Source organism: Phyllostomus discolor, chromosome 2 (assembly GCF_004126475.2).
Source record: "Phyllostomus discolor isolate MPI-MPIP mPhyDis1 chromosome 2, mPhyDis1.pri.v3, whole genome shotgun sequence".
NCBI lineage: Eukaryota > Metazoa > Chordata > Mammalia > Chiroptera > Phyllostomidae > Phyllostomus > Phyllostomus discolor.
The window spans coordinates 172,094,124-172,369,055 of NC_040904.2; the positions used below are offsets into that span (position 1 = coordinate 172,094,124).

A 274,932-nucleotide genomic window follows, 5' to 3' on the forward strand; every position below is an offset into this window, starting at 1 on the left:
TGCTTTACATACTGGCTGCATCAATCTGCATCCCCACCAACAGTGCAAAAGCCTTCCCCTTTATTCACGTCCTCACCAGCACTTGTTGCTTGTTGATGTATTCATGATGACCATTCTGATCAATGTAAGGTGATATCTCATTGTGGTTTTAATTTACACCTCTCTGATGATTAGTGACATTGAGCAAACTTTCATATTTCTATTGACCATCTGTATGTCCTCTTTGGAGAAGTGTTTATTCAGGTCCTTTGCCCATTTTTAAATTGGATTGTTGGTGTTGGATTTTATAAGTTCTTTATAAATTTTGGATATTAACCCCTTATCAGATGTATTGGCAAATATGTTCTCCCATTCAGTGTGTTGTCTTTTCACTTTGTTAATGTTTCCTTTGCTGTGCAAAAACTTTTAGTTTGATGTAGTCCCATTTATTAATTTTTTCTTTTGCCTCCCTTGCCTGAGGAGATATATCAGATAAAATATTGCTATAAGAATGTCTGAGATTTTATTGCTTATGTTTTCTTCTAGAATTTTTATGGTTTGGGGTCTAACATTTAAGTCTTTAGTCCACTTTGGAAATGCCTAGAAACATACAATATTCCAAAACTAAATTAGGAAAAATCATAATCTCAATAGACATGTTACACTAGTGAAACTGAAGCAGTAATCAGAAAAACTCCCAACAAACAAAAGTCCTGGACTAAATGGCTTCACAGGTGAATTTTACCAAACATTCTGACCAAACTAACCAAACTAACCTTTACCAAAACCAAACTTTACCAAACTTTACCAAACTAACACCCCTACTTCTCAAACTATTTCAAAAAATTCAAGAGGAGGGAAGACTCCCAAGCTTATTTTATAAGATCAGCATTATCCTAATTCCAAAACCAGATAAAAACATTACAAAAAAAAAGAAAATTATAGGCCAATATCCCTGATGAACATAGGGGCTAAAATGCTCAACAAAATATTAGCAAACCAAATACAGCAATGCATCAGAAAGATCACACACCATGATCAAATGGGATTTATTCTGGGAATGCAACGTTAGTACATTTACAAATCAATAAATGAAGGATAAAAGACACATGATCATATCAATAGATGCAGAAAAAGCATTTGATAATATCCAGCACCCATTTATGATAAAAAATCTCAGCAAAGTGGGAATAAAGGGAACATACCTAAACATAATAAGGCAATATATGACAACCACACTACCAACATCGTACTCAAAGGGCAAAACTACAAGTATTCCCCTTAAGACCAGGAATGAGACAGGGATGCCTGCTTTCACCTCTCTTATTCAACATAATACTAGAAGGTTTTTCCATAGCAATCAGACAGGAAGAATAAATAAAAGGCATCTAAATTGGAAAGGAGGAAGTAAAACTGTTTTTATTTGCAAATGACATGATACTGTACATTGAGAAGCCTAAAGATTCCACCAAGAAATTACTAGAACTGATAAATGAATTCAGTAAAGTAGCAGGATACAAAATTAATATCCAGAAATCAGTTGCATTTTTATATAGCAATAATGAACTATCAGAAAGGGAAATTAAGAAAACAATCCCTTTCAGAATTGCTTCAAACAGAATAAAATACCTAAAAATAAATCTATCCAAGGGTGTAAAAGATCTGTACTTGGAAAATTATCATACACTAAAGAAAGAAATTGAACAAGGTTCAAATAAATGGAAGCACATACCATGTTCATGGATAGGAAAAATTAACATCATTAAAATGTCCATACTATCCAAAGCAATCTACAGATTCAATAAAATTCCTATCACTATATTAATGACATATTTCACAGAACTAAATCAAATATTTTAAAAATTGATATGGAGCCGCAAAAGGCCCTGAATAGCAACAGTAATCTTGAGAAAGAACAAAATTGGAGGACTCATGCTACCTAATATGAAACTATATTGTAAGGTCACAGTATGCAAAACAACACAGTAGTGCCATAAAAACAGACATGTAGATCAATGGAACAGAATAGAGAGCCCAGAAATAAACTCATGTTTTTATAGTAAATTAATATCTGGCAGAGGAAGCCAGCACATACAATGGGCTAAAGATAGTTTATTCAATAAAAGGTGTTGGGAAAATTGGACAGACACGTGCAGAAAGATGAAACTAGACCACTTTCTTACACCACACACAAGAGAGGGAGACTTTTTATTGTATGCATTTTTTAACCTTTGAATTTTAAAACTTATGCATCTATTATCTATTCACAAATGTATAAAATTTCAGTAAGATGACACAAAGGCAACTTAGAATGCTGCTCTTTATTCTGCTATTATTTCCTTCCCTGTTTGTGGTGAGAATCCCAAGGTTGCTTTGCTTTGTTTATTTTTATAATATCCTCATTTGGCAAAATTAAAAGTTAGCAACTCTATGTCATCTTTCTTTGCTCTATACTTCTTGACTTTTTCTTCTAATCTAGGTTTAAGGTTCTGACTCTTATTGAATCAGTGCCTTTTATTACCAACTGCCTCAGGTTCTTACTGGAATTAGGCTAGGTATAAACACATAAATACAAACATGTAGTACATACGTATACAAAGTCACACACTCCAATCCTAGTGCTAAAGTTCCCTGAAGAGCTCTTGTTCCCAAACCCTGACCTGATGAATGAAGAAAACCGGCCAAGGGGTATTCCTATCATCCCCTGTTAATTGTCCACAATTCCCAGTCTATTGCCCTTTCCATTAACATAGAAAATACATTTTAAAGCAACACTCTACAAAAGGACCATTGCAGTGGTTCTGCACAAGATGGAGGCATAAGTAGAAACGCTTTGCTTCTTTGCACAAGCAAAAAAAGGATAACAACCAATTTAAAAACAATAAACAACCAGAACTGCCAGAAAATCAAACTGCATGGAACTCCAACAATCAAGAAATTAAAGAAACATTCGTCCAGACCTTAGGAGGTGCAGAGACAGGCAGCTGGGTGGAGAGGACCTGTGGCAAGGCAGCGGACTGTGGGTGAGGTGGAGCTGGCTGACAGGGAAACTAAAGACTCAAAACCTCTAGCTCTAAAATCCTGTGGAGGTTGGGAAGGTGGGAGAAACTCCCGGCCTCACAGGAGAATTCACTGGAGAGGGCCCACAGGGTCCTAAAGCATACACAAACCACCCACCTCGAAATCAGCACCTGAAATGGCAGGATCAGTTTGTGGGTAGTGGGGGAAGTGACGGAATAGCTGGGGCTAGAGTGGAGCCAGTGACCGCATTGTTCCCTCTCTGGCCCCTCCCCCACAGACAGCTTCATAGCACAGCAAAGGGGGCTGCCCCACCCAGGCGGATACCTAAGACCCTGCCCCCTTACAACTTAAAAGGTGTGTCAAGACTAGGAAATATGGCCCAAATGAAACAACAGATCAAAACTCCAGGAAAAGATATAAGTGATGAGGAGATAGATAACCTATCTGATGCAGAATTCAAAACACTGATAATCAGGATGGTCACAGAACTGACTGAGCTTGGTCATAAAATGAAGGGCGAAATAAAGGCTACACAAAGTGAAATAAAGGAAAATATACAGGGAACGAACAGTGAAGGAAAGGAAACTGGGACTCAAATCAATGATTTGGAACAAAAGGAAGAAATGAACATCCAACTGGAACAGAATGAAGAAACGAGAATTCAAAAAAATGAGGAGAGTCTTAAGAACCTCTGAGATGATTTTAAGAACTCCAACCTCTGAATCATAGGGGTTCCAGAAGGAGAAGACAAAGAGCAAGAAATTGAAAACTTACTTGAACAAATAAGGAAGAAAACTTCCCCAATATGGTGAAGAAAACAGACTTCCAGGAAGTCCAGGAAGCTCAGAGAATCCCAAAGAAATTGGACCCAAGGAGGAACATACCAAGGCACATCATCATTAAGTTACCCAAGATTAAAGATAAGGAAAGAATCTTAAAAGCAGTAAGAGAAAAGGAGAGAGTTACCTACAAAAGACTGCCCATAAGACTATCAGGTGATTTCTCAAAAGAAACCTCATAGGCAAGAAGGGGCAGGAAAGAAGCATTTGAAGTCAAGAAAGGCAAAGACCTACATCCAAGATTACTCTATCCAGCAAAGCTATCATTTAGAATGGAAGGGCAGATAAAGTGCTTCCCTGATAAGGTATAGTTAAAGGAGTTCATCATTACCAAGCCCTTATTATATGAAATGTCAAAGGGACTTATCTAAGAAATAGAAGAATATCAAAAACTATGAACAGTGAAATGACAACAAACTCACAACTATCAACAACTGAATCTAAAAAACAAAAACCAAGCAAACAACTAGAATAGGAACAGAATCACAGAAATGGAGATCACCTGGAGGGTTATCAGTGGGGAGGGGGAGGGGGATAATGGGGGAAAGGTACATGGATTAAGAAGCATAATTTGGTAGGCATAAAATAGAGGGGAGGGGGTAAGAATGGTATAGGAAATAGAGAAGCCAAAGAACTTAGGTGTACAACCCATGGACATGAACAAGGCGGGGGGGTCGCGGGGGGGGCGGGGAATGCTGGAGGGTGGAGGGTGCAGGGTGAAGGAAAGAGAAAAGGGAGAAAAAAATTGAGACAATTGATACCACTTGGAATAGCCTAATAATTGCAAAAGGTATCTCCAAGAACTAATATTCAACTTTATAGAAAAATGAAATGAGCCCAGGTATATGCATTTTATTCTTTAGCAGTACTATTTATAGTCAGTAACTTGTATTACTTTGAGGAAAAGACATTAGCGTAGTCAGTTTCTGCTCTGCTGGTTTCTCCCCCCCCACCATCATAAGCTAAACTACGCACTGCTTAGCACAGTCTCCAGGGTCCTTTAGTTTCCACTTTCCATCCTTAGCTTTCAGCTCCCTGCTCCCCAGCATACCTAACTACTCCTGGGTCCCTGCGCATGCCATTTCTTCTCACGTTTTCATGTGTCTGCATATGCTGCCCCATCCACTGGGGACATTTGTCTTCCACCAAAACCACCCCTCCCCTCCATAACTCTTTGGTAAAGATTCAATGTCACTTCTGGAAAACATTCACCTGGCCTCACAGATAACATTAGTTGTCCCCTCCTTTGATTTCCCATTAACACTTTCGAAATACCTCTTCCAGCATTTATCTCACTGTGTCATGAACATTTATGACACTCGTCTCCCTTATAAAACTGTGCACTCCACAGCAGGCCAGCTCTTTTTCATAATTTTCTCCCCCTTTTCTACCTGACATTGTGTTCAGCATATGGTAGGTGATCAATAAGTATTCCCAGAAGTAAAGAAGGAGGAGAGGGAAAAGGAGAGGCCATCATTCAGGATGCAGAAAGAAAAAAGCTGTCCTGCATGTTCCCCTTTGGATTGTGGTCTAAGTAAAGAATGTTTGCCCCGTGGCTAGTGGCCCAGAAATAGCTGCTTAAAAAGAAACTTTACAGAAAACGGTGCATTCTTGGCCTTGGGTAAGAAAGAGAGCAGACACACTCTTTGCTGCCTTGTTCTCTTCTTCATGTCTAAGCACATGCCTGGGAGCTACTGCTTCGTGGATCATTCATTCGCCTTGCCCTGCTTTGGGCTCCTATTAGCCTTCAGCACTGAGTGACGTGCAGAAAGACTGGAGCTATGCTTACATAATGGCTATTATACACAAAAGTGAGAGAACAGTGAGTGACTTTCCAGCCCATGCATGATGTAGGCCACCAATGTGTTTTACTGCTGGGCCTAGTCTCTTGAACTTTACTTAATGACAGTAGTTTCTCCAACTGGGAAGGAACAAAAGAAAAAAGTAAAGTCTGACAGCTGAGTTCTAATCCCCACTGTGCCATATGACTGTGAGCCCATTTTTCCCTCTTTCTTCTCATTTCCTCCTCTGTGAAATTAGATGTTTGCACTAATGGCCTCCCACAACTCTTCTTGATCTAAAGACTATGGTATTGCACCAGAGTATTTTGAGGATGTGGAATTAGACACTTAACCAATATTTATTGCATTCTGATGATGTGCAGGCACAGTACCAAGCACAGAAGTGTATGTGAAGGACATAAAGAAGTCTTAGCGCTGGCCCCTACCCTCAAAGGGCCAAGAATCTAATCAGAGCATTAAAACACAAAAGGTATGACAAATATTATAAGAGCAGATGTACGAAGTGCCAGCTGAGGCGAGAGATGATGAAAAAATTTTTTGATACATTAACAAACCTCACTCATAACAGAAGAGGGAGAGAATGAACCGCCAGAACACTGACAATAATCCAGTTAGCTTCCCCATCCTCATGATGTTCATAAATCAGGGAATAATCCATGGTTTTCTGCCAGACATTTTAAATTAATTTCAGCATCAAATTTGAAAAGTGAGAAGATCCCTGGCCAGTGTGGCTCAGTTGGTTGGAGCATCATCCCACGCACCAAAATGTTTCAGGGTTCGTCCCCGGTCAGGGTGCTTATGGGAGGCAACCAATCAATGTTTCTCTCTCATGCTGATGTTTCTCTTTTTTCTCTTTCCCTTCCTCTCTCTCTAAAATCAATAAATATATATATTTTAAATGTTAATAAATTAAACCAGTTGTACTTATTAATAAAAAGAAAACAACCCCCCAGCATTAATCCTCAAGGCCCTAATAAAAATAATGTCAGTAACAGTAACGACAGCTTTCCAAGGGCCGGTTCCCCAGCCATTGATAAGCATGTGCACCATGAAAAATCGGGAGTCTTAGATCCGTTTTCAATGACTTTCTCCGATGGAGCATGCTTCCCTGACAGATGCATCTACCTCAATTTGGGGCTGGGGGGATACGTTAGTTTTGATATATCCTGCCTTGGTTGTGACAAGAGCTTCATTTCCTTTGGCTGTCTTTTGAGAGTTACCCCTCCCTTCTCTTCCTTTTCCTCCTCACGCTTGTCACCCACATACCTCATGTTTCTCCCACATCTTGCTGGCAGGACTGCCTGCCTCTTCTAACCTATTTAATGAGATAGTACGAGAACCAGAGCTGCTTACACGCAACTCCAATTTCACATTAGACGGATTTTCGTACAACTTGCAGAGTTGTGCCATGCAGAAGCGTGGGCTGGATCTCACCATGTTGAGGTTGCACCACACATTTGGGAAAAATGTACTCCTGATTCTTTGAGTTCATTTTCAGCTCCTTATCTGTGAGGTAGGTTGTCTTTTGGTTGTTTTCTCCTTCCTTTCTCATATTGAATTATACTGCTTCAGTGGCTGAAATAGTACTTTTTCACAAGTGTAGGTTGTAACTCTGAAACTCTATAAAAGGGATTAAGTGTGTTGGTTTGCATGGCTCCCTAATTTCTTCTGTTTGTCTGTAAGGCTACTTATACCTCATTATCTCACAATGTAGAAAGCAAAATGAAAAGAGAAACCCCTGTCAGGTAACTAATCCTGAAAATTAAAATATTACCATCTGAGTATTGTGTCAGTCTCCCATTTGCCTTTTAACTTAATGGAGTTAGTAAACTAATTTCCTTTATGCATTTTGTCCAATCACATCACAAGTGACCCATTATCTTGCTAATGTGTTAGGACAGTAATGCAGAGAAGAGCATGCCTAGTCGCATGGTCAGCACTCCCACATAAAAAGGCTAATTTTGAGGCCCCTCAGCGGCTCTCCGTCACCAGAAAACCACATCCTGGTAGAGGGTGCCTGCCTGGGCGCCAGTTCCCAGGGGTCAGGAAGGCGCTCCAAGCTGCTCTCGCCCCCTCCCTACCATGTGACTGCCTGTCTGAATTTTCAGAGTTGGTGGGCAAAACTCAAGTTTCCTTCCCGCCCCACCCCCCTCACAAAATGACACACAGCCACCATTTCACTATGTCCCCTTTCCCATCAGAAACTCCAGAAGAAAATGGACTATAAACCTGGCAATCTCTGTGTGAAAGTTGTTCCTTTTTTCTACTTATAGCCCATAACCACACTACTGAGCATGTAATTTTTCTTCATACGCTTGCTTGAGCTTCGTTTTATTTTAATGCCTCACAAATCCTGGGCTCAGGGTGGCAGTTGGGTCATGGGGTGGGAGTACAACTCGGAGTCATGGAATTATTTAAACTCCGACATCTGGGAACTTCTGCCCTAGCTAAAGCATTAGTGGGGCAGGGGCGGGGGGGCAGAGAGCTAATTTAGACATTGCAGGTCATAGTTGGAGATATTTGTGGAACTCCATGTGCTATCTATAGGAGATCTTCAAGCCTAGGGCCAAAAGAATAAGCAACATTCCGCAGCAGGAACTGCTACTTTTTATTAAAAGGAGAGAAAACGAAGTAAAATCTAAGATCTAGAGTTTCGGAAGCAGAGGACTGATTTTAGTTTTCCTTCAGTGATGCAACCACAAGTCCCCAGTTTCCTCTTAGATGAAAAAGGAAAAAAATAAAGCACCATTTAACCAGGATATTTCCAGAAAGGGCATCAGAAGCCATCATGTCACTCTCTTAAGCTGTCAAAGTGAATATCTTGGTCTTGGGTATCTCCACGTTGCACAAAAAAGATGTGAAATAAAGTAGATAGGATCAATAGCAATGAGCAAAAATTCCCTCTTTCTCTTTTTTCCTCAGACTCACAGGTATGTGAAATCGGTAGTGTCTGGTTTGAAGTATAAATAAGGACGTCAGAATGAGAGAACCAAAATAAATAAAACACCAATCTGTTCCCTAGTCCAGCCCCTCTGTTTTGGCGATGGAGGTCTGGAATTAACCTGGCTCTCCAGTGCTGGGTGTCTCCACGGGGCTCCGCCACCCAGCAGCTCTGCCCCTCTCACACACGCCCCGTTGGGTTTCACCCTGCTTTCTCCTCTACTCCCTGGGACTGTGCTCCACACTTGAACCTCAGCTACTGTGGTTAAATGCTAACAACCTGACACTTCCTCTTCTTGGGAGGATAGACCTTGCCCCTAAACCCTAACTGCTGCCCCGACACCTTAATCTTTCTTTAGAGGGTCCATGGAACTCTTAGGGTTCAAGGAACACAGTTTGCTCTACCAGGGGTGTCCAACCTTTTGGCACCTCTGAACCACACTGGAAGAAGATTTGTCTTGGGCCACATATTAAATACAAAACACCAACAAAAACTGATGAGCAAAAAAAAAAGGTTTTAAGTAAATTTATGATTTTGTGTTGGGTCATGCTCACAGCCATCCTGAGCCACATATGGCCCATGGGCCACAGGCTGGACTCCCCTACAACAGTCTAAACTTTCCAGAAGAGGGTAGGTACTGCTCTATCTGGAAGCACCTTCTTCTCTGGAATTCTTTCACATCACACTTTTTCCCTAACACCTTTTAAATATCTCTTTGGTTCCTTCTTATTCCATTTTGAAGGCTACTTTTTTTTCTCATCCCAAACTGAACTCACCATCTTCCCACACCAGATTTCACCCTGCTTTTAAGCCCACTCATGCCATGGCCTCTGCCTATCTCTCCAGGCCCATCCCAGCCCCCACTCCCGCTCTGCCCTTGCTCCTCAGACTGCAGCCAGACTGCACTCTCAGATTCACCATATGCACACTCCCCTCCTTACACATGGGGTGCACACAAGCACACACATATATCTTTGCCTAGGTTAGCTCATCTTTCGTGTACCTCTTCTCACAGGAAGCCTTCCCTGCCTGACTCTACTTCTGTCCCCTCCAGCTACGTGGCTTGCCCCTGCTGTGCACTACCAGAGAGCGCTAGACAACTCACTTTTTTGTAATTGTCATGTGCACTGTGAAGTAACTGTCACCAAGTGAAGTGAATTAAATTGCTCCTTCTGCAAAATGAATTTTCTGAAAAGTGAATGGAAAGATGATCTCAGAAACAGCCGCAAGAAACACACCGTCGTGTGCTCTTTACGGATGGTTGTCAAGGATGTTGTTCATCATTTTTCTTTATGATGACCTGGGCTGGGGTGCTTCTTTCTGCTCTCGGATTCAGCAAACAGTTGTACTTCTCCAAACAGGACTGCTTTTATCTTGGACACATTTTCAGTTGTGTGAGAATTATGTAACCCTTGCTATGTCAGCTGCTAGAAACATGGAAGATAATTGTGGCCCAGGCTATCAGGGATGCGTTTTATGAATTTGTCTCATTTCTGTTTCACGTTTCATACCTACTTTCAAATCATAGTTTCAAGTTCACTTGGTATATGTTCTTGTTGCATAATTACAATGGACCTAAACCTTTTTTTGGAATATGTTGTAGTATAATCCATCAAGTAAACAAATGAAGTGATAAAGGAGTAGAAAGTCAAACAGTGAAAAGCAGCTTCTAAAGGGATGTACCAGTTAGCATTCTTTCATTTGAAAGTCACTGAAACCCTAAATGGGCTTAAAAGGAAACAAAAAAATATTAATTTAACCTGAAATGTTCAATGGTAGGGTGTGTTTTCAGATAGTGTTTGATCCAGGGACTCAAATAAGATCCAAAAGCCTAGAGACTTTGGTTTACTGTTGAATTTCCAGCAAAGAGATACATAAGTGCTCAATAAATATTAGTTGAAATTACCGTTGTGAGATTTCCAAAAGTTCCTGCAAAATCCCAGGACCTGACTTGGGTCACATGCTAATCCCTGAACCAATCTTCTGATCAAGGGGTTCCAGTGCTCTAATTTCCCAGGACAGGGTCACATGATCCTAATTGCAAAACCAGGAATGGGTCGCCAAGGAAACCGCTGACAGTGGGGGAAGGTGGTTCCCCAAAGGAAATCTGGGGCATTACAAAAGAGAAACAGATGCTGGACCGACAAAACAACAAATAAGCACATCAATGGACTATCAGAGAAGGCGATGCTTGGTTTGAATTATAAAGGATGAGCAGGAGCTAGTTAACACGGCAGTTTTTGGTAGGTAACATTGTAGGTGTGTTCAAAGCATGCAGGGATAGACTAGCTTGATGCTTTTGAAGAACTGTAAATAACTTTCATGGTTAGAGCAAACAAGAGTGGGGAGTGGGAGGAAAATAAACTAGAGAGAGAAGGAGAATGCAAAAATGAGGCAGCTTTCTAAAAAAGATTTTATTTATTAATTTTTAGAGCAAGGAAGGGAGGGAGAAAGAGAGAGAGAAAAATTGATCAGTTGCCTCTTATATGGGCTCCCACCTGCAACCTGGGCATGCGTCCTGACTGGGAATCGAACCTAAGGGCTTTCTGCCCAACCAACTGAGCCACACTGGTCAGGGCTATGAGACAATTTTAGGTTAATCCAAGGAGCGTGTGCTGGGTCCAGAAAGCCCTGGGAAGACTGTGTAGGATTTAGAGCAAGGGAACATAACTGTACAGCTAAGCCTAAGCAGGTCATAACACGGTCAAGACTGATTCACCCTGGAAACACTCAGTGGGGCTGAGTCTGCAGGCTGGGGAAGGAGTCCCAGATGTGGACAAACTAAAGAAACACGGACAAAGCAAAAACGAGGAGTCAGACGGACATGGGAATCAAATGGCCTGCCACACCATCAAGCTTTTGTTTGTTTAAGTCCCAGTCTTGTGGCCCAAACTGTTGTGAACTCATCTTCACAGGAAAGTACACTTCAATGAGCCAAGAGGCATTCATAGCATGACTTGGCTGGATGTTGAATTCATTTGCTAGGGTTGCTGTAACAAAGAACCACAGACTGAGTGCCTTAAGGACAGAAATGTATTGTCTCACAGTTCTGGAAGATAGAACTGTTGAAATCAAGGTGTCAGGAGGGTTGGCTCGTTTTGAGGGCTGTAAGGGAGAATCAGATCCGTGTCTCTCCCCGGCAGCTTCTGATGCTTCCTTGGCTTGTAGACACATCACCCTGATCTCTGCCTCCATCCTCACATGGTGTTCTTCCTGTTTCTGTGTCTGTTTCCAAATGTTCCCCTTTTATAAGGATTCCAGTCATGTTGGATTAGGGCTTAGCCTAGTGACCTAATTTTAACCTGATTTCTTCTCAAACGGCCCTATCTCCAAATAAGGTTAAATTCTGAGGTATTAGAGGAGAATATTTCAACATCTGAATCTTTGGAGGACACAATTCTTTTTTAGAGATATATTTGTTATAAAGGCTTTAAGAGAAAAGCTGACATTACCTAAGTGAATTGATTTATGTATAAAAGGTACGGTGGTACCACTTTGGTTTGTAAAGACAAAGAAAATAATACCATTAATACAAAAGACCCAGAAACAACCCAGCAGTCCACAATGAAGATTTGTTTTTCAGATTAAAGTTTAAAATGGTTCTTTTCTAACTTGCAGGGTTTCGCGCGGAGGCTAGTATAAAGAGGGGTGATTGTGAGAAGATGTCTGTAAACTGGCATTACGTAAACTTTCCACCCATTCAGTCTTTTCTGCACACCTAGCACTCAGCCTTCCCCGCAGTTCCCCGGGGGCGGGGGGGGGGGGGGACATTACTATTATTCTTACTTACAAACAAAGAAACTAAGCATCTCCTCAAGGTTAACTGCATTATTCTAGGCTACGCTGGGTAAGCCATGGGATGAGATTTGATTCAGGCAGCTCTGGTGGCAAATCATCACAGGGAGCACCCAAACTAACTTTAGGAGAGTCCAGGTTGAAGGCCAGGTGTCACAGTTGCATTGACTATGGAGGTGTTGCCCAGTACACACTTGTCCAAAGAGGCAATAAGTCTCTTAGGGGATCAACTGTTGGCCCTACAGTGCCCAACATGTTTGCTCTGTGTAATAAACAGAACCTTTATGAAGTCACCACACAGCTATTTCCTCTGGTATTGGTATTATCATAAGAAAGGAGCATTTTCCACAATTAATAGAGAGACCCAAATGCAAGCTCTATACATAGTCTCCTCAGGAGCTTCTGCATAGCTAACCCTGCCTGCTACTAATGCTTACTGGTCCACGGAAGAGGACTTTCCCGTGGAGATGTGGCTGTAGAAATTGAATGATGTCATCCTCTACTCCATCTTCCACTGGTTCTATTCCACTGCCATGTAGTTTGTTGGGAAACTGCTTTCATTTGAAGATCCTGATTGAAACACTTAAACAGACAGGCACCCAAACATGCTAACAAGGAGACTGGACTCTTTGCTCTTGAAAATACTGCTTTTCACTACCTCCAGGGGTGAACTAAACTATTTTGTCAGTCTTCTTGGGCAGTTTTGCAGTTTAGATAGAAGCTAAAAATGTATCGCTTAATGGAAGCATCTGTAACCCAGGCAAGATAAATGGACACGACTTAGAAAGCAAACTCCAATAAAATGCTGAGAAGCAAGACTGCACAGGTTGTTTTGCCCATCAGTCACCAACACCACTGAGCAAGTAGAGTTACTTCAAAAGCAACATCTTTGTTTCGTGAGTAATCTGTGCTCAGTGGTTTAGGAAAGCAGCCCCAGTATCTGCAGGGGAGTGAGCTTCTACAGTGCAGGGGAGATCTGAGTCACAGCAAAAACATTTCCCTGGATTTGTAGCGTTTTCTCCTCCTCTTGCCTTTAGATGTTATTACCTTACATCTCTTTCAATTTGCTCAGGTTTTGCTGAGAATTCCCTGTTTCACTCCCAATGAAAATCAATGAGATTTGGAACACCGAAGAAAAAAATCTTAAATTGGCAGTTTTGATTTTTCTTAAAGGAATAAAAATTGCATAAGTCAACACCCTCCCCATTACCTTCCAGCCACCCCCCACGCTTCCGCGCGCACACTCACTCACACACATACACCCTCATCTTCATGGAAGATTAAAACAGTATCTTAAAGGACTGTGGAAGAGGTTGAGTGGTCAAGAAGCCCCAGGTTTTCAGAGACACCTGTCAAGCTGGGGTTAGTAGCTGCTGCCGTGGGGGTCTGCTCTCTGCCACGGGGTGTTGGGGGGTAGGGGGAAAGTACCCACAGAGTGTGAGACTCCACTGATCGGGAACTGGAAAGAGGGAGAGGTTTTAGGATGACACAAATGTCAAGGCAAAACTTTCAAACTGGCTGAGTTTTAGTTTATTCTGGGAGGCTGTGCCTGAGAGCCCAGCCTTGGGAATTGGGCGGACTGAAAACATGGAGAAGAGTTTATCCAGTGAAAAATTATCATCGTGATCAAACTAATACTTTGAACACCACTTGCGGTGCGCCCTGCTAACTTAGGTCCAGCTCTGAACATTGGGGTGGGCTGAAGTTTTCGCGTGCACTCCCCACACTTGAAGGTTTTCTTGGAGATGAACAGAACCGTCGAGGAGGGAATAGGACGGACTAGAGGCTTAATCTTCTTCCTGCTACGAAGCAGTGCCTGTGGTATTACACCGATAGGATCGAGTCCAGGTGGGTCCCCGGTGCAGCAAGGCGCACCGGAAGGAATCTAAGAGTTTAATTAACCATCCACCCACCCACCCACACACACAAACCAAAGGAAAAGAAACCCAAAGAGGCAACCCTCAAACCGTTTGATCTGAGGAAATTGGCTTTGTCTTATTTCCCCTTCCAGTCTTTCAATCTATCAGGATTGTTAGTTAAAAAAAAAAAAAAAAAAAAAGGCATAAAATAGGGGGCGGGGCAGAGAAGACACGCCAGAACTGCACTTGAGAACCTAAGGCTGAGCCTGGGCGAACTTCTAGCGGATAACCCGTCGCCAGCTCAGTAGGGCCGGCCGCGCAAAGAGCCTTTTCTGCCCGGCTGGCCGCACGCCCGCCCGCCTGCCTCGCAGCGCTGAGCACCGACTTCGCTTTTCTGGGCCGAGCTGGGGTGCGCGTAGGCGCGCCAAGAGGCTTGGATCCCGCTGTGGTGTCCGCGCTCCGCGTTTTCGCTCCCGCCCGGCCCGGGCGGCCGAGGGCGGGGTGAGCGGCGGCGCGGCGGCGCGGGGCTCCGAGTCGGAGAGCACTCTGCTTGCAGCCGGGTGCCAGCGCCGCTTCCCTCCAGCGGCCGCAGCCGCCCGACAGCGCGCCCCGGGACGTGCCAGCCTCGCGCCGTCTACGCTAACTTCCCCGAGGGGCGCTGCGGCTGGCACGGCGACTTTCTGGGCTCTGGATGGTTCGCGTGCTACCCACCCTCGCCCACCCCTGACGCCAAGAACCGCAGCTCCGCAGACCCGGCGCGGCGCAGCGCGGCGGACCGTCCAGCCGAGTACTGTCCTTTGCGCGGGGTGAGTGGCAGCCCGGCTCCGGGTGCGCTCTGCAGAGGGCTGCGGGCGCGGCGGTGGGGAGCGAGCCCCGCAGGGGAAGGGCCGGGCACCTTCGGTGTCACTGCGGGAGGGTCTGTGACACAGACTGGACCAGCGTGACAGAAAATAAGGGAGAAGGTCACATTCGATTTGTTGGGCTGTGTCGACAGTGAAAGCAGATATTAGGCTGCAGCACCCGGAGGGCTGCAGATAGGCTGCCCGCATGGCTCTTGTTTGCTGCATCACAACCAACTCTTCCCTTGATTCTCTCCTGCGCGGAAACCCATTCAGTGGCCCCAGAGTTGGGGTGATGCTGCCGCAGGAAGGCGAGGGTGCGTTGGCAAGCCCGCCGCTTAGGATCGCCTGTCACCTACTGGCGTCCGGAGGGAGGGTGCCGATCCTCTCCAAAGGCTCTAGGGTGAGGGCCGATTGCTTTTGGTCCGGGGCGCATCAGCTCACCGCCCCCCACCCCCTGCCCGGGCAATGATGTTTTCTCAATGTAGGACGTATATGGGAAAGAATGGGAGCGTCTTCCTCCCGTTAGACAGAAAAAGTTAAAGAAACTGGGCATGTTAACGATTAGCAGGACCGGGGCTCAGGATGCAGCAGAAAGCTGTTAAATTTTCATTGCCCTCTAAGAAAAACAAACGGCATCGCCAGTGCTTATTGGCAGTGCCGTGTTATTTTGGGACTTTGGGAAAATTGTCCACAGATTGTCTTCCGGAGGCTGAAGAGCGAGGTGGGGAGGGGGGAAGGTCGGATGGCACCGCACTGAGTCCCAGATTGCCCAAGGAGGGTTCAGAACCACAAGACAAACACGTTTGCTTGCTGATTTTAAAACGCGGACGGGAGGCAGAACTGCAGCCATGAACACGGGGAAGAGCACGCCATGGGGACCTGCATAAAGAAACGAACACCTTGCCTCTCGGGAGGAGTTCAGATGCATTTGTGCTGTAAAAAGCATGTGTGTATACGTGGCTTTTTGGATGAACTTTATGAAGGACAAATTATACTTAATGAAATTGTCTCTGTGCACGCCAGACAGTTTTGCCTACCTCCTCATTTTAATCAGTACCTCAGAAGGTGGTGTCTGCAGTTGATATTACATAATTGATGGGGTTCACCATCAGATATTTTTTAATGCACTTTGGGAGTGAAAGGAACTTCCATCTGTCCCTTCAGACAGGCCCAAGGTTTAGACGGGCGCGGGTTGCTGAATGTTTGCCCTGATCCAGCTCCAGATGTGTGAGCTCAGCTGTTGCCTGTCACTTAGGTGACAACTGGCCTTTTCCCACTAAGCCTTTGCTGTCTCCATTATCCTCAGTGAAGTGTCAATGTTCAGCCTCCTTCTATTATCAGGAGTGGACTCCAGCCCCCTTGGGAGATGGCAGCCTTGTTTGACCATCCCCAACAATATGTCTGTTTTCAGACTCTAGGAAGAAAAAAACAATCCCATGACAGCAAGATAGATACATTTTGAATTAAGCACCAACTTAATCCAAAGATTCTGCTTTAATCAAGACAGCTCTGGAAGGATGATGCAATATTTGTCAAGCTTTTTTCTCTGGAACAATATTTACTCCCACCAGGGGATTTTAAACTTAAACAGCAGCCATTTATCTTGCTGTCTGGTGGGGCCCTGTTCAGTTTGCCTCCGATGGGGTCCTAGCCTAGGTGGCTGGGCTTGGCCTGGGACAGAAATCTGTCATTGTAGCCCAGCTGGAGCCTGAAGAAAGCAAAATACAGCACCTGCTGGTACCAGAGGGTTTCTAAATGCCATCAACTGGTGAGTCAGGAAACACAGAAGGAGATATTTTACAAGCTCTTCCAGAAATGTTTGTACAAAGGATTTAAAGGTTAACAATGCATGTGCTCTACATATGAAAACCAAAAGGTGCTAGAAATAAATGGACGTTACCCACAGTTAAGAGTCAGCACACTTGCTGATGAACTTGAAAAATCTCTGCTTTAATACATCATGGCTAACAATAGTGACTCATTCTTGTGAATAAGCCCAGGGAGGAAGGGAGGGAGGGAGGGAGGGAGGGAAGGATAAGAGGGAAGGAGGGGAGAGGGGAGGAAAAACTGGGTGCTACATAGAGGTAGCCATACTGATGTAAATGAATGGTTTTCCATTCTTAATTTGGTACTAATTGGTGATTCTCACTCTGTGAGCCTGTTGATTCATAGGGTTTTTAAAGAAATATGATATATTTTATTAAAGTAACAGAGTTAATCAGTCCTGCCAGCAAAACCAATGACCTTTAAAAGTTTATCATGTTTTTATAATCAAGGTCCATGGAACCATGATTTGTTTCTATAATAAAGTAGGTTGTAATGAGTGAGCTTGGGTCATCCAAATAAAATCTAATAGCAACTGTGGAGAAAAATTTCTTACAGGGTTAATAGCTAAACTATTAAGAGTCAGATGTGGGTAAAGTCTGGTTGTTCATAATGTCCTCTCCTATTGATAACTCTGAAAAGACAAAAGAAAAAAGTAAGCTTAAATCTAAGTTTTACAAAAATGACATTTTAAGATAATTTCTCTGAAATCTCTTATAATGACTTAATAATATCACAGAGTTGAGTATGAGTAGTCACTCATAATACTCATGAGATAGAACAAGAATTTAAAAAAATATATTTTCTAGCTCTGGCTGGTGTGGCTCAGTGGACTCAGCACCAGCCTGCAAACAAAAGGGTTATGGGTTTGATTCCCAGTCAGGGCACGTGCCTGGGTTGCTGGCCAGGTCCCAGTAGGGGTGTGCAAGAGGCAACCACACCCTGATGTTTCTCTCCCTCTCTTTCTCCCTCCCTTCCCCTGTATCTAAAAATAAATAAATGTTTTAAAAAATAAAATAAGAAATTGTTTTCTAGAAATTAAGTAACTTTTAGTGGTCTATCCCTGTACTTTGGGTTGCCCAATATTATGGGAAACTATTTTCAGGAAAGATCATCATTGTCAGTATCCTAGTTATTGCAGTTAATTTCCTGGTTAGAGTCATTTATGAAGAATAAATTTTTCCTTTTAAGGAAGGATAGTAATTTTAAAAGTCAAAGTTAGTCTCACTGGGGATAGAAATGTTGAAGATGTCACTTGACCAGGCTAGAGTGGGCTTCCTCTTAGAACAATGGCTCTTTCTTATTTCCCTTTCATTTCACATAAAATAATATCAATTACCTAACTCTTATTAGTGTGAGAATATTCAATTTGCTTAAATCCAGGTGTAATTATTCCACAATAAGTAAGAGCTGAGAAAGTGAATGAGCTATGTTTTTTGGTTGGTTGGTTGGTTGGTTGGTTAGTGTTTCATGTGACCATTCCTGCTTTCTCTTGTGGTCACAGAATAAAACATTACCCTGTTTCACACTAATATCTTTAGAAGGTTGGCGTGAGCAAATGAGTTGGGAGGGGAAAGTAAAATAATCCAGGTGCCAAGTCATGCACTGGTGCAGTTCCTCGAAACCTCAGGCAGCACATGGAGCCGGTGCTCCCAACCGGAATGCCTGGAGTGCCAGGGACGGAGGTGGTGGCAGGAGGTTGCAGCAGCCCCAGCCTCTGGACCTCTCCATCCTAGACACACGTTCAGTGTTGCAGCCTCCACTCCCCCAGTAAACAGTGTTCACGTCTTGTTTACCACTGCGCTGGACTGGAGTCAAGGCCATTAACTACATGTCTGTTAGTGAAGCAACATTTTGGAGCAGTGGAAAAGGCCTGGCCTGACGTAAGGATCCACCTACACCTTCCTTTCCCCCACTCCCCTCTCCGCTGAAGGAGAGATGGTGGGAAGAGACATGCTTTACAAGTTGGAGCACGCTGATGTCATGACACTTCTGGCGCGGAGATACGAAAGAATAATCAGATCCCTTTCCTGTGTGCCAGAATGACACGATTTTTCCAAGAACTGTTCCCGAGCCAGGGGTCCACTGGCACTGACTGTTCACATTACTGGGGGGATCAGACCTCTCAACGAGAATGTAATAATTCTTCCTGAGTCTCGGTTTTGTGCACATGTTTAGACTGAACTCAATGCATTTTGGTCACTTTGGAAGGGACCTCTCTCTAGGAACAAGAATGATTGCCCAGCCTGAACTGATTAGACCCTTTCAGGTTCACTTCCCTATAAAAGGAGATTTTAAGTTTAAAATAAGAAAAATGAAGACGTTAGCAAGGCAGAAGCAAATGTAAACATTTTAAAACTTAGAGCTGTACACTAGCAAGCAGCTGTCATTTACCTTTACTTAACTTTTTCCACCCCTGTCCATCAGTTTGGTCCTGAGTGATCCTAAAAAACAACCGACTAATTAAACCGAAGTTGCATTTTTCTCACTGGTAGATTTGGGGTAAACTCTTGGGAAAGATGCCTTTCACTTCTAGTGGATTACCCTTCAGGAGGGAAAAAAAATGAGTTGTGTTATTTCAGTTGTTCTAGTGCTGAAGTGTTGTAACTCCTTTCTAAGAGTTGTGTCCCAATTGCTGATTTATAGCACCCACCAGCTTTCTTTGTGTTTGCTTCTCTGTTTTCTTCCTCTCTCTTTGGGCCTCTGGAAAGAAAGATTTGTCAATAATACGGTGAAAATATTGCAGTCAGATGCAGACCTGTAAGCAGACTCCTCCATGCAGCGTGCTCTCACTCAGCTGCCCTTCTTTTATCTGAGGCTCAGATCCCACAGCTCGCAATTATGGTCTTTGACTTCGGTAACAATTCTGTTTGAAATGTTTCCAATTACACACAATATTGGCGGCATGCAGCAGCTGCATGCCAAAAAGCATTTCGAAGTGTGTTCCAAGAATCAGGCTGTGATTGCTTTTAATTTAAATAAAGGCTATTTGGTTTCCTGTGAAGTTTTTTATAACCACCTTCACAGCACCCTCCCCACTTCTGTTACCTTTTTAAAAAGTGATATAAAGTAGCCATCACTTAATGTGATACAGTATTGGCCCTGGTTTGCTCAGACAGCCCTTGGCTTTGAGCAGCCATAACCGAACTGTTCAATAAAGGCAATTTGAAAGAAAACATTGTATAGCAGTTTGGGTTTCCCCAAAGAAGAAAAGGGAAAAAAAGGTTATCTGATAGCATATTATAAGTAGCTAATGCTTTCAAGTTTTTCCCCACTGTTTTTAAGAATCCGTCATCATAATTATCTTTTTAGGTCACTGAGGAGTATTTGGTATACTGTCTTTCCTTCGAATTCCTCTATTTTTCTTCTTGTGAGCCCATGAACATGTGTTAGAAATGCATTGAAAGGGTAGAGAGAGGTCAATAAGGATATTTTTAAAATGGGAGATGGGGAGAACCAAACCCTCTAGATTTGCCCCCTCTGTGGGCTTGAAATCTCGGAACACTGAAACCTTTAAAACAGAAATGGTTTAAATCTTTTAATAGCTACCAGATATACTTGACTTATTAAATCTGAAAATAAGAAAATACACACTCTCAGGACTGGGAGTGGAGGGATTGGTTACAAGACTGGGGGTGGAGTGGGGTGGGGGTTCTGTTTCCAGCTAGTTGGCCCATTTGAAACATAACACCCCAAGCTAGAGGCTATCCAATAGCAAGGTGCTAAGATGGTCCTAATTAAGGTGTTTTTACATAGGCTCTTTCAATCCTGGCAAAAACATCCTATAGAATATAGTGCTTCTTTGGATTGAACAGTAGTTGACTTGCATAAATGCCAACGTCTCTTCTGGCATTTTTGGAACTCTTCCATCGTGTAATAAATAGTGCTGTATAATCCAAATTTGTAAATGCCATGTTTCATGTAGCCCCCGTAGAGACAGCTGAAATTAACCCAGGCTGCAGGGATCATTGAGATCCTGGAGGTTAGGTTACCGCCTAGCTCCAAAGAACCACCACTAATGAACCATAGTGGCGGCCTTTGATCAAATCTAGGAGAAGGTGTGAGGTTAGGGTTAGGACAGCAGTGTACTGTGAAGCAGTGCCCACCAACTGCTGCTTGGACATTTCCTTTATTCTTGGAAGCTGTCACTCAATTAAGCAAAGCTTCTTGGAGGAAATTTGCTCAGCTCAAGCTAAAATGAGGTTTATGTTGCCTTACCAGCTGAGCACCCCAGCCTGCCTGAAGCGCACCCCACACAGGCCCATTGCTATAGTGACAAAACCCACAGTAACTATCGTTGAAACAGAACATCTGTTAAAACCCTTTTCTATATTGGCCAGCTCCTCTGCCCTCATTAAAATGCTGTTTTCTGGAAACACACCTATGGGCATGCGTGCAGCACACATATACACACACACCACTCTTTCAGTCAAATAACAGGAAACTGATTTAAAACATGTTACAGTTTCACCAAGGCATGTATACTTCTTTTTTCACGTAGCTCACTGATAAGCAAATAATACAGTAATCTTCAGAAGAAACTCGTAACTTGTTAACTGTAATTGATGTTTCCAACTGTTATTTACATACTTGAATAATCTAAGTTCCTGAGTTAGGATCTGCAAAAGGGCTAGAGAGTGTGGCATTCATTTTTATTTAAAACATGTCTTCTAAACAATTTAGGGAATGGTTAAATTTTATTTAAGAAGACTGCTTAGGGCTCTGGTGTTGAAATACTTGTTAGAATGTGTGTTAAAAAGAGACGGCATTTTAAATTCTTCTGTGACTATGTAATTAATAAGTATGTTCAGTGCTTAAAGTGTATGCATGTTACATAATTTTTAGCAAGAGATAAAGTTAGGCCTGAAGTGCATTAGAGAATCACAGATGTTTCTTGTAAGGAAATACATATGCTCCAGAGGAATTTTGAACTGCTTTCTGATGCTTAGCTCTGTTCATTGCAAAGATCATATGAATAATTTCATTGAGTTGCCTTAGTTCTTATTTACACAAGCCTTGAGAAAGGAGCTGAAGTGATAAATAACTGGCCCCCCTCACTTAGTTCTGTAGTGCTTTACCCTTTTATGTTTTTGTGAATGTGGAGGGAGGGAATAAAATATACAGAAAAGACATTTGTGTTTAACTAAGTTAATCATATATGTTCCCTTTGTGGGCCTTCTATAAGCTTAAACGTCTTGGCAGGCTAATGGCCAAAAACACGTCCTCAAATACTGCCAAACGCGTTAAAAGCAGACTGGGCTTTCTGCATATTGAGGTATTGGAAATGGGTTTTTTTAACCTTCTGAATTTTAAGGAATAAGCCAGGAAAAAAATCACACTCTTCTTTTCCTTCCTTACCCACAGAAACCAAAACTATTATTCATTGCAGTGCTGAAATGAGACATTGATAGGAATAATGCTATTTGTGTGGGAGTGTTTTACACTGGTTTGATTTGGCTGGTTAAACAGGAAGCAGCCAGGTTACTGCGGTGTATGATGAATCTTTTCTTGTTATATATATGTTTGTGTTGCCTGTAGACACTGGCTTTTTAACTTTGGTGCAGTAACTTTTGGCCAAGTAATTGTCATTCATCCTGCTTCTTTTTTGCATAGAGATTCAATAGACAGTAGTGATGAGGTGTAACAGTACCAAAAAAAGACTGTTGTTCCATAGTATCTTTCTGAAAATCAGAAAACTTAAATTGCAGTACAAAAACTGTAATCTCAGGTCAGCCTCTGAGCTTCTCTGGGCCTCTTTTTCCTCATGTATAATGTGAGGGAATTAAACTAGATCAGTGCATTTCAACCAAAGGTGTGAATTGTAAACACCTCATGGAGGTTTTTAAAAATGCAAATACACAGAAATTTTTAAGGCAGTAGGTTTGGGGTTGAGTCTTGTACATTTAACTTGGAAAAGCTCCCTCAGCTAATTTGATACATTAAACAGTCGCTAAATTAGATGATCTCCAAGATTGCCTTCCAGTTCTAAAGTGTTATATTTCTAATCCTACTAGGCTACAGTTTGCATGCCCCTCCCTCCCTTTCTTCTTTTCTTCCTTCCCCTTCTTCCCTTCTCTTTCGTTCACTTGTTCATCCATCCATCCATCCATCCATTCTTTTTTCTTTCATTCATTCATTCTTAACAGCTATATATTCATTCCTAATGTTGCTGTCAAAATATTATAGATATCAATGGGGAAAAAAGGGGAAGGGGCAAGCCAAGGAACTCATGGGCATGGGTGGGGTGGGGTGGGGTGGGGAGGATTGACTGTGGGAGCTTGGGGGCCAGACAGGGGTGGATGAGGCAGGGGAGAGCAATGCAGAAAGAGGTGGGACAACTGTAACTGAACAATAAAAAAAGGAAGTGGGGATATTCAAGTTCCCTACTAAAAGAATGAATGAATGAATGAATGAATGAATGAATAAAAGGTGTTTGCTCATATCAGCATAAAAATATGATAGATATGACTTGAACGCAACTGCAGGAAAATCTTTGTTCTGCTCCTGTGAGTAGGTGGTAATTAATGTGGGGGAGGAACCACGTTTGCTCGCCGTTGCGTACCCACAGCCTCACACAGTGCCAGGCACGCAGTAGACACTTAACATCTCTGGAGAGCCCCAAAAGTCAGGAAACTTTTTGAAAATGTTAGTTAAAGTTAGTTATGTTTTCAAATAATATGCTCAGTACGTTCTTTTTTTTTTCCAGCCTCCAGATACCTTTTAGATAAAGTGCCTCTAAATTTAAAACAAAAGGTATAATTGTTCATCTGGAAATACATTATTTTCCTTATGCTCCTAGACTTTTGGGATATTCTATAGTGTATTGATTGTATTTTTTTCAGATTAACAATTGCTTTAAATGTGGAGGTACCGTACCTTATCTGAAAAGATAGCTGGAGGTTGGCCAGAAAAAAGGTATTAAGTGTATTTTTAAAAATTTTATTTGTTGATTTTCAGCCCTGACTGGTGTGACTCAGCGGATTGGGTATCATCCTGCAAAATGAAAGGTCACTGGTTTGATTCCTGATCAGGGCACATGTCTGGGTTGTGGGGCCAGGCCCCGAGTTGGGGGCATGCAAGAGGCAACCAATTGATGTTTCACTCTCTTTCTCCCTCCTTTTGCCTCTTTCTAAAAATAAATAAATAAAATCTTTGCATTTTATTTATTGACTTTGAGAGAGAGAGACAGAGACAAAGAGATAATAAAGAAGTTGTTCCCCTTATTTATGCATTCATTGGTTGACTCTTTTATGTGCCCTGGCCGAGGATTATTAAACCTGCAATCTTGGCATATCAGGACGATGCTCTAACCAACTGAACTACTAGGCCAGGGCAAGCATATTAAGCATATCACTTGAAAGTATAATCAACATGCTGTTGAATGATAGTTTGTCTTTTTTTTTTAAAGATTTTATTTATTTATTTTTTAGAGAGGGAAGGGATAGAGAGAGAGAGAGAGAGAGAGAGAGAGAGAGAGAGAGAGAAACATCAATGTGTGGTTGCTGGGGGTCATGGCCTGCAACCCAGGCATGTACCCTGACCGGGAATTGAACCTGCGACGCTTTGGTTCACAGCCCGAGCTCAATCCACTGAGCTACGCCAGCCAGGGCATGAATAATAGTTTGTCTTATGTTCACATACTTTTCAGACTCTTGCATTTGTTGAATGAATGAATGAATGTTCAATTTTCTGTGGTCATCTCAAAGTGTGGCCATTTAAGAAATAGACCCACCCACATCACCATTAAGGTTTCAAAGCTTATCTGACAAATTTACAACTTTATTACAATTGTAAGTCTTTTTAAATATTTTGAATTACATAGATAAAATATTTTAAATATATCTTTATAAGGTAGGGAAAAAGTAGGTTTACAGTTGTTCACATGGAATTAATAAATAGTAATACAAGAATAAACTCTGTGTTTCATGTACTCACAACTGTAAACTTACTTTTGCTCCACCCTGTATTAATGAAAGTTTTTCAATAAAATGTGTATGTGTGTATGCTTATGTGTGTGATTAAGCCCTTTGTCCTTCTCAACAACAGAAATGCTGATTTCCATTTCTTTGGATTAGTGAGGCAATCTTAAACTAGCTAATCATAAATTATTTTTTTAGTTAGCAATTATTTCCATTTTTCTACAGTCATGATTCAGTATTATATCTGTAATACCATATAAAGGGCTTGAAAACTGTTCATATCAGAGGTTCATTTCCACAATGTATGCATATTTTTGTTCTAGGTAAGATAAATCAGAGAGTCTCGATAAAATATTCAGCACACCCAGTTTTTCTCATAACAACTATGATGTGTCTGAATATTTAATTATCAAGCATTGGAAAATTCTGTTGCATAGTTTTGTGAAAATTGATTGAAATGGTTTGTTGCCCATTGTGTTTCTTTGCTTTTCCTTCTTCGATCTTTGAAATTTTTGGTTATTTCCTATCATTATCTGTTATTACCATTATTGTAGAGCATAGATAGACAAAATAAAAAGAACTTAAACCAGTCAATACTACTACTGACTGTGTCCTACACAGTTCAAAGGAAAGGAGGAATTTGATACCTAGTTTGCTTGATGTTGCTGATGTATGTGCCATTCTTGGTGGGTGGGGGATTGTTTTTAATTAAAAGGAGAAGTTTAAAAACCCACCATTCTAAAACCCATGTTACTGCCCAGTTTCCTTTGAGCTTCTTTGCTGTGTAGACATGGCCAGCTTCAAAGTCAGCAGTTTCAGCATCTTTTTCATCCTGTATGCCCATTGCCAAATCGAGTAATCAGGGCCTCAGAGTGGACATTTCTACCTGAATTACCTACTTAGGTTGTTTGCACAACGCAACTGGAAAAGTCTCTCTTTCAGTTATGAGGAGGTACTGTGAGGAATTTTAGTCAGGAGAGAAGATTAACTTGTATGTACAGGGTGTAAGGATCATGGGAGATAAACTGAGAGCTGATTCAGGTATTGTGTAAAGGCTTCTTATTTGTACGTTTCACTTCCCTGAAATGTATAGCTAATCTCCTTGTCTGTGCTAGGCTTCAAGCTATAATACAAAAGGACATGTGCAGGTATCTCCAAGTGGGCTGCTTGCTCACTCCATACTCTCAGGTCTCTGTTCAAACCTCATCTAATATCAGGTAGGCCTCCCTGGTCACCCTGTATAAAATAGCACCCTTGCCTTCCCTCAGACACCACCCAGCATTCCTGAACCCTTTAACCTGCTTCTCCGTAGCATTTATGTGACAGATATTTACTTATATAGCTGTCAGTTCGTGAGGAAGTCTTTATGCAGTCTAGTCTACTGCTTTATTCCCCAATCTCAGAATATGCCTGACACATAGTAGGTGCTTAGTAAGTATCTGCAGAATGAAGTACTGCGGATATATTGGAAGCTAGCTATGCTTCTAATTGGAGCACCCCTTCCCCAATCTAATCATATGTAGTGCTAAGCAAGTTAGACAGTTTTAAGCTTATGGTCTCACTGTTATAGTAGAACTATGAAGTTAGCAAATGGCCACTCTCATTTTACAGAGTAGGCATTTGAGGACCATTTTAATGCTATGTGTATAATAAAGACAAACAGAAAGCAGTATTCTGTTTTTACCTGAGCAAAAATTTCTAAAATAGAGATTTTTGTTGTCGTTTTATGGGGGGAGGGGGTGTTCAGGATTTTTTTTGCAGCTAATGCTTCTGATCTGTTTTCCCCTTTATCTGAATAAAACTGGAGAAATATAACAGAACATGAGGAAAGAGACTGGGCAAATAAATACCCCCCTCCCTTCTCTCCTCCACAAAGCAATCAATGAAATGTAATCACATAGCAAATGGATGCCATATTAATAGAAGTAAGATTGAGTATTTGTGACAAGGAAGCTATGTGATTTCCCTCTTCCTAATGTGCCCACGCTACTCGGTAACCTTTAAAAAGAAATAGAGGCAGTAACATTGGACAGTCTTGTGGTACTGCTCTGTCTGTTAAAACAGAGTTGAGTCTTCCACTCAGGAAATCCTGACTTCAATTCCAAAGGTGAAAAGCTAATCCTCCAAGTGATTTCAACCAGCCTGGTAGGAAACCTAGTTGCTTGAAATTATTATTTTAGTGCCTCAGTTTCCAGAGTTAAATTGGCAGTGCATCAACCCTCCTATTAAGGGGCAAAGCCAACTTATTGGCCAGAAATTATCATGTTTTAACTCCAGGGTTCTTTACTAAAAATAAAACTAATAACCTCTGAAGTACACAAAGCACTCTCAGATTCATCTCATTTGCCCCCACTGCATTTTGTGTGGAGTTCTAACCAAGGTTATCCCCCCTTTCCTGATGAAGAAGCTGCCTGTCAGTTCAGGTCACAGCTTCCTAAGGAGCTTTGGTTTGGCAGTTCCTATGTAAGTTAAGATTTGCTGTTCAGTTTTTAGAAAGAAAGAAAAAGCAATAGAAGGAGAGGAAAAATAAGTGATCATTTGTAACTGATATAAAAATGTTTGATGATGTTTATTATTTTGTAAATATTGTTGTATAAGTTTGTTCTAAATTAAATGCTTTTAGATAGCCTCTCCTACTACTAACTTGCACGTGATCTTGGATAAGTCACGTAGTTTTCTGGACTTCTTACCCACTCAGTTTTCTCAATGATAATAAGGAGGGACTTGATGAATGTTTTAGGCTCAAAATTTCTAAATTCTAAAATACTGGATTTGGAGACTAAGTTCAGGGGATATATGATCAATTGGAGCTGATAGTATTTTTTTATTATTAATTATCACTACATAAGTGTCTGACTAGGATTATTTAATGACCTACTCAAAATTATTCATATTATCCAGGTGCAACTTTAAAAAATGGTCCCTTTATTCATGCTTCAGTGTGGCCGATTCAAAATTCAACAATAGCTGTGTTTTAAAGATTTAAGAGAATACACACTTTCCCTTACCAAAGTCTGGCTTAATAGGTTACATTATAGTTTAATATGCAGGGTTTAAAAAATATAGTAATATTAAAGAGCAAATTACTAATCTGATGAAGTTACAACAATGGCATACTTATGTTCAGACTAAAAATTACAAATGTCAGTATCGTGTTTATGCATAGGAAATGTGGAAAGTTTTAAAAGTAGAACTCAAGGCAGTATGTTCACTTACTCATGTAATCAATAGTAATTATAACTTTAAAATGTGTGTGTTCATTGACCAAACTGGAATTAATTTGGGGGGCTTTAGAGAGAGTTTGCTGGCAAAGAAAAATAACATCCATTTTAGTGACATTCCTAATATTTTTTAAAACCATAATAATATTCTTATCTCTCCCACTCTCCAAATAAAAGCTGGTGTAAATATGCAATAAATGGTGAAGCTCTTTCTCTATTAATCTTAAATATTACATTTTGGTGTATGCCACCACACCTACTAGCCTGGGTGTTCCATTTTTTTGCAGCACTGTAATTAATTAAATCACCAATTTTTTAGCAAATTCTCAGGACCTTGGGTCTTACTCACATTCTAATGAGGTTGAGCCTGACGTCACAAATGGCCCACCAGGAAGTAACACAGCATCTGTGTTATATCTGAGCAGACAGAGTTTGGAAGTCTTTCAGATGGACACAGCAGTGAGCCAGGGCGCACCCCCCTGCGGGTTTGTAAGTGACTGTGAAGTGCTGTTCCAGTAGGGAGGACGGTATAAATGTGACATTAATAATCACCAGTTTGAATCTGGGTCACTTCAGCCATGACTCTGAGATCAAACGCTATCAGATGGTAATGAGTGTGTGAAAGTACTGCAGGAAGACGTTCCATTTCTTAATGACACCTTTGTGGGCCTTCTCAGTGACTGTTAGAGGGTGCAATCGAAATAAAGCCACACATTTCCCTTGGCCTGGAAGCCAGCCCTCCCAGTTGCAGCTGGCGCACTTTTGCAGAGATGTTTCAGGCACCGTTCACACTGGTTTCTGCTGTTGTAGCTCCTTGAGTGGATACACGGCGCCTTTCACCTTCTGCCTCTTCTCCTGACCATGTATTCACTTCAAAGTGATGGCAGCTCTTCTGCACATTCTCTGTCGTCTTTCCTTTGAAAAGTAATGAGGAATTGCACTTACAAGTAAATGCATGCCAACCATTTAATGTTAAATTTTCTTAGTTTTACTTCAGTTTGGGGACATCATTTTCATTTTGACATACCTTTATGGAGTCCCTGCGGTGTGCCAGGCATTAGGTGAGGTTCTGGGAATACCAACATCAAATAAAAGAGGTTCCTGTCTTTCAAGACGGGAAGTTTTGCAGGAGGAAGGCATTTAAGCACTTACTTGCAAAATTTTGTGGCAGGGGCAGGAATAGAGACATATGCCAGATAAAATGGTGTCACAAAGGCAGAAGTCACTTGTTCTATGTGGATTGCTGAGGAAGGCTTCCAAGAGGAGGAGGTGGTTGGGCTGGGTATTAATGACTGAATAGGAGATGGCTGAGCCATTAAATTGGAGAATGACCCAGGCTAGGCAGAGAGTGTGAGCAAAGGCAGGAAACAGAACACAAGCGTGATGCTCAGTGAACTGCAAGTCTTTATATTTGGCTCTAAGATTAATTACACTCTTGGTCGTGGACTTACTACCACCTTTATAAAGCTTCAGTTTCTATTAGAAAGTGGAAGTGAATTTTGACAACGTTTACTGTCATTCTGTCTTTTTCATGTGGTTGACTTTAAACTTCTGAATAAGCACTCTTTATCCTTAAATGTTGCCTCTATCTGGCCAGCCTACCAGGTATTTGCACTTGTGTCTTTTCATTGCTGTGTTGGTACAATCTAAATTTATTTACTCTTCAGTTTCACTGTCAGGCTTCAATTTCAGCCTCAAGTGTTGAGACAACATTCTGTAATGAGTATTTTACTTTTATGACGTTTGCTTTAGTACTGTAAGAGCTTTCCATGAAGGCTAATGGTTGGTAAAAAAAAGAAGTGTGAATGTCACCAAGTGGCTTCCATATGTGTTTTATTGTGTTGGTATCTCAGTTTTTAAGCTAAAAACAAAACAAAAAGCACCTTAGCAAGCAGGAATAGCAGACAATAGGGATGAGCTATTTTCTTCATTTCCTGATTGTTATTTTTTGAAGTCCTGTTTAGAAAACTATGATTCAGCTGAAAAAAGAAGCCATAACAATGTAATTTAAAATACTGTACTTTGAAAAGCAAATTGCATACGTTTGTTTTTCAAAGAGATACTCAATTCTTAAGTTGGAAGGTTCCCCTGTGTTTTCATCTGGGCTTCTTCAATGTGGTGATATTAAAATTGTGATTTAACATCTTTTGGAATTCCTGCCATCTATTGTTTGTTGAGCAATCAGTACAGTTTCAGCCAGTCTGGTGTGTGATAAATATTTCGCAGCATATGTGGCTGAACATGCCAATTTCAAAGGGCTTTACAAGCCATAATTAATTTTCACAACAGCCAGATGCCCTCTGCTTTATTAATGAAAGCCCACAGACAGTAGAGTTCAGAGTGTTGCTTGGAGTCTTCTAGCAAAGTGGTTTTCAGACTTTTTGGGGCCACCCAAACACGTTTCTCAGACACAAAATTATCTGGAATGCCATCGTGGAAAGTGGGAGTGCTCTCGATGGGAGGCGGAAAAGGGGTTTGTTCTATAAGGGCTGTCAGATTACCCAAACAAAAACACACACTAGATGGAAAATTTGAATTTCAGCTAAACAATACTTTTTTAGTATAAATACGCTCCAAATATTACAAGTCTTTACAAAAATTGTGGTCTGTCTGAAATTCCAGTTTAACTGGGCATCCTGTATCTACCTGGCAATGCAAAGCTCCTGATGGTAGCTCCATCATCAGCAACTTGGGATCCTGGTTCTTCAAAGACAGTTTGAAAACCACAGATAGAAGATATCTATATAGATGCTGAGAGGGAACTAATAATAAAGATCAGGATCATTCCTTGGCTACATTAGAGAATCGCCATGATCGTGCATCTATCGCTTTGCATGAAAATTTTAAAGAATTGCTGCCTTTCTTTTCCTTAGGGCAAAATATTTTAGTCTCCCAGTCTTTGGGAGCAATGCGTGTTAAGTCACCTATTCATAAAAGTCAACACTTCAACTCCTGTGAGTAAGGAGAACTGGTGGTATACTCAGAATTGGAGGTTGGCCAAACAGTCCGTTAACATAGAGAAAAGTGGATGGGAGCTTTGAGGATGATCCTAAAGCAGCCCGGGGAAAGATGTCTCCCACGAGCTGCTTCTTGTCACTTGGTCTAGTTGGCATGTACATGTTTTAGTGGCCCTGGTTTGATGACAACACCCATTAAAATAATGGGGTCATTTTGCTCCAGTATTTTAAAGCAGCCCTTGGATAGCACTCTCATTTCTCAAACCGACTCGTCCATGGACTATTACGTATTTGGCCATTATGGTTCTCAGTGTAACAGTACAGTCTGATTAGGGATCACAAGCCATTAAGATTTGTTCAGGGTGAGACAATGGTCCAGTACTTAAGGGACTCCCTGGATTAACTGGTGAAAAATATTTTTTAAAAGATTTTATTTATTTATTTTTAGAGAGGGAAGGGAGGGAGAAAGAGAGAGAGAGAAACATTAATGTGCGGTTGCTGGGGGTCATGGCCTGCAACCCAGGCATGTGCCCTGACTGGGAATCGAACCTGCAACACTTTGGTTCGCAGCCTGTGCTCAATCCACTGAGCTATGCCAGCCAGGGCGAAAAATATTTTTTTAAATAGACAAGAAACCAAGGACCTTCTTTTGGATTTGTGGAAACCCAGGTGCCTTCAGCTTTCCCAAAATTTTCCAGTTTTTCCAAAATTTGTGCTATAACTGTGTTACTTTTAAAATCGTAAAAACAATAGTGATATACAGGGTGGGAAGAAAAGCAGATTTATAGTTTTATGGAAGATAATATAATAATTAATAAGTGATAATACAAGAATAAACTCTGTGTTTCATTTACACACAACTGTAAACTTATTTTTGCCCTACCCTGTATTTTAAACATTTCTCAGAAGGAAGAAAAGCGCATAAACAGTGTTACCATTTTAAAATATTTCAAGACATAGAGCATCTGGGATTTAGATAATATTTTTTTAATTTGCCAATGCTCATATATATTTGAAGGTTAATTGTAATGTGAACTCTACCCAAATGGTGTACACTTAAAATTTAATCTCACATTCATTCATTTATTTGTTTATCCATTCAGTAATACTGAAGATACAAGCGTAGACATATTTCTATATATCACAAGAAAGGGGATGGTGGATGGGAGGAAGAGAAAAGGAAGATCCAAAAATAGGACCCCCTGATCTCCATCCTTCAGGACTTGACTAGTTGGGGGCTGGGCTGGGGATGTACACAGACAGGTATATCTGAAATAGAAGGGATGGGCCTGTTAGCAAATGAGCTCTCTGACGTTCAGGAGGCTGTGCGTCACCATCAGTACACGAAGATCTCCCAAGTCCTGTTCATGCCCTTGCACCATAAAAACAAGTATGAGCTCCCATCCCAGGAGCTGGACCAGAAAAGCTGTCAGTCAGAATCCCTGGTTGTTTCCACACCCAAGGCCTGGGCCGAGGGAGGCATCGGCCCCTCACTGCTGGCTTTAGGTACAGGCTGGATTTGTGCTGGACAGTTTCATCCTCCCCTAGGCAGGTTTCAGGGATTTTGCTTTTAATGAACTGTATAATATAAGCTACAGGGACATTTTCTTTTTTCTATTGGCGTCTTTTTAAATTCTCATGGAGCAAGAAATAGCCTGTAATTTTATTCTTAGAATACCTCTTCATAAAATCTCGTTTACTGGTCTTTTTATGACTCTGAAACTCATGTGAATCTGTAATATGGAAAAGCAAAAAATATTTGTATTTTTCTTCTAAAATATTAACATGTGCAAAAAATTACCCATTGATTAGGTTTACCTCCTTTTCACGGTTCAAATAGGCTACATTTTACTCTGCATTTCTCAGTGACCTGATGAAGGTGGAATTTAACAGGCAATTTGAGGGGATTTGCATGATAAAGCCTAGGAAATTAAAGGTTTTGTATTTGCTAAGAGAACCTTTGGGTTAAGGTTCAATTCACATGAACTCTTGCATATTAAATTAAACTGAGCTGTTGTTGACATTAGCATGTAAATGTTTGTGAAAATAATCTCCCAAATAAACAAAATAGTTGCATTAAAATAAAGCTAAGTATGTTCTTCTTTAACAATGTGCATAAAAATTTATATAATAATTTTCAAGAACTTTATAAACAGACTTTTTTACTTGTTAAAATATACATTTGGATTTAATCCACAGAAATAAAAATACCAAAGAACTTTTTAAAACTTGTATTTTTCTTATGAATAAATTAGGTATTTTCTAGAAACAAAAATATGAGTGCCATTTGGAATTGTTTGCCTAATCATAATTCTGGGAGCTGTGGAAATCAAGTAAATGTCTTGATCAGTTGAGCTTCCAGATGGAATTTTATCTCAAACCAGTACAGCGTCTTTCATACTTTAGGCCTCTTGTGCTTTTTATCACAACATCACGTCATACCCTATTTGAAAGACAGCCACTTAAGTACAGACTATGACAGTTGTTTAACAGTGCATAGTAAAACTTAAATCATTTATGACTCATGGAATGGAACAGTATCCAGTTGAAACTTCCAGGGTAATTCAGGTAGGTGGACATAACCACCCAGGTGTTCTGGAGCGACTCCAGTTTGAATTGGCTAATGAGCTGTTCAGGCTGAGCAAGGCCTCCTTCCATTGCTGGTTTACTTGTCCATTAGCTCAGTGCCACCTAACTCCATACTGGGACATCGATTTCGCATTGATTCACAGAGGAATGCCTTGGGCAACATTGTGACTATCTAGCCCATAGCAGGTGTCCTCTGCGGGACTCGATTTCAGCATCCAGTGACCCAATCTTTCAGCTGTACCACCCAGAGCAGACTGCCCAATGCCACACTGCTCATCTTAAATGGAAACCTCGGTGGAGTGATGTGGGTCCATTACCGATCCGTCTGTTCCAGGGATTACATACGTGACCACAAAGGAGTTCACTAGCCCTGTTTTGAACGTCATGTTTAATTGCACAGGTCAGCAGAGGATGACAAGTGACTGCTTTTTACTTTTCTTTGAGTCTGTGTCTCATTTTTTCTGTAAGACTGCTGAACTGCTGAACAATACTGTCGGTTTCCTTAATCGGCATAGCTGGTACCATAAGAGTGACATACAAGCAGAAAAAAGTTACTGCTTCCTAAACTCTGAGTTAACAGGTCCTGAAAGTTCGATTCAGCATTGTACTTAAACTGACTTGCTCACAGAGAGCCTCCCGAATCCAACAGAAAGAAAGGAGGCACTAGATGGCAGTCTTAAACAAACTTGAAATGACCTTCCTCTCTCAGAACAAAAGTATTGTCTACAAGCAGTCAGTTCTGTTCCAGAGGAACTTGGAGTTGAACTCTACTTCATAAAACTGCAAACTTAGGGGCACTATGAAGTTTAGGTCACAGAATTTTGTTTTAATTAAAAACGATTCCAAATATACTTTAAAGCCCCTTTGCTGAACTGATTTATTTACAGAAGTATTTTAATGCGTATTTTATATTTACACTTAAAATGTTATCAGAAAGCTTATTCTAGACTTTAAAAAGTAGGGGGGAAATGATGGTATGTTCAAAGGTAGAAAATTATGCAGCTGTTAAAAATAAAGATACAGAGGCAAATCGTATGAAAAGAGGTACAGGACGCATGTAAGTAGGAAAGGTAGATTATAAAATAGTAAGTAGGGTGTGGTCAGGGTGGGAAGGCGGGATGGGGCGGAGAATCGGGTGTGGTCATCTGTGTTAGTGTTTGTATGTGTATGTTGATCACTGGGAGATGAGATTATGGAGTTTTTACTTTCTGCTTATTATTTTTCAACCAAAACCTATATATTTTTGCAGTACAATAGATATCTTAAGTGCACAAAATAGAGTTAAATTGTCTCCCTGATTTAGGATGAGCTGCTTGAAAATACTGTCATTTTGGTTTTTGTATCAGGTGTATTTGCCACCCTACCTTGTATGCTTCTTGATATTGCACATTATTTACCCTGGGGGATTTTTGTCATTTAAAATAATGTAGAAAGTGATCCTCATGTTCTAAAATATAGTGAAAAGAGATACTGCACATGTTAGCAAATTCTATACAGATCTCAAGGATGATTTATATGCTTAATTTATTTTTTGAGTTTCATCTCCAGGTGGGTGCTTTTTGGACCAGATGCCATTCACAATCAACATTTAATGAACATTTTTTAAACACCAAAGATAAGCAAATCACAAATTATAATTATTGGGTTTTAAGGTTGGAGGTGAAGTTTTATAGGGGTATAATCAGTTTCTCTTTCTGATATTTCTCATCTCTGTATGTGTATGCTTGTGTGTATATGTATTTAAAGATGAATGCAGCCCTGCCTGGTGTGTCTTAGTGAGTGGGCTGGGTGTTGTCCTGCAAACTCAAAGGTAACTGGTTGATTCCCAGTCAGGGCACATGCCTGGGTTGCAGGCCAGGTCCCCAGTTGGGCATGTGAGAGGCAAGTGATCAATATTTTTCTCACACATCAATGTTTCTCTCGCTCTTTTTTTCCTTCCTTTCCCCTCTGTCTCAAAAATAAATAAATAAATTTTTTAAAAAAAATGAAAAGATGAATGCTCATACTTCTTATTTGCCTTCTGTCTTGGACCTAGATGTCATTTGGAATTAATGTTTCATTATAAAATGGAAGCCCTGGCTGGTGTAGCTCAGGGGATTGAGCACAGGCTGCGAACCAAAGGGTCACCAGTTTGATTCCCAGTCAGGGCATATACCTGGGTTGCAGGCCAGGTCCCCAGGGGGGGCCACGTGAGAGGCAACCACACATTGATGTTTCTCTCTCTCTTTCTCCCTCCCTTCCCCTCTCTCTAAAAATAAATAAATAAAATCTTTTAAAAAATAAAATGGAAAGAAGTGTGATTAAAAACAATTGAAACCCTGGCTGGCGTAGCTCAGTGGATTGAGCGCAGGCTGGGAACCAAAGTGTCCCAGGTTTGATTCCCAGCCAGGGTACATTCCTGGGTTGCAGGCCATAATCCCCAGCAACCGCACATTGATGTCTGTGTCTGTCTGTCTGTCTTTCTCTCTCCCCACTCCCTTCCCTCTCTAAAAATAAATAAATAAAATCTTTAAAAAAAACAATTGAAGTATTTTTTAAATTTTGTATTGATTTGAGAGAGAGAGAGAAACATTGATTTGTTGTTCCACTTATTGATGCATTCTTTGGTTGAGTCTTGTATCTTGCCCTGACTAGGGATCAAACCCACAACCTTGGCATGTTGGGACAATGCTCTAATACAGTAAGGCCAGGGCTGAAATATTCTTTTAAATCACAACAACAATACACCAGAAGTTTAATTCCATTTGGGAAATACTCAGAAACAGTCTGGCAAGACTATAAACTTCTATAGCAGACTGTATCCTAGTAACTTTTATTAAAAAAGCTCGTAAAGGGCAGTTCCATTCAAGAGGGGCCAGTGCTAACTTTGGGTGACATTAGAAATTATGCACATAAAGAGAGTATCCTACCCTTAATGGAATGCTCAGCACAGAATATATACTCAATATATCAGGTCTGGCACAAATAATGCCCCTTTTTATTATAAAATCTTTTATTACAAAATCATAAGCGTGTAATTCTGTAACGTAACAATATCACACTCAAGCACACCATATGACATTTTAAGTGAAATTCTAAAATTGCTGTCCATCTCGTGCGAGACATTCACATACCTTACTAACTGCACTCAAGCAAGCTTTACTTCTGCCGAACCCTGTATATTGTTCACCAGTTGTGTCCATCAGGAGCATTTGGATTGACAGTCTGTATGTATTTGATTAAAAAGGCTTTAGAGAAGGGTTTTAGTAAGTTTAAATCTGCTGGACATTTCATTATGTTGATTCCCCCATAGACCACAAGGCCAGTTAGTTCCATTGCAAATAATTATTTTTTTAAAGTTCAAACAACTTTTTAAAAAGATTTTATGTATCTATTTTTAGAGAGGGAAGGGAGGGAGAAAGAGAGAGAGAAACATCAATGTGCGGTTGCCAGGGGTCATGGCCTGCAACCCAGGCATGTGCCCTGACTGCGAATCGAACCTGCAATGCTTTGGTTCACAGCCCGAGCTCAATCCACTGAGCTACGCCAGCCAGGGCGCAAATAATTATTTTAAATAATAATAATCTCTTTATCCCTTATATATGGAAATTGGAATAGTAAGGAGATTATCTAACTCTTTTGCAAGGAGGATGGTATGCATATTCATCCAATTCATTCACTCTCATATCTCCATTACCCATCTTAAGACATAATCTAAATCATCTTTTCATATTGTACTTTGAATTTCTTGAGAATAACTGTGGGCCGCTCTTTCCTATTTTTATTTTGTTTTGTGTTTTTTTATTTATTTTTGTAACGTTCAGGGAGAGGTGCAAGAGAGGGAGAGAAACATTGTGTGAGAGAAACATTGATTGGTTGCCTCTCGCAGGCCCCCAGTGGGGGACCTGACTCGAAACCCAGGCATGTGCCCTGACCAGGGATCAAACTGGCCACCTTTTGTTTTGCAGCCAGCATTCAATCCACTGAGGCACGCCAGCCAGGGCTTTTTTCTGTTTTTAAAATCAAGGGCATAATATGACCTTTCAATTGTTTTACTTGATGAGTAAGTAAATGTGAAGGGCAAAGTTTGGGACACCAGCTTGTGATGAGTGCGTCAACCCCTGTGAGAGCCCATGTTCGTTTCTGTGTCTCCGGTGGCAAACAGAATCAAGTTTGAAGAGTAGAGAGAAAGAGGTGGATTGGGGTGGGGGTTTCTTCCATTTAATTAAATGTATTTAGAGTTGAAGATTGCTTTTACAAACATTCTCATTTGATCCCGGGTCAATTGCATCATGTTATAAATGAAGAAGCAAAGACCACGGGGCTGCGAGAATCACTGTTGGTGGCACTGACTAAACGGTAGCACCCTTAGAATCCAGGTCTTCCTACACAAGTCCAGTCCACTGTCCCCATTTGCTTAGACCAACTCTTAGCGGACCCGGACCCATACTGAGACACCAGTCACACAGCCACCTCCCCCTCCAGCCACTCAGTTTGCCATTGGTTGTCCTCAGACCTTCTGCACCATCTACATCTGTCCTTCTAGGTTAGTAGCTTCAAAAACTGCCTAGTTATCCAGACTGGACTCGTGGACATTATCCTCAACTCCTCTTTTTTTTTTTTTTAATCCGCATTCATTCAGCCAGAAGTCCCATGTAATTTACCTTCTAGGTATTTCTGGAACCAGCCTTCCTCTTATCTCCAAGGTTCTATCTTTTATCTTTGTTCACTAATTGACCACCCAGGTTTCTGGTCTGCTGTCTTGCCCCCTCCACACTCAGAGTGATCTATCTGAAATGAAAAGCTGACTGCCATTTCTTTGTGCAAATTGTGCTTCCCTTATGAGGCCTCCATGGCCTGGCTCTCTCATCCTTTCAAGCATCTCCCGACCCTCCCTTGCCTTTCACCATCTAGCAACACAGGCTAGATTAGTGTCCCATATAGCTTCCTTAAATTGTCTCTGTCCAGGTCAGAGATACATTGTCCGCCCCCACCCCATCCCCAGGCTGTTATTCTGGCCCCTTGTAGGTGAATATAGTAACCACAGAATCCGACTGGAAAGCAAGAGACTTGGGTTAAAACTTTCCAGAGAGTAGCTGTAGTTCTTCCTTCAGTTCCTTTAGCTGAGTCCTTCTCCAGCACACTCGCCTCACTAGCCTCTGGGATCCTGAGATCAGAGCTGGTTTAAAAAGGAGGGGGGAAAAAAGCAGCAGCTAGGAAAACTGGCTATGGGTGATTGAAAGCAGTGAGAAAAAACAGCACTTGTAAACAAATGCAACAACAAATGAATAAAACCACAGTGCTGGTCAAGCTCACCACTGAGGAGGTCTTGCTACTTTGGTGGTAAGGGGGACTGAAGCCCTAACAAAGGCTTCCCTTTTGTTTACCTCTTCCCTGTCCCTGTGCCCTCTGAGGATCCCGTCGTAACTCCATGCCACTTTAAGTTCATCAGGGTCTTTAAGATCTTTGAAAAAGTACCACTTGGGGGATGGGTGGGGCAGTTTTGAGGTGGGTCACTTGCTCCCATGTTCTTGCTCATCTCTCCTGTCCCCAAAACACATCCCCTTTCACACAGTACTTCCTGAAGTCTCTTAGTTCTCATGGTGACCCCAGAGCATCCCTTCCACCCAGCCTGCTGCCCCCTCTCTCCCACTTGCTGCCTGATCAGAGTTTGGAGGACCTGTGCAACCTTCAGAGCTGATGGCCATCTTCAGGCATCGCGCACGGTCCTGCCCTGCAGGCCAATGCTTGCTCAGCACAGGGAGGGCTGCTGATCCCAAAAGGCTGCTGATACCAATGGCAACTCAGGTTTCACCAAATCTGGGAACCCCAACTAAGATATTAATGTAATCTTTGTATTTGTTCTTGACCGTACTGACTCAGATATTTATGAATAATATGTTTAAACATGTGAATATCTATGTTAACTCTTTTTAAGATTCTTTGTTTACTTTCTGTTTTCTAGTGCTAATGTTCTTGCCCCAAATACAATGTATTTAAATAAATGCAAATTGAATGCAGGTTAATCCTTTTAGCAGTAATTGAATTATTGTTCTTTATTACCCAGTGCCATTGAGCTCTAACTGTGGATACCTCACAGTAAATGGATCCTTTTGTTTTGTTTACATTCCATTAGGACTTTGCAATCCAAATGATTCTGCAATTGGCCAAAAAAAAATTAAATTAAATTTTCTTACAACTAACTCTTTCAAGGATATTTCTTTGAATACTTCAGTGCAATTTAGGAAATGTTTGTATTCGTAGATTTTAAAATGTGACCTTGAGAAAGAGTTCAATAGCATTTTGAAAGGGACATTTTTCATCATGTGAGAAGGGTGGCACGATGAGTTCAATTTTCTTGATGTTATTTCACTTTAGTGCTGCTGCATGTTTATGGTGTTCGTACATCCTGGTTTATGCCCATAGTCCTAACATAATTAATTGCACTATAAAAGTGTCCTGTTTTTACAAATTTCTTCTTTGAAATTACAAAGAATTACCCTGTTTTGCACGATAAACTATATGTTCTTCCAATTTACATTCTATTTATTTATCAAACACTTGATCAGGATTTTTGTCTGTAATTAAGTCCTGCAAAGAAATAAAAAACAATTATTGGCTTTTTAAAAACTCTATTATTTATGTAATTTGAGAAAAAAGCAGTCAGTATTCTTAACTCATCCTGCTTGACCTTGGCTTACCACAGGCAAGTTCCTTTGTGTGACAGTAACTTAGTTCTTGATCTTCCAGAGCCATGAAATTGTCCCCAAAAGCAATTTAACATTTTTAATAAAGTCTGCTGCAATTTGAATGCAGGCTGTGTCTTTTTTGGTGACCTAATCTTTCTGGCAGTAACCCCCATCTTTCCTTCCACCTTCATATAACGTGTGTAATTTATTGTTTCTCATTTCCTTCTGTGATTTAGGGAGCTGAAGCCATTCCTCACATGGGAATGTTTACATCCCTTCTCCACATGATAGACCTTACATTTAAATTTTACCTTTGTCATCTGCCTGCAGGTCTTTTGTCTCGCTTTGGTTCTTTTTCCCAGTTATTGAATCCTTACATCTTTGGCTTTTCTTATTACTCATTTCTCATTTCTAGTTTTAATTTTTTTTCTTATTTATTTTTCAGATGTCTTCCAGAGGTGCTTATTTCAGAATTTACTGTGGCTGATACTTTATCAGCTGATTTCAAGTACATTGTAGTACATTAGCAACTTTCCTTTATTTCCTTTAGCTGTAATATGTAAATAATGTAATTTGAGCCTGCCTTTTAAAAGAGGTTCTGGATATCTTATACATCCTCAAATTGAATTTCACTGCCTTCTACACACTCGCATGAGGTTTACTTTTTCCTCCTAATCTTTCCCTTTGTAGTAGTACTGCTAGCCAATACACTTTAATTTTCTAATACAATAAATGAGATAAGATATCTTTGCCTTTTAATTGATTTGAAAAATGGGTGAGACATTACATTTGCACCCCTTTATCTTGGAGCAGCCCTGAGATGGTCGCTCAGTGATCATGCCAGATTCCCAGACGGTGGTTTTGAGTTAGTAACAGGCCTTGGTCATTCTTAGAGATGAGTTGTCATCGTTATTGTGCATAAGCATTGAGTCATTATCACTAAAAATGGGCATCTAAAATGGAAAATAAGGTAAATTTCATTTTACACTCTGATGAAGTCTTTAGTTGAAGAAGTGTAATGTACATACTAGCCTGCAATTCAGAAGTATTTGGGGCTTCTAAAAATATGACCTTTAAATTGAAACCACACCAGTTCATTCTTGGACAGAATGGAGTTAACTTTCTACTGTAAATAACTTACTTGAAAATACATATCCATCAGTAAGCTTTTCTGTAACTGAGTGTTACAAAATCTGTAAGTTCAGTGGTGCAGAAAAACAATAGTATTCAGGGGAAAAATTTGGGCGGAGTAGCAGGAAAGCTTAGTGGCAGACAGAAGGTCGCAGAAGTAATGGGAGTGGTTCGATAGGGCTTTCGTAACGAAAAGTGCCTTTGTCTGCTTGAGACTTCTATTGTGTTATTATTATTTTTTTTTACTGGATCTTTCCCTCGCACACACACACAAAAGGAAAACAGACTAAAGGTTATTACTAAATATATAATCCCATTGTTGTCTCAGTACCCACCATCTTGCTGGAGCAGACGACAGTTTATTATTAGAGGTGGGTATGTGAAGGATGTTGGTTTGATAAAGTATAACCCCTGAGCCGCTTCCCTAACACATCTTCCCAATATCTTCAAAATGTTTCTGAGGCTTATCTCGTTCTAATCTTGTCTGGCAATGTGAAAAATGCCTCAGGGAAGTGGGAAGGATATAACCTGTCTTCAGAGATTTATAGCATTTCAGGCACCACAAATCCTATGAGACATTTTTGTTCTTGGGGGGGATAGGACCGCATTAATATTTTTTATATTAATAACATGAATTAGCAAGATGATTACTGGTTATCAGTAACAGTGCATGAATTTTTTTGCATGAAGATGGTGCTTTACACCTGCCAAGACTGAGGGATATCTTTTTGCAGAATCAGCTGCACATCCGTTCTCGCCTTACCTTCCTTGTGAACAGTGGTGGCCATATGCGATGCAGCCATCCAGGGCTGGGATGCTGGCTGAAGCCATGACGAAGCACAGATGTGACAAACAACTGCCTAATCCAGAATAAAATATTGAAATAATGCCTGTATTAAATGGAAAATTGGGTCACATGTTCTCTCTCTCACTGTTTGTCTCTGACACTATTTCCCTACTATCCAACGAATAGTCCCAGACAATAGAAATGGTATATAAATAAATTTGAACACTGAGTTCAAAGACAAAGAATAACTATATGTTGAAAGACTTCCCATTTTATCAGTAGGATCTAAAAATTCAACTCTCCACTTACGTTTGAGGAATTGTTTGCTTCTCGCCCAGTGTGTGTAGAACTATGGGTCAGCACATTAATCTTGTGAAGTTTAGGGAGCACAGATAAAACTGTTTTATCTGCCTGCTATTTGAGGATTGTAGAGAATCCTTCAGCACAGGCTCCAAACTTCACACCTGGAATATAGCTTTGCCACTGTGGGAACTTGATAAAGACCTGCATGATTATGGTCAGTCGAATCAGGTAGAATCAGTACCAGAGCCAAAGGCAGGTCAGTTAACTTAAAACTAAGGAATGAGAGATGTTTCCTTTCATATAGAAAGTCTTACATAGGTTTTATTTTGGTCCATTTTAATTAGGATGGTGCATTTAAGCATCTTAACATCAGAATAACTCTTCTGAATACTAGGGCTCTGACAGCTCAGGTGCATTACAGTTTGAAATGGGATATGATAGCAATGACAGGGAAGGAAGATATTTTTCTGTAGTTTTTTTTTAATCCTCACCCAAGGATGTTTATTGATTTTTTAGAGATAGAAGAAGGGAGAGAGAGAGGGAGAAACATCAATGTGAGAAACATTGACCCGTTGTCTCCCGTATGTGCCGCCCCCCCACCCAGGATTGAACCCACAACCTTTTGCTGGACCGGAGGCCCTCCAACCAGTGCGGTCCCAGGCTCTGTAGGAGTTTTGGTGCGTGTTCAGCACTTCACAGAGCTCTGAACTCATTGTTCTTTGATTTTCATTTTGGAAGTAGAAGTGCTTCTTTTTCAAAATGCTTACTGCTCCCAGTTTCTTAATTTTCTACAAAAATGTGCCCTCTGCACTACAGCCTAAAAGCTAAGTCTTCTCTAGCGACTCTAGTCAATAATCCTGTAATACTCGGTGTGGTATCAGATGGGTACCAGGCTTATCAGGGCGACCACTGCTTGCTTACTTTATATGTAATGTCTAATCACTGTGTTGTACATCTAACATTAATATAATATGGTATGTCAGCTGTAATTGAAAAATATTTTTAAAAATAATTTATTTTTAAAAAGCTAGGACTTCTCACAAATGAAAAGTATATATAATCAATCATGTAGTTTAGCATACACTGTTCAGTGTTGGTTGTTTTTTTTTTAATTTCCTGCCTGTTTGCTAGCTATTTGACTAAGAAAATTAACTAATTCAATATACTTGCACTTCCAACAGTGGTTTCTGCCTCCCTGATATAGCTCCCTTGGCTGTGGTTCATACCGTATCAACCATATATATCAACTCTGGCTCCTCCATGGGAAAATGAAGTTCTTTAAAAGAAAATAAGGTCATAAAAGCCAAGCAATAGCACTTTACTACTTTGTATAAGAAGACTTCAACAACAGAGTGTTTCTTTGTAGCTGAGTGACCCAGAGGCAACAGCAGTGCCCGTCCCTGTGGGCTGTGGTCCAGCACCCGCTCCTGGCCAGCATCTGCGGGTGAGGCTCAGGGTGCAGCCAGCTGGGGTCCCAGACAGGCAGCATCCTGTTGGAGACCTTCACTGCATTTTCCACAACAGCATCGGAATTTTCCTAAGGCAATCTCACATCTGGAATTTTAAAGAAACTTTGCCCTTCAATAAAATGGTAGTAAATCTTAGGAAACATTGTGCAATTTTTTTTTGTTTTAATTAACCTGGCATTTCTGTACTAAACCATTAACGAATTATTGGTGGTTCCCTCCCTCCCTTTTTTTTACCCTTACTGGTAATAATAGACAAAGAGAAGAATTATGAAATGCCCTTTTGTGTGTTACTTTTGAATTAAGGTGGCATAAATATTTCATAGAATGTCTTTTACATTTCTTACCTAAGAATATGTGTGCACTGATCTAAGGCATGAATATTACATTTTATTTATGCAAAATGGCATCACTCTATTATGAAGATGTAGATTTCGTATGACTGGACAATATTGAAACACACTTCTAATGGGCAGCCTGTGTGTGACATGTCTTTATTCAGCCTGCAGAGAAACTGTCTTCCCGAGGAGCCTGATTTGGAGGCTGTCGTCACTACGATATGCCAATTACTGCGTACTTGGAGTATCTGTCTAAGAGCCAATTTTAATGACTCCAGCCTGCTATTAGAATAGTGTAATCAAATTCTAAAAGCAACAGTTTATTATTTTAAAATGTCAAAGCTGTTCACTTTTTGATTGAAAAAATTGTGATGGTTTTGGAATGAATATCTTAGTGCGTGCTTGAGGAACCTTTGTTATAGATAAAGAAAAACTTTGCACGGTGACATAAAACAGTCATGAAACCTAGAATTTTGGTTTGCCTGTTTTATAAAAACAAGATGACTCCCACAGAAGTCTCAGAATTGGAATAACTCAGGTGTTCCATGAATTGCGCATGACTGATAGCATAAGGATAGATCCAGCCCTTCCAACTCCTAAAGCAACTTTTAAACAGACAAACCTGGGCATCTTTAAAAATGCAGAAAGGGAAAGAGGGTGGCAAGTGAGTAGGTGACCTAAAATCTGGAGTTCTCTTCACTGTTTTGGTTATTGATTTGCCTCCCACTTTTAAGGGAAGCATGTGCGTTTTGGGGGGAGAGGGGGGCACAAACTAGAGCTTGCTCATCTCTTCCAGTGCACAGAAAGACCTGAACTATGTGACTTCGCAAGTTATTCAGAATTTGAAACGTGTTTTCCCAAACAATGTGACCAGTTACAGTTCACCACTTCCTTCATCCATTTAACAAGCTCTTCCTGAGTTGCTCCTCAGTCCAAGCACTGTCCCCAGGCCAGTCCACAGAAAGTTAAAGCAGAATGCATGTGTGTTGGATGAACTGACTTTATTGAAAAAGTATTCAACCTCTGTCTCCAACCCTCTTGAAGGCTTTTAACTTGGTGCAGCTAGGACAAGTTAACTGAGGAGCGCCCAGCAGTCACCACAACAGTAGACATTAATAGCCTGTTCTCAGTCTGTGTCCAGCACTGAGCTGGGAGCCCTTTGCAGACAGGGCATTGTCTCCTTCTGGCCAGGGTGCCTGGCACAGTGCAGGCATTACTGGATGGTGCCTTATCCATTACTGAGTAATCTCTGCCTCTTCCATTTGAATCCCTCTTTGAAGCCTACGATGAAGTTATACATTGTTGAAAATTAAGAAGTCAGGATTGACTATATAGACTCATTGACTAATTGTGGAACTCATTTGCTCAGTCATTTAATAAAGATTTATTGAGGCTGGACTCTGTGCCAGACTCTAGTTATGAATAAGGATCCAGAGGCAAAAGCACAGGGTCAGAGCCAGATCGCGTGTGTTTGAATCCTGGCTCCAACACTTACTTGCTGGATGACCTCAGCCAGGTCATGGAACTTCTGTAAAGTGGAGGTAATCATAGTTCCTCCTTTAAAGCATCATTGCAAGGATTCAATTAATTGCTCTGTATGCAGTTCTTAGGCCCTATGCAGGTGTTAGGTATTACTGTTGTGGCTGTGGCTTTGGTGACTTTTAGAAAGAGCAAAGGCAGCATGCCAGGAGATGAATGACACTGGACAGGTAGGAATGACTAGGTCTCCCAGTCTGGGGCTTCATCCTCTGCCCTGGAAAGCCACTGAAACCTGTTTGCTGGGAACAGGGGTGACGAAGTCTGTCTGTAGCTTTTTGCCTCTGCCAAGGCCAGAGAACCTCATTCAGTGAATTAACAAGTTTAAGGCATCCTTTTAAGTAGCCACTTGAACATAATCAATAGGGCTTTAAGTCTGCATCACAGAAAAGAATATGGATTGTATTCAGGAACTGAGTGGGGTGGTAAATATTTGCTTGCCCTTGGTAATATTACAGACCTATCTTTAGGCTATTTGTAAAGAAAATCAAATGTGGTGATTAAATACTAAAAGGTGTAATTCTTTTTTCCTTCTGGGCAGTTTAGTATAATGGAAGGTTTAAGTGCACTGGGAATAGGAGTAAGGTCATTGCTGATTCTGAGGAAGCAAGCAGCATATAAAGAAAACGTGTATAGAAATAATGGTCATTCTAGGACTCTAGAGGGTTGATTTTACAAACTGTTCATTAATAAGTAACCTTTATTTTTATTGTTAAAATATTTAGAATGTATTATAACTGACAAATACCTATTCATTATATCTCAAAATTGTGTGTTAAACCAAAAAAAAAAAAACCACAATGAGAAAGTTTTCAACTCTGAGCTCTTGTATCATCTAAAACTTGGCAAAACATTGGAAATAATTATTTTTGTGTTTCCCTATTTTTAAAATTAATTATATATATGTAGTACTCAGGTAACTATACATTGTGAAAGATTTAAAATTTTAGAGGTGGGGATAAGAAAAGCAAAGTAAAAAACATTGCTAAACAGATTTTATACTTGGACATAAAGATTATTGTTTTCCATATATTTGAACACAGTAATAACTATTTAATCTAAAAACTATTTGGGCTAGGTTCATTCTGTTTTCCTCTGTATTCTAACAGAAAATGTGCATCCTAAAAGAGTTTGAAGATCTTTCTTTTTAAAGCCACACCCAAAGGGATACTGTTAAATGGACCCTTCCATTTAAGTGTCTCTATTGGACTACCCAGTAAGGTATTCTGGGTAAGAAAATAAACTCTATTCTGTTTGATTCAAACTAGAGGAATTTTCATATTAATACCCATTCTTGCCAAGTGCCTCAGGGAAATAGCTGATGAAGGAACGTGAACCTAGGTGTAAGGGGAAAGTTCTGTGTTTTAAAACCTCCGCCACAAATAGAATTTGGATTGTTGGCCTTAACAAATTAATTCCCTTTACCTTCTTGGCTTTGACTAAAAGTTTCTTTTAAACTTGACACTTCCCTTTTAAATAGGAATTTGCCTTGCTTCATGTCACACTTTTGCTGTCTCATAGGTTTTAGTTCCTCCATTGAATAACTGTGAACTGTTAACAAGTCTAAAATGTAAATATAGAAGTCATCTCTACCTTTGGAACACATCAGCGTCCTATTCCAGACTTTTTACAACAGAATATTAGTGAAATAAATTTCCATAGTATTCTTGGAAATGGCGTCTTTCTTCAGTTGCAGTTTTGGTCACTTTTGCAGGTTTTGTTTAATTCTAAAAGTTTCCATCTAAAAATGATGAGTTCTTTCACTTTTTGTTTCCATTTGTATTTTCTAACTTCTTTGTAATAAGAATGATAGGTACTATGTAATGAGCACTTACTATAACACATGCAAGACTTCATGCATTTTTCTCTTGACAGTCATAATGATAAAACAAATTCAGTTCTAAGACCTTACATAATATTGGCTTATTTAATGTGTACCACAACTTGATGGGTATTTTTACCAGCCCCATTTTTCAAAGGAGGAAACTGAGGCAGATGTCCAGTGATTTGCACCAGGCCACCCAAGGTTAAGTGGCAGAACCAGGCTTAAGCCCAGGTGGTCTAACTGTACAACCCACTCTTGTAACGGCTGTGCTGCGGAATCTTCCACTGCGTCGTCCCATTCCGATCGCCTGCTAGTGTCTGCACTGTACAGATGAGGAAACTGGAGTGGAGAGAAGTTAGGTCACTTGCCCAAGGTGACATGGCTGGGAAGTGGTGGAGCTGGAGAGACACCAGGTCCCTCTGACTCCAGCACCCATGTACTTTTTGATAACATAGCCCAATAGACATATCTGTCTGGAAACGCATTTTTGAAAAAAAAGAAACTGAGAGTGGCATATAAGTATTCCTATTCTAAGACACCACTTCCCTGTTTGCCAGAACATTTGTTGTGTTTACTCAATTTTAAAACAGGGTCTTCGTGTACATTTCTGATAGAACTCCTGCTTGTTGTTGCTGCTCACAGCTGCTCAAACCCAGCTCTTCATGCCCTCCCTCCATTCCTTTTTAAGGGAAGAGGAAGGACGCCTTCTTCCTGGCTGGGAAGCCTGGCAGTGGCAACCCCTCAGCTGATGCTGAGATGGTCCTGTCCGTTCCTACAGTGCAGCGGCCATGATGATAAGAAGAAGAGGAATAAATATAACTCACATCTGTGGGGCACTTTCTCTGTTCCAGGCCCTGGACTAAGCACTCTTCGCATGTGGTCTTATTTGATTTTCACAGCCCTCTATGGCGGACACTATCATTTTCTCTATTTTACAGAAGTAGAAAATAAGGTATCATGACATTAAGTAACATTCTTGAATGTATATTGGTAGTAAATGGCTACTAGAGATTTCTATCACTATGTGTTGTACTTGATAAACCCCATATTCCTAACCCCACGCTGTTCTGTAGGCTAAGGACCATGGTGACGATCAGTTAAACATTATAGAATGAGACTGGGGTTTTCTGGTTGGCTGGGGTCGTGCGGATCAGCTGCTTCTTACCAACTGGTTTTAAAACTTCGAAATCCTTTGTTACACTGATTCTGTCTCTGCCTGTGAAATGAGTTGGGCTCTCACATTGCAACCATCCAAAAGCAGAACGTCTACTGGCTTCTTTGCGAAAGGGAGGATGTCCAAATAAACATCTTCTCCGTTAGGCCACACACAGAGAGAAGGGCCCACTCAGAGCTATTGGCCCAATGTCTGTGTTTCTCTGTCCTCTGCTTGCCGCCTCCTCTATTTGTTTCCCACCGTCCCGAGATGGCACCCTTGCTCTTTACAGGTGGATCAATATTGACTGCCAGTTAGAGGGGACGTTCATTCTTCCCCTTTTGTAGGCCGCTGTGTAACAAAAGTTGCCTGTTTTGCTGGGGCCATTCACATCTGCTGGCAGACCTGCATTCGGAATTACCAGGGGCTGTGAGAGATGGCCAGTTCAAAGGAGTTTTGTTTGGAGTGCTCCCAGCTGTCTTCCTGTTTGCTAGGAAAGGAAAATAAGCCTCCTACACTCAGGTATGAGCCCCAGAAGGCGATACGCGGTTCCGGGAGACGTGTATTTCTCCATCTTTATTTTTTCTCATGATTCCTCAACATTCTGATGTGTGATCACAACCATCTGTACAATTATAGTTATTTAACCTACTGTAAGTTTCAAATTGAAGGTTGCAGAGGTGCATATTAACAGGGGTGGTGCTGATAAATAAAAAATAGAGGCAGTTGATCACAACAGCATTTTTAAATTAATGAATGCGATTGGCTTTAATTATAAAAAAAATACATATGTCTAGCAGGCTTCCTCAATAAGACTCTTTTATGCTGACTGCGGCACATTTTTCCTCAAATAATTGCAGAGCTCAGCTTTATCATTAAGCAGATGGTTTCTATTAATTCCCAAGGAAAGTAAATGATTGCAATTAACCAAATACTCAAAACTTGAGGATTTTAGAGTTCAGTCCGACGACTTCAGTCATGAATCTGTGTCACCCTGTTTTTGAGGGAGGCAAAGAAGAGGAACACTTTTGACAATTTCATTATATTTCCCACTCTACACAGGGTCTTTGAAAGTAATTTTGAGAGCCCTCAAATCTAAGTTAGTGCTAAATCCCTGTTTCCTGGCTGGTTCTCAATTTTTGTGATTTTTGTCTCTTTATCTTTCTTTGTTGCTTGGGTAGTGCAGAGGGGTTTGAGAATGTTCTAGATCATTTGAGTCCCAGCTGAAAGAGTTCAAACACTGTGTAAATTCAGGTAGCACCATACAAGTATTTCTTTTAAACAAATGCTGCTTTGCCTCTTTGCCCCATTGTACAACATGTGTGAGACTCTCCCATGGCATCTCCAAAGAAAAGATAAACTGATGGGGAATATCCCCATTCAGGTCCACCCCTCCAATTACAGAGTCTAAGGTTGCCAATGGATTTCTTCAAATTTGCTGTTCTTAACCAAATAATATTAATCTTCACATTAAAGTCATATCATTTGCTCAACAAATTTTTAAAAGATTTTATTTACTTATTTTTAGAGAAGGAAGGGAGGGAGAAAGAGAGAGAGAGAGAGAAACATCAATGTGCGGTTGCTGGGGGCCGTGGCCTGCAACCCAGGCATGTGCCCTGGCTGGGAATCGAACCTGGGACACTTTGGTTCACAGCCCGAGCTCAGTCCACTGAGCTACGCCAGCCAGGGCATGCTCAACAAATTTTTGTTTGTGTGGGCTACTGTGTGTGAGATACTAGAGCTGGAAAAAGGAAGGATTTTCCTCCTGATTTCAAGGAGCTTATGAAGCAGGTGCACAGATAAACATTGGAAACAGTCTCAGTTCTATGAGCTCCATGGATGGACACCCCTGCACATGGGCAGGTCTCAGTAGCCAGAGCAGAGATAGTTCTTGAGCTAAGAAGGATGAATAGAAGTTTCCCAAGGTGGCTGGGTTGGGAGGGGAGGGTGTACAAGGAAGGGAGGCCCCAAAGCAGGGTAGGTTCTGGGACGTCTCAGGTAATTAGATGTTGCCAGAATGCAAATTTCAAGGGAAGAGCGTTGGAAGCTCAGGTGAGACTGGCTGGCTGGGGCCAGGTAATGATGCCCTTTTATGCCTTGCTAAAGAAGAATTGAGATTTTATCCAGTATGTGATACTCTTTGTGGCAACAGTCCGGAGAATATTTAGGTTAGAGGAGGTGAGACCAGACTGGGGAGATAAGTGAACAGTCTATTGCAAAATCCAGGGTGGAGAGAGAAGTCCACAGTGACTTTTAGGTTTCTGGTTTAGGCAGCTGTCGGGGGGAGTCAAGAGCATTTTATGAGAGGGTATGTGGAAGGAGAAGGCAAAGTCTGCCTTGGAGCCATCCAGGTGGAGATTGTCAGTGTGTGGGGTGGGGGGTGGGGGTGGGGGAGTGTCACATGGTCCAGAGCAGAAAGGAGACTTTGAGTCACAATAGGCTCTACCCTGAGAACTCGGCTTCTGATTCATGAAACTATGTCAAGATAAGCTTAACAACAGATACGTTAACCGTTGTTTCCCCTGTGTCTTTTAAACTTTTAATTTGTTTAAACACAAACTACCTCTGTGGATTCTGCCGTAGCTTGCTGGACATATGTTCTTACCCCTGACCAAGCTTCAGCGGCACCACCTGCCACCACACGTGCCTGAGAACACTGGGAAATGAGGAACGCTGGGGTGGCTGCAAATTGTTAACTAATGTTGTTCCTAATACTTTTATCCTAGCTTCCTGTGGGGAGTGGTGACTTTTCTCTAGAAAGCTGGAAGCCACTTAAGGTCTCTCTCTTCTTCTCATACCAAATCACCGAACCCTCTGAGACTCAGGTTTGCATCTTTATCGCTAGTGTCAATTGGAGGTGAGGTCGGACAGGACAGCGCATTCTGTGCATCCAAAGTAACAAAATAACGACCTCCATCTTCTGCTCTTTCTCGCCTCCTCTCTGAAAACTGACCATGAGGGCCCAGCTCACATTTGACCTCCACAACGCCTGAAAGTGAGCCCTTGCTCCTTGGAATGCACTGGTAGTGTTTTATGCCCCTCATTTGCCACTGAGCTCCTGCAGCCTCGCGTGGTTAGTTGTTCTGGTGTGCATGGATGCCTTGCACTCCTCGATCGAGCTCCCTCAGGGGAGTGCCCTGTCTCTGTCTTCTGTACTGTGCTTAGGAAGCACATGATAAATATGTTGGTGTCAACATATTAGTGGAATTTAAAGGTATAGGGTATGTTTTTTCCTACTACATTTACCGTGGATGTTGAACTTTGATTTTCCTCTCTTATCAACTAAAATGGTCAGCTACTGACAGAGCTGCCCTTATTAGGTACATAATATTATTAATCTGAGAAACTTGGGAGTGGGTTTATGCAGTACCTAACTTTTAATAATAGTAACTCATGTTATGTGAGCATCATGATGTTATCCCATTCAGTCTTTAAAAGCAACATCACAAATTAGGTGTATCATTTTCTCTGTTTGACCGATGGGAAAACTGAGCCACAGAGAAGATAAGTCACCTGTCCAGAGACACACAGCTGTGAAGCGCCAGAGCTGGGATGTGTGCCCGGCTGGCTTCGGCCCCAGCTCCAAATCCTGGGGTTTTACCTATTGCATTGTGCGTTTGTGCATTTGTTACATCACATCATCTGCCCAAGGACCTTCTGGATACCTGTTGTTAGCCTCAGTTACAGATGATTAAATCTGTCTCCCAACTCTTGCTGTTTACACCAACTACTTCCCCTTATTAGCACTTGCTGGGAAGATGCCTCAGGTGGAGGTTTGAAGTAGCTCATTTCTGTAAGAGCCTTCTTCTTCTAAGATTCTGTGTAATAAAAGATAAATGTATATGGGAAATAACATTACATGGATAGAAATTACTCTAGCTACAGAAAGTAACTTCAAATCTGCTCTAGATTGCTTCTATTTGCGAGAATACATGAAGTCTCAGAGCCTGCAGCTAATGACAAAAAGCAAAAACAAAACTCAGGGTATGTTTTGTCAGAGCTATTAACAGGTAATCCAAATGGCTGGCTTGAATTTCTCTCCTTCTTTTCCCTTCTTGCAAAATAGTTGAAATGCAATGAAAGTGAAAGGCCCAGAGACCAACAACCACTGCCAACCAAACAAAGAGGTAGAGTTCTTGGAAAATTCACAAAACTATGTAATTCATCCATTAAATGGGAGAGTTTTATTTCCTTGTTAGAAAAGTTGATGCTCACCGAGGTCAGCTTGAGAAATTCTTGAGTACTGAATGGAAGATCCACTGCTTTAAAGGGTTCTGAGTGACAAAGAGTATTTAATTCTTCCATCAATTTGCCTCAAATATTCCTGAAAGCTGGATAGTATAGAGTCAGCAGCAAGTCAGGTGAAAAGTTCCTTCCATTATGAATCTGTTTTCATTTAGCTTTTATTAATGTCCACTACTCCCATTTTGTCTCTATATAACATAATTTTGTCTGTGATTGATTACCCGTCCATTTCAAATTTATGTATACTGTGATTTAATTAACTTTACCCTTAAGCAGTGTGTTTTGAGACATACTAATGAGGTGGGAGTCTTTTCAGAGTATTCATAATTTATGCTATTTTTTTTTGGCTGGGCATCAAACTTTGAAATTCTACAAGGCAAAGGGCTGGACTCTGAGCCCACGTGACTCCAGGGACGGTCTCCCATGTATTTTTGGGCATGTTGCTCATCATTGTTTAGAAAAGATTACTTTCTTAACTTCTAAATTCTTCTTTTCTTTGAAGCCAATTAAGCATTTACTTGAAAAAAAATCTTTGAGCTGCAGATTTCTTTACTGAGTAATTAAAATTAGTTTCATGGTAATCCTTTTAGGAAATATCTTCATGTGCTGAATTTTAATGTTTTTCAAGAACACAGTAGAACAGGTTACAAATAAGTGACTTAATGTATGTGGCTTTGAGAGATCACGTGTTTCTCCTGCGCTCTGCACAGTGCACGCTTGCTCTGAGAAACTGCAGAGTCGGCCTGGCTTTATCGTGTCGTCCATCCAGCACGTGTTTCTAAGGCCCACTATTTGCTGGTTGCTCTCAGAATTCAGTGTGGTAGCCCTAGGAGTTGATACCAATTTCTGCTCCATACCAAGACACAGGCAAAGCAGCTAATCCTCATCTACTGCAACAGGAAGTCAGAGATGATGACTAAAATCTTCAAGTCAAGTATAATAGTTGTACATATTTAGAAACATGGAGATAAGTGTCCGAAGAAATAACTATAAGAGCTAACAGTGGTTGGCTGGTGCCCAAACAACCCCTGTTTCCGTTGTAAACCTTTTAGCAGTGTTTTCTCTTAAAACATTTGTATGTATATTACTTTGATAAAATAAAAATAACCAGTTTTGCCAGATGGTTGTTCTTAGAGTTGTGGGTCGAAATTGAATCCTGTCCTTACCCTGATGAATTCTGCCCTGCAAAGGATAAGGCCCGGCTGTGGAGGAAAAAGCCCTGGATCTGGAGCTAACTCCATGAACTAGGGGGTGGGAGTGGGGAGATTCTGCCTGACCAGATTCCCAGGCCAAATAATGAATGTTGCAGGAGGGTTTTGATTGGTGAAACATGGTAGACTATAAACACAACATAAAAATTAGCTACAAGATTGGAAAGATTGTTGAGGAATAGGATATCAACACAGTATGGGAAAATAACATACCATTAGCAAAGAATAAAATAATATCTTCTAATTGAGAAATACGGTGCTCACCAGCTTAACCAAGTGCTCACTCCTAGATTCAGTAATAATTGGGCAATGATATTTCATGGATGTGAAGCGATATGAAGTACATAACGTCACCAGCGAAATCTTCTCTCTGAGAATGCTTAACCTGAATCCAGTCAAGCCGTATACAGTATACAGGGCATGCGGGAGGTGGGAGGGGTGGGGTGGGGCTAGCAGCACGTGCTAAAGACAATGTAAGGAAGCAACCAAATCCAGAATGTGGGCCCTTCCACAAGACAACCGTCCTGACTCTTCAAAAAGTTGATATCATTTGAAACTTTAAAAAAAGTGGGAACACTATTCTAGGCTAAAAGGACTGAAGAATCCTACTGACCAAATGCCATATGCAACCTTGATTGGATCCTGGTTAGGAAGGGGGGAAAAGTTGCTATTAAACACCTATTAAACACATTGAAATTTTGCATATAGATGAAATATTTGATATTATGGAAAAATGTATAAAACCCCAGTTTTATAATCTTACTTGCTTTGACAGCATAGAAAAACAAACCAAAGGCCACTGGAGTCCTGTCTTGGTGAACTCTTGTGCTGGTCACAGCTTGTCATGGAGCTTCTTTCTGCATGACTCGGTCCTCATGCCCTGCCCACTGAATGGTGCGGATATGGCTTCCAGCTCTGACACTTCCTAGGTTGCTGATATTTCCTGGGCAAACCATCTTCCTCTCAGAGCTTCACTTTCTTGGTAGGATAAAAACAACTGGACCAATCACATGAGGACTGGGTCCATGTGAGCTCTAGGCTGACTCTGGAAACGGAAAGTGCTCTGTGAATGTGAAGTCTCGAGCCTGTTTTTGCTGCAGGCCCCTGACACCCCATGGAGGGGCATGTTCATTCTGTTCCTGATGAGCACTGTCATGAACATCTTCAGCGAGAACATAACCTCTACTCTCCCTTCAGAGAAACGTCAGGGAATGTGCACATCTGATCCCTTCTCGCCTGGTCGTGCTGCCGCCCAAGCCCTTTGGCTGATGGTGGGTGTTGGACTAGCATTTGCTGCAGCTGCTGGGTCCGCTGTCTATTGTGCCTGAGCAGGAAAGCGGTCCAGGATCTACTTCAGTCAGTTTTGAGCTCAGTAGGAGAGGAGTTGGCACAGTGCTGGTATAGGCAACAACCAAACTAGATAAGTAAGGACAAAAATAATCCTCCTTTGAACCTGAGTAAGAAATTTCCTCTATACAAGATCAAGTGTACAGTTAGTTGCCATCTTCTACTTTGTAGAAGTGAGCTATTTGGGCCGCACTTCAGCACCTTTGTGACTTAAAGCTTTCTTCCAGAAGAGTGCATCTTAGATTGTTGACTGTGCCTCGATATCACTGTATTTCTTGAAATTATACTTCATTGCCTTTGAATCATTTTATCTCTGAATGGGGTTTATAGAGCAGTTCCCAGTGAACAGATAACATACTTGTTTTTAAAAAATAAGTCCTCAAATACCTTTTTTATTTCTCCTTTAAATTGATTATTTTATATATCTTAAGATTTCTAAATACAAAGCTCATGGCCCCTGAGCTATAAATTTCTTTCAGATCTAACAAAAACAATCAACTTTCATTTGAAGTTTCCTGTGCGCTAAATCTGTGTCCATCGTGGTAGGTGCTATATCACGAGTGTGCACTTAGTGCTGTGGTCAACCTTGCTCTCAGTCCCACTTGATAAATGAAGATATGGAGTCTTAAAGAGCTAACTTTCCTCTGGCCAACCTAGTAAGGACACTGAGGGGAGGATTTGTACGGAGGCAGTGGCCCCAGACTTGAGCTCTCAATTGTCATCCCTCTGCCATCTTTCTGTCCCAGCAGTTTACTCACCTCCTGTGGCAGGATGGGGCAGATGCTGTCATTTAGTTACCCCTGTCCCACCTCCCTGCCAGGTGGAGTGGGAGCTGGAGGAATCTCAGCGCAAACTTTTATTGGCTTAGGTTGTGTCGCATAAATAAAACTATTGATTCCACTCTGGAAGCATTTCTGTCTTTTAATGTGTCCAACAAGATCTTTTGTGTCAAATGAAACCAGGGAAGTCCATGGTGCGCACACAGGATCACTCCCGACTAACTGGCTAGGTGCAGTGGTGCCGTGTTGTAGCACCCTCTCATGACGGCTGGAGCGCCGACTGGAAGAGATGTCAGATGTTCTTCTCTAGGACGTCGGATCGTAATTAAAGGGCTCTGTTCCACTGCTTTTTTAACATTCTCTGAAGTCCAAAATCAAAACCAGAACTCTAGCATACTTGACATTTCTTTCAGTCTTGTGCATTAATAAAACTCTTTTTTTTTTTTGTGCTCTGTAAGAGATACATTTAAGAAGGGACAAAGGGCTCTTATGTCTTTAAAAACTTAATGCATAAATATGCGACTTTTAAATACAAAAATGACTGACCTTTTCAACTTAACTGCAGAGTTCTTAATAACTGGTTAAAAAGAGTAATCACTGAAGTTTCTAGAAAAATGAGAATTACTGATAGAAAGCTATGATAAGAATTTCAGAGGTGTCTGCTCATACCAAGGCCATGTCAGCTGTCCCAATAAAAAAGGTTGCTTACTATTTTCAAGATGGGTTGTAAGGTCTCAGTAATATAAAGACACAGATAAAATTTCTGATTGTATTATTTTTGTGAATATTTTTATCATTTTCTAATTTTAAGACAGCTTGGATATCCCATTTGTTTGCGCTTTCAGGAGACTATTTAACATTCCTTTAGCTATCAAATAAAATTATATATTTATCTCAACTACTTATTAAATTATTTTAAGTATGTATGCTCTAGTGAAATATATAATTCCCTTTAAAGCCATTAAATAGAATCAATTCCCATGTGTTTTCATGAAGTTGACAGTGCAGCTGCCAGTATTTCACTTTGGTGAAGTCCACGGCAATAAATGGTTGGATTAAGATCTGATGTCTTTTAAAATAAAAAAAAATGCATTTATGTGTAACATTGCAACAGTTAGCCCAAGTGTTACGCACTTACAGGTAGGAAAAGTCATTATCCCTGTGCCCCCACACTGCAGTCCGTGACGAAAGACGTGATGATTAAAATTAGTAAAAAGCAGCACTCTCTTAAGCAGCTTAGTGTCTAATTGGGAAGACAACAATTATACCCATTAAACTATGAGGGCAGTAAACCTCGCAATATTAACTGCAGTATTGACTGGAATCTTGGTTCTCCCAGTGTGGCCCTCAGACCAGGAACATTTCTATTGCTTGGAGCGCATTAGGACTGCAGAATCTCAGGCCCCTCCTCTGGCTTACTGTGTCAGAATCAGCATTTCAAGGAGATCCCCAATGAATACCACGCATGTTAAAGTTTGAGAAACGTTGAGCTAGAATAATGCAAGCAGTGTATTGTACACCCCAGAGCACTGTCCCAATAGTCTATTTTATTTGCTGTTTAATATGATTGCTACTAGTTCCATGTGACTGTTGAGCACTTGAAATGTAGGTAATGCCATTGAGGAGCTGAATTTTTTATTTTAAATTTAAATTTAAATAGGCAGGTGGGGCTAGTGGCTACCAGATAGGCCAGTGTAGGAGAAGACACAGCACTGGATCAAGAAGCAAGAGATTTAATACTGTTTCAGCACACATAGTAACTCTATGGACTATCTCAGGGAAGCATTTTTAACCTCTGTGTGCCCCCCTTTTGTCATCGGTAGGTGATGGGTTGAATTACATTATCTTATAGTTATCTCTTAGTGTGACTGTTACAAGACTGCTTCTACTGAAAGAATGCTTCTTTGCACAACTGGATCTTGCACACCATGTTAAGAGTATACTCTGGGCAGAGTCACTAAGGCAGGAAGGAACACAAGATAGATTTACCAAGTGGTGTTTCCACAAAGGAGAAGAGCATCGTGAGATAATCAGTACGTGTGAAACACGCAAAGAATGTCTTGTTCTTCTCTATATCCCCAAGGCCTAGATCACTGCCTGGTACGGACTAAACATACACTATATTTATTGTATGAATGAATCCATGAGATGGTTAAGGGAATACTCAACTAACCAGAGTTGGTATTCAAGTTCATTTGGTTTAGTCTGTATTACTAGACTTTGTTTTTTATTCTGTTTTGGTTTTTGTTCCTTGGTAGGTTTGTTCAAGAATAGTCTCACCTCAATCCCCAGTTAAAATACAACTGAAATAATTCAATAGGCATATTTGTATAGAGTGAGGTGTTTTAATTTAAAACACTGAAATAGAAGCTTTATGTTGAAACTTTGTAAATGTAAGAACTGAGAACCAAACAAGCCTTATAGGTAGACTGCATATAGTTTTACTTAACTAATCATTTAATTGAATACTATTGTTAATGATATCTACACTTACCAGTACCCCCACTAAAGATGGATTAAATTTTCCATGATTCTGATATGAAACTTAATGAGTCTTTGAAGCAAATAGGACGAAAAACCTATGCACATGCACTCCAAGTAAGGAAGAGGCCTGTGATTTAAAAGTGTGGGCAAGAGAAGTGGGAAGAGGTAGAAGAAAATGATATGTGACAATCTCAGGTTCAGGCAACCTCAGCGGAGTTCGAGAACCAGGGCATCATGCACGAGTGTCCGAGGAATCACATTGGAGAAGCTGTGAGGACTGAGCAATGTAGCAGGGACCCAGAAAATCCTCAGTTCTGAAGACAGGGGCACACAAACATGCAGGAAATGAGAGCCCAGAAACTCTCAGTTAGTCCTGGGGCCCTGGACCCTGAGTGTGGCTGGGCAGTTCATGTCCAACCTCACTGAGGAAGGAGCCGGATGTAGAATTCATCTGGGCAAATACAGGGGTGGGCAAACGTAGGTTTACAGTTGTGAGTACACAAAAGAGAATGTATTCTTCTATTATTATTTATTGATTTGTTATTGTATTATTTATTATTATTAACGTACTTTGCCCACCCCTGTATAGTCATTGGTCAGGAGGAGAGGTCAGCTGCAGGGAACTGAGGGTGATAAAGGCCAAGAAAAATTCCCAGAGCTAACATTTGGCAGCAGCAGCCAGAGGCCTTTTTAACCCTGGCACTCCTGTGGTGTCCCTCCTTCCATCTGTCCTCAGTTTCCTGGTTTGATTTCCTTCTGTAGTAACTGCATTTCCAGAAGTAGACCAGAATCCACTTTGATTCCCCTGCTTCCCATTCCCAGCCTTTCTGCCCATCACTACTGCCACTACAAACGCTCATCTTCCTTCTTTCGGGTCTTCTTACCCTTTGGCCTCTGCATGTTTGCGCCTTTCTTTATACAGTTCTGTAGGAGATACTTGTGTCTGGACCAGAGAACCAAGACTTTTCTTTGTAATCAGATGTTGCCTTTTCCGCACCGTGTTCAGTTTACAGGTAATTTATGAGGTAGGTATGCTAACCTGTGTTTCCTTCCTTTGCCCTCTCAAGTAGCTGATGGACTCCGAAGGGAAAGGGGACTATGACTTGTTCATTGTCGTCTTCCCACACCTAACACGGAGCCCAGCACACTTGAAGTAGCCCATAACTGTGTGTTGATTGCTCGCTGTTTGCACCTGCGTTTCGAAGTTGTGTCTGTGTTGTTGGCTGCCTGCCTCCGAGGAGGAGGAGCAATCTCATTCTAACCACATGAAATCATGGGTAGTTTTCTCAATGAAAAGATAAGTTGGGATCTTTCTGACCACCTTTCTGCTTTTTTGCCTAATCCAGGCCTTACCGTGACCCTCTTTTCTAACCCACCAGCTCTGATTCTGATCCACGCCAGTTCTCTTCTTACTGAAAAACCCACCTTGGAATGGCTTCTCTGAGAAAGGGAATTTGTTGGTTTGTGCCACTTAAAAGTCTAGGAGTAACTCCTCCTTCCAGCACAGTAATGCTGTGCTCAGTAATTCACAGGGCCTCCATCCTTCCATCCCAGGCATGGTTTTCTCTGCACCGGCTTTATTCTTGGGTGTATGGTCCGCCGTGGAGGATGGCGTGCATACCAGCAGCTGTACTTTACGTCTTCTCAATGATTCAGGAAAGTCCCAGGACTGAGCTCACGTGCCATCAGTCATACACCGTCTCTTGGCCAGTTACTGGCCAAGGGGGCGGAATGTTCCAGTGGCTTGTGTTTGAAGGGTCATGTGCTCAGACCTAAAGCCAGGGAGTAGGATCTGCCCCACAAAACCACCATAGACTGAGAGTGGGGAAGGGGGAGCTTCCCAAAGAAAAGTTGTTTTTACCAGGAAAACAAAAGGGAAAATGTATGTCAGGAAGACAAAACCCAATGTTGTTAGTAGATATGTTAGCATATCTACTAACATGCTATGTAGACTTCTTTGTCCTTCCTCCATGGTTTAGGCATGAGTGAATTTGGTCTTTAGTGTCCATCAGATAGGTTTATTCTCTAAACATAAATCTCAGTTGCTTTGTCTTTTCCCCAGTATCCTCTTGCAAAAACCTGCTCCTTTGCTCACAACTCTGGGGGCACGGGCATCAGTGGGTACAGTACTTGGAAGGAGAGGCAGTCCAGCAGAGAGGGTAAGATTCTGACTCTAGACTCAGCTGCTCCTGGCTCTACCCTCTTCAAGTCATGCCACCTCAGACTGGTCAGTCACCCTCAGATGGTTAACAATACCCACCCCAGAGGACTGCTGACGGGGATTAATCCATTATTATGTGGAAAGCTCTTAGCATGTGCCTGGCTTATCAAATATGCTGAATACATTTTATCTCCTGCTGTTATAGTTAATAATAACAATAAAAGTCGTGGCTTACACACTGTTTCTAGCCTCTGTGCCAGATACCCACAGGCTAACATGGTTCCCTCCCTTTCCATAGCAGCCAACACTGGACTCGCGAATTCACCTGAGCCCCCCGAGGTAGTGCACCTGCCTCTGTAGGAAGGCTCTTCTTCCCTCCTGCTGCCTCTCACCCATCAGGTCTCATCATCTGGGGTTTTTCCATTGTCAGTGAGGAGGTCTTTCCTGACCAACCCCCCACTGCAGGTCCTCATCTGTCATTTTCTCTCGTATCACCTTACTCTTTACCTTTATCACCCTTACCATCGTCTGTCATCATCTTTGTATTTTTGTGGCTTTGTGTAGTTCTCCTACTAATTGTAAGCTACTACCTAAATGCAATTCATAAAATCTCAGTAAACATTTCTCAATAAAATAATGTCAGATGTGTTCTAGACCCACTTAAGTTGTCGGTCACAGGGACTTTGCGGAGGATGCAATGAGGAATGCCATCATAGCCAGACAGTGCAGAGCTAGCGATGGGGGCCTATTGAGAGAGCCGGTTGAAGAGGAAAAGTGGGCTGATTTTGTCCTAATAGCCTTTCGAGGGATGAGCGAAAAGGGTCAGCAGAATAAGCTTTCTGCCACGTGGAGGGGAGGCCAGGAGTACAGCAGTCATTTCAGTTTAGTCTTAACTTTTTTCAAGTGGATTTTGTCTGTGTTTAGCATCTTTGCCAATTTTATGTGTTTTCTCTTGTGTGTGTGTGGTTTGGGGGTACAAGGAGGTGTTATGGTCACATTGCCCATTATATAGTTCCCCAAATACTTTGAATGGAAACTTTATAAATAATGGCTATTTATAATTGTTGTCTAGACTTAAAAAACAGTTATTTAACAAGCAATGAAATAATTTACTTGCAGTTCTTGTACTATAATTACACCACGTTTAAGGGACCAGTGTTAGGGCTCCGGCTGAAAATGGACGTCTTGTTCACAGTGGTGAATTACACACTGTGGACGATGAAACTCGTGCTCTCTGATGTAAAATACAGAACAAGGACAACTGCGGTCACTTTTCAGGGGTCAGATTATCAGGGATGAATGTCTAAGGTCACTGTAAATCTAATCAGTGCTGATAGGAGAATATTAACATATTCGCTTATTAACTTCAAAGTAATACACGTTTATTGTCAAACATTTAGAAAATACAAAAAAGAAAATAACTATAATCCTGCTTCCCAAAATAACACTGGAAACATTTTGGTTTGCACCGTTCTATGCTTTCTTTCTCTTGTTCATGGATTTTTAAAGCATATAATTAGAATCATACAGTACACGTCATAGAATCTTTTTAAATTTTAATGTAATGATTTTCTGTGTCTAAACATTGTCTGTAGCTGCTCTGTTCAATGCTGTAACCACTAGCAACGTGGGCTCTTGAGCACTAGGATGGCGGCCAGTTGGAATTGTGATGTGCTAGAAATGCAAAGAGCACACCAAATCAAAAGGCAATGCAAAACAGTAAAATATCTCATTATTAATTTTTACAGTGACTACATGTTGCAGTATTTCAAGTATATTGGGTTAAATAAAATATGTTAAAATTAATTTCACTCTTTTATTTTTTTAAATGTGTCTACTGGAAAATGTAAAATTAGAAACATCACATTCTGTTTGTGTTGGACAGTGCTGGTTCTACAGCCTCGTTTTGTAGCTGCATAATTTATTACATGAATATAACTATTTAACCACTCCTTAACCAATTCCATCTTGTTAAATATTCAAGATACTTCTTAGTTTTCAGCATTAAAAATTACTCTCTGGCCCTGACCAGGTAGCTCAGTTGGTTAGTGTCATCCTGATAACACCAAGGTTGTGGGTTCAATCCCCAGTCAGAGCACATAGAAGAATCAACCAATGAATACATAAATAAGTGAAACAACAAATCTCTCTCTTCCCCTCAATCAATAAATTTTAAAAATTGAATATTACGCTCTGAACACCATACATAAATCTTTTTGCACACCTTTTTTGGTTTCCTCAGGATTTACTGTTAGATGTAGAATTGCTGGGAAAATGGAAAATTTTAAGTGAGGAGTAATGTCATAAATAAAGAAATGAAAAATAATGTTTTTGCTTTTCTTTATTCAGTTATGTTCTCCTTGTAGTGTAAGATATGTTCCCATCATAAACAATTGCTCATTTTACTTTGAATCAAAAACACCATGTCAACTATATTTAAATAAATTAAAATTAGCTATGACAAAGTTGTATTTGAAAAGCCTTCTCTGAAGGCTCATGTTTTACATGACTTGAAAAGTATTAAGGGTTAGAACTCAGCATTATTCTTCCTCCTGAATTATAACACATACACTTTAATCCTGACCAGTGTGGCTCAGTTGGTTGGACATCATCCCTAAAGCAAAAGGTTGCTGGTTCATTTCTAGTCAGAGTTGCGAGTTCACTCCCTGGTGGGGGCGTGTCTGGGAGGCAACCAATTGGGAGCAGGTGGGATGAAAGGCAACCAATTGATGTTTCTCTCCCTCTCTTTATCTTCTATCCCCTCTCTCTAAATAAATAAATAAATAAAATGTTTTTTAAAAACCCTCATATACTATAGGTTGTTGATTGTAGATATTCATGAAATGGGAAAGAATAACAATATATAAATTTTTAAACCTTTCTAATTTATCTTTTTAATGCTGCATGATGGGCAGGGAAGGGATTATGAGTTTCAAAGGTCATTTATCAGAGTTCCAGAGTATTTTATGTATTATTTGTATAAAGATGAAACCTAACACTATTTAAACACTATTTATTGTTATGCAATAAAAACAAAACCTTTGGATATTTAGCGATCAGGCATATATTTAATGAACAAGGTTATATTTCTTATATTATTAATTGGATAAACTACATTGAATTTTTTGTGTCCATGGCCAATGTAAAATCTTCCTTTCTTACTTAGGATTTTTTCATTTTGTACTTTCCTGTAGTGTTTTGGGGATTGTTAGGGGAAATGTCTGGAACCTTTAGGAGTTGCTGAAACTTTCTTTCCTGTTCCTTGGACAATATTAAACTATGCTGACTCAAGAAATAGAGCTTGTGTTTGACTAGGCAATTCAGTATTATTCAGGATTTATTGGACTAAGCAGTGACTTGAATATAATTTAGGGAGAATGATTCATGGCATTTTCAGCGTATAAACTAAAGAGTGTCTGCTCCTCTGTCAGTATTTTATTTAAAATAATGAATTTCATTGTTTACCAATGGAATAAGAAGACATAAAATCCATAATTTAATCTAATTTGGCAAATTCTTCCTTTTTCCTAACTTTGGGTCTGAAGAATTTGAAGAATCAACCCGATCCCCACAAGGCAGAATACTGCATGCCTAATCTTTCTTTTTACTAGTGGGAGAAAAGTAGACTAATTTTTAATGGAATAATACTTAGAACTACAAAGAAAAGATGTTTTACTTCCTAAAGTTAATGTTATATGAGACTCTACCATCTAGACATTTTGGAGTAATAGTTGCTTTGTTTTATCTTCCCTTTGTAGTAGTTCATCATTTTAAATAAAAATATTTATAATGCTCTTTTATTTATAACTTACAGTAAAGCTTTCCCATCTTTGCCATCTGTTTGCAAAAGAGAGTTTCTCCATTAATTTAAAAGTGTGACTTCAGTGAACACCATCTCTCATATTCTTCGCAGCCTGCCTTCCAGACAGTGTGCATGAGAGCTCACCATGTCCTACCGGCATGTGGTCATTGTCAATTTCAGATCACACACACTAGCAACGGTGTGGGGTGCTCTAACTTATGTAAGAATCACATTTTTTTATCCTATGGTGGCATTTTAAGTAAAACCCCAATATTTTATTTCATATAAACAAGTAGCAAAGTAGAAACACTTCATTCTTATTCTTCTTAAAGAGTTTATTTATTTTTAGAAAGATGGGAAAGGAGGGAGGAAGAGAGGGAGAGAAATATCAATATGCTAGAGATACACCGAGTGGTTGTTTCTTATGTGTCCGCAGCTGGGGACCCAGCCCACAACCCAGGCACGTACCCCTAACTGGGAATGGAACCAGTAGCCTTCCAGCTCACAGGCTCGTGCCCAATCCATTGAGCCACACCAGCCAGGGCTCTTATTCTTATTCCAGCTTAACTCTTGTATCTCCTAAGTGTGCCGACAGGCAGCTGCCATTTTGCCTATTAGAAGCCTGAAAAAAATTTTTAGAGGTCCTTCCTTCACATTTCTTTCAACTTCTGCATACAATTCATAGCATAGCTTAATTCCATATTAGACCTTTGCCATCTGTGCGATTATCATGCAATGGTGACATAAAAGTTCCATAGGAACATGTTTAATTGAGTAATTAAGACTACAGAAAGTGCGTCCAGAGAAATATCTTGATTACAAATAAAATCAAACTAAACTAATATGGAATGACTAGGTATTTTTCCTAAATTACAAAAAAAACCCTGTCATTTGTTTTAATGTAATTTGTAAGAGTTTTGTGTGTACTGCCACAGAGCAGAAAGTCATAAATCTCTGATACAGAGGAAGAGAGGCTGTTTTCAAGAGATGTACTTTAGAGGCAAAGAGTCATCTACATGAAGGTTATTTGAGAGGTGGCAAGGACTGTCTTCCAGCTGTGATGATGGAGAAGAAGCTGTGCAGTCCTTGTGAAACTCTAAATAGCACAGCTGACTCACAGGTCCATTGGATAGCTTACATGTACACACTGGGTATGTGGTTATTGTTTCTTGATTTCTGTCACACTTTGATGGATTTTTTTAAAAGGACTTTTTTTAGAGCAGTTTTAGGTTGATAGCAAAATTGAGCGTGAGGTATAGAGATCTCCCACAGACTCCCTGTCTCCACACATACATAATCTTCCTCATCGTGAACACCCCCCCTCCAAAGTGCTATGTTTGTTACAAGTGATGAGCATATAGCAACACGTAATAATTACCCAGAGTCCGTAGTTCACATTAGGGTTCAGTCTTGATGCTGAACACTATGTGAGTTTAGACAGATGTAGAATGACATTTCCATCATTATGGTAGCATACACAATAGTTTCACTGCCCTAAAAATCCTTCTTGATCTGTCTATTCATCCCAACCTTCCGCCCCCACCCCTGGCAACCACTGATCTTTTACTGTCTCCGTAGTTTTCCCTTTTTTGGAATGTTGTATATTTGGAATTATACAGCATGTGGCCATTTCAGTCTTCTTGCCCTCAGTAATATGCATTTAAGTTTCTCCTGTATCTTTTCCTGGCTTCATAGCTTCTTCCGTTTAGAGCTGAATAGTACTCCATGGTCTGGATGTACCATAGTTTATTTATCCGTTCACCTACTGAAGGACATCTTGGTTGCCTCCAGGTTTTGGCAGTTATGAATAAAGCTGCTGTAAACATTTGTGTGCAGGTTTTTGTTGAGGCACAAGTTTTTAACTCCTTTGGTTAAATACCAGGAGCGCTATTGCTGGATCGTGTGGTAAGAGTATGTGTAGTTAGGTGAGAAAGTGCCAGACTGTCTCCTGAAGTGGTGGTACCATTCTGCATCCCCAGCAGCAGTGACTGAGAGTCCCCGTGGGGCCACACCATCACCACATTGGTGGTGTCAGTGCTGCGAGTTTGGACCAGTCCGGGAGGTGTGTCGGTGGGTGTTTTCTGAGCAAGGACTAGGGAGTCCAATAGAATCTGACTGACTGTTTGTTATATTCCAAATATTTCTGATTGCACCATTTTCTTCCTGATTGATAAAATATATAACAATTTCTGGCAATTCATTTGAAGGCAAATGTAAAACCAGGCTGTAAGTATTATGTTATTTTCTTTTTAAATATGAAGACTTCTTGCAAATGTTTGGTTTTCCTCAAAACTGAAGAGCCCTCCTTAAATAAAAATTTTCCCTTGCCACAGCAGGACTTCTGTACAAATTTAGCCTTCCCATGTAAATTTGACAAAGCTTGCACTTTGTTTTATTTGTTTAATTGCTTTATGGCAAAAAGATAGATGGTAGTACTTCAGACAGACATAAAACAGTCAGAATATATACAAAATATTTTTTAAAGATTTTATTTATTAATTTTTTTAAAAGAGAGAGAGGAAGGGAGGGAGAAAAGGGAGAGAAACATGTGTGGTTGCCTCTCACGTGGCCCCTACTAGGGACCCGGCCCGCAACCCAGGCATGTGCCTTAGACTGGGAACCGAACCAGTGACCCTTTGGTTCGCAGCCCGCACTCAATCCACTGAGCTACACCAGCCAGGGCTACATACAAAATATTTAACAGATTATTTATCATTAAAGAACTTATATTATCCATTCTTCCCAACATCAATACTTCTTGATCATGTCATAGTTAAGAATTTTCTTCCTTTATTTCCTATCATTTTTTATCTTCATTTCATAAATGAAGAAGTCAGGCACAGAGTGGTTCAGAAGATTCAGGGAACTTTGAGACCCATCCCACTGCTTCATTCACTTCCCGCCTAGCAGATTCAGGGGACAAGTGTTCATGAGGTGCCCTCCGCACACCAGGCGCAGGCCGTGTCTCCGTGGGCTCCGGCGAGGTCTGAACAGTTGTCCCTGTCATAAGGGCTTCCGTAGTGCTGTATTCATCTTGTTGCCTGCTAAGTAACTCTTGAGTTGCATCTTTTTTTTTCAATTTATTTATTTTTAGAGGGAAAGGGAGGAGGGTGAAAGAGAGGGAGAGAGACATCCATCAGTTGCCTTCCACATGCCTCTAACTGGGGACCTGGCCAGCAACCCAGGCATGTGCCCTAATGGGGAATCGAACTAGCAACCTTTCAGGTCTCAGGCCTGTGCTCATCCATTGAGCCCCACCAGCCAGGGCAGAACCCGCACGTTTAACCGCAATGCCTTACTGTCTTCCAAACAAACGTCTGCTCTAGGAACAATCATAACTGATGAAGAAGAACTTTAGGAGAAATGGATGGAGGTTGAGGACATTATGTTCAGTGAAGTAAGCTGGGGAAAGGTAAAGACTGTATGATCTCGCTTACATATGGAAGTCAAAAAATAACAATCAAACTTCCAACCAAACTCAGAGACACAGAGAACAGATGAGTGGTTGCCACAAACAGGGGATGCAGGTGGGTGAAGTGGATGAAGGCGGTCAAAAGGCACAGACTTCCAGTTAGAAAGTAGGTCGTGGGATGGAGTGTACAGTGTGGTGATTGCAGCTAACTCTACTGCATTGCACATTCGCAAGTAGCTAAGAGGGTAGATCTTAAAAGTTCTCATGTCATCGTAAGCAAAAGTATGGTTATGAATGTTAACTGGATTTATTGTGGTGTTTACTTCACAATGTATACAAATGTTGACTCATTGTGTTAAATACCTGACACAAATGTAATATTACATGTCAATTATATCTTAACAGAAAAATATTGTCAACAAAAAAAAAGAGAAACGTACAAATGTAAACACTGATTATTACCAACAATTTTTATTCCATGGTTTAACCTTCATCCTTCTTTTATTATTTCAAGAAAACTTTAAATCTACTATTGGATTAATAAAAAATACTTTTAAAAATCAAAGTTACATAGCTAAAATTCGGGTGCTTGCACTTTCTGGTTCTTTGTTTTTCTGTCACACACAGTGCTTCAGAATAGCCTTGATTTTCATAATCTGATATTCTATACAAAACATTTTGCAGAGCTGCTATATTGTAGATGTACTTGCTGTTTCAAATTACCTATGTTGCACAGGCCATTTTAATGAAAATAAAATGAGCTCAAAGATAGGAAGTGCCTTTGATTAGCTCAGTGAAGCCATGGTCAATTCAATTAAAGTGTTAAAATATATTTCAGAGGAAAGAATGCTTAGGGTCATAAATTAATTCAACACAGTTGTTTCTGAACTCTTACTACTACCTGGAAATGGGTACTGTATTTGGTACTTTGAAGATAAATGTTATTTACAAAATACCTAGTTAATAAAAAGTTGCTTCAGAATGCTGTGTTTGACGTGAAAGATCTTTATCCTGAACTTTGTGGTTGACAAGGTGTAATTTCATTTAAGTGTGGGATAGGAGAGTCTTACTGGATAAGTTTCCATGTGTGTAAGAGTGGCAGGTTTATCCAGATCACCTGTTTTGACTGTGTTCATTGATGTGTTTCCACCTGTACTGCATACTGTGACCCCAGATTTTCATCCTGAAATACACCCAAAGGGTGCGTATTATAGCTGGGCATCCCTTGAAGGATCTGCAACACTGAACATGTGAAAGACATGCATGTGAAAGCCCTCTGCTTCTCCCAGTTGGTTGCGTGAAGACTCCATAGGGCTGGTTAATACCAACCTATTATTTCAAACAACATTGAGAACAAATGCACTGGTATGAAAAAGTTTGTTGGAGTATTTACCAGGCGACCTCTCTGTAATGTCGCCATGAAAAGACTTAGTTCCCTGTGTCTTGTTCAAAATTCAAGAGTTGCCCCTGTATAAATTGGGCTAGAGGGAAATAAAGAAAATGGGCATCTCAGTTAACCTTTAAATACCTATTCCAGGTTTAAAGGGGATTAAAAAACAAAAAAGCCCTGCCTGCTGTGGCTCAGTGGATTGAGTGCTGGCCTGAGAACCAAAGGGTCGCAGGTTTGATTCCCAGTCAGGCACATGCTTGGGTTGCAGGCGAGGTCCCCAGTGGGGGGTGTATGAGAGGCAACCACACACTGATGTTTCCCTCCCTCTCTCTCTCTCCCTCTCTCTCTCCCTCCCTCCCTTTCCCTCTCTTTAAAATCTTTTTTAAAAACTGAACTTCTATTAAAATCATCTTTCAACTAACATGGACTGCTTTGGGACATGGTAGTCTTTAAATGTAAGTGCCTACGGATAAAATGGACGGAGTCGTGTAAAACTGGCTTCCTTCACTTGAGCTCACTGAAAGTTCCTAGATCTCTTAAGATGAAGTTTATGTAACATATTAACTTTAAAATAACCTTGCCAATTTCTCGTTTTAAAGAAAGATTTTACTTGCTAATGGAAAAATACAAAACTTTATCCAGCCACCAAAGTAATAAAACCCAGTGGACGCAGTGGCGGGTTTCCCATGGCACAGCGCCACGCCGGGTGCCAAGGAAAGAGTGCTAATGTGACCACGGCCCCCATCCCGCCACGTGGGCCGGGCTCTCATTTTCACCTTTTTAGGGTATTTTTTGACCACATGTTACACTTATTAAAACATGATACATTTTTCAGAGAAATATACTTTCTCTTGGCACGTTAGGTGGTAATTCTGCAGACGGTGCTGTGATATAATTTAGAGACCAGAATTACAATACCAAACTTGCAAATATCAAGGCCAAGGCAGCCTGCCTTAGCTGAGGAAAAAAATCAGTAAAACTTGCTGGGCTTTGATCTGGTTCTGTTGCGAATGGACTGTAGTCACTTAATTCCACATTATTCTAGTTTTATAAGCAAAGTAGAAAATAGCAGTCCCTCCTGGCTGGGAAACTCAGTTGGTTGGAGCATCGTCCCCATATACCAGGGTCGCAGGTTCCACCCTGGTCAGGGCGCATGCAGGGGTCAACGAATGGGTGCATGAATGGGTGGGGGCAGCGAATCAATGTCTGTCTGTCTGTCTCTTTCTCTCTCTAATCAATTAATGAGAATTTTTTTAAAAAGAAAAAACGGCATTCCTACAAACCCCTGATTTCACTTGAAATAGACAACTAAAACCAAATTAGGCTGTTCTGAAGGTAATTGTCTTACTCTTCGCTGTTGAGAAATCGATACGGGTTTTACAGGAGACGTTCCCAATGCTAGGAGAAAGGGCACAGGCTGCAAGACCATTTCTTTTTAATTGTAGCTGGTTAGTTAATTCTACTGTTATCACTTTTAACTCTATTCTGTTCATAGCCATTTTGAAATTGAATTCCATTTTAATTTTAAAAGTATTTCCCTTCATCCATTAACTATATAATTAACAAAGAAATATAATGTCCCTCCAAATGAGGTTTAAGGATTTTTGCCATCATTTTTTGACTCTCAATTATATAATCCGTATTTCTGTTAACACAGTATAAATGGCCCAGATAGACTGTAAGGTATGTGTTCAACACATTTACCCTCTCGTCAGTAGATGCAAGCACACACTACCACATTATGACTATACATCTGATTCAAATTGCACACACACTGAAGTTTCTTTGAATGTTACATTCAGATTTGTAACACACCACTCTACTACTGTTAGCCAACCAAATTCAGTCAACAGTTTGATGCTCTGCCTAAATCAAAGTACTTTTTAAAATTGAAAACTTTTTGACTTGAAAGTGTATTGATAGGTTAATGTAGAGAACGTGTAAGTTAAGATGAAGCCGCTATCAATTAAGACAACATAAAGGACTATTTGGCATTGTCCTATTCGCTGTGCTTAGCACTTTTCATGCATCATCTCTTTAATCCTTATCACAGCCTGATGAAGGAGGTTTTCCATTTCCGTTGTGTAGCTGAGGAAAACAAGGCTAAGAGAGAATGAAATGACTTTGCCCACATCCTGAAGTTAGTTAACAGAAGAGTGAGCCTTCTAACTCAGGGCTGGCCTACTGCACAGTTCACTGTCTGCTGATACTCTTCCATGTACATTGTCCACCACGGTCCTACCCCCTTCCTTTCCACCTGAAAAGCACGGTGAGGGTTCAGGTGCCAGTGTGACTGGATGGCCTCGTCTATTCCCCTGGGGAGATGCCTGTACCTCTCTTACTTCCCTGACTCCAGGCCCACCACAGAGCTGGTGACTCATAGATACAGGGGGCCCTTACAATTTATTGTCCAAACCCGGACACTTGAGAGGGTGAGAGAGGGTGCTATCAATATTTTTACCCCAAAAAAGAGGCACAAACTAAGATTTTCCAGAGCAAAATAGGATCTGTGGTGACCCTCTACAAAGCAGTGGTGGCAGGGAAGTACATGCCCTGTGAGAACTTAGGGGACTGATGTTCTTACTCCCCTATACTGGGGGCTGAATTCCCTGTACTGGGGGAGGGGTATTGCTGGGAGGGAGAGGAAGACTGAGAAATTCTGGTTTAGATCAGTATTGCTGAATTTCTTTAAAGCATATGCCTGTGTTGCTAAACACATAGGCCTTCCTTTAATGTTATTTAAATGCTAAATTAAACATTGAATTAAAACACTCAAAGCCAACAGTCAGAGCTCTGCCTTATTTTCAAGCTGCCCAACTTCAGCCTACCCCTTTGAGTCACTTCCTGGAGGTGTGTCCTCACCTGCCCCACCACTGGTCTAGAATTGCAGCAGGCAGTCTTGTGTGAATGTGCATCCGGCTGTGGACTAATCAAAAGAATAGGCCACGTCTCGTAAGTATAGGGAGGCGGCTTTGTTACCTTCACTGCCAGTGATCAATGTCCACTCAGAGAAGGGCTCGGGGTTGATCAGGTCTGTTAAGCCACATAGGTCCGGGGTATCTCTTCTATTTGGTGCAAGTCCAAAGCTAATGCCTGTTAACCACACCGTGGAAGCAACAATTTGGTCCCCTATGTGATGCTAATTCAGAATTAGTCATGTTGAAGGTATTTTTCCGTATTAAAGATGGTAGTGACTAGTAACTGAGGGTTATAATCCACAAGTGAGAAGTAATGTAACTCTTTTTCAACATTAAAGGTTTGACTCTCCTAAATAAAGCAGAGGGGTATTGATTATGAAGCCACGTGCACTTCATGGCACGCATGGTGCCCACATCAACGACTTTGTGATGTGGGTGCTGTTGTTGCCCCATTTCAGGAAGTAAGAAGTAGAGGCAGAGGGAGGAGGTACAGCCAGTGAGTGGCAAAGCTGTGTAGGGATCAAGGCTCCAAGCCTGTCATGTAAGTAAGTACAACGTACAGTTTTTCAGAAGGCTGGAGGGGCAGTATTGTGGAGGTTTTGAGAAACAAGAAGATGTGTTCGCCCTGCCTCGATCAGTAGACACATGCCACCAAATAAACTTCAAGGTCATTTCAATGGACACCAATACTGAATACAGTTCCGTTTTAGTAAAAAACGGGATTAAAATTTATAAGTTTAATACAAGTGAATTCAATAGTGTTGTAGTTTTAAAATTGGAAGACAGATGCAAGGACAAATATAGAAATATCAAGGACCACTGATCTATTTTTATCACGTTCAAAAAAAGTTGGCAGCTGTCGTTAGTGTCAGAACTTAAATAACTTTGTTTTGTTAAAAAAAATAGATCCACAACATATGGATTTCAACATGCTGTATGTTTTTTGTTTGTACTTCCTAGGGAAAGATACTTCAGTTAAAAAAATGAGAAATTCTCCAGGGTGTAAAAACCATTCTTGTTAGCAGGCAAGCAATCATAGTGTTATTAAGATGTCTGTCCTCAAATATGTTTAATGCTATTAATTTAGCTGACTTCTACAGTGAAATCAGTGCTCATGCTACCAGAATAAAGGTATTGTACTAGGCTGTGTTTTAAATTCTCTTGTTTTTAGAATACAAACTCAAGTCTAGGAAAGACAACCTGAGACCTTTTAATTCCTCCATCAAATTCCAGAAACTCAGGTCTATCTGGTGTGCGTAAAGAAGCCTGTTATTATGGTTGGAGCATTGTTCCACCGTACACCAAATGGTTGCCAGTTTGATTGTCCATCAGGGCACATACCTAGGTTACAGGTTTGATTCCCAGTCAGGGCTCATGCAGGAGGCAGCCGATCGATGTTTCTCTCTCACGTCAAAGTTTCACTCTCCTTCTCTCTCTAAAATCAATAAATATACTCTCAGATGAGAATAAAAAGAAAATATCCCACTCTTCAAGTGCCCAGTTAAGTACTTAAGGACACACTTGCTTTTTATTAATTGAAATTCCTGTTCTCTTCCTTAGGGCTGCAAAGTGTCCTTGAGTTGAGAGGAGGCAAGAGGCTGGTATTTGGTGATGGCCTTAAAAAAGAAAAAAGCCTGTGGAAAAAATGAAATTGGGACCTCTGGTTAAAGATGGCAGATTGAATACACTCCTTTAGCACTGTCCTCTTTCAAAATTTCACTAAAATGACAGTAAATAAGTTATTTCTTTAAAAGGTAAAGAGAATGGGAAAGAAAAGGTAAATTTTGGAGGCTGGAAACTGGGTATCTGGTAACTGGCTTAGAAGACCCAAGGAGGCAGATCCTAATCTAGAAGGAGAGAAAGTTGAGAAGCAACCTGAGCAACCAGCTTAGAACTCCCGAAAGGCTGAAGAAGGTTTGTCCTGTGTGATGGCAGAACAGAGGCCCTTGAGACTGTGAGACACCAGGCACGGCCAAGGGAGGGGCACCTCCCCAAACCAGGGGGACCCGGTGACACCCCTCAACTTGGCTTCCGTGTGTCGTAGCCGAGTGTCACCCTGTAGGCAGGAAATGGGGTCTTCTCTGGAGAATCTTCTCTGGTTAACCAAAAGTGGACAAAAGATGAAACACAGATAGTGATACTGACTTTTTGGGTTCCCCAAGGACACAACCCAACCTACAGTATCTTAGTCTAGAGGGATGACTGAATCAGAAAGCTCTCTCCTCCTATCCGCCCCCCACACCCCATTCTCCCAAATACAGATAGCTTACAGTCAGCTTTGTAGTGTCTCGCTCTGAATTAGGAACAGATAGTCAAGGACCATCCGATTTTGGAAGAAATATCTAATATGAAATGAACACAGAGAGAGAGAGAGAGAGAGAGAGAGAACCTATACCACAAATACTATCCAGAGAGAACACTTAAAAACTATCATTAATATTATCTAAGAAACGAGAAGATACTGTACCCAGTAAACAACAGAATGCTACAAAGAAGGAATCTTCATCTACAGATAAAAAAGCCTTTGGAAATTACAGATAAGAGAGAAGAAATGGAAAACCATTCACTACAAGTCTTGGAAGTATAATATAAGAAATCTGCTAGAAAGTAAACTAAAAACACCAATAAATGCAAAATGTGGGGTGGGGGGAAGATGAGAAAATTGGAAGTCCAGTCCAGGGAGCGAACATCAAAATAGGAGAAGAAAAATGGAAGGAAGAAAATCATCAGAGTAATAATGTCAAATTTTCCTGAACTGAAGGACTTGAATTTCTGGATCAAAAGTTCCACCAGATGTCCTGCATAGTGTTTGAAAACAAACTCATACCAAGGTATACGATCAGGCAATTTTAGAATGCTAGGAACATAGAGTCCTACAACCTTTTAGAGAGGAAAGAAAAAATTGAGATTCATGTAAAGAAAGAAAAATCAGAGTGGTAACATGGAAAGCTAAAAGACAGCAGAGCAGTGCCCAGGTCGGGTAGCTCATTTGGTTAGAGCACCCTCCCCATACACCAAGGTTGTGGGTTCAACCCCCAGTCTGGGCACATATAAGAATCAACAAATGACTGCATAAACAAGTAGAACAACAGATGAATCTCTTTCTCTCTGTCTCTGTCTCCCTCTCTCTTCACTCCCCCTCTTTCTCTCACCCTCTACCTCTCTCTCTCTCCACACCCTCTACTTCCCAACACACCCCGCACCCTTCCTCTCTCTCTCTCTCTTTCTCTCTCTCTCAAATTGATTTTAACAAATGTAAAAGACAGCAGAACAGTGCCTTCAAAATTCTAAGGAGAAATCAGTTTGGCTTCAAATTCAACAGTCTACCAAAGTCCCATATGAAGTTAAGTGTAGGGCCCTGGCTGGTATAGCTCAGTGGATTGAGCGCGGGCTGGGAACCAAAGTGTCCCAGGTTCAATTCCCAGCCAGGATACATGCCTGAGTTGCAGGCCATAACCCCCAGCAACCGCACATTGATGTGTCTTTCTCTCTCTCTCTATCTCCCTCCCTTCCCTCTCTAAAAATAAATAAATAAAATCTTAAAAAAAAAAAAGTTAAGTGTAGATCAAGGTAATATCAGGCATGCAAAGTTTCAGCAAGTTTACCCCCCGTGAAAGCATGCATGGGACAGAGTGAGGGTAGAGGTGAATAGATAATGCCTTAAAAAAGAAACAGAAATCAAAGGAGTAACATCTCTGTGCTACTTAGAAAAGTGGAGGTAAATGGTAAAAGAGTCAGTAAAAAGAGATGAACATGGTTGTATTTGGGAAACAGAAAAGGAAAAGAAACAGGGGCCAAGTCTTTTAAAATTGTATGGTGTTTACTATGTGTACTATATGCTTGTGTCATTTCAATGAAATTAAACTTCACAAAGAAATTTTTTCAGGAGTGTAGGCCAACCTGGGCACAGAAGCTTTATTCTCACGTTAGTTCGGCACTGTGGATCTTTGGGTTTGACAGGCCCTTTGACAACATAAAGTAAACTGCTTGGTTAATTTTGGCTCATCCGCCCTCAAGTTTCCCAACTGGTGGTCTGCCCGAGTTCGTGGGATCATTCTTTGTAACAGTAATTAAGCTGCACTTGTATAACTATTTCTTATGAGAACACTGACAAGAGATTCAGGAAAAAAGGATGATCTTTCTTCTGAAGAACTGTGAGATGAGAGAACTATCTGGTAGGTGGTTTAATGGTTTCCCGGCACATGCGGAGGAAAATATGAAATGCAGAAAATGAAAGGTTCTTAAATCCCAGAATAGAAGACATAGTTTCAGTTGCTGCAACCTGAAACTAATTGCTTTTATTAGATCATTAATGTTTCATGATTCAGGGATATATTTGTGTGCCGTACAACTGTTGGACTGTTTTATTGCAACGATGGTGCCTCAAAGGATTTTAAAAAGCAACAAATGTGTTTTGGAATGGTTATAGTCTTGGGGATGCTGTGTGTACTAAATCGAATAGCTTCCTAATATACAACAAGATTGTATTCATGTTTTATTGCATAATAACTTCTAAAAAGAGACACACTAAAGCTTTGAGAGGGGATGATAAAAATGAGGAAAGCATTGAAGATATATAAATACAGGGAGTGGACAGTAAATTGCTTCAAAGCAAAGAGCAGCTGTTACGCATCCTTACACCCCATTGTCCAGCACAGTTCCTTATAGTCATTTATGTGACAAATATTAATGGGGTACCCATTGTGCACCAGGTTCTAGAGCTACATGAGTGAACCAAACCAAGAGAAATCCTTGCCTTCACAGAGCTTACATTCCAGTCGTGTGGGGGGTGGGGACCGGGACCGAGACAGAGGCTAAACAAAGTGATTATGTAGAATATGTAGCCTGTCAGCTGGGGGCAGGTGCTATGAAGATAAAGAACTCAGGAGCAAGAGACCAAGGGAGGGAAGGAGATGCCATTGTAAATAGGACGGACGCACAGTGGGCACACTAACATGCTTGTGGAAGTTATTTCTGGACGAAACCAAGCTGTCCATCTCTCTGGGAACTTTGAATTCTGTTTGGTTTAGTAGTAGGATCATCCTGTTGGGCATTCAGGCTCGTCATTGGGGTGAAAGCAAGTACAGGAACCTGAGCAAAGCAAGGTTGCTGGAACAGCACGGCCCCAGTGGGAGTGGAGGGATGGTCGAAAGGAGAATCAGATGCAGATGCTGGCCTTCCAGACCTCACAGTCTTGTTGGTCCTTAGCAAGGCCACCAGGCTCTTTGCAGAGTACAAAGGATTCCTTGTAATAATGGAAGGCTGTTTGCTTGTTTTAAAACACCCTTGGCATCCTGGAATGTACAAAGCACAGGCTTTGAGAAATAAAGAAAACCTTACAACTTAACCTTTGATCCAAAAGGGATCAAGCTGTTCCTCATCGGGCCTCCTGCTTCCAGTATCTGAGTGCCTGCGTTTCTTTGAAATAATGTTATTTTTACATGTCTCTAATACATATCTCCAAGACAGGGCTGGGGAACCTCAAAGGTAAGCTTTTCAGTCATTTTCACAGATATTGGATTTCTGTGCCCCTTCTCCTATGGAACCTGCTTTGGGAAAGTCGGTCATTGTTTTTGGTTTTTGGGGAAGTTAAACAAGCAAGGCCGGCAGATCAGAGCCCTCACCATGAGGCCAGACCCCCAGAGGGAATTCAGTCAATTCTTTTCTGTTGCCTTCCTCCCTGCAGGCTTTCTCTTAGCATCCTGCAAGCCAGTATAGCCTTTTATTCTTATTTTTATCCACATCTGCAAAATTCATGCGGACACCTGCAGATTATTCTGGGTTCTGTGCAGGCATACTTCTCTCTTTCTCTCTCTCTCTAATTATGTGCTGAGGAGGCAGCCCCGAAACTCAGCTCTCATCCCCGGCAGCTTCCTCGCCCTAGTAGAATAATGAGACCCTGTCTTTCGAGAACACAGTGTTTAGAGTAAATGGTGTTTAAACTGAAGTTTCCCCCTGGCTTTATTGGTAAAGACTGAGAGTCCTCGACTACTCCGTGGGTGCAGTGCCCTTGACTATCCCGCCGGCCTTTGTTGTCGGGTGTGCCCTGAGTGTACACATCGCGGGAGGGGCAGCCTCAGGGCACCCTCTGTGCGCCTGCGCCTTTTGAAGTGTCTGAGGATGTACCATTGTCATGCCAGCGGGAAGAGCCCTTTGTTTTACTTGGGCAGGGCTCTGAAGGGCCCGCTGATAACACTTGGGACCCTGGTGTGAAACTGACCCTTTGAACTAGGAAGAATGTTTTAAGATAAGCCAGCCTTGGCATCTTTATCACACAACTTTTTATTGTAGCCCAGTGAGTGTCTAGCAGGTTACTGTCCTAGGTTAGTGGTGTTGCTAGCCATGCAAATAAGCTTTTTTCTGTATAAAGATTAAAATGTTCCAATTGTCCATTTCAATAAAGATTTGGGGAAAAGTAGTATCAATCTGGGAGAATCATTGATTCACTTATAAGGAGATATTAATTATACCAGGAATAAAATCCAAATGGAACACAGAGACTTTTTCAAGAAAATGTGAAAATTTCTGACTGAAAAATGATCTCGATGATCTTTCAGATGGAATGGCATGGGTCGTTTCTTAGGAAAGGTCACTGGTAGAACAGGAAGTAAGAAATAGAATAAATAGTAGTCATGTTTGACTGGCATTTTAATATCCCGAGTGTTCCACATCTTGGACAGTCGCATATTAACTGCAGTCACTCAGCCACTCAGCAAACCCTTGCAGGACTTACTGAGTGACGCCATTAGGCATGTTGTCAGGTGCAGCACCTAGCGAGGCAGCCTTGTTCTCCACCCTCACGATCTTCCAGCCCACCGGAGACCGCAGACATCAGGCAGATAACTGAGAGGGGAACAGAATATGGGAGGGAAGTGACAGGTGTTATGGGAACATTCCTTTTAAGTCCTTTAGAAGTTTCTTTTTTGAAAGGACTGTGCTTTAAAGGAAGAATTTCATTTTCCTTTTTCAACAGTTCTTTAAGAGTTTCCATGTTTTATGCTTGAGTTTCCTTTCCAACTTTTCCTTCATGCTAGCCTAAGTGTATCTCTATATGGTTTCCCAAAATAGAATTTTCCACTTCAGAATAAGGAGCTGCAGATGAGGTGGGGGAGTTTCGGGTTACGTGCCTGGGAAATTTCATTTGATGTTTTATACTGTTTAAACCCCAAAGCGACAAGGAGGGTTCTTGGGAGTGCTCAGGCTTGCGGGCCCAGCGTGGTGCGCGTCTTCCTGTGCGAGCAGGTCTGGGCCCTGCCGGCAGGCTGCCACTGCTGCTCTCAGAGGGGGTAAATGCACTTGTTTGTACTCCACCCCTCTGGGATGCAGCAACAAGTGCTAAAATAGCCTTTGGTTTCAAGTGGCCCCTATGTATACAGCTGACCCCTCGTCCCTGGTTCTCTGGACTAAAGAAATCAGAGTTATAGGACTCCACAGCCAGAAGACCTTACTGATCGTCTACCATTTTGTGGGTGAAAAACTGAGGCCCGAAGGGATCACGGTCCCTCAGCCAGCGGGGGACCCGGAGAGGGTACCCCACTCTACCTCTGCATCACACCCTTTCCTTTGTGTTGGGTACCTCTCTGCCTGTCTGTGTTTGACGCCAGGCAATTCGGAGATATTTCCCATGTGTTTGACCTAAAGCAGACTTCTTTCCTATTGTTTTTCCTTTCAGCTAACATATAGATAAACAATAGATCTATTTATAATACCTCTCTAAATAATAAATAAACAAAGCTCTAAAGAATAAAGCTCCTTATGCGGCAGTTCTTTCAATGAGTTCCACTGATGAATTGTAACACTTCTAAATTGGTATATGTTGTATACCTCTGTCTACAACTGTTGAGCCCAGACCAATAAAGGTTATACTGAAAACTGCAGCAGGGATTTACAGATTTATTACCATTTGCCTTTTTTTTCTTTTTCCAAACAGTAGCTCATTTGTGGGAGTTACATTACACATAATGTTCAGGCATACTTTAATTTTCAGCCAAAAACAGTTCAAGGTAATGGTACAGGATATTCTAACAGGAAAGTATGTTGTGCTAAGATTATTGCCATATAATAAAGTTCATAGTGCCCTCAAGCAGTAGAGCATGGAGGATCCTTTATAAAAACACAGTCTAGGGCCAGCGTTCCACACCCTGTCCTTTTCCTGTTCCCTCCCTCTTCTTCTCAGAGCCACATTCTCTCTCCCTACTTCCCGTTTCTACTGTCACCATTATCTAAAAAGGATTACTATCTTTATCATGATTTTTGAAAAATGCAAAAGTGGCCCTGACTGGTGTGCCTCAGTGGGTTCGGCATCATCTCGCAAACTTGAAGGTTGCCGGTTCGATTTCGAGAGGGGCACGTGTCTGGACTGTGAGCTGGGCCCCTGGTTGGGGGCGCGTGGGAGGCCACCATTCCACATCTCTCATATCGTTGTTTCTCTCCCTCTCTCCCTCCCTTCCCCGTGCTCTAAAGATAAATAAAATCTTTGTTTAAAATGCGAAAGCGGCATACTCAGTTATCAAAACATATTTTCACTTTTGTTTATTTATACAATTAGCTTTTATAAATCCCAAAAATGACAAATTGATGGATTCATGCAAACAAGATGAACATAATTGCATTTCTCATCCTGATAAAAGTCAATGGGAACAGGAGTCATAAGCGCATCCTACTGAGTGTCCTCAGCTGTGATTTACCTGAGGGAAGTCCACACTGCCGATGCTGTGATAAGTTCATGCATCATCGTTGCTGTGACCAGTCATCTTCTCCTCTGCACTAAATCAACACAGATGTACTGGCTTTGGAAATGTCCATCAACCTCTTTCAGGCTCCGCTGCCTGCTCAGATGCAGCCTTCACTGATGGTGTGATGGGGATTAGAGGTTGGTTCCACCAGAAGGATTCTTCCTTACACTAAAATGAAAATAGCTCAAGAAAAGTTCTCCCATGCCATAAAACAAATCAGAAGTCTGAGCAAGAGAAAAGTGATAGAGCAGGTGCAAGAAGAAAGGAAGAACACTGTAGCAGAAAAAAGCAAGCAATACAGCTGTGAACCGGTTATCGGTTGTCACTTTGAGGCAAAGAACTTGCTAGTTGTGGGATAGGGGAAACCTTTTTTTTCTCTGCCAAGGCGTTGCCATCCTGGTAAATTAGAGTCTGTTTAGTTCAAAAGGGTTCAAACACCTTCCCAGCTTATATCTGTAAGGGCCACATGATTTATCATTTTCCTACGTTGTCTACACACAACTTGACTTGCTTTTATATTTCTGTAAATACCCCCAGTTCCCCCAAATGACTGTGATCTGCTTCCTCTGTGTCCATGTGCCGGGATGCTAAACGAACGCAAAACTCAGGAGAGGACAGCTGCCTGGCGGCCTTCAAGTGGCGGCAGAGGGGCAGCGGCTCACCAGCACCTGTGGGGGCAGCCCCGGCCTCGGTCGTCGTGGGCGTGCGGTGTGTGCACAGGAGGGGCGGAGTTGCGTCAGCCACTGCGTACTCCCAAGACAATGGGCCTAAACATTACATGTGAATGGACTTTAATTTCTAAATTTCTCATTTCACGTTTTTTTTAATCCATGCTACAAACATTTGTCAGAAACCATGGTTTTGTGGATTAAAACCGACACCACAAGCCACACCAAAAGAATAGTTTCACCTAACATAATAAAAGAGAAGTTAGCTTTCACTTGAGAAAGATGTCTTTACTAAGGTGCATTAAATCTCTAAGATGACATATTCTCTCAGGACTTTTTGTGAAAGAGATCTGAAATTCATTCATCAGCATGACTGCTTCCTGAGCAGTTTTGGAGATGTGGAGTGTGCAGATAGAATTTTACATTGACTTAACTACTCAGTTAAAACTTTATCTCCACCTTCTCATTCCACAAACGTACCATTGTCTTAGGAAAACTAGTGACTACAGTGAATGGTGTCTGTATGCCAGTGTTTCCTAAATCCAATTACAAATGACAGTTTTCTAGGGAAACGGCATGAAATGCAAATTTTGGGGTCCAAACTGAATCAGACCCTTAGGGCTATGATGCAGGCGTCTGTATGTTTTAAGATTTTCTAGGTGATTGCCAGTCAGCTCAACAGTAATTGCTTTTTAAAAAAAAATTTCCTGTAATAATCCTTGCTAGAATTAATCATCATATTAATATCAAGTTATTTTTTTAAGATTTTATTTACCTTTAGAGAGAGGGGAACAGAGGGAGAAAGAAAGGGAGAGAAACATCAATGTATGGTTGCCTCTCATGCGCCCCCCTACTGAGAACCTGGCCTGTAACCCAGGCATAAGCTCTGACTGGGAATTGAACCAGCAACAACCCCTTGGTTCGGAAGCCGGTGCTCAGTCCACTGAGCCACACCAGCCAGGATAGCAGTAATTGCTTTTGATCACCATTAATATAGGAAACCAAATTTCCATCCACATCTAATAGCAAATACTCTTGCCCCATTCTAGAAACTGAATTTTGAAAATTTATTCAATAAACATTTTTGGAGTATCTGTGCAGGACGGAACAATTCCACCTTCACTGGGGATTACTGGCCTGCAGCCCACAAAACACACACAGCCCAAATCCAAATCCATCTATCTTTACAGAAACATGGTGAAGGAAGGGATGAGCCCCTGGCAGTCCTGTTGGGTTCCAACCACCAGACTGGGAGGGAGGTGGCTGTGTTTGTGACCTCACACACTGAGGAGCTACAAAGTCCTGTCTGCAAGGAGAGAAGCAGCAAGTGTTAACCAGAAAGAAGCCAAAACGGAAGCAGAGGAGGATACTGCCTGGACTTCTGAGGGCTTCCTCGTCTGAATCGAAGTCATTTTCTGAGGCTCAGCTACCTTCCTGCCCTGTGTTGCCTGAGACCTCTCTCATTTTTCCAATAAATTATCACTCCCCACCCTTTTGCTTCTTAAATTAGTTTGGCTTCTCTTACTTACAGCCACGGAGTCCTAACCAATACAGGCCTCTTTCGGTATTTTCAACACAGCCAAGTGTGCATCAGAAAACTCCCTAATGTCCTTGCCGCACTTGGATGCCACCAAAAGAGAGAAGTAACCCATCTGTGGAGTCAGTTTCTGAGTGACGCTCGTTCCATTCAGATTTTCTCCCCACTAAGTGTGCTCTCTTTGGAGGCAGGTGCCCTTTTGTCACCCAGCAGAATATTCTCCTTAAAGACACTAGAATTGTAACTGAGCAGTGTCCCTGTGCTGTGCCCACCAACTTTTCCTGGACAAGGTTTCCTCGCCTGGCGCCACTCCCAGGACACATGCCCGGGAGGGGTGCCTCTGAGCTGACTCGGGCTCCTTGGCAGAATCTGCCTTCAACTTTTCTCACCCTCTGCTTTGGAAGTACCCTCGTACTTTATGAGGTAGGCTTTCCTTAGGACCCCACTTTCTTTCACATCTCATTTTGCTTTTTAATAAACTGTCAGCAGAATTGACACTTTAGTGTGATTGTTACATAGAACTTCTAAGATCCATGTATGATTTTCGTAAGGAAATGTGTTTTTGTTTTTGCAACAGACTCAAGGTTAAAATAGATGTTTGTCTAAGCTTCTTTTTGCCAAGAATCCTCTTTATCACATGATTAAATAATGGAACCGCCTTTTGAATGATACACAGATTGATGTTGGAAGGGCCAAATTTGTGGAGATGGTAGAAATCTCACATTTGACCTAGCCTTCCTCCATTTACTGAGTTGAATTAAGGTGTGAGGATAAATCAGAGATTCCCGCATCTGAGAATCACCCCAGCAGCTGGGAATACTGTGATGTGTCTTGATTTTTTTTATTTTTTAAAAATTGATTTGAGAGAGAGGGAGGGAGGAAAGGAGAAAAACATCACTTTGTTGTTCCACTTATTTATGAATATATTGGTTGCTTTTTTTAAAGATTTTATTTTTTAGATAGACAGGAAGAGGGGAGAAAGAGATGGAGGGACATGTCAATTGACCAGTTGCCTCTCGAATGTTCCCATCCCCAACCCGGGACCTGGTCTGCAACCCAGACGTCCCTGGGGATGGCAACCCTGGGCAACCCCAGGGCAACCCTGCCCTGACCAGCGATCGAACGAGCAACCGTTTGGTTCGTAGGCTGACACTCAGTCCACTGAGCCACACCAGCCAGGGCTGGTGATCTGTGCCTGACTGGAAATCAAACCTGCAGCCTTGGTGTATCTGGACGGTGCTCTAATTACTCAACCGAGCTACCCAGCCAGGATGATGTGTGTGGATTTAGGGTGAGGAAAACAGTAATAACACAAAAATAAAATGGAGTTTCTATCACCCTCATTCCCATTTCCTATGACTACAAGACCCAGAAGAAAATTAGCTTGCATAATTTCTGTTACTGTTTTACATTTTGGGTTGTATAGTGCTTTCCTTTGAACATATGTTGAAGTCAGCGCCTCTTAATTGTTTTTCACGTATGGGTTACACTGGAGAGCTTGAAATAGGTCATCTCCAGTGATGGCTCTGTAAGATCTGCATTGTGGTAGTCTATTTTGGGAAAATTCCAGGGATTTTAGTGTGTCTTAATTTCTTTATTACCCAGCACTGCAAAGAATCTATCCCCTGTGTAAAATGAGTGTGGGGGAAGTCTGGACATGCTCATCCCAGGTGGGGGTCACTAAGCCCAGGACTTTACTTGGATAAGGAACAGGTGTGAAGTGTTGTCTAAAGACTCTTCCCTTTGACAGCTGAATTGAGCCATAAAATTTTTGAATAATTTATGCCAGTCTGTGGGAGCCCAGATATAGGTTGTTAATCCAGGGTTCACAATGCACTATTGTCGATTTCACAATGAAATCCTTAAAGTTAATTTTTTATTGTGTCTCTTATCTTTGGCCTAGGTGAAAATATTCAGATTGCCTTGTAAGTCAAAATGAATCATGTAAATGATTATCCATGATCTTAGCCTCTTCTCTTTGCTTTTAAGTAAAATCAGAGTCTATCACATATGTTTCCATTCATACTTTAAAATATTATAAGATAACTGAGTGGGGTTAAGAAACTTTTAAAACATCTTTAATTTTAGTTAACTGCTAAGTTTGCATAGTCCTTGTAAGCTGGAATTTTTCCTTCTCAAAAAAAAAAAAAAAAAAGGAAAAGCAAAGCAAAGCAACATGTGGTTTGTTACATTCATTGCTCTTCTCAGCCTGTTTTGCATTAGGAGGCTATGGAAACCTAAGACTGAAAGCGCCATAGAGAAAGCCTTACGGCAAAGGAAAGAAATAGAGAAAAGAGACATCTGAAACTTGGCCCTTTTTCCCCATTTGCCCTAAAAATACATTCCAGTGTAAAATGTGGGTCCCTGGTAGCTGGAAGTAGAAAAGAGCAAAAAAAAAAAGAATTTTTAAAAATCATACCTATTGAGTACCTTGGTTTAAGTAGTCCCTATATGGGAATTCATTTCCCTTTTAAGAATATGTAAAACATAAAACCATCTGGAAGAAAACAAAACTGTAAATGCCCATCCATTCCCTAGCCGTTCTGTCAATTTACTGTCCATTCCTCCTCCACTCCAAACAAGAATCACCACCAGGAGCCTCGCCTGGCGGGTCCAGCTGCCATACCTGCTGGCAGGCTTCTGGGAGTAACGGGGCAGAGACGCCAGCTCATTTTCTCCTGATTTCTCCTCATAATGGCACCAGAAACATTTTCCTCTCAATGCACAGAAGGTGTGCAGTCATGTTGAATTGTTTTTTCCCCTTATAATTCTGCTATAAATTAAATTTGTTGTTACATATCATCAGCATAATAATGCCTAGGTGTTCCTACCATTGGCCTTCAAGGATCCCAAATATTCATGTATGTGATTGTGATGTTTATTCTCCCTAAGAACGATTTTAATTAGGCCTAAGAAACAGAGTGACTAGCATTTTATTTTGCAGATTTTAATTGGGAGGGGAGGCTGCACTTCATGAAAGGTATTCTTAGGGATTAGACACCTGCATGTTTGAGAAAGTCATTTTGAAGAGGTTTGGAAAGACAAGATGGTCGTAAGTGTCGCTTGTGTAGGAATGTGCCCTCCTCTTTCATCTTTTGGGTGGTGGCTCCATTTGAAGACGTCGTCTAACAATCTCTGCCGTTGGATGCTTTCAAAAGCTTTTTACTCTTCAGAACCTGAAAAACACGGTGTGTCCTAAGACTGTTTTCTAATGATATTTTCAGTCTTCGTGAAATTGCTCCCCCATCCCAAACATACTTTTCCAAAAGGTAGAAAAAACATTTCAGAGCTTTCTGGACTCGTGTTCGAATCTACAGACAGAGAAGCTAAAAATGTCAGAAATGGTTAATAATGGAAATGTGGTTTGGTCTGTTATGTAAGCAACAACACGGTCGGCAGTCTTAAATTTGAACTGGGGTGTGTGTTACGTGAAAATGTTTGCCCTTCGGTAGGAAGCGGATTACCTGCATCAGCCTATGTGACATACTGTGAGCCTGCTGTTACTGGAGCTCATCTGCAAGAAATTTTTGTTAGGGGACACAGTGGCCATTAAAATTGCTCACAAATGCTGCCAGACAGATTATTAATTCTATTGTCTTCTTTTTTCATTTGCTGCAACTGAACTGAAGGACCTTAGTAAAAAAAGAAAATAATAATGTATTATGGTTCTGGGAGTTGAACTGTAATCCATTTTGTCTGACAAGTTTATTAATGGCTGCATTACTTCAGAGCCTTTTGCCTTCAGGACGTCATGTGAGGTGTGCCCGGTAGAGTGGGTTGCTCACAAACTGTAAATGGAACCATTCTCATGATTGGTCCTTTGTCTAGCATAATCTGCCTTTAAGTTGAGGAGGTGATGGTTGGGCTGCTAAACCCTTCTGAGAGTGATGCCCATATTTGAGTAGGAGCTGAGTACGCCTTGACACTGGTAATGACTTAGCGGGTGACAGAACAACTATGTATACAAATGACCCTCACATACAGGCTGGTTTTGTTGTGTTGAACAAGAAAATGTTTTTGTATCTATAGAAATTGAAATGGTTCAATGAGCTGCTTTAAGACTCAGGGTCTCATCTGTCTGAGGGTCCCCAGGTTGGGGGTGGGGGGACCCAGCTCCTTTGAGCTGCACCACTCTAGTCCCAGAGAACGAAATATTGTCTTTAAACTTCCCTTCATTTCTACCTAGAATAACACACTATTTAAAACTTCTAGAGTAATTTTCTCTACTTTCTGATGATATTACTGAGGGACAAGCTGGGAAAAGCAAAGCATTTTATACTGCTATTTGTAAGAAGCTCTGCTTTAAAAGCAGGTCACAGTGGTTTAAGTCTCTGGGCTTTGATATCAGGCTTTGAATCCAGGATCTTAAACTAATTTGCTCATGGTTGGATGATTGAGCAACTTTACTTTTCTCATATAAGATCTACCTTATGTTATTATAAGGATTTTAAAAAATATGTACAGGATTTAGCACAATGCCTAGAATACAAGTACTTCATGAATTTATATCTGCTATAATAATAATAAGGGAGGTTTCATTTGGTGTTATTGTGTTCTTAGTACAGCACCAAAGAAAATGAAGTAACAGCACACTGTATGTCCAGAAAGACACACAATTCTAACACATACTTGACTCATCATTCTGTGCTGATTGCACCACTGTCTTTAAGTCACTGCATGTGCCTTGACAGAAAGGCCCTACATGAGGTGCTCAATGGAATGGCCTGTGACACTGCTTACTTTCACTAAAGAGTTCAAAGAATGTTCTCCAGATCTACCCAGACAAAGAACTTCACCATGACCATTGTCAGAGAAAGCACACCCAGGTTCTCCTTTGAAAACCCTTGCTTTCTCCCCTCTCTATACCAGCCACTTCCCTCAACTGCCTAGAGACTGTGTTTTGTCTCTGACTAACCTAACTTCCAATGTCACTCTCCCACACACTCTGAGCCTGATGTTATACATCTCCTATCACTTTACATTAATGTTTGCCTTGAAAATCAGTCTTCAGTTTGGTCTACAACAGGCTCTTAAGGACTTGGTTGTGCCGTAAAGGTTTGGATTATAGCAGTTAAACGGGTGTTGGATCAGACAGTCTTGCTATGAAACTGTTACAGCCACTCCAGGGTGCGGCCCATATGTAACTGACCGGAAAAGGGTCCGCTCCTGTGGTCTTGGCTTCTGCACCTTACCGAAATTAACCGTATTTAACCAAAGCCTGCTTCATCAAGTCATATTAATTATGCACAGGACTGTGACCAACAGAAGGGGACAGTTACTATTCTCAAGAAGCAGCCAGTCTGGAGACAAGGAGAAGGTATCAAAATCAGGAGCTGAGTGCTCAGGAAGGGGCGTCGTGTTGGTCGTGGGCTCTGTCAGCCCGCCGCCCAGCGGCGCCATGTTTGCCCAGAATAGCTGGGTCCTGAACTCTTTGGGATGGCTTTGCAGAAGGAGAATGGAATCTCTGGGAAAGCTCCTTGAAACACAAAAGGGTCTGTTTCTTGAAAATGTATCTCTTCTCTAAACTAATATTAACTGAAATAGATGAGTGTAGCCCATCCTTCTTGGTACCGCTGCTGAGCATAAAGGTTGAGCCCTTGGGTTATCCCAAAGTTATGTGCGCATAGGAAGAAAATCCCATTCACTCCAGTTAATAGACTTTCTGGTTGAAAAAGAAACTAAGTAGTAATTTTGGTGGAAGGACCAGCCTGAGTAAGATGGGAATATCAGATGGAGGACCCTGACACAGCGGAAGTGCAGCAGAGAAGCCCTTCTAGGGCTTCAGGAGACATGTCCTGGGCCCTGAGGTAAGTCTTGAAGTAGGAGTTAGCCAGGCAAATTAAAGTAGTAGCTAGCCAGCTCCAAGTAGATAAAGCAGCCGAATAAGGCCAAGTGGTCACGAAACAGCATGATATGGTTGGAAACCACCCATTCCAGAGCCAAAAGTGAGGTATGACGAGTGATGGAGATGAAGATGAGAGGTGGATAGGGGCCTTCACTGCAAAGAACCTTAGTTTTATCTTGCGGAGGTGGTGGGAGATTGCATATTTGGACTTGTGGTGGTCAAGTGAAGGAGAAAGAATGTAGAGATACGAAGACCGGAGGAGAAGATTCATTAGGCTGCTGCAGCATCCCAGGGTGGGGAAGACGGGCGGTTGCAGTCACTGGGGCAGGGAGGAGGGGTCCAGCGTCAACAACAAAAAGTTGAAGGGTGCAAAGATCTGGTAAGTGATTGAATGAGGGTAGACAAGAAGGAGGGCACCTTGCGTGAAGAAAGCATCTGTGACAGTCAGTTTCTGACTGACCGGGAGAAGGTAGAGGAAGAAGGAAGACACTGGTGTAGAGGTGGGTGAGAACATAATTTAGAAATGTGAGCTTTCTAAAGAGAGTTCAAGTTAGCCAATTAATTTGAGTTCATATCAGATCTTATCAGCCCAAAATGACAAGTGACCTAAATGATAAATTTGATGAGATTCCTTTAAATACTAAATCTGGAACATTGAACCCCAAATTAGTTGATTCACTTTTTTTTAAAGATCCAAATAAAAATGAAGAAAACCCCTCAGAATCAATGGACTGATAATTATGATATAAATTAGAGTGCTTGGTTTGTACAAGGTCTGAGCCAGGTTCTGTGGAAGATCAAGTGGGAACAAAGCAGTCTTCACCACTCAACAGATGTTTACCCAGAATCCACTGTGTACCAGGCAAAGTGCCTAATGCACCAAGCCTGTGTGTCTCCGTACTTGGGGTGTAGCACAAAACAAAACAGACAGGATCCCTGCTCTGAGCGCTTCTATAATTCAGTGCAAACACGATGTTGAAAATACTAAAGATGCAAGCACAAAGGAGAAAGGAAATATTAAGACTAGTATCAGAAGACTGTCACTTATCTAGAAGTAGGTGACTCAAGACCAACAGAACAATTTGAATTCCAAATCCTGGCCCTGACACAATCTAATTCAAGTTTTTAAAACAGTCTCCACTACAAAATCACCTCCTTTACATTCCCTTGGTTGCAGGGATCTTAGATAAGATAAAGAAATGTTATGGAAAGCTTTGCTGACCTTTTCTTTTTGGGCAAGAGGCTTTTGGCTGCCTGAAATAATTCTTCGCTGACACCTCTCGAAGAACACCTTGATTAGTTACAGCACACAGAAACAGTGTTAAAAGCTGGCATACCTTTGTTGGCCCAGATTTTCCCTTGTGGAGAATTTAAGGAGCATAAGAAAATACACAGGTTAGCAAAATAGCTCTGACCACTTAGGTCATGAAGTAAAGCGGCAAATATTGCATATTTTAAAAATGGAAGACAGAGCAATATTTGTTTAATGTTTTGTATAGAACACTAATGGCTAGATTGTAGACTTCCACTTAACACACTCACTTTCCCATGATGTTTTGGTTTTCCTGCAGTAGTTTTTCTACATAGATTATCTTCCAACCTGAAAGTCATGCACCTGTTTCTTTTAACACCAGAGGATGTAAAAACTGTGTTTTAAATACTGATTTTAAATATCAAATGGAAGATAAACTTTGAGCTTAGAAATGTAAGTCCTTCAGGTTACCTTGAGTTTGTCTCCCAAGGGCGGTGGAGCAACAGAAGGATTGTAGTGAGAGCTCCCCCTTAGGACGGAGCTGCTGGTTGTCTTTCAGGGACACTGTGGGACTGCTGAGTCATTCAGGGACTGGGTGCCCCATCTGCCACCCCTCCGCCCCCAGCCGTCCACACGGGGCTCCCTCAAGTCTGGTTTATTTGCCCTCTGACACACTGTCTTGTCTTTTCTGCCCTTGACAATGGAAGCAGCTTCTAGGCTTTTCCCACCTGCTGCCCTGCACTGTTCTGCCCACCCTCACAGGCAGAGCTATAATGGCGTCACTTTTCTTTGCCTAAATTCTGTGGCTCCTCACAGCCCCTAGAATAGCTTAGAGGTCCTGGCCTGTGCAGCCATTCACAGCCCGGTGCAGCCTTCCTTTGGGCCCCTTCCTCCTACCTCCCTGTCCTCCCATCTCTTCGCCGCGGGCTCACTCGGAGATGCTCACTCTTTGGGCCATCAGACTTGAATTGGCTCAGCCTGGACTAGGCCCTGTTCCCTACCCCAACTCCGTTAATTACCCTGACCACCTCCTTCTGATCCCTAAGGGTTCCAGCTTAAATGTCACCCCCCGCCCGCCCTTTCCTTGAGCCTCACCTCCTAACCAGAATCGATGGATCAACATGTCCTATTATTCCTATATTAGAATTTTAGCCACACCTCAACTGTAGTATAATCAGTATTTCATGATTTGTTAGGTATTTTGGAAAATAAATAGAATATGAAATTTAGAATAGGAAGACCTTAAGTTAAGGGGAGGGTCTAGGTCTAGTAATGCTGTCCTCCAGCAAATACCTTTTGACTCAACCAAAGAATCTATGAATGAGTCAGCGGGTGGGTGGGTACGTGAGGATCGGTTGGAGCGGCCCCTGCTTCGTTGTGTCCTGCTCCGTGGAAACTGGGGACTGGTGGCACCCCCTTCTCAAGTGCTAAAAATAAAGGCGGCAGAGGTTTCACTCTTAATGTTTGAAACAGGGAGGAAGAGAGCAGGCAGAGGAATTATGTACGTATTTATTTATTTTCTCATATCAACTAATATTTAAGTCAGGAATGTCACTTTCTGCTTCCGGAATTTTTTTCTTTGTAATTATAAAATATATTGCAGTATATTTTCTTTATTGTTTCTTAAACTATTTACAAAAGTCTTTTTTATAAAGAGTTTATTTATTTATTTTTAGAAAGGGGAGAGAAGGGAGAAAGAGAGGGAAAGAAACATCAATGTGTAGTTCCCTCTCTTGTGCCCTCTATGGGGACCTAGCCTGCAACCCAGGAATGTGCCCTTGAATGGGAATCGAACCCACAACCTTCTGGTTCACAGGCGGGCACTCAATCCACTGAGCCACACCAGCCAGGGCGGTTTACAAAAGTCTTCTATGATCACTATGAAAAGAAAAAGGTTATACATAATGTAAAAATATGAAAATACACTTAAAAATAAAAAGTGGTTTCCCATAATCTACCTGCCCCTAGAAAACATATTACTACTTTACTATATATTCCTCTAAATAGTTTTTCTGTGTATACTAGCCTATATATTATTATAACAACATGATCATACTATGTATTTTGCATCTGAATAACTCAGATATCTTTTTACGTGTAGATTGATCAATGTTTATTGGAACATTTATTCTTCATTTCTTACCATTTTGACAGTTTTTCAGTACTATAGTCTTAGAATGTTTACGTTAAGCCACAGATCTCTACAGGAGCTGAGAGTGTTGAAGAACTCAAGGTCAGGATGCTTGAAGACTAGTTTAAGTATCAGTTTACGAAAAGTAAGAAACATTCCCCGGGCCTGGAAGGGTTATATCAGGGCAGAGGAGTGAGGCAGGCGAAGACGGTTGCCGATTTTTACTGGAAGTCGTAACCCTGAACGAGAGTCAAAGGGAGAGACCTGCTCCCTCTTCTCCCACTGGCTTGGGCTGTAGCCTCGGCTCAGCACAGCTGTAAACACCATCTGATATTAATGTCATAACCAGCTACTGAGTGTTAAGAGACCCAGAAAATAATAGAACAGGCAGAGCCTCTGGCAGCGTCTGGTTTCAGGTGGAAGAGCCTGGGGGCCAGCTTGGAGGACTGGGAGGTGAGAGGAGGAGGTGGCCGTGGGCGGTGCCTGGGAGAAACCAACCCAGAGCTTCAGCACAGCAGTTTCCCTTTCATGTTTCTGTGTGAAGATTACTATTTTAGTTGAGATATGGATTGTGTTTCCTCCTCATGTTCTCACTATTGGCCTAGCCCATTTCATTTTTAGAAAGGAAAACCAAAACAAAACAATCTTCAGACCTTTTCAGAAGTAATTTATCCAGGTGTCACAGAGCTAGTAGTCGACAGAAAATAGGCATTTAAGTCTCCTCCCTCCAAAACCCATGCATCCGGGTATGTTGAAGGGAAGGTTTGCCTCCCTCACAAAGGAGGTTGGAGTGGAGGGGAGGGGACATTGACTGGGAGGACTGGGGTAGTAAATCTAAAGAGGATTGTGTGAAAGAACCAGTACTCTCTAATCACATTGCTTTAAATATAATCAAAGGGGAAAGAAAGTAATTGGAGACCTAGAGAAACTGCAACCTATTATAAAACACTGTAATGCCTGTTAACTCCTGGAAGGGCTGATACCTGTTTGGGGCCCTTCCCTGGGGGTGGGATAGACGCAGATAATGGCAACTGGAGTTTGCAAATGTTCGGTGACCCACAGGGCAGAGGGCCCAACCTGAGATACAAGGGAAATGTTTAAAATGAACAAAAAAGAAAAGCATTTTACATAAACTGGCAGTGGTAACAAATTTGGAAACAAGCATGAAGAATTTTTATGGTTATTCCTCTGGATTTCATTTCTTTATCTGGACAAGAGAGATGTGGTGGGCAACTCTAAAAATGTATGATTTTGTGATTTTTTAAATGAATTTTAAAAGCCAGTTAATTAGAAATTACATCCTACATACAGGTGTTATTTGCACTTCTTAGTTACCTATCCTACATGGTCAGAACCACCCATGCTCAGAACAACCAAACTGCTGTCTTAGACTATGCCCTTACTGAAGACTGAACCTGTCACCCTACTTAACATTGTATGTGCCGACTGCCCCCAAACTCAGCAAGATGTCATTCGATGAACATTAGAGCCCTTTATCTCTCTTTCCTATTAAGAAACTTAATGGCATCCAATCATTCCAACACACTCTTCCTAGATTGCTGGCCATTAGTTACAAATCCTTCCAAATGCCTGAGACCAAGAGCAACTCTGACTCTTAAAACTAGAAATCGGGTCTGTTTTGCACATGAAAAAAACAGGCATGGAGCAGAAAGACCTCAAGGTCACTATATACAGATCACAGGAGAATCAAGGAATAAGTACCAAGGTTTGCTTTATATTTTGTAGTTTATCTCGTTCTTCCAGACCCAATAGAGCTGGCTGGCACTTGACAAACAAGTGCCCTTGGCATTTTTACGTTTTTGTATCACAGTTGCCTCCCATAGAACATTGCAGTTCAGTCTGGATTTAGATTATAAATGGAGTTCCTTGTACAGGTACGTTGGAGATGTGAGGGCCTGAGAAGGATGTCCAAAAGTCATCCCTTCATGGAACTCATGTTCATTGAACTTGTATGCTACATGCCCGGCATGATTTTAGGTGCTGAGAATATGGGAGTGAATCTCCAAAGGTCCCACCTTCTAGCAGAGGGGAGAGACAGCAAACATGAACGACAGACATCAAGCAAAGCTAAGTGCTTTGAAGATATTAATACACAGCAACAAGAGGAGGGGGTGATACTTGGCATTGCCTCTCTAAGGAGATGACAGTGGAGCTAGACCAGGATGGGGTGTGGGAAAAAAAAGTCCTGTGAATTCGTGGGCTTCCTTTCCCAACCTCCCTTCAAGTGTGATCTGTAAGCAATGAATATTCCACAAAAAGGCTGAAACAAAAAGGTGCTCGCGGGGGTCCTTGCTCTCCATCCTGTAAGTTCACTCCTGACAATAACAATGCCCTTCAAAGCAGATGACATAGGCTGTTGCATTCAGATTGAAGATTAGTTGGAAGCTTTTAACTGCTTCACCACTAAAAAACACTTACAGTAGCAATAAAGGGCAGTATCTGTTGAAAATGTAACAGTGTTTGTAAGTGACTGGGTTATAGGAAGCACTCTTACAATGGCTGGCATTTAATACTGGGAAGTGTTGCTATGGTTTATAGTTGGGAGGGTTCTGTGGCCTTGGCTACTGCTATTTCAAAAAGGACCCACCTGGCTTACAGCAACGTCTGCTGATCCTTCTTTATCATAATGGCATGATAGTTTAGGGTTTCATTTAAATCAGTAATTGACTGCACATTTGTCTACTAGAGACTGTCAGTTGATGACTTCCCTGAGGAAGCTCGAACAGATTGAAATAGGAAAACGGAAATCTAACCTAGGTATTCATGGTTAATTTCACAGCTTTACAGAGGTCCTTTGAAGTCCTCTTCCCTCCCTCCCACAAATCCTGCAGCAACCGGAAGGCTAGAGGAGCTCTCTATCTTAGAGCTGTTTGGGAACTGTCTTCAAAACTAGAATCTGTATTGGCCAACAGAGAGTCAATTTGAATTTTAAATCCTGTCGTTTCACTCAGTATTTCCAAACTAACCTACAGCAGAGTCACAACTTTTTTTTTGTCTCTGCCACTTTAAAAGACTAAATAAAAAAAAAAAAGCAGCAACTTCTCAGCTGCCTTGCTTTGCAGCAGAGATAATAGAAATTGGCCAGAGTTATTTACTTGACTGCTATTTATGGCAACCTGTTTGTGTATTTTTAAACCACATTTACAATGGGCTATTGTTCACTTCTATACTGCAGAGGCATATATGGTGCAAACCACTCCCAAGGAATCCTGATGGTACAAGGATTTCTTTTACCTATTTTTTTTTTTTAAAGTAGGATACTGAAGGAAATTGACCATTTTAAGCTGCTTTTATTTGCTAGCCTTTTATAAACTGGCAAAGCTCTAAAAGTATTGCCTCCTTTTCCTCTCCATGCCTTTGGCATTTTATCACCATGTGATAAGAAGACTATTGCAGAAATTAAAATGTGTAGTTCAAGAGAGATTCAGACCTCTGCTGCAAATATTAATCTATCATTTCTTTCTGGGCTTGCTTTGAGGTTTTTGCTTTTTGCTTTTCTTGGCCCTTTCTGTGGACATGTAATGCCAACCTTCACTCTTTTAGTGTACCTAGACGTAGCTCTGAAACAAGATTAGACTTAAGTATGGGGCACATTCTTGTGTTTGAGTAATGATATTCACTTAACCTATTTACAAAAACTCTTATGTACTTGATTAAGTGTATCCTGTGACCTGGTCCCTTTTCTTTTGTTGTTATTTACTGATAAAAATAAATCTCCTGCGCTAAGCAGTAGGAATCACTTCGAAATGCAAGAAGAGTCTTAGGGGGGGAATTCATATGTTAATGATCCCTTCCAAGGGAGAACTTGGTTAAACGTGCCATTTGCTGACATCATTGTTATGGGCAGAGTGAAGATGATTTCTTTAAGAGGTGGCTTTGCATATTCTCCCAGCGTTTTGTGGTCCGCGCGTGCACCTGCGGGAGGGGCGAAGTTTACATAAGCGTCCTTGAGGATTTGCCTCTCAGCTGCTCGGCTCACTAGGGCTCGGGGCAATGGAGCGGTTGGACTGAGGTAGGTGCTGGAGGCGCAAGGCTGGCCGAGTGGGTGGGTAGCTTTTTGAGAAATAACGTGCTAGCGGGACCTCGTGGAGACCTGGCGGGTCAGCAGTGACAGTTCCTGGAAAGAAGGCGGAGGCGAGATCAGGTTCGGCAGGCGCCTCCTGCGGACTGGAGCGGGGAACCGAGCTGGGCTGGCATCGCGAGCCGGGCAGCCGGTCCCCTGCGCTTCACCGAGGGTAGGACGGGCAGGAAGCGAAATGGTTACTTTTTTAAAAAGCGGGCTCTGGTTACTTTTGAAGATCTCCGGTCCCGGGCGGGCTCCCGGAGCAGAGTAGAGACGGTTTCTCTCTCTCTCCCTCCCTCTCTCTCTGCGGTGGAGGATCCTGGGCTGATGCAGAGCCGGGGTGTGGGGGCTGCGGTAGCCTGGACGAAGCGAATCTAACAAGGGGAACAGAGTCAGCGACACCAGCGGGGACTAAGGGTCCCTGGGGAGCAGGAGGACCTTTTGCCAGACACCACCCCCCGCCCCCGTTGGATGGGGGCTGCAGGGGTGAGAATCGCCGCGTTGCACCGAAAGTGAGCCAGATGTAGACTGGCCGGGGGTAGAGTGCGTCACGGCGAGGCGGGGGCGACCCCCTCGCCCACCGGGTGGGGCCAGCACTGCGCCCAGACGGGGGAGGAGGGGAGCAGCCCGCAGAGGTTTGGTGGGGCCCTGCGCCCGTTGCTCCCGCCCCACCGTCGCCCCCCTGCTAGGGTCTCCTCCGGAAATGGGTGGGCGAGGGTGACCTGGAGGGCACCCAGCCCTGTTTTTTTTCGGGGGGTATCGCTCGCGGGCAGGCAGCTTCGGCCGGTCGCAGAGCGGGTGGGCGGCGAGTGCCCGCCGAGGTGCCCAGGGATCGGAGGGGATGCAGGCCGCGCTTGGCCCCGCTGCCCGCGGCCGCAGGTGGGGACCGCAGTCTGGGTCCCGGGGCTGGATGGCAGTCGGGCGGCGGGGACTGAACACCCAGGGCTGCAGGGGTGCGCGCGTCGGTGTGCGCCCATAGGGAGGGGCTTCTCTTTGGAAGTTGGGGTATAGACGTGTGGCCGCCCGGTACCGCCGTGCCGCGGGGCTAGTGTCTTGTTGGAGGTGACGCTGCGTTTGAGAGGCGACGCGAGGCTTTCTTCTGGAGGTCGGTAAGAGGGGTTCGAAGAGGACTCTATCCGGGGGGCGGGGGTCTCTTCTCCGTGAGTCTCACTTACAACTGTTGGGTCTCGAGCTCGCCCTTTGGGTGCAGGAGGCTAGGGAAACTGAGGGAGTCGGGGGACGGAAGCGCCCCGCGGCCCGGGGGCGCCCCCTGGCGGCTTGAGCAGCTATCGCCACGCGGAGGGTAGGGATTGCGGGGTGCAGGGGGCGCTGACGCCTGCTCCAAGGTGTCCCTTCCAGATATGGGCATGGGTCGATCAGTGGATCGCCGAATTTTCCCAAAGAAGGGTGACATCCTTTCCCTCCGGCTCCCCTCCGGCTCCCCTTTTCAAAAGCTCGGGTTTTCACATTAATCTATGTCAGTATAAACCAGGCTATGTGTGGAATTTGTTTTTACAACTCTAGTCTTGTGACTTCTCAAACACTTTCTTGAAGTGTTTTCTCTGGAAACTTGTTTCAAATGAGTGCTGTAAGTTTCACAAAGAGGAGTGTTGTTCGGGAGCCAACAGGTGACAGGGTGAAACCTGAGTCTCTGTGTACATTGGAGTCAAGTCTAGCTGCCGTTTCCTTGGGCCGCGGTTGAAAATAGAAATTCTGAAAATCAATAAGAGACTGGCTGGAACACGATTTTGAGAAAAGACCTGCATCCCCCATTATGGAAAATAATGAATTCATTGGAACAGTGCCTTGCGTGGTCCACCCCACAGCACAGCATGCGTTTTGTATTTTGTCTTTATGTACCGCTTTGCAGCCAAATAACCTGACCCCCGAAATCGTCGCTTTGGCAAAGGACCACGCTTTGTCATCACGTTTCCTCCTTTTGTTCAGCAGTCTGTGGTGCTGTCGTGGAATGTATTTGTGCATGAAATCAGAGTGCTTGGCGGCCCTGCAGAGCCCACATTTCCTCTTGGAAAAGTGGATCGCTTCTTGGCAATTGGATGGGACATGACGGGGCCACTCAGTTGTTGGAAAATGTACAAGCTGGATGGGGCTTTACCTGGAAAATACTGAAAGTGCCAAAGGGCACGAGGCCTAATGCCGCTAATTGGTAGTATGAAGTAGTTTCAGTAAAGGAACGTTTCGGAAGCAGTGTCTTCAGATACCTTCATTATGTTTTTAGTTTTTAGATAAAATATACTTACTTTTTATGACCGTTATCTTTAGAGTTCATGTCAATGTAAATCAAATTGGATTGTGCCCTGGTGGCAGTGACTGTTGCCTTCAGCAGACCACAGGTGTTGACTGACTGCTCTTTGGGTGTGTGAGGCTTTAGAGGGATAGCAGTTCAGCGTCTCTTTGCAGAGAAATTTAAATCTTGATCGTAATCATTTTTGCTAACGTGGCTTTTATGGGTGCCAGGGTTGTTGTGGGTTTTTTATTTTTTTATTTTAAGTTAAATGCATCGTAAACTGGGAAATACTTATATCTGTAAGGGTTATATTTTGTGTATTGAGAAGAATGGAAGTCTTTTCCCACTTTCTGTACAACCAAATTAGTCTGTAGTTAAATTTAATTCACCTGCACATTTAGCCTGCAAGAAGTAGAGTAACTTGGCTGCATACGTGTGATCTTCATCCTCTTGTTAACAAGCAGTTGAATAAGAAGTTGTTACACAGGCTGTGGCCTGCTGGATGGCACTTAGCAGCAGGGGACACCTCGGGAATGTTGGCCCCACAGACTTCCCAAATCAGTATCTGTTCTGGTTTTGGGTGATCAAAGGATTTCCAACTCCCCTGGGCATGTTCACACATGAAATACTTCTTCATAGGGCTTTACCATGCCAGGTTGGTTGGTCTTCACATAGGAACTAGCCTGGGATTACACTGGGGAAAACGTTAGTAATTAGGGGTGTGACCTGAGACTTCATTTACAATGGCAGCCACTGAAAATTATTTTGTTTTCTCTTCACATGATTTTGATTTGATTTGGTGACTTGGTCCAAGAAAATGATGAATACTATAGGAACTGTATCAGAACTGATGTACAGTTGTCACCTCAGTATTAATCTGAGTGAATTGATTCTGCTATACCCCCTCAAACCCTTACTCTGTCTGATTTGCCTATGTACTATTTCCACGGTACATAGTCTTTCAGTCACCGAAAACTCCAAACTATCTCTGACGCAGTTTCTCCCTTTCCTATTCTTTTACTTTCTCCCCCCAAGTCACCATGTTCAAGCTCTTTCGGAGATAATGAGTTAAGAGGCCTGTCCTAGGTTTCCTTTCTCTGTCCTGACCATCACTGTCCCATTAGTTTTCCCTACGACCTGCAGTGGCACCTTCCTACTCACATGCCTTTTGTCCTCTCCCATTGCCCATAGGGTTAACTGCAGTCTTCTTCCTGGTAGGTACTACTCAAAAATGTTTTTCACTGCTACCATTGCCATCTGCTGTTGCTTCTTTGGAAGACTCTGTCTTCTAGTGAAACTGTCAACTCTTTACTGCCTCTTGACCTTCATATACTGTGCTGACTTACTAAGCTTTTCAGGGAAAATTAGTAAAGGCTGGACTTTATATACATATATGTCAAGGTCAATCAAAATAATAAAATCCTTAGCTTCCCTGGCTGCAGCACTCAGCTCATCAGAAAATAAATGATCGCCAGATGACTAAAATAGCATAACAAAATAATAAAGCTGCTTTTTAATTTGAATAATAGCTTCGCATACTGTATGTTATCTTCTGTAACCAGTGATAACTGTGTTATGGAAGCAATGCCTGAGCCCTTGTCCACAGCATAATCGTTCTATATATTACTTTAGACAAACTTTTTCAAAGAAAAGTTGCCTAATTTACAAAATATTGAAAGCAACAAATTTTAAAAGATTTGGAGGTTGTTGGTTGTGGGCAAAGTTAAAAGGTTACTTAAGAAGAGACTCAAGTAGCAGGATCCCAAACATCATGAGAGCAGGGAAAGAAAAAAAACCTATAAAAATTCGTTAACCATCTTAAAGTGGTGGGCCGTGCACTTCTGGACATCAGCTACATTGTGAGGGGGCCCATGAACCTCCCATGTGTCCTAGTTGAGGTTCGCAAGCCACACCCAGCTGGATGGCTGGATTAGAACTCCTGCATCTTGAATCCTGCTGCCAGTGTTCTTTCTGTTGTTCATTTTTTAATCTGAAAACAAATGATCAGCCAAAAGCTAAATTATACATAACTTACACACATACCATCATTTTAAAAAGCAAGAGAATGTATGATAGAATTTGGAAACACTCTCCTCACAATGGATACATTTTTTTAAGTTCTGGCTTTTAATGGAATGAATTCAGTTGCTTCCTTTCTGATATTTCCCAGAAACACTCAGTAATGCTCTTTAAAGATAAGGATGAATGAATGGAGTACTTACCTAGACAGTAAATATCAGGAGGAACATCTTGTTACATTACTGTGTTGGATGAATGAAGCCATACTCTGGGTAACAAGTGCTGCCTCACAGCCAAGTGTATACTGGGTGATTACAATTGTTGCTGTACCTAAGCCAACCGGAAAGATGCTGCCTGCTCTGTAGACCATTTATACATGATGGGTGGGTGCACACGCAAGTGCGTGCTTACATATGCGAGGTGTGTACTGGTGTCAGAGATTTTATGTAGGGATTGGTTGGAAGCTGAGTCCAAGGGAGCTGGGAATTGTGGCTAATAGCTTGGCAAAATTGTTTGCTCCACAGGAAGGTAGGGCCCTCCCAAACTCAAAAAAATGATGAAACTCACATGGTCACATGTCAATGTTCGATCTTTTTTATAGTAACATGTTGTTCCTACTCCAGATGTCCGTGGTCTGCCTCAGGAAAGTCTGTATAGTCACAATAGAAGTAACAGTGCCAGTTGGCATACATCAACAGTAACTTTAATTCTTTATATTCATATCATTTTTTTCTTCCTTAAAACTCTTTCATATCCTTAGATCATATTTGGAAGGAAAACAGTTGCCATCTTTGAAGAACCAGGCCCCAGGATATTTGGTGGCGTGTCAAAGGCACCAGATTCTGTTCCCTAAGCATCACCCTGTCCTTTGAGTCAGGTGTTCTCTTGACAATTATGATGATGGAGAAGGCACACATCTGAGAGCTGTTCGTCTTTGAGTCTTTTTAAATGGAAAGAAGTAGCTATTTGACTGTTGTGGAGGAAGAAGGGAGAGAAAGGACAAAGGAGAGACATGGAACTCTTTCACTTTTTGTTGGGTGGCTGGCATGGGGTTTCTCCCACAACAATCCTTGTCTTTCTGAGAATAGAGTATCTCATCTCTCCGTCCTCAGCCTCAGGCTTCTTCCTCCCCTCCCTGTGTCCATGCTCTGCTCTTCTGTTCACCATTAATTTCTCTCCTTGACCCCTGTAGTTGGATTTTAGCCTTCTCTTCAAAGCAGCATCTGCAAATACCATAACCTGCTCGAATATAATTCAGTACCTGCCCTTTGTGCATGACTCCAGTGCCATTTTTGATGGTGTTGTTCATTCTTAAAGATGTTGCCTCCTCTCACATTTCCTTAGTGGCCAGACTCTGGAACATGAACAAACCCTAAAAACTTGTACTTCTTTTCCCCACATTATGAGACTTATTTACATCCAGAACTATAAAGAGATGGTGGAGAGGTGGGGCTCCTACTGATTCATTTCCTTAACAGGGGCAGACCTAGTGCAGAACTTGGGGAATTCATAATTGTCGTTCATGTGTAATGTAAGTTCATTCAGCGTATGACAGCATTTCAAGACCAGGATAATAAACCTGCTTCCCCATAATCACAGAACTATTTTGAAGTATTTTGGCTTTTCATTCTATTTATTTCCAGCATCTAACATGATGCCTTGTCAACTGCTTGTTTTTTCAATAAACATTTTCTAAACAGATATGTTTAATTGATCTGTGGTTAAGTAAGAGAATATAAAAATATACACACTGTGCAATGGTTGCCACAAAATGTGTGTGTTCACGAGAAAGTAGAGGAGAAAGAGGATGAAAAAGCAAATGCAGCAAAACGCAAACAATTGATGAGTCCGAGTAATGGCTATATAATGGCTATATACTTTCCTTGCAACTTTTCTAAAGTTTGAAATTACATTGAAATAAAAATTATTTACCAAAAGTACAAAACAAATAAAGGAAGGGCCATCTAAGTGGCTCTGCAAAACAACAAAACAAAAAACAAATCCCCGCTTGAAAAAAATTTTACCCTATATCATAACCGCGTTTGTAATCCTGATCTGTGTCCCTCTTTCACAGGATTGACCTTAAGAGACAACACCTGGAAATGAAAGTAATGGAATTTTTCTGTTAGATTTAATTCACCCATGCTTTCACGTTCGGCCCAAAAGGAGGTATTTTGGCAGACAAACACAGTCACGTTTTTGTGTCATTAGAAAGGCCCTTCCTCATGCCCCAGAGCGTAAGTAATGGCCAGGCTCCTCTTTTGTGCTGTCAAAGCAAATACCATGTAGGAACGTAAATGCCTACGTAAGGGATATTTGTAAGATAGTTACATTACCATTTTTATTATTTCAACCTTTTGCAAGCGCAAGAACCATGCCCAGCAATCAGCTGCTTTCGTATGATGCAGTATGAGACAGTGATATTCTTAAGAATAGGCTCTCTGGGTCTGCAGACAGGTACAAGTAATTTTTAAAAAGGAAAAAGAAAGAATCCAAATTCAAGGGTTTTTGTAATCACGTAAAGAGAAACAGTAACTAGTGGTAATGCAGCATCTCTTACTACAACCTGGTAAGTGGAGGTCATGCTATGTATAACTTGTATTTTTTTTTTTCGTTTATTTTTTGGTGAGCCCTCAGAAGTTTCTAGTGAAAATGTTTGTCATTTTATGTAATTAGCCTCTGGTATACAGGAAGAAGGCTTTCTTCAAAGAATAAACCCTGAAGCAACAACTCGTGAGGCCATTGAATTTTTATATTCCTTTTAACTGTCTTCTTAGGATGCCTTCTCTGGGCAAAGCAGAGCATGTCCCACCCAGCTGTGTCCTTTCATGTGCCTGCAGTGCGGTCTCATGCAAGTTCACCAGAGGAAAGGGGAATGGCACAGTCAGGTCCCACCTGCAGGAGGCAGTGTGGGGTTGTGGGGGGATTTGAGGTCAAGGACCCCATTCTAAGGGTGCTGCTTGTTACCTTACTGACCTTGGACAGTTGACCTGTGGCAAATCACTCTGAGGCTGTATATTCCTCTGTTAAACAAGATATACCCTGATTGGGTTGCTTGATGTGGTGATTAAATGCCTTAACACTAACAGGCCCAGAATACCATGTTAGTTGTCTGAGTGCGAACAAATGAAACTGAAAGCCGTGCCTATGAATAAAACAACACTGTCACTTATTTTCCTTCAGTTGTTCTCTTCACACTGTTGAAGAGTGACAGCCTTCAGTGTAGGAAGACTGGAAGAAATGTGTGGGAGTTGGAGGCTTGAGATGTGGCCGGCATATCCAGGAGGTGGGAGATTGTGGCATTCAGTGCTAAAGTTGATTCACCTTGATTAAGGTGGTAATTTGCTGTACATTTTCTGCAAAAGGCTAATCAAGGAATATGGCTATAAGAGTAACTTAGATCTTTGGCAGTCGGCACCTTTGTGCTACCTTGGAAAACCCATGGTTGGTCTTCATTTGTGTTTCTTGTTTTATAAGATCGTGACATAATTAGATCGCTATTTAATATTTATGTTCTTTGTTAGAGTGTGCACAGTAGGCACCTGAGTGCCTTCCTCCTCAGCCAGACTGGTCAGGGGACACAGATGCATCATGATTTGGGTTAAATTGCAGTGAAGACCCCCCTTCTCCTGGGGGAGGGTTTTGAGTTTAACCTCTAGTACTCTTCCTTCGACATATGAGAGTTTGTCTGTTTGTTTTAAACAAAAAGGAAAGACTAAATCCAAGAAATTTTGTCATTAACACACACTTTTTTTTATTGAGGAGTAAGAGCAACTCGCCTATATTTAGAAAGTTCTTCCTAAGTCAAGACATGAACGAGTTGCACCTGTGTGAAGTGATGACTTGTTTAAAAGGTCACAACCTCCCAATGGTAGTGTAGGAAATGAGGTCATCTTTACTTTTTGTTTGAGGTGGATGAAAGTTAAATTTATTAGTTGGAATAGTATCTACTGTGTGGTATGGCTTCTACTGCTAGTAAAGATCACAGCCATTGAATGTGTGGCCTCCCATTTGTGAAGTGTTAGTACTTTAATTTTTATGTCCTTTGAGTTACAAAAGAAAAACTGTAAGATTTAATAATCATAGGTTTTAGCAGGTAAGCTTTTCTAACATGTATTTAGAGTTGCATTGAGACAGTCACTGGAGAATGAGAGTCTTAGGCTGGAAGTGTTTAGGTTTTCCCTGGTTATTTAAGGAAACAAGGGAAGTTTATAAGGCACAAAGATTGTTGGAAGTCTGATGTGTACATAGTGTGATTAGACTCTGGCTTTTATTTTAGCTGTGTGACCTTGGGTAAGTCACTTAACTTCCCAGAGCCTTGTTTTCTCTAAAATTGGGTTGGACTATCTATAACTTTCTTTTTTGGTAGAGAGAAAGGAGCAAGTATTAAAAGCTTCATTGGATTCTGAAAGTCTTGTGTCTGTTTCCTCTTAGGGCCTTAGGATGAGGGATATTTTTAAAAATCAGAAGAAACTGACAAGGAACAAATGATGCTGACAAAGTTCCTGGGTTGTAGGGCAGGGCCTGTTAACCTTGACACTGTCATAGCCCTTCACCTGAGAAGATGTCCGTCAGACCTGGACCTCCATCCTCCTTTGCCCTGAAGCAGGCAGACGGATGGCAAGGCACACGTAGTAGGTGCTTCATTGAGCGCCTGCTAGTACTGCACTTCAACACTGAGAGTCACCAAGCTGGCTTTTATTTTAAGCTCGTGCTTGGCTTCAGTTACTTTTTGTTGAAGGAACTCATCAATGAATATCTGGCTGACTTCAGTTCATAGACAGTAAGGGCTTGCAGATTTAACATGCTCTAGATTTAACTATGCTGTTTCTTCTCAGTGAGCAAACTAAGTTTAGGGTCTCTCAAAACTTAATGAGAAACCTGAAACCTAAGCAGGTGGCCCAGTGCGCCCACACTGCAGGTAGCAGCGCCTCGGTAGGGAAAATTGATGAGGAGGCATGGGGAGTCGGGTGGGGCTCTGGAGCCACTTCTAGTGGCACATAGGGGACAAGGCAGGAGGAGGCGCAATCCTCAATGCTTCTTTCTTCAACCCGTGGGACTTCACTGGGATTTCATTCGTGGGGAATTTAACCTGATGTGTCAGGCAAAAACAATTTCCTTGAACCCTTTCAAGGAATAATTCCGTAGAGAAGCGCCTTTTGAAGGCAGCTGGAACTAACTAATTTTAGTGGTCTTTTCTGAAATGCTGAGCTGGTAAGGTGGCTATTTCTGAACTCGGGAGCCCTAGATTTTAGGTTGCAGCGGGATTGGGGTGATGAACCAGTGCATTGGGTACCTTCTGAGGGCCACAGCATGTGTAAACAAGCATTCAGCAAAAGCTCTTGGAGGGTAAGAGCAGTGCCTTAAGGTCCTTAATTTGTTTTTTCTCCTGTTGTTCACAGCAGCCACTGTTTGATGTCCTGTGACTGAAAAAAAAAAAAAAAAAAAAAACAACTTTTGAGTTTTATTATGCCTTTGGAGATGGAGCCCAAAATGAGCAAACTCACCTTCGGGTGCCAGCGGAGTTCCACGTCGGACGACGATTCTGGCTGTGCATTGGAGGAGTATGCCTGGGTCCCACCGGGACTTCGACCAGAGCAGGTGGGAACCTGGCCATCCCGTGGTGTATTTTTCAATGAGGTTTAAGATTTTTTAAGTTTTTTTAAACTCAGAGACCAGCACAGCCACACTGACATGCTACCTACCTCAGTCCTCGCTCTTCTTTGGATAGTTGTACATTTTTTGCTTGTTAAGGTCATATTTAGTTTCTCTGTGAAAGTTTTCTATCCCTTTTGTACTCTTGGATCCAGAAGCCTGTAAGGATGTGCTAAGGAATGAAATCCAGAGTACTGCATATGCATTTGTTATGTGGATTTCTGATGAGGTCCTTTGGAGAGAATAGGAGGAATTAACCTTTTTCAAAACTTCCATAACCATAAAAAGGTAATAAAAGAGGAAAGTTGCCATGCCAGCTCTCAGCAATGCTTTTTATTTTGGAAGAGAGGAACCACAGAGCTCTGAGAAACCATCTTTAGTGTCATTGCTTAGACATTTGACCTTTGATAACCCTGCACATAAAAGAATCTGTCACCACACAGTGTAGACTGGAAAATTCAAATTGAGGGGCTAACTTTGCGGTTTTTTGTATTGTTATTTTAAGGAAGATGAGAACCTTCTACATGTCTACTTTTGTTTTCCCAGTAATGATGAACTTGTTAAAAATTGTGGGTGACAAATATTATTGTAAGGGCCAAGACATCATTTGAAGTGGAAGGTACCAACTGGGTATGCAGTTGCTTGAGTTACGGTTGCTTCCTGTATGATGGGATTGCCTTTGAGAATAGGGGCTCCTTGTTTTTCTAGGCCTAGCATAGCACCCAGCATATATGCATCTGGTAAGTGTGTATCACTGAAAAGCCTCTATAGCTGATTCGAGGGGAGAGTGCTGGTGCACCAGTTAGGACAGCGATATTGTGATGAACTACACATTAATAGAGGACCCTTCTAGCAGTTCAGGGTGGGTAGGTTTTGTGGGGTGCCAAGATATTGAAGCAGAGTCCCAGTGCCCCAGTCTCCTGTCTCTTTTCCTTCAATCACTTTCATTCTTTGTCAGCACTGCAGTACTCAGTAAGAGATGCTCCTTGAAATGAAATAGGAAGAAAATTGAGTTCTCCTTTCAGAATGAACCAAGTATAGCTCCACGTGGCTCCCTTCCAGTTTCTTGGGGGAAATTGACTCCAGGTATTTGGAATATAACAGCCATGGAAGCAAAGAAAAGCTGACACTTGGAGAGAACCTGATAAGAGAGAGTTTATAGAGTTTAACAAAACAGCTTTTGTCTTTGTAATGTGTAAAATTCAGAGATCAAGTTCATTGTGTTTGTGTACTGGCTGGGTTGTAGACAGTGTCACACAGCCTGTGTGGCCATTGGTGGCATTCACCCAGGTCTCCTCCTGGCTGAGGAAACTGGCTGGGAATCATGGCATTAAATGTACATATTTTGGTGTGTCATTTATGATGGCCCTAAATGTCACTACAAATGACATTCCTGAAGAGCAGCTTAGAAGCTGGAAGCCTGCTACTTGAAGGGTTGCAGTTCTGCTGAGCTGGCTTGGCTGTTCTTCCCATTAGCTACAAGAGGCCAAACCTTGTACCTACAGGGAAGGTGACTTTTTAAGATGTAATAAGCTAAGATGTGCACTTTCTGTATGCTGATGTACTTCTCTATCTCTTACTCAGATCCAGCTTTATTTTGCCTGCTTACCAGAGGAAAAGGTTCCGTATGTAAACAGCCCTGGAGAGAAACATCGAATTAAACAGCTTTTGTACCAGTTGCCACCGCATGATAATGAGGTAAAACAAAAGCAAACAGGAAGAAGGCTAAAAAAAATAAACACTAAGCATTGAGATGTCCCCTATAAACCCCAGCTCTGGCTGTCTTTTGCTTTTCTTCAGTGAAAATTTGGCTGGAGAATACAGCTTTCCATTCTTTAAGAGAGAAAGGGTGTTAGCGCAATAAACTTAACACAAGTTGGTTTTTATAGTGTTTACAGCCACCCACTGATTCTCAGGAGCCTGCAGATTCCTGAGATTGCCCTGCCCCTTCATCCAGACTCAGTGCTTTATGGTGGTTCAGACCACAGTTGGTTGAGTGCCTGTAGAATGTGGAGCAGAAGTGGCAATTAACAAGTTTAAACCTTTTGTGGAAAGGTTAATGTCTTGCATTTTTTTAGTGTCTCTGCTGGTAAGAATTTAAATTAAACATTTCATATTTTTTTAAAAAGTGTTCCTTTAAATTGCTTTTCCCTTTTGCTAAAGAGGCTGTGAGGTTTGGTGTCAATTACAGGTATGGTGGTATTTCTGAATGGGGATCCATGGAGGAGGGTATGCGGTGGCAGACCATCTAAACTTGATGTTTTATTTCCTGAAACTCTTAAGTCTGGAAGTAAAGAATGCGTGAGGGAGACTTTTGCTCCAGCATGGTGCTTCTGTTTTCCTTTTTGTGAAGGTACGGTATTGCCAGTCTTTGAGCGAAGAGGAGAAGAAAGAACTGCAAGTGTTCAGTGCTCAGCGGAAGAAAGAAGCACTTGGAAGAGGGACAATTAAACTCCTGTCCAGAGCAGTCATGCATGCCGTGTGCGAGCAGGTAGTGCTTTCTAGAATGAGTAGCTCATGGTGGTGATGTGGATGGAGTGAGCTGGGCGGTAGGCGACAGGGCTAGCACACATCTGGGCCCTGAAAGCCTCCAACAACTAAGAAAAGGAAGGTAGCCTCACTTTTTATTAAATGAGGGTCACTGTTTATAACTGGCTACACTGCCATGTGTGACAGGCAGTCTGCCCTTATGTAAATATCAGGTGACATCTTGCTTTTCCTAGGACCCTGGCATGTCGGGAGGTGCTGGGGTCCACCTAGTATTCAAAAAATGCAGAAACATAATGAATACATCCAGATCCTTACTGGCTCTTCTTGGTGTAGGAAATGCATCCAGCAGGAGGCTGGCTGAGGAAAACCACTGTTAATGTGAGTCAGATGAAACCATTCTTAGAAACAGTCTAGTGGGAAGTCTGAGACATGTTCATTGCAGTTGAGAATCACACATAATCCAGCATTAAGGAGCTACTTGACCACTAACAGGAGGGGAGAAAAATAAAAGCTTTCCAGACAGATCTGTGCTTTAGTGTCAAGTGGCAAAGGCTGAGAATCCAGTCACTGAAGAAGGAGCACTCTAACTTCAAGTCCTCTTGTTTTTAGTGTGGCTTGAAGATAAACGGAGGGGAAATTGCAGTGTTTGCCTCACGTGCGGGCCCTGGAGTATGCTGGCACCCGTCCTGTTTTGTCTGCTTCACGTGTAACGAGCTGCTGGTCGATCTCATCTATTTTTATCAGGATGGAAAAATTCACTGTGGCAGGCACCATGCTGAATTGCTCAAACCACGGTGTTCAGCATGTGATGAGGTAAAAAAGTTCATCCCTTAACACTGGAAAAAATAAGCTTCCAGGAAGCCAATATTCCACTGTTCACTGCTAAGCAAAATATAAATATGTCCTGCTTTTGCTTTGTTTTATACATTTTAAAGCTAACCCTGTACATTCATACAGTGGAATAAGATGTAGCTAATACAGAATAGGCAGCACGTGTCTTTGTGCATTGAGATAAATAGGAGGTTGTTGATGGTGAGAAAAAGACAAGCTGCATGAAAAGTGTACAGCAGATGATCTTACTGGATTAAATAAAGAAGAACAAACCAAGATTGTATACTTGTATACATTCAGAAACAGTATAGAGAAACAACACTAAATTAACAGTGGTTACCCATGGGGCACAAGGGAAGGGATGATGGCATGAAAGGAAATTTTTTTCTTAAGCTTTTTATTTTAAAGTCATTTTAGATTTCAGAAGAGCTGGAGATGTTACAGAGTTCCTGTATACTCTTCTCCCAGCTTTCCCATTGTTAATGAACATCTTCACAGTCCTAGGATGTACACTGAAACTGAGAAGTTAACATTAGTGTCATGCCATTAACAATACGTTTATTTAGATTTCCAGTTTCTGGACTAATGTGTCTTTTCTATTCCAAGATCCAGTCCAGGGTACCTCAGTGCATTTATTCTTCTTTTCCCATCGATCAGTCGTCTTTGATCAATGACAGTGAACACTCAGCTTTTACTTATATAAATTATTTTTTAAAGTTTTTTCGATGATGTGGTATTTGAAATGTTTTTTTGAAACCAAAACCAAAAACTATGAAGTCTTTAATCTGGAGATGGCAACCAGGCCGAACGAAGCAATCACGATGCCCGTGTTGTCTGCACAGCCCAGCGCCCAGGCGGCTGTAGCTGTCAGCTCCACCGGCGTCTGTGTGAGTTTTCTGTTAAAGCACAGGCCATTGAATTATTCCAATGTTAATGTGTTCTTTGCCAGATTATGCCAATAAAATGTGATTAGGGGATACAAATAATGACAAATTAATTGTCCCTAGTGGAGAAATGTTTAATTTTTTTTAAACTTTTCAATTACACTTGACATTCAATATTCTATTAGTTTCAGGTATACAGCAGAGGGGTTAGACATTTATAAAGTTTAAACAAGCACTTAGTTTCTTTTTTTTAACATTTTCAGTTACTGCCCTTGTTTTATAGCTAAAGCAAGTTAGATGAAAGCTTGAAGCTATAAGAAACAAGCTTAGCTGTGTAAGTGACTTGGCCTTGAAAATAGCTCAGAATGATTTTCTGTCATCCTGCGGTTTCATATTCCTTTTAAAGATCATTTTTGCTGATGAGTGCACAGAAGCTGAGGGTCGCCACTGGCACATGAAACACTTTTGCTGCCTTGAGTGTGAAACGGTCCTCGGAGGGCAGAGGTACATCATGAAGGACGGCCGCCCTTTCTGCTGCGGCTGTTTTGAGTCTCTGTATGCTGAGTACTGTGAAACCTGTGGGGAGCACATTGGTGAGTGCCTGACCCAGCCTGCCTGCTCTGTCATGTTCCCATCAGTCTATTATGATGGTCCATGGTCTTTTTTTTTTAATTGAGGTATGAATTATATACAGTGAAATGTAGAGATCTTCAATGTTTCAATTTGATGAGTTTTGACAAATAAACATGTAGTTAGTTCTTGTTATTTGAGGGATTTGTATTCTATAAAGTCACCCAAATTATTGAACAGTGAGCTATTGCTCAGGGGGAAATACAGGGATAGGTTCTGGCCAGCCCCCGGTGACATGTACTGTTGATTCATTAACACTGAACTCACAGCCAACAGCACTACAACTTGTGCCTGAATGAAGCTTATCTGACATACATCTTTTTCTGTAAGGCACATCACAGCCTTCTTGCACTTAAGAACACTAGACAGCACTTCAACACTATGTGTGGTGGCCATTTAAACAGCAAAACCAACAAAAAGCACAAAAATCTGAAGAAAACATGGCACTAAATAGACCTCAAACATGCTACTTGTTGAAAGGAGGAGAGCTGAAACAAACATCACTTTGCTGGACCTCACCTGGGAACATGTATATCAGTTGACAGAAGTGTTCCACTCTACACACATCTACAAATGACTTTCAAAGCTCTGCAGGTATTGATTATGGGGTTAATAAATTTTAGCAGGTAGGCAAATTCACAGATATGGACTTTGTGTGACCCACAACCCTATCAAGAAACAGAACATTTCCATCACCCCCTTTCCTATTTCTTCCTTCTCCCTTTGTTTCAAGGTTGAACTATAGCCTACTGTTCCATACTTTTTCAAAACAGGTGTCGACCATGCCCAGATGACCTACGATGGGCAGCACTGGCATGCTACAGAAGCCTGCTTCTCTTGTGCCCAGTGTAAAGCCTCTTTGCTGGGGTGTCCCTTCCTCCCCAAACAAGGTCAGATTTATTGCTCAAAAACATGCAGTCTCGGTGAAGACGTCCATGCCTCCGATTCCTCCGACTCTGCCTTTCAGTCTGCTCGATCAAGAGACTCCAGAAGAAGTGTCCGGATGGGCAAGAGCAGTCGGTCGGCGGATCAGTGTAGACAGTCTCTCCTGTTGTCCCCTGCTCTAAACTATAAGTTTCCTGGCCTTTCAGGCAATGCCGATGACACCCTTTCTCGGAAATTGGATGACCTGAGTCTCTCCAGGCAGGGAGCAAGTTTTGTCAATGAAGACTTTTGGAAAGGCAGAGTAGAGCACGAAACCCCAGAAGACCCTGAAGAATGGGCCGAGCATGAAGATTATATGACTCAGCTCCTCCTCAAGTTTGGTGATAAAAGCCTCTTTCAGCAGCAGCCCAATGAGATAGATATTCGAGCCAGTGAGCATTGGATATCTGATAACATGGTTAAAAATAAGACTGAGTTAAAGCAAAATAACCAGAACCTTGCAAGTAAAAAATACCAATCTGATATGTATTGGGCACAGTCACAAGATGGATTGGGAGATTCTGCCTATGGCAGCCACCCAGGCCCGGCCAGCAGCAGAAGGCTCCAGGAGTTGGATCTGGACCATGGGGCTTCAGGATATAATCATGATCAAACGCAGTGGTATGAAGGTTCCCTGGAGTGTTTGTCAGACTTGAAACCAGAGCAGAGTGTCCGGGATTCTATGGATTCTTTGGCTTTGTCTAACATCACAGGTACGTAATCTAGATATTATGCAGTATTTGAAAAAAGTCACTAAAAAGTCTGTTCTGAAAATTACAGCTCAGCACCAGTAGGGGCTATGTTAATTAAAACTGTAGACCAAGGGAAGGAAGGAGTTTCTGTTAAATGCCAAACACTATATAGTAAAACAAATATACATATGTGTGTGCATATATATATAACCTTAATATAACCTTTCTGAATAGGTATTGATTTATTTCAGTAATGGAGTCTGCATCTGTGTCTGAAAGATACTGTTCTCTTCGAATTGTGTTGTATGAATTTCAAGTTATTAAATCAGTCTGCACACTTTATGCTGATAACATTTTTTGTATTTCTCTGAATTGCCGTGTGGCAGCAGATAGCTCAAAAAAAGCTGAATATTTTTTACCCAGATTATAAAATAATTTCACTTTAATGTTTTCAAAGCACATTCATATCAGTTATCCACATTTCATCCTTAAAATGAACCTGAGCTGTATACAGTGGATATTATTGCATTTTCTAAATGAGGAAACTTGAATTACCAGAGGCTAAATGCCTAACTTTACAGAGGTTTTTAAAGGCAAGATCAAACCTAGCATCTAGCCCTCCTGAATCTCACATTTGGAATAAGTCTCCGGATACAAAAATATTGCTGTTACATGGCTAGTTTTATAGCCAAACTAAGTGACATCCAGTGCTTTCATAAAGCTGATAATTACTGGCAATGTAGACAGGACAGGCTTTAGTGGCTGCCCACTGCCAGAGGGGACCCTATGCCAGGAGCTGCAGCCATAAGGAAGGATAAGAGAGCAACTCTCCCAGTTTCTGTTGGGCTTGTCCAAGGAGAGTTGAGGAACAATGGATGAGACCATATTATTTAAGCACCTCCTATTTTCCAGGTCCTATGTTAGCTGTTTAACACTGATCAGAAATAGACACTATTTGGTACACATAAAGGGTTACTGCCAGACGTTCCTTGACTAGACAGGCAAAAAAACAGGGCTCCCTTTAGAAAGTAGGAAGTTCTTTAGTAGTACCCACTCGACAAGAGTCCACACTGGTCCTCATTGTCACTTCCATTCTGCTGAGCCATCCCCATTCATTTATCTTTACTTGCTTGGGCCCTGTTGAAAAGGAGAACAGTATCAGTTTGGGGGGAAGTTCCAAAGTAAGATTAATCTGGAACTGGCATGTTATTATACAGGTTGCAGGGGAAGAAGACTGGATGACAGCCTAGGTTAGGGGTTGGCAAACTTGTGTAAAGGGCTAGAAGGGCTTCCCAGGCCAAACACTCTCTGTTGCAACTACTCAACTCTGCCACTTTAGAAAGTAACCAAAGAAAATATGTAAGCAAATCTGTGTGGCTGTGCCCCAGTGAAACTTTATCCACAGATAGGCTATGGGTGGGATGTGGCCTTTGGGCTGCAGCTTACTGACCACCACCTAGGTGTAAAATAAGGAAAACGAGTCTAGGTGTAAGGGAAGGATCATAATGGTGGTCATGTGGATGCAAAGGAAGGGATGGATTTGGCTTTGATAGATTGAGAGGCAGAAGCTTCTAACATGTCATGTGTATAAATTGATGATGAGACTTTTATGAAGGGCATTTAAATTGCTGCTGCTCATGCCATGTGCTGTAACTAGTATTTGGCTCCAAAACAACTGGATTCCTAAGAGAGGCTGTGCCTCTTGGATTGGTAAGAAAATCTGTATCTCCTTTCTATATGTATGTGCATGTTGATTTTACCTCGTGGTTGTTAATCATGATACTGGAATTTAGGAGAATTTTCTTTGAAATGCTTCCTTTCAGTAGCTTCCTTGTAATAATTGTCAGAACATTAGGATTATCGAGAATCACATCTTGTTTTGGCTTTCCTTGTAGGGGCATCGGTGGATGGAGAAAGTAAGCCGAGGCCATCATTATATTCTCTGCAAAACTTTGAGGAAATGGAGGCAGAAGATTGTGAGAAAATGAGCAATATGGGGACTTTGAACTCTTCCATGCTGCACAGGAGTGCAGAGTCCTTAAAGAGTCTAAGCTCAGAGCTGTGCCCAGAAAAAATCATGCCTGAGGAGAAACCAGTACACCTGCCAGTGCTCAGAAGGTCCAAGTCTCAGTCCAGGCCGCAGCAGGTCAAGTTTTCTGATGATGTCATTGACAACGGAAGCTACGACAACCTGGAGATCCGGCAGCCCCCAATGAGCGAGAGGACTCGGAGACGCGTCTACCATTTTGAAGAGAGAGGATCCAGGCCTCACCACCGCCGCAGGCGGAGCAGGAAGTCGCGCTCCGACAACGCCCTGAATCTCGTCACAGAAAGAAAATACTCCCCCAAGGACCGCCTGCGGCTTTACGCCCCTGAAAACTACGAGAAATTCATCCAGAATAAGAGCGCCCGGGAGATCCAGGCCTACGTCCAGAACGCGGACCTGTACGCGCGCTACGCCCATGCTGCGTCTGACTACGCGCTGCGTCATCCGGATGTGCCGCGGTTCCTGGGGCTCTACGGCGAGGACGACGATTCCTGGTGTTCCTCCTCCTCCTCTTCCTCCTCTGACTCGGAAGAGGAAGGGTATTTTCTGGGACAGCCGATTCCTCAACCCCGGCCACAGAGGTATGCCTACTACACAGACGACCTTTCTAGTCCGGCGTCTGCACTGCCCACGCCTCAGTTTGGCCCGGGAACAACCAAATCCAAGAAGAAAAAGGGACACAAGGGCAAGAACTGTATTATTTCTTAACCTAGTAGCTGTGGAGGTCCTGTTTAAACTTAGCCATTAACCATCTTGAAGCATATCTTTTTTTTTCTTTCATAGGAAAGTTGCTAAAATAGCTTAAAGTGCTTTGCCCATGTAAATGAGCCCCGACTGCTGTTTACAATGTCAGGTTAACTTTGAGGAGGTGTGAGTGATTTCTCCAGTTTACCCTCCCCGGATGGTGCCCGGTAGCCACAACCAGTCAGGTGCATTACAGTTTTACTTTGCTGCTTTGGTCTCCAGTCCGCAAGAGAATCCGACAGACACTGTCGCGAGCAGATTGAACGGGGGTGTTGATTTTAGACAACGGAGAACTTCAGCCACCTTTGTAAAGCAATAGTGTTTGTCGTCCGTGTTCGCCAGGTTGGCGCAGGTCCCGATTGGTCTGTCTTGTGCGGCATGCACGTGGTCACACTGACCCAGCCAACATTGTGGGTCCCATCCCACGAGGCCACCCAGTCCCCACTGCAGTCCTCTTTAGCCAGGTAAACATTGTATTGTATTAGCTCCAGATACAGATTGGGAGGGGGGGGGGACAAAAAAAACCTTTGCTATTTATAATGTAGTATTTCATAGACTTAAGTGTATTCCTAATTTAACGGTGCAAATATTAATGTACATACTGTACAGTTCAGATTTTAAAGCTGATATTTTTATATCCCTGAATTGCAAGATGTTTGTTACACTGCAGTGCTAGATTTGTTAGGGAACCAGAAACAGCATTTATGGATGAAATGATTGCTTGTATTTTAGTCAGGGTTTATAAGTTTAGATGGTCAAATTTATATTGCCTAGTGATGGAAAGTTTCTTTTTTTTATTTTTTCAATATTAAAAAGGCTCTGTATGCATGGTGGGGCTATGTAAATACTCTTAAAACTATGGCCCTATTAATCTTACCAGTGTTATTTATGGGTCAAGCAATGTAAACTGTATAAATGTAAAAACAAACAAAAAACCCATATATACCCCTGGAATATATGGTAAAAACAAGTAGAAACTGTTTGGGTGGATGTTTTTTCCCCCTTTGGGGATGGTGTGTGTGTGGAGGGGGGTGCCTTTCCCATTTTTAGCAAGGTGGTGATTATCTTTTGGGAAGAGACCAAAACTACAAGGATCTGCTTTTTTGTGGCAGAGGACTTTGCAGATTTATTATTTGAAGAGAGGTTATTCCTTTTCATCCCTCCCTTCCAGCTAATTTGTTGGCTTTTAGCGGCAATTTTGAAAACTGGGCCTTCTGATTATGTTTTTCTTTTAAAAATCTGTAAATTAGAGGATGCTGTACCACTGACTACTTCAAGTTAATATGAGGTTCTATTTCAAGGGAAAATTATCTTGGATTTGAACTAATGAGCTGATATTTTGTTATGTGCCATTCTTGCACATACGTTTCAGTCCTAACTAAAGTCCTAGTGGTACTTTGGACCTTTCAGAAGGTATTTAATAAACGATAAATATTAAACTACCTACCTTTCTGAACACAGATGTTTGCAAACATACCCAGATAACTTGCACTTTACTCCTGTGTTCAGGCACACTTTATCTTGCCGTCCTTCTGCCAACACACCACCATTTGACTCCTGCAGGGGCCCTGCCTCTCCTAGTAGGCGGGAAGTGGGACTTGTGGCACAGAGGCACAGTTGTAGTCAGTAGAATGGGGGAAAGCTGCTAGGCCTTGGGAAGAGCAACATAAATCCAGCAGGTAAACCAGTGGAGGACAGCGTCCCCTCCACCCATCACCTGGATATAGCAAGGCTTTGTATCTGGGCTAGACAGAGCCCATTCAGAAACACCACTGGTGTGAGCTCTTTACTCTGGAACGCGACCATCAGTTCCCTAGTCTGGCTCATTAAAAAACATGTAAGCAGCGAAGAGGAAATACATGCACACGGTAAAAAAGTTCAAATAAGAGTGGAGTTTATCCTCTCTACCCTTTGTCCCCAGTCCCTCCATTCCCCTCCCCAGAAGAAACCCCGGTTATCCATTGCTAGTGTATCCTTCAGCTGTTAAAGCATATTTCCATAAATGTGTCTCTTTTAAGAACAGTAGCAAACTATACACACTGAGACTTGCTTTTTCATTTCATATGTGGACACTTCACATTAGTGCATGTAGGTCTACCTCATTCTTTCAAGGACTTCGTGATACTCCACTTTGGGATACACCGTAATTCACTTAACCAGGGCCTTGCTGATGGACTTGAATTCCCTCATAGATGCCTTATCCTGCACTGGCACATGTATATCTATTCTGAGCAGCATAATTACTGACACAAAGGTTATGCATGAAAAATTTTGATGGGTATCAACTGTTTTCCTCCAAAGAAATAATATTAAATTACCCTAAATGTATGTGAGTCCTTATTCCAGTACAGTCTTACATCATCACATAATAAAAAATTTCTTAATTTTGAAAACCTTTTCGGAACCTAATGCTGCAAAGAGTGGGCAACCTTTTAGAAAAGACTGTGGCTACAAGTTGCTATAAAGGATGGGTAACAAATAATAAACAGGTATGCTCAGGCTGGGTATAAACTGAAGTCACTGTTCTCAGTGGTTTTCAAATCATTCTCACAAGATTAATTTCTTTTGCTTCTCACCATATTCATCCTTTTCATTTCCTTATATAAGGGTTAGATTGCCAAAGGCTTAAGGAAATGCAGAAATATTTACAATAATAATGTAACCTTTAAAGCTTATCTAAAAAGGAAGAAAGGGAAGTGACTGCCTTGCAATTCTATGAAGAACTGGCAAGAAAAGCATAACTACTGAAAGATCTGCACAGATTTAGTTATTAACAAGAATGCAATATATGTGGTCATTCACTAAGGGATCAGATGTTAAAACCACCTCTAATCTCTAGATAGGTGAAGCAGAATTCTAAGGATTGCATTTTCCTCACTTCAGACCAAATTGAGGAACGTTCTGCTTAAGACCACGTGGACAGACACTGATAAAATGAAAACAGGAACTCCTGTGGTGTGTGTTACTTGCCATTGAGTTGGCTTCAACTCCCAGGGACCCTGTGAATGAATGATATCCACAATGTCTTGTCCTCAACAGCCCTGCTTAGCTCCTGTGCAAAGCAGCTCATATCTATGGCTGCTTTTGTGGAACCGCTCCATCTCACATTTGGTCTTTTCTTGCTGCCTTCTATTTCTTCCAGAATTAATATCTTTTCCAAAGAACCCTGCCTTCTCTTGACGTTCCCCAAGTAGAACATTTTCAATTTTGTCATTTTTGCCACCAGTGATGTTTCATGCTTAATTTGCTGTAGGACCTGCTTGTCTTTCTGGCCATTTAAGGCACCTGTAGACCTCTAACACTATCTTTAAAATGAATCAGTTGCTTTTCTCACCAGCCTCCTTCACTGTCCAACTTCTGCATCTGTACTAGTAATGGAAACTGTGAAGGTGTGGATGATCCTAGGCGTGGTCTCTGATAGCACATCTTTGTTCTCAGTGATCAATCCCTAATTCTTCCACTGCTCTTCAGTCTCAGCGTTCTCTTGACTTCTCAGCCGCAGTCTCCATGTGAATGACTGAGCCAAGATAAGCAAAATCCCTAACATTTCAAAATCATCATTTTCTCACATTTCAAGGCTGTATATTTCTGTAGTCTTGATTTTTATCTTCTTGATGTTCAAATGCAGTCCTGTTTTGGCACCTTCTTCTTTCACTTTCGTCAGAATTTTCAAGTTGTTGCTACTTTCTGCCAGTAACATGCTGTCATCTGCATATATTATTTATATTTCTTCCACCAATTTTCATGTCTCCTTCCTCTGAGTCTAGCCTAATATTTTATATATGTTCTACATACAGATTAAACAGAGAGAGAAAATGCACCCTTCCCTGACACCTTTGCCTGTAGGAAATTGTTCTGTCTTTCTATATCCTGTCCTGACAGTGGCTTCCTGCCCAGTCGAGTGCTGAGGCATGCCCACTTCTTTCAGTACAATCCACAGCCTTTCCTGACCCACAGTCGAAGACTTTACTGTCGTCTATAAAATGTGCACCTTCTAAAATTTTCTCAAGCGCTCCTTTTTTCAGCTCTCGTTAAAGAGAATGATTCATTTTGTGTGTGCACTTGCTATTCTTGACATTCTGCTTTCTAGTTCCCAAGTTAAAGTTCCAGAAGTGAAAGGAGATACACTATCATTTGCTGTCTAACGCTTTCACTTTATACGATCATGGGCCTTTTTAAAAGGGTAGTGACATGGCAGTGGGCACCCGTGGCTGCTGGACTTCCACGTGTGGCACACACACGTCCTCCTTGGCGTCGTCCTTGGATGATGGGACGTGGGGTGTTGGTGTGGACACGTTTCGGGAGTGCCCAGAACACTTCAGCACAGGCGTTACGAACATAGTGTGGGCACACACTGGTTTATTGGGCTTCTTTTCTAATGGACACTTGACTGCTGCCACGGAAAGGAGAGCCAGGTCGCTAGACCTTCAGATTTTTTAAAGAGAAATTGGGAATTTGAACTTTTGTGAACTATCCCAGCTTTAAAATCCTAGCAGCTAATTCAGCCATTTCTGAAACACTGAACAAAATGAGCCTGCCATCAGCAAGTCTCCCATGCATGAGTTAGAAATGCAGAAGCCTGATGCTGATCCCCCCGAACCTTGGGGCTGTCTAGGGGAGGCACAACTAATTACTGCATATAGGAGCACACCTGACATTCTTTTGATACACAAAGAAGAAAAATTAATGGGATCGAGAAAATTTTACTAAGAACCTGAGTATCAACTCAATGTTAGTAACACTGATGAAAATCTACTTTAGTCAAAAGAGGAAATCACTAATTGTCTGGTTAGATTCTCTAGCCATTCTTTGGACCTATTTAAAAGCAGAAGGCTTGTTCCTGTACAGTCCGCATGGGTTTTCTGCAATCTCTCACCTTAGGAAGGCTTCCAGGTAAACTGGGCCAAGGAGAAATGAGCAGGAACAAACTGAATTTTATAACTCCGAGCTCACAGTTTGCCAAGGCCTTACAATCCTGAACCTTTCTGGGGGAATGATGTTTAAGGGTGGCTTTCACAAAATGAAGTGCAGAGGAAAAGATGCTTGGTATATAGACTTGGTCACAGGATTAGAGGCAATTCTCTGTGAACAGACCTACTACAATTCCCATTTTAGGGATCAACTTCAGCCTCAACTTTGTTGGTTTGTTTCATAAATTACTTCATTGTTCAATTATATAGCCTCAATTTTTTGCAAAGGGAATTCTACATCTCTACTGCTGTACAGGTGCTGCTAGGCCAGCTTGAGCGGTAACTTGCAGCCCATTCTTGGCAAGCATTTGATTCCAGACAACATAGTACCATTAACAGTATGAACCCAGTTCTCTTAAATACTAACACTTGTTTCAACATTTTTATGTAAATGAACCAAGCAGCTGACATTGGAAAAGATGATTACTAGGCTTACATAAATCCACCACAAAGTTGACCTTGGAGCGGTACAAAGCATACTGCACTCCAGGATTCTCACCTCTCTCATCAGCTTGAGCAGGTCAAGTGCTCTGACCCAGTTTCCACCTCTGTAAAACGAGAGTGCCAGACCATCTCAACGGCTTACTTCCAGCTTCAGTATTCTTTGGAGACTGAATTTTTCAGGTCAGAAAAACCTTCCCAGTCAGGATAGTGTTGTTTCCCTTTTCTGACTTTCTTTTACCAATATACCTGTCTGGCCAGGATCCCAAAAAGGACGATCCCTCCAAAAACCATGACTCCTGGGAGCTGGAAACTAGAGTTGGTGTTTCTTAATATCAATGATTGGATTCTGAATGGGCAAGAAGTTAAACTGAATCATGAAAAAGTTTGAAGATCTCCCCCTCAAAATGCAGATGCTTCAAATTGGCTTTAGCTTCATTCATTAGATAGTCTCAAGATGGCAGCGTCATCTTCCTCCCTCATGTTATTTCTCCCTAGTTACCAGGATGAAAAGTAAGGTTTTTCTTTTACATCTCAGAGGGCTGCTAATGGCAGCAATCTTAGTCTGGAATCTCTGAACATGTTGTAAGCGAAGCTGAAAAGGTGTTAACTATATTTAATTAATGTTGGTTCCTAGAATAGTAGAGTTGAATTACCAGGTTCGTTCCACTTAAATGGCTTTTCTCTAAATCCACCAGGGGTCCAGGTGGAGCACCTAGAACTGTGTCCTGAGCTGCACTGTGGCCACGGGGGCTGTAATCCTATATGCTGCTTGCCCCTTAACAACTACTTCTTATGAATGCATCGCGAAGGTGTTTTTTAAAATAGCTCCAAAGCAGAAGTCATAGGAACCAGTAGGGAAGAGAGTAGCAATTGAGGATAAAGGGACCACCAAGCTTTCCTACTTTTCCAAAAACACTTGAGTTTAAAGATTCGAGTAAATCTCTGGCTCTGCCACTTCCAGCTACCTTACCTAGGCAAGTTATAACCTCTTGCCCTTAAATGTAAAAAGAATAAAATCCCCATCAGCTTATTAAAATGGGAAAATGTTTGTGACTCAAAACACTAGAATGTGGTTCTAACCTTGTTCAGATAGTGAAACAATTGAAGAACATGGGGCTTCTCAGAATCCTACAAAATATTTACTATATTAAAACTGAAACATTTTAAGCTATATCCCATATGGTATTAGATTGTACTCTAAAGAAGTAGCAGTATATGAAGTTTTTAAAATGGCAAATTCCTGCTAAAGCAGGGCTGCTCCCACACCCCTATATCCCCAGCTTAGCAGTTAAGGATGTCTTCCCACTGCAGGACAGGGGCAGGGCATGGAGGCTAAGGCCATCAAGCTGCCCCAGGGGATGAGGAGGTGCTGAGAGAGCTTCATCTCTCCTGTTGGGCCCTGGGGTGGATGATCTGATCGGGTTGCTCCTTTGCTGTAAAAAACAGGTGGTTCTCACACAAGACCACCTCTCAACTGAGTAAGCCCTGAAGTGTTCAGAACACCGTCCACTGTGATATCCTTGGGCAGTAGTGGTAGAAGACCATGTTGGCATGAGCCCACAACACAGCTAACATTCAACCCTGTTTAGGAGAGGAAAGGGAAATCAAAAGCTTGAGCAAAAAACAGACACTTCAGCCTGGCAAGCTATAACTCTGATGGACTGCATCTCCTTTCACTTCTCCCCAGCCTCACACCCCCCCAGCATCCACCAGGGAGCTGACCCTCTCCTGGCTTTAGAAGCCTTCCCCACCTTCCCCACCAGACATGCACAGGGTGTGGGCAGAAATGGGCATCTCAGATCTGGTGCCAGGGGAAGAGCCCAACTGGCTGGAGCTGAACCCACCTGAAGGTACTACAGACACTGGGCCAGTGTCTTTCTCCAGAGTTTGGTCACAAAGGATGCACTCTTCCCACTTGGAGGATGTGGGGAGAGTCATTAGATTCTCTCCCTTTATCCAGGCAGCTTGCCCAGCCTCATCCCCTCAGTGAACCCTTGGTGCCCTCAAAGAATGTTCATGTTCCAATAAACCACTACCATTTCACATATATACACACATGAATGAGAAAAATGGTTTAAAACCTTATACAATCTTAGTGATAATGGTCTATCATTAGAACACAATTCATATGTGAGAGCAGAGATCAAAAAAGTGTGCTATAGAATCAAGCTGCCTCTACTGATGTATAAATGTTTGAGGCTTTAATGATAGTTCTCATCAAGTGACATTTCAAATACAACTTGAAACAAACTCAATGGACTGACAAAGCCTTTAATATAAACAGTCCTTGTTACTACCAGATCACTTATTACAATGGAAATGTGGGACTTGTGTAGCCAGCCAAGGTCAATCTCAGCAGAGGTAAGCCTCAAATATTTGTATTAATCATTTATATTAATCTGAGGAAAAGGTGAGCTGCTATAACAAGAAACCAATCATGTGGCTTAAACAATAAAAACATTGGTTCCTCTTTCATGCAATAGTTCAGTAACACTCCATGTGGTCACACAGGGATCCAGGCTCCTTCCATCCTGTTCGCTATCAGGGCTGGGCTGCTATTGCTACTACTTTTGGGAAGAGAGAAGAGACAGCATGAAAGAAGAGTATCTACTGTCCTACAGGTCCCAGCCCAGAAGTAGCAGCACTTTCACTCAAATTCCATAGGAAAGAACTCAGCCTAACTTGGTCACACCTAACTGCAGGGGGAAACGCAGCAAATACACTCCTAATATGGCAGTCATATAACTCGGTTTTGAAAGGAGAAAATATATTCTGCTAACTACCTTAATTACTAGTCCCCTCCCTTTTTTTTACCACTGAACTGGGTAACATCGGTGTGCTGAAGAAAACTTACAGGAAGGAGGTGATAAATGTACTGTGCTTAACCCACAAACCGTGGTCTTGGTGTGGCAAGCAGAACGTGGGGAGCCCCAAGTGCCAGCCTCAGCAGTGCTACAGCAGTAGAGCCACGTGGGGGGCTGGGAGACCACAACACTGAATACCGTCCACTATGAATATGACCAGACCACTGTCTCCAAAGTTTTTGTCAAAAAATGGTCAGAGTCTTGGACTTCAGGATCTCTGGCAGGAAACTCTGAAATGAGGCTGAAACCACTATACAGTATTTTGGCAGTGTAGCAGAGTCCTTTCTTCGGGGGATCTGGCTCCCCTGTCCTTCAAGAGCTTCTGGGTCTACGACCTGGCTCAGGCCTAGGAAGTGGCTGAGGGTATAGGAGAAATCAACATTTCTGGCAAGAGTAAATACAAAAGAAATATTTTTAAACCTCACTGTTAAGTAGGAGAGCAGAATAAAGTTGAAGGCATTCAAAATCCTTCATATTCTGCTCTCAGCCTACCTTTTTTTACATTTGTCCCTGTAATCTTCACCAACCAGCTTCAGTCCCTACACTGTCCCCTCCTCCTGAACTTCAAATACCTCCCTTTCTCTGCTTGAATAAATTTTCCTCCAAGACCCAAGGGTCAAATTTTGCTTCCTTTGTGAAGCCTCAACAAATTTAAGTATCTAAAACATTCCAAATTATGCTAGAAACGGGGGGTCACAAAGACAACATGGTTCCTGAGCCCTCCAGAGGTTACGATAAAGATGTAGGATTTTAACCCTACACTGCTCTGAAACTCAGGCTCATTATCACACAATGAGCACTACGGTGTGCCAGACCTTATGTTTAACTGCTTTCTCAGGTGTCAAGACTCCATAAGACACCAAAGGTAATACTGTCTCAATTCTCAAACTTTATCCTGCTGAGCAGTTGAACTGAACACTAAGGAATAAGTTTGCGGTAGAAAGGAATAAAAATTTACATTTCAGCAGAACACTTCTAGCCTGTTAAAGAGAAAATAGACAATATAATTATTTAAACCTGGTTTTATTTCGCACTTTTAAAATTCACAAAAAGCTTCACAATATATCTGCTTTCCCCTTTTGATCATCAAGGCTTTATATAAGACAATGAAAATTTTATCACATCAGTTGGGAATATTCAAAAACAATGGATAATTTACAAACGAATTTTTTTAATAAAGAACGTTTTGCAAAATACACACTCTGGTACACATCTGAATTAATCTATCCTAAAATTAGATTTTAAAGCTTAAAAAAAAACACAGTTTTAACACTGACAAACCTACAAGAATATAATGCTGATGGCAAGTTATAAACAGCTTTAAATGCTGAATGTAATTTGGGGGAAGGGGTGAAGAAAAAATGATCTTTTGAACCTATATTAAATGTATCTGTGAGTTAAAGTTCTATAATGAATTTCAAAAAAAGTGAACAACTCTTTGCCTCCATGGTATTTTCTCGTTTTATATTTAAACCGTGACACCTTGACTAAAGAGAAGAATCCTGGAATTAGAACATTTAAGGAGAAGGAAAACACAGGGGCAGGGGAGAAACAAAATCAGCACTTTCAGTCTCCCTAAAGTGGTTGTAACAAACAAAACCATTTTTCACATTAGGAAACAATAACAGAGATGATACATGGGGTTGAGTTTGGGCTTATGTAAAATATCTAAATGGGGAAAAAAAATCAAGGTGGTCCTATATAGGAAATTAAAATTGTTACCTTCAATTCAATTTTAAATTTGTGGAATGGCATAATACATGTTTTGAGGTACCTATTAAAGATCTGCTAAAATTATTTATACTGCTATTTCCACATTTAATAAAATTTTTATCTACTCTGGGGTAGCTGTTAAGATACTATCAATAAAGGCCAGCAAAAAATGATGCCAGAATTCAAGTGAGGAGAGAGTGGAAAAGGAAAGAGGATGGGAGGATAGTGATATTGGACAGTAATAACAAACACGATTTTTAAGGTTTCCTAACTCATGCCACAAAATTACATATTTTGGCTAAATGCCACTGGGCAGCTGGAAGTCATCAGGAAATGAATGGAATATCCTAATCGTCCCAGTTAGAGTCTTAACTAACCTGTCATTTGGATGGCTCACTCATGAAGGGTTGTTTACAATAGACTCCTTGGTGAAAAGTAGTTGTGCTAGGCTTACTACCTCCTCTGCTTTGTTGCTTCCAAGAACAATTTTGAAGGACTAAAAACCCCTTAAAAGGGCAGCAAAACAATGAAGTTGTTAGACTACAAAGAAGCTAACAAAGTCATAATTTGCAAATGGTTTAATCAGGGATATGTTATCAGTCATTCTTCCTGAGATGGTGAATTTGGGCCAATGAAAAAATGAAGCTCTACTACTCCCTCACATTCTAAATTTTTCTTTCAATCAGAAATTTTAAAAGAAATCTCAGCTTTAAAATAGCCCTCATCTTTCATTTCAAATTACCTATATATGATGTTGTTTAAGGCTCACACAAGAGTTTTAGGATTAGTTTAATAGAAGAGATTAATTTAGGTTCATTTACTTGGAAAAGATTTTATTGTGAGGTGTCTCGTAAGAGATCTAAGTGCTCTAGTTACCACAATGAAAATTTACACTCAAAGCAAATATTCTCTAAGATACCAAGGTATTCAGTTTCTTTGGATCTTATTCTTAAACATATTAAAAGTTACAAGGCCTAAGATAAGCAAGCAAGAAGTCAATAAAATCACAACTTAGAATTCTAACATTTTCACAAGGTATCACTGACTATGAAAAGCAAAAAACTAAATGTTTAAATGGAACCATCTCTAAAAATTACACTAGTGTGACCAAACGAATGATCACGTACTACGGAAGACTACAGAACATCAGTGAGTACAGAAAGCTGTTCTCCAGACTTGAAACATTACTTCACCCATCATTTTAGAAGGGGGGCCGGGGGGGGGGGGGGACGGACGACACACAGTATGGATTAGGAGGCTCTACTGGTTAAAAAAAATTCTAATTAAAATATCTTAAGATTCTTTTACATGTTTATTTGATATTGGAAAGGTGGTCAACTATCATAAGGTACCTCTCTCCATACAAAAATCCATATATTAAGGATTTGCACAATCCAGGAAAAAAAACCCTAGAAACATTTTTTTGCCTGAGCAAGTAAATTTCTAAAACGGCTCTCCAAAGTCTTGACTAGAGGTGTCATACTCTGCAATGAAATGCTTGAGTTCTTCAACACACCGCTCACCTATTTCATGTAAATTCTGTCTCAATGCAAACTGTATGGACTTTTCTAATGAAGGATCTTTTTCAATCAGCATTTTCACAACCATCCCGAAAGTCTCGCAGTCTTGCCGGTAAACCTAGGAAGGTGAAATACATTGTGGTTAGCTAAAAGTGCAAATAATTAGTCAACAACTGAGCTGGTTCACTTGGCAGAATTATGATGCTAATGTTTAAAAGGGAGACACAGTAATAAGGCTGAACTTCTGTTGGCCCTGAGCAGTCACTATTGCAAAACGACATGTAAACCTCTATCTTTGAGGTCTGCTGACAGTTTGAGGAGAAAAACACTGATGTACTGCATTACTAACTGCAGAAGTTAGGCATGGCACATGTCAGCATAAGACAGTCTGAAAAAGGACATCAGACCAGTGATGAGAAGAACTAGGAACAAAGAGTAGCTAGGCACATTAATGGCTTGACTCATTTACTTGTTTGGAAGAAATAAGTTTCCGAGCCCCTAACTTCAGATTATTTGTTTGAATCATGACCAGATGACATATTCAACATTCTGTTTAGTATACAACAAACAAGTATAAGAATGCCAAAAATATCTATTTGAAAAAAAACTTTTCAAATTATAAATCATTTAACTATAAAGTCATCAAGGCAGAATTAAGATCAAACAGTGTTACACACGCACATGGTTGTGCATGTGTGCACATGTATATACATAAATACACATGTTACATGTAATCATGTGCATATATTTTCTATCTTAATGTTTATAGTTTACTATTTTACTTTAATATGTATATATAATTTTATCAGTGGCAATTAAATGTTATTTCCTGTCCAAAAATTGCTGTTTCCTCACACTATTAAGGAAATGTCATTTCCTTAATTTGTTGTCACAAAATGCATTTCAGATTTCTATGCTGTTTTTCATTATTTATAATTTATGTGTTTAAAAAATTACAGGTAAGTCTCCATGAAATTCAGTGAAATACAAATTATCTTATTTTTAAAACCTATTAATTTAATTTTGACTTTTCTAAATTTAACAAAAACAACATGTTTATTCTCTGAAAAAGGATTTGTTCATTTAGAAAATTTTAGAAAAAATGATGTGAGATATTGTTTGGCTTATGATAGTGCTTACTCCTCAAACGACCACTGCTAGATGTGGTGGTTGCTGCTGTATTTTCTAAATGTCTGTAATATTTGATTCCTTAAAAATAGGTATTAGAAGAAGAATATTTAAATTTGACTCTCATACTAAATTCATGTCCTTGTTCTTGAAAACTATTTATAAGCCTCCAGGAAATTAAAAGGATAAGTTCTTCAAATGACAGAGACATTAAAATATATAAAGCCCTTAGCTGCCTTCTCCACCTCAGTGTGCACACACACATTTTGCTAAATAATGGTGACATTTACTTGTAATAGCAATTAAGCTTAATTCAGCTATTTAAACCAACCCATTTATTTGTTTACCCTAAGATTTGCATGACCCAGAGTTGATAATACTACCCTAATAAAGCAACATAGAAATGGTATACCATTCACATATTATGTATGATGTCAAAGCAACACAGCACATTAACTGGTCTGACAAACACACAGCACCAAGTCAAGCGGATGCAGCCCCCGTGGAGGAAAGTCAGCCCATGAAGCTTCAGTCTCACTGGAGGTGAATTCCTCTCCAAACGAGTCAGCCCACATAATAACAGCATCTGAACACCAACCACAGGCCTCATCAGACCACTTTGTGGGTGGCCTAAATTTTATGAGCTTCTTTATAACAGATGTACTAGATGAGGATAATGTTACACTGGGAATTAACCTGCAAATTCTTTAATGTAAATCTGCTGTTTTACCTAAACTCTAATTCTTCATTTAGCATATTTACAGAACATAAATGTGCTACAGATTTGCATATCAAAAGTAAAACCATATTAAAAGATGTTCATACATTTATTTAAATTATAAACTGTCATTCTGGAGATATGATAATACAAGAATTTAAAGACTGTGTTTTATTTTTTCATTGTAAGTACTTTTTGAATTATTCATTGTAACGGACAAATTTGGTACATTAGTCGACAAGCAGAACTGTCTAGCAAGGTAATCCTCTACTAACGTTCAAATTTTCTCAAAAGACTGCTTAAAATGCACTGGTTGGGTATTAGACAGGAAATAATTAATTTTTTGTTAAAGGAAGAACCACACCCTCCAACATTTTATAAATAAAATTCACCACTGTCAGAAACCTATTTCCGAAACCTGCTCCACAGTAAACTCAGGCCCAAACAGGAAGGGTGTAGTTATCTGTAGGAGAGTTTGTTTGCTTATGTTCGTAGCTGGAAATGCATTATAATCTTCAGATTTGATATCAACAGGCCACACAGGAAGATTATTTTGTTTTTGCTTTTTCCCCTGATTGGACCTCATCAAAATGGGAAACAGGTTAAAGTTTGGGTGGGGTTCACATAAACTGCAAAGAAATGTAGTTAAATTTGCCAGTATAATAAACCACTATTCAAATGTGGTTTCACACAGTCTTTATTATAGTAGCTTGTGTTAGTAGTTAAATTCTCACAAGGTACGTCCAGGAATAAAGTAGTATGATAAAATGAACTACCGAGGCCTTTTACTATTAATCATGCTTCTGGTGACTGGAAGAGTATCTGGCCAAACTCAATGGTGAGTTTGTTCTATCTAAAATACTTGTAATGACATAAAATATCTCTAAAATGTATATTATTTTAGGCCTTAACTCTGATCCCACAAAGAGAGAAACCAAAAATTAAGGGAACGTGACTTGTTAGAATATTCATTTCAGAAATTTTCTTTAGAAGTAGCATTACAGTGCTATAAGAGCAGTGTGGTGGAATGTTAGGTATTACAGAGCTGTGCTGTTTAATACAGTAGCCAAGTAGCCATAGGAGAACACTTAAATTTAAATGTATATGCATATACTTAATATTAATTTATATTAACATTTGGCGGTAAATGGTTAACTGCTAAAGTCAGACATACACATATAAGGTTCCTTAAAAAGGCTGAGGAACCAAATAAGACCAATTATTTTCTCTATCGTTAAAGGCCTCATCATTCTGTATAATTTCCTTGATCTGAGCTCATTTGGTTCAAATGCTCTATGTCCTGTGATCATCCTAGTTGGAAGGGTAGATGTAGACAATTAAAGCATAAAGGATGTATCTAATGTAGAAGGTGGTATGGCAGCTGGAAAGAGCAGAGAAGCAGTTTCATAAGCAGGTTTATTGAATTCGAATCCTGGTTCTCACCACTTTGGTAGGCTGAATAATGCCCTCTATCCCCACACCCAAGATGTCCACATCCCAATCTCTGGAACACATGGAGACATTGTGTAAAGGACTTTGCAGATATAATTATGTTAAGGACTTTGGAATGAGATTATCCTGAAATATCCAGATGGAGAAAATATAATCACAAAATCCTGAAAAGAAGGAATGCAGGAGGGGGGAAAAAAAAGGAAATGAGACCACAGAAATAGAAGTGGAATGATGAGCTTTAAAGATGGAGGAAGGAGCTACCAGCCAAGGAATGAGGCGGCCTCTAGAAAATGAACAAGGCAAGGAAATGATTCCCCCCAGCATGTCCTGAGGAAGTATGGGCCTGGTGAAACACATTTCCAACTTTACACATTTTTTTCAAGCTCATATGGAATATTCACCAGAATAAACAACATTCTGGGCCATAAAACACATCTTAACAAATTGAAAAAACAGTAATCAGGCAAAAATGCTCTCAAACCACAATGGAATTAGAAGTCAACAGAAAGATAGCTAGAAAATCTAAAAATATTTGGAGATTAAACACACACTTTCAAATAACACACAGATCAAATAAGTATCAAGAGAAATTTTAAAATATTTTGAACTAAATAAAAATACAACTTATGAAAATTTGTGAGATGTACCAAAAACAGTGCTTAGAAATTTATAGTATTAAATGTATATGTTGGAAATAATAAATGCATATGTTAGAAACAAGTTAATACTCTAAGCTAGAAAAGACTGAAAAATTGATGAACCTCTAGCCAGGCTAACCAAGAAAAAAGAAAAACAATTTATTAATATCAAAATTGAAATGGGTCATCACCACTAAGTTCATGGACATTAAAAGGAGTATTATGAAAAACTCCATGTGTGCTTAATTTGATAACTTAGATGAAATGCATCAATTCCTTGAAAGACACAGTGTACCCAAACTCAAACAAAGGAGAAATAGACCATCTGAATAGGTCTATATCTATGAAAGAAATTGAATCAACAATTAATAACCACAGAACATATATGCATAGCCCATGGACAGAGACAACATTATGGTGAAGGTGGCTGGGGGCTGGGTAGGGGTGGGGGCAAAGGAAGAATGAGAGACATCTGTAATAGTGTCAAAAATAAATAAGTAAATTTTTGTAAATAAGTAAATTCTGACACAGTAAAAAAATAAGTAAATTCTGACACAGAAAGCACTAGGCCCAAATGACTTAAATGGTGAATTCTACCAAACATTTAAGGAATAAATTATACCAATTCTCTACAATCACTTACAGTAAAGAGAAGCAGAAGGAACAATTTCCTAACATTCTATGAGGCTGACATTATTACCCTATTACCAAAAGTCAGACGAAGACATTACAAGAGAAGAAAATAAGACCAATATTTCTCATAAACATAGATGTCAACAAATCATCGAAACACATTAGCCAATCCAACAATGTAATAGAATTATGCAACACAACCAAGTAGAATTTATTCCAAGTATACAAGGCTTGTTCAACATTTGAAAATCAATTAATATAATCCTTCATATCAATAGTCTACAAAATCCCAGCAAGTCATTTTGTGGATACCGACAAATTAATTCTAAATTTTATAAGGAAAGGAAAAAGACCCAGGATAGTCAATACAACGTGAAAGATAAAGAACAAAGTTGGAGGGCTGATACTACTCAGCTTGCCATAATGCCACAGGAATTAAGACTGTATGGTGTTATCAAAACAAAGAGAACAATGGTACAAAATGAAGAATACAAAAATAGACCCATACAAATATAATCAACTGATCTTCAAAAAAGGAGCAAAAGCAACTGAATGAAGAAAAGATAGTCTTCAGCAAATAGTGCTGAAAGAACTGGATATCCATACTCAAAATAATCTAGACATTGATCGTACACCTCTCCCAAAAATTAAGTCAAAATGCATCACAGACATAAATGTAAAATACAAAACCATAATATGTCTAGAAGGTAAATTCCAGGTGACAACACCAAAAGCACATTCCAAAAAAGAAAAACAAAACACTAAGCTGGATTTCATTAAAATGAAAACTTCAGCTCTATGAAAGACACTGTTAAGAGAAGACAAACTTCAGATTGAGAGAAATCTTTGTGAAACATATCTGACAAAGTACTGGTATCCAAAACATACAAAGAACTCTTAAAACTCAAAATAAGAAAACAACTTGGTTTAAAAAGGGCAAAAAGATCTGAACAGACCCTCCACCAAAGAAGATACCTAGACAGCAAACAAGCATATAAAAAGATGTTCAACATCATATGTCATCAGAGTATGACAAATTAAAGCACTGATGAGAGACCACTACACACCCATTAAAATTGTTAAAATCCACAACAATGACAACCCCTATTTTTGGTCAGAAGAAAATGCTAATCATAGATGAAACCTTGTAAGGAAAGAGGGGATATATGGGAACCCTGTACTTTCTTACAATTGTTCTGTAAACCAAAAAATGCACTAATGAAGTCTATTAAAAAAACAGAATCACACAAATGAAAAAAAAAAGGAGGGAGGGGTAGCTACTCAGTCTCTGTGCTTCTATTTCAGTACCTACAGACCTAACTATGCTGGTATAGGAATAAATAAGATAATGAAGAACACTCACAATAGTGCTTGTCATACAGAAAGCATTAGTATACAGTGATGCTGATGATGGAAAGAGGAAAACAACTCTTCTGACCTGGTCTAGAGAGGGAGACATTAGAAAATGGTGTTAGAACAAATTCCTTTTTTTTTATGTTTAACATCTAATTTTGACAATTGAAGACCACCCTGCAGGGGTGACCAACCATTTGGCATCTCTGCACCACACCCGACGAGGAGTTGTCTTGGGTCACACATTAAATACATTGCGACATATAATTACAAAAAAATATCATAATGTTTTAAGTAAATTAACAATTCGTGTTGGGCTGCATTCACAGCCATCCTGGGTTGGACACCCCTGGACTAGAGTTTGCTTTTATTTTGGTTTTAGTTTCACTTCAAGTTGTCCTTCACTTTCTGCCAACATTAATCATGTACATGTTTCAAAAATCAATAAGATGGCCACATTTGCCATCTCAAGAACTGATTGTTTAAACATGAGAAATTCACTCTAGGGAAACATGGAGGAGGAAAAGGAAATTGCTTTATGGGGAATTCAATCGGTTTGGCACAGCTAAAGCACAGTGTGTGTTTACCCTCAAAGTACATCATGAAGAGCTTTCCTTCAAGGAATTCAAACCTAAATCTATAAATTAGCAATTAGCAAATGGGAAAAGAGCTACAAGGAGGAAGTGGGTCCTTCTGATGTATCAAGGAGAGGGAGTGGTTAGAAACCAATGCTATGGGCTCCTGACAGCAGGGACAATGAATGTGGAAGGATGTGTTAAAGATGAGATTAGAGGCTTTACAAGTCATTAAAAAAGCAATATGGATACAATAAAGAATGATGGATGGAAGGTTTTTAATTTATTTCAAGGGGAATGGTACTGGAATGGGAGAGAAGTTCAGTACCTAGTCTGTAACTGTGGTATCCCTCAAAAGGAAGTTAAGTCTAGACTTCAAAGGAGGAAACAGGGAAGGAAGGAGGGAGGGAGAAAGCAGTCAGGGAGAAAGAGATATCTTTACATTCAAACTAGTTGAGGTCATGGGGGTTCCTTGAAGAAACGGCTAAGTTCTTTCTAGCCCTAGTGTCCGATACACAGTAGATACTCAGTAAATGCTGAATAAAGAGCTAAAGTCAGCTAGGAGAAAATGGTAATATAAGATCAAAATTCTGGCAGCCAAGAGTAGACATCTAAAAACATCAATATCAAGCCACAGAAAAGATAATAAGGAAGACTAAAAACCAGGAAAGGGTGAAGGCACAGCTGCCAAGGGAAGTTTGTAAAATAAGAATATAGTCAATCAAATGCCAGAGAAAAGTCAAAGAAGCTGACAAACAAAATACATTGAATTTGAATATGAAAGGGTAACTGCTTAACTGCAAGAGAAGTTTATTAGGATAATGGAGATTATAGAGCTGTGCTATTTAATATAGCCACTAGCCATATGTAACAAATTTAAATTTTAATTAATTAAATAAAATTAAATTAAACATTTAGTTTCTCAATTGCACTGGCCCTATTTCAAATACTAGTGGCTTCCACTTCTGGTCAAGATGAGTGCAGGCAGACATGGGTCACCTCTTCACACAGCCACACCAAATGACAACTAAAATATAGAACAACCATCACTCAAGAACATCAGAAATTGAGCTGAATGGAAGTCTGGCAACTACAGAATTAAACCACATCCATCCAGACTGGTAGGAGGACAGCAGACACAGAATGGGCTGGTCCCACACCCAAGTGGATAAAAATTTGGGAGGGATATCTCAGGAATGAGGAGTCCCAGACCTATACCATGGCCCCCTAGCCCAGGATTCCATTCCAGATAGGTAAGTGCCCCCAACTTCTGGCTGCGAAAACCAGTGGATATTGAGTCGGTGGAAGAAACTGCTGGAACCTCAAGCAGTTCCTCTTAAAGAATCCACACAGGGACTTATACTCACTCCCTCTAAGCTCCACCACTGGGGTAGCAGCTTGAAAGGTACCAGTGATATAGAGAGAGAAAATGAAGTGTCTGGCATCCTGGTGAGCAGAGGCCATTGTCCCTTGGATAAATCCACTCTCCACAGAACCAATAAGCTGGTACCATATCTGAAATTCTATCAACCAGGCTAACACTGACCTACCTTGGATATCCCCAGAGGCTCTGCCCCACCCAACTTAGGGGCCCACCCAAGCTGCTTTTCCAAAAGAATGGATGGTCTTGGCTCCAAAATTCTATCAAACAAACAACAGCCGGCTTCAGTGAGCCCTAGCGAGAGTCAGATTAGAGTCACAGCTTGGCTTTGCTTGGGAATCTCCAAGCCCAGCATAAGTAGCAGGCACCTCTGACAGCTTTACAGCTCAGGCAAGTACTTGGGGCAAAACACAGATGGTGGCTGACCTTGGCCTGCACCACATAGGAAACCCCAGGGCCAGGGCACCCAGGGGACAGCTACAGACCACATTGGAGCACCACCACCCTACCCCTGCACAGCTGATCCTCCACAGAGGGTGGAGTTGGTGGTCAATGGTCACAGCCAGGCCTTGCAGTTTAGTAGCCTGGATAAATCCGCCCCTATTGACCTGCCAACAGCAACCAAGGCTCAACTACAAGAGGAGGGTGTACTCAGCCCACACAAATGGTGGGCCTTGAGCCCCCAACTTGGGTGATAGGGGAGGCTGTGCCACTGAGCCCTACAGGACACCTACTACATTAGGCCACACTACCAAGACATGGAGTCAAAGCAGCTATACCTAATACATAGAAACAAACACAGGGAAGCTGCCTAAATGAGAAGACAAAGAAACATGGCCCAAATGAAAGAACAGATCAAAACTCAAGAAAGCTAAATGAAATGGAAATAAGCAATCTATCAGATGCAGAGTTCAAAACACTGGTTATAAGGATGCTCAAGGAACTTAGCAAGGGCCTGGCAGCATAAAAAGATCCAGTCAGAAACAAAGGATACACTGATTGACATAAAGAACAATTTACAGGGAAGCAACAGTAGAGTGGATGAAGCCGAGAATCAAATCAATGATTTGGAACATAAGGAAGCAAAACACAACCAATCTGAACAACAAGAAGAGAAAAAGAATTTTAAAAAATGAGGATAGTATAAGCAGCCTCTGGGACAACTTTAAGAGGTCCAACATTCACATATAGGGGTGCCAGGAGAAAAGAGCAAGAAATTGGAAATCTATTTTTAAAAATGGTGCAAAAAAACTTCCCTAATTTGGTGAAGGAAATAGACATACAAGTCTAGGAATCACTGAGAGTCCCAATTATGATAGATGCAAAGAGGCCCACTCCAAGACACATTATAATTAAAAGGCCAAGGGTTAAAGATAAAGAGAGACTCTTAAAATCAGCAAGAGAAAAGAAGCTGGTTACCAGATGATTGCCGGATGGGAGGGGTGAGGGGGAGAATGGGTGAAGAGGTGAGGGGATTAAGAAGTACAAATAGGTAGTTACAGAATGGCTATGAGATGTAAAGTACAGTATAGGAAAAGGAGTAGCCAAAGAACTTACATGGACGAGAGCAATGGTGGGGATTGCCTGAGAGAATAGGGTGTGCTGGGTGGAAGGGGGGCAAATGGGGAAAAATCAGGGCAACTGTAATAGCATAATCAATAAAATATAATAAAACAAAACAAATACCAGTGACTTCCATATTGGACAGTGCAAATATAAAATATTTCCATCACCCAAGAAAATCTATTAAGCATTGTTGTTAAAGAGGATTAAGGGCTGAAAAAAGGTGAAGCTGTAGTGATAGGTGTTGACCTGCTGAAGTAAATAATATATACATTTGCAACTATTTTACCCTTAAAGTAGAAATAAAGGCTTACCACCTTTAAAGGAACATTGTGAAATATAATTAGTATCTGTGAAATGTTCTACAGTCTTTTGATGACATGCATATAAAAATGTAAGTTAAAATAAGTAACTCCAACTGAGACTTAACATACAAGGAAACATTCGTAATGTCTCATGTGTTGATGAGGTCGTGCAAAAAGTGACAGCATAGTGATGTTAAATACTGGAGACAAATTTAGACCCTTTAATTTTGGGTCTGTAGCAATGCAAAAGGCGTCAAAGCTATTATAACTATGCTTGCTCCTTGTGATACATTAATAGAAAAAAAGGTCTTTGAAATGTCCTCCTCAAAGCTGCAGCCCCATAGATTTTTAGGGCACAGATGCTAAAAAGAACACTGGTAGTTGTTAAGAAATACATTCTGAGCAACATGAATTAGATTGCAACTGCCTGCATTCATTATGTGGGTACAATTATTACAGCCACATAAACAAGCAAATCCAAAGTTAATGATAAAGTGAGTAAATGCTAAAAAAAAAAAAAAAAATGCTGTAGCAATCCATGTTTATAGAATTCTCATTCATAAATGCAGATCAATTTATAAATTTACAGGATTCAAAGATTAATACTTAAATATTGTCTTTTTATCCTTTCCAGCTAACTAATTCTTTTAATCACAATACACTAAATTAAAAAAAATGAAGTAATTTCAAGAGAGTCTACGGTCTCTCACTGATGCCAAAAGCAGGTCCCAGAGATTAAATACAGAAAATAGATAAATTTCAAATTAATAACTGAAAAATGTTGCACATGAAATAGAAATACCATTTATGCATTTTTTAAAGTTTATTTCATTTAGGGATATCTATTTATATTTATAAAAATACAAAAACATACATAAGAATGACAGCTCTGAGAAGGGAGGAAGCCAGCAGGGATCTGAGAGGGGTTTATTTGTTATCTGTAATATTTTATCTCTTTTAAAAAGGGGGGAAAGCCCTGTCTGGTGTGGCTCAGTGGACTGAATGCTGGCCTACAGACCAAAAAGTTGCCAGTTTGACTCCCAGTCAGGGCACATGCCTGGGTCTCAGGCCAGGTCCCTGGTTGGGGGCATGAGAGAGGCAACCAATTGCTGTTTCCGTCACACATCATGTTTCTTTCCCTCTCTCCTTCCTTTCCTCTCTGTAAAAATAAATAAAAATTTTAAGATAAAAGAGAGGGGAGCCACAAATACTGATCTCTAAAAATGGTATACATGCTGAATTAGGAGTGAAGTGTAATGAGATTTGTAACATACTTTGACATACATCAAAAATAAGATAAGTTAATGGATGAATAAAGGAATAAATATGTGACAAAGCAAATAAAACAAAGCATTAATTATAGAAATCTAGGTGAATATATGTATGTGTATAATTCCTGTGTTTGAAATTTTTCATAATAAAATACTAAGAGAGATGTAAATCAAAATAAGGAGCAATGGTGCGTGTGTCATTTCAGCTTACAAATGAAAACAGCTCTCTGTTTTGCTTTGCATCTCCTACAAATATTATTATAGATATTAATGAATCTAAGTGCAGATATACTTTTGAATGAAAGGCAGCTGTGCCTTCTAGATGACTGGAAATAACATGTGCAAGGCCCTGTATTTGGTCAGAAATATAGCATGCCCTCCTTAAGGAAATTAGATTCTAATAAAAAGGCTTAATTTAGATATTTTCCCAATTTAATGTCTAAAAGTTCATCACAATGAAATGCATCACAGGTTAAAATGGCAAGTCAGCTCCTTTAAAGGATGTCACTTAGGATGTACTTCCCTTGACCCAAAAAAATCAGGTTAAAAAATAAATATTTTAATGTATATTTAAATTGACTTTTTACATATAGCTAATTGTTATAAAAGACATTACATTGGGTGAGAAATTAAATGAGGCTAAGGAGTATCCAAGTAAAAGAAAAATGTGACAGTTTAAGTTAGAATTATCCAAAGAAAATTTATTTTATTTAAGATTATGTACAATTAAATCTTTTTAGAAACTAATACATTTTAAATTGATCATGAGGTAGTCAGGTCCTCAAATTACTTAACATTAATAATCAGAAAAGTACCAAATCCTGCCCTGGCTGGTGTGGCTCAGTGAGTGCTGGCCTGCAAACCAAAGGGCTGCTGGTTTGATTCTCAGTCTAGGGCACATGCCTGGTAGTGGGCCAGGTCCCCAGTAGGGGGAGTGCAAGAGGCAACTATACACTGATGTTTCCCTCTCTTCTTCCCTCCCTTCCCCTCTCTAAAAATAAATAAATAAAATCTTAAAAAAAAAAAAAAAAAAGAAAAGTAAAGAAAAGTACAAAGTCCTGACTACAAAAAAAGTCATGTTTTAGATTTGACTAAGGCTAAAGAAAGTTAAGGAAGAATTCTAGGAAGATAGAGGGGAATCCCACCTTGGCAAAGGTCTTTATAACTAGAAATGGTTATGGGTTATAATTTTTAAAGGGCTTTTATTTGTTTAAACAAAATAACATTTAGAAATCATTGGTATGTAAGAAACACTAAGTCACTAACAATATTTTCATATAGGCTTTGACATTCTTTTATATACCAGGAAGCCTTACAAGTATTCTGGAATTGCTATCCTCACTTTATAAAAATAGCAAAGCAGAGAGATTAAAGCGAGTTAACTTAAAGAAGTACTATTAACATTCATAGCCTAGGTTTCTAATTTACCACTTACCATACTGCTGCTTTAACTAACAAAAATTATATACATTCAAAACAGAAATAAAGCCCTGAGACTAATTCTTGACAGAGATAAGTTAATCTACTTGGTTTTGAAGAGTGGTGTAAAGAAAGAGGCTTGGAGGGGCCTGCAAGGCAATCAACTAATGATTCCTAACTATCAAGAGACATTATTTGTGTGTGTGCTTCATGTGTATTAATTTAAGTCATATCCCAAGTGAAATCTGAGACTTGGATTACTTTTCCACATAGCTTCAGGGATGTCACTAAGATAATTCATGAAAAACAAGCAAGTTGGATCTACCATCTTCACTATACTGGGACAAGTACTACTGTTCTATAAACTATATATGCTGGGTTGGTTAAACAGTATTTATGATTAAATGGGATATTTTCGATGTATTCTGCAGGGGAGGATGGTTCTTTAGCTTATTTTTGCCAGGTGATTTGGTAAGTAAGGTACATTCACTCTTTTACCCCATTCCTTTCATCTTTAAAATTCTGTATTGTAAAGTTGATTTTAGAGGAAATTACTTTCTCTACCATGACATTTCTTCATGTCTCACACTGACGAATTAAGTTATGGTTCCGTGCTACTTTTTCTTTCTGTTTTCCATGATATCACACAGTTTAAATACTTTGTACGCACTATAGTTTAGAAAAACTTTTATTTCTGTTACAGTATCAAGGTATTGTGAATTTTTAGCTAAACATAAATAAGTTTTTGCTAATGCAGTAGTTACGAGAGACTTAAAATGTTTGCTACAGTCTCCCTTTTAGTAAAGGTGCAGCAGTGGGGGCTGTTAAGAGGTCACAACCCAAAGGCACCCGTGCGGGCAGGAAACGCTAAAGGTGGTCATGATTAACTGTAACTCCAGTACAGAGGCAGCTTCTGCTTGTCCCTTCCCACCTCCACCCTGCATCTTGAGAGGCCTCTTTGCCAGGTATATTTATAGCATATGCCAACCGAAAACTATGTATGGTATTTATAGAAGACAGAGTTTAAGGGATTTTGGTGATAAAGATGAATCCCAAAGGTTTATAAGATTATAAATTGAGTGTTGACATTGCCAAGGAATACAGGAAAAGTGAAGAGTGGTTGGGGGTACAGAGAGAAAGAAGGGGAATTCCTATGCTCATGTATATCTTCAGTGTCCTCTGCCTGATGGTCTTGCAGTTCCAAGCTCTAAACTTGGTTTCTACCTGTGTTTCATGAGAATCCCCATGAGCTTTCAATATTTTCCTTTTATCTGCTAAAGGCAGTCTGAGTGGATTTTATAACTTGTAACCAAAAGGAGCTTTTGGCTGATAGCCTGATACATGAAGTGGATCTTACCAGACTTCTGGGAGCAGCAGAGACCTGCGCAGTTACACCTGCACTGCAGTATTATCTACTTGTCACCAGTGCTTCCACACCGGCAGGAATGCCAAGGTGATGGTGTAACTCTATTTTCTCTTCAGTGCAATTGCAAACCCATCAATGATGCTTCACAGGCTTTATCCAACATAGTTAGAGACAGGCTATACTTTTACATGGTGAAAGCCAAAGAATTACCAATCCTTAGAGTTTCCATTGAAAACACAGCTTTTGTTACTACTACTGAAAAAAAAAAGTACTGTATCTGCTTTCAGCTCATCATATGCAAATGTGAGAAATAGAATATTATCAGTCTAATTAATCATACTTCTACCAGAGAGAGGCTTTTCAATTAGATAACATATAATACCACTCTGAATACTTCTAAGATGTGTTTTTTTCTTTCCAGAAGAAAGGAATTATTCATAAATAACACAAATGGCACAGCTTCATTTTAAAAATAGGAGCTGCAGTATCAGGAATATTAAAAGTAGTTTAAAATTAATTAATATTTAAAATAATTCATTATTTCACTTTTATCTCTGAGAGCATTATACAGAGTGGGGAAAGTCCATAAATTCTACTACATGTGAATGAAAACATATTTTTAAGGCCTTTCTGCAGATATATTTCTACTCTATAGTTTTAATAGCAAAATATATAGAGTAACTGGTATAAGATCTAAATGAATCCTGATTTGTCCACTTAACATTACAAATAAATTAGTGAAGTCTCAAACAATACTGAAGTTCCTTCCAAGAATCACAGACACTATATGCCTATAACAACACTGCACACTAATGAACAGACATATGCTGGAATCCCAAAGCTGTCATCGTTACATCATTCAGTTATGCTGCTACTTCCATTTCATTCTCAAGATAAGCACTGGGTGTTGGTCACTAAGGACAGTAGGTTAACCTACTTTTAATCTATTAAAATTTACTAATTTTAGTAAATGAAGTTATAAGCCTGGCCCTTAAAAAGCCTTTTTGAAGACAGAATTTAGTTACAGCCAAGGGTTTGAGGCAGGAATCCAATCAAATGAAATTCTTTTGGTAATGCTTACAGATAATTTTGGGTAAGCTGGTATTACTAAATACAACTAAATATTTCTATGTATTTGAAATTATAAGGGCAAAACATGATATACCTATGAATTCTATGGGAATCCTGAAGGTCTAATTAAACTTACCATATGTATTTTCAACATGTAGTACTCTTATTTAAATGATGTTTTAAAATTTTATTGATTGGTTTAAAAGTGTATAATTTTCTTTTCTTTTCTTTTTAAGATTTTACTTATTTATTGTTTAGAAAAGAGAAGGAAGGGAGAAAGAGAGGAGCAGAAACATCAGTGTGTGGTTGCCTCTCATGCGCCCCTTGCTGGAGACCTGGCCTGAAACCCAGGCATGTGCCCTGACTGGAAACTGATCCGGCAACCCCTTGGTTCACAGGCCGGTGCTCAATCCAGTGAGCCACACCAGCCAGGGCAAAAGTGTATACTTATAAATTGCTAACTTTTTTGTTGACAAAAATCACTAAGACTAAAATTATTGGTATATTTTAGGTAAGAATAACAGAGAAAACCAGAAACAAAGTCTTTGTTTGGATTTTGGAGCAGCACTGGACATTGAATTGATTCAGATAAAATAAAGGTCAAAAGGCTGACCAACTTACTGCAAGAGCCAAGAGAGACAGTAGACTGTGGCTTCCCCTTTAACCTTACCTCATGTAAAATCACCATGTGCTCACATAGATACAACATAGACAGAATTTTTTAATATAAACACATCCTGGAAAAATGTATTACACTATTCCTTTGCTCATATATATTTTCAGTGTCCTATGTCAATAAAAAGCAGAAATATTAAAATGTAGCTTCATTCTCAGGGTTGTGTGCTTCATGTTATAGTACTTAAGTCCAGAAATTAATATTTATGATTAGGACTTAATTCCTGAGCAAACATTAAATCATTCATAAAAATTAACTGCTAAATTATTCTACTTTTAAAAGGGACTATCTGCATGCTTTCAGAGGTATCACAGCACTGAAACCTGACTCTGCTCTACACCTCCTTGTTGCTATTTCTACAGTCACAATTCTAGTGTGGACCTAAGAAGACAACCCTATTTCTAACTGTTTAGCTTCTAGTCTTTTTATTATAAACTTTCCTTCTCACAAATGCCATCACCTAAAGATGGAAAAACCCTTCTCAAAGAACACTGCTGCTCTGACTTTCAACATCTAACTCAATTAAATTCTTCAACAAAATCTGAGTTACTAAGATCTTCTAATCATCCACCAAAATGCCATCCACCGTACATTTTTCAGCATTTTACTCGTTCTCATAGGCCATCTGAATTCCCTTGGGTGCATTCTATTATTGGGTTAGCCAAAAAGTTTGTTTAGTTTTTTCCATAAAATAAAAGACACACTTTTCAATTTCACCAATAACTTTATTGGCTTGGACATTTTGAGTAGATCAGCTATCTCCCATGTGATATGACACTGATTGCTCTCCAGTAATGTCTTGATTGGATCCCTATTAATTTCAACTAGTCAACTATGGAGCATCATCCAGCAAGAAATCTCCAGCACGAAACTTCGCAAATGCCTGACACGTTCGATCAGTCACAGCACCATCTCCATACATTGCACAAATCTTTTTTTTTTTGCGTTTCAGTTGCATCTTTACCTTTCTTGAAATAATAAAGCATAATATGCTAAAAATGTTGTGTATTTTCTTCCATCTTCAATGTTACAATGGCTACACAAAAATTCACCAATTTCAATAAAGTTTTTTTAAAATGCATGTTGATATGACAGCTGTCACAAAACAATCTAACAAAATTGTTTCAAATGAAATTAAAGACAACTAAGTGCTACTAGAGCCATCTTACAGAAAAAAACACCAAACTTTTTTGCCAACCCCATACGTTAATTGCTTCAAAATTTTGTTTATGAGAACTTTCACAAACTTTTGCCAGATCAATTTTTCCAGGTTACTCTAAATATTTAAGTAAGTATGTTTCTTTCTGTCTGTCTACCTCCTTCATTATATTGAGGGCAAATACAATTCCTTTTGCTTCCTTTGTAAGTATGTAAGTACAAGGCTGGGAACTAAATGGATCTTTAATTATCACTAATTAACTTAAAAGTTTAAAATCATATATTCTGACCTTGGCTCAAGCTTTAATTAGACAATTTTGGCAATCCTATCCAACTGATCCCATATGAAAATTATTTGATTAGTAAACAGATCTATTCACAGGGGTTGTCAATAAATATTGTTTCTTTATCAAGTAAAGATCATAATTAAATTTTTACTTGATTTAGTATTGCAAGGAAAGTGAAATATAACAAAGGAATGTTTTACAATCAGGTAGGGAAGAAGTTTATATTATAAAGTCATTTCCAAACAGTAAAATGTCTAAAACACAGTACCCTGAAAATTGCTATAACTTTACTACTTCTAAATACATAGTCACCTCAACTTTTAAAATATAAAAACCTTAGCTTAGAATTGGTTTTGACCAATAAAACTTTCTTGTATAACATTGTACATAGAACCTTGCTGATGGTTTGCTTAGCAAATGTTTTTTCTGTAGGCTGTGTAAAGTGATCCTTGATCCAATACACAGACCATATCTTGGTTAAAACACCTGATTCATACTATATAGACTGACAACATTCTATTATTCTATGGGAATCAAATCTTCTAACCAGAGTGAAAAAGATTTGGTCCAAAGTTGTGGTTCTTTTTGTCCGTAAAACCATCATATTGTAGGAAGAGAATAAAATTCAACTAGAATTACCTTACTTCACTGTACATTCATAGAGTTTTCACTATTAAAACTGAACACCAAGGGAGAAAAAAGAGATTTTTAAAGAGACTGTTATACAAAGACACAAGTTTTAATATGTCAAAATACATATTTATATTGTCTTTTGCAAAAACAAACAAACAAACAAACAAACCACATACACACACACAAGCAAACCTAAAACCCAAAACAAAACTCATCCAGAAATGGTACCATTCAAGATGACACTAAGAAATCAAAAGAATTGCATACTAAGATGAAGGATTAAAAAGTAAACATACTAAATATAAAACAACAGAAAAATTTCCAGTTCTGCCTCTGTCTCCACTGTGTAGGTGTGACAGGAAAGCTGTAAAGTTTTTTCTCAAACACTGAATCATCCCCAGTGATTCAAACCAGTATTTAGCCCATACAACCCAATTTACGCAGCAGTTGCACTCTGTATTCTGTATTTTTAATGGCACTTAGGTTATTTCTGTTTTAGAGACAAAAGACTATAATGTCCTATATTTCAGTTAAAAAAAAAAAGAATATACCATTCTCTTCACATACTGAACACACTTAAAGCTATCCACATAGAAATCAAACTGTTTTCTTAGCCTTCAATTATATGTGGATATAATTACACATTAAAAGTTACAAACTCAAATCCCTTGCACAATAAAATGCAACTTGTTATGAGCTTGAGGAATGAGCCATTCGTATCCACAGGCATGTCAAAAAGGAGAAAATGTGAAAAATTACATCAGGTGTAATTTTTATTTTGTTTCTACAAAAGAAGTAATTTCTCATTTATACTTATAAGAAATGTAATTTAAATATAATTCAATCTGGAAAACTGCAAAAAAAATCCTTCGTCTTAAACCACTTTTAAAAATTTCCCACAGACGCAACTATTACAGAAAAGCATTTTAAATGTCCCGTTTTATAGTGTCTGTTTAAAATACGTATGAAAGAATGTAAATTATTAATGGGGCGGGAAGGGAATATGACAGTAATGGAGATAACAGATTTTATGGCCATGGAGCCCCTAGGTCTGGGTTGCTGTGAGATGCTGCACACATTACATAATTCTTTAAGCCCCAGCTGCCTTATTTGTAATGTGGCGATTATAATAGTATCTTAGCTCACAGGGCTTCTGTGAGGACTATATGATAGAACAAACAAATTACTTAATACTCAGAAACCATTCACTTAACAAACATTTGAGGGCCGACTAGTCAACAAATATTTGGGGACCTGCTATGTGCCAGCCTATATAAGTAATAAACAAAAAACAAAGTCCCTATTCTCAGGAAGCTTTCTTTTTTGTGTGGAAGGGTAAACAATAAAATGTATGAAAATACATAAACACATATAATTATGGTAAGTGTTATAAAGGGGATAAAGTAGGTTCAGTGATGGAAGAACTACTTTCATTGGTCGGGGGGATATGGAAAAGTTTTAGGGTAACACTTAAGCTGGAGTCTGAGAGGTGAGAAGAACTTAGAGTATTCTAGGCAGAAGTAACACTACCAGCAAAGGTCACCTAAAGAGGCAAAAGCATGTCCTACTGAGAGGCCAGTATGACTGCAGCCCAGCGAACCACGAGGGTCACTAAAAGAAATTTGGAAGGAGAGGTGGTAGAAAAGCCCAGCAGATCTCTGGAGCAACAGTAAAAAAAACTTTGGGTTTTTATTCTAAATATAACGGGAAGCCACTGCAGGGTTTTGGGCAGAGAAACCATTATATTTAACAGGTTTAAAAGTCAGGAAATAACCATAGCAACATTCCATTTGGTTTGGAAGATCTAGATTCAAAGCATTCTAGAGCACTGACACCTTTGTTCAAAAATACTATTGTTTATTCCTTTTAAAAGTGGAAAATTCTAAAATATATTGGCCATTTCCTGCCTTAGTTATGTTTTTAAAGACATCTCAAAAACACTAAAAAACTAGAGCACCCTCCCCCCCTCAAAATGCACCATGATCAAAAGCTACACTGAGTTATGGACATAAATTTAATTTTTATCACTTGCCTCTTTAATTCTGAATTGCACAAGATATATATAGCTGCTTGAAAAGCTGGGCAACAAAACTGGTCAAACTTGTAGCACATAACTGAATTAAAGACTATAAGAAAGTAAGTTTGTTAATTTTTTAATGTTTCCCCAATAAAATCATCACCTTCATCTTATCAGAGAGTATTTTTTTGCTTATTTTGTAACATTTAAGTTGTTCTTCCTTGGTCAACTATGGATAAACAATCTAGTTTGCCTTTTCTACTCTTACTCAATGGATGCTTCTGTGAATTGCTGGAAAAAGTCCAAAACTGGAATTATTTGATCCACCATGACCTCCTCAATCTCTTGTGCTGATGTCCATATCAACACCCACCACACGGGAGAGTCTAAGCCCTTTCCGCGCCCAATTCAGGAAGTCAAACTGCTGATAGGACTCACCCTCCCTATCCCATTTCCCCTTACTTTTAGCAGAACTACCCCTCTTCTAACCTTACCTCTTCTTCACCTCAAAAATGCTGCTATTTTATTCTACTTTGCCCCAGTCTGAGAAAAAGTTTTCTCTAAATTTTCAAGGTTAGTCCCTCTATCTGTGCTATTAATATGCTTCATCAATTATTCCATCTGTTTTTTTTTTTTACCTTCAGTCTCTCTCAAATTACTCTGTCACATGTGGTCAGAAATAAGTAAGTAAATAAATAGGTCTCTGGGTTTTATTTAGTCTCTTGTCATACACTCTCATATAACTGTTTTTCATTTCTGACTCCCCCAATCTATTTCAGGCTCTCATCCTTCACCTGAAGAGTAGCCCAACATTTTTGTACAAGCAAGTTAATCTTCAAAAAATAACATCTTGATCCTAATTCTCATCTGTTTGAAATTTATCCATAAACCATGCTGCCTATGAAAATAATTCACACTCTTATCTAGCATTTAAATTTTTCAACAATTTGGCCATACTCCATATATCCTCAGAAAACTATCCTGGGCTTGCTATCTACTATCTTTTCTCTACCACAGTTTTCAGTCCTTCTCACATTACCTTAGTTTCTCATCTACTGCTTAGGGACTGTACCCTTTAACCTGTGGGAGATGCAGGCATTAACTCTGAGTGGTTAACGCCAGAATGGAATTGTCATATGCTAGTTGGGGTTGAATCAGAACATTTCCTTCCTGATTTGCATCTTTTATAATAAAACTGTAATCATAAGTATAGCACTTTCTTGAGTTCTGCCAGTTGTTCAAGCATATTATCAGAACTGATGGGGGTCATGGGAACCCCCAAATTGGTAGCCATTTGGTCAGAATGTGAGGGGGCTGGCCCCCCTCCCCAAAGTACAGCAAATGTCTAAAGTAAATGCATTCTTGCTGGGGACTATGCCCTTTGACTTATGGAGTCTGCACTAACTTTGGGTGATTAATGACAGGACTGAACGGCAGTGTACCAGTTTGGATTAAAACAGGACACTTCCAAAGCCTTTCTACTGAATCAGGATGAAGCTCCTAGGCTCATTATACAGGACTATTCAAGGTCTTTCTATTATACCACCATAAAGAGAATTTTGTAGATGTCTACTCTAGTAAGTCATAGTGATAAACGTTGTGACTGGGGTTGGGGAATAAGGGTATGGGGAGAAACTAAAAAATATCCATGGAAGATACCGTTCTGCTCAAAGCAAAGTACTCATAATTGCTGATTATTCCCTGTAGTTCCCTATTTTTCATCTTATGCTCATTCCATTCACCCTTATCTATAACCTTTGATCTCCTATCTCAACCTAGGATATTACTACCTGAATTTTAAGGCACCAAGCAAATGTCAATTGAAAACTGAAGCCTCTTTGTTTCTCCTAACTGAAAATTATTTTTAAAAGTCTCAGTTACAAGGAAAATAAGCCTAATAGAAAGCGGTAAGTAAGGAGTAGTCACATTTCTACCATTACTAGTATAAACTTGAAGGGGGTCAATTAGTGTTTTAAGACATGTAACACTTTATTTCCCAGGAAACTCTCCTGCCTAAACAAAAAAGAACTTAGAAACACATTCTTTCAAAACCATAACTAGACTTCTGGTCAAGATGGTGACACAGATAAATACGGCTTACCTCCTCACACAATCACAGCAAAAATTACAACTAAACTACAAAAACAACTATCACTCAGAACCATTAGAAAATTGAGCTGTACGGAAATCCAACAACCAAGTAATTAAAGAAATCACCTTCATTCAGATGGGTAGGAGGGGCAGAGATGTAGAATGCGCTGGTCCTACACCCACATGTGGTGGATAAAAGTCAGGAGGAGTATCTAGGGAGTGAGGAGTCCCAGCCCCATACCAGACCCCGCAGCCCAGAATTCCAGTGCCAGGAAGAGAAGTCCCCATAACTTCTGCCTATAAAAACCAGCAGGGGTTGGGGCAGCAGAAGGAAACTGCAGGATTCCCAGGCATCTCCTCTTAAAGGCCCACAACAAACTTCCACAAACTCACTCCCTCTAGGCTCCAGCACCAGAGCAGCAGCCTGTGGCATACGGTGAGGAACTTCAGTGTTTGGCATCAGGGCGACAGTGGGGGACAGCTTCCTCCCGGAAAAAACTCCAGAGGCCAAGCGGCAGCCACTGTTCCTTTTCTAAGCTCTCCTCCACAGAGAGCTACAGAGCGTGGCACCATATCTGAGATTCCATCAACCTGGTTCATACAGTTGCCCCACCATGGTGACTACCCAAGGCTCTGCCCCATCTCACTTATGGGCCCACCCAAGTGGTTACCAATGGCTTTTCTACATTAGGCCATGCTACCAAGTAAGACAGGGAGTCAAAGCAGCTCTACCTAATACATAGAAACAAACATAGGCTGCCACAATGAGGAGACAGAACTATGGCCCAAATGAAAGCACAGAGCAAAACTCCAAAAAGAGAGCTAACTGAAATGGAGATAAGCAATCTACCAGATGCAGAGTTCAAAACACTGGGTATTAGGATGCTTGAGGAACTTAGTGGACACTTCAAAAGCATAAAAATGATCTAATCAGAAATGAAGGTTACATTAACTGAAATAGAAGTTTACAGGAAATCAACAGTGGAGTGGATGAGGCTGATAATGAAATCAATGATTTGGAATGTAAGGAAGATAAAAACATTCAATCAGAATAGCAAGAAAAAAGAATTTTAAAAAAACAAGGATAGAGTAAGAAGTCTCTGGAACAACTTCAAACATACCAATGTTCACCTCATAAAGGTGCTGAAAGGAGAAGAGACAGAATAAGAACTTGGAAATCTATCTGAAAAAATAATGACAGAAAACTTCCCTAATTTGGTGAAGGAAATACACATACAAGTCCAGGAAGCACAGAAAATCCCAAACAAGTTGGAACCAGAGAGAGCTACATCAAGACACATCATAATTAAACTGCCAAAGGTTAAAGAGAGAATCTTAAAAGCAACCAGAGAAAAGCAGAGGTTTTACCTACAAAGGAGTACACATAAGGCTATCAGCTGAAAAGCTTTCATTTAGAATGAAGGGCAGATAATGTGCTTCTCACATAAGGACAAGTTAAAGGAGTTCATCATCACCAAGCCCTTATGATATGAAATGTTAAAGGGACTTATCTAAGAAAAAGAAGATAAAAAATATGAACAGTAAAATGACAGTTATTAACAACCACACCTAAAACAAAAACAAAAACAAAAACAAACTAAGCAAACAACTAGAACAGGAACAGAATCACAGAAATGAAGATCACAGGGAGGGTTATCAGCAGGGTAGAAAATGGAGATCACAGGGAGGGGGAGAGAGGGAGAAAAGGTACAGAGAACAATTAGCATAGATGATAGGTAGAAAATAGACAGGGGAAGGGCAAGAATAGTATGGGAAATTGGGACAACTATAATAGCATAATCAATAAAATGTATTTTTTAAAAAACAAACGAATAAATAATGGAAAAATGGTGGGGAGGGGGGGGACTATCAACTGATTTCTCAAAAGAAACTTTGCAGACCAGAAGGGACTGGCATGAAGTATTCCAAGTAATGAGAGGCAAAGACCTACAACCTAGGCTACTCCATCCAGCAAAGCTATCATTTAGAATGGAAAGGCAAATAAAGTGCTTCCCAGACAAGGTAAAGCTAAAGTTCATCATCACCAAGCCATTATTATATGAAATGTTAAAGAAACTTATTTAAGAAAAAGAAGATCAAAACTATGAATATTAAAATGGCAATAAATTCACAACTATCAACAACTGAATCTAAAAACACACTAAGCAAACAAACTGAACAGAAACAGAGTTTTAGATATGGAGATCATTGGATGGCTACCAGTTGGGAGGGGGAAGGGGAAGAATGGGGACAAAGGTGCCAGGGTTAAGAAGTACAAATTGCAAAAAGGAAGGGAGGGAGGGAGGGAGGAAGGGGGAAAGGAAGAAGGAAGGAAGGAAGGAAGGAAGGAAGGAAGGAAGGAAGGAAGGAAGGAAGGAAAGGGGAAAGGAAGGAAAGAAAGGAAAGGAAAGGAAAGGAAAGGAAAGGAAAGGAAAGGAAAGGAAAGGAAAGGAAAGGAAAGGAAAGGAAAGGAAAGGAAAGGAAAGGAAAGGAAAGGAAAGGAAAGGAAAGGAAAGGGAAGGAAAGGAAAGGAAAGGACAAATTGCTAGGAATAGAATAGGAAATGGAGTAGCCAAAGAACTTATATGCATGACCCATGAACATGAACTAAGGTGTGTTTGTGTGTGGTGGGGGTTGGGGCGGGGGTGCTTGGAACTGCTGGAGTGAGTGGGGGATGCTGGGTGGAAGGGGGAAAAGGGAAAAATGGGACAACTGTTAATAGCATAATCAATAAAATATTTTTTTAAAGAAAAATATAACTACTCTCTTAAAGTAAGAGAAATTGTCAGCAGTCGTAAATAAAGAAGCAGCAGCAAGAAACCAATGCGATAAGTTAGTATCAGGGCCCTGACTGCCCTCAAAGAACATGGAACTCAGAGCCTGGTGGGGAAGGAGAGACATGACCTCTGGCCCATTCAAGATACAACTGGCTCTGAGGCCTCTCCATAAAGCTAGGATTTTTGTAAAAGGATAAACTAGAAAAAAAGAAAACAAACAAAAATCATCTGTTAGTAAAAGAAAATGACATGGAAACTTCTCTGTCTTGATCTGGGCTCTAGGCAATGAATGCAGTTTCTTCTAAGAATTTATAAGCTCAGGTCTATCTTCATATTCATTTGAAGTTCTAAATATAAGCTCACAAGTCCAAATACAAATTTTATGAGGGAATGATACTGTGAGCAAGAGCCAGCAGAAATAACATCTGTATTTAAAGCCCTGAGACTTTATAGATATTAAAATTATCAATTACAGAAAATAAGATGTTTAAAGAAATAAGAGAGAATGAAAACACGAGCAATAAAAAATCTAATTCCAGGTAGATTTACAAAGAAAACCAATTTGTTCAATTTTTACAAATTGAACTTTCAAAAATAGAAAATACAACTGAAATCAAGAGCTCAATGGACAGGTTAAATGACAAATTAGAAACAACGGAAATAAGACTTAGAGTCTGAATTTCAGATAAAAAAAAAGATAGTAAAGATGAATGAAAAAAGCTTACGAGGAATGAAAAAAGTTTACGAGAAATGAAAAAAAGCTACCTATGTCCAACTGGGTTACATAAAATTAGAATAGAGGATAAGCAAAATTCAAAGACATAAAAATTTATAAAATCCTGGTTCTAGTGAAAAGTGTGATTCTCAGAGAGCATAAATTATCTTAAACAGAATAAATTTAAAATAATACATATCTAGACAGTTTAGAGGGAAATTGTACATTAAAAGTAAATAAATTTTAAATTAAAAATTATCTCTCCCTTGCCTCTTTATAGCTTGTCATAAAGATCCAATTTTTTACATCAATGACCATTTTAACACTAATCTCAATATATGTATGTCACATGTGATAAATGTTTAAGAAATCCCTTCAATCTTGCAGACTCTGAAAACCATAAAAATTTGGCTGCATTTTAGCAACCAAATGAATGAAAGTAGTTTTGTTTCTTCCTTTACTTCTTAATTCCTTGAAGGGAACAATTCTTGAAGATTTACTCTAGTAAATCTAAAATCAACCTAAAATGGCAGAGGCAAATTACATGGGACTGAGGGTGCTTCAGATACCTCTACCACGTCCATTCAATGTTCTGTTAAACATTAAATGTGAGCCTACTATAGGCAAGGAACTCAGGATTAATTGGGTAATTTTCTGTTCAGCCTATTAAAAAGGTAAGTAGTATTGCAGTTGAACATATGCTAGCTATGAGTATAGGAGGAAAAGGTGTTTTTAATTTTTGGCTGTGCAACTTTCATGGGCAAACAATAGTTGGTTGTGAAACTCATGAATTCAGTGAACAAAAAAATTTTTAGAGTAAATAAAACAAAACTTAGGAAGTTAAACATGCTGCAAACAAACTACCCTCCCTTAATACCAGGTTTCAACTAAAACCCAATTAATTTAATATTTTTGACTCTTTCGCTTTTCATAGGGCCCTGATCTCTCTCACAATCACAATCAAGAATGTGCTACATTAGAACATGTGTAATGAAAAAAATACATATTTAACATTTTTATTGTTGTTCAAGTACAGTTTTCTGCCTTTTCCCCCCACCCCTGAAAAAAATATTTTTATGTTAGAACAAATTTTCTACTGAGAGACTCACATGCATTTCTTCAAGCTTGGTCCCAATAGTACCAAGAATTTTTACTGAAATAGCTTATGATTAACTATTTAAATAGAATAAATGAGTACTATTTAAAATCTCTAAATTAAAAAAAAATCTTTACTATTACTAAGACCTCATCTAAACTGTAACTTTTGGACAGCAGAAATAATTATAAAGGGTTGAAAAACACATGTAGTATAACAGTTGCTGAAATAAGCACAAGTGGTTTTTCTTCTTAGCTTTGCTCAAATAGGGTCAATGAAAGATGCTAATAATAGAATAAAATTTCAGGGCAGAACAATGCCAACCATAATTAGAAATCAATGCAGTACAAAATTGTCAAAGTTCCTGGGCAACAATTATAATTGAGAACCCTCAAAAAAATATATGTATGTACGTGTGTGTGAATATATAAATGCTAATGAAAGTAATGAATAGAGAGAAATAATCTCCAAAGTTAGAAATAGCCCTAAAGATAGAAATAAACACCACAATTCAATGCAGTCTATGAGGTATATGCAGCAAAAGACAATGGAGTGTCTATGTTTAGGAAAAAGTTCAGGAAAAATCTGACATAAAAAAGTGGCTTAATGGGGAAAAGCACACATTGATGCTTCTCTCCCTCTCTTTCTCCCTCCCTACACTTCCTAAAAATAAATAAATAAAATCTTTTTTTAAAAAAGTCCTCAGCACCATTAGTAATCAGGGAAATGCAAATTAAAACCATAAGGAGCCATATTACATATAACAATATCGATAAACCTCATAAAACACAATGTTGAACAAAAAACACAAGACACAATATATACTGTGTGATTCTATTTTACAAAGGTCAAAAGCAGACGAACTATACGATAATGTTAGGGATGAATTTAGTGGTTACTTTTGGGGAAAGGGAGGAGGTTTCTGATTAGGAGGGAGAGTAAAGGGATTCCTGGGGTACTGGTAATGTTGTGCTTCGTACCCTGAATAGTAGTGTTTGCAAGTGTTTGCTTTGTGAGAAATCACTGGAGCTAACAATCATGTTCTGAATGTCTTTCTGTATATTCATTATAGACCATTAAAGTGAGTTCTAGGAAAAGTAAAGCATAACAGGAAACATAGAGGAGTTCTGCATAGTCAAACTTGAGCCAATCAGGAAATTAAATGATGCTGATCTGTTCATTTTCTCCCAAGTCTAGATAACTGAGGGATTAGAAATCTTAAATTTCAGATTTGAGGCAGACAAAAAAATAACCCTATAAATAATCTCCCAGATAATTCAAGTAAATAAGTGTTCTAAACAAAAATAATATATACTACATTGTCTAATTTCTATAATAGTTTAAAAAATAAAATAAAGAATACGGGGGAATGACAGCATAATGGAAAACAATATAATTGGCTTCTAATGAACCAGACACTAAACAATCATCAATTTACTTCTAATCTTTAATTTCAAGTTAAATATCAGAAGAACCATAAGATTTTCTTAGTGTAATTTTTAAAACACCTTCTATAAATGTGAGATAAAAAGCCAATGGAAAATGTAAAAGCAAAACTACAAAGTCCCCCAAAATAACAAAATATTTCATCATAAAATTATTTTTATATTTAATTTTTAACAAATGAGGGAAAAAAAGAAAAAACAAAAAATAAGAACAGAAGTAAAGGGACAAGAAGTACACAGCCCCGACCCTGACACTGATATGAAAAGGCCTCTCACAGTTAAACCTATATAAGAAACTTGCTATAAAATATTCCTAAGAAGAAATTTGAAAGTGGTCAATATTCCAAAACTGAAAAACAGGAAAAGTAACACAATACTACCACAAGCACTTCAATAGTGATTTTTCAATATATAAAGGGTGTTCGCATAAAAGTTTAACTCTAAGAGTGTGTGATTAACCCCATTTAACAAATGAGGAAAAGGGCTCTAAGAGGTTAAAACACTAACTGGAAGCATCCAGTGTTGACTACTACTTACAAATGTCCTTAATGCAAAGTACTCAGAGAGTAAATAAAATTGCCAACTTATATAAGGGGAACTGAATAGCAAAGGATAGTACAATAATTTGGAGCCATTGGGGAAAATCCATACCTAACACTGGTAGGCAGTGGAGGAAGAGGAGAGATGAGAGAATGAAGCTCATGCTTGAGTTTATGCCATGGGAAACACCTGTATTGGAACTGCTTTATGAAGGGGTACTTTTTGTCAAAGTAATGACACCCCCAGGGATAAGGTCCAAGAAGGCCTCATCTCTTCCAGTACTTGCAGCACTTTAATCAGGGCTCTGATTCCCTCACTATCTTTACTGTCAAATTTTATATTTTTATATATAAATAGTATCTTAATAGAGTCATCAGTTTTCATATTTACAGGTTTACATCAGGTATAATCAACTAACTTATCTTTACATTTAAAGGCAGAGATGCTTGGATTTAATATTTCAAATTACTCACGAAACAGTTTTTACACTTGCACTTCAGTGACAAGTTTCTATAGCAGGAATGTGCCCAGAATCTGAGTGATGAATTATAACATTCAAACACTGAAATTTGGCCAAAATACATGATATATTTTGTGTGTGTTCTGGAATGAGGTTTTTTTCAGAGGTAAACCTTATATGAATGTATTTTACTAAATCTATATATGTAAAGTCTGAACAAGTGGTTGGTAATAATGGATTGTTAAATACAGTAGGGTAGACTTGATGTCTAGACAAGATAGTGGTGAGAGCTGCACTTTTAAGAAGTTTGTTACTTGCTCTGATAAAAAAAGAAAAACAAAGACTGTTTCTATTATGTAAGGCTTGTATGAAATGCATATACAAGAATAGAGTTGCCACTAGTTTGAAAATAATTTCATTTTAACCCATCATGTATTAAAAGCTGACTCTTTTCCATGTCCCCAACTCTAGTTAACATTTCAGGAAGATGGTACATTTGATTATTTGTCTAGCCTTTTTATTTTAAAAGTAAAACAAAAATATTCTATTGAGAAAGAAAGAGCAAAAGCTAGTGAGAGTGCTAGGAACCATCAGCTATTTAGATGGTGACTGAAACCATATGTCGTAAGAAGAGAGCCACAGAAAGAACACTGATTAAATGTTAACATCTTGCTTACTGAAGAAAACCTTTTCTGTACAACTCATTAGTTAATTAACTATCAATTAACAAACACTAATTACTGACTTTTCATAGCAATGGCATATTTGAGTTTTCAAAAAACATTTTAACATAAAATCCTTCTGTCCTTATGAAGAGACTAAAGAAAAACTAAAACACCTAAAAATCTATAATTAAATCTGAAATTAGCTACACATAACAGCATATACAGAAGCAATCTTAGCTCTATATTTTTAATATGATTTAGATTAGGAAGGGACCTGAGATTATTCAGTCCAACTTTTTATTTTGAGAAAAAAAGAAAAGCTAGTAAGCAGTCCATACGGTCACAAAAATGGCAACTACACAGAATTCAAATTAAAGTAGAAATCATATATTAAGTAGTTTGATATAGACTTACAATAAAATTGTATTAACCTGTAAGGGGAATGGCCTAGATAGGCAACAAAATGATTTGTAAGTCAATTTTATTTCCCTTAACTAATTGGAGTAAGAAGTTCCTAGGTGGTTAAGAAATAAAATTTCTTCAATATAACAAGGCTGGCATAGCTATGAGTGACTATACTAAAATAAATGTATATTTGGTTTGAGTCCTTTTAAGTTAAAAGATAGAAAACAAATAATCCCCCCCGATCAAGCTTCTCTCTATGTTTATATGTTTTAGAACATCTGATTGGCACCCTCTCTGGATTTAGAATAATTCCCATCAACATTTTAATTATAAATTATCATATAAATATATAATCAACCCTTATTTCAACAGATACTTATAGGTAGATATACCAGCATTTTCATAAAACAGAATTAAGTTAGGATAATATTGATATAGCCAAAGAATTTTAAAAAATGAATTTGCCTTCATGGTACTTGTTCTTTTCTTAGTTATCATCCACCACATAAGAGACTTTTTCTCATACAAACGATAATTTTCTGTGATTTGAGGAATACCATGAATAATGCATTTGAAGAGTATTTTCAGGCATACCCTGCAACTATACTGGTTTTGATTATATTCACTGTTTAAAGATTTTATTTACTTTTAGAGAGAGGGGAAGGGAGGGAGAAAAAGAGGGAGAGAAACATCAATGTGTGATTCCCTCTCATGCACCCCCTACTGGGGACCAGGCCCGCAACCCAGGCATATGCCCTACTGGGAATTGAACCAATGACCCTTTGCTTCGCAGTCTGGCACTCAATCCACTGAGCCACACCAGCCAGGGCTCTACTAATATAATTGTTAAGAATGGCTGACAATGATTGGCATTAAGCAAACAACTAAGATTTTCTGCAATCATATACTTCAGTTATTCTCAAACTTGGCATGCCATTAAAATCATGAGAGGTTAAAAGGCACTCTGGTGATCTCATATGTAGTTATTAAAATCTACACAGCACTTTATAAGACATAAACACAGGCCTTCGATACCCACACTATTAAACCATCCCAAAACTGCTCATTTTAATAACTTTCATTTAAAAAATACACACATAAAACTTTTTTTAAATGTGAAGAAATCAGAAGAAATGTATTTTAAAACTTTAAAATATGGATTATATATACATCTACTAATAGGGGACTAGATATACATACATACTGACATAGAATGTCCCTAAGATGAATTGAATAGGGAACATGGTATGGCATTTGTATTTAAAGAAAAAGTACGGAGATATAGAAGCCAACTCTTTACTCATTTGGATTAACTGTGCTCCAGATGTGTGGGTGAGGTGTATGCATATGTGTATATGTATGTATACACAAATACATAAATACAATACATAATTTATGTATATATACACATATGTATGTATATCACATATGAGTATACCTATGTGCTACGAAGAAACTGGGTAGTGAAGACTTATGGGTAAGAAGAAAATTTGTTTTTCACTGCACAATCTCTTGTGCCTTTTGAATTTTACACTTCTATCTGTTATTACTTAAAATATAGCCTTCAAGGGATGGGTGGAGGATATTTAACATAAACCAAATCAGAGCACATACTTCTGAGATATGACTGTAACTTTAGTTCCTAACTAAATCCTTATTACTGTCAGTATAATCAACTACTCATAACTGAAAAGAAAGATGTTCAGAAATACTTGTTTGGGGTGATAGTTACAGTGTTACAACTGTCAAAACTCACCCAAATGAATATCTAAGATTTATGCATTTATTGTATATAAATTATAACTATTTAAAAATGGATAAATTAGAACTTATTTAATTTACATAAAAGTAAGGTGGTAGTTTTCAACCTTTTAGCATAGTATAAACTATAGAAGAATGTAAGAAAAGTCACCTCCTTCCAACTCCTTGTTTCTCCAAATATGGTCCACAGACTACTCTTAATAGAATCATCATCATCATCTGGGACACTGTTAGAAATTCCAATCTCAAATCCATCCCAGATCTGCTGAGTCAGAATAAGTATTTTAACAAGCTCCCCAAGTGATTTATGTGCATATTAAAGTTTGTGAAGCTCTAATAACCCACTTACCAGAATATTTATAGCAGAAATCAAAGAAGCTCTACAGATGACAACAAAGGCAGAGAGTCATGATTTAAGTACTGAGCCTTGAGGGTGAAGAGATGGAAGATTCTTGGTTCGAGAATCTTCCACACACACAGTCAAATATCTTAATAAACTCCAGCCACATACTAACTATCCTTAGTAGTTGTTTTATTGGGAGGATTTTAGCTACTCTGACACTTGGGCAAAAGATCTGCTAAGCAGAACAAGCATATGCATGTTATATATGTATATTCTAGATCTAATCAAATTATCTGATTCCATCTGAAGTGGAAGACAGGGAATCAAATACAGATCTTGTAATATCAGTGGGGAATTACAAAGAAACTTGTACCATCATTAGATGCCAGGACCCCAAGAAACAGAGTCCATAGCTAGGCACAATTTTATCAAAGTATGAAGGATCCTGCAAATCTTAAACATAAGAAAGTTCCAAAGAGTTAAAGTAAATATTGCTTTATCTCTGGAGGTGCAGTAGATGGAAGAAGGGTATGTAATAATGGAAAATTTCAATTTGTGTGGTTCATTCAACTTAACAATTTGTTAAAAGACACGATTCTTCACTGGTAAAATATCAAGTAATGAGATGTACTTTCAAATTAAATAATTCAGTAACAGTAAGTATGTTAGGACTTGAAAGATATCAGTCAAGGGATTAATGCCAAACACCTGAACCAGGATATGAACCACCCATACCTTTATGGGTTAAACTCTCCAGGAATTACTATAATAACAGGAGAAATTCTGAAATTTGCCTAAGTTCAGAAGCTAGGAAGCAAGAAAAAGATCCCAATAATTAAATATAAAAGATGGCCCAAATTAGTTAAGAGGAGTCAATATGGGGAAAAGGAGGGGGAGAATGATATACTACAGAATTCCGAAGTATAAGGAGGCTAATTTTTTTAAATGTATTGTGGCAAAAGAAATGTATGATATCCATTGAAGTATATTCAAGTAAAAATGGGGTGATTTAAACAATCTCTAGCAACACAATATTCAGATACAACCTGATGTCTTCTGGCTCAAGGATTTGAGGCAGTGGTCTGCCATATCTGACCATAATCTTGGGAGCTTTGTCAAAAAGCACCTGTACCCTCAGTCTTACCAAATTTTTGTATGCACAGGGATGAGATGGCAAAAATATGACAGAGAACATATTTTCTAACACTATACCTCCATATACATGCCCTTACACATCAAATCACTGCATTTGTAGGCATTTTGAATTATACCAAATTTTGACCTGGAGACTTAGTTTATTTTATATTGTAATACTGCCACAAGTTAATGACTTTTTGGGACTCAAGGGCTGAAGGATCTGATTTATATAAACCCTCAAAACATTTTATGTGGTAATTTATCTTTACATACTTACTTGACATAACAGAAAGAAAAAGCAGCTCAGGTATTATATTACCAAAATTTACAAAATTACCAAAATTTACATTTTTACATTATTCTGAGCTTGATTTGTTTGGGGCTATTATTCTTTTTTAAAAGCACTTCAAGCACACAAGAAAACTATAAAGAATAACTTCTGGCTCTGGCTGGTGTGGCTCAGTGGATTGAGCACTGACCTGCAAACCTAATGGTTGCTCTTTAGATTCCCAGTCAGGGCACATGCCTGGGTTGCAGGCCAGGTCCCCAGTTGGGAGTGTGTGAGAGGCAACTGATCAATGTATCTCTTGTACATCGATGTTTCTCTCCCTCTCTTCCACTCGCTCTAAAAGTAAATAAATAAAATCTTTAAAAAAATTAATGGGTTTCATATTTTGTGTATAATGCTAACCTAGCCTCTACATCTGACTAGCAACTCACCTTTTCAAGATCGAGAACATCAACTATGAATAATAGCAAGATGAGATAGTACAGATATTAAAAAGCCACAGCCCAAAATAATACTTTCTCCCATGTTATTTAGTCAAGTTTTTCAACCAGTTATTTTCTTAAGAGAAGCTCCTTTAAAGAACTGCAAATGAGGTGAAAAAGGAAAATTATATTAAACCACTGATTTGATAAACATCTATCAAGCACTTATACGAAGTGCCAGGCCTATGCACTCTGTGAAGTGGTCAGGTTAAGGTAAGATGCAGTGTCTGATTTCAAATGACTCAGAGCCTATGTCAAAGTTCACTTCTAGGTTTATGACTCCATCATCTGTACAACAAATATTTCTTGTGAGCCCACTACATGCCACTGTTCTAAGTAATAGAGATAAAGCAGTAACAAAGTCCTTGCTCTCATGAAGCTTCCATCATGGTGTGGGGAGATAAGCAAACAAATAAAAACATATGTCAAGTAGCAAAAAAAGCCACAAAGAAAAATAAATCAGAGTAAAAAGACAGAAGGGCAGTAATTTCATACAGGGTAATGATATTCATATGCGTATTGAAGATACATTCTGTGAGTAAACCTTTTATCTATGCTCTCATTTAACTGATATCTGGAAAGGCACCAACCCATCTTCATATCAAATTAAACATTTTCCCAGTTTCCATTTTCCTTATATTCCTCCAGGCATCTGATGCTCCTGATCACCTCCATTTTGAAACCCTACTGGTTTACATGACAAACTTCCTATCCATGTTCTTAACTTTAGCCATTAGGGTGGTTATCAATATAAGCCGTACAACCACACCTAGAATTTAATTAATGTCTTCTCCTGTCCAACCAAGGCAAACAGATTTTAATTGATGTGGAATTAGACAGCACCTTGAGAAAAAATTTAATTCTGTTCTTAATTTCCAATAGTTTTTCGAAGCTTATATAACAATATAGTGACATTTACTCAAGGCACTGGAGAGAAACATCAAAAGCAAACCCTTGTATAACATGTTACCTGGTATAAAGCTCTTTTACAGTTTATTCATTTACTCCTTATAAAGTGATAATACCCTATGAGGCAGGCAGTATTTCCATACTGAAACACTTTAAATTTTGCTATACATAATGAACATAGTGAGGAGGATTGAAGAAAAAAATGACAACTATTTTTCTAATCTTCAATAAGACAAAGCCTCAAGGCTTCCTCCATTCCAAAATTATATTTCACACTATAGGTTTTGTCCTGTAACTGTTCCTTAAGCAAACTATTTAACTTATTCAACACAAGATATAGCTACAAAGTTTTGTCCTGTGCTATTCCTTATGTAATCTATTTAATCTATTAAAAACAAGAACCTACCTTTCAAGAATGACATCATTAAAATTAGATTTAAATACCTATCATTTATTTTTCTTTAATATTTGAAAAATGCTTAAAAGTATAATGAAAAACATAAGAAACATCTGTAATTCCAATATTCAAAAATATGCTCATATTTTAGAATACTTAATATTTTTAGCCCATCCCTATTAATTTTAATAGTTTTAAAATTACTTAATACTAACTAGAATATTAACATTCTCTAAAAAAGAAGCTTGCTTTTTATTTAGAGTAATAAATAAGTAAACAGGGTCAGGAACTAAACTGATCAAATGGTAAAAAATCAAACAATTTTTATAATTTTTAAAATTAATTTCAAAGTATTTATTCAATAACTATTTCCTACAAATACCATGTGCAAAGTGACAGGAACATAAGATTATGTACCCTAAGGATACTGGATTCTTACCTGTTCAATCTCTTTGGTTTTTGATGCTATTGCTTTAGAGCGACTGTTTAGCTGACTGTCTTCAAATAATTCTATGCCGTCTGCTGTATTTGACTCAGGTTCCTCTGCCTGGTCAATGAACAGTGGTGCTGTGGGTCCCGCCTTTAAGAAGAATTTGAAATCTTTAATTGCTTTCTTAAAGAACATAGCATTTCAAATGAATTGTATAGGCACTAACAGGCAGATATATTAAGAGAATGTGCTAAATTTAACCTGTCTTAAGAAAATGCTTTCAATTTCATTATGTGAGGAGACTTAAAGAGGGATTGATTGGTAACTTTAAAATTTTTAGGTAACACAAAAATCTCTAGGCTTATTTCATTCCAAATTCACATTTCATATTATATTAAGACACATTTAGAAGGTTCTATCCTATAACTATTCCTTAAGCAATCTATTTAAGAAACACTGAAGAAAAAAGGTCCAATTGGAACTGAGGGGTGTGTGTACACTTAAACATTGTATTAAAAGGAACATGGAAAAGGGCTCTATTTTCAGAAGATGAAACTACCTTGCTTCTGTGGCATAAGAATTTATTGAAATAAATAAAAACAATCCCCAAAAGCAATAATGATCACTTGTATTTTAGAACAATTCATTGATGAATTATCCCACAAAAAGCCTACAGCCAATTATTTTACTAACTAAAAACACTTGATAAAATGAGAATTAAATGAAGAAAGACTATTACTTTAATTACACTCATTCATTTCTTCATAACTTTACTATGTAATAAATTCCAAGCACTGCTCTAGGAACAATGGATATACTAGTGAACAGAAGAGACAGAAGTTCTTGACTTCTAGTAATCAAGTAGTAAGCAGTAGTAAGAAACAGCAAAGTTAGAAACAGAAAGGCAAATACTGTATGATCGTACTTTTAGGTGGAATCTTCAAAAAGAAAAAAAATAGAAAGAAGGAACAGATTTATGTTCAAACACTCTGCACCTCTGGGGTGGGACTGGGAGGGGGAGAAGTTGAATGAAGATGGTCAAAAGCTACAAACTCCCATTTACAAGATAAATAGTACTGAGATGTACACACTGACCTAAGGTATATTTGAAAGTTGCTAAGAGAGTAAATCCTAAGAATTCTCATTACAAGGGAAAATACATTTTTTCTCTTTTTGGAGGGTAGCTAAATGAGATGATGGATATTAACTAAACTTACTATGGTAATCATTTCACAATACATTTATATATATAAAGTCATTATGCTACACACCTTAAATTTATACAGTTCTGCATACCAATTATATCTCAATAAAACTTCAGAGAAAGCTTATTAAGAATTAAATTCAGTTCAATTAAATAGATATAAAATCCAAGGTACTGTAGGGAAAACAAGATAAGTGCTTTGAGGCATATTCAATATACAGAACTAGACAAGTAAAAATAAACTGCTTTAATAAAGGCAATATAAGGCCATCAGTGAAATACAAATGGTATAAAAGTTTACCACAGGAAGGGGAAAAAATGGAATCAAGAAAGATCTTGAGTCTTGTAATCTCAAGCACTACTGACTTCACTGAATGAATGTGAATAAGGAAAATGAAGATGGGCATTCTTCACTGAGGACAGAATAAGCAGAGATACTAAAGCAGAAAATGACACTTTATTTTTACTTATTGGTATTTGGAAAGAGAGAGAGAGAGAGAGGGAAAGTAGAGAGAGAGAGAGGTTGATTTGTTGTTCCACTTATTTATGCATTCCTTGGTTGATTCTTGTATGTACCCTGACCAGGGATCAATTCTCCAACTTTGATATATTGGGATGATGCCCTAACCAACTGAGCTACCCGTCCAGGACCTGAAAATGACACCTTATATGTGGAAAAAAATGTAATTCACACTTTCATACTTAAATAAAAATGTTTAAATTATCTTCTACTGCAAAAAACATTCTGCTCTCCTGGGACATTCTAATAGCCTTTAAATAATTAGCTTTTCATTCTGATTGCCAAAAGCAAAGTCTCTTACCATTTGTTTTAGGAGAGTAAATTATATCTCTACAAAACTCACTTGACTGTAAACTCCTTGACAGCTAGGTGTCTATAATGCAGGTGTGACATAAGTAGGTAAATTTAAACCAACTATGAGAAAGCCAGTATAGTATTATTTTCTGAAACATGTGCCTTAAAACACTAATCTTAAAATATGCACTGTGAAAAAAATTCATGTTTGATAAATTATGCAAATTTTATTATTCATCCTCCTTTCACAGACCACAGTTGAGCATATTAACATATTAAAATTCTCTAGAAAGTGCTGAATAATCACAATCAACCTAACTTTTCCCAAACACACTGGCTAAAAGAATGTCTTTCTTTTTTTTTTAAGATTTTTAATTTATTTATTATTCTTAGAGAGGGAAGGGAGGGAGAAAGAGAGAGAGAGAGAAACATCAATGTGTGGTTGCTGGGGGCTGTGGCCTGCAACCCAGGCATGTACCCTGACTGGGAATAGAACCTGCGACACTTTGGTTCGCAGCCCGCGCTCAATCCACTGAGCTATGCCAGCCAGGGCTAAAAGAATCTTTCTTTCCTTCCCCAGACCATTAGGACCCTTCAGAGTTACTATTTTATCAAATACTTTGGGAAATTCTCTATTAGTGGCCACAAGGTAAAATTATAAAACTAATCAGAAGAATGAACTACAACATTCCTCAGTATTTATGTGTATCACTAAACATATCATTAATTTCATTGGACCTCACCTAAAAACTATCTGGTCTCCCAACCAAACTGCTTAAACCTATATTGGTGGCAGCAAGAGAAAAGAAAGTAGAAACCTAAATGTTTAATCTCTACTCATAAAAATAAACCTACACAATGTTTCTGAAGTACACAATCATTTAAACAGCTAATATAAAATACTGTCACAACTAAATTTAAACATGCACACACACACATATACACATAGTGCTCTATACCAAACTCTTTCCAAGCATTAAAGTTCTTTTTTCCTTCCAGTTTATTCTTTCAAATCAGATGTGAGTTTACAGAACCAAGGTCAAAATTCTCAAAAAGTCTGTATTGCAAACAGCATGGATCACTGAAATGAGTAATTATTTAACAACCACCCAAGAACAAATGTTAACTATCTGAGCAAAATGTTAATACAATATGGTGGAATTAAACTTTTCAACAAAAAACAGAATATAAAATATTTAAATTAAAAAAACATTATAAAATAAAAATTCTCCAAATAAAAATTTTCCAACTGCTTTATTTCCAGCATGAAAAATATCAGTTTAACTTGAAATACTTTACATAATGCTATAACCATAGTGCTACTTCTCAACATTAATGGCATACAACAAGTAACAAACATACTCAAGTTATCTCATTCTACTCTCCTTTTGCCTCTGGTTCAACAGAGATCATATCTGATCTGACACTTCCTACAGATTTTTTTAGGGTTACTTACTTTTCATTAATTCAAAATCTAGGAAATTCTGGGCACGTTTTATAAAAAAAAATAAGGAGGTTTTAAAAAATTCTTTCTAGATCCAATGTTACTGCCTATTCAGTCAAAATCCAGTCAAGCAATAATAAATGAAATTAAGTAGAATATTTAAAATCTGGGGAAGGTAAACAATGATTTATTTTAATTTAAGAGATTAAAAAATGATGGGGGTGGGTAAGGGAGAATAAACACAGGGTACAGCAGAAGTAAGGCCCGCTTGAGTGTGGTTGGTAAGGTAATAATATGGGTGTAATAATTTGTATTTCTATTTGAACATTTTACCTAAAATGTCATATGATGTGCTTGAGTGTGATATTGTTATGTTATAGATTACATGCTTATGATTTTGTAACTTTAAAAAAGGGGGTGTTACTTGTGCCGGACCCTGTGTATCTTAATAAAAACCTTGCTAATTGAATATATAGTATTTAACAAACAACAATGTAGTGTTCTTGGAGGTTTTTTATTTTAAGTACCCTGAGAGAAATTATTAGTTCTCCAAAATAGCAATTTTGAGGCATTTATATCTATTACTAATATAAAAACCATTATTCTAAATTATCAAAGAAAATAAGCAAAATGACCATCTTAAATGCATCACTGTGTTATTCATGCATTTAAATAGTACTAGAAAGATACCAAAGAGGAAAAGCTTGATGTTTTTGAACAATTTACTGAAAAATCTGTACAAATATTGATTTTATAGCTATAATAACATGAAAACCTTGACGTACTTAAGAATAATTGATATTAAATTACAAATAATAAGAAAGTCTCCATTTGCATAAGTATGGATAGGGTCAGCACTGCTTTGTCCTTTCCAGGAGCTGTGTACATTAGTTATTTTGGAAAGGATCTTTTCCTAGTCTATGAAGATGTACGCAGGTATATAATTTGTATATCAAATTCCAGTGCTTGATCCCTTTTATCAGGACGTTCCATGAAAGGCATCCAAAATATACTGAAAAGCTATAAATCCCTTCCAAAGAAACATAATTTGTCATGGTAGAAAGATTTTTATATTCTCTGCCTATCATGTCAAAATAATTCCTCAAGCACCAAATCCTCAAGCTTAATTTTGCTTATAAAACATCTATTATTTCCCTACTAGAGATGTTATAGGTTATAAAGAAATTTTTCAGTTCATTTTCAATCATTATAACATAAATACTTCAGAAACAGTATTCTAAGGACCCAAAAACACTCTAATCTTCTGGTACTCCAAATTCATCAAAGGTCATAGTAGCCCAAACAATGCATAACTTCATTTCTGGGATATTTATGAAATAATTTACATAGACTAGAACATACAACATCAATACAGTCCAAGACTCAAAGTCTAATTAGATTTCTATTTGAATTCACTCATTTATGACTAGTGGCTTAGCATAACTTCTAGAGATACATTTAACAGCAAAGCCTATAAAAGCAGCATATAAATAATGCATTTTCCTTTTAATTCATATTTATACTATTGTGACACTTCTAAACCACTGGAGGCACTGACACAGCAGAATTATTGAATTCAATCATTCTTATTCATACTATTACTATCTGATACATTTTGATAATCCATAAGGATATTTTCCCCAAATATATTTTAAAATACTAGAACCAAATATTTTCTGCCCATAATTTAAAATCTAGACTAAACTCTCAAATGTGAAACATAAGGGAGAAATTATGCCTTACCTCATACTCAGAAATTTCAGGTAAGTTACTTTCATCTGCCTTCTCTAGCTTTTCAGCAGCCCACTTGCTTGCAGCTTCAGCATGTTCCTTTTCATTTAGGAACTTGGATTTGTCTAACACCTAACCAAAACAAAAGAACAGTCCTGATACAATTCTCAAGGGCTTTTAAACTTCAAATACATTAAGAAGTACATCCACTTAAACTTAAAATCATACAAGCCTTCAAATACATATAGAGAACAAGTACACGCTTTATTTGCTTTTTAAAAAATATTCAACATGGAATTTCTTTACATAGCAATTCCTTTGGGACATATAGATAAGATCTCTTAATTCCATTTATATAAAAGTTCAGAAATTCATCTGAGGAACAAAACAAAAGACACTAACAATGAACTAATATACTAATAATAGTATTTAGAACATACGAAACATCTTTTAGATTTCAAATTTCTATCTTTAATTATGTTCAATGAAATAAATAATGCCAAAACTTCATCAAGGTAAATTAGTAATGAATGCAAAGAAAAGCCCAGATATGCTATTTTTATAATTTGTAATAATTTATATAAATCCTACTCTTTACACAAAATCAATAGACTTAAATTTCATTTTTTGATACTACTATTACTTCCCTTCCTCAGCAACAGACAAGACTGAACAAGAAATGGGATATGGAGTTACACACAGACATGGGTTACAATGGCAGTTTCATCACTTGCCAGGCAAATGATTTTTGACATTGTTGAGTTTTGGTTTCCTCATTTATGAAATAGGAGTTAATAATATTCAGTTTTACTAGACTTATCAGGTGATCATTTTATAAATTATATAAATGTCTAATCTCTATGTTGTATACCTGGAACTAATATAGTACTATATAAAATTTTTAAAAAATTAACAATAGTCACTATATTACAAGTAGTTGTGAGAATCACTGAGAGTGAACAGAACTGAAAGCATCTAAGCAAGTGCCTGATACTCTAGTTTTTCTTTCTTTTCCATATTTATTGCTATAAATCTGTTGTAAAAACTAAAACATATTTAAAAATCAATCAGTTCATGGGATCAATATAAAAATGAAGAAAATAAAATGGGTATTTTTGGATCACTTATGATTCTCCTAATGCCTTTTACAAACCTATGTTACAGAATAAGAAGTAAAAATTGTAAGACACAAATTAGAAAAATTCTTGCCTTAGGCCTTTATAGTAACTCCCTCATTCCATTCTATTTCACTAGTGTACATTTTCATCAATCAGTCCCTTCACCTCTAATCTTGTCCCCACCTCTTTTCAAAAGTCACACAACTGATTCCAAAAATATCTCCTCCAGATAGAAGAGCCAGTAATCCCTGTTATGATACACTACCATCTATAAAATGCTTTCATATAAAAACCAAAAAAAAATTTTTTTTAATTAAGTGGTACTCCATGAAGGTTGCTAGGGTAGACTTTATTACCCAAGTTATAAATGAAGAAATTGAATGTCAAAATCAAACAGTGACTTCCCAAAGTTACTGTGCTGAGCTGGAAACTTAAAACTAGGTCTTCTGAAACAAAAAGGCCCTTGACCTCCTTCCATAGCTTATTCGATTCACCAAACTACTGGAGTGCCATCCATAATGTTTACTGGAAGATAGTAACAATGCATTTATGTGGAGTGATTCCACAGCTATTGAAGAAGCATAAATATCTAACTCCAAGGCCCACCCCATACATAAAGTTAAAAATGTATAAATAATATCTTTATTATTACTTAGTAATGAGTTTAAAAGTTTTTTTAAAGTTAAAAGAAAAACATGTACAAATGTATCAAAGAAAAAATTATGCCTCACTTTTTGGTGGTATCAGTTTTGAAGAGAAAATTATAAAGACAAAACAAACATTGTAAGTTATCTCCAATAATAAAGGAAGCAAAATCTTCTATAACTCAATCCTCTACTCATCCATCATTAAATCTGTATATTTGAAAAACTCACTCGAAACTTTTACTTGGTTGGTGTGGCTCAGTGGACTGAGTGTCCGGCCTGTGAACCAAAGGGTCACCTGTCTGATTCCCAGTCAGGGCACATGCCTGGGTTGTGGGCCAGGTCCCCATTTGGGGGCATGCAAGAGGCAACCACACATTGATGTTTCTCTCCCTCTCTTTTTCCCTCCCTTCCCCTCTCTCTAAAAATAAAAAAATAAAATCTTTAAAAAATCTAACTTTTAAAAGCAGAAAATAAGTTCTGAACAAAGGCCCCTGACTTCCCTACATGAGGGCAGCCATAATGTTTAAAAGAAAAATTCTTCCACCAAATCAGGAAATCTAGGCAATAAAGCTTTCCACAGCTACCATGTAACTCTGGGCAAAAGATGACAGGAGGCTGCACTTTCCAAATATATAAAATGATTACAAACCTAAAATGCTGAAATTCTGATTCCAACTTAAGACAAAAATACAAACATCTACATCAACTGTCCAGACAAAAATATCTAAAATCCATTATCATTGTTTCCCACTAAATATTTTTTAACATATGCCATAAAATGTTATATTGTAACTTATATCTATATGGCATTCTAGTTTAGGGGAAATGAATATTTCATATATCATAATTTAAATAATCAGAGTGACATGGATGAGCAAGTACTACTTACTCTTCTTTCATTTCTCTATGACAAGAAAAACAAGCCAGTTTTTCAGATGGGTAAAGCACTCTTGACAGAGTAAGACAAAAAACAAAAAACAAAAAATCCAATCAACCTGTCCTCTTCAAAGCCCAGCATTCTATAATCCCCAGGCTGCTGGGAAAGTTTTAAAGACAGAAGTTGTCACAAAGACACCTTTTTCTCTTTTCCGTTTGAGGCAGAGAACAGCTGTACCCCGAACACCAGCACAGACTGCCAAGTGATATCTACTCTTGCTGAAAAACCAAACATACCAAAGACAGAAGAACAAAAAGTAAAGAAGAAAATAGATGTAATAATAGTAAGAGTATGGGGTTAGTGAAGAAAATCTCTATCTATAGAGAACAGATAGAGTAACACCTCAAAATTTTTAAGTTTTAAAGATTAGAACCATGAATCATCTTTTCAACATGTTTTGGGTTGCTGGGAAGGTAAGACATGGAAAAATGATGTAGTGAAGAGTAGTTATATCCTTCAAGAAATTATTTAACTTCTGAGCCTTTTCTATAAAATGGAGACATATACCTACATTTTAAAACTGCAAGATAATTATAACCATAGTGTTAGAAAAAACCTGCTTCCCCTCACATAATTACGTCTTTTTTGTGGTGAGAACATTTAAGATATCTTAGCAACTTTCAAATATATATTATTATTAGCTATAATCACTATGCTGTGCATTAGATCCCTAGAACTCATCTTATAGCTAGAAGTCTGTATTTTTTGACCAACATCTTTTACCCGACCCCCCCCGCCCCAGTCCCGGGTAACTGCCTTTCTCATCTCTGTTCCTGTGAATCCATTTTTAGATTCCACATATATAAGTGAGATCATACAGTACTTTCTCTATTTCACTTACTGATGTTCAGAACCTTTTCATATACCTGTTGGTTATTTGTACTATAACTTTTATGGAAAAATTTCTATTCAGGTTCTCTTGACTATTTCTTAATAGAATTTTGGGGGTTTTCCCTGTTGAATTGTTTAAGTTCTTTATACATTTCAGATATTAACCCCTTATTGGATATATGATTGGCAAATATTTTCTTCCATTCTGTAAGTTGCCTTTTCATTTTGTTGATGATTTCCTTTGATGTGCAGAAGCTTTTTAATTTGATATAGTCCCATTTGTTTGTTTATTTAGTTATTTGCTTTTTTTTCTTTTGCCTTTGCATTTGGTGTCAAATCCAAAAAATCACTACTAAGACCAATGTCAAGCAGCTTACCACCTAGGTTTTCTTCTAGGACTGCTAAAATTTCAGGCCTTATACTCAAGGCTTTATAATCTACTCAGAGTTGATTTTTGCTTATAATGTAAAATAGGGGTCTAATTTTATTCTTTAAGTATATGGCTACCCAGTTCTCCCAACAGACATTACTGAAAAGATGGTTTTCTCCCCATTTTATATTCCTTATTCCTTTGTTGTAAATTAATTGACCATATATGCATGGGTTTATTTCTGAGGTCTCTATTCTGGTCCATTAATCTGTGTGCATTTTTAAGCCGATACCATATTGTTTTGATCACTACAGCTTTGTAATATAGTTTGAAATCAGCAACTGTGATGCCTCCAGTCTTATTCTCATTTCTCAAGATTACTTTGGCTATGTGGGGTCTTTTTTAGTTGTATACAAATGTTAGGATTGTTCTATTTCTGTGAAAAATGACACTGGAATTTTGATAGGGATTGCACTGAATCTGTAGGTTCCTTGGATAATGTAGACATTGTAACAAATTTTTTTAGGGCTTGAGAAATTTTGTTTGTTTTTTCCCTTATTATTTATTTTTTCTTATAATTTATGCTATTACAGATGCCTCATTTTTTTCACCTTTCATCACCCTCCACCCCGCTTCCCGCTCCCCACTTCCATAGTCAGTCCTCACACTGTTGTCCATGTCTAAGGGTACTTCGTGTGTGTTTTTTAACTAATCCCTTCACCTTCTTTCAATATGTCCCCATCTTCCCCCTGGCCTACAGTTGTCAGTCTATTCCATGATTCCATGCCTCTGGTTCTATTTTGCTCATTAGTTTACTTTGTTCATCAGAATCCTCTTATAAGTGAGATCATAGATTTGACTTTCACTGTGACTTATTTCACTTAGTTTATTAATTTCTAGTTCTATCCATGTTTTCGCAAATATCAGAAATTCCTTCCTTTTTTTCTGCAGCATACTATTCCATTGTGTAAATGTACCTGTTGTTTAATCCATTCATCTACTGATGGGCATTCATGCTGTTTCCAAATCTTGGCTATTGTAAATAGCACTGCTATGAACACAAGCATGCATAAATTCTTTTGAACTGGTATTTTAGGATTCTTGAGGTATATTCCGAGCAGTGGAATCACTGGATCAAAACCAGTTCCATTTTTAATGTTTTGAGGAAACTCTATACTGTTTTTCCACAGTGCCTGCACCAGTCTGCATTCCCACCAACAGTGCACCAGGGTCCCCCTTTCTCTGCATTTGATTGCTGATTTACTAATGATAGCCATTTTGGCAGGTGTGAGATGAGATAGCTCATTGTGGCTTTAACTGATGTCTCTCTGATGGCCAGTGATGCGGAACATCTTTTCATATGTCTATGGGGCATCTCTATGTCCTCCTGGGTGTCTATTCAGGTCCTTTGCCCATTTTTTTAATTAAATTATTTGTCTTCCTGATGTTGAGTTGTACAATTTCTTTATATACTTTGGAAATGAATACCTTGTCCAATGTATCATTGGCAAATACGGTCTCCCATACAGTCAGTTCCCTTTTCATTTTGCTTCTGGTTTCTTTACCTGTGCAGAAACTTTTTAACTTGATGTAGTCCCATCTGCTTATTTTTTACTTTATTTCCCTTGCCCCAGGAGATATATCGGCAAAAATATGCTATGTAGGGTATCTAAAATTTTACTGCCTATGTTTTCTATTAGGATGTTTATGATACCCCAAATTACATTTAAGTCTTTTATCCATTTTGAGTTTATTCTGGTGTATAGTGTAAATAGGTGGTCCATTTCTTTCTTTTTTTTTTTTTTTTGCATATAACAGTCCAGTTCTCAGCACAACTTATTGAAGAGACTATCTTTATTCCATTGTATGCTCGTGTCCCCTTTGTTAAATATTAATTGACCATAAACACATGGGTTTATTTCTGAGCTCTCTATTCTGTTCCAATGATCTGTGTCTGTTTTTATGCCAGTACAATGCTGGTTTAATTACTATAGCCTTGTAGTATAGTTTGATATCAGATAGCATGATTCCTCCAATTTTGTTCTTCTTTGTCAGGATTGCTGTTGCTATGTGTCAGGCCAAGGTCAGACCCCACCTGTTTTTTGCTCCAGGACACCCTGCCTGAGCTATAAAGCAATCTGAGATGGCTGCTACTTGTGCTGGGCTTGGAGATTCCCAGGTGAAGCCAAGGTGTGAATCTAGGCTGGCTGCTGCTAGTGCAGGGCCTGGGGCCACCAAAGAAGAAGTATAGGGGCTGGGGGCTCACTGAGGCCAGCTGTTGTCTGTTTGAGAGGATTTAGGAAGTTGTGAAACATGAGCCAAGACCAACTATTCATATGCTACTGTTAACAGCTGTAAGTTGGGTGGGACAGAGTCTCAGGGGATCTCCAGGGCAGGGCAAACAGTGTTAGTCAGGTTGATGGAGTCTCAGATGTTACCTGCCTGCCAGCTTTGTGGCTCTGTGAAGGGAAGGTTCAGAAAAAGAACAATGGCCTCTGCCTACATATCCATCTGAGAGAAAGCTGTCCCCTAGTTCTCGCCTTGATGCCAAACACTTCAGTTCCTCCCTGTATGCCACTGAGCCTTTCAAGCTGCCACCCCGGTGCTGGAGCTCAGAAAGAGTGAGTCTGAGTAAATCCATGTGAGGGTTCTTTAAGAGGAACTCCTTGGGACTCCAGAAATTTCTTCTGACACAATTCCTGCTGGTTTTTATAGCCAGAAGTTATGGGGACTTATCTTTCTGGCACTGGAACCCTGGGCTGGGGGCCGGGTGTGGGTCTGGGCCTCCTTGCTCCTGAGATATACCTCTCAAATTTTTATCCACCATGCATGGATGTGGGACAAGCCCATTCTGCGTCTGTGCCCCTCCTACCAGTCTGGATGGGTGAGGTTTCTTTAATTTCATAGTTGTCAGACACCCCATCAACTCGATTTCTGATGATCCTAAGTGATGGCTGTTCTATGATTTAGTTGTAATTTTAATGTGGTTATGTGAGGTGAACTGTGTTTCTCTCCTTTTTTCTTGATGAGTCTGGTGAACGGTTTATCAATTTCCTTTATCTTTTCAAAGAACCAGCTCCTGGATTCATTGATCCTTTGAATGGTTTTTCAATCTCTATGTCATTTAATTCTGCTCTGATATCAATTATTTCTTTTGATTACTCTGGCCTTCGTTTGTTGTTGTTCCTCTAGTTCTTTTAGATGTAGGGTTAGGTTAGGCTTGTAATGCTATGAATTTCCCTCTCAGGACTGTGTCCTTTAGGATTTCATTTGTTGTGTGTTCATTTTCGTTTGTTTCCAGATACATTTTCATCTCTTCCTTGATCTCATTGCTAACCCATTCATTATATAATAACTTGTTATTCAGCCTCCATATATTTGAATGTTTTTGAGTTTTTTCCTTGAGGTTAATTTCTAGTTTTAAGTCACTGTGATCTGAGAAGATGCTTGATACTATTTCAATTTTCTTGAATTTAGTAAGGCTTGTTTTGTGTCCTACCATATGGTCTATCTTTGAAAATGATTCATGTACATTTGAGAAGAATGTGTATTTTGCTTCTTTGGGGTGAAATGTTCTGTAAATATCAACTAAGTCTATTTGATCAAGAGTGTCATTCAATGCCACAATATCCTTGTTGATCTTTGTTTGGAAGGCCTATCCATTGTTGACAGTGGAAGTGTTAAAATCCCCTACAAGGGCTGTATTGCAGTCTATCTTTCTTAAAGTCCTCCAAGGTTTTCCTTATATATTTAGATACACCTATATTGAGTGCATGTGTGTGTGTAAGAGTTATATCCTCTTGTTGGACTACTCTCTTAAATACTATGTAGTGACCTTCTTTGTCTCTTGTTATGGCCTTTGTTTTAAAGTCTATTTTGTCTTATATAAGTATTGCTATCCAGCTTTTTTCTTCATGTCCATTTGCTTGGAATTTTTTTTTCCATTCTTCACTTTCAGTTGGTGTTTATCTTTTGCTCTGAGATGGGTCTCTTGTAGACAGCATATATGTGGGTCATGTTTTCTTATCCATTCAGCTACCTTATGTCTTTTGACATAATGACATAATGCTCTACCTTATGAATGCTCATAAGGTAGAGCATTTAATCCATTCACATTTAAAGTTATTATTAATAGGTTTATTCATTGCCAATTTTTCCTTTGGACTTGTGTTTCTATCTCTTCATAATTTTGAGTCTTTTTTGTTTTGTTGCTCTGAGGGGGCATTTTATTCTACATTGTCTTCCAAGTCACTGATTTGATCCTCTGCTTTATCTGGCCTGTTTTTAATTCCTTCTAGTGTATTCTTCATTTCAGAAACTACATTCTTCATTTCCAACTGGTTCTTATCCAAGGTTTCTATGTCCTTTTTCACGCTGATATAGTTCCCACTAAGTTCCTTGCAGTTCTCACTAAGTTCCTTGAGCATCCTTATAACCACTACTTTGAACTCTATGTCTGATAAATTGCTTGCCTTGATTTCACTTATCTCTTTTTCTGGAGATTCCTCCTTTTATTTGTGGGTTGTTTCTTTGGCTCCCCATTTTAGTTGTCTCTTGTGTTTCTATGTATTAGATTGATCTGCTTTGAATCTCTGTCTTGTGGAGTGGCCTTGTGTGTTAGGAGTCCTGTGGGACCCTGTGGTGCAGACTCCTTGATCTCCTGATCTGGAATCCCTAGGAATGTCTTTTGTGTGGGTTATATGGACTCTCCTATTGTATTTGGGTCCTGCTTGTATTGGCCCATTCATTGGTGGGAACTGCCCTCCAGCTGGCGAAGAGGCTCAGCCCCTACATTTTGTATGCTGTTGTATAGGTACTGGCAGATCAAAGCAAAACAAGCTATCCACCCTTCAACCACAATAGCAATATCACCAACCACAAAGCAAAGAATAGTAACAGTGGAAAGAGAAAGGGAATAGTAGGAAAAAGGGAAAGAAATATGAGAAGACCAAAGGAAAGAAAAGTGATTATGTGATAAAGGGGAAGAGAGTGCTAGTAATGAATTGAAAGAGGAGAACACAGAAAAGCAACACAGAAAAAGTACCATAAATAATAAAAGGAAAGAGGAAAGGGACAATGGAGTAATCAAAGGTAGGAGTAAAATAGGAGACATGAAAGAAAAGATAATGTACCAAAAATAAAAGAAAAAGGAAAAAATAGATAAAAATAATAAAAAGGCCATGAAAAAGGAAAAAATAGCAAAAATAATGAAAAAAGAACCAAGTGGATTGGTCTCAGCAGCGTCTGGTGTTTGCCTGCTGGTTTCTCCCTCTGGATGCTGCTCTGACGTCTGAGTCTGATGTCAGGAGCTGTCCAGATCTGGCCCTCAGCAGCCTTTACTATGTTGAAGTACATTCCTCCTATACCCAGTTTATTCAGAATTTTTATCACAGATGGATGTTAATTCTCTCAAATGCTTTTTCCGCATATATTTCTATGGTCATAAAATTTGTATCCTTCATTTTCTTCATGTGGTGTAGCACACTGATTGATTTGTGGATATTAAACCATTTTTGCATCCATGGAATAAATCCCACTTTATCACTATGTCTCTATCTAATATACCCCAACTGAATATTCACTGCCACCTGGTTATGGTCAAGATAACCAGGGCAGAAGTAAGGACTAATTTTAGCATAACCTGTGGAAAAAAATTTTATGACAAAACTGTTCATTCACTATGGTAGCTACTTTCAAGTTGTGGGTACTTAAGAGTCAAGTTTTTAAATGCAGCAAATTACTCCCACTATGTATGGCAATAAAAAATAAAAGTATTTGTACTAGACAGTTCATATCATTTACTCCAATTTTTCTTTAATTTGATTTTATAAGTATAACAAACCTTTGATGAAGGAACTGTTGAAGAACTTGAGGGTGAAGTGTCTCGTGATGTTTTCAAAGACTGAACAGGTCTCTCTTTACCTATAAAAGAAAATATAAAATGTAATTATCTAGCTCATTTGTTTTCAGTTAGACTGACTTTATAATTGTATAAACAAGGAGGTTCTACACTTACTTTAGTAGTGAAATCTTCCGTTACATTATTAAACTAGTTAATATCTAAATCTATTTATCTCTCTCAGAGGCTGGGCAACATCAAAAATTTCAAATAACTTAGAATTAGTGAGCATCATATATGGCAAGTACACATCAATGCCAGTTTGCAAACACTGAACCACTGAGAAGACCTCAGAAAGGCAAAAAAAATTATAATAATAAATGCTCTCTCCTTCAAGGTCTTAAAATCTAACTTTTAACACATCACAATAAAAATCCAAAGGTAGTTACTATATAGCTACCACCAAAGAGAACTAGCTAATTAGGCAGTAGCTCAAAGAGAGAGGCCATGTAGAAAATTCAGCAGGTATTCCTAAAATGCTCGGTTTAAAAAAACAAAATAAAAAGTAGAAAACTGTAATTTAGAGCACTAATCCAGTGCCTGGTATTAATGTGAACCCAAATATACTTTAAATAGTTAAAAATAAATCTGTATGAGATAAAATCATTAACCTTTATCTTTAGTCACTTCAACACTCATATCAGTGCTCAGTGTATACCACTGTTTTTATAGAAACTTTAGCCACAAAACAGATTTAAATAATATTACTTTAGCTAGTTCAACAACAAAAAATTTATTTATTTAAATATAATCTTAAAAATAACAGTGAATTGTTCTTGGCAGAAAAACATTTCATTAAATTGTCTACATGTTTCAACTATAATGTAAATCCCTTGATCTTAATTACTAGGAAAACTGACACGTTATAAAGAAGAGGAAAAAGTGACACCAAGTTTGCAGTGACACAGAAGCTGGTCAAGACTGGATGGACAGCGAATTAAGGCCAAGAAAGCAGTCAAGAGCAAAGGCAGAGACAAAATGACTTTGCAATTGAAGCATAGCCAGCTCTAGTCAAAAAAGCCTCTTAGGCTCTTCCTGCTATGGTAAAGACAGCTGAGTAAGGGCCTGGAGAAACACAGGGTTCTGAAGCCCTTAGGACAATAGTGAATAACATCTTCCCAATGTCCTGCAAACCAGAAAGGCTTTCTCAAGATCCTCCCCCAACCTCTCTAGGGTCGTTTGTCAATGTGTGAAGATATTTTTCATTTCACAAGAGGGAGAGTGCCTCTTGTACATAGTAAAAAGAGGCTAAGCATCCTACAAATGCACAGGACAGCCTTCCAAAACAAAGTATTATCCAGCCCCAAACGTCAATTCTTACTCTAGGCACAAAGCTCCAAGAGTCTTCAAAAAGACATACCCCTAGAATCTTTTAATTTGTGATATCATTAAGAAGCTTCCACACTAAGCATGTTTAAAACTTCTTGTAGACCTTAAAAAATCAATAGTAAAATGATACCAACCATCACTATATCCCAAATAATTCAGACCATGGGTTATTTAGTCATTCCCTACTGTATTTCCATTGCACATGGCAAATTCCACATCATTTTGTGACAGTCAGTCTATCCCACTATGCCAAAAAACAGCTAGAGGAGCAAGTATCATAGCTTATTTATTTCTGAATACTCGGGACCTACCTAACTTGAGTACTTTAAGTAAGAGTAGGCACTCAAAAATTCAGTGAGAAGATTATTTGTTTTCATATCCTTAGAATGCAACTACCTTCCCATTTTATTCAGATAAGCAATTCCTTGAAAGAAGATGAGAAGCTGAAGCAATCAGCAGAGCACATTAAAGACATAATTGAAGGGTCAATTCTGGCACTTCACAGCTACACACAGGAAAAATCCTTTCACAAACAGTTGTCAATCTCTTACCTAGCATTTCCTTTACAAACAAGACATCAGCACTACAACTAAGCCAAGTGTAGTAGACTCTCTCCTGGTTTTAGCTGCAGGGCTAATTTAAGCAGATTTCAACTAATGCCAGTGTGCAGAAGCAAAAGAACACTGAAGGGTAGGGGAGGTGGTTTAGCATATATCTACATGTACTCAATTATACCTAGAGCAGGCAAAAAGCAAAGGATAAAGAAGAAGGATGATACAGATGGCAGCAGAAAAGGCACAGAGAAGGTGAAACAAAAATAATCCCATCTGCCAATGACTTGTCTCGTCTATAGATCTCAACCTCCTGTGAGGTAACTACTGCTGACTAGGAATGGCCAACCCAGACAACCACCCCTGTACCCTCTGAAATCCTATTACTTGAGTCTACTGGTGTTCGACTCAGGTTCCAACAGTAGACTACCGGAGCAGTTACAAATTATTCCCATTTCTATAACCTCAATCAATTCAATCCCCCACCCTTTCACAACCCCAAATCAAATTCTAGCTCAAAACTCACCTCTTTCTGGCTTTCCTTCATTCTGCCGTTTGTAGGAGGCATCAGCACGCACAGGTTCTAGGGAAAGGTGGGCAGGGAGGAATTACCACCAGCAAGCACCTCTGTGCCCAGGAGGAGTAAGAGAAGAACCCAGAAGGGGGAGTGATGAGGGCAGGAACTTCTAAGCACTTGCTGTTGGCCCTAACCTCTTTCTTAACCTGCCTTCATGTTGGGCTGCCTGCGCAGCCACCGCTGGCAAGGAATAACAGAACAGGAGAAAACCTATTTAAGAGCAGAAATGGACTGGGTCTAACGATATGAAGTATGAAGATGAGACTAACCAAGGACAGCATGGGAAGGAGGAAATGAGAAAAGGATCATAAAATAAGGCACCAAAAAGTTGAAGATGGAATCTTGTCTTATTTATCAGTTTAAGAACTTAGTCTAATCTTCTTCACAAAGTCAATATTCAAAGAATTAGTTAAAAAATGACACCAAAACATCAAGAATAAAAGAAGAATTACCACTAGAAATCAAAAAGGACACTGGGAAGGTTTTCATATTATATCTTATCAGTTCTGTGGGGTTACAATGGTTATCTGCAGACCACATTCTGACATGCTCTCAACAAACAGCTTATTATTAAACCGTGCTAATTATTTTTATACAAACTCTCTCATATAGGAATTTTTTTTTATAAACAAACCCACAGCTACTGTTTTGGTTGAACCTCTAATTATTCCATATTTAGAATCCTGTAAATGTTTTATTAGCTTCCTGCAAATTCTTGATACAGATGGAATCAGCTTTCTAAACAGCCGAAATATACTAGCAGAGGCTCTTAGATATCGTTGCAATAACATACAAACTCCTTCTAATCCCAAACTCCTTACAGATCCCAAATTTCCAATTCTGCCCTTTTTTTTCCTGGGAAAACAATCCTTTTTCTGAATCATTTTGGCACTGTCAGCACCATGCATTAAAAAAATGCTGCAAGAAACATCACGCAAATATTGCCCTCCTTTTGCAAGAATGTTGTTGAAGATGCAGTGTCCCCCTCATTGCTCTCTGATCTGTCATCAGGAAGTCTTTGTTCTTCCTGAGCAGCTGGTATGTTTTTACCCAAGGTACACTGTGAACACTATTAATGCTCATTACCTCTTTGTTTTAGGCAAATCCTTAATTCACCTGCAGCAACTACTGAGCGCCACATCATAGGCATTTATTTCATATACTACTAACTTTATTCTTACTTTTATTTTCATGTCCTCCTTTCCCTTTTACACAAAAGCCTTCACTCACTTACTCGATCCTATTTTATTAAGTGTTTATTTTGTTAACCTGCCTGAAATTCTTTGCAGATCAAGAGATTAGGACAGTGATGTTTTACAGGAGTGTGTGGAGTCTGCAGCTGGCGCATGTTAGCTGGTGAGAACGGACTGTCCGTATCTCTTCCAAACTGTAAGTTTAATGACTCCACATGGGTAGCCTGAAGTAAGCCACAGTGGCAGTCTTTACTCCATGGATATCAGCAAATGTCACAAATCAGGTGTTTTTCCCCTCAAAGAGTCAGTTTACTAATACACAACTGATGCTATGTTTACTGATTTTGATTCCAAATTTCCAAATTTCAGAGACACTGTAGGAATGAGCACATTTAATTACAGATTCCTAACCATGCTGCCCTAAACATGCTCAGGCTATTTAATAAACCCTAATAGACTAATAAAACCACCCAGCTGAACCTGGCTCAAACTGCAGATTCATAAAAAAAAAAAAAAAAAACTTAAGTGGTTGTATTACTTCACTAAGGTTTAGAGTTATTTTTAATACAAAATATAATAGAAACAACCTCACTGTGCTTAAACTCTTCATCCCAGAGTTTCCAATGGTATGTTTATATGAAAACCAAGGGTCTTTTTCCTTGTCTTCTACTATAGCATATTAATGATTACTAAACAAGTTTTTCTTAATATTTTGCCACTTGGTTCTCATGCCTTTGTACTCCTGTGTTTATACATAACTACACCTTTCTCTTTCTGTGTTGGTTATTGTTCCTTAAAGTGAGTATTCCTCCTAACTGCTATCCTTTTTGCTCTGCTATTTTTAGTGGCTCTAACCAACAATATGAATACCTATGTTTCTCAAGCCTGCTTATTTCATTCATGCTTCTACATTTCTAACTGACAGGATGCTACTCCTTAGCTATTACCTCAAATTCACCTCACACATGATCTTAGGAAGCAGTACTAACTCCCTGCTTGAGAGCAGGGCAAAAGGCTCAACACATTTCTGCCCCTGCTGTGACTTGCTAAGAAAATAAGTTCCAAATTAGGATGAAAGAAAGAAACCAGGAGAGAAAAGTTCTGAATGTGGTAGTAAGGAAATCAAAATTCAAGTCAATATATTGGTGAGTGAAAGAATAAATGGGAAGGAAGACAATGAAAAGGAATCTCAAATACCAGTTCCATAGACCAGGCGTAAAGCTCTTTCCATACAGATGAAATCAAAGCTAGAGAACCAGGTTACCGTTTCAACAAACATTTAGAAGTTCTATAAAAATTTAACAATATTTGGTGACTCTCTGAAATAATAGTTGATAAATATATTAATAGTATTTGATGACTCTTTAAATATAACAGCTATAAATCTGATACAATCTTTCAGAAATATGTTTTCTTTCTAATATGTTGTCCTGATGAAAACAATGATAAACCTAACCAGACTTACCCAATCTTAATTAAGTGTTGTTACTGATAATCCATGTAAGAACAAAAAACATTGCTAGAAAAAAAAATCACCACTAAACATAATAAAATTATGGGCTATGTCTTACAAACTATTAAATTCATGGTACAGTGCCTGACATATAGGAACAGAACAGATACCTCTGAATGAAAGTGTTTTCAAGGAACAAAAAAAGTCACAGCACAGATAATTCATTTTTCCCTTGAAGCTTTGAAAGAGAAATTAAGATATGAACAAGTAAAAATGTGGTGCTTACATAGATGCTAAGCAAATAATTTATTTTCTGGATCATGGATGATGATATACAAATCTGGGACTCCTGGTTAAGAAGAATACATTTTCCTAGAGATCTATTGATTTATTCAAAAAGGTACAAAGCAGAAAATGGAGGTGACACAAGCAAATATTCTTGTGATAAGGGGAGGGAAGGGAAGGGGAGGGGAAGGAGGGGAGGGGAGGGGGAGAAGGGAGGAAAGGAGGGAGGGAGGGAGGGAGGGAAAGAGGGAAGGAGGGAAGAAGGAAGGGGGAAAGGAAAAGGAAAAGAACCAGATAGAGGGATGAAGGAAACTTTGAAGCACTTCTGCTTCCCCTAAATAATCACATTTAGGAGGTTAACAATGCAACAAATTGAAGTAAAGGCTTTTAACTATGATTGCTTTGGAAGTGCACTTCTAAATAGAACTCTCCTTTAATATATCACCTAAAACCACATGAGCTCACTTTTTAAGATTTCAATAAAACATGAGATCATCTGTACATATTATGAATGTGTGCTACTGACAGAACATAGTTAAGTCCTAAAACAAGGATACTATAAATACCTACACATGTAGAAATGTCATTAACTGATTACTGTTCTAGAACCACAATCATCCAGATGCTGGAAAAGCTACAGCTGTCCTAGGATTCCACAGGAAACTCAGCCGAAGCTGGCTTCTAAGTAAGCAAAGTCTCTAACAAAAATAACACATAGTATCTAATTCCACAGCACACTAATAGCGTGGATCAGTTAATAGTCCAAGATATTCTAGGAAAATACTGAATTACATTGCAGGTACTCCACATGATACAGCTCATAACCCTTGGCCACTTGCATCCTTCCTTCATCTTCTACCCATCTTCCAGATATCGCCTAAAACATCTAATCCTGTGTAATGACTTGTTCGTCTCCATCACCAGACCATAAATTCAGAGGGTAAGTCTGAATCTTTTTTGCTTGGCAAACTATTTATTTGAAACATATCTTTGTGGAATGAAAGACTATATGAACATTGATTATAAATACTGTGACTTTCAAACCAGGAAACATTACATTCAGCTGCCAAGGGAACTGGTTTGACCTTCCTTCTGAATGCCTAGTATACATGATGTTAGGATAAAGCCTTATTTCCATATGCCCATTACTATCTAGGCCAGCAGAGAAATGTCCTCTTTCTAAAGGCAGAATTAAGCTTCTAAATTTTATCAGAATTTCAGCTGTACTCAAAAAAATTAATGTAGACTTCAAAACTTATTCATAGGTCTTTAGGCATGTATCTTTTCCAATTACATTGAAGTTCAATAATGGAGTCTATCTTCCAAATATTCTCTTCTCATAATAGTATTTTTAATTCTTGTAGGTTTTCAGTTATCTTAGATATTCTTTCAAAATGAATTAAACACTGATGAATAACTGTCTTTCTTTAAAATATCTGCTTAATAATGGTTGCTGATAGCAAGAAAATAAGGGGAGACTGGGCCCAAAATCAGACTACAGAAAAACAGACACAGATCCACAAAAACAATAAATTTCCAAATCTTCTATAGTAATGATATTTTAAAAATTCAACCAAATGTCACACATTCTAATTTATATATGAGTATCACTGGTAAAGCTGACATTATAATCTGTAGCAAATATTTAGAATGAATTAACAAAGAGTCACTAGTTTTGATATGTAACTTAAATTTCAAGAAAGTACCTGACCAAGTCTTCCATGAAACTGCAAGTGGAAAGAAAAACAAGCAAGACTGGGGATCACAACCGGTTCAATGACAGGAAAAAGTGCAGGTAGGTGGTTGAGGTCCACAGAGAGAGATCTCTAGAGGTTTCTATCTTGGGTTTTATGCTACTCAAGAAAATTATTAATGATTAATACAAAACAAAGCATACTTCATTTGCGGATGAAACAAAGCTGTTTTTTATCTGTAACTAATACACATGATTACTAAATGAGATTTTTAAACCTCTATGGAAGAGACTCATAATCCAAAATTAATTAGATGAAATTTAACATAACTAAATTTTCTAATATATTAATTACATATAAACAACTGCACCTAAAAATTACAGCTGAAGAGCATTTTGATTAAGAGTAAAATATAAGAAAATGGGTTAGGTTTCAATTGTCTACAGTCTCAATAAGGGTCAATAATGCAATGTTGTTGGCAAAATAAAAGTTCACTTATGGCATTACAACTTGAAAGGCATAGAAAAAACTTCTGCAAGCAAAAGGTCCACAACATGCCAAATAAAAAGAACAGCTGAAAGAACTAAATATATTTAAACCTGGAAAAAAATCAAGAAGATTATGACGGGCCTCTTCAAATACATATATGGTTACAACATAACAAGAAAAAATATCTTTACGGGTCTAACATAATAACTAGCATTATATACATGTCACAGGAAAAGATTTTAATTGTTTTACAAAAATAAACTATACAAAGATGGAAAGACTAGGCTGTGATATAATAAACATCACAGGAAGTACTTTAACAAAGAATGGACACGGGTGACTGCATTTAGTAATCTCTGGTGTCACTATTGATGCTATAATCCTAAACAAAAGATAAATAACAAAAGCGAAAGACAAAAACAATGGGATTCATTTGAAAAAAGAGAGTAAAAAAGTAAAACAAATATCCAAGAGAGCTGGCAAATGGGGAGATATTTCGTTAGATTAATTAGAATAAAAATAAACTTCAAGTAAAAATATACAAGATATATATAACAAAACAATTTCAACTAAAACACATAATAAACAAGGGGAAAGGAAATGAGATTAAAGGCAACCTACACTGGTAGCATGTAAATCTGGACAACAAAAAGGAAAGAAAAATAATATTGTAGTCACAGCTTTAACCAGGTTAGTCCAGTTAGGTTATAGGCAGAAAATCCTTACACATGAAGCACAAGATAAAAACAACAGTTTGACTCAGGAGGATAATTAGTGTAAAGCAGAACAAAGTTCCACAGGATTAACCCAAAAGGCTATGTAAAAGAAACTTAATTAAATCCATGTGTGTGTGTGTGTTCGTGTGCACATGTGTAAGCACAAAATGTAAAGTAACTACTTGAGATGAAAAAGGAGTAAAAATCACCCTGTAGCTTATAATTAAGCACATAAGAGATATATTAAATGCACAGAAGAATTATGAAGAATTAGTCCTTAAATGGTTACCATGTGCCAGATAGGTACTAGAATTATAGGGGGTGGTCCTTTTAGCAAGTTATATAAATGTCTAACCACTATGCTGTACACCTGAAACTAATATAATATTGGATGTCAACTGTAATTGAAAAAAAATTTTAATTAAAAAAAATGGTTACCATGGCCAAACTACTGGTCATTAAAATAAGTAAAATTACTCTGAAAAGTATAAACAAAAACAAAAAAGTTAAAGAATTACCAAAATGGTAAAATTAGCTAATTATTTTGACCTGTTATTTATACAAACACTTAAAAATCTATGGCAAAATTTTCATTTACAATAGAAAACTAAATTAACACAATATCATTAATTACCCCAGGGTGACTGATCATTGAAGGACCCTGTTTCTCTGTGTTTTTTTTATTGAAGTTTACTTTCAAAGCTAAATAACTCAAGAAAATCAACATAAAGGTATTAACGAAGTCACATGCTCTATTTCATTCAATTTATTGCATATTGCAGTTTCCCTCTTTCTCTGTTACCCTAGCAACACTCCAGACATTAAAGGCACCGGGCATCAAAGGGCGGGAGGAGTACTGACAGACTGGGGATCCTATGACAAGAGCACCATTGTGGCTCCTCCCCATTTCATCTCAAGATTTCAGATTTGGCCACTAACTTACCAAGCCAAGAGCAGACTGAAGATGCCTCCCCAGAAATTTGTTTTAGAGGCAAAATAGGGGAAAAGATTAAGGCTAATTCACCAACAGCTATCTTAAATAACAGCTTCACTTTAAGCTGTCAAGTGAGTATTTCAAGCCTCCATTTTACTAACATTTTGTTTATTAAAAGGCTTCATAGTCAGTTTCGAAAGATTTCCTCCTCTTAATAAAATTGTTAATAGATTTGGATTTAAGTCATACACATCAAAAAAAATGTGTTCCTAGAAGGTATATGGCTAGTTTTGGATATTTTTGTCTGTGCTCAATGTGAGCATGCGTTAGAACTTAGAGGTTGTTTACCTTCTTTTGCGGGGAGGTGGGTGGGAGAGAGGAAGGAAACACCAAACTGTTAACACTGAACTCCACAGTAGAACTCTCAGGTACCTGGAACCATTCTGAAAACACTGAAGCACTCAGGCATAGGTAAGTGCATGTCCACTCACGCACATGCATTGAAACAAACTGTTTTGGAAACCCCACCGGGCAACTCAGTCAGGGTGATGTGGCTGCACGCAATGCCATGCTTACCTGGGCACCCCAATTTTAAAGAAAACAAGTTGAAGGTTGCAAAAGAATAAACCTAAGGTAAGTTAAACTCTAAATTAAGGAAAACCACTGATATTTTTCATGAAAAATATACTATTAGATATATACAGATACCTAGTAACAAAAGATTAAAGAGGCTAGACTGACACAGGAACTAGCAGAAAACACAGGAGTGTGTGACTTTCCAACATGCTTAAAAACATACCTCTTCAATGCTGAAGAATTAGAAGTGAAATGTCATACACACTACAACTTGAAATGATTCAAAAAATGAGTGTGTGCAAGTGTAGTATGATGATCATTACATTATTCTTTCAACTGTTCTGTAAGTTTGAAATTTTTGAAAAAAAATTTTATAACACCTATAAAGCAATCTGCCTCAATACATTCTCATCAGAGGAGGCTGTAAAAGAAAAGGTCTTTAAAATACTTACTTCTATGTTGAGACTGATGGAAAGAGTAAGTTTTGCTTCTTTCTGGAGAGTAGCTTCTACTACTGACACTGGAGCCAGATCTGCTGTGTGGAGAATCCTTTCTGCCTACAGATGAGTCTCTGAAAAAAGGAGTTTCTCTTTTATGAGGAGACCGATCTCTGGCATAATGGGAAGTGTAGACACTTTTTCTTCTGAAGCCATCTCTCACGTCCCTTTGAAGAGGAAAGAAAAGAGGTTAACATTCCTGTACCCTATTGATACAAACACAATCACAAGATACTGCTTAAGTTGCAATCTTGGTCTACCACTTTCCTTGTCTACCACTACCTAACTTTTGAAATCAGTCCACAAACTGAAACTTTATCAGTGAAATATGTTTTAGAATGCATCATTTTTTTTCACAGTTTAGAATACAACCTGATGTTAAATGCAAAAGTTATTTTATTTTAAGCAAACACAGAAATTTTATTTTTATTTTTAAATTATTTTACTTATTTAATTTTAGAGAAGGGGGAAGGGAGGGAGAAAGAGAGCTAATTGTCATTAGCTGAGAAACAGCAAAGTGTGGTTGCTTCTCGCTCCTCCCCTTGACTGGGGACCTGGCCTGCAACCCAGGAATGTGCCCTAACTGGGAATCCAACCAGCGACCTTTTGGTTCGAAGGCCAGCACTCGATCCACTGAGCCACACCAGCCAGGGCAAGCACAGAAATTTTAAAATGTGAAAAACGTACAGTCATATAATCTCTACTTCTTTTTGCCATTAACAATATACCACACAGCTATCATACTCTCAAAGACATCTAGAGGATGCCAAAGACTTCCTGATGAGATATTTTATGGCCTATTATTCCCTTCTAAGTACAGTATACATTGATTTTCAATTGATGCATTTTTGCCCCCTACACGACAATTTGGTTATGCCACAGACATTTTTGTTATCACAACTGGGAGGAAGGGGTACCACTGGCAGGTAGAGGGCAGGGATGCTTCTAAAACTCTACAATGCCCAGGGCAGCTCTCACACACACACAACAATAAATTATCCAGCCCCAAATGTTAATAATGCCAAGGCTGAGAAACCCTGACATATGCCAATTAAATCCTTGCTTTCTGAATTTATATCCTTAGTATGCAGATTGTTATTAACCTCTAAAAACCAACATTTTATAAATCACTTTTATTTTTGCAAATTAAATTTCTTTATTTAGCAATATCATTAATTCAAAGCAAAAAGTAAGCCCAAGTTATAAAACCTTAAAAGGCAAACCATCTTTAAAACAAAGCAAATCAAAATTATTAAATGGAACTATCAAGACTTGAATTTCCATTTAAAGAACACTTGGAGAAAGACAGATTTTTTTCAATTGAAGATTTAGCAAATGTACCTCCATATTAAAATTAAAGAACTTTAAATTTCAGACAGAAGAATGCTAAAAGACAAACCAATGGCATGAGATTGCAAATGCTCTACAATAATTTCTGCATATGGATGAGCAGTCTCATACATATATACATATATACATATATACGTGTGTGTGTATATATATATCTTTCATTAGCTGACTAGTTTCCAAACTACATTGCCTTTTCAGATATACCTCAGTTTCTCTGGGCAAAAGCAGAAAACAGCTAAAACTCATTTATGATAAATAAACTCAAATACTACATCATTAAAGAAATTCTAATATATTCAATTTGATCACTAAGACTATAGGAGTCGTATCAACATCAGTGAGAGCCAGAGTAGCTGTATACAAGGGGGGACCTCAAAAAACCTGGACTTATTTATAAAAAGTTGTATATTTATTGTTACATGTTTAAATTTCAGTCACCTTCAATACATTTAATGCAATATACCTATCGAGATGGTTTTTCCACTGCTCAAAACAGCTTTTGAACTTGTTGATTTTGATGCTTTTTAATGCTCCTGCTGTTATTTGTTTCACCTCTTCCACATATGTAAAACATTTCCCTCTGAGGACTTCTTTCATCCAGGAGACAAAAAGCCTCACTCAAGATGAGATGAGATGAATAGGGAGGGTGGGGCATTGGGGTCATGTCATTTTTGGTCAAAAACTGCTAAACAATCAGCACGGTGTGGGCAGGTGCTGCCCATGATGGGTAAATCACCCATCATAAAATGGACAAATGTGTTGAAAAAGTCTCCATAAAATTCACTGAAGCTGAATGCAGCCTCTCACACCAGCTGGTACACAGATACAGATGGGCTTCTAGAACACTCACCTAGAGGGGAACCCTGTACCACAAAGGGCTCCCCTCCAGAAGATAATTATGGGTTTTGGGGGGGGTCCCCCCTCCTATTTATTATGCAGGTTTTAGGAGCTCTACCAGGTTCTAGGGACCCAAGGGTGAACCAAATGTATGCAGTCTCTCTCACCATGGGGCTCTCAGGTTAGTCAGAAAGGCTGATAGAAAGAAAAAAAGACAAACCATAAAACATGTGAATGCAGTCAAGAATGCATGCAGGGAGACTAACTGGTAACCTCCTCAGTCCAGGCAAGAGAGTGGTACCTTAAACATGGCAGCAACAAGAAAGGGGTCACACATTTAATATGCACAAGAACACACCCTGGTAGGTTCAATGGCACATGGTAAATGTTTAATAAGTGTATGTGACAGGAAATGTTCAAGCTGATTCCCACAATTCTAGTGTGATGGATTATTGAAATGAGTAAAGAACATTTTGAGAAATAGGGACAAGCTGGGGGAATCCATATTTTAGACTAGAACATGTTAAATTTGAAAGACTCATGTCAAACAGAGATACTGATGCCACGATCAGAAGAGATTTTTGGTTAATCAATTTGTTTATAGAGAAGCAGTTTTTAAAGCCATGAATATGGATGCAAACAAAGGATAAAAAGAGCAGAGGGCCCAGAGTTTAAGGCTAGAAAATTACCACACTGAGGGACAAATGGCTATCTGAAAATGAAAGAGGATGGTCAGAGAAGCATGAGGGACACTGGAAAGTATCAGGAAGCCAAGGGGAAAGTGCTCTAAGAAGGAGAATGAAGGTTTTGTACAGTGGAATAAAATGAGCTCTTACTGTGAACTCACTTTGGGGAAACAGAAGAGCAGGCCCACAGTGAGAGGAAAGATTGCCTAATTTCTCTGGGAGGAAAGGAAAGAAGACACGCTATACTACAGTTTCCTAATCCTGACACCAGATGGCAGTAAAATCACAACAGAACAAATAGTTCAGAACTATCTAGTGTGGCCTGCGTGGATGGATAACAGGGAAAGCACATGTCAGTTTTTAAAATCTCAGAGCAGAATAATCTCTCTCTTCCTCTCCCATTATTCAGAGAAATGTTATACCATAATATAGCAATTCTTAACCTTCAATATTATTTCCAAACATTATGATTTTTTAATGCAATCTATAGGAAAAGTCAGTAAACAGATTCAAAGACAATCTTTTATAAGTACAATATTTAAAAAACCTTAGAAAAAAGAATCCAAAAAAAAAAGAGGATAGTGTAAGGAGCCCCTGGGACAACTTCAAACATACCAACATTTGAATCACAGGGATGCCAGGAAGAGAAGAGAAAGAGCAAGAAACTGAAAACTTATTTGAAAAAATAATGAAAGAAAACTTCTGCAATTTGGCAAAGGAAATAGACATACAAGTCCAGGAAGCACAGAGAATCCCAAAGAGGACCACACCAAGACACATCATAATTAAAATGACAAGGTTAAAGATAAAGAGAGAATCTTTTTAAGAAGATTTTATTTATTTATTTTTAGAGAGAGGGGAAGGGAGGGAGAAAGAGAGGGAGAGAAACATCAATGTGCAATTTCCTCTCACACCCCCCCCCCCCCGCACTGGGGACAACCCACGTATATGCCCTGACTGGGAATCAAACCAGTGACCCCTTGGTTCATAGGCCAGCACTCAATCCACTGAGCCACACCAGCCAGGGCTAAAGAGAGAATCTTAAAAGCAGCAAGAGAAAAGCAGAGAGTTACCAACAAAGTAGTTCCCATAAGACTGTTAGCTGATTTCTCAAAAGAAGCTAGAAGGGACTGGCAAGAAGTATTCAAAGTGATGAAAAGCAAAGACCTACAACCTAGGTTACTCTAACCAGCAGAGCTATCATTTAGAATGGAAGAGCAGATAAAATGCTTCCCAGACAAGGTAAAGCTGAATGAGTTCATCATCACCAAGCCATTGCTGTATGAAATGCTAAAGGGACTTATTTAAGAAAAAGAAGATCAAAACTATGAACATTAAAATGGCAATAAATTCATAGCTATCAATGATTGGATCTAAAAAATAAATTACACTAACAAGAAGAACAGATACAGTTTTAGATATGGAGATCATTCAGATGGTTACCAGTTGGAAGGGGGAAGAGGGAGGGTGGGGTTTGAAAAGTTGCAAGGATTAAGAAGTACAAATTGGCAGGTACAGTATGGGGGGGCAGGTAAGAATGGTATGGGAAATGGAGAAGCCAAAGAACTTTATAGGCATGGCAATGGACATGAACTAAGGGAGGGGAACTGCTGGAGGGAACGGGAATACTGGGTAGAGGTGGGCAAAGGGGGGAAAACTGGGGCAACTATAATAGCATAATCAATAAAATATATTTAAAAATAACCCTTGATATTAAAAAATAAAATGTGAAGATTTTGTTCCTCCCATAATTTTTCTTAAATCTTTGGCACCTGCTACTATATCTATGCAACTAAACACTTTTGGATGACGACTTAGTGAATAAACAGAAAATAGTCATTAATAGAAAAATGTTAAGTCTTCCATTTTAAATGTTAAAATGTTAAATGTCCTTGGTTTAACAGATGAAATGCTTAATTATGTCCTGTGTTGTGCTAAGGATAACACCATAAAAACTCTCTTAGGCTTTTCTGCTACTTTAGGACCGACACATCTTGCTAATACATATGCAAAGTAAATTGAGATAAAGCACAGATGCTGAGCGTAGTTTCAGGGAAGGAGCTTGGTGGGGCCACTCCCACTACTCAGGGTAAAGGCTGCCTCTATAATGGCTTGCTGCAAAACAAAAGATCAATGTTATTTTCACATTCCCTTTTTTTTAAAAAAGTGAAAATCCTCTCCGGATTTCTTTCCATTAGAGAAAATAGTTATTAATGTAGGTCTTTTATAAAAGCAAAGTGGTATAAAACAAACTTTCAAAAATCAGGGGTTACCTGTCCTACCTCCCTTAAACTCTTGAGTAGTAGGTGCACACTGATGTCTTAGCCTCCAGGTGTAGCAGGAGTGTCCAACCTGCAGCCCTCAGTCCACATGCGGCTCAGGGTGGCTATGAACGCAGCCCAACACAAAATCATAAATTTACTTATAACACTAAGATGTGTGTGTGTGTGTGTGTGTGTGTGTGTGTTTAGGTATCACGATGTAGTTAATGTGTGGCCCAAGTCAATTCTTCTTCCAGAATGGCCCAAAGATTCCCAAAAGCTTGAAAACCCCTGGAAGGTATATGGGGCACATGATTATGTTGTAAACCCTCCAACCTCTAAGAAAAGGGGGAAAGATCCCAATAAAGTCCTTAAGTCCCTGCTTTCCCACTGGAATTCCACACCGCCCATATTAATAACCTTCTGGTAGCTTTCTCACATTGCCCAAATCCTTTAACCCAAGGACAGTCTGAACTGTAACATATCCTTACTCCAAACTATGGGGGACTTTCAAATTCATGTGCATCACTTGTGCAATATATTGTATCAGTTCCTCACTACCACCAACCTCTTCAAAATACTTCAGCCACACCCTAAAATCCTAAGCCTTACTACTCATTACCCAGAGGTGTCTTTATCAGAATCCCATACTGTGTTCTAATCACAATGTCTTATCCTTCAGTTTTCTCACTCCTGCAATAATTTGACCTTCACCTCATGAACACCTTTTAGTCTCCAGTGTTTCCTAGCAATCCATGGACCCTATCCTGACCCACTCGTTGCCCTTCCAGCCTCAATTACAGTATTTGAACCACTCTGTGAATATAAATGTCTTTCTATCCTGGCAATTGTGATACATCAACTTATCCACCCCAAAGTCCAAATTAATTCCAAAAACTGTGACTTCTTCACTGATATAGTTGGATTGACATAACCTAAAAAGAAATTACACAAGTCTACAGATTGGGCCCTATATATATATATATATATATATATATATAGTGTCTAACATCCACTAATGTTATTTTCACTTACCATTAGTGGGTTCAATCTCCCACTCACCTTAGCAGCTATTCTACACGTTGGTAATCCTCCCAAAGTTCTCTAACCTAGTATCAAATGTTTCACTCTCGATGAGTTACTGTAGTTCCTGAGAAGTACAGCAGTCCTCAGGCATAAACTACCTCAATTGCCAGCCCAGATCCCTCCTCCCTCAATTTGCTTTCATCTGTCCTGTCCCTAATTTCATCCTTCCTTTCATGATACATGACTTCCCCTCCTGATAAAAATTAGCCCTTCAATCGTCTTCATCCTGGTCCTCATTTACTTTGTTTCATCAGTTATCCTTTGTCTGCCTTGTAGCATTGAACTCTCTTTTCCTTCAAATATAAATATGCTCAAGTCATTGATCACCTAAACAAGGGTTTTAGATGATATCCCTTTAGTGTCCTTCTGGAGCTAATGACATTCCCTACTTTTCATCTCAGTTAAATACTTTTTATAAAGTTACAGACTCAGGTTGAACCCACCCCTCACATCTCATCCATCCTCACACAGCCAAACTCAAGAGATATTTCAATCATTACATTACTAGAACAGTCAGCCGCATTAGATATTGGTGATCTGATACCGTTTTAAAAGTTTTATTTCCCACCACTTCCTTAAAGGTGTTGCCTCGGGTTCTGACCTTAGTTCACTGACCTTGTCTTCATATTCTCCTTGGACAATCTCAATTCTGAATGTAGCTCCCCTTTGAAATCATTCCTCCAGTACAGATAATCTCTGATAATGGTATTATTATACACAGTAACAAAACTAAAAAACCCAGATATTTCCCTCTTCTTTAGTCCCATATCTAGCAACCGCACCTTGTTGATTTTTTACTTCCTAAACATTTATCAAATTTAGTGCTTTTCTGCATCCCACCTCCCCTTCTCTGATTCAGACTGCGTTACCTTAGCCCCTCTATCCTATCAGGTTAAAATTTTTCAGTAGGTTCCCATGGCTAATAGGATGAAACCCAGACTTCTTAGTTATAGTTTAATCCACAATTGCCCACCTCATAAGTAATCATCTATTACTACCTTTATACATCATGCTTTACACAGCTTTGCTCATGCTCTTCCCTTGGTAGAAATATAGTCCTCATTACTCTTTTCCTGGTTAACTCTTATTTTCCCTCAAGTTCTGTTCATCTTATCTGCTCTTACAGGAAAACTCTAACAAAGCCCCAGCACAGAAGTGCTTTTTTATTTGCCTCCCGACAGCACTGTATGCAGCTTCACAGGTAACGTGAATTGTGCCATCTACTTGTGCACCTATTTCACTCACCAGACTGTGAACCAGTGATGTAAGCACAGTGGCCTATACATAGCTAACATTCAATAAACACCTGTACCCCTAAACCAAACCATAGATGATGTTTCAGAGTATTTTTCTCTGTCAAAGAGTATATCACCTCAAAAGATAAAAATCACTGTAATAAAACTAAAAATTCAATTTATTCTATTTTTAAAAGTATCAAGTATAAAATACTGAACTACCTAATCAAAATGTTCTACATGTGAATAAAGGGAGAAAAGCATTTAAAAATAAAGTATACTAGCCACTTGGTGATACTCTTGTTCCATATTTTTAGATATTATTTAATACCATAAATCAGTTTCCATATTAACATTTATTCTAAGATCTCATAACTAGAGGAGGAAAGAAATGGCTGTTAAAAACAACCTCACTGACTAAATCAATAACCCTTGGTAAAGTATGACATGTTACTTGAATACAAAAGGTGTGTGTTTATATATTCTGAATTGCATCTACATGTGTGTTTTGAACAAAGATAATATATTCACTGTGTAAATACAGAATCAAGATTAGTAGGTGTTAATATACTTGAAATGTAGATTAAGTTATCAGATCTGTGGTTCCATTAAATAAGAAAGTGGTAAGATTCAGAGCAAGAGGGGGGGTTGGATGAGGATGCTAGAAAACTTAGTACATTCTTTTTTCCTCTGCTAGCTGTTCTTTAATGCAGTTGCTTCCAATAATTCCACATTTCCATTAGTAAAACATACCCAAATATGAACCACTAAAATATACATGCTGGATTTATGAAGTACACAATGTCTTACAATATGAAACACATAAACATGGAGGACCTTGAACTGGCAGTAGATTCTTATATATGACACCAAAAGCAAGAGCAACAAAAGAAAAAGTAGATATATTGGGCTTTGTTAAGATTTGAAATTCTGTACATCAAAGGACATTATCAATAAAGTGAATGAGAGAATATACTTACAAATCATATATCTATTAAGAATTTAATAGCCATTATATATAAAGAACTGCTAAAACTCAATGACAAAAAAAGACAAACAACCCAATTTATAAATGGGCCAAAAATTGAACAGACATACAAATTTATACAAGATATAAATATATCTCCAAAGATATACAAATGGCCAACAAGCACATGAAATGTTGTTCATTATCACTAGTCATTAGGGAAATGCAAATCAAAACCACAATGAGACACCACTTCACTCTTACCAGGATGGCAATAATAATAATAGTGATGATGATGATGATGATGATGGTAGTGGTGGGAATACAACAAGTGTTGACATGGATGTGGAGAAACTGGGACTCTTATACATCACTAGTAGGAATGTAAAACAGTCCAGCTACTATGGATAACAGTTTGGTGGTTCCACACAAAGTTAAACACAGAATTACCACATGACCCAGCAATTATATTCCTAGGTATGCACCCAACAGATATGAAAACAGGAACTCAAAACTGATACTTATGCACCAATGTTCACTGCAGCATCATTCGTAATAGGTAAAAGGTAGAAATAACCTAAATATCCATTAGAAGATGAATGGTTAAACAAAATGTGATATATATATAGAATGGAGTATTATTTACCTACAAAAAGAATGAAGTTCTGATACGTGCTACATGAATAAACCTTGAACACATGCTAAGAGAAAGAAGCCAGACACAAAAGGATAAATATCCCAGTTTCATATTTGTTATTTGAAATATTTCACATTTCATATTTGTTACTTCATATCATTCCACTTATATGAAATATCTAAAATAGGCGAATTCATAAAAACAGAAGATAGAATGGTGGTTTCCAGGGGCTGGGGGTAAGAGGGAACAAGAAGTTATCGCTTAACAGGTATACTGTTTCTGTTTGGGGTGATGAAGTTTTGAAAACAGTAGTGATAGTTGCACAACATTGTAAATGTAATTAATGCCAGTACATTGTATACTTGAAAATGGCTAAAATGGCACATTTTATGTTATATGCATCCTACCACAACAAAATATATATTTTTAAAACACAGAAGCTATCTTGAAAGAATCCAGTGGCCAAATTTGAGCATCAAAATGATGGCAGCAAATTGTAACACACTGAATAAAATAGGAATCCACTTGTCTACACTGGTATAAGCAAAGGTTTTTGTTTTAAGAGGCATGGGGAAAAGGGAAAGCTCTTCCTCACACAGAATGCCTGCATAATATTAAATAAATATAAAAAGAACAGTCTAATTATAAAATCATCCATTAGAAATAATATTAATAATAAAAGCAGGCAAGAAACATCAATGGATATTAAAACTAGTGATGAAGAATAACATCACATAGTTTCAAACTATCTCCTCCCAAAACATACTAATTTTACAGGAGGCTAACTTCAGAGCGAAGAAATTTTGCAGACTCCATCACAATCAAGTGATGAAAGTCAACAACATCAATAAGGGGACAAATCAACAACATACACAACTTAACAGGATGCAATAAAAAGAGAACAGTATCACCTCTGGGACTGCCTGAGCAAAAAACAGGCAAACAGACAAAAAAAAAAAAACCCACAACAACAACAAAAACCACATAACCAGAATCTAATCATGAAGAAACACCGAAATTGAGAAACATTCTACAAAATGTCTGCCCTGTATTCATCTTGCCAAAAATAGTGAGTCATAAAAGTCAAGGAAAGACTAAAGAACTGTTCTAGATTAAAGAGGTCTGCAAAAATATGACCTATGAGCTCAGATTAAATCTTTTTGCTTGAAAACATATTATAGGGGCACTATTAAAGACATTAACTGGGTCTCTGATAAAAGACTTACAGGAGTGCTTTATTCCTGTAACTTTTCTATAAATTTTAACATTGTTTAAATAAAATGTTTTCAATGTTCTAATATTTTCTTCCTACAAAACAAAGAACTGCAGGGTACAGTTAAAAGTAGGTCTACAGTTGTGACTATGCAAAACAGTTTGTTCTTGTATGATTATTAATTATTGTATTATTTTCCATATGAACCGTAAGCCTACTTTTGCCCCACCCTGTATTGCATACACCCCACTGACACAACAAAAACACTGACTAGCATGGTTTGCCTAACTGTGCAGAATCTCATTCTCTTACACAACTACACTCTGCCAGGTTTACAATGCAGCAATTTCTTTTTTTTTCTAAAATGACAAGCTATTTTCTATTCAGTCTGTTAGGTAGGAGATCTTCAATGAGCCCACCTGATAGGGAATAACTTACAGCCAGAAAGATGCCAGCCAGTAAAAACTAAAGCTTTAGTGTTATTTTAAAATTTTTATGTATTGATTTTATAGAGAAAGGAAGAGGCAGAGAGAGGAAGAGAGAGAGGGAAATATCAATTTGTTATTCCACTTATTTATACATTCATTGGTTAATCTTTGTATGTACCCTGAAAGGGGATCGAACCCACAGCCTTGGAGCATGAGGACTCCCTAACCAACTGAGCTACCTGGCCTAGGGCAAAAGCTAAAGCTTTTGTGATAGTGTAAAACCTGAGACACTACTGAAGACATTCAGACATCAAAGTGAAGGTGCAGGAAGGTGCTGAAGTGGAAGAGCTATCTAATCCACTATAACACTTTATTTTCTTCATAAAAATTATGTTTTTTAATCTGTTTACTATCTATAATCCTCCCTAAAATGTAGACTTTATGAAAGTGAGAGCTTTTTATCTCAAAGACTAGAAAAGAACCCAACATGTATCATTTATTTATTTGGTAAATAAATATTTGCCAAATGAATATATCATATAAACTCTATACACTGAAAACAGAAAATACATCTTGTTTTAAATGCCATTATACAATTAAGGAAACTGATCACCTAATGACCAATAAATTTTAAACAGTAGAATAAAAATATGCACAACATTCTCTGATCACAGAATAACAAGAATATATTATCCCATCAGTGTAAAATTGCTATATATTAGAATCATAGGATATAAGTAAAACAATGCCTAAGGAAGATATTGGGTTGGCCAAAAAGTTCATTTGGTTTTTTCCTGAAGATGGCTCTAGTACTGATTAGTTGTCTTTAATTTCACTTGAAACAATTTTCTAGATTGCATTGTGACAGCTGTCTTAATACACTGTGACAGCTATGACAGTGTGAATTTTAAAAAAAACTTACCAAAATTGGTGAATTTTTGTGTAGCCATTTTAATACTGAAGATGGGAGAAAACACACAACACTTCCGGTGTATTATGCTTTATTATTTCAAGGTAAAAACACAACTGAAACACAAAAAAAGATTTGTGCAGTGTACGGAGAAGGTGCCTATGACTGACCAAACATGTCAAAAATCGTTTCCAAAGTTTCAGGCTGGAGATTTCCTGCTGGACAATACTCCATGGTTGAGTAGAAGCTGACAGCGATCAAATTGAGACAGTAATTAAGAACAATTAACATTCTACCATGTGGAAGATAGCCAGCATACCCAAGATATCCAAATCAGCAAGTTATTGGTGAAAATGAAAAATGTGTCATTTATTTTATGCAAAAAAATGTGAACTTTTTGGCCAACCAAATATTAAAACTCTACTTATATTAATAAGAAGGAAATAAAAATATCCAAATTACAGTGTTATATTTTTGGAAAATGATAACAGGTGTTATAGGCTTTTAGAAGGAAAACTGAAAACATCTATTAAAATTTTAAATGCATGCTCCCTGGCTGGTGTGGCTCAGTGTACTGAGTGCCAGCCTGAAAACCAAGGGGTCGCTGGTTCAATTCCTAGTCAGGGCACATGCCTGAGTTGCAGGCCAGGTCCCCAGTTGGGGGGACGAGTGAGAGGCAACCATACATTGATGTTTCTCTCCCTTTCTTTCTCTCTCCCTTCCCTTCTCTCTAAAAAGAAATAAAATTTTTTAAAAAATAAAATAAAAATAAAAGGCATATGCCCTTTGACTCAGAAATTCTACTTTCTGCAATCAATTCAACAGAAACTCAAGTACTGTTTCATAAAGACATTATGTACTTGGATTTATTGCAGCACTGTTTTGTACTGGAACCAGGGTGAATATTCATCAATAGGTGAATAGCTAAATTATTTCATATATCCACAGCATGAAATATTCATTGATCAACAAAAAGAATCAAATTAAAGTTAAAGCAAATAACTTGGAGGGATTTCAAAAAGCCTCGGAACGAGAAAAGTAATTTAGAGAAAAATACATATAACATGATTTCATTAACAATCAAATACCCCAAATGTCTAGGAATACAGAGAACATATACCAAGATATTAACATGGTTGTGGTAATTGGAGAGTCACATATATGATTCTATATCATTTATGTAAAGGTATACACCCACTTAGGGAAATATAAAAGTACACTAGCCCTTAGAAATGCCTAGGACTTCAGAAGTCCTTTGTCTCACTCAGGCACAATCACCACTGGTTTTCACAGCCAAGGTTATGAGGCTTACTTTCCCGGCTGGATCCCTGGGCTGAGGGGCCTGGTGTGGGGCTGGGATGTCTCCTTCCCCAAGGGGGACCTCTGTAGCCGAGATACCCCTCTCAATCTTTAACCACCATACATGGGTGTGGAAGCAACATCTCTGCCCCTTCTACCAGCCTCCAGTGATTACTTCTTTACATTCTTAGTTATAGGACTTCTGTTCAGCTAGATGTTAGGCAGCTCTCAATGATGACTGTACTGCAATTTAGTTGTAATTCTGATGTGGTTGTGGGAGGATATGAGTACCTCATTTACCTACTCAGCCATCTTGACTGGAAGCTCCCTTGAGGTTACACATCTCAGTGAGTCAGGTACAAAGAAGTTATTAGTTTCATCTTTTTACCTGTATTCAGGCTGACGGCTTCCAGAATGATCATCTCTTGCCCACTTATAGCCAGAGTCATCCTGTAAAATTAAAAGGTTTCTTAGATATTTTTTTGCATTATTTCGGTCAAGTAGAATATATCTAACAGTACTATTAGAACCTAGTCTTTAAGACCAAAATAAGATGAGGGCAAAAACACGTTTCTAAATTTCTCTGAGCCTGAAAGGCATAAAATAAAAAATATACAAATCATTCATTCAACAACTAATTTAGTAAACTGAGAGTCTGTGGTACCATTTAGCTCTATGAAAATGCTTAAAGTATTTCTTTGGTAGGCTCTAACAGCCTTATGGACAAGGACACATACACTAAAACAATATCTAAAGGGCTATTCAAGAACAAAGGGTCAATCTAAATTTAACTAAGTACACATTTCTTGACCTTTCATTTTATTCTTCTTAAAGTTTTCGCATCAATTCTCAGGCTCAAGAAAGAATGTGCTACTTTCCCACTTTTCTCATTCAAGTTTTTATTCCTTATCTTACCTCCCATTAAAATACATAATTGGAAACAATATAAGAAACCATTCTTTACTGATAAGCTACATCAGAGCAAAATGTGGCACTAAGTTTGAAACTAACCAAAGAAAGCAAACACATTTTGTCCTCTAAGACAGACACATTTGAAAAAGTGCAAAGAAAAACACAATAATCCACATCAAGTTACTTTATACATGGAACAATATAAATTGCTTACAATCAGAAACACTGATTCAGCTAAAATAAATATTTTCCTCTTCTTTAGCATCACATACTCTACATAAAGTGTATTCATCATGTTCCTTAACATTAAATATAAACACACAAAAGAAAGAAACAACAGCTATAATTAAATACTGTATCAAGTAAGTAGTTTGTATTATATAACTGAAGTCTAGATAAGAATCAGCGTCATGAAAGTCCTAAGGATCTCAAGTGGGCTTGTTTGTTTGAAGAGAATTTAAATCAAAAACATTGTGTCTGGTATGAACACAATTTATAACAATAGAAAAAATTACTATCAAGGCATTATTATGTTACAAGGTTTTAGGAAAAAAATCATGCTCACGAAGATTCAGATACAAATTGGTCCAATGAATCGAAAATCCCCTCTTACATTGCAAGTGGCCATAGGGTTCTCACAAGAGGGATAAGGACTTTATGCACAGATCAAATTGGTTCTTCCTGAGACTACCTGGAAGAAGGGTGCTCTGATGACAAAATTCAGTATTTATAGAAGAGGGATAATGCATAATATTTACTTTTCAAAACTGAACCCCTCTTCCTAAAGAAATAGCATGGCTTTTAAAAATTAAACAAAATAAAAATTAATTCTATGAAAGGGAAGCCCTAACACACCAAACCTGAAAAGCAAACAAACGAAAACACTAAATAGTCTCATTACTACTACAGAATTGCCAGGGTAACTATGATAGTGAGCGAACTGGACTCCCATGGGTATACCTGCTCTAGATAAATCACCTTACCTCCATTTCTTCAAGTGTAAAGTATGGAAAATAATTCCAACAGCCAATGTGAGGTCAAATTTTATCATAAGCATGCCTGAATAAGTACTGTTAATTACAACAGTAGGGATGGGGAAAAAAGAGAAAATGTAGGAAAATGGTCTAGCGGGGGAAACATGCAAGCTAGGTCAAAGGAACGGCATTACGGAATAGTTTCAATCAAGTTCAATGACAGATTACTGCAAAATTAAATATATACTTTCAGATTACTGCAATGTTAAATACATACTTTTAGTATATTAAAGATGATCAAGAGAAACAATATAATAGCAATAGTAATGACGGCAGCTAACATATTACAAGTGCTTACTATAGGTCAGGCAATGTTTTGAATGCTTTCTAATCTGACTTAGTAAGTAGACTTTAATAACTATAGCAAAAATAAAACAAGAGTCTCAACAACCTTAACCCAACCTCATCCACATCATTTCATCATGCTAAAAATAAAGTAATTATAAGTGGGCACATCTAGTAAGAGATGGTAACCACCTTCCCATCATTTATTGGGTACCAAAGCAACAGATTACCTTTAACTGCTTCTGCAAATCCCTGCTAATTTGAGGGATAAAAAAAAGCAGGCTAGTAGTAATTAATGTCATTTAGATAGAGCTATCCAGAGTGCTTACCCACTTTGACCAGCACCCCAAGATTCCTGACTACCAGTTCCCGTTTGAAAGCTCCAGTAGGCAAAATTCAACAGAGCATCAAACAGGAAGTGTTTATTCAACTGCCTTCATGGCCAGTCACATAAATTTCAAAAATTACATGATTTTTAAACTTATAAGAAAAAAATAACAATTAGTACATGGGCGAAATTTACATACTCCTCTGTGAGGTGGACCACTTCTTCGATCATGAGAAAAACTGCGGCCCTCGTCATAGTCTCGGTAATCAACATGACTGTAATATCTATTGTAGCTTCCTTCACCAGGTCTGTCTAGCAGTGGTGGTTTCTTTGGCACAATATTAACTACTCTATGGTAGCCATCCTAAAACAGACAAAAAGAAATATATAAAAATCACTAATTTCTCTATTTGGTTTTGGAAAGGTTTAAAAAGCACAGGAGTTCTTATCCTTAATCAAATAGAGTAAATGTATAAACAAACAAAAATGCATTAATGAAATAACATGAATATATAACTAATAGTAAGGTCTTCACATGAATTAAAGGAAATAAAATTGTTCAATGAAGAAAGTTAGGTGTTTAAATGAAATAACATGCAGCAATGCAGAAAACCAATCATAAGTAAAAGAAATATACATATTATTGTTTTAATGAAAAATAAACTACAGAAAGTAAAAGTGTTACAACAACTCTAATCCCTAATTGCCCAGGAATTTTAGAAATAAACCATTTCAGACAGCACACATCTTTGGTCTATTATTGAAGTACACTGTTCAGAAGAAATCCAAGATTTTTACACGTAAGCAACAGCAAACACGGAGGTAATAACGAGGTGGCAAGATCAAAAGGAAACATTTTGCTAATTTTCCACTGCACTGGATAAAGGAGTCTTTGACTTCACAGGTTTGTAAGCAAAATGAAACCCATTTTAAAATTTGAATGAATTTTCAGAATAATACATTGTTAATGTTTTAAAGTTTTAGCAACTGAATGGATTATTTGCAGGGGTTAGGAAATTGGACACAGGGAGAACAACACGTCTTTAGTAGGTGCTGTGAAATAACTGAACAAAAGTGATTATCAGATAGAGGCAAAAGGAACTAGCAAGCTATCAAAACAAAGTATGTAAGACATTATCAACTGATGAGTTAACTAATTTGACAAAATAAAAAACCAAAACATAATGCCCAACATTCACTGGATACTTTACCATCCTAAACCTCAGTTTCATTGTCTGTGAAATAAGCTGAATACTAATACCTACCTCATGGGGCTGTTGTGAGAGCTAAATAAAAAGCAGATTGTAAGGCATTTTTTAGCACAGTAGCATAAACTAAGTGCTCAAAACAATGTTTGCTATTTTGATTACTACTTAACGAAAGTCTAAGTGAAACACTAAATTCTTCAAAGTGTCTATTTCCTTAAATTTCTTCTTACCGTTAATAACCACCACTCAGTTAATAAATTATTACATCCTATTCAAACTTCCCAATGGGGAGGATATTTGTCAATGTGCTGGGGAAAAAAATCAATAGTTCGTATCTACTTGACAGCTAAAATATCTACCTAATTTCCTTCCATGGCGATAATTAGGTGGTTTCCTTCTTTAGTGTTAGATATCAAGTTATATTTTATGTTTGCATAAAATACACCACACAAATAAATTGACTCTTCTAAACACTGTCTTTAATAGATTTCCATTATATGTAAGCAAATGCTAAGCTTCAAAAAAATGTCATTAAGCCAAAATTAGCAACATCACAATTTATAGCACTTCCTAATTCAAAATTTGTTATGAATGTAGAATTACTGATTTCTCTAATTCTAAGAAACCATAAAATTCCATTCCACAACATCCTCATTTGTTTGTACATGTTTATTAGAAGGGACGGTGGGGTGAGTACTCCTGAACATTTCTATAAATGCAGAGAAAAGAAAGCTTCTTCCTTTACTAAGCTGCCTATTTCTTTGTTCAACAGCCAGTTACCAGAAAACTACTTCAGGATTGAAAATATATATGGTAAAACTTTCAAAGAAGTGTAACTCAAGTCACATTTAGTTATATATTTAACGAATTGTTTTTACAAAACAACAACAACAATAAAACCTCCTAAAGACAGCTTTTGTATCGAGCAATAAAGATCAAACTGGTGTTTCCTTTATGTTTTGAGAAAGTGTTCAAATACAAATACATTATACCATCTCTGCTCTGTAGGCATGTAATCTTAAAAACTCACTAGCTATTCAAAAAGACTTAAGGAAATGAAGACGACTACAGGAGTGAGTAACAAAGCAAGCCTATTTTCAGAGATGGCTCATGTCTTATCATGATATACCATTCATGGATTTTTCTTTCCAATAAAATCCATAACATATGGTGAAGATTTCCTAATTTCTCTTTCAAAAGTTTGTACTATTAAGAAAGTTCAACCAATATTCTCCATTACCTGCAATGCCACACCTCCATGAAAATAACATCACTGTTTGAAATTCTTGTACAAATCTCACATTGAGCTATAAACGTATAATTTTCCTTTCTAAATGCTAACAAAAGTACACAAGGTTTCAGATACTGATGTTTTGAACCTCGATTTTAGAAATATCTTAGAAAACAAAGACCCCATTACATACAACCAGAAATAAAAACTACGACTTATAAAGTACAATTTATAAGGTTTTTAAGGAAAACAGGATCATTTTCAATTAATTATTTGAACTCAAAGGAATTATTAGGCTGGATACAGATTATGAGGATTACTGTTCCTTTAAAATTACTTATTCTCTTATGTCATTAAAATATACTTTTCACACATTTTAACACAAAAACATTTTATTTAAAATAAAAATTTTCATACATAAGCACTACCCCCTAAGCATTCTTATCTTTTAGAGATGCATACTAAAATATTTATTTGCATTTGAAATATGGCATCTTGGATTTACTTCAAAATAATCTGAGAGGGAGAAAAGTAGTGAAGGCATAGACAAAACAAGACTGACCATGACTTGATCACTGTCACTTCGATGATTTGACCATGGGGAGTTCATTATATTATTTTGTCTACTTTTATATACTTAGTTTTTGCCCTCATAAAAAGTCAAAACAACTAAAACACACTAACCTACCAGCAAAGTATCAATAACTAAGTATAACGCCACATGTAAATAATCAATGTCATTATTTCCTAATACAGTCATCTTACACTGTATGTAAATGCAAACCTCATGGGTGGAAACCTTTATGGTCTTATTGACTGCTCTATTCCCATCACCGAGAATATCACTTTGGCATGATATTCTGCCACGCCAACACATAAGCACCACATATATAAGTTCTACTTGGGTATCTCAATTTTATATCACTTTTGGCATCACATGGTTTTTACTAGAAAAGTACCTAATAAACCACATCTAATTAAAAATTCTATTACACCAGTAGGTGTCTTCACTCTGATTCGTCGTCATATTTTGTGACAAGCATTTTTATTGTAATACTTATTAGTTTAAATAGTTTGCTGGATTTTCAATGAAATATTCCCGGTCAATGCCTTTTAGGAATACTGTATCAAATATATTATATTGGAACCACCCCCCAAAATTAGGATATATTGTTATAGAATGTAGTCAGGAACTGATTTTCTCTCTCTGGAAACAGTGACAACAAAAGAAGGTTAAGTTGTTACAATTCTGTCAGTCAAGAAAGTTAAAACACCTACTAGAGCAGCTCTAAAAAACATTACTAAATCAAAATTCAGCAAATTAATCTCTAAGATTTTGCATTTGATGTAGTAATATAATTACTACAATGTAATTTTCACATTGGAAAAAAAAACTTTAAAGAAACATTCCATTTTCACTAATGATATGCATGCTTAAGTAATTAAAGAAAGTGTGCTGTTGTCCACAGTTTACTTTTAAATGCATTCAGAAAATTAGATGGATGAAGTGGAAGAAAAAAGGATTTATGGAAGAGTACACAGATGATAAAGCAAGTTCAGTAAAATGTTAATAGTTGAATCTAAGCAGTGATTAAATGGATATAAAGTATCAATATCACTATGAAATTCTTTCAACTTTGCTATACATTTTAAAACTTTCATAACAAAATACAGGGTGGGCAAAACACAGAGTTTATTCTTGTATTATTATTTATTTATTCTTGTACCATTTTCCATACAAACAACTGTAAACCTACTTTTGTTCTACCCTGTAATGATAAAAGTTGTACTTATGTGGGTAAATTGACATGAACAGTGACTATAAAAACAAAGTAACAAAGTATGTTATTACAAATAACAAACCAAATTTGTTATTTTGGTTTGTTAAACCAATAACAAAATATGGTGCATAAAGGGAAGAGGAATTGAAATATGCACATGAACATTTTAAATAAAAGTGTTTTAAAGAGAAATTAAATAAATTAAAGTATTTCATGAAATAAGAGTGGGAAGAAAAGGAATTATTTTCTCATTAATATCTTTTAAACAGTATTATATGGGATATGTACATAATTAAATTACTAAACTAGGTAGACTATTTCAAGTTGGATAAAAGATTTGTATAATACATTTGTTTACATTTATATTTGACAACATATGGAACAGATATATGTCAATATATTCACTACAAGGCCTCAGAAATTAACAATATCATGTTCAAAATTAACTAAAGAATTTAATTTTGATCGGCTAAACTCTCTAGGAGAGAGAAATAAACAATGACAAAAATTTTAGAAACATTCAACACTACCAAAGGAAATATTGTTATATATCTACTTAATTATAAAACCTAATTCTGTAAGTCAAAATTAACTGAATGTCTTAGAAAAAAATTTAAAGGGTCGCTGACATCACAACCTTCAATCTTTATAATTCTCATTACTACAAAGGTTAAAAATCTTTCATTTGCCCTGGCTGGCATAGCTCAGTGGACTGAGCGCGGGCTGGGAAGCAAAGTGTCCCAGGTTCGATTCCCAGCCAGGGTACATTCCTGGGTTGCAGGCCATAACCCCCAGCAACCGCACATGGATGTTTCTCTCTCTCTCTCTCTATCTCCCCCCCTTCCCTCTCTAAAAATAAATAAATAAAATCTTTAAAAAAAAAACACCACATTAAAATATATTAAAAAAAAAGAATCAACCTGTTTTATATTTAGAAAAAACAATATGCATTTTCAAAACTTTAAGTGAATTTATTGAGGTATGATATACATACAAAAAATTATGCAAATAATAAAGGCACTCCCGGATAAATTTTCACAAGTTAGTTCCACTGTGTTACTACCACCCAGATCAAGAGGTTAAACACTCCTAGCAACAAAAGCCTTCCCATTCTCATTCCCAGTCACTACCTGTACCTTCCAAAAGTAACCACTTTCCTGGCTAGTTTTGCCTGTTTTAAAGCTATATATATATATATATATATATACCCCACACAGGATGTATGTCTGGCTTCTTTTTTTCAGTATTACATGTGAGAGATTCATACATGTTGTTGCATTTGGCAAAATTCCATTCATTCTCTTTGCTGTATAATTGTAAATTAATTTATCTACTCTACTGCTGGACATTTAGATTGTTGCCATTTTGGAATTCTTATGAACAATGCTGCTTGTGAACATTCTTGCACATGTCAATATTATATACCAGCATAGTTTTTAAGATAACATTAAATGATCTCTGCACTGTAAGCAAATATTTTAAAACTTTTAAGTTATATTTTTATTAAATCTGAAGTAAGAAATTATAATGTTATTCATTTACATTTCTAGGCTTAATGTCATTCATTAACACTTGCACCCAAGTATTCAGTTGAGTTCCAAAATCAGATGTGATTATAAAATTACCTTTTCACCTAAATATAGATAACAAACAGAACAGCAATAGCAGTATTTATGGTTTCATCACTAACAGAAATCAGGTATTTTTATATCAAATTACTGTTACTGCAAATATCTCAAAAATATCATTTACACTCATCACTACTTTGAAAACAGAGCAATGAAACTGCTACCACTAGCCCTCCACTGATTCTTGATATTTAATGACCTACTAAAGAAGTATATATTATTAGATCACAAAGTTGGTTTTTAATAGTCTAATATAAGTGGTCTTTTAAAAATGCCATTCTGAGAAGAGATCCATAGGCTTCACCAGACAACTAAAGGGATCCATGGAACAATAAAGGTTAAAAACCTGTTTTGTTTAACTAAAATGTAGGTGTAACATAGAAGGCATAATTTCCAAGAGCCATTAAAGCTCTGTATTACTAACTAAAATAAGGCCCGATTCACTGGAAAAAATGTACCTGAGTCTTGAGGAAGAGGAATGCAGAAATACAGGTTTTATAAGCTAAAAGAGGTGGATTGTGGGGGTGGAGAGACCAATCTTATGGAGTTACAAGACAAAGAAAAGAATGAACTTGTGCAAGGTCTGGGCAAACAGAGTGCAGGTGGCAAACACAAGCCCCGAGGGCTGAATCCAGCCTTCCACCTTGTTTTATCTGGCCCAGCATCTTGTTTCTACCCAATGGCAGCACTGAGCTCTCGCTTCACTGTTAAGGAGTAGTTACATTTATACAGTCCTAAAATTATTTCGGCCCTTTGAAGGCAACAGCAAGGCTGAAGTGGCCCCCAGTGAAAATGAGTTTGACACCCCTGAGTTAGAGATAGTTAAGTACAGCTAGTCTCATTTCAAAGATAATTGTGGTATAACACTCACCTCTCTATCTGCTTAATGCTGTTGAAATTATTTTACAAAGAGCCTGTTTCACATTCACACACAAAAAAGTGGCATAAAATGAAAATGTTTTGGTTTGTTCAAATTTTACTACAATATTCTCATTGACTAAGGACTTTCATGAGCCTGTCATCTTTACATCAACTCCTGTCATCACCAATGACTTCAGTGTTCATCTACAAACTGCGTTTAACTCTACAAATACGAATCACCTGACGAACTTTTAAACTACACTGATGTCCAGGTCCTACTTGCAGATAATTATGACTTAGATGGGGCCACACATTTTTAATGTGTACTAAGGATTTAGACCCTATAATCTAAATCACTGATCCAAAAATCTAGCCTCGAAGTTTTCTTGATCTCATCTCTAATTTACCTTCACCTACTTTCTATTCCCATCACCATACACTAAACTTCAATCACCTGTTCCATCTTGAAAACTTCACTCTAAAATGCCAACTACCTTTCTGCCACACCCTGGTCTTCATGCTCAGTAAAGCCTTTCCTTTCCTCAATCCCTGACTGCTTTCAATTCACTGTCCCTCTCACAGACTGACTCCCTTTGCTAAACAGTCTATATCACATAATATATTAATTACCTCAATAATTCTCTGGGTCAGAAACTTCCATATCCTTATATGCCTGGGTCCACCACTCACCTTGCAATCTTAAATCAATACAACTTGCTTTCCTCACTCCTAAATTGGGGTACTTAAGTAATAAAGCACACAATCCTGCAAGCTGGTGCCCCCATAAAATTTATGGTGCACAAATGTAATGGCCCTCAACAAGTCTTATTAAAATACCCCTGGTCAGGAGACACCTGCAAAGTTTGCTCCAAAACTTCAGTGCTGGCCTCAAGTGTTCCTCCACCTCCTCAACTCTGGATAATCTCGCCACCCTTTACTTCAGAGAAAAACAAAGGCTATTAGATATGAACTTTCTCAAAACCATTCTCACACAATGACCTAACTGACAATCTGGAGGGCCCTTCTTATTGGTCTTCATGACACTGATAATGAAACTGATTATTCCCAACTTAAAATTCTTCCCCAGCTTGTTTCAACTAGCTCCCTTACCTAGCAATAGCCTCCTGGCAGGTCTCTCTGCTTCCAGTATTAACAGCTCTTCAAGCCAGTTTCCATTGCAATATGGTTTATGATATAGCATGCATACATAATGCAGAATGGCATACTTGAGGTTTTATATCATAACTTCTTCCATGACTTCACCATGATTATTTCTCATTATTGTCTGAAAGTATATTTCTGTATGTAAATCTCTGCCTACGTTTTATGGTTTATAAAACACTCTGCTAGGTTCTCTAAATGTTATATCATCCAATACTAAGTATTATTTTAAAGATTAGGAAGTTTATATATAAAACACCTGACTTGTAGTAAGCAGGCACTAGTTAAACGTATAATTATAATAAATTACCATTTAAAGTAAGTTATCCCCTCTTTGTACCTTGTTTTATAATTTGGAACCCTGTAACTGTGTTAAATTAAAAAAAAAAACTAATTAGAAAAGAGGTAATCCCCCAAAACTGAAAACAAACTAAAACAAAACCAATTATATATCCAATAATATATCCAGTTGATGGCATCATCACACAGAAATTTTTATTATCTTTGAAAAATAATTCCTAATGCGATATATCCTTGGGCAGGTGGGGGGGGTCCTAAAATAAAATGAAAAAATAAAAGTCATCCATTTTCTCATCCCTGCATTAGTCCCACATCATACTTATCTATATCACTAGTTTGTTGTCCTAGGCAAACTGGGAAAAATTTTTATCAAAGTGAAAAAAAATTCTGAAATTTGGATTTTGATTAAAAATATGAAGTCCATAAAGTAATCTGAAATCACATATAGTAATCATTACGTCTACTAATTCTGAAATATGGTAAGCCTCTTCTTTTTTTCCCATCTTAAATCATTTTAGGTCAACCCCAACCTAAGCTGTAACCTAGGCCAAATGACAACCTTCAAGGTAACATCATCCAAGAGGGTTGTGGGATTTGCTTCTAATATATAAATAATAAACAACCAATATGTGGAGAAAAGGGAACCCTAGTGCACTGTTGGTGGGACTGCAAACTGGTACAACCACTATGGAAAACAGTACGAAATTTCTTCAGAAAACTAAAAAGGGATCTGCCTTTTGACCCAGCTATTCCACTGCTAGGATTATACCCTAAGAACCCTGAAACACCAATCCAAAAGAACCTATGCACCCCAATGTTCATGGCAGCACAATTTATAATAACCAAGTGCTGGAAGCAACCTAAGTGACCATCAATAAATGAACAGATCAAAAAACTGTGGTACATTTACACAATGGAATTCTATGCAGCAAACAGAAAGAAGGAGCTCCTACCCATTGTGACACATGGATAGAACAGGAAAGCATTAAGCAAAGTGAAATAAGCCAGGTGGTGAAAGACAAGTACCATATGATCTCACCTTTAACAGGAACCTGATCAACAAAACGAACAAGCAAGCAAAATATAACCAAAGACACTGAAATAGAGAACAGGCTGACAGTAACCAGAGGAGGGGGAATTTCAAGGTAAAAGGGGAAAGGTTTGGAGAAACCATTACAAAAGACAGATGGACAACAACAAGGTGGGGAGTGGGGGTGGAAACAGGGGAGGAAGGTGGCGAGGGCTGGGTGTTGGGCTGGGGTGGGGGGAAAAGGCATAAAACTGTACTTGAACAACAATAAAAAAATTAAAAATGGGGAAAAATAATCAGTGTATGAACAAACATTTGTGCCCTTTGATAGTATATAATGAATCCTAATGTATCCACACACCATGACCACAAGCCCAACCCCCGAGTGCTTAGAATGGACCTGTGCAAAGTTTAAAACTGAGGTTTCTTGACCTTCCCCAAACCCTTCCTTGGGCCTCTATATAGGATTCTGGGGAGTGCATATATCTGTCCCATAAATACTGAGCTCCTACTATGTGCCACGTACTGGATATGGCACTGGGAAAATAGTAATAAGCAATACAGCAAGTTCCTTGACAAAAGACCTGGTTCAAAATTCCCAATTCCCGGAGCCACAAAGAAACAAACAGCAAGACAGCATTCCAGAAACTGTCCGCGCACCTGCCCCTGAGCAGCCCCTCATCGAAAATTTCATATATCCAATCGCAAACATTTTAGGAATATAGAAAAAAAGATGGAGCCCTGGCTGGTGTGGCTCAGAAGACTAAGTGCTGGACTACAAACTTAAAGGTCACTGGCTCAACTCCCAGTCAGGGCATATGCCTGGGTTGTGGGCCAGGACCCCAGATGGGGCATGCAAGAAGCAACTGTTGATGTATCTCTCACACATCAATGTTTTTCGCCCTCTCTACCTCCCTCCCTCCCTGGCCCTCTAAACATAAATAAATAAAATCTTTAAAAATAAAGAAAAATAGGTGACAGCCAATAATAAAAACGGGTGCTTAAGTACTTTTTTGTTAAGTGATGGACTGACCATTATCAAACCTAAATTTTCTTCACAAATTAAATTCAATATAAACCCTCCATTTTAGAAATATGAGAAATATAAAAAACTGATTTTCTACATAAATGTTAGTTTTTATGTATTTTCAAAATTTTAACTCTTAAAAGACATGCTTACTCTATCTATATTCAACCTAAAATTGCAAATTTTTGGCACTTGAAGATTTTAAGAGGCCTAGTGTTAATGTCCCAAATTTACTTAGACTCTTGGTTTTGAATTATTCTACATGTAGAAGCAACTTACACTGGGGTGATTTCGAGGGGGTGCCCGTTCTCTTGGAAGCCTGTCATAGTCATGTCGTCCCTCAGACCACATTTCATCTCTTCTGTAAGCCACTAAAAAATAAAAAAGAAACCAAAGAATTACATATTTTTATATTAGGAAGAACAGATGATGAAGGAATAAATGATTACTTTCCAACACAAATATCTTCCAGAGATACTCAAGGGGAAAAAAAAATGTAAGTGACCAAAAGGAAAAAAAGAATGATTAAGGCAATTCTTCCAATTTTGAAATTTTCTCAAAAAAAAAAAAAAAAGGAAAGCCCCACCATCCTTCAATTTTCAAGGATAAATTTTAAACCTTCAAAGACCTTGTCCCCATCAATTGTGGGAAGAACCATAAAACCAAAAATATTTCTTCATTCTCACATAGTAAAACAGAAAAGATTCACAAATAGTTTAAAAAACTGATCTGTAAAATTACTCCTATTTCTTGGAAGATGTCTGTATAACATTAGATTTTTGCTTTTCCACATCCTTAGAACTTATACCTTCTCTCTATATGTTTAACAGTGATTTTGATAAAAAAAAAAAGTGTTACATAAACAATCCAGTAAAAACATACTCAACAAACTCTGAAACAAACCACTTTGTTGTTTTTAACACTGTAAATTTTAATGAAAAGGCCCCCTCATAAAATTTGAAATTAAAATAGAAGTTCTGTCAGCACTCATGTCTAGATGTTGAGAGCCTTCCTACTTTGAGAGCTGACACATCTGGATAGAGGCTAATGCAGTACGTTACAGAGTCCAAAAGAAAACAGAATCTGTGGACAGGCAGAAGACAAGGTAAGAAAGGCAAGTAAGAAAGATGAGAACATACTTCTGGTCAAGCTGGAGGTGTAGGTAGGTATACAAGCTTTGCCTCCTTGCGCAACCACCAAAAGAATTGCAACTAAATCTCAAAACAAATAACACCTAGAATCATCAGAAAAGTGAGCTGTATGGAAGTCCAACAACCAAGGGTTTAAAGAAGCCACATTCATCCAGATGGATAGGAGGGGCAGAGTTACAGAAATGAGCAAAAAGGCAAGGACAGCAGTAAGCAGTGGAGAGGTGGCAGTGGCAGAACACCCAGATGGGTCCCACATTCACATGTGATGGATAAAAATTAGGAGGGATACCTTGGGAGCAAGTGATCCAGCCCCAGGCCAAACTGCACAGCCAAGGGTTCCAGCAACGGGAAGATAAATCCCCGTAACTTTTAGCTGTAAAAACGAGTGGGTGTTGGGCAGAAGACACTGACAGATTTTCAGGAAACTCCACTTAAAGGGCCTGCATGGCCTGAAAGTATATGCAAACACACCCACCCAAGGATTCAACACCAGGGCAGCAGCTGGAAGGGTGCCAGTCGCCAGTGGGTGAAGTGACTGGAAACAGGAAGACTACTGGGAAAACCTCTAGAAGCCAGTGGCACAGTCCCCTCTTTGAGACCCCCAAACACAAAGCGGTGAAGCAGGTTGTCCCACCCCAGCAATTACCTAAGGCTCTGCCCCACATAATTTACAGGTGTCTTTTCTACAATAGGCCATGCTACTAAGACAGGGAGTCAAAGCGGCTCTACCTAATACACAGAAACAAACACAGGGATGCTACTGAATTGAGAAGACAAAGAAACTGGTCCAAATGAAAGAACAGAACACAACCCACCAAAAAAGAACTAAATGAAATGGAGATGGCCAACCTATCACATGCAGAGTTCAAAACACTGGTGATCAGGATGCTCAAAGAACTCAATGAGTATGGCAACAACATAAAGGAAGAAACGAGCCCTGGCTGATGTGGCTCAGTGGACTGAGTGCCAACCTGCCAACCAAAAGGTCGCTGGTTCGATTCCCAGTCAGGGCACATTGCCTGGGTTGCTTACCAGGTCCCTAGTAGGGGGTGCATGAGAAGTAACCACACACTGGTGTTTCTCTTCCTCTCTTTTTCCCTCCTTTCCCCTCTCTCTAAATATAAATAAGTAAAATCTTTTGAAAAAGAAAACAAGAGAGAAATGAAGTGAAATAAAGAAAAATCTATAGGGAACCAAGAGTAAAGGGAAGGAAGCCAGGATTCAAATCAAAGATTTGAAACATAAGGAAGAAATAAACATTGAACCAGAAAAGAACAAACAAGAATTAAAAAAAAAAAAAAAAAAAACAAGGATGGTATAAGACTCTGGGACATCTCCAAACATGCCAACATCTAAATCATAGTGATGCAGACTTCCGGCAAGATGGAGGAATAGGTGGACGCACTGTACCTCCTCATACAACCAAGATTAGAAAAACAATAATTTACAACAATAATTTACTATCAGAATAACACCCAGATCCGGCAGAGGATTTATCTGAATGGAAGTCGGGCAGCCAAGAAGTTGAAGTAGACGCGTTCATCCGGACTGGTAGGAGAAGACGAGCTGGCGGGCGCGGGGCTGGCTCGGGTCGGTGGCGCGCAGAGGTCGGGGGAAAGTTTGGCGCAAAATCGGCGCAACAGCCATCCGAGGGCGCAACAACGCAGCGGTGATCCCTGAGTACGCAAGCTGCGGCTGGCAGACCCAGAGGGGTAGCGATTGTGGACCAGGGCAGAACTCGCAGCCCGGAGGCCCAGACAAGGGTCTGAGTCCAGGAGAACGGAACTATCGCCATTGTTTTCTCCCGTCCCGCTCCCGCTCCCGCCCCACCCCCACATATAACGTCACAATCTAGCGACTGGGGTGCCCAGCCCCGGTGAGCACCTAAGGCTCCGCCCCCCACGGTAACTAGAGCAACCAGACCAGGGGGAAAAAAAAAAGGAGAGACAGGGGAAAAAAACATGTTTTCAACAGAGCAGATCAGTCCCCCAGGACTCATCCTTTTGAGCGACCAAGAATTAGCCAATCTATCAGATGCGCAGTTCAAAACACTGGTGATCAGAAAGCTCACGGAACTGGTTGATTTTGGACGAAATTTAGATGAAAGAATGCAAATTACCATAAAAGAGATGCAGGAAGACACGTGGAGGAGAGCCAATAGTGAAAGGAAGGAATATGAGTCTCAAAACAATACAGTGGACCAGAGGGAAGATAGAATCAACCAAGCAGGAAAGCAGGATGAAATAAGAATTCAAAAAATTGAGGAAAAGATTAAGAGCATCCAAGACACCTTTAAACGTTCCAATATCCGAATTATAGGGGTACCAGAATCGGAAGGGAAAAAGCAACAGATTGAGCACGTATTTGAACAAATAATAAAGGAGAACTTCCCCAATCTGGCAAAGGGAACGGTCTTCCAAGAAATCCAAGAAGCTCAGAGAGCCCCAAAGAAGTTGGATCCAAGAAGAAACACACCAAGGCACATCATAATTACATTAGCCAAGGTCAAAACGAAGGAGAGAATCCTAGAAGTAGCAAGACGTAAGGGGACGGTAACCTACAAAGGAGTTCCCATCAGACTGTCAGCTGATTTCTCACAAGAGACCTTACAGGCAAGAAGGGGCTGGAAAGAAATATTCCAAGTCATGAAAGACAAGGGCCTACATCCCAGATTGCTCTATCCAGCAAAGCTCTCATTTAGAATGGAAGGACAGATAAAGTGCTTCCCAAACAAGGTAAAGCTGAATGAGTTCATCATCACCAAGCCATTATCACATGAAATGTCAAAGGGACTTATTTAAGAAAAAGAAGATCAAAACCATGAACATTAAAAGGTAACAAATTCACAACTACTAATAACTGAATCTTAAAAAAAAAAAGGAAGAAGAAGACAAGACACTAAGCAAACAACCAGAACACGGACGGAATCATAGGTATCAAGATTGTTTTGAGAAATACTAGCTGGGAGGAGGAAGGGGAAAAATGGGGGGAAAGGTGCAGAGTTTAAAAAGTATAATGCATAGGTACAAAATAGACAGGAGCATATTAAGAATAGTATAGGGAATGAAGAAGCCAAAGAACTTATACGCATGACCCATGGGCATGCTCTAAGGGGGGCACTGATGGAGGGAAAGAGGGTACTGGGCAGAGGGAAGCAAAGGGAGGAAAATTAGGACAAGTGTAATAACATAATCAATAAAATAAACTAAAAAAAGAGAAGAAACTTGAGAACAGGGTACAGGAAACAGCCCAAAAGGTCATTTATATGAAATGGCACGACAGTAGATTAGGGGTTGGCAAACCTTTTGTAAAGGACCAGATAAATATTTTTGGCCTTGTAGTTCACAGGTCTGTGTCACAGCTACTCAATTCTACTATTATAATTTGAAAGCAGCCATTGGCAATGCACATAAATGTTTGGATATGACCGTGTTCCAATAAAATTTTATTTACAAAACAGGCAGGTGGCCTACAGGCAGTAGCTTCACAGCCCTAAAGTAGATGATAAATAGTTAACTGGGAAGAACCAGGAGAGAGGGAAGTAATCACAGAGCAGGTTCTGGGCCAAGAAATGTGAACCATCCTGATAGGTAGAAGGACGATCATGATAAAGAAGTGAAAATGGAAAAGCTACAAAGTTAGGGCCTTTTCATACATAGAAAACAGTGCAACAAGCCCAGGTGTGTAGTCCATAGATCTGTGGGGGAAAAAAATGTATTTCAAAGAAGACATATGTCAAAAGATTTTTGGTGGCTCTATGATGCTTACAATGGGGATGGGGGGTGGGGTGGAGGAATGGCCATTAGCAGAGTCTGAGAAGTATTATAGTTGTCTGATCAATAAGATATGAAAACTGAAGAATACAACTAAAAAAATGAAAGGAAGCCCTGGCTGGCGTAGCTCAGTGGACTGAGCACAGGCTCCAAACCAAAGCATCGCAGGTTCAATTCCCAGTCAGGGCACATGCCTGGGTTGCAGGCCATGGCCCCCAGCAACCACATATTGATGTTTCTCTCTCTCTCTTTCTCCCTCCCTTCCCTCTCTAGAAATAAATAAATAAAATCTTTTTAAAAAATTAAAATAAATTAAAAAATGAAAGGACCTTCTGCATAACAATTGGGCATATAAAATTTAGAATTCAGTGTGGAGAATATAAGTTTCATTAAGAGGTTTGTTCATAACTAGTTCTAGATTTTTAAAAAATACCCTCTTATGACATATTCAATAAAGAGAGGATGTTTAATATACCATTGTGGTATATTTAATTCCAGAAAGAAACAAGCCTTTCTTAGGGCACTCCACTGAGCTACCAATATGCTTCCTACAGATGACTCTCACATCTCCACTTCCATCCAGAGTCCTTTCAAGAGAATGTCCCACAGACACTTCAACTTGAAATGCAAAAACAGTTCTTTACTTCTTGGACACCTGTTTTATCACCTGTCTTCCCCATTATAGTCAATGACACCATCAGGTACCCAAAATGGCCAAATCAGAAACCTGAGTAATATGAGACCCAAAACTTCTCGTATCTAACTATTCACTAAATTCAGTTACTTCCAACACCTCAATATATAAAGCACACTTATCCACATTTCCCTGTCCCTACTACCAATGTGTGCTCAGATGCTCTTAATCTAGACATTGGACTCCCCAATAGTAAAACACTGGTCTCCCTGTTTCTGGGGTCACCTTCCCTACCCTGCAAACTGTAGCCAGAGTGTTCATCATGATAAAACACCTGATTTAAAAATCTCAGTGGTTCTGCACATCCTAAAGAATGAAGTCTGAACTGTAAAGCTTGCAAAAGGCTTATTACTTTGCTCTTGCCTTTCTGGCTTTACCTCCTACCAATTCTCAAGCAGTCTCCAGAACCTCCAGACACATTACCTACTTCTTGTTCTATAAGTGTGCCACTAGGTCTCACCACCACTACTTGGCACCCTCTCCCCATTGCCTAGAATATTCTTCTTTTACTTACCTGCCTTCACCTTCTAATCTACCTTATTTGGCTCAAATACCAGGTTTCCTTATACTTTTTGAAAATTTTATTATTTTTATTTAATTTATTGTGGTGACACTGGTTAATAAATTACATAGGTTCCAGGTGTATGTACATTTTTATGATACATGATCTGTATATTGTATTGTGTAACCACCACTCCAAGGCACATCTCCTTCCATCACCACTTATACCCCCTTTACTCTCTTCTGCCTACACCCACCCTCCCTTCCCTCTAATAAATCACCATACTGTTGCTTATGTTTCTTTATGTTTACTTCCTTCCCCTTTTCCCCTCTGTCTCCAACCTCCCTCTCCGGACAGCTGTTTGTTCTCTGCATTTATGAGTCTGTTTCTATTTTGCTTGTCAGTTTATTTTGTTCATTAGATTGCACATAAAAGTGAAATTTTATGGTATTTGTCTTTCTCTGACTGGCTTATTTCACTTAGCGTAAAACTCTCCAGGTTGCCCTGGCTGGTGTGGCTCAGTGGATTGAGCTCAGACTGCGAATCACACATTGCGGGTTCGATTCCCAGTCAGGGCGCATGCCTGGGTTGCAGGCCACAGCCCCCAGCAACCACACATTGATGTTTCTCTCTCTCTCTCTCTTCCTCCTTCCCTTCCCTCTCTAAAAATAAACAAACAAAATCTTAAAAAAAAAAATTAAAAAACTCTCCAGGTCCATCCACAATGTTGCACAAGGTAAGATTTCCCTTTTTTTTTTTTTTTTTTTTTACAGCTGAGTAGTATTATACTGTGTAAATGCACCATAACTCTTTTATCCCCTCATCTACCAATGGACACCTGGGCTACAAATTTTGGTTTTTGTAAGTAATGCTACTGTGAACATAGGAGTGCATACATTCTTCTGAATTAGTATTTTGAGTTCGTCTGATATATTTCCAGAAACAGAATCACTGGGTCATATGGCTGTTCAACTTTTAATTTTTTGAGGTAACTCCATACTGTTTTCCACAGTGGCTGCACAAGTCTGCATTCCCACCAACAGTGCACAAGGGTTCCCTTTTCTCTACATCATCATCAACACTTGTTCTTTATTGATTTACTGGTGTTAGCCATTCTGACAGCTGTGAGGTGCTATCTCACTGAGGTTTTAATTTGCATTTCTCTGATGACTGGTAACATTCAGCATCTTTTCATATGTCTATTGGCCATCTGTATGTCCTCTTTGGAGAAGTGTCTGTTCAGATGCTTTGCCCATTTTTAATTGGACTGTTTGTTCTTTTGGTGTTGAGATGTTTGAGTTCTTTATAAATTTTGGAATTAACCCCTTATCACATATATCATGGCAAACATGTTCTCCCATTCAATGGGTAGTCTTTTCATTTTACTGGTTTCCTTTACTGTTCAAAACCCTTTTTGTTTGATGTAGTCCCACTTGTTTATTTTTTCTTGTTTTCCTTGTTCAAGGTAATATATCAGAAAAAAATACTGCTATAAGAAATGTTTAAGATTTTACTGCCAGTGTTTTCTTCTAAGCTTTTCATGGTTTCAAGTCTAACACTGAAGTCTTTAATCCATTTGGGGTTTATTCTTGTGCATGGTGTAAGATGGTGGTCTAATTGCATTTTTGTATGTATCTGTCCAGTTTTCCCAACACCATTTATTGAACAGTCTTTATTCCATTATATGTTCTTGCATCTGTGTCTAAAATTAATTGATCATACAAGCATGGGCTTGTTTCTGGGTTCTCTATTCTGCTCCACTGATCTGTATGTCTGTTTTTATGCCAGTACCATGCTATTTTGATTACTATGGCCTTGCAGTTCAGTTTGATATCAGGTAGCATGATTCCTCCAGTTTTGTTCCTCTTTCTAAAGATTGCTGTGGCTATTCAAGGTCTGTTGTGAACCCATATAAACTTTTGGATTTTTTTTCTAGTTCTGTGAAATATGCCATGGATATCTTGATAGAAATTGCATTGACTCTACAGATTGCTTTGGGCAGTATGAACATTTAATGATGTTAATTCTTCCTATCTATGAACATGGTATACAAGATGTGTTCAGAAGGTATTCAGCCATGTAATATGAAAAACAGAGAAATTTACTGAAGAAGACACAGGATACAAGAATCACTATACATAGAACAATGACACCTCAGTCCTCTTCAAAGTAGGCACCTTGGAACCTCACACAGTTCTTCCAATTGCTATCAGCTGCCCCGTTGTATTTTCCTGAATCTCTTTGGTAGCCTGAAATCTCTTTCCTTTCTAAAATGACATTAGTTTTGGGAAAAGTCAGAAGTCACAGGGTGCCAAATCTGGGCTGGGGGGGCGGGGGGCTGAGTTACCTGGATGATGTAATGTTTCAGCAAAACTCTCTGCATGCAATGTGATGCATGAGCAGGCATATTGTCACAATGAAGCTGCCAACCACTATAGCCGTTGCCCATACCTGCAGCCTTATGAATCATCCAAATAGTTTCCATGGAGGAATGTTCAAGCTTAACTCAAAATTTGATGCAGATCTGTTGCTTTACTCCCTCAGTCATTTTGAATGCAACAGTCACACAGTATGCATGCTCACTCAACAGCATCTACTGCTCCCACTGACTAGTAGAGTGAAGTCATCCTTGTTCACACATCATGCATGCACATTCCAGTCCACTCTCCTTAGCTGCCAGGTTATATCAATGTGGTGCCAACTATTCTCATCATATTAACAATGGATGGACTTTTTCCAGACAGACCTTGTATGCTTCCACTTACTTCTAATCTTCTTCAATTTCTTTCTCCAGTGTCTTATAATTTTCTGTGTACAGATATTTTACATCCTTGGTTAAATTTACTCCTAGGTAGCCCTGGCAGATGTGGCTCAGTGGATTGAGTGCCAGCTTGCAAATCAAAGGGTCACCAGTTCAATTCCAGTCTAGTGCACATGCCTGGGTTACAGGCCAGGTCCCAAGTAGGGGGCACATGAGAGGCAACCACACATTGATGTTTCTCTCCCTTTTTCTCCCTCCCTTCCCCTCCCTAAAAAAATTAATAAATCTTTAAAAAAATTACTCCGAGGTATTTTGATGCAATTGTAAATGGAACTTTTCTTAGTTTCCCTTTGTAATAGTACATTACTGGTGTATATAAATACAACTGATTTCTGCACATTTATTTTGTATCCTGCTACTTTACTGAATTCATTTATCAGTTGTAGTTTTTTGATGACACCTTCAGGGTTCTCTACATACAGTATCATGTCATCTGCAAATAATCATAGTTTTACTTCTTCCTTTCCAACTTGGAGACATTTTATTTCTTCTTGTCTAATTGCTTTGGCTAGGACTTCCTATACTATGTTGAATAACCGTGGTGAAAGTGGACATCCCGGTCTTCTTCTGTATCTTAAGGAAAATGCTTGTAATTTTTGCTCATTCAGTTAAGATGTTAGCTGTGGGTTTGTCATATGTGGCCTTTGTTACATTGAGTTATGTCCCCTCTATTCCCCCTTTGCTGAGAGTTTTTATTATAAATGGGTGCTGGATTTTATCAAATGCTTTTTCTGCATCTATTGACATGATTATGTGATTTTTATCCTTCATTTTGTGTATGTGATATACCACCTTTGTTGATTTATAGAAATTGTACCCAACTTTGTATCCCCATAAAAAATCCCACTTGATCATGGTGTATGATCTTCTTAATGTATTGCTGGATCTGGTCTGCTAATATTTTGTTGAGGATTTTAGCACCTGTGTTCATCAGAGATATTGGCCTATAATTTTCTTTCTCTGTAGTATTTTTTAAATATTTATTGTCTTAAGAGAAGGGGGGAAGGGAAAGGGAGAGTGAAAAAGAAATGTTAATTTGTTGTTCCACTTATTTATGCATTCGTTGGTTGATATGTGCCCTGACCAGGTATCAAACCCACAACCTTGGCATATTGGGGCAATGCTCTAACCAACTGAGCTACCCAGCCAGGGCCTCTTTGTAATGTCTTTATCTGGTTTTGGAATTAAAATACTGCTGGCCTTATAAAATGAGTTTGGGAGTCTTCCCTCCTTTTGAATTTTTTGGAATAGTTTGAGAAGGATAGGTATTGTTAGGTCTTTGAATTTTTGGTAAAATTTACCTGTAAAGCCTTCCAGCCCAGGAGTTTTGTTTGTTGGGAGTTTTTTTATTACTGCTTCAATTTTATTAGTTGTAATCTGTCTATTCAGATTTTGCGATTCTTCCAGATTCAGTTTTGGAAGATTGTATGTTTCTAGAAACTTATCCATTTCACCTAGATTGTCCAATTTGTTGGCATATAGTTGTTCATAATCTTTTCTCACAATCCTTACAATTTCTTTGGTGTCAGTTGTTCCTTCTCCTCTTTCATTTCTGATTTTATTTATTTGGGTCCTCTCTCTTTTTTTCTTTAAGGGTCTGGTTAAGGTCTGTTAGTCTTGTTTACCTTTTCTAAGAACAAGCTCTTATTTTCATTGATATTTTGTATTGTTTTTTTTTTTAAGACTCTATTTCATTTAATTGTGCCCTGGTCTTTATTTCCTTCCTTCTACTCACTTTGGGCTTTATTTGTTTTTCCTTTTCTAGTTCATTTAAGTGTAAAGTTAGATAATTTATTTGAGATTTTTCTTGTTTCTTGAGGTAAACCAATAATGCTAGACTTTCCCTCTTAGGACTTCTTTCGCTCTGCTTCATAGACTTCTCATTGTTGTGTTTCTTATATGCTTTAGAAAGAATAAAGTCGTTCCTTCTTTGGGCTTCTTAAAGCACCCTGCTATAACAGTACTATATAATATCATATTCAATCTATTTTTTTTTCTTCGCCTTCCAAAACCAACCACCGCAAAGGCAATCACCGTGCACCTCTCTTACTCTCGTTGCTTAGCAAAGGTACTTACTAAATATTGGCCAAATAAGTAAGCATGATATTCATGACCACCACATGAGCCATTTTGGAAAACATTAATATTACTTTGTACTTTTTAATTATTCAGAAAACTTCCCATGAGCACTATTAGATTATGGTTCCTATCACACTTTTCATGACGCTAGTGGCATTTCATTTTTAAGTGAAAGGTACCAATGAGAATCCTTAGCTCTAGCACCCAAAGCAGAGATTCTCAATCCTGCCTGCATATTAGAACCATCTAAAGAGCTTTTAAAAATACCAATGCTTAGCCCTTATCCTATGAAATCCCTATATAATTAACCTGGGGTGAAACACTGACACTTTTTAAAAGTCTTATCTCAGAATGAAATCCACTGATTTAAAGCAAGGTAAACATATTCCTAACATACTAAATTGAAACAAGAAGCTTTTAAGGGCTGTCTTGAACCTAGAACCTACATAATACTATTTTAATTGGAAAATGTTTTAAAAAATTCCAGACAAGTTAATTAAAAATAAATATTAAAACATAATTATTTAAGGTCCATGGAAAAAAAACTAACACTGATAGCAATTAAAAAGAGCAAAATACAGCAGCAAAGTACCTACTAGAATTAATCACTGTTCAAAGCTCAGGGAAAGATAAGTGCAGACAGTTAAGAAAACCAAGAAAATTTAAACAGAATCTTGAGAGATTGCCTAAATGTAGATAAACAACAGTGAAAAGAACACAAGAAAAGGGAAAGGAATTAGGAAAGAAAACATGTACATGAGAAAGATGGAACTGAAAAGAGCAGAATATGCACACTGCAAAGGAGTAGGAAACAGCCCCGCATGGGTACTCAAGAAGCCTTCATTTCCTCCTGACGTGGGTGTTATCCCTCCCATTCCAGAGAAAACATGGAGGCACTAAAGCACAAAGTCCAGAGCCAAATCGAGCTTTGAATCATACTGGCGCCTGCATGATTCTGAAGCCCAAGTCCTTTTCATCATGTCACACTGCTTCACAAACAAAACAGGGAGAGACAGAGAGAACAAATTCAAGGGCATTAAATGGCACAACACACCAAAAAAAAAAAAAAAAAAAAAAACCTAGAGGAGTTCACTGCAGGTTTTTAAGACTAACTATAGGGTGAGAGGAAAATATTCCAGAAAATTATTTTGGCAGTACCAAGATGGAATAAAAGAGAAAGAAGTTAGAGAAAAGGAGACCACTGACTGCTTCATAATGAACCACGTGACTGAGCAATGTCAAAGCACTGCATTCTCTACCAGTTTTACAAGTTACTTGCTGTAAAGATACTTCTTTTATAAGACCCACCATACTGTATTAAATACTTATAAGAGACTCTTGATTGTCCAATGTAGTGATCAAATAACTAAAATTACACAAGTCAACAAAAATACCAGATGTTTGCTTATATATAATATTTACAAATCTAAGTCTTATTTCACACCTAGATAGAGGTTACAGTCTTAATTGGTCAGCCTCCTTCAAGTCTTTTACTCTCCATTTTACCCTTAAAAAAAGACTCTCAATTCGATTTGCTAGTACATCATATCTGAAGTTTTCCTGATCAAGAATCCAAATAGTTTCTTAGTAACTATAACAAATCCAAGCTTTTGTGCCCTCCATATGCCCCCTCATCATTTCACTTAACCTCTTGTTTACTCCAAAAGGATCATTCATGCCAGCCTTCTCACTGTGCCACAAAGTAACACACACTGCCCTGAAGTTGTCTGACTTATTTCTCAAGCTGGAATACCTCTTTCAATTCTCTCATTCAATTCCAACCATCCATCAAGGCCCAGTTCAAAATTTATTATTCCCCATAAAGCCCATTTCTAAACCCTAGAACACTTAAAACAGAGTTCAAACTGGTGACTAATAGGCCATATGTGATATTAATACAATGTTATCCCATTGACAAAACTTAAAGACTAGGAAATACCACTTTTTAAAAAATAACCTGTATTTCCAACTTTCCTTGAAAAAAATTGGATGCTCTGGCAACACTGGGATCATATAGTCACACCACCACAATGAACTGTAGCTGAGGAGCAGATGACCCTTTCTGAATGGTTTTTATATCTTAAAGTCAGGAGATGACAGTTAAGTGCCTGACTTCTGAGACTGTACCTGCAGCCCTGCAATCATTCAAGAAACACCTGACCATTTATTAGGCACTGGAATTACAAAAATCAACAACAAAAACAAACAAACAAAAATATAGTCCCCCTGCCCCCACAGCCTACCTTAGTCAGAAAAGCAGAGACACATGCAATTAGGATACATGAGATAAGCGTTGTGATGGCTAGGGTATCTAACTCTACCTACAGGAAGTCAAGGAACACCCCTCAAAGAGACACCTAAACTGATCTTTAGAAGGCACAGAAATTATCAAGAAAGTGGTCAGGAAAAACAAACGCCAGAGAGAAAAGAACCTTTGCAAAAACCCCAAGGGAAGGCAAAGTATTTGGGGAATCGAAATCAGTTCAATATGCCAAAGCCTTTGCCCCACCTTACAGCAGGTGTCACAGAAAGGCTCAATTGAAAAGGCTGGAGAGAAAAGCCCAGTGTTAAGGTCAGGAGATGAAAGAGAATGTCCATAAAGTGACTGATTATGTAAAAAAGTTCATTAAGGAAGGAATAGAGGTCTCAGAGAGCACAGCTGTGTTGAAGGGTGAAATGCAGAAAAAAAAAGGAGAGAAGCAGTGATAGACTGAATCAAGGGCAAGAAAGCACAAAGCAGCATGGGTATGAGGGTGTAGTAGCATAGAAGACCAAAGGGGCTTACATCTTGGGCGGTAACCAAGGATAACGGGGATGTGAAGCATGGTAGTTTTGGCTGGCCACAAGTTTGCCAGGAGAATTAGTCCCAGAGGTCCCCTGGTAGACGCAGAGGCATTCAGGCCTCTCAAAATTCAGCTGTGTCCTGGATGGATTGCACTTCGGTCTCTGTGTAACACATCGGCTTCAGTCTGGATTGTGCAGGCTCCAGAAACGGCTCTGGGTTCCAGGCTGCTGGCACGCAGGCTCCCATGGAGTGGCTAGAGGCCTGGTCTGTGTGTGCTGGTGGGTAGAAGTTAAGTATAAACTACCTTACATTATTTTCTGATTTTTTTTGTAGGAATGATGGGTCTGCATACAGCCTCTTCGAAAAAAAGCAATGTGTGCCCATTATAGACTTACAGGAAGAAAAAAGACACCAAGAAGTTCAACATTTGTCCATGCCAACACTCGAGATAAGTCATTCCTGAATCCAAGTCTCCCCTACTAAATTAAGATATCCGCCAGAAAAATGCCTGTTTTACACTTTTTTATAGTTCTCAAAGTGCCTAATACCAACCTGAGTACGTCGAACACATTCAGTATATTTACCGACTTCCTAACTGATCTGGGGGCATTTAAGTTACCTAATTCCGTCCCCTTTTTGCACACTAAGGCGCTAAAGAGAGGCGAACTACATCTCAGAGTTAACACTTGCCCATATTCCAACTCCACTGCGTCTGTCCACCCTCAACCGCAGAGGCATAACTGTTGCACAATTCAAATGCAGCGGAAGACTCCAAGTCCCGCCACGGAAAACGCCTGCCCGCCAACCGCCACCACGCTAGTCTCCCGTGTCCCGGTCCACCTCTCACAAAGGTAAAACACGCTCACCAATTATGGGCCACCGGGAGTCACCGTAAATGTGGTAGCCTGCTCGTCGCCGTTTTCCAGGCGGGCACTTCCGGCGCGCGGAAGACGTCAGCAAAAGCGCCCGCCTCTGGGCCCGCCCCCGGCGCCTCCGTCTGTCGAGAGACGGGAAGCGGCATTGCCTGCTGCAACTACCTTGTTGTCTCCGTTGCCTGACCCTTCCCAGTACCCGTGATGCCAAGGCCACTGCGTGGGGCGAGGAATAGTCGGGGTTGAGCCCCAGCTGAGCCCGGGGCTCACGCTCTTCCGATCTCCCCGGCCCGCCCCACCTGAAGGTAAACGCCTGCCCAGCTGCGGCCTTTCCTCCTGCGGGCCCCTCCCCAGACCCGCAGGCGAAACTACAAGCTCTTTCTCCGGCCACCCGTTTTATTCCAGGGCCTTTACCGTTGGCTGACTTCACGTCCTGAAAAAAACGGCTAACGTGTAGAGTTTCAAGTGGGAAACTCTTCAAAAGAGACCTATCGCTCTTGAGTTTCCGAAGTTGTCCAATAAACTCCCCCAAAGCATCCCAGCTATCAAGCAGTTTTCCTATTATTTCGCGAATTGACACGCCTTCTAATCAATATTTTGCTATTTGTGATAGTCTGTATTCACTTCTTAAATACATACCACACACATTTTTTAAATTGAAAAATTTGAACTTGGTTTAGCCAGTTACAATTTTCAAATAATTTGCGGACTTGTAAAGCACGATGTGAAAATTACAGATTATGTTTGTAAACTTAAAAATACATATAAGGAAGGCATTGAAACGTGTTCGTATAATGTGTCATTTCATAGTTTAGCACTAGTCTGCAAAATTAGAAATTTGAAAGAGCTTTATGCGCATCAAAATGTGGAGCTAAAATTTCCTCTTAACACCACTCCAGAAAAAAAAATACTAAGACAACCAAAAAGGTATCCAACCATAGTATTAGTGGAAAATCAATAGCGTAGGGTCATTCTGAGATACCAGGCTCTTTCTGCAGTGTGTATGCAACATATTATGCATGTTTGAAAGTACTTTTGCTCTTAGCCTTAGGGAAGGTTAAGAGTAACTTCAGAGCTTTCCCTTCATCTCTTTCAAACTCACCTCTCCATTCACACCATAGACCATGAAAGAGTTAGCGTGAAGAATCTATTTGCAATAGGACCAAAAATCTGTTTTAAGTGGTGTCTGGAGAAAAGGAATTCCTTAATTCGCCCACCTGGAGTCATTGTTCTTAACTATTACTACAAAGTAAGGAAGGTGTATGAACCTGGCATAATTAAATTAATGGTTGCCTGTATTGGTTTTACTTGGAATGAAGAATACAGTGGCTTAGATTCCTTTTGGGTCTATTTGTTTTCCTTTTTTAGAAATGAGTGGTGGATTGGCCCCAAGTAAAAGCACAGTGTATGTATCCAACTTGCCCTTCTCCCTAACCAACAATGACTTATATCGGGTAAGTAAGTTTTAGTATTAGTACTGTTATCTTCTGAATTCTCTATTTGAGAAACAGTTGTAGCTCAAGCGAACAGTCCTCCTTGGCAAAAATGCTCAATAAGTACATTGCAGTGCACTTAAACCATTAATACCAAAGCTCTCTATTGCAAACATGAGTAAATGAAAATAAATTAGACACTCATAATTTCCAAAGAGAATTTACAGTGCCTTATTAGAGGATAACAAGTTCTTTATGAACACAGAAGTCATAACTAGCATAATGAAGTAGGAACAACTTGCGATAGGCTGACTTTTCCTGCTTGTTTGCTTACTGTGCTTTTGAAACTGGTAGTGGGGTGGAAGTTTTGGATGCAAGGACTGATGGAAGCAAACATCTCCTAACCCTCAAAATGAAAGTGTATCTTAATTTACATATGTGGCAGAGACTTAACAGTTTAATAAATTTTGTTTTCAATTTAGGGTAGAAGTGATTGAGGGGGAAAAAGTCCCTTCTGACATCTTTCACCTGTTTACCTTACATGGAACATAGTTCCTGCAGAGCCTGTCCTGCAGATGGGTAGCTGAGAAAAACGGGAAGAAATGACATGAATTTTTTCTTCCAAATGTGCCCTCTTCTCTCTGCTACTTTAGGTAGATATGTGGGTAGAGAGATGCTGTATAGATGACACACATAGTACTTAACTAATTACTTAAGGTAGTTTGAGTCCCAAAGAACAGAGGAGGAAATGAACTGTAGCTTCATTCCTTGTTACCAAATAGAGACATTTCTGTATTTGTTGAACACTTAACAGTATGCTGAGTGCTCTCAGAGATACTGGGAACACATCAGCAAACATATGAAAATCCCTCTTGGCATCCACAAAATAAATACAGATGAACAATATGAAATATTTAAAAATTAAATGATTTTATTTGTTAGATACAAAGTTAATGTTAAGATGTTAGGTAGTAGGGAGAAAAAATAGAGCCGGAAAGGAGAGTTACTAAATGTTAGGTTGGGAATGGAGGTGAAATTTTACATGAGTGGTCTGAAGCCTTATTGAAAAGATGCCTTTTCATTAAAGACCTGACAGAAGTAAGGCAGTTGTGCATATATCTAGGGGATAAGCCTTTCAGGCACAGAGTAAATCAAGTAGAGAGAAGAGGAGGAGCAGCCAGAGGTAAGCCCATGCAGGGGTGCCTTTTAGGGCCTATGTAGTTAATGGTAAGGAACTCTGAGTGAAATGAAAAGCCTTTTGAAAGTGTTATATGGAAAGTTGTCTGTATTGGTCTTCAGAATTCAGTGTGGCTAACACTACGATCCAATTATATCACATTCCAGCATTATACAAGTTAATCGTACAACTCTAAATTTATTATTATTGATTGCATATATTAATCTATTCTAAAAAGCTTTTCTAAAAAGTATTATATAATAGGAACTATTAGTATATACTGGTAGGTAGTGGCTGAAATGAAGGAATAGGTGAGATTGCTTAGGGTGAAGAGGAAAAAGAGAAGAAAAGGCCAAAGTTCCACCAGCGAGGGTGGGCAGAAAGAGACTGATGGGAATGGATTTTTCATTATAGAAGCTTTTGTTTTATGCAACAGTGACTGCTTAATTGGCTGGGGGCATGCTATGAATAGTGATATTGCACAACATTGTTATTTCAAGTACAAGGTTTCTCTGGACCTATAGTGGGTTTGATAGTTGCCATGGATATACCACAGGAAACAACAGCAGCTGTGCATGTGTGTGTCTTCAATCTATCACACGTGAGGAGTGTTTTTTTTCCTCTCTATGTACTCATTTGTCAGAAATTTAGGAACTGAGACAGATACCTATTGTGACTCCAATAACAACAATTAAGAATACTAGTCACTAAAATATATGTATATATCTTCTAGAGCCTGCTTTATAGACTAAAGTATAAAATTTTCATAAACTCTAACAAAAAATGTCAGTGTATGCAACCTGTAAATTTAATGTTTTGTGTGATTTTAAATTGAATTGAAAATTACTGTGTTATTTTGTTTCAGATATTTTCTAAGTATGGCAAAGTTGTAAAGTAAGTATTCACATCAAATTTTGAAACTTCATTTAAAAGTTTATCTGGCCCTGGCTGCGAGGCTCAGTTGACTGGAGTGTCATCTTATACACCAAGGGGTTGCAGGGTCAATTCCCGGTCAGAGCAGGCACCTACATTGTGGGTTCAATCTCTGGTTAGGGTGCATATGAGAAGTAACCAATTGATGTTTCTCTCTCACATTGATGTAACTCTCTTCCTTCCTCTCTAAAAAGCAATGGAAACATCTCTTCGGGTGAGAATTTAAAAAAAAATGTTTATCTGAATATATAACTTCTTGGCCTTTCAGCTAAGATCAAATATAAAAATTTATCTGAATTTACTTCTTCATTTATTTATAATGGAAGTAAATTAACTTTTTTACAAAACACTATTTGATATAACAAAGCAAATAAAAATACCACTGTTAACATTTTTATATATATTTAAGTTATTTTCCTATGTATATGAACATAAATAAACAGTTAAGAGATGCAATTCTATACATGCAATATTGTTGTCTTTTAACTTGACATTATATAATAAATATGTGATGTCCTTTAAAGATATATTCTCATACTTAATGATTTCATGGTATTAATTTATGTCATAATTTATTTAAACAATATAATTTCTTACTGAAAGTATACTATCAAGTATACTATAAGTGGATTATCATTTGTGAAACATGTAAATAATATTTAGAATATTACAATGCAGAATGAAAAAAATTGTAATGCTTATGCAAAGTGCTTATGAAAGTGATAAATAGAAAACATTCTCTGCCTTCATAGAAAGCTTAGATATCATTGGAAAGACTGAAAACATACAGAAATGGTAGGGATGATATTATCAGTTGGGACTGAGATAAAGAGAACTTGAGGTTCTCATACTTAATTCTCTATTTTAAATCACTTAACTATGTTACGAGGCAAAGAAGTAAAAGCAAGATACTGTCATTCTAACTATCTTATAACCAATGTATATTCTGGTATAAATTTTAAATCATTTAAAATCTTAAGAATTTAGAATCTGTTTATCTTGACTAAGTTTTCTCCTCACTTTTCGTAAATAGATGTTAAATAGTTGAAGTGCATTTACATCCTGAGGTTAACTTCTTTTAAAGTTACTTCTGTATTTAAAAATCATCAAAAAGGCTTCTAGGTAAATTTTTGGGTGTTCAGAATTTCAAACAGTCATTAACAATCAAAACACAAATAATGAAAAAATCTAATAATATATAACATTAAGCACATAAATATGCTAGTCATTGCTCTAATTTTTTTAATATCTCATTAAATTCTGACAACTACCTTTTAAAGTAAATACTATTATTATCCTGGTATTATAAATGACAAAACTGAAGCACACAGTAAACCTAAAATTATATTTTACATTATAAATGTAATAGTAATGTAAATTATATAGTTTACAGTGGAGACAAGATTTAAATCCAACAGTCTGTTTGATTCCAGAGTCTACTCCCTTAACCCTACCATTACCTTTTCTTATTTTGTCCCTCTCTGTCAGAAGTTCCAAATGAATGTTCATACAAACATATAATTATAAAGCATGAAAATGCTATGAAGTTAAAGACAGAGTTATAAGCACCTACAAACAGGGAAGACCTGATCTAGTCTAAATAGTCAGGGTAGATTTACTTAAGTCAGTATCCTTTGAGTTGAATTTTAAAGTCTAAGTAAGAGTTAAGTAGGCAGAAAGCATGAAAGAAACATTTTGGGTAGAGGAGATAGCTTGTGCAAAGGCCCTGTGGCAAGAGAAAATAAAGTAAGATCATGAAACAGAAAGAAGGCCAATATGACTTAGAAGTGAGTGAGCAAGAGGAAAAAATACCAAGGTGAGCCCAGAGATGGAAGCAGGTTTCTAATCTTGCTTCTTGGCCATGTTACAAGATATTTGGTTTTCATACTAAGAACACCAGGGATCCATTGCAGACTTTTAAATGAGGGAGTGACATTGTCTTACTCCCTTTATATTATCAGTATTTAATGCCTGGACTTGCGGCTAATTGAGTGACCAAATGACTACATGGGTAACAGATAGATGCACTCTTTTGAAAAACTACTTTCCCATTTGTATCTATTTTTTGGCTTTAACATATTGAACTAGGATTAACAGAGACAACATTAAAGGAGTTGTTATTAAAATACATGAGATGAGGCTTATTAAAATACATGAGATGAGGCATGGTTTTATATAGAGTTCAGTAGAGGCCAGCAGAAAGGAGGAGAAAGTATTTCTAATTAAAATAGTTCACCTCATACCTCCCTCTCCCAGCCTTGGAATCAGCCGTTTCTCCACACTGACCTGTCAAACACTGTTTTTACACTATATTTAATGACACATGACGACAAGGGTTAGAAGGACTAAGGACGTGTAGGGATCTGGAGAAAGAGCGGACTGTGCTCTTACCACCATCCCTATCACTTAGGTACTTCGGGTGGTATGGCTAAGAGCCACAGAGCTGGAGATTCTTAAAAAGAATTTTAAGAATATAGTTAGATTCTAAAACTCAGAAAAAATAAGTCATTGTACATTTTGTGTAGAAGAGAATACCTCAGTTTTGTTTGTTTTTTCTACTGAGTATTAATAGAGAAGAGGAATTAGGCTTATTCTTCAAGATACCGTTGTCTTTGTAATCTCTACTTCATCCTTAAGCCTTTGATTACAGTTTGATTTATCAGAGACTCCTAATCCTACCTGTGTTCACTAGTGTTAAATCAGTATCACACTTTCTCACTCGCATTCTTGATATTCCATGAGTTTGAAGAGAGAGCTAGTATTAAATGTATTTTCTTAATCTGTCAATGTTCTATTAATCCTTTTTGAACACTTGAGTTTTCCACGTTATTATTAATAGCTTTTTTTTTATTTATCACTGCCTCATTTTATACTCTCTGTTTATGCTTTAAGGGTTACTATAATGAAAGATAAAGACACCAGGAAAAGTAAAGGTGTTGCGTTTATTTTATTTTTGGACAAAGACTCTGCACAAAACTGTACCAGGGCAATAAACAACAAACAGGTAAGTCATTCATTCCCAACAAGGTTTTTAACCCAAAGCCTCTGTGCTCATCCAGGCCAAAAATGTGGGGATGTAGTAGGTGGTCAAGTCTGCTGGATATCAAGATATTCTGAGGGCAGTAACTGATGGAAAAGAAAAAAAGCCAAAATTGTACGGGGTTCCTAAAACATTGGTACACTCTAAGGAGTAAGAATCTATGGGATAGAATTTGTCACACCTAAGTAGGCAATTGCTAAAATAATGTAAAATATAAAGTGGAATTAAAGGGTTGAGGAAATGGGATCAAATGACTGTAGTATTAGGTTTTAGTGAATACATCCTTCTGCATTGACCTTTTTCCTTGGTTTAGTTATTTGGTAGAGTGATAAAAGCAAGCATTGCTATTGACAATGGAAGAGCAGCTGAGTTCATTAGAAGACGAAACTACTTTGATAAATCTAAGTGTTATGAATGTGGGGTGAGTATACCTATAACTTAATGTAATTTTCCATAGTTTACTTTTAGGTATTTTTCACATCATTGTTTTATTTGTGCTCTCCACAACTTCTGGATGGCTAAAACTGGTTATGAAAGTTGTTTTAATTTGGTACTCTAGACTTATGTGAGTAAATTCAATTGAAATGTAGTCAATAAATATAACCTGAGTTGAGTGATAGTGGTATATCCTCTAGTTTCTAAATCTTTGAAAATTATTAGGTTAAAAAATGTTGATTCATTATTTACCCGATTATCTTGAAAGATTTTAGTGACCAATAAATATTTGTGTTAATAGAATATTGCCTGTTTCTGTAGTATTCAGCCAACGTTTAAGCATCACAATTCAGTATAAACAATATCATATGACCTATCCTCTATGAAATACTGTGTTTTAAAAGTTCTTTTGTTTTTCTCCTGTTAGTTCTGCTAATGGTTTTTCCTATTAGTGCTACTAATGTTTTATAACTGAACTAGATAATTTTCTTATCTATTTCTCATCATCTATCATTAACCATTTAATCTTATAGTGATTAAGAGAGATACAGCCACAGAACAATTTTGCATAAGGCTATTAACGGTACCAAGAGAATTTCAGTCAGGGTCTCCAAAATGCCTATATAGAATACTTTATAAACAGGGTGTAGAGGTATTTATGGAAAGCTGGGGAGAGACGTTGTCCTGGCTACAAAATCATGTGGAAAATACAAGGAAATGAATTGGCATCCTTTCCCCTCTGCCACTCCCAAACTCTTCACCCCAAACTAAACAAACAGGTGGATGGCCAGGTGGGAAGGAAGAAGGAAGGAAAGAAGGAAAGAGAAAGGAAGCAAGGGCCATGAGGACATTCTGTCAACTCCTATGATTCTAATATCTCATAAGCTAGTGTTTCAGAAACTGTGTTCCAGAGTCCTGAGTTTTATTTAAAAAAAATAAATGGGGGAGGGAATAGCAGCTGTGGTCGCATAGAATAGTATGTATCCTCATATTCACAGTGAATATTAAATAATCTGAGATATCCTGGAATGAATCTGTTACTGTCTTTTTGGTTTGTGAATTCATATTTATTATACTTTGTACATTTTTATATTTTTTAAAAAGTTTCCCCCCAAAAAATGCCTTTTTATTTATTTAGCCTAGTTTGTCTCAAAATGATTTCACTATTAAATCCTTTTTTAAATATGGGACATGTTAGTATTTTTTGGTATATCCTTATTTCAAAAACAGTTTGGAAAATGCTTCTCTAAGTACGTTTTCTCAGCAGTTCATTAACAATAACACCTGTAGGTTCAGTCATGTTCTCGGGCATACAAAGTACACCATCTATTTCATGCTTTTGAAAAGCATGATTATTATTCTTTTCTATTGTTCTCATCCTGGCTCAGTCTCTCCCTCTTGGTTCAATTACACCTTACTCGCACATATTCTTAAACATATTTTAGTGAGCTAATGTGCAGATTACATAGTGCATTGTTTTATGTTCTACAGCTCAATGTTATGGCTCATTATAATTTTATGGCTAGTCCAGCACTGTCAAATATGTATATAATGCAAGTCACAAATGTAATTTTAAATTTTCTAGTAGCCACATTAAAAAAGAAACAAGTAAACTTTATATCTTTTACTTAACCCAGTATGTATTTAAAATATTATCATTTGAATGATTGCTAATTAACCATTTTAAAAATTAAGATATTTTACTCTTTTTCATATTGTCTTCAAAATCATATATGTATTTTGCCCTTATAGTGCATATCAACTCAGACAGGTTCTCACAAAAGAATTATGGCCAGTGGCTACCATAATTGAACAGCACAGGTATAATCTAAATGTGAAAGAAGCAAAATGAAATTAATAGGAAAAGTGAGGAAAACTTTAATTTTTCCGTTCTTAAAACAGAATGTTAAGCAACATGTTGGGAGTTAGGGATATTTTTGTCCCAATCTTATCAAACAATAACTTAAAATTTTTACATTTAAAGTCAATAGTCCATTTAAATTTTGAATTATTTTTCTGTCTTGAATCTTGATATTTCAAATGCTTGAAGGAAGAATACTTTTAGAAGACTTATAAAATAGTTATTGTTAAACTAGCTTATTAGGAGTTATTATCTCCTCATAAGTATTATGAGTTTTGTTAACTTCTTCATGTATGTTCCCAGTGTGACAATATTTTTTTAAGTTGTAAAACCTTTTAGTGTTAGAGTACTTGGCAACTTTCTGTTAATAATAACATACACTATTTTTCCTCTTCTTTTCAATGGGAAACAAAAGGAAAGTGGACACTTAAGTTACGCCTGTCCTAAAAATATGCTTGGAGAACGTGAACCTCCAAAGAAGAAAGAGAAAAAGAAGAAAAAGAAAATTCCTGAACCAGAAGAAGAAATGTATTTATATCCACTCTTACTAAATAAGTTATAGTGTTGCTTCTGTCATTTTACTATTGGTTAAGTGATTCTGATTTTTTTTTTAATTTAGTGACGAAGTAGAAGAAAGTGAAGATGAAGGGGAAGATCCTGCTCTTGACAGCCTCAGTCAGGCCATAGCTTTCCAGGTACTAAGTAGTTCTTTACTTTTTCAAAGATTTTATGTATTTAAGACAGAGCGAAAAGGAGGGAGAAAGGGAGGGAGAGAAGTATCAGTGTGTTCTCAAGCACCCCCTACTGGGGACCTGGCCCACAACCCAAGCACGTGCCCTGACTGGGAATCGAACCCATGACCCTTTGGTTCGCAGGCCAGCACTCAATCCACTGAGCCACACCAACCGGGGCCTAAGTAATTTTTTTAAAAGCACCATGCCATAGCTGCCTTGAGTTAACAGTTTTCTATTCCTTGCTTGCTCTATTTATCATCTCCATGTGGCAATCTGTCTTTCCCCTTCACCTCATAAACTTCAGGAGTCAGGCTGCTTCTATAAGCTCTTTAGAACACTGTGGTAGGAGAGTTTCCTCTTGGCTCTTTCTAGACTTTAAGGGCCCCACAGCACTTTCAATATCTTAATTTGTTTTCATTATAGAATTGAGCAGAACTATTTGATTAAAATGAGTTTAGCCCAACAGAACAGATTTTATTAAAGATATTGAAAAGATATTTTAAAAAATATATCTTTGAAAAGCCTCACCTCAAAACAAAACCAGAAACATATTTTTGACTATTAAAGGCCCTCATTCAAATATATGAAACATTTTTTAAAGAAGAGCACATAATCTCCTAATATTTATACAACGATATTTTGTTTTAATGTAATTGATACATGGTCAATGTATATGTCAATTCAGTTTTGCTTTTAGTTAACTAATGTATTTTATAGAATATGCCCACCTCTAGCAGAAATGGAAAGTAGGTGCCATTTCCTGTGCCTGATAATTAGTAGAAACAGACTAAAGTGATTTTAGTAACATAGTGAAACTGGGATATAACTCAGGAGTGAGGGAGGAGTATCCTGATGGAGTAGAATTGTTTGCATGAGTGGAGAGTGTTGGCACTTCTGGTGTGTTTTTGCATTGTTTTGAATTAATGTACCACAAGTAATAATAAACCAGTTCCTGGTTTTGTTTTGTCTTGTTTTCTGACTCACATTGCAGCAAGCCAAAATTGAAGAAGAACAAAAAAAATGGAAACCCAGTTCAGGGGGTCCGTCAACATCTGATGATTCAAGACGCCCAAGGATAAAGAAAAGCACATATTTCAGTGATGAGGAAGAACTTAGTGATTAAAATTATATTTATTATGTAAATATCATTAATTTTTTTTAATCTTGGAGTACCAAGTTTAGTTGGGACTAAAGATCACTTAACTTAGAATTTAAGCATAAGAATACTTAATACCAAATAATTTTTTACTTTAAAGTATTTCATAGGAAATTGTAAAGAAATTTCAAAGGATCATGTATCTATCTTGCCTTAGCAGAGTATTAAAAATAAAGATTTGCTAATAACCATTAACCTTGAAAACAGTTTATTTGAATAAAAAATAAAACTTAATACTATCATAGTAATGTTATTGTTATCCAAGAAATAAAGCATTACTAAAAAGATTTGTTTGAATTACCCTGCCAGCTAACTCAGTTGGTTAGAGCATGGACCTGATATGCCAAGGTTGAGGCTCCGTCTCTCGTCAGGGCAAATACAAGGAGCAACCAATGAATGTGTAAATGAGTGGAACAACAGATCACTCTCTCCCTATTCCTCTCTCCCCCTCTCCTCCTCTCCCCTTCTGTCTCTCTCCTTCTCCCTCTTTCTCTGTAAAATCAATTAAAAAACAAAATTAAAAAAGATTTGTTTGAAAGTTCATTATAAAAGTTTATTCATCTGATTACTTTACATTAGGACTTTCAAAATAAATTTCATCTGTAAAGCAGAAACTTCATAAAGGCTGGGGGAAAGTTGAATGATTTACTGTTATTAAATGTTAAGAAAATTTTTAAGAAAATTTTTGTTTTAAATATGGGTGGTTGTCACCTTATGTCTTTAGCTTTATCCCAATCTGGATACATTGTAATTTCCCACAAAATATGAAGTAGTTCAAGAAGGCTTACAACCACAGTATTAATTGCACTGCCTTTGTCACCAAGTTCCATTCCCTGGGAGCAGCTAACTTTTATTCCATATGTACCTATACTTTTCTAAATCAAATACATATATTTTTGCCACTTAATGCCCAAGGGGATAAAGGAGGATTTTTCAGTCTCCTATACTCCCAGTGCCCTACTCCATCTTCTCAATTTGGCTATGTTAAAATCTTTGGTTCAGTCCATATTTATTGTTTTTTACTTTATGACTATGTAAATGCTGTTCACTTCTAAACTAATAAGTATACTGTGATTACATTTTCCTAGAGTTAATAATTTGTCTCCTTTTTTCATGTATTACATATCTCTGACTAAATCTCATACTGTCTGCAGATAGTTATATGGGAATGGGATTATGGAGTCTTTAATTTTCTAGTTTGTGTATTTTTGTAGCATTTGAATGTTCTTAAAAAGAACATCAATTAGTTTTTTTAATTCATAAAAGCAATAGAAATATTTCCTCTTCGAAAACTACAAAGGCAATGAAAGTGTTAACCACTCGCCAGCAAAGAATCTTCTAGGTTGCAATGAGTAAACCAGATGAAACAATTGAATGCTGGACTCCACTTTCTGTTCCACCCATTAATTCACCAACTTTAAAGAAAATAAGAAAATGGCAGAAAAATTTACTAGGAAATATACAGAAGTTTATATGAATATATTCAAATATGAACAGACAGACCAGCATCAACAAATGAGGAAAGCCTCTCTAACACAGTAGAGACCCAAATGGCCAGACCAAAAACACTACAAATATAAACTAACAATTGCTTTTAGGTAGGCATGATTTTCATCATTATATAGACGACAAAATTGAGATGCAGAGAGGTGAAGTAGTATACCCAAAGTCACACAAGTGCAAAAAAGGATTTAAATTCAGTTAAACTAGCTCTAAAATCGATGCACTACTGTGTTGTGATGCTTTTCTCAGTAAGTACTTGAAACTATATCGCTGCGTTATCAACTACAGGAAGGTAGATTAAGTTTCATTATTTACATATGAATCACAATTTGTCTTAGAACTGTTCTTTCAATGGTTTTTCTGAGATGGAAAACCATCTTTGGGAGGGCCAGAAAATTTTAAAGGTAAAGCTTAAAAAAATATATGTATTATGCCCAAGTGCCTTCTTTAAATTTTTAAAGTAATCTCCACTTGGAAGTCTCACAAGATCTCAAACTTACCTACCCAAAACTGAACTCCCACTCTTCCAAATTGTCTATACACTGCCTTTCACATTATTGTTTTTAAGATTGTATTTATTTTTAGAGAGAGGGGAAGAGAGGGAGGGAGGGAGAAAGGGGCAGAGAAACCTCAATGTGTGGTTGCCTCTTGTGCACCCCCTACTGAGGACATGGCCTGCAACCCAGGCATCTGCCCTGACTGGAAATTGAACTGGCGACACTTCGGTTTACAGGCCCTCACTCAATCCACTGAGCTACACCAGCCAGGCCCTTTCACATTTCTTAATGTTAACCACATTCTTTAGCTCTGGCCAAAAGATCCTTGATTTTTTTATTCATGTACCCACCCCACATCAAATCATAAGCTGTCAGCTCTATCTTTAAAATGTATTCAGACATACAGAGCTAGTCTATTGCTAACACCTTGGCCCAGGGCACCATCATCTAGAATTGCTGCAATTGCCTCCTAACAAAGCTCCACAGAAAAGAATGATCCTTCTAAAACTAAGACAGATGTAATCCTCCACTCAAAAATCTCCTCTTACTTTTTACCTTCGCCAAAATAAAAGCTAAAGTTCTTACAATGACCTATATATGAGGTCCCAAAAGAAGGACATTATTTATCTCACCTCATTGCCTACAATTCACTCCCTAAGTCAGTTGGCGGTAGCTACACTGGCCTCATTCCTGTTTTGGAAACTCACCAGACAGGTACCCACTTCAGAACCTTTGCGATAATTGTTTTAGCAGCCCAGATTGGGTTCCTGCCTACATCCATTTCCCCAGTTCTCTTGGTTTTAATACCTGAGTTATTGACATTACCAAAGCATCCTTTGTGAATTTGACTTACCAAAAAGTGCCGGAGAAATATCTTTTTCAACACTTGCACGAACTTCAGACAGCCCTGAGCTTCAAGGGAAAGTAACCTAATCCCTGGCTCTAGAAGGCGGATCCTGATTGGGCTGAGCCAAACATGATAATCCCATTCCTCTGGCCAGTGATTGGTGAAGAATGGACATGTGATACAGTTCTGTCCAATACTAAGTGAAGGAGGTCTGTGAGAGGCTTCTGGGGAAAATGTCCCTGCTGTTAAGAATAGTGTGATATCGGACTTCTGGCCAAGATGGAGGCATAGGTAGGCACACTGTGCCTCCTTGCACAACCAAGATAGGGACAACAACAATTTAGAAACAGAATAACAACCAGAACTGACAGAAAATTGAACTGTATGAAAGTTGGACAACCAAGGAGTTAAAATAGACACGTTCAATCAGACCGGTAGGAGGGGCGGAGTTGGGCAGCCAGGCACAGAGCAGTACGGAGAGCAGACAGTGTTGGGACCGAGAGCGTAAGGCATCCGGGGTGCACAAGACTGCAGCGGGCGGACCCTGACCGAGCAAGCAGCAGCTGGCAGACCCTGGCTGAGGAGTGTCAACTGGCAGATTTAGTGAGGCGGCGATTGTAAAGGCAGTGTGTGCAACCCCGGATCACAGCGCTGGGAAATAGAGCCTTGGGTCACTGATTGAGGACATCTGTGGGGATTGAGGCTCAGGGAGGGACTCCCAGCCTCACAGGAGAGGTCATTAGAAAGTCCCACAGGGTGCACAAGCCCACCCACATGGCAATTGGCACCAGAGGGGTCCAGTTTGCTCGGGGGAAGCGGCAGAAGGGACTGAGGTCCAACGAAGAGCAGAGCAAGCACCATTGTTCCCTCTCGGACCCTGCCCCCACCTACAGCGTCACAACCCAGCAACTGTGGTGCCCCGCCCTTGTGAACACCTAAGGCTCCGCCCCTCATACATACCAGGAGCAACCAGACCAAAGGAAAAAAAAGCAGATAGCTCAAACAGAAGTGATAGCCCCACAACCAATACTTTTAAGCGACTATGAGATAGCCAACCTATCAGATGCACAGTTCAAAGCACTGGTGGTCAGGATGCTCACAGAATTGGTTGATTTTGGTCACAAATTAGATGAAAAAATGAAGGTTACACTAAGTGAAATGAAGAAAAATGCACAGGGAACCAATAGTGATGGAATGAAAGCTGGGTCTCACATCAATGGAATGGACCAGAAGGAAGAAAGAAACAATTGAACAGAAAAGAATGAAGAAACAAGAATTCAAAAAAGTGAGGAGAGGCTTAGGAACCCCCAGGACATCTTTAAACCTTCCAACATCCAAATTATAGGGGTACCAGAAGGAGAAGAGGAAGAGCAACAAGTGGAAAAGTTATTTGAACAAATAATAAAGGAGAACTTCCCCATCTGGCAAAGGAAATAGACTTCCAGGAAGTCCAGGAAGCTCAGAGAGTCCCAAAGAAGTTGGACCCAAGGAGGAACACACCAAGGCACATCATCATTACATTACCCAAGATTAAAATGAAGGAGAGAATCCTAGAAGCAGCAAGAGACAAGGAGACAGTCACCTACAAAGGAGTTCCCATCAGACTGTCAGCTGATTTCTCAAAAGAGACCTTACAGGCAAGGAGGGGCTGGAAAGAAGTATTCCAAGTCATGAAAGGCAAAAACCTACATCCCAGATTGCTCTATCCAGCAAAGCTTTCATTTAGAATGGAAGGGTAGGGTAGATAAAGTGCTTCTCAGATAAGGTCAAGTTAAAGGAGTTCATCATCACCAAGCCTTATTTTATGAAATGTTAAAGGGACTTATCTAAGAAAAAGAAGATAAAAAACAAGTATAGTAAAATAACAGCAAAATCACAATTATGAACAACCATACCTAAAACAAAACCAAAAACAAACTAAGCAAACAACTAGAACAGGAACAGAACCACAGAAATGGAGATCACATGTAGGGTTAGCAACAGGGGAGTGGGAGGTGGAGAGAGAGGGAAAAGATACAGAGAATAAGGAGCATAGATGGTAGGTAGAAAATATACAGGGGGAGTGCAAGAATAGTATGGGAAATGTAGAAGCTAAAGAATTTATGACCCATGGACATAAACTAAAGGGGGGGGGATGTGGGTGGGAGAGGGTGTGCAGGGTGGAGGGGAATTAAGAGGGAGGTAATGGGACAACTGTAATAACATAATCAATAAAATATATTTAAAAAATAGTGTGATATTGCTTTTTCTCTGGATGTGATGTCTGGCACTATTATTATGACCCTGAAGGGAGCAAGCCACTAGTTGAAGTTGATATTCAGTTTGATAGTCATTCAATATTTAGCTCATTAAATATCTCTGCCTCCTAGGCATATAGGAGGATTGCAATTCTTGGCCCACTTGTGTGTGGAAAAGTGACCAGTAGTGGTCAGTGAGCTGTGAGCAGAAACAATGTGTGTTATTTTTTAACTGGAGCACTTAATTGTTGGTATAAGATGCTCTAATGTTCTCCAGAGCAGTGGTCCCCAACCTTTTTGGTACCGGGGACCAGTTTCATGGAAGACAACTTTTCCACAGGTGGGGGGTTGAGGGCATGGTTTGGGGATGATTCAAGCACATTACATTCAGGCTCCCCTCTTGCTGTACGGCCCTGTTCCTTACAGGCCTGGAGCAGTACAGGTCTGAGGCCAGGAGGTTGGGGACCTGTGCTCTAGAGTATCAGCAATTTTCAAGATGTTTCAGATGTTGCCCTGGGCCCTTAAATAACTATAGTAAAACATAAACAACAACAACAACAAAACAAAACACAAGCCTGTACAGCTGCCCTGGATATATTTGTTTGCAACATATTTTGTAAAATATAAAATAAATTTACATTTGCTAATAAAGTCTAGGCTTTGAAGTCAAGCAGAAAGATCTCTGAGTCCCTGATCCACAATTCTCTGAGCCTTGGCGTCCCCATTTAAAAAGGGGAATAATAATATATATATCTTTTGAGTACTAGGCTTATCAGAGTGATCATTTCATAAGTTATACAAAAGTCTAATCACTAAATTGAACACCTATAACCAATATAATATTTTATATTGACTATTTGAAAAAAATGTTTAATTTAAAAAACATCTAGGTTTATTAGAGACAAATAACAGAGTCAAACACATAGTTGACATTGTACAAATTATATCAATTATTATAATATCAAATGTTTTATCTTCAGTCAGAGTCCAAACAAGAAGCACCCAGTGAATATATAACTAAGTGGAACATCAAATTGATGTTTCTCTCTCTCTCTTTCTCCCTTCCTCTCTCTATCTAAAATCAGTAAGAAAAAAAAGTATTTTAATATTTTATTTATTTTTAGATAGAGGGGAAAGGAAGGAGAAAAAGAGGGTCAGAATCATCTATGTGGGAGAGAAACATCAATCGGTTGCCTCTTGCACACCCCCAGCTGGGGGTCTGCTCTGCAATCCAGACATGTGTCCTGACCAAGAATCAAACCAGCACCCTTCATTTTGTATGACGACACGAACCCACTGAGCCACACCAGCCATGGCATAAAAAAATATTTTTAAATATTAAAATGTTTTAATTTTGGTTTTACCAGGATATATATTTATTGCAATAAGAATAATGTCATGGCTTTAAGCTTTTAAATAATGAAATTTCTCTATTTGTATAAGGAAATCAGTTCAAAATATTCCAAACCTATCATTTAAGTTTTGATCAAAATGATGTTTGTTTTAGGGTCTTTAAAAATTAGCTGTGGCCCTGGCTGGTTTAGCTCAGTGAATTGCGCATGGGCTGTGAACCAAAGGATCACTAGTTCAATTCCCAGTCAGGGCACATGCGGGGGTTGCAGGCCAGGTTCCTAATGGGAGCCACGTGAGAGGCAACCACACATTGATGTTTCTCTCCCTCTCTTTCTCCCTCCCTTCCCCTTTCTCAAAAATAAATAAATAAATTTTTTAAAAAAAAATAGCTGTGGAGTCATGATTCCACAAATTTTATTACAAAAGAAAATACTAAAATGCTGCTATGGAAAAACAAATAGGATTGTCCATTGAATGCTTCTGGACACAACTGTAGTCACCAACTAGTAACATCCCTGGGACACTTGACAGAATTAAGTGAATCAAGCTGCTGTAGGTGAACATGCCTTCAACTTGGGCTGCACAAGACCCTCAGAGATAAAACTACACTGAAAATGAGTCAAGTCAAAAATTATAAAACATGCAAGCAAACAGTCCAAAACATGCATGCAAGCAAACATGCAAGGGTCAGTAGACAAAATTAATAGCAGGATTAGACTTTGAAAACACAGATAAAAATTTCAGATATATTCAATAAAGATGATTAAAAGTATAAAAGAGACAAATATGAAAATAGAAGACTAAGACTGTTAGAAAAAAACTGGATTGAAAAATAAGTATGATTTATAGAAATAAAAAGATATAGCTATTAAAATATTTGTAAAATTAGCCCTGGCTGGTATAGCTCAATAGATTGAGCTCAGTGGATTGTAAACTGATATCATAAATCAATTTACAATAAATCTAAGAGTTTTTATTTGGACTCAAAACTATATTCTTGACAGTCAAATTCTGGTGATAATTAATGCTTTAATTTCTCCCCAGAGAACCTAATTTTCTTTAACCTCCTTTACTGGTTATAAATGCTAGCATTATCAATTTCTCTACATTTTGAACTCCCCTCAAAATCATTATTATGTTATACTGTCCATGTTCATTCAAGAAATATATTCACACACTTGGTACTTTTGTGCTCTTCATTTCTTCTCGTATCAGAGAACTTCTCCTTAGGACCATTTTCTTTTTTGGCCTAAAGAGCACCCTGCTAGTATTTCCTTTCCTATAGGTCTGCTGCTGATGAATTATCTTAACTTTTGTTTATGTAAAGCATGCCTGAAGAATATTTTCTCTAAGTATTATATACAAAAAAGGGGGGGAGTGTAATAAATCATAAATTCTTAACTGAGCAGGTCATGCCCCACCACAGACCTTTTTAAGTAAAAAGTTTTGTCTTTGCTTTAAGCAAGTCCTGTCCATTATTTTGTGCATGTAGGTTAATGCACCTTTGAAACAAACCATACCTACTCTCAAGAGAGCACATAATCTTGTTAGCTACCCTGTAATCCAATCCTCACCTTGTTTTTTCCCACTTTCATGGAATCTTCCTTTCTTCCCTGCTTACTCTCAAATGCATAAAGGAAACTGCAAAACTTTTATTCTCCAGAGCATTTGATAGCTTGCTCCCCAGCATATATCATTAGTTTGGCTCAAATAAACTCTTAGAAAAAATTTTCTACAGGTTTGGACATTTCTTATGTCAACATTATAGAATTTAAGTTTGGTAACTGTTTTCTTTCAGCTGATTGAAAAAAATTATTCCATTAACTTCTGATTTCCACTGTCTTTTCTAATATTAAATTTTGAAAGATTATTTTTAGTATCAAATGTTTAAAGATTTAATATCAAAAATTTTAAAGATTATGTATTTATTTTTAGACAGGGAAGGAGAGAAACATCAATGTGTGGTTGCCTCTCATGTGGTGCCCCCTACTGAGGACCTAGCCCCACAACCCAGGCATGTACCCTGATTAGGAATTGAACCCCTGACCCTTTGGTTCGCAGGCCAGCACTCAATCCATTGAGCCACACCAGCCAGGACTCCATTATCTTTTTTTAAATTATCTTTTATTATCTTTGGGAATCCATATTCTAACTATTCTCTTCCAGTTCTATCTTCTAGATCACTATTTTTTACAGTTGTTTAAGTTTATTTCTATGCAAGAAAACAAATATTGCAAGATATAGAGTATAATATACCAAATGAAGTCATTCAGGATAACTTCAATGTGTACACAAGCAACAGTACAAAGTACATGTATAGAATACATTATATAATTTGAGGTTTCAAAAAGCAGTGTTCCGGTTTTAAATTTTTGATATATCATTCAAATAACACATATTTCAAAAGTTACATTTTAAAATATAATAACTAAATTAACACATAACTTTAAGACAATCTCCTGGCTGGCGTAGCTCAGTGGATTGAGCGCGGGCTGGGAACCACAGTGTCCCAGGTTCGATTCCCAGCCAGGGTACATTCCTGGGTTGCAGGCCATAACCCCCAGCAACCGCACATTGATGTCTGTCTGTCCGTCTGTCTGTCTCTCTCTCCCCCTCCCTCCCTCCCTCCCTCCCTCCCTCCCTTCCCTCTCTAAAAATAAATGAAATCTTAAAAAAATAAATAAATAAATACTTAAAAAAAAAAAAAACAATCTGATGGATGAGCTACTTTTACCACAGTCATCAAAATAGTGTTGTTCAATTTTTCTACAGAATGCAAGGAGGTGGTTATAGCTTTTCTTCTTCTGAGAAAGCTCATCATTGGTCAGTTGTGTGGTGAGAATGAGGTACAGAATGGCCAAACACCAGTGCCTCTGGTTTAGTAGGCTGCTTCTGGAGGAAACACAGTTGTGTTCCCAGACTTTGAGAAAGAGTTTGACAGCACTGGTCAACATCTTCTAAGACCTGGTCCAGAGTCTTGTTACCTTATCCAATACCTTTCATCATGTTTGATTTCACACTGTTTCTAATAGCCCAAAATACAATTCAGAGGCCAAGGGTAAGGAAATCCATGCCTAGCACATGAGATCTCCTCCACTGTGGCTTCATCGCACCACAGAAGTACAACTCTGCAGGCAATGGCATGTTGTTGACTAATTCCATGGAGGCTTTCATTTCTGCTTTTGGGTGCAGCCTGTCACAAACAGAATAACCCTTGGTTTTAATGAATTGGACTATTGGACCAAGTTCTGATACTACTTGATTTCCTACATGAATAAAAGGTACTCTGTCAGATGGAGCCCTATATTCTGCATTTACCATTCAAACCACTTTGATTGGCTGATTACACATTTGCAAAAAGGCCTGCACAGCAAGAGAAGCAGCATTGGCAGAAAGCAAACTTTACTCCCCTTTCAGCTGCTGATATACTGTAGCATTTTCAGGCCAAGGTTCTGCAGCTGTGATATGTGAGACAAAGGCTTTTGTCAATAGAGACAGGTGGGCTGGGCGGCCCTGTGCCTGTGGTTTCTGCTCCTGGAAGCCTCCAGCATCCTATTCCGCAACCCCCGCGGCTCCTGGCATCTAACAGGCCTGGCACCTGCTGAGGCTTGAGCTTGCAAAGCTCACCACTAATTCTTACCCTTTTGTCAAATATTCTGTGAGCCCCTTGAATGGAGTTCTTAATCTTTTCAGAATGATTTTCATTTTTAGAATTTTTTTCAAATTTGTGGTGAATAAAGGATAGCTACAAATTCTTTGTTACATATTCTGTTGAGAGATGGACTCCAGTTCCCCTCTTCTCTCTGAATCTTCTCTCTTGACTTTCTTGGTCAATAGAATGCATTGGAAGTAATATTTCAGGATTTCCAAGGTTAGAACATAAGTTTCCAGGCTTCCACCTGGGCCTTTTGAAATGCTTGTTCTGAGGACACTTAGCACTCGAGAAGCTCCCCTTGGGAGATGAGCCATCATGCTGTAAAAAACAAGCCACAGAAAAAATGTGTAGGCACTGTCAAAACTTCAAAACTCTAGCTGAGCCCTGGCTGGTGTGGCTGAGTGGTTGACTTCCAGCCTGCAAATCAAAGGATTGCCAGTTCGATTTCTGGTCTAGGGTACATGCCTGAGCTATAGGCCAGGTCCCCAGCAGGGGGTGCGCGAGAGGCAACCACATATTGATGTTTCTCTCCTATTTCTCTCTCCCTTCCCCTCTCTAAAAAACCAATCAATTAAGCCCTGGCTGGCGTAGCTCAGTGGATTGAGCTCGGGCTGTGAACCAAAGAGTCACAGGTTTGATTCCCAGTCAGGGCACATGCCTGGATTGCAGGCCACAGCCCCCAGTAACCGCACATTGAAGTTTCTCTCTCTCTTTCTCCCTCCCTTCCCTCTCTAAAATAAATAAATAAAATCTTTTAAGAAATCAATCAATCAATGAATAAATAATCTTAAAAAAGAGTTCTAGCTGAGCTCCCAACAGACAGCAAACATCAACTTGTCTGCTGTTATCCATGCAAATGAGTTATCTTGAATATCGAACTCGAACTCATTTAAGTCTTCTGATAACTGTAGGTCAAAGACAATTCCAAAGTTTGTAGTCAGACAAGGAAACAGATTAAGATCAGCACTAATTAGACTCCGTGTTTCTCTTTCGCCTTTTTCATGCCATTCTTCTCCCATCTTTTTCTTATTAATCTCCAGAGTTTTGGAAACTCCATTTTTTAATCCTTTTCTGACATTCTTATTCTTTGTCTGAACTTGAAAGTATCCATTTTAGACTTTAAAGAGGAGATAGGAAATGAGGCTGAATATACTCATGTATCAATATAATTGGAATTTATGAGAGAAAACAATGTACATAAAATATGCAGAAGATTGAAAAAGAGTGTTTTTTTAAGACCAGATTTTATGAATTTATCTTGCAGAGCTAATGATTAGTGATTCAGAACTTACACACATCTGGAAAAACAATTATGCCTATTATACTGCCATGTTATGTTGGAAATTACTTGTTTTACTAAACACAAATATACAAATATCTTGATGTTTGTGAGGAAAATGAATGTCTTTTTTGGTCTTATACTGTTTGTTTTTCAGGGAAATATTATTTGACCCATAGCTTAAACAAAGTAATAAATTACTAAGAAGTTTTACAATGAGACATAACTTTCAGTGGAAATTATTTAACACAAGTATACAGATCTTGGTACTAATGAGTTGTGTTACAGTGGGGGGTCTAGAATACTAATAATCTACAATGGAAGGTTTTCTAGGGAACCTCTGAATTCAGGGGGAAATTTTATACAGTAAGATATGTGACAATAATAAGCACTACCTTATGTACAATATTATGCATAGTGTTTTTACATTTATTTTGTTTTTTATGCTTAATGGTAGTAATTATGTAACATATTATTGTATTAGTAAATATTAATTGTTCATTGGGTATTTTTCAGAAATTTTATTTTTATTGATTAGGAAACATAAAATATTTCCTCCAAATTTTAAGTGAGTAAATTCTAAAACAATATGAGTTTTATTTATTCTCGTATAACTACATGTTAAGCAATCATTTTCCATATAAAACTTCTGGTCCTGGTAACATATATCCTATGTGGAATGCTTACTGTGTGCCAAGTGCTATTCTAAGAACTCTGTTTTTTTAAGTATATTTTATTAGTTATGCTACTACAGTTGTCCCAATTTTATTTCCCCTTTATCCTCCTCTGCCCTTCATCCCTCCACCCTCTAGCATTCCTCCCCACCTTAGTTCAGGTCCATAGGTTGTACATAAAAGTTCTTTGGCTTCTCTATTTCCTATACTATTCTTAACCTCCCACTGTCTATTTTGTACCTATCATTTATGTTTCTTATTCTCTGTACCGTCCCCCCCCCACTGATAATCCTCCATGTGATCTCCGTTTCTGTGGTTCTGTTCCTGTTCTAGTTGTTTGCTTAGCTTGTTTTTGTTTTTTAGGTTCAGTTGTGAGTTTGTTGTCATTTTACTGTTCATAGTTTTGATCTTCTTTTTCTTAGTTAAGTCCCTTTAACATTTCATATAATAAGGGCTTGGTGATGTTGAATTCCTTTAACTTGACCTTACCTGGGAAGCACTTTATCTGCCCTTCCATTCTAAATGATAGCTTTGCTGGATAGAGTAATCTTGGATGTTCCTCCTTGCCTTAACACTTCTTTCCATCCCCTTCTTGCCTGTAAAGTTTCTTTTGAGAAATCAGCAGGTAGTTTTAGGATATTAAATGTATTATCTATTGGGAACCACCCTGCCTGGTTTCAGAAGCTGTAATGCCCCCGTGGCTAAGGCTGAGTAGGCAACCTTTGGACCAGAAGCCACTAAGGAAATAAAGCTTACCTCCCTTGCAGGAGCACCACCTCTGCCCACTTAACTTCATCCATAACTGGCCCCTGATGCTTGGTAGGTTAGCCAATGACAGGTAAGATTCCCCAAGGTGGGAACAACCTAAAACAGGCACGATCATGTCAGAGGCCCACAAGGAAGGACATTGGGGGTACAGCAAAAGGGGGTGATGGACCCTTACCTCTTGGCTTTGACAAAGCCTGAGTCCTCATTCTGTCTGTAAGAAGTCTCCTAATTTCGGCTGCATTACTACCCCTGCCTGACTTAAGTCTGAGACAATGCCTTAAGCCTGAAACAATGACGAAGGGTGGTGCAGCCCTGTGCTGGAAAGGGCAGGTTTCCCAGGCAATCAGGCCGAAGAAAGAATATGTAAAATCCTGTGAAACCTGCTTTGTTTAGAATGCTCTCAATTAAATAAGGGTCCAAGCAAGAAGTGAATTTGTTCCTCAAAAGTTTTATTGCTCTTTAGCTATCTGAGCCTGACTCAAAATAGGCCCTCAGACTTCTTTGTTATCTATTGTTTAATCCTTACTGCCTGACAATGATTAATGAGCTTTACCTGTATTCTTGTGCAAACGAACCCAATAAAAGCCCACTGAGGAAAAGGCTCTTGGTCCTTCTCCTTTGAGAGATTGGCCACCTTTCCTCCCAAGCAAATCATGTCTTGGTAGACTTATTCTCATATGTGGTGGCTGGGGGGTGGGCAGCTGTGGGCAGAGCCCCCTCCCCAAAATTAGCTAATGTAATCCTCCTAAAAATCAAGGGAGATATGCCCATACTATAGGAGAAGAAACCAAGTGACAGAGAAGTTAAGTCTTTTTTAAAAAGTTTATGCAGAATTAGTCTAAATAACATATCTACTTAAATGATATAAGTTAGGTTGGGCCTTATCTTAACTACTCTCTTTTTCTAATACTTCTTGAAATTATTTTTAAGGGCACTAAATTAACATCAGTAGAATGCCGGATGCCAATACCTAGAGGCTATTATAATGGTAAAGATTAAAGATTAATTTAGCTTATTGTGAAAGTTTATCAATCTAAAATTCCAGTGTAAAATAAAAAATATCTAGTTACCCTGGTACAATATTATTGGACTGGTCCTTTAAAACCCATATTTTCATCTCCACAGCAAATGTTAGGAATTCTGAGGTTGGACTTGAATGTTGTGTGGCTGCAGTACCAGATGATGATCTCGGTATGAGCTCTTCCAACATTCTGCATGTGTCTTATACTGTCAAAAAAACCATGATAATTGGTTTTTAAATTCCTTGCTCACAAAGATAATCTATATTTTTGTGATGTATGTACTATAAATAATAGTTTAGCCTGGAAAATGTCAAGCCTCTTTTTAAATAGAACCTCTGCTTTCTTTTAAATAGAAAAAAAAACATGTTTTTGCATTCCTTCACTTAGTTGTCATTTTATGAACCCAAACATGTAGCTGGAGATAATGCATGCCCTCTCCACCATACTGTTTGAAATTAAAGACTCAAATTGCAGAAGCACATATACATCAAATTATGAACTGCATTTGTCATCTTAAAATCCTCTGAAAAAATCTTTACTTGAATAGATGAGAGTGATGATGATTCATTCCATAATTTTATCTCATGAAAACTATAGCAAATCTCTTTTGGCTAACATCCCAGCCAAACTCTAAATGTGATATAAATCTGGATGAAACATAGCTATCAGATTCTGTACTCATTTTAAGTTTCTTAAATCTATTCCCAAGTATTGTATTGGACCAGCTGTAGCCATCAATTTTTGCTTTTTCATTCAGTTGTGTGTTTCAGTATCTAGCATAGAAGATTTTCTTTAATGATAATAGTAGCAAAATGAAGAAATATAGATACATTTTGAGAACCTACTATGTGCCACGTATATTGCATACATCATTGTCAGTTTGTCTTCACAATCCTGGAAGACAGATGTTAACCATAGGCAGTCTTCGTTCTAGTCTTTTGAGCTCTGACTCAGCCACTAGCAGAAGTGTCTATGGTTTGGTTTGGTTTGGTTTAAGGAACATTGTAGTGGTCATGGTTAGTGACTTGGTGTGTGACCATTTATCAAGTGCCCTATGAAGACTGGGATAGCAGTAAGAGCTAAGAGGTAGTGCTGCACCTTCAAAACTGAACCAGTGCTTCCTCTTCTCCATGATGCACCCATGAGATTATGGAAGTCAGGCTTAGGACTTGGTAGAAGCCTAAACCACCTTGCCTTTTTCTGTTCTCCTTTTCCCAGGCCTCACAATGAAGTTCAGTAACTTACCCTGCCAGGAGAAGGTCTGGCGTGGATAGCTCAATGCTCAGGGAATGATTTTTCTCTCATTATTTGTCCCTTGTTCTCTAGCTCCTGTATGTGTCATTTTTATACCACTAGAATGGCAAATTTCAAGACTTGGGTGTGAGTAGGCAATGAGGCAGGACAAAGAGAAAATGCTAGCCGATTGGTTTCTTTGGCCCTCAGTATCTATGGCCCCTAAAGAAGTGTAATTGTCTCCTTTTTCTGGTCCATCTCTCTGGCATTTTATGTTAGGGGTTGGAGCCAAAGATTTAGTTAACAATGAGATATTATTTTTGTGTTGTTTTGCGCCTGTTGTGCATACAGCTCCCTCAACACCAAAACAAAGAGAAGGAGCAACAGGCCCAAGACTAAATTCAGATATTTCTTGCTAAATTTCATACAGCGCTGTCTTGACACTAATTTGCTATTATAATTTTAATATTATACTAGCAAACAACTATATTATGTACTAGGCTATGTTCCATATTATTTAATCCCTAAAACAAACACATTCATTGCCCCTCTGTAATGAAACAATTCAATAAAAGTTGAAATGCACTATATTCTGAGTGTTGGAAGTAAAGAAGGAATTAAAAATATGTGAAATGGCAACTTGTAGGAGTGCAAGCCTCCTTAGTGCTTGTCTGAACAAGTAGCTCTTAGCTGAGAGTCAATCTGAAAATTATAGATATCACTTAGTTCACATACGAAGTCATTAATTACTTGAGGAAAAATAAGATTTTTTTCTTGCATTTCTATATTTAACAGAGTTATTAGTCTGTGCTTACTTTTGTGAAATAAAAAATCCAAATTGTTTCTAAAATTATTATCTACCTTGTAAATGAAGCATTTTCTCCCATGGATACTTAGCAGTTAGGTTATAAATGTAAAGGATGGAAACTGAGAGAAGAACTGTTACTTTCTAGCCTTCCCCATCACAAGATTCTTACTTATAGGTCAAAATTCAAGCAAATCAGCCAACTTCAACTCAAAAGCCTACAAATAAAATCATTTTATAAGATGGGAGGGCACAATATCTGACAAACCAGTCTATACTGTCCTAATGTAGCTCTCCAGATATTGTGGTGTACTATAAATCAGTCCCTACAGATTATTGTGGAAAAGCTAAAGCAAAAGCAGCCAGATACAGAGGAGGGTACAAGCAGGTCAACTCGACCTAGTAAAATAAAGCAAAAGTAGAATCAGGGATTGGCCAAGGACAGAAATCAAGTAGGCTGAGTGACAATAAAAACTAGTAGACATAAATAGAAAATGACAGAGACCTAAAATATGCTTAAAATTTAGATCTGCTTGGGCTAAAAGAATCGAATCAAGGGGGAACAACACACACACACACACACACACCCCTCTGTGGAATCCAGTAAAGATGTGCTGCAGCAGCCTCTGTTTGGGAACATATGGTCTTATAGATGTTCCGCCATTGGCTTTGAAGGCAGAAGGCTCTCAACCTGGCATTTGACAGATGCTAAGGTCAGACTCCCATGGGTCAGGTAGCTTGGTTTTGTTTCCTAAATACTAATGTCCTCCTCCTGTTTCTTAAGTGCATTCAGGTGGTTGTAAAAGGCACTGAGCCAGAAAGCAGAAGAATGGGTGTAAATCCATCTCTGCTAATGAAAAACAACTCAAAGCACACGATGCACCAGCATTAAATCAGAAGAGCCCTATTGGTATCATATTACTAAGAGCAGGAATTGACCCCTTGGCAAAGGATCTGCCAATTGGCTCTTTCTAAATGAGGAAAAACATTTATCACCATTCTTGGGATCATTGGGATTATTGGCTCTGACTTCAGATAAGCAGGATAAACAAGCCTCAGCTCAAAGGGAAGCTGCTTCTGTCGTATTCCTCCATGCCAGACTCTCACAGCTTATTCTAATTGAGAATTTCCAATGGGCCATGTGTATTTGCTTATTTGCTTTTCTCACCTGTCTCTATCTTCACATGTATGTGGTATAATGGACACCTCTCAAAAGCATTATCATTTAAGGTATTTCCTAATGACTAAAATATATGCCCTATTTTGGCAGTAATAATCAGCTCATTTGCAGATAAGGGTTGTCCAGTGGATTTAGTTTTTGCTTTTGTTTAGGGAAAAAGTCAAATAGCTTATGAACAGGATCCCCTTTAAAAAACATCAGTGATATATTTATTTAAATAATAGTCCTACTTAAGTTACCTTACATGGGGACAGGAGAGGTAAGGAGTTCATATGCCAGACTGATTTCACATGATCTCTTAATTAAAAATTATGGCATAGGAAATTAAAAATATTAACATGTTTCTAGACTTCTCTTTTATGGTTCTTTGCATTCCCTTACACTTACCATCTATGCTTGAAATTGCAATGACAGTAAAGTAGGATAAGAATGGACTGGGGGTAAAGTGCCAGAAAATGGAATGAATGAGAGAGACAGTTACTATTGGTTCAGATTTAAGTACTGGATTACTGATTTGCATATAGGCTAGTTTCCTCATGTGGAAAACATATGCAGAGCTGCTGTATAATTTTCATTTTTTACATTGCATTTTTTACATATATTGAGGAATATAACTATTCCTCACTTGTCTAAAAGACATTTATCCAGCAACTTCTCATCTCTGTAATATAACCAAGAAGTGGGAAATAAGAGGGAAAACTGTGATAAACCGAATGAGAATTAGAATTTTTAATGTTATTTATTTATTTTTTGGAGAGAGTAGAAGGGAGGGAGAAAGAGAGGGAGAGAAACATTAATGTGGGAGAGAAACATCAGTTGGTTGCCTCTTGCACACCCCGACCTGGGGACCTGGCCAGCAACCCAGGAACATGCCTCGACTAGGAATCTAACCAGCGACTTTTTGGTTTGCAAGCCAGTGCTCAGTCCACTGAGCTACACCAGCCAGGGTGAGAAATTACAATTTTTATACACTAATATTCATGAACTTTACCCAGAAGGTAGCCCTTTGAACTCAGTCAGTCCCTATTTCCCCTGCCTATGGCAGTATAGAAGCAGCCGATCAGAAAGGAAGACAAGGCAAGTGGTAGCAAGCACATTGATAGCACGAGTGGTCATGGAAAGCTGTATAATGAGAGAAGTGACATAAAAATGTAAAAGCAGACTGAAAGGTTTACAAGCTTTAGGCATCTGAGTACATCTATTATATATGCAAAAAAATCTGCACATTGGAATGATGAAGTATCTTTTATAAGACACTAAGGTATTTAGATAAGTAATTAGAAGTTATTAAAAACCTTTAAGTGCTAGAATAACACAGTCAGATTTAAATATTAGTTTTAACCAGACAGAAAATAAATATTTAACAAGAACCCTATTACCTGGGCTAGCTAGGGTCACAGAAGTCAGCGAGTTATACTCCCTGCCCGTGTGGGGTTCACAACATGGAGGAGAAATTACGGAAAAGTCAAAGGTTCTAGGTCAGGCTGAGGAATTACCAAAATACAACAAATGTTAAAGGAATGAGAGCAACAGGACTTAGATGTGGAATATGGGTGTGGAAGGTGACAGGGAGCCAAGATTCTAATGTGAATCCTCATTTCCCATATGGGCAGTAGGGTAGATCGTGATGTTGTTAACCAGGATACAAAAAGCAAGAGAAAAAATATACCTTGTGGAAAGAATGAGCTCATGTTTGAGATGCTTATAGGATAGCCAGAAGCCAGAAATACTGTTTTGAAATTCCAAAACAAATTCTTTGGCATTATCATGGTGATGGTTAATTGTATGAGTCAACTTGACTGAACTAAGGTAGGCCCAGATTGCTGGTAAGACAGTATTTCTGAGTGTGGCTGTGGAGATGTTTCTGGAAGAGTTTAGCATTTGAATCACTAGACTGATAAAGAAGATCCACCCATACCAGTGTGGGTAGGCATCATTCAATCCATCAAGGTTGTGAATAAAATAAGAGGCACAGAAAGGGCAAATCTTCTCTCTCTTCTTAAGCCAGGGACGTCCATGACCTGCTGTACTCAGACAATGAAGTTTCTTGTTTGCAGGCCTTTGAACTCCAGGACTTGCACCAGCAGCCCCCAGTGTTCTCAGGCCTTTGGTGTCAGACCGGCTTGTCTGGTTCTCCAGATTTCAGATGGTATGTCATAGCATATCTCAGCCTCCATAATCACATTAGCCACTTCCCATGATAAATCTCTTCATTAATATATGAGCTCTGTCCTGAAGGTATCCAGCCATGTAATATGAAAAATAGAGACATGTATTGAAGAAGATACAAGATACAAGAAACATCGTACATAGAGCAATGATGCCTCAGTCCCCTTCAAAGCAGGCACTTTGGGACTTCACATAGTTCTCCCAATTGCCATCAGTTACCCCGTTGTATTTTCCTGAATCTCATTGAGGGTCTGAAATCTCTTCCCTTTCAAAAGTGACATTAGTTTTGGGAAAAGTCAGAAGCAGCAGGGTGCCAAATCTGGGCTGTAGGGGGGCTGAGTCACCTGAGTGCTGTGATATTTCACTACAAATCTCTGCATGAGACATAAGATATGAGCAGGCATGTTGTCACAATGAAACTGCCAGTCACCATAGCTGTTGACTATAGCTGCAGCCTTCTGAATCATCCAAATAATTTCCATGGAGGAATGTTCAAGCTTAACTCAAAATTTGATGCAGATCTGTTGCTTTACTCCCTCAGTCATTTTGAATGTGATGGCCACACAGTACATATGCTCACTCAGCAGCATCTACCACCCACACTACTAGTACAGTGAAGTCATCATTGTTCACACATGCGCATTCCAGTCCACCTTCCTTGGCTGCCAGGTTACATGGATGTTGCACAAACTATTCTCACCATATTAACAATGGATGGACTTTTTCTAGACAGAACCCATATATATATGTTAGTTCTGTTTCTCTGGAGAAGCCTTACTAAGAATAACACTATGTATATGTGATGATAAAAGCTGTAGGTGAAGATAAGAATACTGTATATAGAGCAAGAAGAAGATAAAGTACAGGAACTTATGAAGCATCTACATTTAAAATATGAATAGATGAAGAGGAACATAGATGAGTATGACCCTTTTAACAATAAAACAATAGTTTTCCTGAAAACTCTGAAGTATACTTCCATTTATATCTCATTAGCTCAAACTATGTCAAATGACCACTCCTGGTATTAAAAGAACTGAAAAATCAAAATTGTTTGATGTGGGGCAGTTTGATGTTCAAAGTAAAACTGGTGTTAGTGAAGAAGAAGTAATGGATTTTGGATAGGCAATAAGTCAATGCCCAATTATTCATTTAGTATAATCTCATATGGTTCTAAAAGGTATATAAGGAGGTTCTACAAAGATAGTAGCACCATAGCAAAGTTTTTAAAAAGTATTAGAAATGAAGCAAAAGAGAAATAATGATTATAAAGCAGAAGTGGAAGTGTAGTTCATCTACAAAATGGGCTCTAAGATATCTAGCAGACAACTCAAAGAGGGAAACGCTTTAAAGAATATCCAATGTCCTTACGAAAGGGTGTGCTGCTTGTTTGGCTGTTTGGATGGTTATTGAGGGGAGATGTCCAAAAGCTATAGTAAAAGAGAACTAGGTGGCATGGGCAACCAACCACAAGAGAAAGACTGATTTATTGGGGAGTGAGTGCAAAGCAGTAGAATGACAGCAATGCTTGAAAAGATGGGATAGAGTGTAAGTGTTGGTGGAGGAGGGACTGTAATTTGCCATTGTGAGAGTGACTGAGGATGACAGAGTAAGAAGAAGCCTTTTAGGATGAATTTGCTTTGAGGCTCAAAACGGCCCCAGGCTAAAACCTCAGACACTCTCAGGCCTGATGAGGGTAAAGTCTCTGCCTCTGTCAAGAGTCTTCAGCCTTTGGTGGCATTCCATATAAGACAGTGATTGGTATGTGTTGTAAGCTCCTGAAGAAAGATCTGGCAAGAGGAGCGTGATGTGGGTCCTGAAGTGTTCTCTGGCTGAGTGACAGAGAGGGAAGAGGGCAGGAAGATATGTCACTTCTAGGAATGTCACCTGTTTATGTAGTTTGGAGCTCAGTGTGACTTGGAGGCTACAGTTCCCATTTAAGGAAACTTTAAAGTCTGTCCAGTATGCAAGTAGTATTAACATCCCTACATTTGTTTCTCCCCCCAAAAAAGTTAGTGAGTACTTGGCACCACTTCCATATGTGGTGAGAAGTACTGTTGCATCTAAGACATGAATGTCTTTTTAATTCATTTACCTGTATGTGTTTTTGAATGTCAGCAGTAGATTCTAATTAAGTGTCTTGTTTTTAAAATTCCTAGGATCTCTCACAAGATTGAATAAATAATATTAAAGATATCTTAATAAATAAACATTTAGTTCTTAAAAATAGCATTAAGATAAATTCTGGATGAGGACATAAAATGGCTTATTATAGAAATTATTACTTTTTAACATATATTTAATCCTCACCTGAGAATATGTTTATTGATTTGAGCGAGAGAGAGAGAGATCAATGTAGGAGAAAAACATCATTTGTCTGCTTCCCATATGCACCTGGACAGGGGATCAAACCCACAACCTAGGTATATGCCCTAACCAGGCATTGAACCCACAACCTTTTGGTGTATGGGATAATGCTCCAACCAACTGAGCTACCCAGCCAGGGAAAAATTATTAATTTTTTTAAAACCTGGTAGAAGAACTATTTTTAGAGCTAAGGAATTTGAAATGTCAGATTTTCTTTTCACAAACAAATAAAATTTAAAAAATTTAAATCCACATTCTGATTATACTTCTGACATTAGAATTTTAGGGAGCAAATAATGATGCTGTGAACATACTTGGCTCTAGTAGTAATGTCAGTACAGAAAGATGTTAGAAGTTCTTTGTTGAAGTATATTTCCTTTCTGTAGGCTCTTCCTGGCTGTCCCCACTAGCCAAACTAATGTCCATTAATACCTGAAGTCCATTTTCTTTTCTAAATATTCCTCATATATCTGGCAATCACATATAAAAATCAATGTTACGTAGGTAAATCATTCTTTTAGGACTTTTGCTCAATATTATGGCAATCCCTTAAAAATTTAACCACTTAAACATGGAATTGCCATGATCCAACAATTCCACTTCTGGGGATTATATACAAGGTCCGGCAGAAGTAATGCCTACTTTGAGTGTGGTTGGTAGGATTATAATACAAGTATAATAATTTATAGTTTTAATTTGAGCATTTCACCTAAAATGTCATATGGTATGCTTCAGCATGATATTATTATGTTATAGAATTACATGCTTAAGTTTTTGTAATAAAAAGGGCATTATTTGTGCCAGATCCTATTTTTTTAAAAGAAGCATATCAGGAGGGATACTGCAGAGTATGTGAAGAGATGAGCTAATGTTAAAAATATTATGCGAGATATGACAATGTGGTTTTGCTCTATTTTGCACAAGAAATTGTCTTTCAAATATGCATTGGTAAATGGATCACTATTTTACTTCAAAGATAAACACAGTCTAGGCTGTATGTTAAAGAACACTAAAAATTAACCACTACATGGTATACTAAGAACCATAATAATAGATGAACAAATTTTACCAACAGATAAATCATTTCACTACCGAAAAAAACAAACAGTCAATGGAAAAAATGTTTTGACATTAAAAACATCAGAGAAATTTATACGGGTATGGGTAGTGCGGGGTATGAGCCTTTGGCAGAGTAGCTGAAAGCAAATGTGGAAACTCAAAACCACCAGAGTAAAGCTCCTTATCCTCCTAGCAACTGGCATGACTTCATATATGTGAAATCTAACTTGGACATCTTATGGCATAAAAATGCTTTGATGTCAATTTAGAATGAATGCCTTCTACATGCTTGCTAAATAACCAGAGTTTTGTCTCCATTATCATAAAGCTCTTCTGTTAAAATAAGTTAAGACCACATTGATTTAAATATTATTGCATCTTGCATTTGTAAAATGTACTCTTTGAAGAACTTTTACATACATATATTTCCTCATTTAAACTTAAAATTTATGCTTGTCTTTGTATGGATTTTAGAAACTTTCAAACACAAAATTCTGTTATTTCAAAGTAGTTTAGGAGTTTTATAGCAATTGAGTCATAGAATTACATATCTTTATAAACATTCAAATTTATTTTGATCCTTTTTCTCCATAGTAACAAGAAATTATAGAATTTATAGTAACCTACTGTTTAGGCAGCTGCCACCAACAGTGGTATTTGAACTATGGATTTGATTCAAATAGCAACTAAAAGATTTCATCTCTCTCAGACCACGCCACACCAAACATCATCTTGCTACATGAATAGAATGCTAGAGTTTTAGAATTTTATGCCTGGAAGGGAAATGAGAGGTTTTCACTATAATCTGTTCATTTCTCACAAGTGAGAAAATTGGGGGCCAAAGAAGCTAAGTGATAATACTTTATAAATATTTAGATACAGAAATATGTAGGAAAAAAACAGTTCCAGAATAGAACTGAGCCAACTCAAATATATCACAACTTTCAGCTGATTCTGTATCTATCTCCTTATTTTTTTACATCTAAAATAGAAATAAATATCATTGCATGTAGACTTCTATCTATCTAGAAAGCCACAGGGAACCCTGGCCAAGAGAAATTCTGGAAGTTGGCTTGTTTGCCCCATAAGAATATTCAGTGAGTTCTAAGAAGATGGGCTACCTGAAAATTCACTAAGCTCTTAGGGCTTTCAGTCCTCATGGGCATTCAAACTAAGCAACCGCAGCTGGTGAAAGCAAAGATTTATTGTATAGAGCTTACTATATACCAGTCACAGTACTTTATGTATATCAACCCATATTAAATCCATGAGGCAAGTATTATTATCATTCCCATTGTAGAGGTGAGGAAATTGAGGTACAAAAAAGGTTAAATAACTTGTCCAATATTACACAGGAAATAAGCTCTTGAGCTAAAATTAGAAAATGATAGTCTTGCTCTAGCCATTCCATTGAGCTACCTCAGAAAAACAGCTAGGTCTCTGATATTATTTATAAGTGCTAAGCATTGTTTCCAAGGGTTTTACCTATATTTACTTCTTAAACCTCATAGTAACCCCATAAGCACATATTATTATTAGTCCCATTTCATAGATGTGAAGGCGCAGGCACAGGTTAAGTAATTTACCCAAGGTAGCACAGCTAGTAGCTTCAGAGCCAGAATTTGAATCCTGGCAATCTGGCTATGGATAATGCCCTTAACCACTGGTTAAGAAAACAGTTTTGTTTTGCTTGTTGCTATAATGTATTCATATTAAAATTTAAAGGTATATTTAATCTGAGAAATGTCAAGTAATATATAACATGGAAAATCTATTACCTATATTACTGAAATAAGATGTTTGTTTCTAGAATGTAATATACTAGTGAAATATATTATCTAAATGGCAATGTGTTTGCTGCAAGAAATCCTTGTAGAAATTGCTGGAGTTATATTTATATTGCTGCAAAAACTGATTCTAGTTCAATCATTTTCCTATGAAGATACATAAGACAACAGATTGAAATTTCTCTGTAAACATCTGTTTCCAAGATGATGTCTCAGGGAAACATTATTTTCACTACCAAGAAATGAGACATTACAGCTGTGTTTGTGCTCTTGGCGTAAAGACTTTGGGTACTTAAAATTTTTTCAGATATGTTCCAGTAGATTTTTCTGGGCCAAACATTAATATAAAAATGATTAAAATACATTTGATCTTACTAGGGGTTCTAAGCATAGCAATATTATCTATATTTTGTACTGGAAGTTTATAAAATCACTTCATATATGAATGGGGATGAAATTTTTACAACTGTGGAGTTTATTGCATGAAAAGTGCATCAATGGTGACTCTTCCTCTCCCTCAGTCCACATCGATGGCCTCCTAAAGAGTTTCTCACAATTGGCAGATTGAGGATGAAAAACCTAAGGCTGTTTTACAAATGGTTCTGTATGATATTCTGGCACCAAGGAGAGGTGGACAATTGCATTACTTACAGTCCCAATGAGAGGTGGCCCTGAAGGCCATGAATGGAGGGAAATTCTCCTAAGAAGCATAGTTTAGGGCAACACATTTGATTGTCCACCTTGCCTGGACAATCAAATGTGAGAAATAATTAGAAATATGGACATTCAGTGATTCATGGGCACTCACTAACATTTGGGCTGAATGGCCAGGGACTCAGAAACGACAGGATTGGGAGGTTGATACAAAAGGGGCTGTGGAAAGAGGAATGTGGATGGAGCTCTCAGAATGGGCTCACAGTATGGAGACTTTTGTGTTCCATGCAAATACTCACCAAATGGCATCATCTGAAGAAGAAGCTTTCAATAATCAGATGGACAAAATGACAGTCTCTTATTGCCCATCAGCCATTATTTCCAGCCACCCTAGGGATTTCTTAATGGGACCGTGTGTAGAGTGACCATGCTGCCTGAAATGGAGGCTCTACATGGGCCCAGCACTATCTCCTTCTCACCAAGGCTGACTTTGTAGCCTGCTATACTGTGGCTCCTGAGTGCTGAACTAGTCAAGGGCACAGACCAACACTGGGTCTCCAACTTGGCACCCTTCCTCAAAGGAACAAGACAGTTACCTGCTGGTGTGTTAATCATATTAGATCATTTTCCTCATGGAAAGGGACACAGATCACTTTGCTGGGATAGACACATCTTTTGGATGTGGATTTGCTTCCCCTGTCTGTAATGCTTCTGCTAGCACCACCATTTTCAGTGTATTCTGTACAATATTGCTTCTGATTAAGGAACTTATTTCACAGCAAAAGAAACACAGCAATAGGCTCATGCCTGTGAAATTCTCAGGTCACACCACAGACTCTATTAGATGCACAGAAGCATTTGGCCTAATAGAACAGTGGAATGTTCTTACTCAAGACTCAGTTAGTTTGGAGACAATGTCCTAAAAAAAATGTGGTGCTGTCTTACAACATGCAATATGTGCTTTGAATCAAAGACCACTATTTGATGCTGTCTCTTCCATAACCAGAGTTAAGTATAGGAATTAAGAGCTAGAAGTGGGAGTTTCTCTTCTCGTTATTATACCTAAAAATCTGCTTGCAGAATATTTCCTTTCCTTTTTCATAACATCAAATTCTACTGATCTGGAGATCCTGATTTTATGATCTTGAGATCATGGTAGGAATGCTGCCATGAGGGGCCACAGTAGTGGTTCTTCTATTGAATTAGAGGATGAAAATGCCAGTTGGACAATTAATGTTCCTCAGACTACCGAATAAACAGATAAATAAGGAAGGTGCTTTAGTGGATGGAAAGATTGATCCTGATTACAAAGGAAAAATTGTGTTGCTGATACATTGTGAAGATAGGAAGGACTATGTCTTCAACCCAGGATACTCTTGAAAACACCTCTTAATATTTTAATGTCAAATAATGAGAGTTCATGGAAATTTCATCAACCAATCAAGGCAGGACCACTAAGCATTCAGGAACAGAGGTTTAGGTCACTTCACCAGGTAAAAACTTAAGACTAATAAAGAACTTGACTAAGGAAAAAGGAAACATAGAATGTAGAATGGTCAGTAGAAAAAAAGTTATGAATACCAATAATGGCTTCATGACCAGCTACAGGAGTAAGGATTGTAGCAGCTACATACAAAGTCTATCTGGAAAAAGTCCTGCCATTGTTAATATAATGAAAATGGTTTGCCTGACATTGATGTAACTTGGCAACCAAGGAGAGTGGACTGGAGTGCTCATGCATGAACAATAACAACTTCCCTGTACTAGTCCTGGGGGTGGTAGATGCTATTAAGTGAGCATGTGTACTGCGTGGCTGTCACATTCAAAATGACTGAATGATATAGGTAAACAGAGCTTGCCCACTCACTCAACCACACCAAAAATACAACTGAAATATAGAACAACCATTACTTAGAACCATTAGAAATGGAGTTGATGGGAAGCCAGACATCTATGCAATTAAAGAAGCCACATCCATTCAGACTCCTAGAAGGGGCACAGACGTGGAATGGGCTGATCCCACATCCACATGTAGTGGATAAAAATTCAGGAGGGATATCTCTGGAGTGAGGAGTCCCAGCCCCACAGCAGGCTACCCAGCCCAGGGTTCCAGTGTCAGGAAGATAAGTACTCATAACTTCAGACCAAAAAACCAGCAGGGATTGAGTTGGTAGAAGAAACTTCTGGAGTCCCAAGCAGTTCCTCTTAAAGAACCCACACACAGACTCGCTCAAACTTACTCCCTCTGAGCTCCAGCACTGAGATAGCAGCTTGAAAGGTACCAGTGGCAAAGAGGGAGGAACTGAGCTGTCTGGCATCAAAGCAGGAGCTGGAGGACAGCTTTCTCTCACATAGAAAGTCAGGCAGAGGCAACTGTCCCTTTTCCGAACCCTCCCCCCACAGTACCACAGAACCAGCAGGTGGGTGTCATATCTGAGACTTCATCAACCTTGCTAACACTGTTTGCCACCCCTACCCCCACCGGAGATTGTCTTGTGGAGACTTATTCCATCCAACTTATGCCCAACCATCCTATAATAGTGACTTTTCTATATGAATGGCTGGTCTTGGCTTCCGCACAGCTGATCTTCCATGGAGGACAGAAATCAGTGGTCAGTGGTCACAGCTGGTCCTTGTAGCTAACTGGCCTGGGTAAGTCCCCCTCATTGACCTGCCAACAGCAATCAAGGCTCAACTACAAGAAGAGAGTGTACTCAGTCCACATGAAGGGTGCACCTTGACTAGCCAGCTTGGGCAATATGGGAGGCTGTGCCATTGGACCCTATAGTACATTTACTACATTAGACCATGATACCAAGACAAGGAGTCATAGCAGCTCTACCTAATACATGGAAATAAACACAGGGAGGCTGCCAAAATGAGGACACAAAGAAATGTGGCCCAAATGAAAGAACAGATCAAAACTCCAGAAAAAGAACTAAATAAAATTGACATAAGCAATCTGTCACATGCAGAGTTCAAAACACTGGTTATAAGAATGCTCAAGGGACTTAGTAAGGATCTCACCAGCATAAAAAAGATCTAGTTAGAAATGAAGGATACATTAATTGAAATAAAGAACAATTTATAGGGAAACAATAGTAGAGTAAGTGAAGATGAGAATCAAATAAATGATTTGGAACATAAGGAACCAAAAAACAACCAATCAGAATGAGAAGAAAAAATAATCTAAAATAATGAGTGTAGTATATTCAGCATCTGGGACAACTTCAAGCATTTCAACATTCATATCATAGAGGTTCCAGGAGGAGAAGAGAAAGAGCAAGAAATTGGAAATCTATTTGAAAAAATAATGAAAGAAAATTTCCCTAATTTGGTGAAAGAAATAGATATGCAGGTCCAGGAAGGACAGAGAGTCCCAAATAAAAATGGATGCAAAGAAGCCCACTCTAAGACACATCATAACTGAAATGCCAAAGGTTAAATATAAAGAGGAATCCTTACAAGCAGAAAGAGAAAAAGCAGTTAGTTACCTACAGTGAGCTCCCACCCAAGAACTTATAGGCATGACCCATAAACAAGAACAACGGTGTGTGGATTGCCTGAGGGAGTGAGGGGTGCTGGGTGGGGGGGAGCAAAGGGTGAAAAATTGAGACAACTATAATCACATAATCAATAACACATAATTAAAAAGCAAAAAAAAGGCAATAACATAAAAATATGACTGAGCAAGTAGAGCAACATATATGCATCAAATTTTGCATCAAGCTTGAACATTCCTCTGGGAACTGTATTCAGAGGATACAGAAGGCTTTCAGGAACAATGTAATGAGTGCATTGCAGTAAAACTGAGGCACAAATGCTTCAAAGGTGATTAAGAAGAAAGTGTGGCAAAGTTGCAGCAAGATGAAGACCATGTTACTTGTGTTTTTTGATTGGGAAGGTGTTGTCCATCACGAGTATGCCCCTCCAGGCCAAACAATCAATAAGGAGTACTACTTCAATGATTTTTGTTGGTTGAGAAATGCAGTACAACAAAAACTGCCACATCTATGGGCAACTGGTGATTGGCAGCTTCATCATGACAATGCGTCTGCTCATACATCATGTCTTATGCATATTTTTTGGCGAAAAATCAAATCAGCCAGGTGACTCAGCAACCCTACAACCCAGAGTTGGCACCCTGAGACTTCTGGCTTCTCCCCAAACTGAAATCACCTTTGAGAGGGGAGAGATTTCAGACCCTCTATGAGATTCAGGAAAATACAATGGGGCAGCTGATCGCAATTGGGAGAACTGTGTGAGGTCCCAAGGTGCCTACTTTGATGTGGACTGAGGTGTCATTGTCCTATGTACAATGTCTCTTGTATCTTCTTCAATAAATGTCTCTATTTTTCATAGTGAATGGCTGGATACTTTCTGGACAGACATCATATAGTATATTTACTACTTTTTTATGTGTGTGTGTATGTATTTGTAAATATCAACTATTTTCTTCCTGCTCTTTTTTTCCCTTGGCCCTCACCTGGTAACTCAGTTGGTTGGAGTGTCCTCCTGTTAAGACAAAGTTGCAGATTCTATCCCCCATCAGGGCACACACAAGAAGCAACCAATGAATGCACAAATGGTAGAAAAATAAAATGATGTTTCTCTTTCTTTCCCTCTCTCTCCCTCCATCAATTCCTTCTCTCTACTTCTCTCTCTCCAACCCCTTCCTCTCTTAATCCAAAAGGGAAAAAAATATTTTTTGTTTTTCAAATATATTTTATTGATTATGCTATTACAGTTGTCCCATTTTCCTCCCTTTATTCCCCTCTGCCCTGCATACTGCCTCCCACCCGCATTCCCCCCTTTTAGTTCGTGTCCATGGGTCATAGTGGGTTCTTTGGCTTCTCCATTTCCTATACCATTCTTAACCTCCCCCTGTCTATTTTCTACCTACCATTTATGCTACTTATTCTTTGTACCTTCCCCTCCCACTCCCCCACTGATAACCCCTGATGTGATCTCCATTTCTGTGATTCTGTTCCTGTTCTTGTTGATTGCTTAGTTTGTTGTTGTTTTTGTTTTTAGGTTTGGTTGTTAATTGTTGTGAGTTTGTTGTCATTTTACTGTTCATATTTTTTATCTTCTTTTTCCTAGATAAGCCCCTTTAACATTTCATATAATAAGGGCTTGGTGATGAGGAACTCCTTTAACTTGACCTTATCTGGGAAGCACTTTATCTGCCTCTCCAGGGTTTTTTTTTAGTATATTTTATTGATTATGCTATTACAGTTGACCCATTCCCCCTTCACTCCCCTCCCCCCTGCACACCCCCTCCCACCCACATTCCCCCCCTTTAGTTCATGTCCATGTGTTATAAGTTCTTTAGCTTCTACATTTCCCATACTATTCTTGCCCTCCCCTTGTATATTTTCTCCCTACCATCTATGCTACTTATTCTCTGTACCTTTCCCCCCTCTCTCCTCCTCTCACTCCCCTGTTGCTATCCCTCCATGTGATCTCCATTTCTGTGATTCTGTTCCTATTCTAGTTGTTTGCTTTTGTTTTAGGTGTGGTTGTTAATAGCTGTGAGTTTGCTGGCTTTTTACAGTTCATATTTTTAATCTTCTTTTTCTTAGGTAAGTCCCTTTAACATTTCATAAAATAAGGGCTTGGTGATGATGAACTTTAACTTGACCTTATCTGAGAAGCACTTTATCTACCCTTCCATTCTAAATGAAAGCTTTGCTGGATAGAGCAATCTGGGATGTAGGTTTTTGCCTTTCATGACTTGGAATACTTCTTTCCAGCCCCTTCTTGCCTGTAAGGTCTCTTTTGAGAAATCAGCTGACAGTCTTGATGGGAACTCCTTTGTAGGTGACTGTCTCCTTGTCTCTTGCTGCTTCTAGGATTCTCTCCTTCATTTTAATCTTGGGTAATGTAATTATGATGTGCCTTGGTGTGTGCTTCCTTGGGTCCAACTTCTTTGAAACTCTCTAAACTTCCTGGACTTCCTGGACATCTATCTCCTTAGCCTGATCAGGAAAGTTCTCCTTTATTATTTTTTCAAATAAATTTTCAATTTCTCGCTCTTCCTCTTCTCCTTCTGGCACCTCTATGATTCAGATATTGGAACATTTAAAGTGGTCCTGGAGGTGCCTAAGCCTCTCCTCATTTTTCTGAATTCTTATTTCTTCATTCTGTTCTGGTTGAATGTTTATTTCTTCCTTCTGATCCAAACTATTGATTTAGTCCCAATTTCCTTCCTGTCACTGTTGGTTCCCTGTATATTTTCCTTTATTTTACTTTTCATAACCTTCATTTTTTTCCTCTATTTTGCAACCATACTCATCCAATTCTATGAGTATCCTGATTACCAGTGTTTTGAACTGTGCATCTGATAGGTTTGCTATCTTTTCATCACTTAGTTGTATTTTTTTTTCTGGAGCTTTGATCTGTTCTTTCATTCGGGCCTTTTTTTTTTTTTTTGTCTTGGTGCATCTGTTATGTAGTAAGGGGTGGAGCCTTATGTATTCACCAGGGTGGGGCAATCCACATTGTGATGCTGTATGTTGGGGAGGGTCTGAGAGGGAACAATGCCGCATGCTTAGCTCTCTGCCAGCTTTCAGTCCCTCCCGCCAATACCCACAAGCAAATTGGGCCCTTCTGGTGCTGATTCCTAGGTGGGTGGGCTTGTGTACATTCTAGGGCCCTGTGGGTCTCTCCAATGAACTCCCCTGTGAGGCTGGGAGTTTCTCCCTCCACCTCAACCCCCACAGGTTTTTTTCAGTCAGAGGTTTTGAGGCTTTATTTCCACGTGCTAGAACCCTGAGTTGCGCTGTCTGCCTTGCTCCCCAGTTGTTCCCCAACCACAATTCGTGTGGTTTATCTGCACACGAATGTGGGAATGCCCAGTCCACCAGCTGCTGTCTTGCTGTGAGTCCTCTGCACCCAGTTGTCTGTCTCCACCCCCTCCTACTCGTCTGGATGAATGTTTCTTCCTTACCTCCTTGGTTGTCAGACTTGATACAGTTTGATTTTCTGGCAGTTCTAGTTGTTTTTTGTTTTTAAATTTGTTGTTGTCTCTTTTTTTGTGCGAGGAGGCAAAGTATTTACCTACACCTCCATCTTTGCCAGAAATCTGGTCTCCAATTTTTCTTGAAGGTTAACTTTAAAATTTAGTTGTTGGGTAACAGAATTTTAGGAGTCACTAAAATAGCATAGTGATGGATGGTGTGGTTCAATCCCAGAAATGGTTATGATGACTGTTAGGGAATTGTGTCTCCTCATTATCAGGGGGTCATGAGAATGGAGTGGTTTCTATACCAGATGGTTACATCTGACTAGCAGGGGAAACTCAGAGATGTCTTGTTACTGTACGGATGTTCAAATATATGTAGCAGGTTTTGTGTGGACACTGTCAAAGGGGTCACTGTGGCAGTTATTCAGCTGTTGTCTTTCAGCTCGAAACACATCCTCTATTCTGTACTCACTTTGTGATGCTAGAACTGGCATTCCTGTATGCTCTGGGACCACATTTCAGCTTTGTTATGTGGCTCCAGCTGGCTGTGCCAGTAGGTGATGCCAGGGGGAGACTGAAAGTCAGAAGGAAGAAGGGACTTGCTTCTTTTCAGCCAACTTCCTGTTGCCTTTTTTGTTTTCCACCAGTCCACTTCCTCCTCCTCTGAGCATCAGTCCGGCAGCAGCAGTTTCTTTCTTTGGTAGAAGCTTAATTCAGCTTGCAGTTTCCCCAACATTTGCAGTATGAGCTTTACACGACCCTGTCAGAGACACCAGCACTAGTGGGCCAGTGGCCCTTCTTCAGAGCTGTGGTTTCAAGCCTTCAATCATCTTCCAACTCCTTGTTCAAGTTTATCTCTTGTGAATACATCTTGTGTTCCCATCAAACTCCTCTCTGGATTTGGGAAGGGGAATGAGAGCTGAGCATAGAGATGGGAGGCTATCCTGAAGCTAGCACTGGAGTGGTTTGGAGTAAAGAGGAAATTCAGGAGGAATAGAGGTGGATGGGTCATTTAGTCAAGGCCACACCATGGGATGAAATACAGAACTGTTAGAAAGTGGTAGGATATAGGGAGAGTCTAAGGAACAAAAGGTCAGGAACTGACAGTGTAATAGAAAGGTTGTAATGTGCTCAAATAAAATTGAGACTGGTAAGCCACCATTGATATTTTGGTGTGTTTCCTTTTGATCTTTTTTCTATGTTTTTAGTATTTATTGTATATTCAATTTTATATTCTGCATTTATCACTTAACATTACAACATAAGCATTGCCACTTGTTGCAAATTCTTCATTGTTATCAGTTTTCTGGGTTTTTTTGTTTTGTTTTGTTTTGTTTTAATTTGGGCAAGAGAACAAGAGAGAATGTAAAGGGAATACACAGAGCAACAAATAATGCTTACCCTACATTTATTTATCTTTGAGTCAGTGCCATTTAATTTAATTTTTTATTGAGGTACAATTGACATAGCACTATATTAGTTTTAGTTGTTTAATATAATGATTCGATACTTGAATATTTGCAAAATTATCACCACAATATGCCTAGTTAACATCCATTACCCTATATAGTTATAGAACTTCTGAATCTGCTCTCCTAGCAACTGTCAAAGAGGCAATACAGTATTATTAACTGTTGTCACCATGCTGTACATTGCATCACATGACACTTATTTTATAGCTGGAGGTTTGCACTTTTTGACTTCTTTGTCCATTTGCTACCACTGCCACTCCCTGCCTCTGGCAACCACAAATTTATCCTTTGTATCTATAAGCTTGTTTTGTTTTTGTCTAAAGACTATAATGCCCTTGAGGTCTACCCATACTGTTGCCAGTGATGAACTTTGTTTCTTTTTTATGGCTGAATAATATTCCATTATATATATATATATATATATATATATATATGCATATATTTCACAATTTCTTTATCCATTCATTCATCAATGGACATTTAATTTGTTTCCATATCTTGGTTACTGTAAATAATGCTGCAATGAATATGGGGGTGCTTGTTCTTTTGAGTTAGTGTTTTTGTTTTCTTTAGATAAACACCCAAAATGGAGCTGTAGGATCATATTGTAGGTCTATTTTTAATTTTTGGTGGAAACTCCATACTATTTTTCATACTGGCTGCACCAATTTACATTCCCACCAACAGTGTGTTCCTTTTCCTCCACATCCTGGCCACATCCGTTATTTCTTGTCTTTTCAATAATAACCACTCTAACAGGTGTGATGCAATATCTCATTGTGGTTTTAATATGTATTCCCCATATGAACAGTGAGGTTGAGCACCTTTTCATATACTTGTGAGCCATCTATGTCTTCTTTGGAAAAATGTCTCTTTAAATTCTCAACATTGTTTTTAGTGCCTGCTTAAAATTTAGCTTTTTGGTTAGATCATTATTTATTTAATTATTTCTCTTCTGATGGGCATTCAAATTATTTTCAATATTTGTTAAAATAACTGCAATGATTGTCTCTGTGCAAAACTTTTTATGCACTTCAGGTGTCCTTAGGATATATTCCCCAAAGTGGAACTGCAGGGTCAGAGAATATGGATGTTTTTAATCTTAGTATTTTCATTCTTAATTTGCCCTGAAATTCTTTTAGATGAACTTCCTTTTTCCACAAACCTGTAATCCAAAAAGCCCTAACAATTGAAATTATCTTCATATTTTACCTGACCTGTAAGCAGTTAGCAGTAAAACCTGAGCGGAACTGATGAAGGTGATTTGTAGACTTTATTTGTCAACATAGTGTGAATATTTGATATTTTGCATAAACAGTAATGCATTTGATTATGGGGTACTACAGAACTCCCTCATAGGCTTAGGTAATTGTATAATATTTTTTTTTACCATATTTCCTTTTGAAAATCCCAAAACATCTTACAAAACATATCCAGGTTTAAGGTTTTCAGATAAGGATTGTGAACCTGTACTAGTAATGTTAGAAGAATGCTCTGGATATGTTAATTTAAAAAAATCTTTGCTGAAACTTTTACACTGGTATTGTGGACTGAATTGTACCCCCCTAATAAATTCATGTTGAAGTCTTAACCCCCACTACCTCAGAATGTGACTGTATTTGCAGATAGAGTCTTCAAAGAAGTAATTAAAACAAAATGAGGTCTCTAGAGATAGGCTCTACTCCAATATGACTGGTGTTCTTAAAAGAAGATATTAGGTCACATACATGCAGGGGGGAAGAGAGAAGGCAGCCATGTACAAGCCAAGGAGAAAGTCCTCAGAAAAACCCAGGCATGTGGATAACCTTGATATCGGGACATCTAGCCTCTAGAATTGTAAAATAAATTTCTGTTGTTAGGCCACTCTGTGGTATTTTGTTTTGGCACCTTAGAAACTAATACAGTGGTAACCTATAA

At 38.7% G+C, this 274,932-nt stretch overlaps 3 protein-coding genes, 1 long non-coding RNA gene and 1 pseudogene across 15 annotated transcripts; 3 read left to right on the forward strand and 2 right to left on the reverse strand.

Annotated features, from left to right (window-relative positions):
- The first annotated feature begins 14,781 nt into the window (after positions 1–14,781).
- Positions 14,782–116,468, forward strand: PRICKLE1 (prickle planar cell polarity protein 1). Of its 4 annotated transcripts, none has more exons than XM_028531761.2 (8): positions 14,782–15,042; positions 106,466–106,664; positions 108,303–108,416; positions 109,072–109,209; positions 109,818–110,021; positions 111,330–111,516; positions 112,327–113,190; positions 115,065–116,468. In XM_028531761.2, exons 2-8 carry the CDS (start codon positions 106,533–106,535, stop codon positions 115,922–115,924), a joined length of 2,499 nt encoding a protein of 832 aa, XP_028387562.1. In that variant the 5' UTR covers positions 14,782–15,042; positions 106,466–106,532; the 3' UTR covers positions 115,925–116,468. The 4 variants fall into 4 exon arrangements, with proteins under 4 accessions (XP_028387562.1, XP_028387563.1, XP_035875054.1 ...); XM_028531762.2 differs by lacking the exon at positions 14,782–15,042 and adding an exon at positions 96,482–96,745; XM_036019161.1 differs by lacking the exon at positions 14,782–15,042 and adding an exon at positions 96,952–96,968.
- A 2,023-nt stretch (positions 116,469–118,491) lies between these two features.
- On the forward strand, positions 118,492–125,650 carry LOC118499101. Its single transcript, XR_004901616.1, has 2 exons — positions 118,492–122,308; positions 122,349–125,650. It is a non-coding gene; the product is annotated as an uncharacterized LOC118499101 (long non-coding RNA).
- PPHLN1 (periphilin 1) lies at positions 125,412–228,835 on the reverse strand. Of its 8 annotated transcripts, XM_036019162.1 has the most exons (11): positions 228,713–228,777; positions 227,847–228,121; positions 214,321–214,412; positions 204,014–204,178; positions 201,644–201,705; positions 188,302–188,513; positions 180,459–180,515; positions 177,996–178,075; positions 168,263–168,382; positions 163,067–163,207; positions 125,413–127,589 (listed from the first exon to the last, which is right to left on the reverse strand). In XM_036019162.1, the coding sequence occupies exons 2-11, from the start codon at positions 227,884–227,886 to the stop codon at positions 127,395–127,397; spliced, it is 1,164 nt and encodes a 387-aa protein (XP_035875055.1). In that variant the 5' UTR covers positions 227,887–228,121; positions 228,713–228,777; the 3' UTR covers positions 125,413–127,394. The 8 variants fall into 8 exon arrangements, with proteins under 8 accessions (XP_028387638.1, XP_035875055.1, XP_028387637.1 ...); XM_028531836.2 differs by lacking the exon at positions 227,847–228,121 and having other exon boundaries at positions 228,713–228,835; XM_036019165.1 differs by lacking the exon at positions 204,014–204,178 and having other exon boundaries at positions 228,713–228,776.
- Positions 228,836–228,846: 11 nt separating this feature from the next.
- On the forward strand, positions 228,847–239,726 carry ZCRB1 (zinc finger CCHC-type and RNA binding motif containing 1). 2 transcript variants are annotated; one of them, XM_028533075.2, is made up of 8 exons: positions 228,847–229,023; positions 230,087–230,172; positions 232,194–232,222; positions 235,154–235,265; positions 235,615–235,722; positions 238,013–238,125; positions 238,217–238,292; positions 239,323–239,726. In XM_028533075.2, exons 2-8 carry the CDS (start codon positions 230,089–230,091, stop codon positions 239,452–239,454), a joined length of 654 nt encoding a protein of 217 aa, XP_028388876.1. In that variant the 5' UTR covers positions 228,847–229,023; positions 230,087–230,088; the 3' UTR covers positions 239,455–239,726. The 2 variants fall into 2 exon arrangements, with proteins under 2 accessions (XP_028388876.1, XP_035875060.1); XM_036019167.1 differs by lacking the exon at positions 230,087–230,172 and having other exon boundaries at positions 228,952–229,023.
- Positions 239,727–247,736: 8,010 nt separating this feature from the next.
- Positions 247,737–250,598, reverse strand: LOC114513806 (annotated as a pseudogene).
- Positions 250,599–274,932: the final 24,334 nt, after the last annotated feature.

Coding starts and splice junctions, on each gene's coding strand:
- PRICKLE1 (XM_028531761.2), top strand. CDS start 106,533: ATGCCTTTGGAGATGGAGCCCAAAATGAGCAAACTCACCTTCGGGTGC. Junction 109,210..109,817: donor TGCATGCCGTGTGCGAGCAG/GTAGTGCTTTCT, acceptor TCTTGTTTTTAG/TGTGGCTTGAAGATAAACGG. Junction 113,191..115,064: donor GGCTTTGTCTAACATCACAG/GTACGTAATCTA, acceptor CTTTCCTTGTAG/GGGCATCGGTGGATGGAGAA.
- PPHLN1 (XM_036019162.1), bottom strand. CDS start 227,886: ATGCTTCACATCCCCGTTATCCTTGGTTACCGCCCAAGAT. Junction 178,076..180,458: donor TGAAGGAAAGCCAGAAAGAG/GTGAGTTTTGAG, acceptor TTTCTTTTATAG/GTAAAGAGAGACCTGTTCAG. Junction 168,383..177,995: donor CAACAGTTCCTTCATCAAAG/GTTTGTTATACT, acceptor TGTTTTGGTTAG/GTGTTAGACAAATCCAAGTT.
- ZCRB1 (XM_028533075.2), top strand. CDS start 230,089: ATGAGTGGTGGATTGGCCCCAAGTAAAAGCACAGTGTATGTATCCAAC. Junction 232,223..235,153: donor AAGTATGGCAAAGTTGTAAA/GTAAGTATTCAC, acceptor TTATGCTTTAAG/GGTTACTATAATGAAAGATA. Junction 238,293..239,322: donor GTCAGGCCATAGCTTTCCAG/GTACTAAGTAGT, acceptor CTCACATTGCAG/CAAGCCAAAATTGAAGAAGA.